This window comes from Acomys minous (genome assembly GCF_964271855.1).
Source record: "Acomys minous genome assembly, chromosome: 20".
Taxonomy (NCBI): Eukaryota; Metazoa; Chordata; class Mammalia; order Rodentia; family Muridae; genus Acomys; species Acomys minous.
In genome coordinates, this window is record NC_140502.1 from 15275047 (window position 1) to 15558549 (window position 283503).

The 283503-nt window shown below is 43.0% G+C and overlaps 10 protein-coding genes, 1 long non-coding RNA gene and 4 pseudogenes across 24 annotated transcripts; 8 read left to right on the forward strand and 7 right to left on the reverse strand.

Moving 5' to 3' along the window:
• Window positions 1–24417: 24417 nt before the first annotated feature.
• LOC311591161 (small ribosomal subunit protein eS19-like) lies at window positions 24418–24933 on the forward strand (annotated as a pseudogene). The gene has a single exon. The product of its transcript is annotated as a small ribosomal subunit protein eS19-like (transcript).
• Window positions 24934–31151: 6218 nt separating this feature from the next.
• On the forward strand, window positions 31152–49580 carry LOC311591154 (sulfotransferase 2A1-like). Its single transcript, XM_084770522.1, has 6 exons — window positions 31152–31336; window positions 33085–33293; window positions 34626–34752; window positions 46014–46108; window positions 47239–47416; window positions 49351–49580. Exons 1-6 carry the CDS (start codon window positions 31204–31206, stop codon window positions 49461–49463), a joined length of 855 nt encoding a protein of 284 aa, XP_084626648.1. The 5' UTR covers window positions 31152–31203; the 3' UTR covers window positions 49464–49580.
• Window positions 40156–42031, reverse strand: LOC311591153 (CCR4-NOT transcription complex subunit 6-like; annotated as a pseudogene). The gene has a single exon. The product of its transcript is annotated as a CCR4-NOT transcription complex subunit 6-like (transcript).
• A 12351-nt stretch (window positions 49581–61931) lies between the features above and the next one.
• LOC311591091 (binder of sperm protein homolog 2-like) lies at window positions 61932–70445 on the forward strand (the record flags this gene model as incomplete). The annotated part of the gene is made up of 7 exons (XM_084770460.1): window positions 61932–62126; window positions 64142–64202; window positions 66370–66484; window positions 66775–66860; window positions 68731–68871; window positions 69083–69230; window positions 70399–70445. The coding sequence occupies 7 exons, from the start codon at window positions 61932–61934 to the stop codon at window positions 70403–70405; spliced, it is 753 nt and encodes a 250-aa protein (XP_084626586.1). The 3' UTR covers window positions 70406–70445.
• A 4996-nt stretch (window positions 70446–75441) lies between these two features.
• Window positions 75442–77275, forward strand: LOC311591092 (ribonucleoside-diphosphate reductase subunit M2-like; annotated as a pseudogene). The gene is made up of 3 exons: window positions 75442–76098; window positions 76168–76441; window positions 77140–77275. The product of its transcript is annotated as a ribonucleoside-diphosphate reductase subunit M2-like (transcript).
• A 14817-nt stretch (window positions 77276–92092) lies between these two features.
• BSPH1 (binder of sperm protein homolog 1) lies at window positions 92093–104249 on the reverse strand (the record flags this gene model as incomplete). Its single annotated transcript, XM_084770512.1, has 3 exons — window positions 92093–92235; window positions 93035–93184; window positions 104177–104249. The coding sequence occupies 3 exons, from the start codon at window positions 104247–104249 to the stop codon at window positions 92093–92095; spliced, it is 366 nt and encodes a 121-aa protein (XP_084626638.1).
• A 2731-nt stretch (window positions 104250–106980) lies between these two features.
• LOC311591093 (testis-specific protein TSX-like) lies at window positions 106981–107928 on the forward strand (the record flags this gene model as incomplete). Its single annotated transcript, XM_084770461.1, has 2 exons — window positions 106981–107025; window positions 107500–107928. The coding sequence occupies 2 exons, from the start codon at window positions 106981–106983 to the stop codon at window positions 107902–107904; spliced, it is 450 nt and encodes a 149-aa protein (XP_084626587.1). The 3' UTR covers window positions 107905–107928.
• A 14146-nt stretch (window positions 107929–122074) lies between these two features.
• Window positions 122075–133251, reverse strand: CABP5 (calcium binding protein 5). The gene is made up of 6 exons (XM_084770122.1): window positions 133145–133251; window positions 130767–130797; window positions 129754–129897; window positions 127738–127847; window positions 125423–125570; window positions 122075–122808 (listed from the first exon to the last, which is right to left on the reverse strand). The coding sequence occupies exons 1-6, from the start codon at window positions 133205–133207 to the stop codon at window positions 122783–122785; spliced, it is 522 nt and encodes a 173-aa protein (XP_084626248.1). The 5' UTR covers window positions 133208–133251; the 3' UTR covers window positions 122075–122782.
• A 6206-nt stretch (window positions 133252–139457) lies between these two features.
• Window positions 139458–182520, reverse strand: PLA2G4C (phospholipase A2 group IVC). Of its 5 annotated transcripts, none has more exons than XM_084770120.1 (17): window positions 182333–182520; window positions 172729–172891; window positions 168828–168939; window positions 168474–168610; window positions 160411–160600; window positions 158253–158373; window positions 156371–156511; window positions 155405–155458; window positions 152119–152172; window positions 150850–151002; window positions 150347–150514; window positions 149289–149384; window positions 148032–148186; window positions 146195–146366; window positions 143599–143749; window positions 142876–143004; window positions 139458–141203 (listed from the first exon to the last, which is right to left on the reverse strand). In XM_084770120.1, exons 2-17 carry the CDS (start codon window positions 172794–172796, stop codon window positions 140786–140788), a joined length of 2319 nt encoding a protein of 772 aa, XP_084626246.1. In that variant the 5' UTR covers window positions 172797–172891; window positions 182333–182520; the 3' UTR covers window positions 139458–140785. The 5 variants fall into 5 exon arrangements, with proteins under 5 accessions (XP_084626246.1, XP_084626244.1, XP_084626243.1 ...); XM_084770118.1 differs by lacking the exon at window positions 182333–182520 and adding an exon at window positions 181066–181210 and having other exon boundaries at window positions 150850–150999; XM_084770117.1 differs by lacking the exon at window positions 182333–182520 and adding an exon at window positions 181066–181209.
• Window positions 182521–182680: 160 nt separating this feature from the next.
• Window positions 182681–188330, forward strand: LOC311590847. 2 transcript variants are annotated; one of them, XR_014776981.1, is made up of 4 exons: window positions 182681–182801; window positions 183413–183452; window positions 184010–184100; window positions 187680–188330. It is a non-coding gene; the product is annotated as an uncharacterized lncRNA (long non-coding RNA). The 2 variants fall into 2 exon arrangements; XR_014776982.1 differs by lacking the exon at window positions 183413–183452 and having other exon boundaries at window positions 182701–182801.
• On the reverse strand, window positions 184925–223562 carry LIG1 (DNA ligase 1). 3 transcript variants are annotated; one of them, XM_084770111.1, is made up of 28 exons: window positions 223422–223562; window positions 221810–221881; window positions 219402–219491; window positions 210739–210874; window positions 209375–209501; window positions 207235–207330; window positions 204691–204798; window positions 203028–203153; window positions 202842–202917; window positions 201694–201774; window positions 201410–201466; window positions 200725–200897; window positions 199900–200066; window positions 199435–199511; window positions 198190–198281; window positions 197882–197981; window positions 196700–196785; window positions 195956–196071; window positions 194751–194846; window positions 192879–192989; window positions 192329–192400; window positions 189953–190097; window positions 189713–189795; window positions 188338–188490; window positions 187402–187455; window positions 186664–186807; window positions 185257–185349; window positions 184925–185159 (listed from the first exon to the last, which is right to left on the reverse strand). In XM_084770111.1, the coding sequence occupies exons 2-28, from the start codon at window positions 221824–221826 to the stop codon at window positions 185079–185081; spliced, it is 2757 nt and encodes a 918-aa protein (XP_084626237.1). In that variant the 5' UTR covers window positions 221827–221881; window positions 223422–223562; the 3' UTR covers window positions 184925–185078. The 3 variants fall into 3 exon arrangements, with proteins under 3 accessions (XP_084626237.1, XP_084626239.1, XP_084626238.1); XM_084770113.1 differs by having other exon boundaries at window positions 223438–223556; XM_084770112.1 differs by lacking the exon at window positions 223422–223562 and adding an exon at window positions 222904–223124.
• Window positions 223563–223750: 188 nt separating this feature from the next.
• Window positions 223751–243001, forward strand: ZSWIM9 (zinc finger SWIM-type containing 9). Of its 3 annotated transcripts, none has more exons than XM_084770115.1 (4): window positions 223751–223917; window positions 224941–225224; window positions 232430–232742; window positions 240269–243001. In XM_084770115.1, the coding sequence occupies exons 2-4, from the start codon at window positions 224950–224952 to the stop codon at window positions 242240–242242; spliced, it is 2562 nt and encodes an 853-aa protein (XP_084626241.1). In that variant the 5' UTR covers window positions 223751–223917; window positions 224941–224949; the 3' UTR covers window positions 242243–243001. The 3 variants fall into 3 exon arrangements, with proteins under 3 accessions (XP_084626241.1, XP_084626242.1, XP_084626240.1); XM_084770116.1 differs by having other exon boundaries at window positions 223751–223913; XM_084770114.1 differs by lacking the exon at window positions 223751–223917 and adding an exon at window positions 223983–224481.
• Window positions 243002–250679: 7678 nt separating this feature from the next.
• Window positions 250680–251555, reverse strand: LOC311591094 (vomeronasal type-1 receptor 4-like; the record flags this gene model as incomplete). The annotated part of the gene is made up of 1 exon (XM_084770462.1): window positions 250680–251555. One exon carries the CDS (start codon window positions 251553–251555, stop codon window positions 250680–250682), a length of 876 nt encoding a protein of 291 aa, XP_084626588.1.
• Window positions 251556–269747: 18192 nt separating this feature from the next.
• On the forward strand, window positions 269748–270632 carry LOC311591095 (vomeronasal type-1 receptor 4-like; the record flags this gene model as incomplete). The annotated part of the gene is made up of 1 exon (XM_084770463.1): window positions 269748–270632. The coding sequence occupies one exon, from the start codon at window positions 269748–269750 to the stop codon at window positions 270630–270632; it is 885 nt and encodes a 294-aa protein (XP_084626589.1).
• Window positions 270633–271900: 1268 nt separating this feature from the next.
• LOC311591096 (low molecular weight phosphotyrosine protein phosphatase-like) lies at window positions 271901–272419 on the reverse strand (annotated as a pseudogene). Its single transcript has one exon. The product of its transcript is annotated as a low molecular weight phosphotyrosine protein phosphatase-like (transcript).
• Between the last annotated feature and the right edge of the window lie 11084 nt (window positions 272420–283503).

Genomic DNA, 283503 nt, shown 5'->3' on the forward strand with positions numbered 1-283503 from the left:
CTGCAACTGTTGTGCTGTTTCCAATACTGCTGAAACTAAATTTATCCAATCTTGGGGAACAAGTTTATTTTGCGTGGCCCAGCTGTTTAACATTTGTTTAACGAAGGCAGAGTGCATACCATATTTGATGATAGATTCTTTAATATGTTTTAAATCCATCATGTCTACAGGATGCCAGGCCATTTCATCATAACCCTCTGCACCATTTTGTGCGGGCACAAGTCTTACAGTGACTGGAAAAGCTGAAGATGTCTGGGTGACTCTGGAGGTGTCTTCCACTGGGACATTTTCCTCTAAAGACCTTTTGGTCTGTCTGTCTTCCTTTTCCCCTGGTTTTTTACCTTTTCCACCTTTTTTTTTTTAAAAAAAATGTGCCTTCTGCTTTTCCAGCCCTTTCAGTTATTTTTTGCATTTTGCCCATTTGTTTAGTCAAGTCAGTAATTCTTTTCAAAAGGATAGAGTTTATTGACTTTTTCAGGTTTTTGTTTTGTTTTGGTTTGGTTTTGGTTTTTGGTTTTTGGTTTGTTTGGGTTTTTTTTTCCTTTGCTTGTTTGTTTGGTTTTTGGTTTTGGTTTCCCGGTCTCTATTTTCTGTCCTTCATCACTTTCAATTACCAAAAATTCTATTCGCTTTTCCATCTCTTCATTTTCTTTCCTTAGTCTTTCATCTGTCCAGTCAAATCTGTAATTTTTTCCAAAAGGATAGAATTTACTGACCCTTCTGGCTTGTCTATGTTATTAGCCTTTCTTCTAATCCTTTTAAGAATGAGATACAATAAAAGAACAATGAAAAAAACAGAATTTCCTCTAAGTATAAGGCAGGAAGGAGTTTTGCGACTTTGCTGATACCCTGAAACAGCATATCTGTACCTTCGAATACTGAATCTTCCCTCATACCATTAGAAACTGTGGAACCCATCGGGCCCCATGCTGAGTGCCACTTTTTGCCTCTGTTTCTTAACAATTAAACTTTATTATACAACCCAACTAGCTTACACAAAAGGGAAAAAAGGTTAAAGAGAAAAAAAGAGTGAACCTTCCAGTGTCCATTCCACCAGACGGGTCCGTAGGTGTCTCTGGCCTGCACGCTGGTCCAGCCTATTCACTGATCCTCTTCCCGATCCAAATGCACTCAAGCCTGGTCTGACCCTGCTTCTTTTCTCCCTGTCCCCTCCACTTGCCTGTCTGTCATGTGCAAGGGGTGGTCTCCCTCTCCCATTGAGGGTCGACTAAAAACACAATAGTCCAGGTGAAGTCCCCAGGTCTGCTTCCTAAATTCCAGGCCCAGGATGACTCCACCCAGTCTATCTCAAGGTTAATCTCAGGGAGTATCCGTAGTGTGTCTAAGGGCAAAGTCCGCCAAGACTACTTTCACCTGTGACAAAGCTTACAATTCTTCCCACAAGAATGACATGCAGTGTATGTTGGAAGACTTACTAAAGAGGGACTGCATGATTTCCCCTAAAGAATAGAAGACTGCCACTTTCCACCTTAAGATGTACAGGAAGTAAATGAGAAGTTATAAACAGCCACGATTCACTCTGTGTTCAAAGAAGATAAACAGGAATGTGGAAATCCAGGATATTTACCCATAGCCAGAGTCCACATCCTGCCCTAATTACAGTTATTTCTCCATGAAAGCCAGGACTCTGACCTCTTGGGGTCCAGTCATCTGCAGGTTCCATATAACCTGTGATCCCAGCTCCAGTGCTACTCCATGGCTCAGAATCAAGTCCATCCTTTCTCCTGTGCTACATCTGTCTCTGTTCTCCTTTAGGGAATGCATTGCAGGCATGCATGAAGTTCAAAAGCAACAATTTTATCAAGAAGTGATTGAATCTGTCTTGGTACATGTTTAAAAATCTATACTGACCTGCAATGCCAGATGTTTTCATTTCTTTTGTTTTGTTCTTGAGACATAATTTCATGTGTCCCTGGCTGACCTCAAATATAACATATAGGTAGGATGTGGTTATTTGAACAAGAATGCCCCCCCTTAGGCTCATATATTTGAATGCTTACTAATCAGGGAGTGTCAGTATTTGAAAAGAGTAGATTGTGTATCCTTGTCGGAGAAGGTGTGTTCCTGGGAGTGGGCTTTGAGGTTTCAAAAGTCCATGCCAGGCCAAGTATCTCTCTTTCTGCATACATAAGAGAATGTATCTCTCAGATACTACCTTAGCACCTGTCTGCATGCCAGCATGCGACACACCATAATAATAAACAAAGCCACTGAATTCATAACTTGATATTTTAATTCCTTCTCTTGTGCTTTGGCTATGATAGTATCTCCAGGGCTTGTTGCGGTGGTTGGACTGTTAGTTTCTGGAGGTATAAAATAGTCCTTGGGATTGTTGCTTGTGTTCTAATGCTGGCCTCTTCCCATTGTGGTGTCCCTGGAGCATGTGCTCAGTGTCTACGTGGACCTTGGAACCTTCTGTTGATTAGCTGGGTTACCAGAGGTCATATCCTCTAGTGTTCCTGACTGTGGTGTCTGCTTTGTGCTAGAACCCACAGATTCTTGTGTTTTTGCAGGCTTCAGCTCACTCTGCACCCCAGAGAGCTCAAGTGCACCCCTCCAGCCGGGTGTGTAGTGCTCCTATGGGCATGTGGTGGTTGCATAAAGCACCAGGAGCTTTCTGTGGCTTTTTTGGATGACCTGAGGTCAGATCCACTCATGTTCTTTAATGTGGTGCCTGCTTAGTGCTAGAACTAAAAAATGCTAGGGGGGGTGTGAGCAAAACTTCAATCTGTGCCCTCATATTTCAGAACCTGCCTGCCAACTAGGTGTGTGGTACTAGCCTTTGAAGGCTGAATGCCCATTTCTTTGGGGACCTGGGACTTTGTGGTTTTGCTGGGAGGCTGTAGGCCAAACCCAAGCATGCTCTACACAATTTGGACTCCTCTGGACTGTGGGTCACCAGCACTGTTTTATGGTTCTCAGATTGGCCCTTAGGTAGTTACTGCTGGCCTACTGAACAAACAAGGTGTGTTAGGCACCGCCATCTTGGATCTCCTCTCTCTTTTTTCAGTTTTTTTCAAGCACAGTTTCTCTGTATACTCTTGGCTGTCCTGGACTCCATATATATACCAGGCTGGCCTCAAACTCACATAGATCTGGTTGCATCTGCCTACTCAAGTGTGGGAATCACAGATGGGCACCACCGGACCTGCCTAAAACAACTGGTTTCTATTGAATTTTTTTTGTTTACCTGTAGGTGTTTGTTTCAGGATAGCTGATCCTATTGTGAACCCCAAGATTATGAACTGTAAAACTTAAGTGACATGGCATGCTCTCGAGGATGTGTAGGAAGGAGAACACTCCTCTATTACTGTTGAGAGTGAAAACTTGTACAATGACTTTGAAAATCTATCTAATGCTTTCTCAGAAAATTGGGAACAGTTCTGCCTCAAAACCCTGATATACCACTTCTGGGCATATACACAAAAGATATTCCACCAGACAATTAGGACCTTTGCTCAACTATACTCATTGTGGCTTTCTTTATAATAACCAAATATGGAAACAACCCAGATATCCCTCAGTAAAACAATGGATTAAAAAAACTCTGGTATATATACACAACAGAATATTATTCAGCTATTAAAAATAAGGACATCATGAAATATGCAAGCAAATGAGTGGATCTGGAAAAGTTCACACTGCTTTAGTTAACCCAGACCCAGAAAGACATGCAAGGTATATGTTCACTTATAAGTGGATAGTAGCAGTACAGTATAGGATAATCATACTACAACCCACAGACCAAAAGAAGCTAAGTAACAAGGAGGACCTTCGGGAGGATGCTTAACTCTCATTCAGAAGGGCAAATAGAATAGACACCAGATGTAGTTGAAGAGAATGAACAGGACAAGGGCCTTCCATAGATATCCTCTAAAAAACTCCACCCAGCAGGTGGAGATGCTGAGACTCACAACCAAACTTTGGGAAGCGTGCAAGAAATCTTTTAGAAGAGTGGAGGGGGATAGAAGGACACAAAGGGGACAGGAGCTCCATAAGAAGACCAACAGAGAGAACAAATCTGTGCCCAGGAATCCTGCAGAAGCTGATGGACCAACAAAGGACCACACATAGAGAGGACCAAGGCCCCTGGCTCAGGTGTAGCAGATAGACATCTCAGTCTCCATGTAGATCACCTAGTAAGAGGACCAGGGGCTGTCTCTGCCCTGGACTCTGTTGCTGGCTTTTCAGTCACTTCCCCTGGGTGAGGCAGCCTTGCCTGACACAGAGAAAGAGGATAAAGGCAGTCTTGAAAGGACTTTATAGTCTGGGGTCAGATGGTAAGGGAGGAGGGCTCCCCCTTTCTGAAGACTTAGGGATGGGAATGAGGGGAAAGGGGAGAATGGTAAAACTGTGAGGAGACATGAGAGGGGGCTATGATTGGGATGTAAAGTGAATACCCTAATAAAAATGAAAAAAAATGTAATGCCTGTTGTCAAAAACAACAATGCTTTGGATATAATCAAGGACAGAACAGCTTTAATAAATAATACAAAAATTCAAGAAAGACCTCAAAATAAACATTTTGGCAAATTTATAAATGATCGGAGATCTATGCTAACAATACTAATAAGTGACATTGGAATTGAAGGTTTAGTATACACAGAAGCAGATGTGACCATAATTTCACCAAAATCTTGGCATCCAGATTTGCCTCTTTACGATGTAAATATTCAGTTTCTATGTATTAAAACTTCAACTCCAGTAAAATGATGTACAACGTGGGTCAAGTGTATAGGACCAGAAGGACAAATAGAAAAGTTAAAGTTAATTATGGTTAATATAGCCATGAATCTATGGAGATGTGGTTTGTAACAGCAATAAAAAACACAGATTAACATTCCTCCATTTTGAGAAACAAACTATAAAATTAAGAATGTTTCTGAGAAGACTACCAAAAGGTATCAACTTGGTAGCAAAAAGCAGTTAAAAATATTTAAAATGTTGTAAGTAAACTCAAAGGGTGACACAGTTCAAACTTGTTTTTTAAATCTCTGAGATTTGGATTAATTTAGAGCTAAGATAAAAATATTGAGCTGGACATTTGGTGACCATGCCTTTAGTTCTGTAGAGCCAGGTGATATCTCTAAATTAGTTTTTTTCTAAATTTCAGAGTTACAATAAACAAGGTGGTGGTAGTTCACACCTTTAATCCCAGCACCTGGAAGGCATAGGCTTTTAATACCAACAGAAGTATAAAGACCTCTGGATTCAAGGCCAGCCTGATACAAAGCAAGTGATAAATAAAGAAAAACTTAAGTCTAGGTGTGTGGGTCACACCTTTAATCTCAGCACTTGGAAGGCACATGCCTTTGATTGCAACACTTGAAAGGTAGAGGCAGGTGCATAAGAATTACAATAATTAAACTTAAAAGACAGGTACAAAAGGCAGGCTGAGATTCAAAGTGAATGTCTTTGGTGATCTAAACATAAATACACATAAAGGTATTTTTAGTTTCAAATTTTCAAAAGGAACCATTTTAATTTCAATTGAGAGATAGTACTGTTTTATTTTCAAAAACATTTTGCCCTAGAAAAAACACAACCTATCAAAAAAGGAGCCTCCCAAAGTTAGAGTTGGGCAGGGTTTTCTTTTTATCTTTTCAGGAGAACGAAGGTATACAACTAAGCAATCTGGAGACCATTAAATTAGTAAAACATCTGAAGAAAAAAACCTGATACGAAAGAAGACAAGTATGCCAGATGATCCAACCTCACAGGCTGCCTCAATAGCTGTTTTCGAGAACAACTTCAAAACAGCTAGTCAAGATGGTCCAGCATCACAGATGGTTCCATCCCGAAGAGACCAAACCAATGCCAATGCCTGAGCACCTGACTGCTCCCCCAGAGTTTCCAGGGAGAGTCACAAACATACAGTTAGATACTGTTCCTAGGAGCTTGTACCCGGGGGGCAACCAATCTGACCCACAGGTCACCATGACCAGAACATACAAAAATATTCCCCCCTGTGGTCTGGCCCTGGTCCCCCAGCCAATCAGCTTAAAGGGAAACAAGATGGCCATTTTTACTATTTTAATCTTACCAATCTGTGAACATGAAAGATCTTTCCATCTTATGATATCTTCTTCCATTTCTTTCTTCAGATACTTGATATTTTTTCATATAAGTCTTTCACTTGTTTGCTTAGAGTTAACTCAAGCAAACTTTATATTATTTGTGGCTATTGTCAAAGGTGTAGATTCCCTAATATTCTTCTCAACACATTTGTCCTTTGTATATATGAGAGCTACTGATTTTTTAATTAATCTTGTATCTGGCCACTTTGCTGAAGGTGTTTATCAGCTGTATGATTTCTATGGTAGAATTTTGAAGGTCACTTATGTACACTATCATATCATCTATGAATAGTGATGCTCTGAATTCCTCATTTCCTACATAGAATATTGTTCCTGTGTATGACTGTTATTCTGTATCTTTTTATTGGAGAGTTGAGACCATTGATGCTAAGAGAGATTATGATAGTAATTGTTAGATCCTTTGATTTTGATGTTTGTGGTAATAGTGTGTTTGTGTGCTTGTACAATATACCCAAACTTATGGAACAAACGAAAGCAGTGACTATTAGGTCCCTTTATTTTGATGATGGTTGTGGTAGTGTGTTTGTATGCTTGTCTAATTTTTGTTTTGCTAAAGTGACGCTATCTTTTCCCTATGTTTTTCTGAGTGTAGTTAGCCTCTTTTTGTTGGTGTTTTCCTTCTAGTTTCTTTGCTAGGGCTGGATTTGTGGATAAGTACTGTTTAAATTTGTTTTTGTTGGAAAATATCTTGTTTTCTCAATCTATGGTTATTAAAAGTTTTGCTGGATATAGTAGTCTGGATTAGCATCTGTGGGCCTTCAGGATTTGCAAGACATCTGCCCAGGACCATCAGGCTCTTATAGATCTGCTGAAAAGTCAGGTGTGATTCTAATAGGTTTGCCTTTTTATGTAACTTAGCCTTTTCCCCTTGCCAAAATTATTCCAAGTCTCCAAAGGTCCCAACTTTTGTTTCTGGCTCACTTATATATCTCCTCCCAGAGTCTGTTTACAGATCTTTTTAGTTTGCAACAATCAAGCTCCCACATGAGGTGGTTTGTCTTTTAGTGGACTAACATCACCTGTTCTCTCACAAGGCTATTCCCCATCCCACACTTGGGATCATAACCAAAACAGGTTTATCTCTCCTTCAGGGGCCCACGTCCTAATTATCATATGGGCATCTGGGGGAGAGCATTTGTTAGGAAGCTGTGTCAGAGACTACTTCTATGATAAGCCAGGCATCTAGCTCTGTGACATCCTCCAAGTAAGGACAGGCAGAAAGTAGGAAGACCTAAGCCAGGCATCTTGCTCTGTGACATCGTCCAAGTAAGGACAGGCAGAAAGGAGGAAGACGCCTGGAGGAAAGGAGTCCTTCATCTTGCAACAAGCCAAGAGAGCTGCCTAGTCATGGAGGCTGCAACTTTAAACAGCAGGGCCCTCAAACATCTTCCTGTGCTTTATTTTATACTGAAGAAGTGTCATCATGGGCTATGAGAAACCTATCATCTATATTACATGGAGTGTACCCTGACCTGGCTGCTAGTGATTCTAGAATGGTGGTGATTTGCTGATGCATGAATTGTATGAGACAGGAGGTGAGCATCAAATTATGGCACAACATTACCAAGGGATTTGTAAAAAGGAGAAGCTAAAAAAAAAAGAGGGTTTTGGAATGAGGAAAAAAGATTCTTGGGTCTGGAACTAGGCCAAAGGATCCTTGTGTGGGTTTTTCAGGGTTTTTCGTTCCATTCAACCAGATTAGACTTGTTAACAAAGAAATAGTATTCTTCTTCCAAAACCACACAAGTACCCTCATGTTCAGCAGTTATCAAGTCTAAGTCTAGTGCTCTTCTATTTTGGAGCACAAACACAGCAAGAAAAAAAGTTATTTCTCATTGAAGAGATTTGAAGGCTGTCAGACATAGATGCCATTGCCTGGTTGAATTTTTCCTGGAAGCTCCAAGCCAGGTCATGTGTCTCAATGATGACAATTGTCACAGATCCAGGAGATCCAAGGGAGATGGTACGACCCAGGATACTTAGCAAAGTGACTTGAATAGAACTTGCCTATCCCCCCAGTGAGCTAGTAGTGGTCATGCCAAGGATCTGTAAAATATGTTATGGAATAAGGCATGTTGTTGTCTACCAGTTATAGGGGCTTTTCATTTCCTCTTTTACCCCAGTTCATCCTTGAGTCAATCCAAACTCTAGTCTGCAAAAATAATAGTAACAACCCCATATGTGTTGATACTGTGAAGGCAGAATGCATCTGTTGGTCAAAAGGAGAATCAGGCACATTTGTTAGGATCACTTGTACTAGCTTTTGAGAATATTACAATCTCTCTGGGTTCTTGGCATCCTGTTAGTAGGTAATATTTGGCTTCTACTATGTGATTTCTTTCTGGCATAGAACCACCAAAGCATTGTGTTAGGAAAAGTAGGGCTAGTGGAGGCATTAGTGTTAATCAGGGTATAAATAGCCAAGAGAATCACAGAAATGGAAGCTTGGGAAGGGCAGCTACGTTGGGCATGGCAATGATCTCATTGATGTCTTTCTAGGTGATCTGGTTGTGTGCCCTTGAGTTTCTGCTTCATCTTTTATTTCTCCTCAATTGACAGGCATGCCATCTTTCTGTCTAGAGGGTTTGTGTTGGGCATTGAGGGCAGACACCCAGACATAGCTAGGTGGATCCCATGGGAAGACACAAACAAGCCCCCTTAAAACCACTAGCAAGGAGTTGGGCTTCTTCCAGCACCAGTCTAGTGAGTCCTTCCATCTGACCAAAATGGACAGTGTGTGTGGTGACTGATTCCAGTGACAAACAATTAGGTGGCTCATCCCGCAAAGCATAAATGTTTAGCATATTGATCATAAATAGTGCCAGCTTTGATTAAATGTTTTGTGGCAGGGAGTCTTGTACTTATTTGACCAATTATTTTGGGTGTTTTATGTGTTCTTTCAATGATAACTTGGTTCTGAGGTTGTAGGGAACCCCAGTTTTGTGGGTTATTTTCCAAGGTTCACAAAATATTTTGAATTGATGGCTCTTAAAGGCTGGTCCACTATCAGTTTTGATTTGGAGGGATACTCCCATAACAGCAAAGGTTGAGAGCATATGATTAATGAAAATTTTTGAGTTCTCATTAGTTTGTGTTGTATCCCAGGTGAAGGGAAAATAAATGCCTATTATGAAAAACACAGATTTTTTGTTTAACAGATGATTAGATATAGATGACTTCAATCTGCCAAAGGGCATTGGCGGCTCTAAGGCCTCTGGGATTATTGCCCAACTGGTGTATAGCAGGAGTATGAATTAAAGAGGGGAAAGAGGAACACGTTTTAGAATGTATTTAAGATGCTTTATGGGGGTATTGGGAAATTTGAGATCTAACACTTTTGGGTTGATATGGGTTAGTTGATGGAATTCTTTAGCAGTGAGGAGTGGCATGATGAAAGCACCAGTTGCAGAAATACTATCAGCTAAGGTATTACCATCAGAGACAGGTACAGGAACTGGTGAGTATGATCATATATAGCTAACAAAGATGGGACATGTTCTATCCTGGATTATATTTGAGATTTTTATCAGTAAAGGAGAAAGAGGGTTGCCATCAAGTCTAACATAGGAGCAAGCTAGCCAAGGGTGCAGGTTAAATCTGCAAATGCTGTCTGAGTATAAGTTCAATGGTTCATTTAGGTGTTTCTGAACAAGTAAAATGGTATATAATTTTTCAATGGGGAGGATTTATCTAAAAAAAAAAAAGAAGAGATAGAACTAAAGGTTATTGTTTCCTCAGTATATCACTTATGTTGCTCCCTGATGCCATCTTCCATCTCTGAATGCCATAAGGGCATGTGGTACAGGTGATCAAGAGAAAAGGTGAGGGGACAGCCATCTCACGAGTGGCATAGCTGTTGGAAATGTATCTTTGGGGTAATGATTGTCTATTTGTTCTGGGAAGCTGATAAAGGTGTTAGCAAAGACAGTATGGTTTCTCACAATACATTGAATATTTAGGAAAGAGAAGTTTTTTGCATATAATTTATAATGTATGGTCTCTTCTGTGTTTATCATAGTGGTTTTGTTTTAGGAGGGCTAGTAGAGGGACCTTTCCAGGTCCTGTAGACAAGGGAACTAGATGGTTCCAGGCATGGAGTGCACATAAGTAAATCTGTTCAAAGCAGACAGTTTGCTGAATTCCTGTGGAAAAGCTGCCTTGGGCAAAGAGATGGTTGTAATTCCAGTTTATTAATTGAGCAGGGGTTTTTGTCTTTGTTTTAACCCTATCTATTGATTACATATTTTATGTTTTATCCTGTATTTGAAATTTGTCTCTAAATAGGGCTTCCTATCAAACAAACAGAGGGGTTGGATCTATATATATATCTCCACTCCTGAAGTTAAAATATTTCTATTGATACTTTGATAAACTGATTTGGTCCCTAGGGTATAAACTCAGTCCTCTTGGAGTGCTTGGCACTCCAGAAGAAGATATCAGGACAGTGGGTATTGCCTGTTTAGATGTAGATTAACAGGGAAGGTTCCTGTGGGTGGAAGTTCTGAGACCCCAAGTCATTGAGGCTGAGGTGGCTGGGGACAATTGTTCTTAGGCTGGAGATAACTGTTTCCATTATCTCTAAGAATACAGAGCTCCTTGATCGCCATGAGATGAAGTGCTGCAGGCACCTTGGCCTTGAATCCTGTGCCTCTGCTCTCTGTGGCTAATGAAGATGTAGGGTCTTTGTTCTTTGAAGCTACTAAGGGTTTGTAAGGTGAAAGAGGAGAAAGTAAGGAAGGGAGGGTTGTTGTGGGCTTTAAAGTAACCTTTATCTAATTAAGTCAATTGCTTTTTTGTGAAAGAAGTTAATCAGCTAGTGGACAATCTTCAGGGCCCTCCTCAATTGAATCTTCCCCTTTGTCTCCTTTTGGTTATATTTCTAATGAAGAATTTGGGGGACTTGGGGCAGTCTTTTCAGAGGTATGAGTGTTTCCTATATGTTGCCCAATGGTAGATATTATGGGAATGAATGAGGGGACAAAGCATAGCCTTCCTGGGTTCCTTTTTACAAGACAGAGGTGAAGGGAATATATAAGAAATATCTAGGAGTAACTCTAACCAAGCAAGTGAAAGACTTATTTGAAAAAAACTTCAAATCACTGAAGAAGGAGATTGAAGATGACATCAGAAGATGGAAAGACCTCCCTGGTTCATGGATCAGGAGAATTAACATAGTAAAAAATGGCCATCTTACCAAAAGCAATTTACAGATTCAATGCAATCCCTATCAAAGCACTTAAACAAATTTTTAATGACATTGAGACATCAATTCTCAACTTCATGTGGAAAAAAAACAGAATAGCTAAAACAATCCTGTACAATAAAAGATCTTCTGGAGGAATTTCCATACCTGATGACAAGCTGTACTATAGAGAAACAGTAACTAAAACAGCATGGTACTGACATAGGAATAGGCTGGTTTATCAATGGAATCAAACCAAAGACCCAGAAATAAATTCACACACATATGGGCACTTGATTTTTAACAAAGAAGCCAAATCTATTCAATGGAAAAAGTATAGATTCTTCAACAAACAATGCTGGTCCAACTGGATGTATACTTGTAGTAAAATGAAAGTAGACACATATTTATCATCATTCACAAAATAGTCTATTTTCATCCTCTGATAGTTTTGTACATCTGTGAGACAGAAACCAAAATCAGTTAACAAATAATTCTTCCAAGCAAGGAGCTAAACATGTAGCTTTTCTCTAAGAAAATAGGGACAAAATGAGAAATGTGGTGCTTGGTGGTTAAGAGCAAAAAATTACTTGTTTTTCAGAGTTCTGAGATCACTTTTCATCATCCACTAGGTGGTTCACTCCAAAGTGGGTCTTCAGAAGATCTCTTGTCTTCTGGCATCTGGTATCATATGTACACATCACACACACACACACACACACACACACACACACACACACACACACACACACCAAGCCTATTTAATGACTGATAGTTTGAGGGAGTTTTTTGCTTTTTGAGTGTGTGTGTGTGTGTGTGTATGTGTGTGTGTGTGTGTATTCAAAATTGACTGCTGCCACCAACAGAGCTCCTGACATTCCCATACCTAGGAATAATTTAATGTAAATATTGTATGTCTCAGGCATATTTCATGGAAACTACTGATTCAGTATGTGAGAGAGGAACTGGGTTAGTCAAGCTGATGTAACTACATGGGTGATTTAGCCTAGGACAGAGAAATATATACCAAAGAATAAGAAAAAAAGATATGAGAGATTTTTCTATAGAAGTCTGTAAGTCACTTAGTGGTGAATAATGTGAGTTACACATAAACTAGGTATGGTGGAGAATCTCCATTTCTAGTACTTGGGAAGTGCAGGTAGAATGCTGAGGAATAAATGTCACTCTTGGCTACATAGCACATTAGAGGGTGGTCTGTCAATGAAATACCATATTATAAATTCAAACAATCAATGAAAACAAGAAAAGAATATAATCAACCAGCCAACTAGAAAAAAATTAAAAAACTGAAACACACACATTTGGACACAAAACCAAGGCAACAAATTGAATCAGTGTACTCAGGCCCATAAAATTACTTACATCAATTATTCTAAAAATTGAGTTTAGACTGGAGATGTAGACCAGGTGGTAGAGTGCTTGCCTGTGATTTACAGAGCCTTGGGTTCTCTTCTAAGTACTTCACAAACCATGTATGAAGCTGCTTTCATATAAATCCAACACTTGGAAGGTGGGAATAGTGGAACAGAACTTCAAGGTCATACTTGGTTACCTAAGAAGTTTGAAGACACATTGGGAAGCATGTATCTTGTAGAAATAATAAAACCCAAGGGCCAGTAAGATTACTCAGTAGGTTAAAGACGATTGCTAATAGCTTGAAAGCCACATGGTAGAAAAACCAACTCATTCAATATACCCTCTGTCTTCTTCACAGGAACACTGAGCATTCTCTCCACAAGCACATACACTCAAATAAATAATAAATTGTAACAATTAGCACAACAAAAGCAGACAAACAAAAATATTTTCTCTCCTGATTGAGAATAAAGAAAGCCTACATTTCTTAATTTTATTCTTTACGTTTTGTAGCTTCACCTGTGTGCATATTTGGCAAAAATGAGTATGCTATGTTCAAAGAGGCCTGAAGATGGTGACAAATTCCATGGGATTGGAATTGTACTAGTTTGTGAATCATCATGTCGGGGTTGTGGAAAGAGCAGCTAGTACTGTTAAACATTGAGTCATCTCTCTGTGTGATGAAACAAACCACTTCAAAAATTCTATGTGAAGATAAAATATCAGGGATGATCAACCATGCCATAAGCACACCAGAGCATCATGGCACCTCATTCAATAGCTTTTGGCTGTGGGAGGAATGTAGCTTGCATGTCTATCTCCCAGCCTAACTTTGTGTTCTGGAATTGATAGCAGAATATCCTTTTAGGGCAAAATGTCATTTGGCACCATGGAACCCCACTTTCTAAAGAGACTGGCTGGACTCTTATGTCCATGTGGCATAATCTTCTTACATAAACCTAAGATTGATGTGTGTCCATCCTCTAGGTCAGTAAATGCATTATTATCAAATATAAAGAGAAAATTTACACTGTAACTTTGAGAAAACTTCACCATTTTGGATGTTAGACTGCCCTTTTAAATAGACTGTCTTATCAGCAGGGTGTCCCACCATGGTTTATTGTATAAATCAGGCTACTCTAGAATTTACAGATATCTGCCTGTCTTGTCTCCTTTGTGTTGGGATTAAGGGTATGTGACCCCACCACCCAATTCAAATATTCCATCTCAATACCAAGTTGTAACTCAAAACTTTCAAACAAAAATCAAGCAAAGAAACAAGAAAATTCTAAGGTTTGGGCCAGTTGTGCCATCTCATACCTTAACATCAAAAGCCTTGTCCGTCAGTCCTTGGAATTTAGTTGTTGCTAAAATGTATTGTTGAGCACACTGCAGAAATAGCTGAAAAATATCTTGCAGCCAGAGTGCTCTGAGCTCTAGCCACTGTCAACACTATGGGAAAAGATAGAGTACTTTCCTCCATTTTTTACTATGTGTAACTTAGAATTCCAATCCTTGACTTTCTCCCCACTTTCTTCCTGAACTTTCTTGGAGAAAGCATGGAGAAATGTGATCACCATTAAACACATTGTAACCAGGTCCATGACAACAACAACCAAAACAAAGACATAAAAGATCCAAGCACCCTCTACCATGGTGCTTTCTAGTGCAGTTCTAGGCATATCTGTCTGGAAGGCTGCCTACCTCCTAGTTTTGCCTCTCCAATCTGCCATGTTTCCACAGATGACACTGCTCTGTAAGAATTGAGCCACAAACAGCAGCTGGTAGCAGAGTCTCTCAAATGCTCTGGCCCATTGAAGCCCATGTGTAAAGCTAGCATATACATGAACCATTCAAGTTTTTTTTTGGAGGGGACCCACTAGTGCTAAGGAAGCCCTACTTTCTTCCTCTCTGCCTTTCCAATAGCCAAAGTTTGGAAAATGACCTGTTTCCTGGGCAAGTGTGGCAGGATCATTTACAGGCAATTAGATCTGTTTTGTTAAGACTGCTCAGTTTGTCTCCCAACTGCCAGCAGTAGGTTCTAAGCTTGTGTTCTCTCTCTGGGAGCTACTCCTCCCCCAACCCCTGCCAAACTATGACAAACTATTATATTTATGGGTGGATACATTAAATTAGTTGGGCACCATTTAACTCAGTCAGTACAGCATGACACTCTTAATCTCAGAGTCATGGATTCATTCTACATATTGAGCATCATTTGTAGAAAGAATTCTTTATATATTAACTAAATCTAGAATTATTATAACATTGTTTTTTTTTAACGAGCTAGTTCCCCAGTGACTGAAAATCGAAACTGTTATTTGTTTTTAAGCTGGAATCTCTATAATGGGCAAATTCTGAGCTACCCTAATCCTAGTACCTTTAAAACCCACATAAAGCCAATCACTTGCCAATCTGATGACTCCCAGGGCAGCTTCTGTTCTGTTTATCTGTTCCTACCGTCATGTGCTCATCACTGTCTTGCCTTCTTTTTCTCCCTTCTTCCTGGCTTCCTCTCTTCCTTCTGCTCTTCTGCCTTCTCTTTTCTCCTTCCTTTCTGGACCACAAGCCTGGGAACCTTCATATTCCTCTTTACTGCCCAGGCATAGGCCTCAGCATCTTTATTTGAACAACCATGGATCGTTAGGAACATTCCTTATCATCTCATTGTTACAGTTATAGGAGATAATGCAACATTCAAACAGTACCCATGGCAGGGTGGTGACCAGATATGAAGTCACTGTAAAATGAAGTTGAATCTTACTCCAACAGTAGACTGCAGAGCAGAAAGAACAAACATCATGTTCTTTCATTGTTCTACTCACAGCATTTAGGGAAATTTTCTCATGGAAAATTGGTTAATGCACAAATTTTAAACTACTTTTAAAAGTTCAGATAGCCAGGTGTGATGATGTGTGCCTGTCATCCCAGTACTTGGAAGGTTGGCAGAAGACCAGTGATTCAAAATTATCATCAACTTTATGGCATGATTGAGATCTGCCTTCACTACATGAGACACTGAAACACACACACACACACACACACACACACACACACACACAGAGAGAGAGAGAGAGAGAGAGAGAGAGAGACAGACAGACAGACAGACAGACAGACAGACAGACAGACAGACTACTCACATACAAGTAATCAATTGATATTTATTTTAAATTATTTTGAGATCAAAATGAAGTCATTGGAAATTGAGGGCATAGGTGTATCATTCTTGTATTTTTATCTCTTCAGAAATCCCAGAGGTATTTTTGTGTCAGGATATCACCTCTGGGTCATAGATTGTTTTTAAAAATCAGAGTCACTGGAAGAATATTTTGATGATTTCATTAAAGGTAAAGATGAGTGATGTGCAGTGCTGTTCTGGGAGTCAGAGATTCTAAGATCCTGCTGAGTTTCATAGCCAATCTGTGTCCCTACATTCTGAGGTCTCTATCATCACTGGAAGTAGATATGCTGGGAGCCAGGACTGTAGTCCTCTTTCTGCTGTCCACATTATTAAGCATCCCATGGTATTCCGAATCTCAAAATATTTTAGTATGTACAAGAGGCCACACATGAGAAGAAAGTGCTCTATCACCAGCTCCATCCGAAGACCTCCTTCTCCTTTTCATTTTGAGACAGTGTCACACTAGTTTTTTTGTTTTTTTTCTTTTTTTATTAATTTATTCTTGTTACATCTCAATGGTTATCCCATCCCTTGTATCCTCCTATTCTTCCCTCCCTCCCATTTTCCCCTTATTCCCCTCCCCTATGACTGTTCCTGAGGGGGATTACCTCCCCCTGTATATGCTCATAGGGTATCAAGTCTCTTCTCGGCAACCTGCTGTCCTTCCTCTGAGTGCCACCAGTCTGGCCTTGACTTCACTCTGCAGCTATTTCATTGTCCCATACAGTTTAAAGAGGGGCTATAAAGCCATCAATGACATCATCTATTGTTTGATTCCCCTGGGCAGTTTGCTCACTCATGTACTAAAGAATAACAACATGTAAGATAAAGGTCATATAGCATATTCAGAGATATCTCAGGAATTAATAGTCCTTGCTGTTCAACTATGAGGACCTGGCCTTTGATCCAAGTACCCATATAGCAAGTTGGGTGTGGTCTCATGAGCACCTGTGACACTGATACTGGAGGATCAGGAAAAAGAAACAAGAGGACTCTGAGCTTAATAGTTGCTTTTCTGTTGCTGTGATTGAATGCCTTGATGAAGGCAAATTACAGAAGAAACCTTATTTGTCATAATGTTTCCAGAGAGATAAGAGACAAGTCAATAATGGGGAAGCTGAGACATGGAAGCAGGAGCAAAAAGCTGAAAGCTTAATTCCATAAACACAGACATTAAGCAGATAGAGAAAATTGGGAATAGATGAAGGTTTGAAATGTCAAAACCCACTCCAAATGTGACCCTTGCTTCATCAAGACCAATCCTTCTAATCTTACCCAAACAGTACCACCAACAGGAAACTCGGTGTTAAAACATCTGAGACTATGGAATCTCTTCTCTTTTAAACAGCCACACTGGGAAGTACTGGTTTCAAGCCTCGCTAAAAAAAAAATTCAAGCTTTCAACTTGGAAAAAGATCCTTCTTCAAAGAAATAAGACAGCGATCAATAAAAGACTGCACACAACTCTCTTATTCAGCATCTGCTCCTGTGCACACAGACAAACACACACACATACACACACACACACACACACACACACACACACACACACGTGTGTACACAGGCACACATATGTAACCGTGCAATAAACATGGCAAGAATTAGTTTCCACAAAAAGAAGCATATAGAATTATAATGGTTTAGGAAGTAGCAGAGAACCAGGCAAGGGGAAAGAAAAGTGTGTGCGTTAAAGGATTAGGCCAGAGAGACTTGATACCCTATGAGCATATACAGGGGGAGGTAATCCCCCTCAGTCACAGTCATAGGGGAGGGGAATAAGGAGAAAATGGGAGGGAGGGAAGAATGGGAGGATACAAGGGATGGGATAACCATTGAGATGTAACAAGAATAAATTAATAAAGGAAAAAAAGGATTAGGCCAGCAAAAATCAACTGATAGAACTGGAAAGACACCTCAGATTTTAAGTGTGCAGACTGTTCTTGCATAGGACCAAAATATAGAGACAAGAGACCATGACAAGTGGTTCAAGATGACATACAACTCCAGCTACAGGACACATGTAAAAGCAGTAGAAACCAACTGAGAAAGTCGCCTGATGCCATCTTTGGGCCTCCACACACATGCATACACATATGCGTGTACTCCTCCACATCGATGAAACACATAGATACATGCACATGCCTAGTATTCACGTGTACACATAAAAAGTTGTAATCAGAATCACAAGAATATACCTGAGGCAGAGTAAACAAGATGTTCTCTGGTTAGAGATGGCTGGCGGACTTCTCCGAGAAGAATTATTACAATCACAGGGTATTTGGGGGGGGGGTTCTGTATTGAAATGTGTTCATTTCCTCAAACATACTCTCAATGCTGACATGTTCTGTGAAGTTGTCTTTTACACCCCTGCCCATGACGACTGTGAAATCGTATGTACAATAATTTCACTTTATATACTTACATATATAATGTAAAAAAGTGTGTATTTGTCATAATAATTTCACTTCATATATGTGCATGTATATTGTCAAAAATGTGTGTGTGTGTGTGTGTGTGTGTGTGTGTTCATGCTACCTATGTGAATCAGCTACCCATGGATGCCATGCAGATCTTAGATGAAACTCAGATCATGATGTTTGGCAGCCATCACCATTAACCACAGAGCCGTCTATCTGGTCCTGGGCTACTGCTGTTGTTCTTTTAGGCTTCCCTTTCTGATCTCCCACACACGGTGCCATTTGCATCCTGGCTTGAGCACACACGTGGCTATATATTCCTAGCAGAGAAAGACATCACTCTGCTACTGAGGTATGAAAAGCCTATCCTACCTGCCTTGTCAATGTTAGGTTTCTGACGAGTCCTGAGTGTTACTTTCACTTGCTCCAGCTTCTGGTTATTCTATTCCAACCTCCAGGCTATGTTTTTTTTTTTCAAGTCATTCTGGTGTCAACAGCATAAAGTTTTCTTCCATGCTGAGATTCTAAAACAGTAACCCCACACTTGCACTGTGAGTTCTAAATATTTCTGTGCTGAGCCTAGGGTCATAGTCCAATAGGCAGGTGTTCTTGATGTCAGCATTCAGGCAAGAGTTGGAATCCCTAGCACCTGCTGAAAAGCTCAGGAATGGCTTTGTGTGACTGCAAGCCCCTGTACTAGGGCATCCGACAGGCAGAGTCCAGGAATTTAGTGGCCAGCCTAGACAAAACAAAAAGAATTTTAGGTTCAATAAGGCAGACCATGATAGGGAAAGACCCTCAATGTGTTACTTTTGCCTCTGGATGGGCTCCGGTCTGTGCTATGTGAAACTCCGTCTCAAAATTAAATCAAACAAAATGAACAAGCCAAGAAAATGAAACAAAAACTCAGTGTTTGTGGGTGTGCACTGGTGCACACACAAACACAGGCATACACACATGCACCCACAAATGCATGAAAATGTGTACACACACACACAGAGCGAGGCAAATGAATACGCACACATTTTAGGACACACAATGATGCATATTAGTGTGCACGAGGTCTAGGCTGTCGTGTGTGTGTGTGTGTGTGTGTGTGTGTGTGTGTGTGTGTGTGTGTATTCTCCACCCTCAGCCTCACACCTATGGAGATTACAGGAATGGACTACTTATGCCTGGCTTATTGTCACTGTCTGTGAGGAATTTCTGTGTTTCTGCTTAGCGAATCTTCTGTTCTGGAGACAGGATCTCATGGACAACACTAGTCTCAAACTCACTATGTTCATAAATATTGCCTCCAACTCCTGATTCTTCTCTCCTAAGTGTTGAGACTATTGGTGTACACCAATATGTCAGAACCTTTGACTAATATGTTTAAAATATATTTATTTACTTACTGTTTACAGTTGTGGAGGGGTCAGGGCTGCGTGTGTATTTGACTATGTTGACACTCCTTATTAGGAATTTCTTTTATTTTATCTTTAGTTTCTTTATGTAACCCCATGTCTGTATAGCAGAGGTGGTCCTGGTACTCACATGTATAAAAGGCTGGGTCCAAACTCACAGAGATCAGACTGAATCTCTTCATGAATGCTGGGATTAGAGGCCTGCACCACCATACCCAAATATAGATAGATTTTTCATGTGTGTGTGAGAGGCAGGGAGGGAGAGGGAGGGAGAGGGAGAGAGAGATTGTTTCCACAAGTGATAGTGCATGTAAAATCCAGAACAGGGATTGGACCCCCTGAGTAGATGTTACAGTCAGTTATGAGCTAACATATAATGGGGAAAAAAATTCAGTCCTCTTCAATAGCTGTGTGTGCTGAGCCTCACATCCTGACCCCACATTCTTTAAGAATAAATTATTTGTGTGTGTGTGTGTGTGTGTGTGTGTGTGTGTGTGTGTGTGTGTGTGTGGTTTGCTGCATTGGTTGTCATGGCTCAGATGTGGAAGTCAGAGGACAACTCGGGAAGGATTCGCTGATTCTTCTTTTTCCTTGAGCCCTCTCAATGCTTTCTCACTTTCTTCTCTGTTCTGTTCCTTTCCTTCTCCCTTTTTCCTCCTTTCCCTCCTTCTTCTCATTTTCTCTCTCTGTTGTCAGGCAGGTTTACATCTTCACTGGTATTTTTGGTTTCTTTTAGGACACAGGAAGTGGCATTAAGATCTCTGAGTTCCAGATTCTGGCAATGAGGAATAAAACTGATGTGAACATAGTTAAACAAGTGTCCTTGTTGTACGGTAGAGCATCTTTGGACTATATACCCAGGAGTGGTATAGCTGGATCTTTAGCTGTTCCCAGTTTTCTGAGAAGCATCAGATTGATTTCCAAAATGGTTGTACAATTTTTGCACTCTCACCATTTTGAGAAATGGTTTCTGTTTGTAACTGTGGCTGCCCTGGAACTCCTCTGTAGACCATGGTTGCCTTGAACTCATGGGTCCTCCTGCCACTGGTTTTCCAATATTAAAGGCATGCACCAACACTTCTCAATATTGTGGGAACCAGTTCTTAAGGAAGAGGCTTCCAGGCTAGAGCAATTTGGGAGGCAGGAGCAGATGGATCTCTGAGTTCAAGTCCAGTCTGGTCTATATATGTAGCTTCAGGCCAACCAGTACTGCATAGTGAAAACCTGTTTTAAGGCAACAAAGCCAAACAATGCAAAGCCATAGTTGACATTATAGTGTTTTCATATTGTCCCTACTGCTTTCTCCTCTGTGCCCCTACCTCTTCCTCTTGGACCCTTCTTCCTCATAGAACTCTTCCTGTTTGCATTGCACACATCTTTCTATAATCATTTCCAATGTTTCACTTTCATTATGCCCAGCCTTTGGACAGCATTTTTATTTCCTTATTTCATGTGGCTGAGGATTGAACCCTGTATCTTTCGCGTTTGGACCAAATATCTTATCACTGTTCTATAGCCCCAGTCCTGGATATTTTTCCTCTTATGTTTGAGATTATACTAATCACATCGTTTCTCCCTTCCTGTTCTTTCATACAAACCCATATACCCCTCCTTGCTCTCTTTCAAATTCATTGCTTTTTCATTGATTGTCATTACATGGATATAAGCATATACACATATATTCTTAAATATGGTGGAAGACGGAACCACACTGAAGCCACTTTAAGTAAAGCTCTCATGTCAAGTAGGGGTCAAATAAAATTTAAGTTCCCAAGACCTTCCTGGGAAACTGAAATCCTAGTTGGCAAGTTGAAGGCATGAATGCTAGGCAAGTTGCCCTTCCATACACAGGTCAGTAACCTGACTAATGGGAAAAGAATAAGTGTACGACAAAGAAGTGTTCCTAAGGAAGTTCCCAGCACTAAATCCTGACTGGTGGGAAAATGTAACTGTAACTTGGCACAGATATTCGTGGGTTTGGAGCTTAAAAACTGCAACATCCTGGCTCAGGGCCTCAGTTCAGTTCCCAAGTCTGTTTTATGGCCCTGATCAACCAGTAGCAGCCTGAGTACAACAAATTTTTGTCAAGCACTTATATAATTATTAAAATGAACTTTCAAAGACAAAATCAGTTCCCTGAGTCTATGCTGTTGTCCTTGACCGGTTGGGTTTTCATTGCCTAATTCCAGTAAAGGTCTTGCTTTACTGGACTCTCATATTTGCTTAGGTTGTTTTGGTTTTATGGACCCGAACAATAGACTATTCAGTCTGTATACTGTTACTTATATGGATGCTTGTGTGACTCGCTTTTTTGGTATTAGAACACGCCTATTGAAAGTTGAAGAAATCCGGTTTTCTCACCACCAACATTCCTTGCTGAATATTTTTAAAGCTTATTTTGAGACAGGGTCTAATACAATACAGGGTGGCCTTGAACTGGCAGGAGACAGAAGATGTTCCTGTCTGTAAACCAGAGCCTCCTTTGTAGTAGACAAGGGCTCCACCAATCCCTGTTTTATATGCAGTATTCAGTTGTTCGGTATATTCCACTCTCAGGAACTTCAGTGATTGTCATTCAACTTAAATTATGTTGACTGGACTGTTTTAACACGAACAAGGTCATGTTTACTTTTGAGTACTCTGCATGAGACTCTCACATAGTTGCCTCTTCCTTCTTTGCTGCCTTTTTGCCTTCTGACGACTATTAGTCTCCCTCTTCACAGCTGGCTCTCTGGCCTATCTGTTCCCATTTAGCAAATACTCCAATCCTCTTAGTCTCGGTGGGAGCAGGACTGAATTAGACCAGGTATGGGGAAATGATAGGTGTGTAACAGGCTGTGTCTGTCAGAATACCTTTAAAAATTGTTTTTGGGGGCTTAGAGAGATGGCTCTGCAGTTAAAAATCACTGACCGATTTTTCCAGAAGACATGGGTTCAGTCCCCAGAACTTATTAGGCAGGTAACAATAATAAACGAAAAAAGGAGTCTCGGCTATGGAACAGGTGATCTATGTCTTTTCATGAAAAAACAAAATGAATTGTTTAAAGCATGTTAATTCATGGAATTCAGCTTAAATTGCAGTAACCAATGTATGGTAGTGACACTCAAGCCACAATTCAGCCAGGTAAAAGTATATTGTGGATCTGACTATCAGAGTTCTGAGGCTGGTAAAAAATGAGATAATATATTGTGAAAATATCCTTAGATTTAGATCTAATGGGATTTATTTTATACCTGGTACTGCCCTCATGCTAGGGCTTTCATCTTGAGATGATGCAGATAAGCTTCCCATAGAAGGAGATATTTGTACTCAGCTGTGATATTTGCATTTTGTAGGATTTTTTATTATGTATTTATTTATTTTATTTTATGAATATGGGTGATTTGCCTGTATGTATTTCTCAGAACCACACGGAGTGCTAGGTTGCTGAAGAGGCCAGAAGAACATGTCAGATCTCCTGGAACTGGAGTTGTAGATGTTTGTGGGCTGCCACGTGGGTCCCGGAAGTCAAATCCTGGTCATCTAGAAGACCTTCCAGTGCTCTTAAAAATTGATCTATCTCTACAACTCCTATTATTTTTAAATATTTGTTTTTATTTATGTGTGTATGTGTGTGTGTGTGTGTGTTTGTTTGTTTGTTCACTTACTACAGTACTATGCAGTGACCAGGAATGTCAGAAGAGGACATAGGAGCCTTTAAAGTTGGAGTTATAAGAAGTTGTGAGCTGCCTGACAATGGTTCTGGAAACGAAACTGGAGTTTAATTCAGAGTCCTAAAGACTGAATGATTAATTCATGGCTGGTGGTGTATTGCTGGTCTGCACCCCACTTCTTAAAGACAGTACCTTTATAAAAAAAATCATTTAGGTTAAAATTAAATGATTAGAGGGGATTCCAATAGAACTTATATACTTAGAAGAGGAAATTTCAACAGAGACACAAAGTGAAGATGAGATATAGACACAGTTGGAAGACAGCCACCTACATCACTGTCCTTGGCACTCTAAGAGATACTCCCCAAATACAGGATCTCAAAGAGATAGACCTCCCCAAAAACAAGATCTCAGACTTTGGGTCTCTGGAACTATCAGATTATCTGTCTTTCATTACACCTAATCCAACTTCTGCTGGCAGCCTTAGCAATGGATACATGAGCTTTGGGGAGTTTTTTAGGACAAAGAAATATGAGTATTATGGGGCTGGAGAGTTGGCTCAGTGGTTAAGAAGACTGGCTCCTCTTATAGAGGTGCTGAGTTCAATACCCAGCAACCACATGGTGGCTCACAACCATCTACAAATGAGATCTGGTGCCCTCTTCTGGTGTGTAGGCCTACAGACAGACAGAATACTGTATACATAATAAGTAAATAAATCCTAAAAAAAAGAAAGAAAGAAAGAAAGAAATATGAGTAGTCATATTTGAATATTCAATATAATAAAATATTCAGTCTGTAGGATATGTACTGTTTTAAGTTACTTGACATGAGAGCTCTAGGCATCTTCACAGGAATATTGACACAGATGAAGGAGGAGAAGAGCTGGATCTTCAACCTCTCATGAGATCTACCCTAAGCTTCTCCTTAATATCTTCCAGGCCTCACTCAGGGTTAAAAAAAAAACTTACTTCACAGAGCCTGGATATCACAAGCAATAAAGCATCAAAGAAATTACTTCAGAGTATCCCAGGCTGAATCCTTCTATAAAATATTCCATAAGAAGTCTGGCAGGCCTTTTCCCCTGGCTGGCAGAGCGGAGGCCGCACGATGCCTGAAGTTACTGTAAAAGACGTTAACCAGCAGGAGTTCATCAGAGCTCTGGCAGCCTTCCTCAAGAAGTCCGGGAAGCTGAAAGTCCCTGAATGGGTGGACACAGTCAAGCTGGCCAAACATAAAGAGCTTGCTCCCTATGATGAGAACTGGTTCGACACATGAGCTGCTTCCACAGCACGGCACCTGTACCTCTGCGGTGGTGCAAGGCTTGGCTCCATGACCAAGATCTATGGAGGACGGCAGAGAAACGGTGTCAGGCCCAGCCACTTCAGCAGAGGCTCCAAGAGTGTGGCCCCCCGGGTCCTCCAAGCCTGGAGGGGCTGGAAATGGTGGAAAAGGGCCAAGATGGGGGCCGCAAGCTAACACCTCAGGGACAGAGAGACCTGGACAGGATTGCTGGACAGGTGGCAGCTGCCAACGAGAAGCATTAGAATAAAGGATGCTGGGTTAATAAATTGCCTCGTTCATTAAAAAAAAAAAAGTCTGGCAGACTTTTCTAAAGAGCCGTTCCCTTGGCAATAATATTCAAAATTACCTGGGGCTTACAGGAGTACTTCAAATGTTCTGTTCAAATGTTGTGTGAATAAAGGTCATGGCATAAACATCAAGTGTTATCTCAAGTCCTTTTACTATCAAATCTTGAGCTAGAAAGAAGGCTGAGTGAGTAAAAACACTTGCCACCAAACCAGAGGACCTGAATTTATTCTTGGCACCACATGAGGGAAGGGTAAATATCGGCTTCCAAAGTCCTCTGATATCCATATATATGATAATGACACCACCCACAAAATAAATAAATTACTGTAACTTAAAAAAATATTTCTAATATTTCAAATATACAGAATGATGAAAATAATAGAAATATTATTCCAATTGTGTCAAACCTGTCTCCAAATTTTATCATTACACTCTAGTCAGGTTGTAAGAGTTGAACTTTAGTCTTCTTCTCTTACTCTGTAATATTGGAGATCAGCAGTCCATGGTGATGGAGAAAAAAAACATGGACAAGCTGTACTCTCCTGTGGTAGAGGACTGGAGAAATAGATAAGGATGCTTCTGTGTTTCTACTGAGGGGAAACATTTGTACTCCACATTGTAAAAGAAATTGTCTCACACACACACACACACACACACACACACACACACACACACACACACACAAGAAAAACAATGTAACAGCTTCACATTTGAACTGTGGAGATGTTTTGTGTGGTGGTTAACGCTGACATAATGCAAAATCACCCGGAGTGTGTGGTTTCAATGAGGAATCACCTAGATCAGGCGGTAGTCTGTGTGCATATCTGTGAGGGGTCCTCTTAATTGGTTTAAATGAGGTGTGAGGGACCACTTTGACTGTGGATGATACTAGTCCATGGGCTGAACCCCAGACTTAAAGAGAGATAGGGAGCTGATTGCTCACCTGTGTGTCTAGTGCAATGTGATGAGCTAATTCTAAGTCCTGTTGCATTGACTTTCCAACAATGATGGGCTGTATCCTAGAACTGTGACTCAAAAAAAAAACTTTCTCCATTAGGTTTATTTTTCATGGTATATTATGCCAGTACCAGAAATGAAACTGAGGCAGGTCGCTTGATCTGAGTTAACGTCCACCCTCAGCTCACAAGACACTGAACGAGTATAAGGCTGATGCTGTCAGACAAGCTACAACGAGGGTTTCGAAAAGGACCTGAGCTCAGACAGATTGAAAAAAGGAAGAGTGCACAAGATGATAAAAGAGACACGGACATTAGAAATGTGCCTGACATGAGGACAAGTGCCTGGACGTTTTCCACCACTGTAATATCTGTGATGGGTGTGCCCAAGTAGATAAAGCTCCCAGGGACCTCATCTGTTGATGTACGTATTATTCCTCCTACATTAGTTAATGCAGGAAATTATTAAGTCAGCAGTTCTCTTTAACCAGCTAGTGCCCAAAGGACAGACAGAAACTATGGTTTATTTTTAAGCTGCAAGCACTATGCAGGGCAGAATCTGAGCTACTCTAATTTTAATATCCTTTAAACCCACATATAAACCAATACCTTGCCTATCTGATGACTTCCCTGGTGGATTCTCTTCCCTTAATCTCTCTTTTCCACCACCTGCTCCACCATTCTCCTAGTGTTCTCCCCTGGAAACTCCTCCCTTCCACTTCCTATCCTTCTGCCCAGCTGATTGGCCAAACAGCTCTGTATTGGCAACTGCCATACACACTCAAGGCAGTCCTCCACACTAATCTCTAGATTGCTTCTTGCTGCTAATTCCCTTTCCATACTTGTATTGTTGTACCTTTCATATATGTGTACATATATATGATATATTAAATATACATGAAATCATATATATATATATATATATATATATATATATATATATATATATATATATAATCATTGCCTATGTTCCGATATAACTTCTTTTCTGTGTCAGGCAGATTCTTGCAGAATAATTATGAGTATGGTATTTTAATTCTTGATATTAACTCCAATATTGATTCAAGTAGATTTTTCAAGCCCTCCTGCAGAACAACTCAATCTGCTAGGAATTCTATGATTTTTCACTTGTCCCTGATACATAACTTTCACTAGAAGAGAGACAGGCTTGATACAGATGTACAACTTAGGTATGCTTTCGCTCTAGCTCTAGAGATAAAGTCACAAGTCTCTGTGTCCACAGAAGATAAACGATTAACTAATCTTGGAGTGAAAGACATAATTACTATTCTGAACTTATAATAAACTAAGAGATAGCTGGAAAATGTATAGCCAGATCAGTCTTGATGGAAAAGATAAATACCTAGTTGTAACCTCTTGGACCCTGTTAACCTTTAGACTTTGTCAATCTTTGTCATTGTGGACACACAATGGACTTATGTAATTGAGACATAGAGAGGAAATCTTTAGTTTTAATGAGAAAAACATGTAACATATTATCCTATTGTATTCATCTATTTTTATTATTAATTGCCTTTTTGACTGTGAAGTGATTATTTTCTGACATAGACAGCTTTGTCTCAGAAGTATAAAATTATGGCCAGACAAAAGAATTGGTGGAAGCCCAAAGGAATTCACCTCATCCATGAGTTGTAAATATGTAAATATGTATAAAGGTATATGTTTGTATGTAAATATGACCATCGGGTTTTTATATATGCATTATATGAATATATGTTAATTGCTTGTATATATGTAAGCAGCTCTTTTTGTATCATCCAGTGAATTTGTATATAAATACGTACAAGTCTATTTGCCTGACCGTTTGTCTGTGTGTATGTATGGGCTGATCCTGTGGAAACAGCTATAGAATATGATCAGGAAAGAGGTTTTCCCTAGTGGCAGCCTGTATTGCAGCAGTTTCTACAGAGGAGATGCCTGCTAAAGTCAACAACATCATCACATGTAAGTTTGCGGGAATTTCTTGGTTGAAAATTTTTGTTTCATCTATCTTTTGAGTGAATGTGTGTGTGTGTGTGTGTGTGTGTGTGTGTGTGTGTGTGTGTGTGTGTGTGATATATCTCTTTCTTTCCCCTCCTTTTCTTTTTGGTTCACAGAGACTTTACTGGCCTCTAGGCTTTACCAGAAGACTTAGCCTGGCTTTATAGACCTAAACAATTGGCTCTGCTTGTGCAGGCCTTGAAGGGAGGAGAGAGGACAAGGATTGCTACACTGAGCTGGCAAAGTCCAGCAAAGATAAAAATCTCTGAGTAAACACACCAGAAGCTCTTTTTTTATTTTATTTTATTTTATTAACTTATTCATGTTACATCTAAATTGTTATCCCATCCCTTGTATCCTCCCATTCCTCACTCCCTCCCTTTTTCCCCTTACTCCCCTCCCATATGACTGTGACTGAGGGGGACCTCCTCCCCCTGTAATATGCTCATAGGATATCAAGTCTCTTCTTGGTAGCCTGCTATCCTTCCTCTGAGTGCCACCAGGCCTCCCCATCCAGGAAACGTGGTCAAATACGGGGCACCAGAGTATGTGTGAAAGTCATACTCCACTCTCCACTCAACTGTGGAGAATGCCCTGTCCATTGGCTAGACCAGTGTGAGCTGGAAATGATCATAATGAGTGAGTTAACCCAGAAGCAGAAAGACTCAAGTGGTATATACTCACTTGTATCTGCATATTAGCCCAAAGGGCATGTCCCATGAAAGTCTTCACTTACCAGGAAACTGGGACAGAGGGGAGGACATCCTATTTGGACTCTATATGACAGAAGCATGGGAGAATGGCAAAGTAGAAGGATCCAGAGGGTCCTAGAAACCTACAAGAGGAACATTATGATAGGCAGATTTGGGCCCAGGGGTCCCGCTCAAACTATGGCACCAACCAGAAGCTCTTTGTCAGTATAATTAATACCACCTGTTGTTAGCTAAAGAGTGGCTTAGGCCGGTAGGAAGACCAGAGCTTCTGATTGCTGGTAAGGCTTGGTAAGGCACCAGAACTTAAGTCTGGAGCACTGTAGTTTAAGCACAAGTAGAACTACTTTTGAGTTCTTCATCACAACCCCCAAATAGATTAAATATAGGTACAGAAAAGGAAATGCTAGTGGCAGTCTGTCTGGTCCCAATAATCAACCCTAAACTCATTTGACTCAGTCCTTCCACCCTGACATTAACTTTAACAAGGCACAATGAAATACTACTCAGCTATTAAAAACAAGGAAATCGAGGACACCAGAGTTCATGTCTGAGTCACTCCCTACTCTCCACACAATTGTGGAGAATGTGCTGTCCATTGGCTAGATCCCCATATTTGCCCACTTCCCTTCAGTGGGAAGACCTGGTGACACTCAGAGGAAGAGGAAGTAGGCTACCAGGAAGAGACCTGATAGGCTGGGTGATCTTATAGTGGGGGACAACGTCCCCTTCAGTCACAGACCTGGGGGGGGGGGGCAATAGAATGAAAGAGGGAGGGGGAATGGGAAGATACAAGAGAGGGCATAACAAATTAGATGTAATTTGAATAAATTACTTAAATAAAAATTTTAAAAAACGAAAAACAAAAAACAAAAGCCTCACATATCACACTGAGACAGCTGAGAAGAGACAGGGTGGATTACAAAGCATGTTGCTTTGGGTGGGTGATTTTTGTCCCTAAAGTTTCTTGCTATAATAATCTGAAAAGATAAAAAAAAAAGGAAATCTTAACATTTGCAGGCAACTAGATGGAATTAGACATGATCATCCTGAGTCAGTTAACCCGCACTCAGAAATACATGCATGGTAGATGATGGGATATCTCCACTGATGAAATAAGCTAATTGAAGCCAGGTTAGAAGTACAAAAAGGGTAGGTTTATTTGGGAACTGAAGTTCCTGGTGAGTTCAGTAGCCTCAGGGGATGAGGACAGAGGACGCTGCACTCCAACTATGGTGGGTGGAGTTTTTAAGGATTGCAGATGAAGGAAAGTGACATGTCTGTCACCTGATGGACTTAGGGAGCCAGTGGCTCCAGAGGAGGTGGTTGGGGAATCCTCAGGAATGTAGAGACTTTCCTTTGATGGGGCATGGTTGGAAAACGGAGTAGCATCTAACAGACCATGTTGGGGCTAGGGAGAGGAGAACAACCAGAGATGCCAACTGAACAGTATATACTCACTTATAAGTGGATGTTAGCCCAATATAGATGTCCTCAGAGACTCCACCCAGCAGGGCATGGGGAGATGGAAGGACCCAGAGGGTTCAGGAGCCCCACAAAGAGACCATCAAGGCTAGTGGAACGGGGGGGGGGAAGCTGCACAAACTTACATGCAACAAACCTAGACTTCCTGTTCAGATCTAGCCAATGGCACATCTGTAATAAATCCCTTCAACCTTAGACTCATAAAAAAAATCACAGAAGATGATACACAAAGCCGCCAGAGGCCCAGGATGCCTATTGCCTATACACAAACACACACACACACACACACACACACACACACACACACACACACACATCCTAGCCATGTCATAGAAAATAGATCCATGAGCTGTCAACAGTATAGTTACCCAAATAAGTCAGCACATTGGTCACATCAATGAGATCAGGGGAAATTCCCCATGGTCTTACTTAGATGAAGAAATATAAATAACATAAATAAATCCTATAAATAACTGATGAGAGAAGGAAAATCAACTGTCTCTGGGATGAAATCCCACATTTGTCTCAGCTGCTCATCTCAGGGTACATCACATAAAGCAGAACTAAACAGACTCAGTAGTTGTGTGTGTGTGTGTGTGTGTGTGTGTGTGTGTGTGTGTGTGTGTGCGCGCGCACACGCGCACACACATATAAATACCAGTGAAAATTAAAGAAAAGATCATAAACATGGGAAAGCAAGGGGTAGAAGGATGATGAGAAGAGTCATAATGTGCAGCTAATATATACTCTTTGTCACTTTTCTGCCATTTAAAACCATTCTTTTAAAAAAAAAGCTAAATTATATTAGAAAACATTTTAAATTAAGGTGAGTGTCTATGACCTATTACTTGTTATTGAGTTTCTAGTTTGGAGTCATGAACTCAGGCTCACAAATGCTGCAAAAATGATCTCTGAATGAGTTCAAAATTGCTTAATGCACTGACCTTTGACAACAGATAACAACATCGATTTCTTCCTATCGGTAGCTAGTTTCATAAGAAACTAAGGGATGTTAATGATTTTTGGCCTGCATTATAAATTTTACCCATCAGGGTTTGCTATAAGGAGCACAGGTGGCCAAGGTTGTAATACTAACAGCACTGGCACAGAGCTCGTCAGACCATGTCAGACTACATTTGGTTTGAAGGAATGCCTTTACCTGCCATAGGGTTTAAAACAGAACTCATAGCAGATGCTCGCAATAAGTTTACGATAAGAGATGAAGACACAATCATACTGACTTACCCCAAGTCAGGTAAGGACCATTACTAAGAACGATTCTGAATTATATGAAAAAGTTAAGGATTTGATCCCCATTAATTTGGGTGATGAACAGAGTGCTCTATGTGACTGATGTGTATAATTCTTTGTTGGCGTGGAGAGCTGAGTGTGAGAGCATTTCTACTTGGAAAAAAAGACCTCTTGTCTGTCCTACATGGGCAGAGGTGATCAGCAGAGCAATGACAGTGCATCCTGAGGCAGAATCTGACATTGGTATTCCTCTGAGGGGGGGAGAGAGAGAGAAAGAGAGAGGGGGGGAGGGAGGGAGGGAGGGAGGGAAGGAGGGAGGAAGTGGGAGAGTGATGCGAATAAACAGAGTAAATAGCATCAAGACATAGAAGCATGGATGTGAGACCATGTGGAGGAGAATACGGTGTCTGGGAGAACTACCATGGGCCTTGTCCAGATAGTGGAAAGGGAACAGAAACTCAAGAAACAAAAACATTGGGCATCATGGTAGTTTGGAGGCTATGGTTGTTTTTGCTGAGTAAAAGGAGCACTGAACATTAGGGTGGTGACATTGAAAGGGCAGTGACGTGGAAAATCCCAGGGCAGCGGGAATGCAGGAAAACAATTCAGGCAATAGCAATAGAGGAGTAAGCTAGAGAAACATCCACTAACGATTGAATACAGGAATTGTATTGAAACAAGAGTTCACAACAAAGACACAGAGGAAGACATTTCGGCTCACTGAACTGCCTGCCTTCCTGATCAGACTTGTCAGATCAGAACTTTTCTGATATTGTGGGGGAGAGGGGTGGGGAGGTGGACAGGAAAGACTGCCTTTGCTTAAGCAAACTGCTATACAGTATTTTAAATAGCAAAGGAAATAATGGAGGTCTTACGTCAAATATGAACGAAAAACAGAGGAAGGAGAGGGAGAACGAAACAAGGATCAGAGAGACTGGACTTCCGTAGAAAGATAAGTTGAATGTTATGGGTAATAGGAAATAACTTCTGATCTATTAATTCTGTGCCAAACTGAAGCAGAATCAAACTCTATAGAGCCATCCTGTCTAGCACTGCTGTGTAACTGCAAGACTTTACAACACAAATTTTAAAAAGGAAAAGAGTATTAAGTTAGAACTGATTTTATCATGTTCATTTTCAGTTCTCCTAAAATTTGCAGTTTGCTCACCTTTTTTCTTTTATTTCAATATATTTAGGTAATCAAGGAAGATTTTTTTAATGTACCCTGAAAGCTTATATAATCAATGAGGAAATGATTTTGTGTATAAATAAAGCCTGTAAGGGACACAGGTTGTCAGAGTAGGTCAAGCCATACAGAGATGTGCTTCCTCTCTGTTCCATCTCTCATAAAACAGAACTAAATGATGTCCCCGCTCTGATTCTTTCCTCTGTGCTCTGGCGTCCACACGCTTCAAGGTCTGCCCTTATCCAGGGATGGACCCCGGCATGAAATGTCTGGGACAGTCAAATACATCGCACCTAAATCTAGAATGACGGTGGCCCAGAGTTGAAGGGGGTATTCAGTAGGCGATTCGGTGTTTATTGAGTTACAGAGTTTCAGTTTTGCAAGACAAAGACTCGAGAATGTTCTGGATGAATATGCTTTGCACTTACACCAGGTAGACATAGTGGACAGTACAGGTCTTTGTCCTCCAAGACAGCTGCCCTGTAGATTGTATGGTTGCATTCTAGTTGAGGCTTTTTCACAAGTACGGTTGAAATGAGTGATGATCACTTTTCCTTCCTGTTCAGGAACAAACTGGCTGATTGAGATTGTCTGCTTGATTCAGACCAAGGGGGATAACAAGTGGATCCAGTCTGAGCCCTCCTGGAATCGCTCACCCTGGGTAGAGACTGAAATAGGATATTACGAGTTACTCAATAAGGAAGGGCCACGACTCATCAGCTCCCACCTTCCCCTCCACCTTTTCCCCAAGTCTCTCTTCAGTTCCAAGGCCAAGGTCAGTGTCCAGTGTTCGACGTTTTTGTTTTGTTTTGTTTTGTTTTGTCATGTGACTAAATGCTCTTTGGACTTTTCTACCCTGACAAGCCCTGGGGCTCTTGTTGAAGTGCACTCTGATTGCCTAGGCTAGAGGAGGTGAAGGTGGGATTCTTTTGCTCTAGGTTATGCTGATGTGGCTCCTTCTCAGACTATATTAGAGTGCCAGCATGCGGACCACCACACAGAGATCCTGGGCAGATGTATTGAAGAAAGTGAATTATCACACTATAGCATTCAGGAACTGCATATAGAGAGCAAACAAAGTTCAAACCCTAGTATACAGTGGATATTACTGCATTATTGTTGTCAAAGTCAATTAGCCAATCTTATTCTACAAATAACTCTGCCCTCTGGGTGAATCACCCAAGGCAATATTGCTTGTAGGGGAAGCAGCCTGACCAGGCATCAATACTCTAATAGTAAAGATTGTTCAAAAGTCATCTGTAGCCACAGTGTCTTTCTGTGTCTAAGTGTGTACAGAGGTAAAGTAGCCACAGGAATCTCCTCTGATCGAGGATCACCAGAGGGGATCAGGGACATCCAGATTCTAACCTATCAAATTTTAGAAAGATAATCACTCTTGAAAATGTTACAAGGGAGTTATAACCATTCACCTATATGCACGGATTTGGTAAACTTTTGACTGGGGAAATGGAAGTCTAAAGATATGAGTTCTAGAAGAGTTGATACAAAACATAATGTGCCTTTTATTAAAAACGATTACATTTTAATTTATCTCTTTTATGTTTGAGATTATAATAAAAAAAATACAGTCACATATGTCATTTTGCCCTCCCGTTTCCCTTCCAAGCCCACCCATATACCCCTTATCTCGGTTAAATTTATGCTTTCTTTTTTCATTAATTCATGTTATACCCATACACATACATGTACTTACATATTCATAAATATTTCAGACAATCTTCTCAGTCAGTACAGTGTTACTTTTATGTATCATTTAAGAGTTGGCATTTTGTGTTGCATAACCAATTATTACTGTAGTCTTTACAACTGTTGAATCAGTCTAGTTTTTTGTTTTGGGGTTTGTTTTTACATTATTAATAATAACCTTAGTTCTTTTGCTGTTCCATTTTTGTAAATCAAATAAAATAATAAAAGAGGACAATGACTATAGTTTTGCACATATGCATATATTTTGTCCAAATAAAAATAATAAAGTTTATAGAAAGTCCGTGGATATTTAATTTACATTTCATGTAAATTGTGCCAGTTAAAAGGTGATGAATGAATGCATTAACTTTCATGTACGTGTTTTTTTTTTTCATTTAAGGTGATCTATCTCATCAGAAATCCCAGAGATATTCTTGTGTCTGGCTATTTTTTCTGGAGTAAGACAAACCTTGTTAAGAATCCAGACTCACTGGAAACTTATTTTGAATGGTTCCTCAAAGGAAATGGTGAGTATCCTGTGAAATATAGGAGCTGAGGGAAACTCATTGGTAAATACAAAGCTAGATATAGGTTAGGCTGACCTTGAGCTCTGTACATAGCCAGGGATGACCTTGAAGCTTGGCTCCCCCTTCAGCTCCCTCCTGAGGTCTAGGACAATAAGACCCTGCTGCCATGATGTATTCATTTGATGCTGGGCCTCAAAACCACAATTTCATGTGTGTTATCGAACTTTGCTATGTGCCTAGCCTTTTAGTACCTTCTGCAGTTTTCACCTGGCTCCATTTTATCCCTCTACATTCAGCCAATCTTTGGTCCCAAGGTTTATTACCATTTTGGGTTTTTTTAAGATTTTTTAAACTTTTTAGTAATTTATTCTTGTTACATCTCAATGGTTATCCCATCCCTTGTATCCTCCCATTCTTTCCTCCCTCCCATTTTCCCCTTATTCCCCTCACCTATGACTGTGACTGAGGGGGACCCCCTCCCCCTGTATATGCTCACAGGGTATCAAGTCTCTTCTTGGTAGCCTGCTATCCTTCCTCTGAGTGCCCACCAGGTCTCCCCATTCAGGGGACGTGGTCCAATATGAGGCACCAGAGTTCATGTGAAATATTACCATTTTGAACATGATTGTGAAGTCTACCTGCTCTCACATACCACCACAGTACAGGGCACAGCCACAGCTTGCCCCATGTCACACTACCTTGGGCTATCTAGTTGTAATACTAGTAACGTAGGTCAATGACATTTGCGGTGGTTTGAACAAGAAATGTCCCACGTTTGGACAGTTGGTTCCCAGTGACTCATGTTTTTTCAGAAGGTTTATGAGGCAAGGCCTTGCTGGGTGAAGTATTCCATTTAGAAGGGCTGTGAGAGGTTAAACCATTAAGACACTTCCAGTCTACTCCCTCTGTTTCCTACTTGTAGTAGAGGAGATGAAATCTCAGCTTCCTGTTCCTGTAGACTTGCCTGCCACTTGTTGCCATCACCTCCTGCCCCCCCCCCATTTGATTCTTTTTGCTCTAGAACCCTAAGCTAATAATAAGCTCTCTCTTCCTCAAGTTGCCTTTATTCGGGGTGTTTTATCACAGCAAGAGAAAAATAACACCTGCTGTTTTCTTCCTGCCATGCTTCTCATTTGTGGATTTTCTTCGTCTTTTCTTCATTGGCTTCCAATGAAGACCATCCACCATTCATCATCCACCATTGTGTTAAGAAGCATCATTCCAAATACTGTAAATCACAATTTATTATTTACATGAAAATATTTTCATAGTCAGGAGGAGGGGATTCTTTATGCCTTGTATTTATTTAACTTTTATTGAAATATACTAATTATATATAATAAAGAGTTTCATTATGATATTTCCGTACATATGTGCTGGTGTTTTGATCACAGTGACAGTCCACTAATCTCTGTTGCCCTCCTTCCATTCTCGCTGACCTTTTCCTTCTTACGGACTGGCTCTTTTCTATGTTCATGTCCCTTTTCTTGATGTGGGCCTTTTGATGTGGGGCCCTTCTGTGATGTGACCCCGTGAGCTCCGCTGGTGTGGTTTACCAGAGGACAGAGGAATCCTTTTCAGAAGCATGGGTACTTTACTAGTAGCTATTCTCCTGGAAATAAAAACATCTCCTTCCACCAGCCACCACTAGCATACTATAGATCCTAGATCCTAGGAGGATATCTCCTAAACCCTGACCCTTAATTACTTCTGACTGCCTACAAATTCTCAGGAAAAAGGTAGCAGTTTGGGAGAACCTCCTCTCTCCTTGGTAGAATATTGAAGGGCCCTGTTTTTGTAGGTCTGGAGCAGTAATCACAGCTACTGTGAGTTCAAGAGTGTCGTGGCCATATCGTGTCAGGTTTTTTTTAATTTATTTATTTAATTATTCACTTCATATCCTGATTATATACCCTCCTGGTCTTACTCCCCCCTCTTTCTTCCCCTTTTCCTGCCTCACTGACTCCTCAGAAAAGGGGAGACCCTACTGACCAAACCACTCCAGCACATCAGGTTGCATTAAGACTGAGCCAATTCTCTTCCCCTGTGTCCCGGTGAGGTAATCAAAATCAGGCAATGGAGTCCACATCCGAGATGTCCTGCTTCCATTACTAGGAGACCCACATGAACTTCAAGCTACCAGTGGGCTATTATATGTGTAGGAGGCCTAGGTCCAGTCCATGCATGGTGCTTGGTTGGGGCATCAGTCTCCACAAGGCCCATCTGGGGCCTGATTAGTTGGCTTTGTTGGTCTTCTTATAGAGATCTTGTGTTTTCCAAGTCGTTCTATCTTCCCCCTCCTCTTTTCTATAAGACCTCATATACTTCGCCCAAAGTTTGTCTAGGAATCTCACCACATACTTTGATTTGGTGCTGGGTGGGGGGCCTTCCAGAGGACGGCTTTGCTAGGCTCCAGCCTGCAAGCACAGCAGAGTATTGTTAGTAGTGTCAGGGGTTGGCTTTCTCCCATGGGGTGGGTCTCAGGTTGGGCTAGGCATGGGTTTGACATTCCCTTGGTCTCTGCTCTGCCATTATCCCTGCATATCTTGTACACAGGGTAAATTTAGGATCCAAATTTTATGGGTGGATTGGTGTTCCCCCTCCCTCCAATAGAAGGTGCTGTCCAGTTAGAGGGTGTCCTATTCAATTTCCATGGCCCCTGCTACTAGAAATATCATCTGCAACCAGCTACATATCCTCCCAGAAGCCTACCCTGTTTCCACATTGTCACAGAGACATACAAAAACAGGGTTTCTCTCCCCTCTAACGGCCCTTTGTCCTACTTCCTACCCCCACACACACCCCTGCCCACTCTCCTTAGGTATGATCTCCACCTTCATTTCTCTCTGCATTCCTTCTCCTACCTTGTCCCCTCCCTCTATTCAAGGGCTTCTGGTGTCTATTCTATTTCTCCTTATGAGTGAGAATTAAGCATCCTTCCTTGGGTCCTCCATGTTACTTATCTTCTTTTGATCTGTGCGTTGTAGTGTGTGTATTCTGTTCTATATGGCTAAAACCCACTTATAAATGAGTAAATGCCGTATGTGACTTTCTGGGTCTGGGTTATCCCCACTCAGGGTGATGTTTTCTAGCTCCGTCCATCTGCCTGATAATGTCATGATTTTGTGGGACCATGGATGGGAGGCTGAGAATCTGTCCCTGGTATCCAGGAGTTGTCTTCTGTGAGGCATGAGGAGTGTGGTGTAGAGATGCTGGAGCCATGCTGGATCCCTGTGATTATGGAATGCATGAGTCCTGTTTAGGTAGGCAGAAGGTGCTGGGCACCAGGAGATTAGGACCATGTGTGTCTCTCGGACCCAGGAACCATTCACCAGGGCCTGGAAGTATGTGTCCCTAGCTCCAGGGATGCCTCTTCTCTGCCAGGAAAAGCAGATGTTGGCTTTTTGGCATAAACAGCCAGGTCACTTGCTTGGTCTGCAGTCTCTGATCTTCTGAGACTCGTGTACCACACACACTTGGTGCTGCCATCGTGGAGTCCTTTGTATATGTTTTTTAATGAGCTTACAAACTAATGAGTTTCCATAAGGTATTTTCATATATTCTTTGTTTTCATTAATTACATCTAATCTTTCCACCCCATCTTTGCATAAACATCCTCTCATATTCATTCTTTTCACTTTCATGCTATAGATGTTTGGGAACTTCTGTTTCTTTAAAGTGTCTTTTTCTTGTTCCCCTTCAACTGGTCCCTTTCTAGCTTTCTGTCCTTTTTATTTATTTTTTAGACAGTATGTAATTTTATTTCCTCTTAAAAACAACATAAGCAACTAAATGTTTTCTCATAAAATTTTGAGTCACCCAAAATGGCTCAGTCTCTGTATAAAACCGTTAACGCTCAACAGTTCTTCTTAGTGTCACACGGCGTCCCTCTGGCTCCACTGCCTGCAGCTGAAACAGAAGCAGCCAGACAAGTTCCCTCTGAATTCACTTGATTTTGAGAGAACCAACGACTGAGAACAGAACGTATGCAAGTTAACTTTGTAAAGTTAAAGGTGACTTTAACCTCTTACCTACTAACAGCCCTATGGGCAAAATATAGGGTACAGTATAACTTTTATCTTGGTTGACATTAAAATTCCTTAGTCACTTTAAAAAATAATCGGAGCAATCGCTGTAGGGAACCTGTTCTGAACAGAAAATTTTTCTTTTTCTTCTTCTTCAAAAAAAAAGGAATGTTTTTTAAAAAAACACACACACGAAAATAAGGGTGCATGTGATAGTGGTGCTCTAGGTGCATGGTCACTAACAAGCAGTTGCTGGGGTATGGTGACAGAGACCCAGGACCCATGAACATGTTCCAGAATGTGCCACCCAACGCTTCACAATGAGGAAAAGCCACAGCTCATACAAAAGCATTGCCATAAAAATCTCATAAATGTTATTTTTTTAAAAAATAATATATAAAAGATGCACAGGTTTTCTCTGCATGCACAGGCAGTGCTCAGTGGAACAATTTAGGCAGGCATGGCGGAGACAGAGCAGGAGAGGTCTGTACCTAAGCAGCTATAAGTAAAATATTTTAAAATACCAGAATGTACATATGTCAACTATCATATTCAGTCCATAAATGCCTACAGATCAGCTTGTCAGTCCTGGTAGAAAATTTCCATAGAAATTCAGGAATTCGGGGCTGGAGAGGTGGCTCAGAGGTTAAGAGCACTGTCTGCTCTTCCAGAGGTCCTGAGTTCAATTCCCAGCAACCACAGGCTGGCTCAACAGCCATCTATAACCTCCTCTGGCCTGCAAGTGTACATGGAGATAGAACTTCATATAAATAAATAAAAATTTAACAATATTAAAAAAAAGAAATTCAGGAATTCATACATAAGTTGCCTCTGGTCCAAGAAAATATCCCAAGGTCTAAGCAAACTTACATTTAAAGAGTAACGGTCTCAATTTAAAAATAAAGTAGTACAAAAGGACTAACAGAACCAGAACAGTGCAAATCACTACAGAGAGAGTCTGTTGCAGCTTTGTTACCAGCTGGCCTTCAGAACATAGGACACAGGTTAAAAAAAACAAAAACAAAAACAAAATTTGCCTTAGTTTACAATACGATTGTTTTCAAAAACATTTAGTACAAAATTTCATAAATTAGGTCTTCTGTGGGCCATATACAATCATAAAGGCTAAATTCAAATTCTACATTTTACAAACAAGTCTGGGAAAAGATGGAGTAAAGCCCGGAAGAATGGTGTCTGGTGTTACTACCGGCCTCAGAAAACAGTGCCGTGGATTCTGTGAGAACAGCGCACTCCTCACACATCTTCCTATTCAGGGCATGACAACACATATTGGAGAGAGAAAAAAAAAAGAAAATTACTTGTAACAAATTAAAAGATAGGTGTAAACACACCAGTTCTGGTCTAACAGTACATATAAAGCATACTGGGCTCAGAATTTGTCTGTTGCTAGCACCTGGCTTTCATACTATATCCTTTATCAAAGAATCAGACTGAAAATTCAAATGACCATTGAGAAAAGTCCCTAGTGGCCATACCTCACTCCTCTATATTCAGATTTTTACCGAGTTTACAAGTAAATCATAAGTCTTCTGAAAGTACCTGACTACCTCCTGCCAGGAAGGTGGATGTCATTAACTTGGGGCAGGAAAGGCAGTAAGAGCTCCAATTGTGCAAAAAGTGAGAAGTGTTCGGAGGGAATAAGTAGGTGTGGGCAGCTGCTGACATTATTCTCAACTAGCCAATGGTGGTCCAGAGGTCCGAGGATGGCTAAAGTATTCAGCTGAGGTTTAGAATAGAAGATGTAGTCAATTATACCCTTGAAGTCAAGTGTATAATTCGTGTAAGGCATCAGGCCATCCTCATGGGCACTCTTTAACTTGAAACCATGGGTGATCCTTCCATTGGTCATCCCATTCTTCCCATCACAGCTGAAGTTTTTAAGACTTTCATTGTACCTTAATTCCTTAAAGTCTTTACGATTTTTTTTCCTACTCCACCGGCGCTCAAGTACTGTCCAACACCAGAATCTGGCAAAGAATTTAGATCTGCCCATAACACAAGCGGAATAGTTCCACATTCTCCCAAGACACGGAATCTGAGGCTCCGAGAGGCTTTGTCAATACTATTCTTCACTTCTGAGAGGAACGTCACAGTTTGTACCAACTTCACATCTGAGTATTCAGGGACCCAATGCATATGAGCATTAGCCACCAGAATAAGCTGCCTTTCTGTCCCCAGATGTGATTTTTCCAGATGACGTTTCAATCGATTCCTTTCGAAGTTCTAGCAGTACTACAACTCCATTATTATCTTTCGTCATGACTCTGTTCAACATAGCTTCAGGCCCTTCTGAATTAGCCATTGCTAGCTGATTAAATTCAACAGTGCGTTTCCGAACCAAAGTAAAAATTTTCTGTCTTGAGGAACACTGCACAGCCATCCACACGCTTCCTTTCCTGTTCAGACATTGTCCCAGCTCGAGACTTAGGGCTAAAGAACCTATTATAGCTGTGTTCTTTCAGTTCTGCCAGGAAAAAAAAACCATAGTATTGCTCTGTTTCAACCTCCTGCAGACTAATTTCAGCATTGCAGCTCAAGATTTCTTGAATAATGAATGGCCTTTTTCCTGTAGTCTCAATTTAGTGCCCATGATGGACAACAGCCGTATAACTGCCGGGCGGCATATTTATCACAAAGAACATTATAGCACATGACAGAAAACAAAGATCTTTTTGCAGTGACTGACAAATTATCGAGCAAGTAGTTCAGTAGCGTTCTTGTTCCATCTGGCTCCAGACAGAGGTTCAATATATCCCGGGTAAGTGGATTTCCCTTCAGGCTTAAAGTCTGCAACTGAAACAGTTTTCCCAGCTCGGAGGGTAGAACTTGTAACTGGGTTGTAATTTAGATGGAGCTCCTTGAGTGATACCATGTTTCTGAGCTCTGGATTTGATTATAGGACAGGCCCGAGACATGCCAGATAGTGAAGCTTGGCAGTGTCTGAAGGAATACAGGACAGGAAATTGTCACTCAGAGGCAAAGCTGTCAAGTGAGTTAGTGACCACAAAGATGAGCTTAAGCTCTTACTTTTCCACTTATTTCAAGCTCCGCCCAATGTGATTTCTTTCCATTTGCTGCTTCCAAGGAGGGCATAATTGTGTACATCCTCCGAGGGTCAGGGGGCTCGTATTCTTCTTTGGGCATGCCTCTGGAGCTGCGCCGCCTTCCTCCACCACTGCCTCTGCCTGCTCCCAGTGAGTGCAGCGGGGTCTGCCCTGTGGAACCACCATACCAGTCCCGCCAGCTGCCACCTCTCTTTTTTCCCCCCTCCTCTGCCATCCTCTCACCACCCCGCCTCGCCCTCCTCGCCCTACCCAGCAGTCTTTGCCTTCTCTTCTGCGCCCCCCTCGTTTTCTGTCCTTTTTACACACTTCAGATTAAACATACTAAGAATATGTCTAAAATACTCGCATGAGAGAGAACATGTAGTGCTTGTCTCTCTGTGCATGGGTTACCTCATTAAGTATATTTTCCAGTTCCATCCACTTCCCTAGGAAGCTCATAATTTCAGTTTTATTGTTGAATAAAATTTATCTATTATACGTATCACTACTTCATTATCTATTATTCAGTAGATGAGCATCCAGGCTGAGCCTGTTTCCTAGCTATTATGAGTAGAGCTGAAATGAGCATAGATGTTCAAATGCCTGTGTGTTAGTATATATGCAAGCATATGGTAGTATACGCCCAAGTATATGCTAGTATAGACCTAAGTAGTTTGAGTATATACCTGAGATTGGATAGCTGGGAGTTATTCAAATATAATGACACCAAATATTGCTTCATTCCTCCTGAATTATCTGCTTTCAGAATTTCAATTAGACAAGCACCAAATCTTCCTATGTCATTTTCTGTTCTTGGTTTATTTTCATATATTTTGTTTCTTTTACATGGTATTTATATTCTTTGAAAAAATTTTAAGTGAACATAATGTATCTTGATCTACTAGTCTTTCCTGTATGCCCACCGACACACTATAGGATCCCCCAATGTGTCTACACGCAAATCTAATTCTTTTTTTTTAATACAACTAAGGCTAATTTGTGATGTTCATATGTGCATGGATGTAAGACCATCCACACTGGTATGGGAAACCTGACAGTGTAATATGCCCAAATTGGAAATAGCTCTTCAACAAGGACATCCTCTTAAGACACCCTCCCCCACCCATCATGGAATATTAGCAGACTTTATCTCTTGTGCAGTTTTCTAAGGGCAACCACTGATGATGTGAGCTCATTTGCACAACAGACAACTCATGTCCTGAGGGCAAGAGGCTCAGGGGACAATTTCAAAGCACTTCCCTCCCCCATACTCTAGCTTTTACATTCTTTCTACTTGTTGTTCCATGATACTTTCTGAGCCTTTGGTAGGGAGTTGATATAGAAATTACATCAATGACTGAGCACTCACGGTTATTCTCCATATTTTTTTATTCTTTTTTATTTTTTTATTCTTTTTTATTTGTTATTCCTTTTTTTTGTATTCTCCTTATTTTGATCCCTTATGAACCTCTGCACTAACTACTGCCAACTGCAAAAATAATCTTCTGTGACAAAGGTAAAGAAATGCACAAACCCATATGTATAAATAAAAACATTTAGAGAGAAGCTTCACAGTGTGGCCATTTAGTAAAAGAACAGTAGGAAACCCCACTTTTGAACTATGGTCTTTCCAGCCATGGGTTCATGACCATAGTTATAGTACCAGGAATGAATTCCTTTCAGGGGATCGAGCCTTAAATCCAATCAGACATCATTTAAGCACCATAACATCTATGGCATTATTGCATTGCTAGGCACACCTGCCCTGGGAGATCTGCACTGTACCACGTGGAAACAATGCAGGATAAGAACATTATGTGAAAAACCAGAGACTAAAAATTGAAAAAATAAGAAATTAAAAGGATACCCCTATAGGAAATTGCAGCTGTAGATGTGCTAAGTAGAGAGATGAAGCTCAGATTTCCCTGCCTCTTGTCTTTCCCACTAGAGGTGCTCTATATACTTCTCATAATCATCAGATCTGTGCCCCATATGTATGCTAAAGTTAGTCTAAAACCTCACAAGCATTCTCTCTCTCTCTCTCTCTCTCTCTCTCTCTCTCTCTCTCTCTCTCTCTCTCTCTTTCTCTCTCTCTCTCCCTCTCTCTTTCTCTCTCTCTCTTTCTCTCTCTCTCTCCCTCTCTCTTTCTCTCTCTCTCTCTTTCTCTCTCTCTCTTTCTTTCTTTCTCCCTCTCTCTCCCTCCCTCTCCCTCTCTCTCTCTCTCTCTCTCTCTCTCACAACACACACACAAAAACACACTTGACTTATTCTCCTCATTCACTTCATTGATGTAATTATTAATGGCATCATAACTCTAATTCATACCTTCATTGATTTCAAGCAATAGGTTGTAGTATTGATAGGGATCTTTCTCTCCGATACCACATGAAACGTCATTCTTCCCATCTCTGTCACCCATTCTTTCTGTCTTCCAGTGCACCTCACTAGGAGGAAAGTGTTTGTTTGTCTGTTTATTGAAAATAGCTTCCCAAAAAAAAGAAAAAGAAAAAAAAAGAAAATAGCTTCCCACTAACACACGGATCTTGTGGTTGTTTCTTGTTGTATTCATGAATTAGGTCTTGTCACTAATAACTCTCCAGGCTCAGCAAGGAGGTTCAAGCTTTTAATTCCAAAACTTATGAAGTGGAGACACGTGGATCAGTAGTCCAAAGTCATTATTCTTGTCTATGTGGCAAGGCTGAGCCAGCCTTGTTGACATGCCCTTTGTAATCCTTATCCCAAAACAAATATATTTTAACAATTTCCATGGCATAACCACTGTTAATTATCATCTAGATATATGTCATGGGCTTATCATTGGTGTCTTCACTAACATGAATTTGGCTCTTTCGTTTGTTTGAAGGCATGGCCTGAGTAAGTCAAGACTAGGCACAAATTCACTAAGTACCTGAAAATGACATTGAACTCAAGGAGTTCTCTTGTCTCTGCCTCCTGAGTGTTGGCATCACAGAAGTGTGCCTCATAATATGGCTTGGATTTAGCTTTATTTTGCAGTGTGTAGACATGTGTGTTTGTGATGGTGTGAGTGCAGATGTGTGAAGGTGGGCATGCTTATGCCAAGGTTTCAGTGAAGAAATTAGAAGGCAACAATGAGTGTTCAGTCTTGGTTTTTTTTTTTTCTGCGTTGTTTCTTTTCTTTCTTTCTTCTTTTTTTTTTTTTTTTTTTTTTTTTTTTTTTTTTTTTTTGTCCCTGTGTGTGCCCAACTAGGAAGTCCTAAGCTTTAGGGAACTCTTCTGTCTCCATCTCCATCTCATGGAATAAGCACTAGGATGACAAACAGAGGCCGAATTACTAGATTCATATGGTATCTGAGGATTAAAACTCAAGCCCTTACAAGTGAATGGCAAATAGGTGTTCTGAGCTTTCTATCTCTTAAGTCCACCTTTTAGTCTCTTTAATTTACAAAACTCTGTCATGTACTGCACAATTCACCTTCCCTCTACCAATTCTCTGTAGGACATCACCTTCAGCTTTCAGTCCAATCTTAGATCCTTTGAATTCTTGTTTCCTACTGCTCAGACCCTAGCTGAACTCTTACCCTCTCTCCTGACTTGATTCAGTTAGTTCTTCGGGTAATAAGGGAACAAGGCAAGTGTGCAATAGAGGATGAGATATAAAAAGTAAGCACAACCCAGAGCAAGAGCAGCGGAGACACCGAGATTGTGGAGAACACTTTAGGGTGGCACTGTGAATGGCCATGAAGACTTGGCATAAAGGCAGATAGAAGGCTATTCTTGGAATGTCTCCAATTATCTGTGTTTTGGAAGCTTGGGTCTCAAAGAGGCAACTACTGAGAAGTATTGGAACATCAGATATGGATGCCATTCAGATGGGCTCTCCAACAGAAGGGTTTAAGATAATTCTCCAGACAGAATGGTAATAAAAAGTCCACACATGGCCATACCCAAGCACCTCTCAATTCCTATATTGGTATGACAGATTTCCCCCAGCACAAGCCCCTGTCCTTGTTATAATCCGGTTAACTGTCTCCTTATGGCATCAGGGGTAACTCTGTGAGGTGATGAACTTGTTAATAAATTTGATATTATTTTATCAGTTCATTATTTTTGTGCATGCGTGCGCACGCATGTGTGTGTGTACCCCATGTTCATACTTTGTAATTGACACTTTCCTCCCCCATATACACAGTCCTATATGGATCATGGTTTGAGCACACTCGTGGTTGGATGTCCATGAGAGAATGTGACAACTTCCTACTACTGAACTATGAAAACATGAAAAAGGTAAGCATCATTCTTACATGCACCATACAGTTAAGGGCTAGAAAAAGCAGCCCTTCAGACACTGATTACCTATAGAAATCAGCCCTGGTGATGAGGAAGGTTACTGAGAGTTGTGATTTCTTTTCCTGTTTGTGTTTGTTTTTTGACTTTCTCTTTTTATCACATTTTCTTAATTAAAACAACTTTCAATTTTGAATTTAATTGATCATATTCATCCCCTACCAAGGCCTTTCAGATCCTCCACACATCCTTACCCATGAAATTTAAAGCTTTTTCTCAAAAAAAAAACCCAAACAAACAAAAAACAAAAATATGGTACAAAAACAAAACCCTCCAAATCAAGAAAATAAAATAGAGTAGAATACAATATAAACTGGTGTGCCCCCAAGTAATAAATATTGAGAACATTTTTATGAAATTGTTATAAAGCTGTATTATTCTCAGTTAGCCTAAGGAAACAGTATTATTATATTTGGTATACACATTAAATTCTGTCATGGTCTTTATGCAAGTTCTTTCATTCATCTTGATCATTGTCTAGTAATAATTCTATAAATTTCTTTAAACATCTCAAGGCAGATTGCATATTGTTCTAAATACTTTCAATGCCAGGACATTAGAGGAAAAGCCAGAAAGATGGATCACTGATTTCTGTTGGATCTATGTAGACGGTCTCTATAGCAACTTCCAACTTCTATCCCACAAGACAGAACTCCATAGTGAGGCTCTATCTTTAAAAAAAATCCCAGTGCACTTAATAGGTGGCACATACCTCTGACACAGGAGGATCTGAAACTCAAGGACATCATCCTCTACAAAACAGGTTTAAGTTTAACCTGGGTTGTGTGAGACGTTGTCTATAATATCCCCTCCTCCTTAAAAGAAACCCAGCCATAGGTCAGCCACGTTGGAAGCTCACTCAGTATACAAATGTTGTACATGAGCATAGCCTCTCTCCATGGCCAGTTTCTTTCCTAAATTCCAATCATGATTTCTCATATTATGGTGCCATTTCTTTACTGATGCTCCTTTTCTTATCTTCCATCCACAGTTCCTATCTCTGCATCTTTTTTTCCAGAACTTTCTGTTTATTGTCCTCTTTTTTGTTTGTTTGTTTCTTCTTCTTTTAGGACCCAAGGGGAACCGTAGAAAAGATCTGTGACTTCCTAGGAAAGAAATTAGAGCCAGAGGAGCTGGATCTGGTGCTCAAGTACAGCTCCTTCCAAGCCATGAAAGAAAACAACATGTCCAATTTTAGTACCGTCAGCGAAGATGTAATTACAAATGGTTTGAAGCTCCAGAGAAAAGGTAAAGAAAACTTCTAGCTTCAGAATATGTCAGAACGTGTGGAAGGCTGGATGTGTCAATGGGCCTCTAAGAAAGTGTTGAAAATGTATCATCAGCTGTGGTTCATCACACAGAGTTCCTCAGAGACCTTACATTGGAATTTTTCCATGATGATGATGTGGGCTTCAGGCTCTGAAAAGCTCATTTGTTCTGGGAGGTGATCTTCGGATTGCAGATGGTCACGTCCAATAACCTCCATGAAAAAAATGATAAAGTAGTCATGTTTCTATGCACATTTTTAAAGATTCCTGCATTGTAGACCTCAACTCTAAAAAAAAAAATGTTTAATTCAGTAGACCAAAGATGTGCCTGAGATGATAAACAGATAACCAAAAAAATTACATTAACAGCAGAAAAAGATGTTTGAATGGATCAAGATTGCAGTCCCAGAAAGTAGACCAAGAGGAGACCCCATAATGGCTAAGAAAATTATTCTCCAGTGTTAAAATCTGGTATTTGCCAACACATGTTTGGATTCCTTTAGGCTCATGGCTACTCTTCCTCTGAATTTTCTCTCCTAGAATGAGAATTTCCATGCTCTCTATGTCTGTGCCACCTTCCTCCTGGAAACAGATTATGGGTGTGGTTTTACAGCTATGCAGTTGAAAAGTAACTTTATTAGAATAACATGTTGAGCCTCACCCAGGTATGAATAGGTAATAATAAAGTGAGATGGGACCCAGAGTTGAAGGAGTTAATCAGTCATCAGATATTTAACAGTGAGTAAAAACATGGGTATGGATGAAAGAAGTAGAAAGCCATGGGCTTAATTTTCTTTTCCCCTTTAGATAGCCTGTCCTCCAGAGTGTGAGAATCAGATAAGAATATAAGGACATCAGGAATTTGCATAGAGACAATGAAGTTAAAGTTGTTATGATATCACACTTATTTAAGTACTCCGGGTGTCCTCACAATTGCAAGTTTGGACTCAGATTTAAACACAGTGACATGTCATAACTCACCACAAGAAAAATGGGTATTTATATACTAAGGATCAAGGCCTGTGGAAGAGGCAGAAGACCCCCAGACTTAATTCTCATTCAGAAGGGCAAATAGAATAGACTCCAGAAGCAGCTGAAGAGAAGGAACAGGATGGGAGCCTACCTTACAGATCCTCTAAAAGACTCCACCCAGGGGGGGGATCAGAGCAGGTGTGGAAACTCACAGGCAAACTTCAGGGCATAGTGCAAGGAGTCTTGTGGAATAGTTGAAGAATAGAAGGACCTAAAGGGTGCAGGAGCTCCACAAAGAGACCAATGGAACCAACAAATTCAGGCAGCTTCAGAGGCGGGGCATGATGCTGCAGAGACTGATGCACCAACCAAGGACCATGCATTGTGAGAACCTGCCAGATCCATATTCCTTTGAGGTCCCCTGTATCTGCTGGAAGAACCAAGTTGGCTGAAATGCTGCTCACAACTATGTATATCTGTGCACTCATGTGAACATACGCACACATAAGCAAAAGCAATTTAAAGGTTGCTTGCATGCTGTGAAAAACTTCTATAAGTAAACACTAAAATGTAGAAAGAACAGTTGGAGTTTGGGTCACTGAGATGATAAAAATTGCTGGGTTGGAGAGTGAGCTGGAAACACATGTGGTGGTTGGCAGGAATAATCTGTACATATAAAAAGGTAGACCCAGTGTTGGCGCTGTTAGATTGTCTAGCAGATAGGTTGGGAAAGGAAAAGTCAGTGTATAATTTCCACAGAGGTAGAAGTCTATATATATATATGATTTCAAGGCATAAGAAGGGTTCTCCAGGAACTGGTAGCTCTACTTTATTAATTGCATGGTCTTTGTCAAACAGATGGCAACAGCATAAGAAGGGAGGAGTGAGAACAGTACTAAGACCATTATTAACCCATCTATGTGTCTGATTCACATTTTCCAGGCACAATTGGGGATTGGAAGAATCACTTCACAGTAGCCCAAGCTGAAACCTTTGATAAAGTATACAAGGAAAAAATGGCTGGTTTTCCTCCAGGACTCTTCCCATGGGAATAAATTCTCAAAACATTCCAATGTTATATGGATACTGGTGTTTATTTTCCTGTTATTCTATTTTAATGAGTGGGTGTAGTCATTAAATAAATCCTCTTTTGGGGTTGTGATTTTTAAATGTAGTAGTATTTGTTACTTTTGGTGTTGCTGTGTGTGTGTGTGTGTGTGTGTGTGTGTGTGTGTGTGTGTGTACATTTCTGTTTGCAGTGTTGTTAGTGGCATATGTTCCCAGGGAGCTACAATTACATGTAGCTGTCAGCTGCCTTTTTTAGGTCCTATAAACTTATCTTACGTCCTTTTACCTGAGAAGTAGAGTATTATAAACCTCTGAGTCACCTCTCCGGCCCAGAATCTTCGAGTTTTGAGTCATCAAATATTTGCTTCTTTTATTGTTGGTTCCAGTGTATGGTTTGGCTTCTTTGTAGAAAATAAAATATGTGTTAGTTTGTGGGGTTATTTCTTGGTTCTTTATTCAATTACATTGATCTGTCTGTTTCTATGCCAATACCATGCAGTTTTTATTATTATTGCTCTGTAGTACAGATTAAAATCATGGACAGTGATAACTTCAGATGCTCTTTTTTTCTTTACTTATTTATTATAATTTATTAATATTACATCCCCTCACTTGTATCTCCCCATTCCCACCCTTTCTGCCTCTTCTGCCCTATTCCTCTATCAAGGACCTCTGGAAGGGGGACCTTCCTCCCCCAGCATCTGACCATCCAGATATCCTTCATCCCCTTCCTCTGGGTGCATGCACGGTCTCCCTGCCAAGAGGTTGTGATCAAATTGGGAGGACCAGAGTTCATGTCAGAGGCAGTTCTCGCTTCCCCAAGAAACTATGGAGAAAGAGCTGTCCGTTGGCTATATCTAAACATGGAGTCTAGGTTCACTCAACGCATTGTGCTTGGTTGGTGCAACAGTTTCTGCAGGGCATCCTGGGTCCAGATCTGCCTGTCTTTATGGTCTCCTAGTGGGGCCCTCTAGGTCCTTCCATTCCCCAGTTTTTTTACACCACTCTCAGTACTCTGCCCAGAGTCCAGCAGGCAGTTCCAGCATCTGCCCCAATCCCACACTTGGTAGGGTCTTTCAGAGGACATACATGTTGGGATAATATCTACTTATAAGTGAGTATATACCATGTGTGTCTTTCAGAGTCTGGTATATACTCATTCTGTATGATCATTTCTAGTTCCAATCAGTTGCCTGAAATTTTCAAGATTTTCTTGTTTTTAATAGCTGATTAATATTTAATTTGCATTAATGTACCACAGTCTCCTTATTGTACGGTGGACTATAGTTCAAGTATAAGCCCAGGACTCCTATAGCTGGGTCTTGAGGTAGCAATATTCCCAATTTTCTGAGAAAGCACCAGACTGATTTCCAAAGTGGTTGAACTCCTGCCAGCCACTCCCACAACTTGCTTTCTCCACATCCCCACCAGCATGTGCTGTGATTTGAATTTTTGATCTTAGCCATTCTGGCAGGTTGTTTGGATTTGCATTTCCCTGGTAACTAAGGAAATTGAGCAAATGTAGAGATGGTGAAGATCTTCTCTCACTCTGTAGGCTGTCATTTTCTTCTATTGACAGTGTCCTTTGCCTTACAGAAGATTTTCAGTTTCATTAGGTTTCATTTATTAATTGTTGATCTTTCTTAGAACCTGAGCAATTGGTATTCGTTTTAGGAAATTGTCTCCTGTACCAATGAGTCCAAGGTTTTCCCCAAATTTTTCTCCTAACAGATTTAGTGTATCTGGTTTTATATTGTGGTCTTTAATCTGCTTGGTCTTTAGTTTCGTGCAGAGTAACAAATATGGATGTGTTTGCATTTTTCTACATGTAGCAATCCAGTTAGCCCTGCACCAATTTGTTGAAGATGTTATCTTTATTCACTTCTCTGTCAAAAATCAAGCATCCATAGGTGTATGGGTTTATGTCTGAGTCTTTGATTCAATTCCATCTATCAACCATCCTCTTTCTATGCTAATACCATGCTGATTTTATTACTGTTGCTCTATAGTACATCTTGAGATCAGGGATGGAGATTGCTCTGTACAATCTTTTCTTGTACAGGATTGTTTTAGATATTCTTGGTTGTTTGTTTTGTTTGTTTTGTTTTTTCCATATGAGGTTGAGAATTAATCTTTCAATGTCTGTAAGGAATTGTGAAGATATTTTAATAAGGATTGCATTGAATCTGTAGATTGCTTTTGGTAAGGTGGCCATTTTTTCTATGTTGATCCTCACAATCCATGAGCATGGCAGATCTTTTCATCTTCTAATATCTTCCTCAATTTCTTTCTTCAGAAAGTTGAAGGTTTTTCTTCACATAAGTCTTTCACTTGTGGCTATTGTGAAGGGCATAGCTCCCCTAATTTCTCTCTGAGCCAGTTTGCCATTTGTATAGAGGAGGGCTACTGATTTTGTTTTCATCTTGTATCAGGCTACTTTGCTGAAGGTGTTTATCAGCTGTCTGAGTTCTCTGGTGGAATTTGGGGCATCACTTATTTACACAATCATATCATCTGTGAATAGCGGTACTTTGACTTCCTTATTTCCTATGTGGATCAAATTGATCTCCTTTGGTTGTCTTATTGCTCTAGCTAGAAGCTTAAGTACTGTATTGACTTAATATGGAGAAAGTGGGCAGCCTTGTTGAGGCCCTGATTTTAGTTGAATTTCTTTGAGTTTCTCTCCATTTAATTGGATGTTGGCTATTGGCTTACTCTATATAGCCTTTATAATTTTTTGTCATGTGTCTTGAATTCATGGTCTCTCCAAAACTATGAACATGAATAGGTGTTAGATTTTGTCATATGCTTTTTTTGGCATCTAAGGAGATGATCACGTGGGGTGTTTTTCTTTCAGTTTGTTTATATTATGGATTGCATTGATGGATTTCTGTATATTGAACCCAGCCTGCATGCCTGGAATAAAGCCTACTTGGTCATGGGGAGTGATATCTTTGATGTATTTTTTTATTCTGTTTGTAAGTAGTTTATTATTTTTGCATCATTGTTCATAAGAGAAATTCTTATGAATTTCTGAAATTCTCTTTCTTTGTTGGGTCTTTGTGAGGTTTAGATGTCAAGGTGACTGTGGCCTCCTATAATAAATTTGGTAATGTTCCTTCTGATGTATTTTGTGGAATAGTTTGAAGAGTATTAGTATTAACTCTTCTTTGAAGGTCTGGTAGAATTATGTGCTGAAACCATTTGGCCCTGGGCATCTTTGGTAAGGAGAACTTTGGTGACTGCTTCTATTTCTGCAGGAGATATCAGATTATTTAATTTGTTTGCCTGCTCTTGATTCAACTTTGGTAAATTGAATCTATCTAGAAAAATTGTCGACATCATTTAGATTTTCAAATTGTGTGGCATATAGGCTTTTGTAGTAAGACCTCATGATTTTTGCATTTTCTCAGATTCTTTTGTTATGTCTCCTTTATTGTTTCTTATTTTGTGGATATGGATATTGTCTCTCTGCCTTTTAGTTAGTTTAGCTAAGGGTTTGTCTATTATGTTGATTATCTAAAAAAAAACAGCTCTTGGTTTTCTTGATTCTTTGAATTGTTCTCTGTGTTTCTAACTTATTGATTTCAATCCTGTCTTTAATTATTTCCAGCCATCTACTCCTCATGGGTGTGTATGCTTATTTTTTACTGGGGCTTCCACATGTGCCCTAAGTTGCAAGCATAAGATGCTTTGAATCTGTTTATGAAGGCACTTAGTACTATGAACTTTCCTCTTCTTGCTGCTTTCATTGTGTCCCATAAATTTGGGTATGTTGTACATTAATTTTCATTGAATTTTATGAAGTCTCTAACTTCTTTATTTATTTATTCTCTGACCCAGTTACCACTGAGTAAAGAGTTTCTAAGTGTTTGTAACCAGAACCCAGGCCCTCAGCAGGAGCTCAGATCCCCAACCCTTCCCTCAAGTGGTTCTCTCTAGGAGCATCTCAAAGTGGAGCACTGAACAGACAAAACTATCCCAAGTCTCCAAAGGCCCCGACTCCAGTTTTGGGCTCACTTATATATCTCCTCCCAGAGTCTGTTCACGGGATCCTTTCAGCTGGCAACAATCAAGCTCCTACATGAGGTGGTTTGTCTTCTAGTGGATTAACACCACCTGTTCTCTCACAAGACCATTCCCATCCCACACTTGGGATCATAACAAAAACAGGTTTATCTCTTTTTCAACCTTCCTACATAACATCCCCTCCAGCCCTGGGCCACCATAACTGCACCATTCTGTTGCAATGAATTTGACTATCCAAGATATTTCACAGGGATACATTCATAGCATCCAGCCTTTGCTATGGGCTCCTGTAATTTAATACAATGCCATTGAGATGCAACCACGCTGCAGTATGTGACCACGTACTTCTTTTTAAGGTGAATAAATCTCCCTCTGTATATTTATCACACACACACTAGCATTTGTGTTTATGTGCTCATTTGTCAGTGGATGTTTCTCTAACTTCTTCATCTGGGCTATTGTCTGAGTTGTTTTCCTGTATCCCCACTACCTTTGGCTTTTCTGTATCACTGCACATTCAGTGTCAGCAGCCTAATGTTCAGCGCTTCTTCCGCCCAGCAAAGACAACCATAGCCTCCAAACCACCATGATGTGTTTTATTTCTTGAATTTTTAGTCTCTTTCCACTCCCTGACCAAGGCCCACTGTAATTCTTCCACCTGCCACTCTTCTCCTCCACGTGATCTCACATCCATGCTTTTATCCCTTAATGGTACTTCCTGTGGTTCTTCTTGTCACTCTTCCTCTTCCACACTTCCTTCCCTACAAAAAGAGACCAATGTCAGATTTTGCCTCAGGATCCAGTGTCCTTGCTCTGGTGCCTTAGCTGATCACCTCTGCCCACATAGGACAGAATAGAGGTCTTTCTCTGAGTGAAAATGCTCTCACGCTCAGCTCGCCACACCCAGCTCCGTGATGAGCTCTTTGTAGGTGCTGCTAAGATTACAACCTTGGCTACCTGTGCTGCTTACAGCAAATACTGATGGGTAAAATTTTATACAATGCAAGCCAAAAAATCATTAACATTCCTTAGTTTCTTTTTAAACTAACTACTGGTAGGAAAAATCAATATGGTAACTTACAGTCAAAGATTAGTGTGTTAAACAATTTTGAACTCATGCAGAGATCATTTTGCAGAATTTGTGACCTATGTTCGTGACCTTAAACCAAAACTCAATAAAAAGTAATAGGACATAGAAATGTAGTTTAATTTAAAATATTTCTAATACAGTTTAGCTTTTATAATGGTTTTTTTTCAGGTTCATATAATTTTATTTGTTCATGTTTCGATGGTTAGAATCATTAATATGCCAATTTAAATGAAAACATTGAAGAATATAAGATTCTCCTCCTAAAACATCTCTGCTCATGTGCTGGGTAGGCCTTCTTCCATTTTTGGTTTTTCAAGACAGGATTTCTCTGTGTAGTCTTAGCTGTCCTGGACTCACTTTGTAGACCAGGCTGGCCTCGAACTCACAAAGATCCACCTACTTCTGCCTCCCAAGTGCTGGGATTAAAGGTATGTGCCACCACGCCCGGCTTTTATAATGGTTTTTAATGTGCAGAAAAGTTCCAGTGATAATACATTAACTGTACTATATGACCCCTTCCACCATCCTTTGCCCTCCAACCTCCCCATCACTTTCCAGTGTTTATAATCTCCTCTTTCAGTTTCATTGCTATTTATATATGCACACATTTGTATACAACATGCTGAATTCATTTAGTTCTGATTGTATGTGAATGTATACTGAGGTAAATTGTTGATATTAGAAAAAATGTATGATTTCATCTCTATACATAGCTTATTTTCCCTCTCTCAGAAGCCATTGGATATGATGTATTTCTTGATCTAGGTAAGACCATGGAGAATTTCCCCAGTCCTCATTGGAGTGCCCAATGATGTCATTATGTTGGCTTGTTTGGGTAACTATACTGTCAAGAGTTCATGGGTTTATTTTATCTGCCATGACTAAGAGATATATTCTATGAACAGGCATCCTAGGCCTATGGGGATTTGTGTATTCTATTTTGTGATTTTCCCTGGGACTTCAGTAGAACGAATTTAGAGTAGATGTTTGAGTTGTGGTTGGGCACCTGACTGTCAATTGTTATCTACATTTTGACAAGCTGTGCATCTTTGTGAAAGTCTCCATATGTTGCAAAATGAAGCTTCTTTGATAAAAGATTAGAACTGCATTTACTTATGGATACAAGGACAGGTATTTAGAAAATAGCTTGAATTTCTCCTAATTTAGGAAACTGACAGTAATGGATTCCCATCTTGAGTTTTTGTCCTTTCCAGCCCAAAGTGCTTCATATCTAGATAGTTTGAGTGATTGTTTCTCTTCCTTGGCAGATTGAGTAACATCTCACTTTATGAAAACCACTTTTCAGGGAAGAAATTTCCAGGACGTTACAGCTCAATTCCTCCAGATTCTATATTTGAAGTGCATTGTGTCTTCAGCAACATAATGTTATCTCCAAGATCTGTGAAGAAACCAAGGGCAACAATGGCTGATGTTGTTTGGGGGCATCTCTTGGGTTCTCCTGACCAACTACTTGAGAGGACATTTCTCATGCATGATACTAGCATTTTGTTATATAGTCTTTGAATCTTGGTGGGAGCATTATCATTCCAAATGGCATAACATCTTTAAACTACATATTTATATCTCACACATACACATCTACTATGTGTGATTTTTTTTAGATAAGCATTGGACAATATTTGTGCTTGTGTCTTTTCAAACATCCTTGGTATTCTTTGTCTCTCCATTTTTGTCACTATATATTACATGCTGTGTCTTGTCCCAGTTAATTCTCCTGCTCCCAATTTTTGTTATAGAGCTCTGCTTTATAATTTTGTAATAAAGTTTAAATACAGAAAAAATGCATCATGTCATCTTTCATTCTATATTGCTTCAAAAACATCTTACGGGCACACACACATACACACACACACACACACACACACACACACACACACACACCTGCTTTTGTCTTGCTTTTCTTTTTTCTTTTTTGTTTGTTTGAGCCAGTGTTTTTACATGTATCCCTGGCTGTCCTGGAACTTGTTCTGCATCCTGCTCCATTTTTTTAATTTCTCCCTTTGTAGCACCTGTGTGCTAGTGTCTAGAGTTCCTCCCCACCCCTTCTTTTTCCCTTTTTAATTTCTGGGTTTCTGTAGTTACTCTAGGTTATAAACTCACATCTACAGATTCAAACCAGAAATCACAAATGTGAGAGAAAATTTCACACGTGTCTTTCTTAGTATGGGTTACCTCACTCAGTATAGTATTTTATAGTTCCACCCTTTTACCTGAAATTTTCATGATTTCATTTATTTCTACAGCTGTATAGAATTCGATTGTACACATGTGCCACGTTTTCATTAGTTCTTCATTAGTATAAGGACATTTAAGTTGTTTTCATTTTCTAGTTATTATGAGTAGAACAGTAATGAACACGGCTGAGAAAGTATTTGTGGGGTAAGATATCACATCCTTTAAGCATATATCAATGAGTATTCTATATGGCCACGTGATATATTTTTTTAAAATGACTTCCACAGGGACTGCACTAGCATTAGTGTAACTGAGTGAATGATGGTTTCTCTTTCCTGACATCTTCACTAGCATTTATCCCCCACCATCATTTGTTGCTGGCTGTTTCCTAGCCATTCTGACTTAGAGTAAATAAATTTCAAAGGTAGTTTTAATTTTCTATTTCCTTAATTGGAAAAGATTTTGATGAACTAAAAATCTATTTTTTAGTTATTTTATTTCTTGTTTTGAGATCTCTCTGGCCATAGATAAAGGCTAGTTTTTAATATGGTCCAGTTTTTACATAGACTCTTTGCCTGTCACTTTTGTGTTTGTTTTCAAGTACACACGTTTTTTTTATTAATTTATTCTTGTTACATCTCATTGGTTATCCCATCCCTTGTATCCTCCCATTCTTCCCTCCCTCCCATTTTCCCCTTATTCCCCTCCCCTATGACAGTTCCTGAGGGGGATTACCTCCCCCTCTATATGATCATAGGGTATCAAGTCTCTTCTTGGTAACCTGCTGTCCTTCCTCTGAGTGCCATCAGGTCTCCCCGTCCAGGGGATATGGTCAGAGGTGAGGCACCAGAGTCACACATGTTTTTTTTATTTAATGGTTGTCATGTAATAGATTTTCATCATATCCTTTTTTCTAATCTGACTCCTTCCATATCCTACTAACTCCTTATATCTGCAATATCATGTTCTCTTTGTCACTCTCTGTCTCCCTCTCCCTCTATCTCAATAAAAAAAAAAAACAGAAACAAAATTAAAAACAAACAAAACCAAAGTGAAGTAAAAGCACCTCCTCCTTTAAAGAATATTAAAAATTCAGTTTTATAACCCCTAAAGAAATAGAAACAGTCATTAAAAAATCTCACAAGCAAAAGAGAAAAGCCTAGGGCCAGATGGGTTTAGCACAGAACTCTATCAGAGTTTCAAAGAAGAGCTAAAACCAATATTCCTCAAACTATTCCATGAAACAGAAACAGAAGAAACACTACCAAAGTCATCATTAAAAGTCTCCCAAAACAGACCTTCTGAGCCTAATAGTTTTAGTGCAGAATTCTACTTGACTTTCTTTTTATTTTAATAATTTATTCAGATTATATCCTGATTGTTATCTCCTCATTTGTATCTTCTTGTTTCTCCCCACACACACACACACCATCTCTTTCACCCTATTCCCTTTCCCTAGGCCTGTGACAGAAGGGAACTTCCTCTCCCACCGTATCTACCAGACTTTCTATTTTTTATTAATTTATTCAGATTACAACTCAATTGTTATCCCATCACTTGTATCCTCCCACTCCTCCCTCCCTCCTGCCTTCACCCTATTCCCCTCCCCTAGGTCTATGACTGAGGGGGACCTCCTCCCCTTCTATATGGTCATAGGTTATCAAGTCTCAGCTTGGTAGCTTGCTTAGTCTTTCTTTGAGTGTTCTCTGGCCTCCCCACCCAGAGGAAGTGGTCAAATATGGTCCACCAGAGTTCATGTCAAAGTCAGTCCCCACTCTCCACGTAACTGTGTAAAATGTCCTAACCATTGGCTAGATAAGAGTCGAGGTTCAATGTTTACTACTTGTATTGTCCTTGGTTTGTGTAATAGTTTGAGCAGACCCCCCTGGGCCCTGATCCATCTGTCATGATGTTCTTCTTGTAGATTTCTAGGACCCTCTGGGTCCTTCTATTTCCCCATCTCCTATATTTGTCTTACCTAGAGTCCCAGTGGGATGTCCTCACATCTATCCCAAACTCCTTCTACCAGACTTTTTAAAAAGAGATTTTACTAATACTCCTCAAGTTATTACACCAAATCAAGACAGAAGGATCACTCCAAATTTTATAAGTTCACAATCACCCGGATACATACACCACACAAGGATTCAACAAAGAAAGAATTTCAGATGACTTTTTCTTATGAATATTGATGCCAAAATATTCAATGAAGTCTCACAAATTGAACCCAAAACACATCAAAAACATCATCTACCATGATCAAGTATGCTTTTTCCCAGAGATGCAGGGAGATTCAAAATATAAAAACCCATCAACCAGGAATGGTGACACACACCTTTAATTCCAGCACTCGAGAGGCAGAGGCACGTGAATCGCTGTGAGTTTGAGGCCAGCCTGGTCTACAAGGTCCAGGACAGCCAAGGCTCTACAGAGAAACCCTGTCTCAAAAACAAACAAACAAACAAACAATCAAACAAAACCCATCAATGTTTAAAGTCTATTTTACTAGATATTAGAATGGAATATTTGGCTTGTTTCATAGCTTTGTTTGTTTAGACAAACTTTTTCCAGCCTTTACTCTGAGGTAATGTTTATCTTTGTTGCTGAGGTGTGTTTCTTGTATTCAGCGAATGGAGGATTCTGTTTTTACATCCATTCTGGTAGCCTATATCTTTTTATTGGGGAATTGATTCTATTGATATTGAGAGGTATTAGTGACCAATGATTGTTAATTCCTGTTATTTTTATTTTGGTGGTGGTGTGGTGTGTGTGTGGTGTGGTGTGTGTGTGTGTGTGTGGTGGTGTGTTTGTGTGTGGTGTGTATGTGTGTGTGGTGTGGTGTGTGTGTGTGTGTGGTGGTGTGTGTGTGTGGTGTGGTGTGTGTGTGTGGTGTGTGTGTGTGTGTGTGTGGTGTGGTGTGTGTGTGTGGTGTGTGTGTGTATGTGTGGTGTGGTGTGTGTGTGGTATGGTGTGTGTGTGTGTGTGTAGTGTGGTGTGTGTGTGGTGATGTGTGTGTGTGTGGTGTGTGTGTGTGTGGTGTGGTGTGTGTGTGGTAGGTGTGTGTGTGTGGTGTGTGTGTGTGTGTGTGTGTGTGTGTGTGTGTGTGTGGTGTGGTGTGTGTGTGTGTGGTGGCGTGTGTGTGTGTGTGTGTGTGTGTGTGTGTGGTGTGGTGTGTGTGTGGTGGCGTGTGTGTGTGTGTGTGTGTGTGTGTGTGTGTGTGTGTGTGTGATTCCATTCTTCCTTGTTCTTACTTGTGTGGAATTATTTATTTCCTGTATTTTCTTGGATATAGTTATCATCCATGGGTTGGAATTTTCCATCTAGCACTTTTTGTAGAATTGGATTTGTGGATAGATAGAGTTTAAATTTGGTTTTGGCTTGAAATACCTTGTTTTCTCCATCTATGGTGATTGAGAGTTTTATTGGGTATAGTAGTCTAGAACATCGGTGACGTCTTAGGAGCTGCAAGAGCTGCAAGAGGGGTCTGTCCAGGCCCCTCTAGATTTTGGAGTCTCTGTTGAGAAGTTGGATGTGACTCTAATAGGTCTGCTTTGTAAGTTGCTTACCCTTTTTCCCTTACAGCTTTTAATATTCTTTCTTTCTCTTATAGGTTTAATGTCTTGATTATTATGTGGCTGGAATATTTTCCTTTCTAGTCCAATCTAATTTATGTTCTGTAAGCTTCCTGTATGTTTTTAGGGACCTTTTTCTTTAGGTTGGGGAAATTTTCTTCTATGATTTTGTTGGTCCTTGGAGATGGGACTTTTTACATTTTTTGATACCGTTTATTCTTAGTTTAGGTCTTTTCATAGGATCCAAAATTTCCTGAATGTTTTGTGTCAGGAATTTTTTAAGAATTAATATTTCCTTTAACTGATGTATCAATTTCTTCTATCGTATCTTCGACACATTAGATTCTCTCTTCCATCTCTTGTATTCTGTTGGTGATGTTTCTACCTGTTCTTTCTGTTTTCTTCTCTAAGCTTTCCATCTTCAGGATTACTTCCATTTGTGAGGGGGAGGTTATAATTGCATCTACTTCTGTTTTTAGGTGCTGAACAGTTTTATTCATTTCCTTCACTAGTTTAGTTGTGTTTTCCAATATTTCTTTAAAGGATTTATTCATTTCCTCTTTAAAAGGCCTCTACTTGTTTAATTATGTTTTCCTATATTTCTTAAAGGGATGTATTCATCTCCTCTTTAAAGGCCTCTATCATCTTTATAAGGTTGGATTTGAGTCATTTTCTTGTGATTTGGATGCACTAGGATATCCAGAGCTTGGTGCAGTAGAATAGCTCTAAAGGTGCCATGTTGCCCTGATTCTTGTTGATTGTGTTCTTACATTGGCCCTTTCACCGTCTAGTTGTCCTTGAATGTTCCTTAAGAAGCAGGTATCTGGAAGGCAGACCAACCCTAGATTATCCTGGTACAAAAGACCTCTGGTGGGCAGCCCTAGGCTAGATGATGGAACTCAGGGTGTAGTGCACATCTCAGAGCATCTGGGTATGCCCCCAATGAACCTTGCAGGCAGGGGACTCGGAAAGAATTGTCTAACCTGGATGTTCCTCAAGTAACAGACCTTGTGAAGTCTGGTGAAGGAGCTTCTAGACACTAGAACTGGGGTGGGGAGGCAGCATGTAGCTCAGGACAGCTGGGCATGCCACATCATAATTTGTCCTGCCTACAAAAATGTACAGGGATAAAATATGGAGCAAAATTTGAGGGTGCTGCCAACCCATGACAGGCCCAACTTGAGACACAGGATATGAGAAGGAGTCCACCCCAACACTATTAATGATGTTCTGCTATACTTTCAGACAGCAGCCTAGCATAAATATCACAGCAACTGATGGAAAATGATGGAGACCTACAGTCAAACATTAAGTGGAGCTTGGGTAACCCTTTGGAAGAGGGAGAGGAGAAATTAAAAGAGCCAGAAAGCCCAAGGATACCACAAGAAAACCTATAGCATCTACTAACCTGGACCTATAGGAGCTCGTAGAGACTGAGTTGTCAACCATAGAGCATGAGTGGGACAGTCCTAGGTAGTCTCTTCCTCTTACCCGCCCCCTCTTTTCCTCCAGTCACAACTCCTCTCCTTCTCAGAAAAGGGGAGGCCTTCCATGGATATCAAAGATCCATGGCATATCAGGTTGCAGTAATATTAGATACAACTTCTTCTATTGAGACTAGACAAGGAAGCCCAGTTAGGAAAAAGGAATTCAAATGCAGGCAATGTAGTCAGAGGCAGCTCCTGCTCCTGCTGTTAGGAGTCTCCCATGAGGACTGCAACTGGAAGGAGAAGATGCAGGGGGAGCTGCAATTAGAATGTAAAGTAAATAAATAATTTAATAAAAAAATAAAAGAAAAACGTTAAATATTTTTCCAAGAAACCTTGTACCTGGCTATCTTAGGTAAATGGGCACTACACTTATTGTACATGTCTTTTCAAGTCATCAAATGGATTTTTGCTAGATATTATAACAGCTATCTATCTCCAAATAAGACAACTGGGATTCATATAATAAACAACATTTTTATAAATATAATCATTCCATATAAGATAATTCAAAGCAAAAAAAACATCATTCTACTGGTCCATTTTCTTCTTAAAATGTTTTACAAGTTTGCACATGGATACATGAGTTGTGGTTATTTCCATCATCTCCTATTATTCTTTCATATTTTTGTTTATTTTTGAGAATACAATACAATTATGGCATTTCTCCCTTTCTTTTTCTCCACTTAAAACTTTCCAAGTATCCCTCCTTGTCCTTTTTCAAATTCATGACCTCATTTTTTATTAATTGCTATTACATGTGTGTATATACATGTGTATTCCTAAAAATAACTTATTCAGTCTGCATAATATTACTTATATGTATGTTTTTATGGACCGCCCCCCCCACACTATTAATGAGTTACTTTTCAGATAACCTCCCTCTGAAATTCATGTTGGGGGTGGCACAAAAAACACTTAAGGAGTTTGAGAATGTGCTATCCTTATGGTGTAGGACTATGATACACAGATATGGAGCATCCTCTGCCAGAAATGGAATTTTTAGAGTTAAATTAATGTGAATATATTTTTTAAAAGCTATAGACCCAGCTTCTTAAATAAAGAGTAAAATGAAAATTCATTGCTATATCTATTCATTTTGTCTTCCACAGAAAAGTTAACCACTTATATAGCAGTGTATCAGAAGCACTGGTAATTTTCATTGACCTGGAAATGCGGTATTTATATAGAAATTTTGGGTTGTAAGTTCAGCTCTGCCATTTTGTAGGTTATTTATGTTGGGTAAAATTTTCTTTCAAACTCGCTTCAATCTACCTAGTGCTATTGATAAAATACCAGTCCTGATTCTGAGAAAATGGGAAAACATTACCTTTGCTACAAGTGAACAGACCTCCAGGACATAATCCAATTGAGCGGGGAAGGAATAATGAGTTCATTCTGATGTTTGTCACAGTCTTTCCAGCAGGTGTGGCGTTCTGGCCTCTGATCAAACCGTCCTTTAGCATGTAGCACAAGGCAAATCTTTAGAGCACTCCTCACTATTATGCACATGTTTAATCACCATTTCCATATCTTCATGAATATACAGGAACATATCTGTCTTGTCTTGGGGGAAAGTTATAACCACATAAAAAAGGCATAGAAGAATGATCTTCAGCAAAGCAGGAAAAAGATAAATAAGTCAAGGATGTGTTAACTCCCAGCCATAAATATAAATAAGAGGTATGAGAACAGACCTTTGATTCCTAGAAATGTATGTTTATTGGATTGCGATAGTTCTGATTTGAGACTGTGCTATGATGAAAAATAACTTGAAAGAACTTAACTTTAAAAGGCACACATTTCTCTCCCAAATTAGGTTCTTAATGTAAAAGCAACTCTATAGAGTTACTTATGTTGCAAAGATTGAGAAGAAAATAAATTTTGTCTTCTGGGTCGCTATCTCCTGATGTCCTGTACATATAGAATGAGTTGTTCTGTAATTGCACAAAGTCCATCATTTCAATTGAATGGGTGAGTATCACCTTACTATTCGTGTCTCAAAGAGAAAAGGGCATAGATTGAAGGTAACAAAGTGGAAAGCTTTTCAGATTGTCATGTTAACAAAGCCAAAATCTTCCAAGAAGACGGCACTTTCAGAATGACATTCATAGAACACTCTAAAATAAATATTTCTGATTTGTGGAACCACACTATTAAGTTCAGGACAAACGGAATTCACTGTGGAGGAAGTGTGTGTGTGAGCACCCAGAGTGGGAGGAGCAGAAAGGGAGAGTATAAAGTCAGAGGAAAGTTTTGCTCCTGTGTGTGGCATCTGTCGGCAACTGGAGGTGATGAGCCATCTTGTGGGCTGGGTGTTGCTATCTGTCTATATGTATAGACTGAATGCAGGTGAGGTGGGAAAAGGGGGTGGGGGGAGACTAGGGTTGGAGGGGGAGAGTCCAAAGCAAGTGAGTATTGAGAAAGGCTGGAGAGCAACTGTCCATGATAGCTTTTCAATCTAGCAAATCAAGAGCAGAGAGCTGTGGATTCGACTGTTGTTCTTCCCTTCCTTGTTTGAGTGAGCACAGAATAGGAGCCTTGGTCTCATTACTCATACAGCAAAAGAAAAATTCATGAAAGAGGGGGACTCTAGTGGATTGATTTAGAAATTTTGCAGTGTCTGTTGTTAATGAATCAAGGTCTAAAATAGTGTAAGGGCACAGCTATTCTTTGTATTAGAGTAATTTATTAGTGCCTTCTTAGATTCACTACAGTGGTGTAGCTTGGTATTCCTATGAGACTCTTACTAGTGGGGGCAGGGAATATCTCTGAACCTGAATCTTTTTATGTCTCTGAGATGACTTTCCTCCTACTGGGTTGCCTTGTCCAGCCTTAATATGAGGGGAGTTGCTTAGCTTTGCTGCAACTAGATATGTCATGTTTGTTTGATATTCATGGGAGGCCTGTACTTTTCTGAAAAGAAATGGAGGAGTAGAGGGTGCAGGTGGGATATGGGGTGAGGGTCTGGAGAGGAGGGAGGGGAACCTGTGGTCAAGTTTTTTTTTAATTTTCAAACACATGACATTCTCAAGTGCTTTTACAGTGTCCTGCTGTATGACAGCCTGAGTAACTTCTCTGGGGTGATTATTCTGTTCACATTCAGAGAGGAATTAGCCTGGCTGTCTAAATTCTTTTAATTAGTTTTGTGATTAGTATGCAAAATAATGGTTTTCATTTACTACAGTTTCTGTAATGTAAATTGTATGTTATAATATATAAATTATGAAGCATTAAAATATATTTATATTTTATGTATAGGTATTATAAAATGTAAAGCTACTTATATAATATGACAAATGTTTATTTTCTCTTTATATAAGCTTATAAAATTATCATTTTCCTTGTATACTTACTATGGAGTTTTCATACATCCTTCATTTTCATCAATCCTCTTCCATCACAGGCCTCCTGTCCCCCTACTCCCTCTTCTGTAGATCTCCTTCCTCCACTCAACAGTCTCCTTTATGATTTCATGTCACAAATAATCTGGGTGATTATGCTTGCCATTTTGACAAAATCTACAGTGACATAGAAGACAAGCCTATGGGCAGATCTGTGGGGAATTATCTAGGCTACATTAGTCTCTGAGCACACTTATGGGAAATTATCTTGACTAGATTAGTTGAAATAGGAGGATACACCCTTAAAGTACATGGTGCTATTTCTTGCCTTGGGTTATGAACTGCATAAAATTAGAAAGATAACTAAGCACAAAAATCATCTCCCTCTGTTCCATAATTATGGATCCAATATTACCAATATCATACATAAATATGGGAAGATAATTTTTCACAAGTGTGCCTAGAGACTAATGTAATCTAGATAATTCACCGTGTGTGTGTGTGTGTGTGTGTGTGTGTGTGTGTGTGTGTGTGTATTCCATGTAGAAGAGAAAGCTCAGTATTTGTTTTCAGAATATGAGATTCTTAATCCATTTGTCTGAAATATAATAATATCAGGACCACAACTATACACAAAGGATATATACATACTCATACCAAAATGCTGTCAGTCACACTTTTCCAGCAGGTGTTTTTTGAATTTTGAGTTGGCATCAGCCTGATTATGAATGACTGAAGACAATTCCAATCACAACTTATATGGAAAATCCTCCTTACTTTAGAATTCACTTTTCCTCCTGACTGAGGTTCTTTGCATATGGCTAACACTTACTATGTCACCAGTGATCCCACTGCAATGTTATGGTAATCCCCAATAAATCTCATTGTCTCTTGGAGAACATTTTCTCAGTTGAAAGCTGTTGAACAACAATAAGTGGGTAGAATCTGAATTGTACTGAACATTGTAAATGTTGCCAACCTACTCTAGGGTAGATGTTTGGAAAACTATGGTCTCACGTTTGAGAAGATATAACTTCCCTGCTTTTCATAGCTTTATATGGCATTTCCTGGCTAAATATGCAGCCTCCACATAATGTGACATTGCAGAATACTTATGTGTATCTCATAATTATTCTGGGCATGTGGGATTTTTTCCCACTCTTTTTGTCTTTCAGAGTTGATCTCTCATTTACATCCTCCAAAAATAGGTAAGGAAACCAACTCTATTGGGCAATATCTCAAATGTCAGTCTCCACACCTTAAAAAGTATTGTGCGTGCGAAACTTTTTGGTCATGCATTAGGCTTCTGATATAAGGGGCTACTCTGAGTCACAGAAGCCCAACAAAATGTTGAAAATCCAGGTAAGTGACCAACTCCTGGTCACTCAAGAAAACACTCCCTTCTCCATTGGAGCTAAAATAAGACGATGTAGGTATATGCATTTTATTTTTCCTTTTCATTAACAGATGATAATTATATCTATAAAGGTTATAAATTACATCTGACTATAGATACACATCATGGGTAGTCAAATTGAGGTAATTAATATAACTGCTTTATTAAGATGTGAATTTTTAAGGAACATAAGTCACCTGAAGCTATTTCTTATCATAAGAACGAGAGAATGCAAGTACATAACAAGTGGAGATGGGTTAGTGGTTAAGAGTAAGTGGTTCAGCATAGAGAAATACATTAGGGGCAGGCAGAGAGGTGCTATTGATGCACATAGGACAAATATGAAGTGATGAAAATGCTTGTGGAGGTCAGTGGAGAACTCAGAAAGGTATTTTTGATATCTTGGTAAATGTGGACATTGGTAAGTCAGGGGAACAGGGACCCAGGGGTTTCTTGCTGATAATGACCTCCACTGAGGAAATGTCTGACTTCTTTGGAAATTTGCTCATATTTCTGTCACAAGTAGAAAAAGTAGCAAGTGACTCAACCTAGATGTGGGCAGTGAGCTCCTGAAGCACTGTTTTGGAAACCACTTTGACAAAGCAAGAGGTTATTTTTTTTCTGAAAAGAGGAAGGCAGATGTATCCTAGTTAGTGTTTTTTTCTGTGATCTTATGTGGTCCTCATGGATCCAACCCAACTCAAATACCAAGTCAATGCAAAGGGAAAAATTTAGTGTGATCAAGCCACTACTGATCCATTGGGAACACAGAACAGATGCAAGAGCTGAACTGCTACCCTGAGCCACAATGCTTTAGAGCTTTTAAGCACAAAAACCACAAAAGCCATAATCATCTGTGCCAAGTTACAGTTACATTTTCCACCAGTCAGGATTCAGAGATAGGAGACATTCCTACGAACATTTCTTTATAGGACGTTTATCCTGTTCTCACTGGTTGGTTTGCTGAAATGTGGCAGGGTGACTTTCCCAGCATTCATGTCTCAACTTGCCAACCAGGATGTTGATAATCCAGCGTGGTCTAGGGAACTTAAACTTAGTTTGATCCCCTATTCAAAATGGAAGATTCATTCAAAGTGGCTTGAGTTTGGTTCCTTCTTACAGTGATAAAACATTGACCTAAACCAACTTGGAGACAGGAGGTTTAGTTGGCTTACACTTACTAATCACACTTTATCACTGAAGGAATGGAGCACAATAAGGATGCTGCTTCCAGTCCAAAGCTCCACAGCCAATTCACAATCAACTCAAAGAATAAAACAGTCAGATCCATTTAAAGCAATGCTCCACTCCTGGTACCAATTTCTTTTCCAATTTTTTTTTGGTTGCTGTAATAAAATACAAAAATAAGCCTGATAAGAGAAGGAATTATTTGGCTAACACTTACAATCAAAGTTCATCATTGAGAAAAATGGGGGCAGAAACTCAAGCAGGAGGGGAAGAAGGCAATATTGGAGGATGATGCTAACTGGCTTACTCTCCCTTACTTGGTCATCTTGCTTTCTCATGCAAAAAAAGGACTACCTTGCTAGGGATGACACCACTGACAGTGAGATAGGCCTTTCTCTTTGACAGAGTTGATTCCTTGACTGAGGTTCCTTCTACCCAGCTGACTCCAGTTTGTGTCAAGCTACCAAAAGCTAGTCAACAAAGATGATGAGAAAGACTCTAATCAGAGTGTAAACTCTAACAAAAGAGATTCCCCCATTGCTAAAGAACTTTCATTGAGGAATATAAACTCTCCAACCTAAATCCAGCTCAGGGTCAAAATGAGATTTCCTTGCAAATTTGGATGATATTTTGCCACAGCATGAAGAGCATCAAGTAACATCAGCTTCACGTGTATCTGGGGGGGGGGGATGTGAAGAGAGGTGAACTGTTATGCTGCTACAAAAATAGGTCTTCCAAAATCAAGTCCCAGGCATGCATAATAGATCAAGCTTGCAATCTCAGCACTTAGCAAGCTAAGGCAGGAGGACTAACATGAACTACTAGTAAGTCGTGGCTAGGGAGTGAGTTTGAAGTTTCACTGGACTATAGATTGAGGCCAACATCAAAAAAGAAAACAATATGAAATTCAATTACCAAAGGGACCTTATTCTGAAATTGTTGTGTTTTGCAGAGATTTCTGATGATAAGTGTGTCTTTCCATTCATCTATGGTGATGTATTATACTACAATTGTATCTCCATCCACAGTGATTTTGACTGGTGCTCTCTTGACTTTCGGTTCGAAGGAAGGTGGCGTTACTGTACAGCACTGGGTAAGAGTCCAACAAAGGTATACATCAGATGCCAGGATCCAAGAAGAGAATGGATTTTTTATATTAGAAAGGATTGAGTTCAGATGTTGTCCTTTCTGGACAATGTACAGAACTTGAACGCAATCTGAAAGAAAAATAATTGACATCTCTCAGCAGGGATTAACCTGAGGAAAATGTTCACAGTTTATCCTTTACATATCTTTCTTTGCAGATCCTCCAATGTGCGTCTTCCCTTTCCAATACAGAAAAAAGTCCATTAATCAATGCACCAAGGAAGGCTACAGTTTGAATCGGAGTTGGTGTTCATTGACTAACAATTACAACAGAGATAAAAAGTGGAAGCAATGTTCTCCTAACAAGTAAGATGATGGCAGAAGGTGGATCAATGTCCCACTGAGCTATGAAAGAGGAATAAAGGCATCAGGTTAATGGATGAGGAGCCTTAGATCTAGATCTTTTGGCTATGACTTATTCAGGGGGAAGCAGGTATTTCTTGTGAAGTGTCTCATGTTGAGTGTATAAGGCTTATCAAGCTATGTGGTGCTGGTCACAAATATTCAGCTCTGAGTTTGTAGCATAAGATCAGCCACAGACAAAACAACTGTCCAGGATTATTGGAAAATCTGACATTATGGTGTCCTGATACCTGCTGTATAATGGTTATAATTACATGTTGTCCTTTTGTCATTATTGTGAGAAAACACCCAAGGAAAGAAACTCAGTGAAGTAGGGGGTTCTTTGGGCTGCTTTGAGGGAGCACAGTCCATCATTGTGTGGAAGGTGTGGTAGTGAGAGCATGGGACAGCTAGCCACATAGTGCCTGCATCCAGACACAGTGAATACTAATTAGCCATTTCATTATGCAGCCATTGATTTTTCAGTTTTAAAACTTGTTCTGATTCACAAAATAAATATTAGATAGGTACTCACTGAAACTCAGAAGCAGCATGTGACAAGAGAGAGTAAATGTCACCATTCTTTATATTCTCCTCCCATGGAACTCCCTTCCACAGGCAGAAAGACTAATTAATAACTCATTGTGTGGCAGTTCATTCCTCCCCGGACATCTACACAGATACACAACTTTAAGATTTGTCACAATGACTTGATTGTCATTTAAAACATATTGTGGGAATTTTCCCTGTGAGTGTATCAGTCTCCCTCACTTTCTTGTGTGCAAACATATCAAAGTAGTGGGAGATTATCCACCATCCACATTATGAGACTTTTGATGAAACCAATTTTCCTGAGCATTTTCAGTCATCAATGAATTAAATGCCTTTCAAACCATGGACTGCACAACTTATGTTGTCATTAAAATATACAATGTACATTCAGTTTTTACAATCAGGAATATACGCACTCTTCTTAAGCCACAGCTCCTGCCTGATGGAGTCATGCTATCCTGATCTCTCAGCAGAGAGCAAAAAAAAAAAAGACTGTTTCAGGGAAGGAGACACATGGGATATTGATCTTGGGACAGTAGGGGAGACTGAGACATTCACTCTAACATGTTTTCCAACTCAGTTCATAGGTAACTTGGTGTGGTTTTGAAGACAGAAGTTAGATATCCACCAGATGTCTCTCCGAATATATATTTCCTTTATGTAACATACTGGTAATAAATGTCTGCTCTCTTGTCTACATTGATGTCTTGTTTTCCTGGGCAGTAGAAAGATGCAGAGCACATTAATGATTGATTAATTCTCAAATAGTGGGGCTGTGACCCAGGGGAAGATTTGGGGGTTGCTGATTACATTGTCTGAAATCATGGCACAAAGGGATATGTTCTGTGGATTAGTAGACCTACACCTGCTTTAATTTTTTTTTATTCACTGAGAGACCCCAGTGTGTGAGATACTGTCCACAGGGTGGATTTTCCATGCTCAATTAAATTCCTCTGAAAATGCTCAAATCAATTTCCTCGAGTTTGAGGCAAGTTCACCAAGCTCTCATGATACCTAAAGCTTCTCCTCATACATTTGTGTGTGTGGTGTGTGTGTGTGTGTGTGTGTGTGTGTGTGTGTGTGTGTGTGTGGAAATAAACCATACAGCTTAAAACTTTGGAGCTGAAACTCACATGATGCCTAGTTAACCACATTTAATGTAACAAGTCAGTGGCATTTAATACAGTCAGAATGTTAAACAATCTCCATCAAGTCCCATAGACTTTTATCACCACCGAAGGTTCTGTATCCACTAACCAGGAATCCCCCAAGTTCTATTCCCTCCATATCTTGGCAGCCACAAACTGTTCTCTTGCATATTGGACAGTTGCAGGTGTTGCCCATCACTGGAATCATACAGCATATGAAAGTTTATGACAAGCTTCTTTTATTTGAACTAATGCTTGTGAAAGCCACCCACATTTTCCCATCTCCAGTCTTTTGTTCCTTTTTGTGACCCATCCACTGGGGGGATACACCACACGTATGTCTTAAAAGTTCATGTCTGTTGTGTAGAACCAGGCTACTTTTCACAAGTTAAGCCATCCATGTATAGTTAACCTGTTCACTATGCTATAAATGCCTCTTGTATTTGGATTTAGAAATTAATGTCTTCCAGTGGCTTAAGGAAACTTCTACTACAGTCTCATTGACAACATTGTTTATGCTGCTAGGCTCTCTGTAATCTTTACACCATGGATTCTTAGGAGTTTGTCTATTGAATATATTTAAGAGTTCTTGAATTGGGTAATGATTATCTCATTATCTATATTTGTGTCTGTCTGTCTGTCTGTCTGTCTGTCTGTCTGTCTGTCTCTCTCTCTCTCTCTCTCTCTCTCTCTCTCTCTCTCTCTCTCTCTCTCTCTCTTATTGTATGTATATATGTATACATGTACACATACACAACCACACATGCGTGTGTGATATGATGTGTGTTCATTGGGGTGGTACTTGGTTGCGCACGCAGGATTGAATACCTGATCTCAACTTTGGATATTTTCAGCTGTCACTCTCCACTTTTTGGGGGGAGATGAAGATTCTCTGAACTTGAATAGCAACATTATAGCTTAGACTTATGAGCAATCCACCAGGATCTGTTGCTTCTACCACCAGCCACAATCAGTGCAGAAGTTACAGGCAAGTGTCTCTGTGTGGGTGTGTGTGTGCGTGTGTATAGATATACACAGATATATAGATAAATAGTGATACATAGATTGATTGATAGACAGATAGACAGATAAAGATATATAGATTTAATATTTTCTCAGTATGTCCTACATTTCCCCCAAATTCATTCTTCTGCTTAGCCTTGTCTTTTGCTGATGTGCATTTTATCTAATTGATTGATGCTTTTATTTCCAGTATTTCTATCTGGTTCTGTTTCAGGCTCAATTTCTTGGTTTAATCATAACTCCATGTTATTGAATGTTGCCATTAAAGTTTTAGCTTCTCATCTATAATTGTTAACATTTTCATCTAGGTCTAGAATTGAGTCTCTTATTTCATCTCTTCACACGAGTCATCTATATAATCACTGAACCTTTCTTATTTTGATCATGTTTTTATTAATTTCTTTTTAAGTGACACATAAACATGAACATTGTGCATACTTATGGTGTACTGTATGATATGTCCATATATTCATGTACTATTTAAACCAGTTCATTCATACATACACATATATATGTGTATATATATACATATATATATTCTTTATGATGAACAACTCAACAATTTCTTGATTTTGGGATATACAATATGTCCCACCTCCCTTGTACAGTTGCTCACCAGAGTGCCTTCCTCTAACAGATTGTTAGGATCCACGTTCCTCATCCTCACTTCTTCCAAGTCTCACTTCCATTTCTTTTTAGCATTAAGTTTTCATTCTTTAAAATTTCTTCAATAACTCATATATAATATTTCATTTATTCTATAACTTTATTTGTTTATTTATTTATTTGGTTGGTTTTTTTGAAGCAGAGTTTCTTTCTGTAGGCTGGCTGTCCTAGACTCACATTGTAAGCCACGCTGGCCTCAAATTCAGTGATCTGCTTGCCTCTGCCTTCCTGAGTTCTGGGATTATAAGAATGCACCACCACACCCAGCTTATTTTTATTATTTAAAACAATTTATAAATTTAAACATGTTTGACAATATTCTTCCCCTACCCCTAAGTCCTTCTATAAACTCTCCTTCTCATCCACTCAACTTTAAGAACTTTCTCCAAAAACAAAAACAAATAAAAACCCAATAAAACCTTTGAACATACCTGCAGTTACCTAAAGACTAGGTGGCAACATCTCCACATTCCCTGTCCCCCATACCCTGAGGCCCTTTGACAAGGAGTACAGTTGGGTATAGTTTTGAGAGCTGGAAAACCATTTCAGAATGGAGCAGTACCCCAACCTCAAGCCCCAAAAGATCCTGGCCACAAGATTCAAGTTGAAGGAGGAAATTGATACTTGGTTTTTCCAGCATTCCCTAGAGCAAGAGCTGCACCCTTCCTTTGATCAGCTACAGTAGTCCACTTTGGATAACATCTATTCTTGTGCTTCCCACAAAGCCCACTGTTGCTTGCCACCAAACTAGAGATACAGGCTCATTCACATCTGTAGGCATAAGCTTATTGTGTAATTCCAATGCTGATTTCTGTACCCTCCCCTCCATATCTGGTTGTAATCCTTGTTCTGAGAATGTCCTGCCTCAGTGTTGTATAAACACTGCTCCCCAATTGTCCCCTGATATGCTAATACAACAGTTTATAGCCAATTGCTGAGCAGGGGGAAAGAATGAAGTTGGACTTCCTGCCAGCCAGGAAAGAAGGAGTTAGAAGAGGAAGAGGGAGATTCAGCCATAAAAGATGTCCAAGAGACATCAGGAAGGAGCCGGGATGTACGCTGGGAGGAAACCAGGTTAATTTAGAGGATTAAAAATAGAACAATAACTTCTCAGCAATTATGTTGTGTAGCTTACTAGTAAACAAATATAAAAGAGTCTCAATTAATTGTGTGATAATCAGGTTAAGAAACATGTCCTTGCTGAGTAGGGCTGACAGGAGAGGATTCAGCTGCCTGAAGAGTGAGCAAACACAGTCCCTGAACATGCTTACCAGTTGCACCATCGCTCTAGTTATGAGCAATGACAGGATGTCTGACATGAAGAACAATGGTTCATTTTCTGGACTGACCTCCTTGCAAGATGTATATGGTCTTTGATGCCCTTGGAGACCATGATGCTGTCTGTGATCTGTTGCCTCAGGTTGTGTTGAAGCTTGAGGTTCATGTGGATAGCCATGGTCCTACAACATCCAGGGGTCATCCTGAGGTCTGTGACCACGTTACCATGGAAAGCCATGTTGATATGAGTGGCCTGTGACACAGCCTGATGTCATGTTAATGTCTGTGGGCCATGCTGCTGCCAAGGACCATGTTTCATGGTCCTGATGCAACCAGTCTGTGTTGATGTCTGCAGTTGTCACCACCAAAAGTCATGCATGTGGATGTCCGTGGTCTATGCTGCAGTCTAAAGCCACATTGATGTCCATGGATTATGCTGTCGCCAGGAGCCATGTTGATGTGAGTTGCATGTGATGCCGCTAAGGGCTATGATAATATCCAAGGCCCATGCTTTGGCAGATGGCTGTGTTGATGTCTGTGGTCTGTACAGGAGACCATGCTGAAGTCTGTGGTACATGCTGATGCTGGGAGAGTATGTGGATGTCCATGGTCAGTGCTGTCACGAGAAACCATGTGGAAGCCTATGATCCTTGCTTCCAATTACTGTGAAAGGCAAGAAAGCCACTTTTGTAATGGTATCTATTACTGCAATAAAGAAAGAGGGACATAGGGACACCTCTATCACTATCCCACCCTCCCCAAAAAGTAAGAGACTATATAGAAAGCAATTGAAGAGAACACTTGTTTTTAATATGGCCTTTACTTACTTATACATACTACACACAATGAGAACACTTATGAAACAATTAGGAAAGCCATATGTAAAAGTTACTCATTTGTTTTTGGCAAACTTGAAGAAAATACTCCTTATCCCATGTAGATGAGCCTGAAGTTTTGTGCCTAGGTCATTCCCTGTCATATCTTGTATTTATCAACTTAACAAAACAACTTTCTAGGCCTTAGAAACATTTTCTTACATCCTACACAACTTACGCCTAACTGAAACTATAACTATCAGGTCTTCAGATCTATCAGAGACTTGAGAAGGAATAAAATTATCATTCTTAAAATTGCGATGAAGCATAACTAGAAGCCATCCCCTCACCTATAGGATAATTAAGTACCATTTCCTCCTTGTGATAGCACCCCATGTTACTACCTGTAAATGAGCTACTGTAGCACTGTATGTAGATTAAGTATCCTGGCACCCTTAGCTCCAGCTAATCAGACACGTTCATCCTCAAAACCCCTCCCCACTGTCCAAAGTTTATAACTAAAGGCTGGATGGTGTGATCTAGGGACTCTCCTGCTCATCATCCCTCCACTCAAAAAAAAAGGATTGTGATAAGCATGCTGAAGAAGGTGCACTGGATTTCAGCTGCTCCACTCTCCTATCACTCTCTCCACACTAATCCTGCATACCATGCTCTTCGACCTCCTCCTGCTTAACTATCATCGCTGACCAGCAGCAGTAGCAGTTGTTGCCACTGAAGCAACTCAGCCTGACTGACAAGGAGATTATGCTCTAGACCCTCAGTGGCTGCAAGGAGAATCTTCCAGGACCCTGCCATGGTGCAAAGTAAAGTACCCATTAACCCCAACTGAGAAAAAAGCCCCACTGCTTCATTGTCTTTCCTATCAAATACCGTGACTTCTGGTAGATGTACAAGAAAGCTGAGGCCTCCTTTTGGATGGCTGATGAAGACTTTTTCAAGCATAGTCAGCACTGGGAAGCTCTGAAACCCAATGACAGACATTTTATAGTGCACATTCTGGCTGTCTTTGCAGCGAGTGGCGGCACAGTCAATGAAAACTTGGTGAAGCGGTTTAGCCAAGAAGTTTATGTTACAGAAGCCCATTTTTTTTCTATAGCTTCAATATTGCCATGGAAAACATCCACTCTGAAAGGTACAGTCTCCTTACTGACACTTACATTAAAGATTCCAAAGAAAGAGTATTGCTTCAATACTATTAAAGCAATGTCTTGTGTGAAGATGGCAGGACTGGGCCTTGCATTAGACTGGGGAAAAAGAGGCTACATATGGAGAGCGTGTTGTGGTGTATGCTGTCGTCAAGGAATCTTCTTCCCTGGTTCTTTTGCACTGGTACACTCTAGCTCAAGAAATGGAGACTGATATCTGGCCTTAAATTTCCCAATGAGCTGCTCAGCAGAGATGAGAGAAATGGGACTGATATCTGGCCTTACATTTCCCAATGAGCTACTCAGCACAGGTGAGGGCTTACACTGTGACTTTTCCTGCCAGATGTTCAAACACTTGGAACACAAATCATCAGAGCAGACAGTAAAAGAAACAATTACCAACACAGTTAGGATAGAGCAGGAGTCCCCCCACCAAGGCCTTGCCTGTGGAACATATCCGGATGAATTGCCCTTTGATGAAATGATACATTGGATTCACGGCTGACAGGCTTATGCTGGAGCTGGGTTTTAACAAGATTTCATATTAGAAAATCCATTTGATGGATGGAACTAGAAATGATCATACTGAGTGAGTTAACCCAGAAGCAGAAAGACTCACATGGTACATACTCACTTATAATTGGGCACTAACCCAAAAGGCATGTCCCATGAAAGTCTTCACTTACAAGGAGATTGGGATAGATGTGAGGACATCACACTGGGACTCTAGGTAAGAGAAATATAGGAGACGGGGAAATAAAAGGATCCACAGGGTCCTAGAAACCTACAAGAAGAACATCGTGATGGGTGGATAAGGGCCCCAGGAGGGATCTGCTCAAACTACTGCACTAACCAAGGACAATACAAGTAGTAGTAAACATTGAACCTCTACTCTGATCTAGCAAATGGACAGGACATTCTCCACAGTTATGTGGAGAGCAGGGACTGACTCTGACATCAACTCTGGTGCTTGACATGAACTGGATGGGGAGACTTGGTGGCACTCAAAGAAAGAATAAGCAAGCTACCAAGATGAGACTTGATAGCCTATCGCCATATAGTGGGGGAGGCGGTCCCCCTTGGTCATAGATGTAGTGGAGGGGAATAGAGTGAAAGCAGAAGGGAGGGAGAAACAGGAGGATACACGTGATGGGATAACAACGGAGGTGTGATCTAAATATATTAATTTTAAAAATAAAATAAAATAAAGAAGCCAAAAGAAAATCTATTTGACTTTATGGAAAAATATTTCACTAGAAGTAAAGTCATACTACTTTGAGAAGCAAGTAGGCAAGTATCAGAGGATGAGAGCAATGACAAATTTAATAGAGAATTCTTTTACCTTGGATGCTGATTTCTAAGTTCTCTTTGCTGATTTTTCCCTCCTTGTCATTAAAATCATCAAAAACAGCCAACTGGCTACACAATGAATAATCATAAAATTTGTTAACAGGTGTCTTCAAAAATGTGTAGCTAACTTAGTCACTACTGTTTGTTAGATATGTCACTAAAAGAAAGATGCTTAAATCAAAAGGTATTCGGATCCTTGGCTTTTTACCAGTACTAAGGTCACTTTTGACCTCATCAAAACACTAACTACATTGGTCCAGGCTTTTTGAGAGGTGACCTTTAAGCAAACAGGATTAAACATTGAAATATCACAAGGCGGTTCAAAGACGCCAGCCTCACTCACTGCTTCCTCCAGAGACACAGTTTACTTAACAAGTTGGTAAATAAAACAGGCACTTTGCACAAAAACATAGTACTGATGAGGAGGAAAAGTCTAGTTTATTTGGATTCTAGACCAAGCAGGAAGTGTTCCGTTTACCACTTGTGACAATCCCTTCAAAGTCTGAGGGACTAAGCTAGTGTTGAATAACCACATCATTTCCAGGCTTTGTTACTGAATTTAGATGCTGCTTCATCGGTTTTGAAGTCAGTCCTGTTGCAATTTAGGCATTAGACTGCTGATCTGAAATTCTCTTTTTTTTTTTTTTTTTTTTTTTTTTTTGGATCTTTGTGAGGCTTAGGTATCAAAGTGACTGTGGCCTCACAGAATGAGTTTGTTAATGTTCCATCCATTTCTATTTGTGGAGTAGCTTGAAGAGGATCAGTATTAGCTCTTCTTTGAAGGCCTGGTAGAATTGTGCACTGAAACCATCTGGCCCTGGGCTCTTTTTGGTTGGGAGACTTTTAATGACTGCTTCTATTGCTGTAGGATAAAGAAGACTATTTAATTTGTTTATCTCATCTTGATTCAACTTTGACAAGTGGAAACAATCAAGAAAATGGCCCATTTCCCTTAGATTTTCAATTTTTCTATCATATAAGTCTTTGAAGTAAGACCTAACGTTATTTAAGTGATTCTCAGCTATTGAAAATACCCCCTTTGAGAAATCTGTTTAGCTCTGTGCCCATTTAACTAGATTATTTGGTTTGTTGGTGTTTAATTTCTTGAGTTCTCTATATTTTTAGATACTAGCCTTTTGTCAGATGTAAGGTTGGTGAAGACCTTTTCCCCATCTGTATACTGCTATTTTGTTCTATTGACAGTGTCCTTGGCCTTAAAGAGCTCTTCAGTTTTATGAGGTCTCATTTATTAACTGTTGATCTTAGAGCCTGAGATGTTGGTATTCTGCTCAGGAAGTTGTCTCCTGTGCCAATGAGCTGAAGGCTCTTCCACACTTTATCTTCTAATAAGTTTACTGTGTCTGCTTTTGTGTTGAGGTCTTTGATCCACTTGGACTCCAGTTTTCTGCAGGGTGATGAAGATGGATCTATTTGCATTTTCTACATGTAGATATCCAGTTAAGCCAGCCCCATTTGTTGAAGATGCTTTCTTTTTTCCACTGTATGGTTTTGGATTCTTTGTCAAAAATCAAGTGTGTGTAGGTGTGTGGGTTTATTTCTAGGTCTTTGACTCGATTCCATTGACCAACCTCTCTATTTCTATGCCAATATATGAAGGTTTTATTTCTACTGCTTTGTAGTATAGCTTGAAGTCAGGGATGGAGATAACTACAGAAGTTTTATTCTATAGAATTGTTTTAGATATTCTGAGGGGTTCTGTTTTTGTTTTTGTTTTTCCCTATTAAATTTAGAATGGTACTTCCAAGGTCTATAAATAATTGTGTTGGTATTTTGGTAGGGATTGCAATGAGTCTGTGGATTGCTTTTGGTAAGATGGCCATTTTACTGTATATTAACCCTACCGTTCCATGAGCATGGGAGGTATTGCCATCTGATGATATTTTCTTCAGAGACTTGAAGTTCTTTTCATACAGGTCTTTCACTTGTTTGGTTAGATTTCTATCCAGATGTTTTATATTATTTGTGGCTATTTGAATGGTGTAGTTTCCTTAATTTGTTTCTTATCCCATTTGTCATTTGTATATAGAAGAGTACTAATTTTTTTTTAATTAATCTTGTATCTAGCCATTTGCTAAAGGTGTTTGTTACCTATAGGAGTTCTCTGGTGGAATTTTTGGGGTCACTTATGTATACTATCATACCATCTGTGAATAGTGATACTTGGACTTCTTCCTTTGTAATTTGTACTCCCTTGGTCTCCTATTGTTGTCTTATTGTTCTAGATAAAGCTTCTAGTACTAAATTGAAGAGATATGGAGAGTGGTCAGGCTTGTTTTGTCCCCGATTTTAGTGGAATTGTTTTGAGTTTCCCTCCATTTGATTTGATGTTGGCTATAGGCTTGCAAAATATAAGCTTTATTCCGATTATATATGGGCCTTGTATCCTTGATCTCTCCAAGACTTTCATCATGAAGAATATTGGATTTTGTCAAAGGCTTTTTTCTTCATCGAATGAGGTGATTGTGTGGTGGTTTTTTCCAGCTTATTTCTATGGTGGGTTACTTGATGGATTTCTGTATGTTAAACCATACCTGTATCCATGGGATGAAACCTACTTGATCGTGGTGGATGAGGTACTAGGTGTGTTCTTGGATTTGGTTTGTAATTATTTTATTATTTTTGTATCTATTGATCATGGATGAAACAGGTCTGAAAGTCTCTTTGTTGAGTCTTTGTGTGGTTTATGTACCAGGATAACTGTGGTTTCATTGAATGAGTTTGTCAATGTTCCTTCCATTTCCTTTTCAATTTTTGAGGAATCATTTGAGGAGTATTGGTACTAGCTCTTCTTTGAAGGTCTGGTAGAATTCTGCACTACAACCATCTGACCCTGAGCTTTTGTCTGATTGGGAGAACTTAATGACTTCTTCTATTTCCTTGGGGGTTTTAGGCTGTTTAAACTGTTTGCCTGATCTTGATTTATCTTTGGTCAATGAAATCCCCCAAGAAAATTGTCCATTTCTTTTATATATTTTTTAATGTTGTGGAATACAGGCTTTTGAAGTAAGATCTAATGGTTCTTTGGGTTTCCTCAGTGTCCGTTTTTATGTCCCTTTTTCATTTCTGATTTTCTTAGTTTGGCTAAGGGTTTGTCTACCTTGTTGATTTTCTCAAAGAACCAGCTCTTAGTTTTCTTGATTCTTTGAATTGTTTTCTTTTTTAATTTTTTACTAATTTATTCTTGTTACATCTCAATGGTTATCCCATCCCTTGTATCCTCCCATTCTTCCCTCCCTCCCATTTTCCCCTTATTCACCTCCCCTATGACTGTGACTGAGGGGGATTTCCTCCCCCTGTATATGCTCATAGGTTATCAAGTCTCTTCTTGGTAACCTGCTATCCTTCCTCTGAGTGCCACCAGGTCTCCCCCTCCAGGGAACATGGTCAAATATGAGGCACCAAAGTTCGTGTGAAAGTCATACCCCACTCTCCACTCAACTGTGGAGAATGTCTTGTCCATTGGCTAGATCTGGGTAGGGCTTTAAAGTTGACCGCCTGTATTGTCCTTGGCTGGTGCCTTAGTTTGAGTGGGACCTCTGGGCCCAAATCTGCCTATCATAATGTTCTACTTGTAGGTTTCTAGGACCTTCTGGATCCTTCTACTTTGCTATTCTCCCATGCTTCACTCATCTAGAGTGCCAATATGGTGTCCTCCCCTCTGTCCCAGTTTTCTGGTAAGTGAAGGCTTTCGTGGGACATGCCCCTTGGGCTAGTATGCAGATATAAGTGAGTATATACCATTTGAGTCTTCCTGCTTCTGGGTTAACTCACTCATTATGATCATTTCTAGCTCAATCCATTTTTCCCAAAATTTCAGGAATTCCTTGTTTCTAATAGCTGAGTAGTATTCTAGAGTGTATATGTACCACTTTTCTTTATCCATTCTTCTACTGATGGACACTTAAGCTGTTTCCATGTTCTGGCTATTATGAATAAGGCTGCTATGAACAGGGTTGAGCAAATTTTCTTGTTGTGTGCTGAAGCATCTTCTGCGTATGGTCCAAGGAGTAGAATAGCTGGGTCTTGAGGAAGCCCTATTCCCAGTTTTCTGAGATAGCACCAGATAGATTTCCAAAGTGGCTGTACTAGTTGCATTCCCACCAGCAATGAAGGAGTGTTCCTCTCTCCCCACATCCTTGCCAGCATGTGGTGTTGCTTGAATTTTTTATCTTAGCCATTCTGATGGGTGTAAGATGGAATCTCAGAGTTGTTTTGATTTGCATTTCCCTGATGACTAAGGAGGTTGAGCATTTCTTTAAGTGTTTCTCAGCCATTTGATATTCCTCTGTTGAGAATTCTCTGTTTAGTTCCAAGCCCCATTTCTCAATTGGGTTATTTGGTTTGGTGGTGTTTAATTTGTTTCCAATCTACTGATTTTAACCTTGGGTTTGATTATTTCCTAGCATTTACTCTTTTCTCAATGTTTGCTTCTTTTTTCTCTAGAGCTTTCAGGTATGCTGTTAAGTCGCAACTATATGATCATTCCAATTTCTTTAGGAAGGCACTTAGGGCCTTTCTTCTTAGCACAGTTTTCATGGTGTCTCATAAGTTTGGGTATGTTGTGCCTTCATATTCACTGAATCTAGAAAGCACTTAGCTTTTTTCTTTCTTTTATCCCTGACCCAGTGGTCACTGAGTAGGGAGTTTCTCAGTCTCCATGAGTTTTTAAGCTCTCTGTTGTTTCTATTATTGTTAAGTTCCAGCTTTAATCTATGGTGGTCTGATAAGATACAAGGGATTATTTCACACTTCTTGTATCTGTCGAGGCTTGCTTTATGACCTACTCTATTATCAATTTTGGCAAAGGTTCCATGAGGTGCTGAGAAGATGGTATATTCTTTTGCATTTACATGGAATGTTCTGGAGCTATCTGTTAGGTCTAATTGATGCATCAGTTAGTTTTATTATTTCTCTATTTAGTTTCTGTCTCAGTGGTCTTTTCATTCATGAAAGTGGGGTGTTAAAATCTCCCACTATTAATGTGTGGGGTTCAATGTGTGACTTAAATCTTAGTAATGTTTATGGATATGGGCTCTCTTGCATTTGCAGCATAGATATTCAAGACTAAGACACTGTCTTGATGTGTTTTTCCTTTGATAAGTACAACGTGTCCCTTCCCTTCTCTTTTAACTCATTTTGGTGGAAAGTATATTTTATTAGATACTAGAACGGCTACTCCAGCTTCCTTCTTGGTTCTGTTTGCTTGGAAATTCTTTATCCAGACCTTAACACTGCGGCAATGTCTATCTTTATTTCTGAGGTGTGTTTCTTGTATGCTGGCTGCATACAAGAATCAGACAGCAGGTTCTGTCTTCTCATTCACTCAATTAGCCTGTGTCTTTTTATTGGGGAGTTGAGGCCATTAATGTTGGGGGATATTCATGACCAGTGGTTGTCAATTCCTGTTATTTTGATGTTGGAGATGGTAGAATGGGTAGGTGGTGTTTGCGCACTTCCCTTCTTCTTGACTTGCTGATGTAGGGTTATTTATTTACTGTTTTCCTTGGTGCAGTTCACCTCCTTAGGCTGGAGTTTTCCTTCTAGCATCTTTTATAGGACTGGATTTGTGGATAGGCACCGTTTAAATTTGTTTTTGTCATAGAATATCTTGTTTTCTCCCTCTACAGTTATTAAAGATTTTGTTGGTTATAGGAGCTGGCACTGACATCTATGGGTATCTTAGTGTCTGTAAGATGTCTGTCCAGGCCATTCCAGCTTCCATAGTTTGTGGTGAGAAGTCAGGTGTAATTCTGGTAGTCGGCCTGTACATGTTACTTGGCCTTCTTCTTTGGCAGCTTTTAATACACTTTCTATGTTCTGTACATTCAGTGTGTTTATTATTATGTGGCAGGAGGATTTTCTTTTCTGGACTAATCTATTTGGTTTTCTGTAAGCTTCTTGTATGCTTATAGGCATCCCTTTCTTTATGTTGGGGAATGATTTTGTTAAAAATATTTTTTGCACCTTGGATCTGGAAATCTTCTCCTTTTATTCCTATTATTCCTAGATTTTGTATTTTGTATTGTCCCAAAATTTCTTGGATATTATGTGTCAGGACCTATTTAGATTTAAATTTCTCTTTTACTGATGTATTGATTTCTTCAATCATATTTTCTACACCTGAGATTCTCTCTTTTTATCTCTTGTATTTTGTTGGTGATGCTTGTATCTGTGGATCCTGTTCTCTTCTCTAGGTTTTTCATCTTCAGGGTTGTTCAAACCATGTTTTCTCTATTGCTTCTATATCCACTTTTATGTCTTGGGCTGTTTTGTTCATTTCCTTCTCCGATTTGATTGTATTTTCCTGTATTTCTTTAAGAGGTTTATTCAATTCCTTCACCTGTTTGCTTGTACTTTCCTGTATTTCTTTAAGGGATTTATTTTCCTCTTTCAGTACCTCTATTATTTTCATAACATCAGCTTTAAAATCCTTTCGTTGTGCTTCAGGTGTGTCAGGATGTCCAGGGATTTCTGAAGTAGGATATCTGGGCTCTGAAGGTGACATGTGGACCTTGGTTTTGATGCTTGTGTTCATACACTAACCTCTAGCCATCTGCTTAACCCTGGTATTAGTAAGACTGTTAACACTTGATGGTAGTAAGCCTCTAGGATTATAGATACAGCTGGCAGTCCCGGATGGTAGCAGATCTCTGTTTTTCCTGAGGGTAGCAGGTCTGCAGAGATGCAGGGAGGACTGGTAGTCTCTGATGGCTGCTGGTCTCTTGGATTGCCGGTGGAGATAGAGTGCAGGAAATGAGGCAGGTAGGGAGCTGGTGAACCTTTATCATTATCTGTCTCTGCTGCTCCCTTATGGTTGGTGCAGATCCATGATGGCTGCTGGTTCTCAGGACTTCTTTCTCTGTGTCTGCAGATGGAGATGGGGCCCAGGAAATCGAACATGCCCTGGGGATGGAGAGTGGGCACACTGAGGGACAAATCTGTCTCAGATTGCCTGAGGCAGATTGCACCTCTGCTGGCAGGCCCCCTTGTTCCCTGGTGGCTACTGGTCTCAGAGATTGCAGGCAGGGATGTGATTCCCAGGAGATGGAACACACCTAGGGGCTGCAGCACAGAGCTTCCCGTCAAGATGGAGCTCAAAGAGCCTCTGGAAGACCGTGCCTATACAACTAGTAGGCCAGGTGTTTGGGGGATGTATTTTACCTGTTGTTCACCAACAGCTGCCTGCCTCTGGGAATGCAGATGGAGATGGGACCTCAAATTTATTTCGACATTTCCTGCCCTGCCACCAGTGCTACAGGCTGATTCCAAGGGTCTGGGAGCTGGACATATGTCCCCCACCCCTCATCAGCTGCAGCACTGAGTCTGAGTTGGCCCACCCTAACATCTATCCCATCTATAAACTGCTGGAATGTGTGAAAGGCCCTGCCCTGCAGATTCAGACCAGCAGGATCTCCATGTCATAGGGCAATAATGAGATGTCTGAAAGAAGTCTCAGTAAGGATCCAGTATTTATAATGTGACAGAAGCCAGATGTTTCAAATCAGACCAACGACTATTTCAATGAATATTTGCAAATAAGGATGTATAGGCAAAAGGGTATACTGTGTGACTCACCATGACACACTGCCACTTCCACAGTATTTTTTTTTTTATTTCTTTTTTGTTTTATTTTGAGGAGGATGTTACAAGAACAGATGGTAGATATGAAGGTGTGAGGAGTTTCATGAGATTGGGGTGCATGGTGTGAAACTCACAAAGAATCAATAAAAAAGTTTAGTTAAGATAATATTTTGATATCAGCCTCTAGGAAAAAGGCTGGCATTTAAGGAGGCAGGAAGCAGGTAAGTAGAGATAAAGCAGACATACTCTTAGATGTCTCAGAGGGTCCTTCTCCTTGGTACAAAAATGTATTGGGAAAAAATATATAAAAAAATAAATAAATAAAATGTTTAAAATGTATTGGAGACCTCCATTGCTTATTTATATCTGCCTTGGACAGTGTCCATCGCATATTTTCAAAGAGTTCCTTTAATTATGCTTCCTACGCAAAGGGTAATTAATAAGTAGGAAGTCCCTGTCCACTGACCCATCAGCACCTACAGCAGTCCAGAGAGTCGGCCTTGACTCTCACCAGCTGTAGAACTTAGGAGAGTGGCCACTGCATCTCACCAGGACAGCACAGTAGACCTAATCCTAGTGGTAGGGGTGCAGGTGCACCAACACCGAGAACATGAGTGAAGGATAGCTTGCCCTGCCCCTTGTCTGCCATGGGGTAGCATGGGTAAGGGAGAAATACTCTGCCCTGCCCTTTGATTTTGGCCACCTGTAGAAGATGGATGAGTAATCCCTCGGGGTACGAGAGCAGGAGAGCTGACCTTGCCCCTTGCCAGCTGCAGCATTGGGTGAGCCCAATAGGGCAATGCTGGAAACCTTGCCCTGTTGGAGTGGGATGCAAGCGAGCAAGAGAGCTGGTATGTTGACCCTCTCAGCTACCACCCAGTCCCAGATGGAGGGCTTTGAGATGATGCACCCAAACATCTATTCCATCTATGGTCTGCTGCAGCATGGGAAATGTCCTGTGCTGGAGATCTACCGCAGCAGGGTCTCCATGACACAGGGCAACAACAGGATATCTGAAGGGAGTTCCCATGAGGACCCAGTATCGATGGCATATCAGAAGCCAGAGGCCTTGAGATAAATGTTCATTCCAATGAACGTTTGAAAATTGAAATGTGTGGACCAAAGGGCACACTATGAGACACATTACAGTTTTCCATAACAAGATGGGGTTTTGAAATTCTATCTTCCTGTATTTTCTGTTGGGAGGAGGTTTCAAGGGCAGAGGGCACATTCAAAGGAACAGGGAGATAGGTGGGGGCTAAGGTGCATGATGTTACATCTACAAAGAATTAATTTTAAAAGGTTTTTTAAGAAGTAGACAATCTTTCCTTGTATGAATCCTAATAGTTATTAATTTTCCATTTGTACACCTCTCTGGCTTGGTGGACACTGCACATTAGACCCATCTATCTGTATCCAACTCCTCCATGTGTTTTGAGCCTGACCCAGATGGCACATGACGGGATCATGACTGGACTTCACGACTTCCCAGAAGTTATTGCCATCACTCTTAAATGAATTCACACTACTCATGAAATAAGTTAATACACAACAATACACTTGACATGTCTGGATAAGAACAGCCATTGCCTCTTCCAGGTCATTCATGCTTTTGGAAATCTGTAAAAATAAATAAATAAATAAATAAATAAATAAATAAATAAATAAATAAATAAATACCTTTGACCCTGATGCTCAAAGGACTTAGCTGCTGTTTCTGTGTCTGCCACAGAGAAGCTTTTAGCCAACAGATTACATATTTCTTCTTCTGACTGTCTCTTTCTACCTTTCCTGGTGACTTAATAACCTTATGATCAGCCCCTATACAAAGCCTTACTTCCTTGTTTGTTTAGAATATCTATCTATCTATCTATCTATCTATCTATCTATCTATCTCTAATTATCTATCTCTAACTGAGTCTTTCTGTCTGTCTGTGTCTGTCTCTTTCTGTCTCCCTCTGCCTCTATATTTTTCTATGTCTCTGTCTCTGTCTTTGATCTCTGTCTCTCTGTCTTTGTCTCTCCATATCTCTCTCTACCTCTCTGTCTGTCTCTCTGTCTCTCTGTCTGTCTGTCTGTCTGTCTCTCTCTCTCTCTCTGTTTCTCTCTCTCTCTGTCTGTCTGTCTGTCTGTCTGTCTGTCTGTCTCTCTCTCTCTCTCTCTCTCTCTCTCTCTCTGAATTTTATTTCATAAAAAAAGAGGGAAATATGAAGTACTAAAATGGTCCTCTAGTCTTTGTTGTGGAGTCAAGAATAAAATGACAAAATAATTTATATAAAAAGTTCAGGCAGTCCTCTCACTTGGTAGGAACACCCTTAAACTTGTACCATCTGTCTGAGGTTCAGATTTCAAGTACATCAGAGGGATGCTATGTCCTATGGCCAGGAACCGACCTCAGGTCCGCAGGATGCACATCCAAGACTTCAAAAACACAAGGTAAATCTTTCCAAGTAAGTGTAGCTCAATCCATTTGGGTTGCTTGTCCTGATAGGAATACTAAATGAAAGAACTGTCCCTCTTTGAAAATCACCCACTCTTGCCATTTGAAGATGACCATGTGTGCAAAAGATGAAATGTCACATGAGACACACTAGGGATATCAGGGCTAGGCCCAGTCACATCCCAAGAGACTTTAGGAGGCAAAAGAAGAAGCCAGTAATTTCCTTTGTTTTTGATGTGAGGTGCCATCCCTTAGTTTCTGCCAATGAATGTGGCTGGGCAAAGCCAGGCTTCCACATACGACTATTATTCCCTTTCTAAATGACTGAAATGGAGCATTAAGGAGACAGTGGAAGAGCTCTTATCTAGCTTCCAAGAGACCCCATATTCAATGCCAGTAGCAGATGCACAAAGACACACATGAAGGAGGCTGAAATAAAAGATGAACATAAGGTAAGACTGAAAGTACTGAATTGAGCCAGAAGCATCTATGTACACTTTCCAAAAGGCATGAGCGTTCCCAGAGGTGGGTTCATAATCAGGTTTCTCTCAGAACACCTTTGAGCATCCAAACTGTGAATACCACTCCTGACTGCTTTACTTGTTTTAGCTAACATTTCTCTGGGAGTCAGGGAAGCTCTCATGAAGATATTTTGAACTGACCTGCTCAAAAAAAAGTCAAGGACTACCAGGTCTGGTGACCTTGTCCACAATGGCCTCTGAATTCACATGTATTACATATTATATATTATATATTATATATTATATATTATATATTATATATTAATTATATGGTAGATTCTTTTACTGGGCTTCCCTTAGAGAATCTTGTCTCTCCTACTGAATAGAAACAAGGCTTTTTGAAGATTCTCATGCAACCCATAATTAAATAAATATTGGGGTATAGAATTGCCTTTTTCTTTTCTTTTTTTTTTAGAATTGCCTTTTTCACTCATTATGCTGGTAGCCTTCTGAATCACAGCAGCTGGCTACTTTATCTCACTGTCATTTGCTGTATGAATCTCTAGGTAGTGTCTCTTTCCTATTGATGATTGGTTCTCTTCCTTCTCTTAAATTTTCCATGAGTGGCATTTTTAAGGTTCCTTTCCATTCTTCTTGCCTTTGCTTATTCTTTCCATGGATAATTTGAGTATCACTGATAATTTCTTCTGGGGGCCTGGTTTATGGGGGTGGTTTTTGTTTGGTCAGTTGGTTTTTAAGACAGGGACTCGTGTAGTCCAGACAGACCGCAAACCCACAAGATTTACCTTGACCTTCTGTCCTTCTCCTTCCAATTTCTGGCATTGCAGGATTTTGAGGCCATGTCTAGTTTATGGAATACTGGGGATGAATCCCAGAGGCTTGTGCATCCTTCAAAACCACCCCACCAAATGAGATCCATGCGCATCGTCCTACTGCCTTTCCATCAATCCCAATTCTACAGTTCTGCCTTCCCACATTTACAAGCCTTTATAAAATCAATTTTCTTTTTACTTTACAAAGTCAACATGTAGCATAGTACTGATTTTTTTTTTAATGTCAGATTTTTCTGGGGTCTTTTTCTTATGAATTTGCATTGTACGTAATCAATTACAATTACATAAAGTCATGATGTAGTTCTCATTTGGCCATGCCACACTAAGAGAAATCATTATCACTATGGGAAGGCTTGATTCCTTTTACAGCGTGATCTTTCATTTTTAATTGCATTTATTTATCATTGATGGATTGGAAGAAAGAAGGGTTCAGAGGACAACTTGCAGGAACCTGTTCTCTCCTTCTACTGCGTGAATTCTAGGGATTGAACGTGAGTCAGCAAGCTTGGTGGTAAGCGTTTTTAACCCTGAGCCATCTCATCAGCCCCTACAGTGTGAGCTTCGAGTGCTCTAACATTGCAGCAGGCACGATGGTGAGAGTCATGAGAGGCTATAGTAGGAAACTCACCAGTTTGAGGCAAGCATTGCTTATATGCCAAGAACTCAACTTTTTCTGAAATGTTATCAACATTGCAAAAGGCAGACATTAAGTGGGGTGGTTCAGTGTGAACCTATTTAAGGCACAAAAAAAGCATGGTAATCGAGGCGTAAACTTCCAATTTGTACTGTGTTCTTAAATTAATTCTTATTTCCAGATCTAGCCCAGACCTTTTCAGACAGCTTTGTCAAGCCTTTATAAAATCAAAACTACTGGCTGCTGCCTGGATAAGAAAGGACACAGACATAAATCTCTAAGGTTCATATTCTTTTTTATTTTTTATTAATTTATTCTTGTTACATCTCAATGATTATCCCATCCCTTGTATCCTCCCATTCTTCCCTCCCTCTCGTTTTCCCCTTACTCCCCTTCCCTATGACTGTGCCTAAGGGGGACTTCCTCCCCCTTTATATGCTCAGAGGAATATCAAATAGCTGAGAAACACTTAAAGAAATGCTCAACCTCCTTAGTCATCAGGGAAATGCAAATCAAAACAACTCTGTGATTCCATCTTACACCCATCAGAATGACTAAGATCAAAAATTCAAGTGACACCACATGCTGGCGAGGATGTGGGGAGAGATGAAGGTTCATATTCTTAGCTTTCTCCTTTCAGGAGCTAAGTGGGCGCTGATGTCTACTGAGATCCCCTATCAGCCAAGAAAAGCCAAGGCCCAGATAGGCAAAAACGTTGCTACCTGAATTTCAAGGTGGAGACCACTAAACATGGGGCCTGGCGTCCTGTCAACCCTCCACCTGACCACATTTCATGTCCACATGCTGACAGACTCACCACACCTATTTCAGTTGTCTTGTCACATACAGCACAAGTCCCATGGTGGTTGTAATTGGCACAGGCTCCTTATGTTCTAGATAAAGTAGGAGACAGGTGCAATATTCACCAATTAGCACAAGTACCATATTCAGCTCCTGCTGTCTAGTGTTAAAAGTCCCTAGGTAGGTGAGAGAAGCACAGGATAATGGGGAAATAGAAGGATCCAGAAGGTCCTAGAAATCTACAAGAAGAACATTATGATGGGCAGATTTGGGGTCCAGGGGTCCTGCTCAAACTATGGCACCAGCCAAGGACAATACAGGCAGTAAACTTTAGACCCCTACCCAGATCTAGCCAATGGACAGGACATTCTCCACAATTGAGTAGAGAGTGGGGTCTGACTTTCACATGAACTCTGGTGCCCTATATTTGACCACATCCCCTGGATGAGGAGGCCTAGAGGCACTCAGAGGAAGGATAGCAGGCTGCCAAGAAGAGACTTGATGCCCTGTGATCATATATAGGGGGAGGAGGTCCCCCTCAGTCACCGTCATAGGGGAAAGAAGTAAGGGGAAAATGGGAGGGAGGGAGGAATGGGAGGATAGAAGGGATGGTATAACAACTGAGATGTAATATCAATAAATTAATAAACTATATTTTTTAAAGTCCCTAGGTATCTTCTATTTGAGACCCGCTTTTGAATTCTTTTCAGTTGACTTCCACTTTGGGACAATTCAGGAAGGCTTTTGCTTCAAAGTACAGTGTTCCGAGGCTGCTTTGAGTTGCTGTGGCATTTCCATGAAAAATAAATCCTTTTCATCTGTTAGTTTGGGGGTTGACTATGCCTCTTCCGAGTGAAAGGATGGGGCATTTTCTGGGGATTCTTCACTGTCAAATACAAATGGTGCTAGGAGGGGAAAAAGACAAAGCGTGAGGTGGCATGGTTCAGATATAAAGCAAAACGGACACAGAGCAGGGCAAGGACTGTGCTCTCAGAATTTGACCTTCTTCAGCAATGAACCTCTAATTGACTTAATTGGACCACTTTCATATTCAAAGAAATTTAATTTAAAAGAGTTCCCATATCCCCTTTGTTCCCACACATGTATCACCTCCCCTATTATCAGTACCCCCACCTGAGTAGTGTGACTATAACAAGTAAATAAATTACCATTGACTTACTGCTCTCACATGACATCATTTTTTTATTCATTCACTTTACATCTCTATTGCAGCCCCTCGCTCATCTCCTGCCAGTCTTACACTCACACCCTCTTCCCTTTCTCCCTCCTCCCCTTTTCTGATGAAAAAGGGAGACTCCCCCTACCAACCCACCCTGGCCCATCAAGTTGCGTTGGGACCAGGTGCATCCTCTTCCTTTGAGGCCCAACAAGTGATAAGGGAAAGTGATCTTAAAGCCAGCAAGAGTCCATGTCTGGGACAGCCCCCACTCTAAATGCTAGGGGACCCTCATAAATGAGGCTTCCCATAGGCTACATATAGGTAAGGGACCTTGGTTTATAAGAGTTTCCTTTTATGTACATAGTAAAGAAAAAGTGGAGGCTGAACAATAAATCTCCGTCTTAAAATCCCACAGTCTTCATGGTGGTTTGGGTGCACACCTTTAATCCCGGCACTCAGGAGGCAGAAGCAAGTGGATCTCTGCAATTTTGAAGCCAGCCTAGTCTACAGAGTGAGTTCCAGGATAGCCAATGCTACACAGAGAAACCCTGTTTCCAAAAAAAAGGCCCATAAACCATAAGTCATCTTATAGTCAACATAAGTCATCTTATAGTCAAAGCATCCTCAACTTGCATCCAGAAAAAGAATCTTTAATTTTAAATGAAAACTTGCAGTGAAGATTAAATTGTTTCTTCTCCTGGCCAAAAGAAAGGAGGTACAGCTTTTCCAAGAATCAGTATTTTTCTTCCTTCTCCTCCCCCTCCATCAATTCTCTTCATCCTCATCCTCATCCTCATCCTCATCCTCATCCTCATCATGTGCACCATCATCAAACCTTCTTCAGGAAATCTCACTTTTATATACAGTATTTCCAAACTTTGTCTTTGTTGTAATTTGGGGTTAGTGAACACCACTTTTTTCCAAACCCATCTCCATCTTCTGTGCAATCCCAGTAGATCAAGCGTCTGTACCAGAAGGGAAAGGCACATGGAGCATAGTCTGCAAAGGAGTCAGTAGGAAGAGAAATTCATTCTTTTTGCAGCACACATGTACACACACACACACACACACACACACCACATATTCTCTCTCTCTCTCTCTCTCTCTCTCTCTCTCTCTCTCTCTCTCTCTCTCTCTCTCTCTCTCTCTGTCTCCTGTAAAATCTGCTCTTCCCTAGTCCACCAAGAGCTTAAGAAAATAAAATTGGTACTACCTTGATGATTTTGTACTGCTTTGATAATCTACTAGGTTTTTTTTCTTATCAAGATGGTGGATTCAAAATTCTTCTACTACAGATGTATTAGATTATATGTGACTTTGATGCTGTCAGAGATGATTCATCACAGGGACTTGGAAGACAACTTGCCATCTAAAGTCCTCAGTATGCAAGGAAGAACCCAATAAAAAGGCAGGCAAAGTATTACATGCCTTTAATCTCAAGCCTGGAGAGGTAAAAGCAACAGGATCCCCTGGGATTTCTGGCCAGGTAATCTCACAAATTAGGAAACTCCAGGCTTAATGAGAGACCTTTCTCTCAAAAAAATAAAAAAAAAATAAAAGAGGTAGAATAACACACAGAGATACATGGCATTGACCTCTGGCCTTCATACATTCACAAGTACACACCCACACATACAGCATATGCACTCACACGCAACAACAACAAAGAGGTTGTGTGTGTGTCTTGTCACCACAACAGACTCTGCTCCAGATTATGAGTTTTTGTCTATCACACCAAATGGTTTCCAAGACAAGGGATGACCCTTCCCTCTGTGAAATTTAGAGTCAAGACACTTACCTGACAGAGAACAGTACTTCCAGTAACCTTGAAAAGTCTTGTTCAAAGAACACCATTTGTGTTTTGCATTGAAGTCGACACAGTCATAGAATAGCTTATTTCTATATGAGAAAGGAAAGGCACATTCACCATCTAAAAGAAAACAAAAATCTTTTTATCTGTCCTTGGGTGTTTTAGTAGTGTTTCCTAAAAAAGTAAATCCCTGCCCTAACTCAGGCATCTATATCAACACACACACACACACACACACACACACACACACCCCTTGGGGAATATCTCATGAAAGGGGTGAAAAGAATGTAATGTCAGGAAGATGAAAAGAAAAGCTGTGAGATGCTGTCTTCCAGACGTGACATGGTCATTGCTCTCATGAACTCATGAACTCTCAGGAACTGTGGCCACCTGCCTAAGATCAAGCCAACAAGACCAGTCAACATCCCAACAGCCATCACTAATTGGGCTAAATGAGTTACCAAAAAAACAAAAATGAAGAGGACATGAAAAATGGAGAGGTGTGTCAGAAATATGAGGAGTGGGACGGGGTGTTACAGATGGGTATGATCAAAATATATTGTTTTATTTAGAAACTGGTTCATAAATACAATCCCTGGATTGATTAACCATTTTCTCCATTTTTGGGGCCCCTTCTAAGGTATTATTCATCCCAAATCAGCCTGAAGAAGCCTTAAAAGAATGACATCCCATTAGCTCGGGGGGGGGGGGGTCAGGTAGGTTTCTGTTTGCTTTCTTGGTCTATAAATGCTTATTTTCATCAGGAGGTGGTTATAAGTTATTATTGGTCTTATACAGAAATAAAAGTAAGCTGAACTCAGGGATGTCTCTCTTTTCCTTTATCATTCATCCATAGGTAAGGAGATAGGAGCTGAAGAGAAAAAAAGGGGATATAGAAATATAGAGGGAGGATAGAACAAAAGGTAGATGATTGAACCTATTCCTTAACTCAAGGCCTTAATTGTTACTCACAAAGGAGGTTATTTCTAAGTCATTGGTATAGAATTTTATATATTGATGCAAATCATGGCCATGTCAAATACTAGTCTAATTTTATCACAAGAATATATATGCTAAGTCTAACAGATAGATATAATTCTATAGATATATAAAAGTAAAATAGCTAAATAAGGCCTTCAAAGGTCTCAGAGACCCACAAAATAATGGCATTTAAAGATGTTTTTACTATTCTAAAGATTCTTTGACAACAAGACAAGTTAACTCCTGGCAACACCCAGCTGACCTCAAAGAAGATGATGAGCATCAAAGAGCCTCCTTATGGAATTGGCTTCAAATGTGGCAAATAAGCCACTGGACAAAATGTCCTCATTTCTGCCACAGACATAATTCTGCCCCAAAATTGGCAAGCTTATATGCAGGCAGAGTTGATGGCCAAACTCTGTGAAGACAGGGTAAGTAGGTTCTTAATATTTCCTGCCTCGCGAATAAGTCTGGTGGACATATTGGGCTAGAAGGCCCAAAGATGATGCTCCAATTTTATAGAGAGTGTTGGGTGATTGTTCAGGCAGTTAACTGTCTCAGTCATTTTTTCATTTTCTAAGCTGCTAACCTGCACTACCAGTTCACTCAGGCATTTAAGTTTTATTACTTTTCAAGTCTCTGAGAGGGGTCAAAGACCAGATAGTTTAGTTTTACAATAAAGTTTAGTTGGTTAGGGGATAATATCTTTTTAGATCAAGATAAATTATTTAAGTTAATAGAGATGAGATATGATAGACATTGAATTTCATTCAGAAATTTAGACCCAACAAGATAGGAAAGATGTTTACTTCAAGTTTAACAAATACAAATAGCCAAATGACTATGAATGTAACATTTATATAACTCAGGATTGTCTCATGGTTCTTCCTGCTATATGTAGTTTGTTTTATTCATGTGTAATAAAATAAATGTATATGTTCAAAATATACACATATATGTATATATAGTTCACCTGTGTAAAACTGTTGAATAATAAATATAAAATATTATAATATAACACATTTTTACTAAAATATAATTATATCACAATTTCCTTTCCTCTAAATGTATTAGATCTGTATTTTTCAAATTGTTCTATTTTTAAATTCTTGAGTTCTTTCAGGGTTGGAGAAATAGCTCAGTGGTTAGGAGAATACACTACTATGGCAAAGGACCCATATTAGTACCCAGGACCCCAGCATGGTAACTAATAATTGCCAATAACTCAGGATCTATGCAGGTACCCTATACATACAGCCTCTACACACATCTGCACTCACATAGACACACCCAGATACAGACACAGACACATACACAACTAAAAACTAAAAATAACTCTTTATAAAGGTGAGTTCTTCCTCAAAACACCTGACCTCAGACATCAAAGACACTATTAGAACTGTGAATGTGATTGTGACGACAAAAAAAAAATGGGCAAGCCCTGTGTCTTTGTTAGGGTTTCTATTGCCGTGAAGAGACACCATGACCATGGCAAATCGTATGAAGGAAAACATTGAGTGGGAGCTGGATTAGAGTTTCAGATGTTTATCCCATTGTTGTCATGGCAGAGAGAACGACAGCATGCAGGCAGAACAGTGCCGGAGGAGCTGAGAGGTCTACATCTGGGTTGGCAGGCAGCAGAAAGTGAGCTGCCTTGAGCTTCTGAGTCCTCAAAGCCCACCCTCTAGTGACACACCTGCTCCAACAAAGACACAACTCCTAATAGCTCCGCTCCTTGTGAGCCCCTGAGGCCATTGTTATTCAAACCACGACAACCTCAGAATATATTACTTCTTTGACTCTGCCTCGATCAATGCCATGTTTTTTTTAATTTTTTATTAATTCATTCTTGTTACATCTTAATGGTTATCCCATCCCTTGTATCCTCCCATTCTTCCCTCCCTCCCATTTTCCCCTTATTCCCCTCCCCCCATGACTGTTCCTGAGGGGAATTTCCTCCTCCTGTATATGCTCAAAGTAGAAGCATCCAGAGGGTCCTAGAAACCTACAAGTAGAACATTATGATAGGCAGATTTGGACCCAGGGGTCCTGCTCAAACTAAGGCACCAGCCAAGGACAATACAGGCGGTAAACTTTAAACCCCTACCCAGATCTAGCCAATGGACAGAACATTCTGCACAGTTGAGTGGAGAGTGGGGTATGACTTTCTCACATACTCTGGTGCCTCATATTTGACCACGTCCCCTGGAGGGGGAGACCTGGGGGCACTCAGAGGAAGGACAGCAGGTTATCAAGAAGAGACTTGATACCCTAATGCCATGTTTTTTTTTAACTGAAACGGTCTATACTGTGGTTAAACAAGTGATTATAAAACAAGGTAGTTTCCTACTGCAGTGCTGTTTTGTTTACAATATCCCAAATGATTATTGGTCGATTTTCTATATGGCATATTTTCTACATAGCATTTCCCATTAGAATGGCAAAAGAAGTTTAAAAGTATAAATTTTTAGTGCTGGTAAGAATTCATGGTGGAATATTCCACTGTGTTATCTGTTTACAAGGGACATGTGCAATGTTTGGTGAAAAAAAAAAGAAAAAGAATTTTTTTAGTAGAAGAAAATAACTAATGTTCCCATTTCCATAGAATCAGAAGAGAACACACAGGGACTGGAAAAATGCCTCAGTGGTTGAGACTGGATGCTCTTCCAAAAGACCTAGGTTCAGTTGCCAACACTCACATGGCAGCTCACAACCATTTGAAATCTCAGTTGCAGGGGATTTGATTCATTCTCCTGACCTCCACTGGCACTTGGCACATGTAGGGTGAGCAGACATACAGACAGGCAAAACATCCATGTGCATGAAATTAAAATAAAGAAAAAGTTAAAGAGAAAGAATATTTATTAATAATAATAAAAATTTCTGACCAACTTACCTTCTACCTCTGGATATCTAATCATAAAATCTGAAAAACAAAATTTTAGTAAAGTCCATTTTAATCTTAGACTTTAAAACAGATACTTCTAGAAAATGATGTTAACAGATAGATGGTTAGTCTGAGGAAAAGCAACATTGGCATTAAATTGTATCAAGGTTATTATCTTAGTGTTTCTCATTGCTTGAAGAGACACCATGACCACACAACTCTTATAAAGGAAAACATTTAATTGGGGCTGGCTTACAGAATCAAAGATTTAGTCCATTTCCATCAAGGCAGGAAGCACGGCAGCATGTAGGCAGACATGACGCTGGAGGAGCTGAGAGTTCTACATTTTGATCCATGTGCAGCATCAGGAAACTCTACCACACTGGGTTTAGCTTGAGCATAGGAGACCTCAAAGTCCACCCTCACAGTGACACACTTCCTCTGAGAAAAAGGCTGCACCTCCTAATATTGCCACACCCTATGGGCCAAGCATTCAAACACGTGAGTCTATGGGAGCCATACCTATTCAAACCACCACAGATATCATATATGTTTGTTGGGGACAATAGGCCATATGGCCAATGGTCAGCCATTTTGTCAGAGCCTGCACCTTTAAGTCTCTGTTTTTCCTGGAGCTTGCCTTTCACCAGAAACTAGCTGACTCTGTTGTGTGTCGGCACTTAGACTAAAGACAGATAGAGATGGAGCAACCCTGTTATGGTTTAGCAGTTAGACTAGACAAAGAGGGAGCCAGATACCCTGTGTGGCAGGACATTATGACCCTGCCTGGAATTCCCTGTGTTTTGAGAAAAGTCTGCAGCTGGGTTGCTATAGCAATATGCTTCCCTGCCTTCTGACTTATAAATACCACTGCCTGACTAATAAAGTTTGAGAGTTTGATCAATCAGACTTGCTCTCCTTCTTTGTGTCTTGCATTCTCAATAGGTGACCTCCCTCCCGAGTTTTAGTCGAACCCCGCAGGTCGGGTCACATGTTCTGCTTTCAGATCTAGCTTTATGCTCCTAAAATTATTTACTTTATAGAAATCCTACATCTTTTTCATTGCTGGGGAGTAAACCCCAGGCCTTGTGCTCGCTTGGCAAGCACTTGGCCATGCATGCTTCCAGCCTCTCATCAGGAGAACTCTTGGCAGGCTCTCTACTAATCCTGTACGTTGCTAAATGACTTAATCTCAAAGTGCTTCAGTGTAAGAGAGCACTCCCTCTCTTACCAATGTCTGATTGTCTCTTAACATTAATTATCCAGGAAATGTATTTATAATCCATCTATCTTTTTTAAATTAAACAGAAATTATAAGCCAATACTTTACTACCATACTAAGATATGACAATCCTTAATGCAAGTACCTGACACTTCCCAACATGGTCAACAACACATATAAAAGGCTACATTCATGCTCAAGATGAGCTAACTAATCCCTGAAAAGAAAAGCCCACCGGTAACTGAACTACCTAAGCTCAGGACTTGAAATGCCATCATTTCTTACTTTGGAAATCCCTGTCCTAGAAAACTCTGTCCCCTAACCAAGTAATCTTATACAAAGACTGCCGGCTTCTAATAATTTTTATAAAATTTACTAGCAGTCTATTATTTTATATAGACTTATAACTCAAGAACGGAAGGGTAATTCTAATATAAAAATTGATGAATAAATTATAGGAAGAGGATACATGACAAAAAGTCCATAGCTCCAAAGATAAAATTCTGTCGTTTTCCCCCAAAATAGATACAAATGAAGATAATTGTGTTATGTGTGACATGCCAGTCTCAATCTGTGGATGTTGCAAGAACATAAAAAACAGAACACTGAGGTCATTGCATAAAACCCTGGTCTCCCTGGGATGGTACACAGTGTTCTTGGCAGTGGCCTGCGTATAGCCCTTTTGTTGCTGCCACAGTGATCAAAGCATCCCACTGCCCCCAACCAAGAACTGTCCACATAGCACAGCTAAAGCTCTAATTGGTACACTGCCAGCCCTCCTTTCCACCTCAGGGCTATCAACCTGTCCTTCCCACCCTGGGACTGTGGAGCAGGAGGAGACAAAAATGTCAGCCCCTGGCAGCTCCTCAGTGTAAGGTATCCATGGTGATCTTTCCTGCCTCAGCCTACTGCCGTTATGGAAGCGGACACCTTCCTGCCTCAGAATGCATACCGCAGCCACCAGGAGCTGTCCACAATGGCAGCACCTCCTCGCCTGTTTCTGCCAGCTCTTCATGCTACAGGGAAAGCCTTCCCTGCTGTGGACCCTCTTTGTAAACTTTGTAACCTCTCAAGGCAGGAAAAGGGACCTGACCCCTGCCTAAGAAAGTTCCAGCAGCCCAGCTCCTCCCCAGACCTCTGTAACTGTCATACAAAGGTCATCTCCAGCCTGTCAATAGGATTCATCCCATATTATGCTAATTTGAATTGAAAAGTCCAGATTAAACCCCCACCAATCTCTGGCCAGGGGAACTAACTAATCCCTGAAAAGAAAAGCCCACTGATAACTGAACTACCTAAGCTCAGGACTTGAAATACTACCATTTCTTACTTTGGAAATCCCTGCCTTAGAAAACTCTGCCCACCAACCAAGGAATCTTATACAAAGACTGCCAGATTCCAATAATTTTTATAAAATTTACTAGCAGTAGTATGAATAAAAAAATCATTATTCGTGTTAATTTTTTAATATATGTGTTAATTATTTGGGAATTTCACGCATTGTATTTTGATTATGCTCACTCCAGTAGGTCCTCCCAGATCCACACCCCATTCCATACTCACTCAAATTTGTGCTCTAAATATTATGGGGTATACGGCCACCCACTGCAGTGTGATTGACCTACCTGAGTCCACAACGTTAAAGAGATGTAACTCTTCCTCTCTCCGCAGCTGTCAATTAACAATAGCTCCTCAGCTAGGGGTAGGGCTTCTTGCATACCTCACCTTTCCTAATAACTTATCATTTCACTAATAGATAAATGCAGCACTCAACACTCACGAGAAAAGTTTCTTTTGTAGCAGATGGCAATTAGCAGACACCCACAACCCACAAGTGGTGGAAGAGCAGAGAACAGACCCTGGAGGATGGTCAGCCTTAAATGGGACATCCATCCTCCTCAGGTTCAGGGATCAGTGTGAATGAGAAAGAAGAAATATTGTCAGAGCCAGACACAGTGGGTAAATATAAGGAAACAGTGTTTTCCACACAGAGACAGACAGTTTAACACTTGAACTCAAAGCAGCTGTGATGGCATGCACAGGCCCCCCACACAATCTTAAGCCATAAAAAGCCCTTAACTGTTTTTTAAAGGAACTTACTTTGCCTTGTATACATACATAACATCATATTTTATCTTTTATAAGTATAAAATGTTCATTAACACATTTTACAAAATTTTCGTTAACATTTTTACAAGTTCTAAAAACTGCTTCCAAAAACAAACTCATACATGGTTGGTGGATAGTACTCTGAAAGACACAGCTTGGGACAAATACTTTGTTTCGCTAAATTTAATATTTTAAATTGAAGAAACAGAAATATCTCACTAAACTCAATTGTGAAAATTTGTATTCTGAAAATCATGGTTTCTACAGGACAAGAAAGTACCCCGTATGACTGAGACTCTAGTCCAGTGGACTCTGAGGTCAGTGCAGGGCTGGACCCAGCACCCAGGGTTCCCAAAAAGAGTACAGCTTTGCACAGAGACGAAGTGACAATCGTGAAGTCTGCATGAGTCTGTGCTAGGTCCTTCGCATATATGTTATGGTTGTCAGCTTGGTGTTCTGTGGGACTACTAACAGTGGGAGTGAGGGCATCTCTGACTCTTTTGCCTGCTCTTAAGACCCTTTTCTTCCTACTGGGTTGCCTCACCCAGCCTTGATATGAAGGTTTGTGTCTCGTCTTATTTTGTCTTGCTGTGCCACATCCAGCTGATATCCTTGGGATACGTGCTTTTTGCCTGAAGAGAAATGAGGAGGAGTGGATCTGGGGGAGAGGAGGGTGCTGGGGAACTAAGGGGAGTGTAGGGAGGGGAACCTGCAGCTTAAATGTAATGTATGAGAGATGATTTTTTTTAATGGAGCTTTGGTCTCTCAAGTCACTGTGCAAGTTGCCCTCCCATTTCTAAAGTTCCAATTGTCCTTGTAGAAACTTGACTCTATATAGCTATGATCCCAGAAGTTTTTTCTGAGCCTGTGGCTCTAACTACAGGTCCCAGCTACTAGACAGACTTGACTGGATCTGAAGTTAGTTTCCTATCTCCGGCAGATTCATAGAACCCGAGCAGTAATTGAGGTTTTGACTTCACCTAGTCACCTCTGTTCTGAGTATCCGGCCTCACCCTTGGCCAAGTTGGCACCTAGCCAACACAGGATGACTTCAGCAATCCAGTCAATAATCAACTCTGTGTTTCATCAGCCCTCTAGATGAATTATATGTAGATATTCCTCTAGCAAGAGACACAAAAAAGCCGGGTGTGGTGGCGCACACCTTTAATTCCAGCACTTGGGAGTCAGAGGCAGGAGGATCGCTGTGAGTTCGAGGCCAGCCTGGTCTACAAAAGCGAGTCCAGGATAGCCCAGACTGTTACACAGAGAGACCCCGTTTCGAAAAACCAAACAAACAAACAAAAACAAAACAAAACAAAACAAAACAAAAAGACACGAAAGAATAACATCCCATTAGGATCAGGAGAAGAGGAAATCAAAACAAACCCTCTCCAACAAGTACATAAAACAGACCAAACAACACACACACCAAAAAAAAATGCAACACCATGTCCACTTGTGACCTACCAACCAGCTCCACTATCAGGCAGTCCAAAGTTACAGAAATTAAAAATTAGAAATACCTTTCAAAAAGAGTAATTTTAAGGGTGTTCCCTGTGACTAACATCAAAATGTATGTAATGAGAGGTTTGAAACAAGAAAGCATAGGATATTGAACGCTCAGCCCTAAATGGGACATCTATATCAAGCCCTTCTCACTGGGCCGCAGGGAACGCTGGCAGAAGAGAAAGCAGAAAAAAAAAATGTAAGAGTCAACATGTGGAGGGAAGTGTTGTGCAGTGATGGCCTCTGGCCACGACGTAGCTTGGCAATCACACTCGTGAACTCACAGAAGCTGTGGTTATCTTGCATGTGGTCCATAGAAGCGAAGTTCCAGCATAGATGTGGGAGACTGAGGGGGTGATCTCTGTAGACCCATGCCTCACCGGGGAGCTACTGGCAGTCAAAACTTCTGGGAGAAGGCATCAATCTTTTCTGAGTTGTGGCTACTGGTAGGTTTCCATGGCTCCTACGTGTAGGTAGCCTACACCATGCACACATAGTTGTCATTATCTAGACTTAATAGATTATTTTTTTTTAAGTTTGGGGGCTGCAGGTAGCAGAAGACACCCAGACTTCTCTGCCTTTGTGGGATAGGCGATTGGCACCACTGCTATGAACAAACAGTTGATGGAAAAATTAGAAAGATAGAAAAATGGAGTGGTACATGCACTGCGGAAAGAGGCAGATCTGGAGACATGACCATATGCAACAGCAGTGAGGACTAGGCTAATGAGAGTGGCCTGCACTGCCACCTAAGGCCATGGGGATATCTGGATCCATGACCCATGTTACCACCAAAAGCCATATGGATGTCCGTGGACCATGCTGCCACATGGGGCAATACGGATGTCAAAAGCTTGTTTGTTTGTTTGTTTGTTTTTATTTTTCCATTGTGGGGGAGACCACAAGGGTGGGGGGTGGGCATGGAAGGACTGGGAAATGAGCACAAAGTGAAATACCAAAAAGAATCAAAACCAAAATAGTAGGTTGAAGAATAAAAGGTTGGGAATAGGACATGTTGAGGTAAATTGAAGAGGAAAATAAGGATATGTATAATCATATTCTCCTTATGTATATTATATATATACATATTTCTCCTTATGTATACATATTATATATATAAATTCTTTTTAATTATTTATTATGTATACAGTATAGGGCATCAGATCACATTATAGATGGTTGTGATCCACCATGTGGTTGCTGGGAATTGAACTCAGGACCTCTGGAAGAGCAGATGGTGCTCTTAACAACTGAGCCATCTCTCCAGCCCCCCACTGAGCCATCTCTTAAGAATAAAAAGTGTCTAAACGGAAATAGAAAGCAAGAGAGGTTACCTTTTGCCAGATTTTGGTTATCTATTTTATTCCCAAAATAGTAATAATTTCAACCCTGGCAGGAGATCACTCAAGCCAGCCCTCTGTGAAGTGTTGCTAACCGAATCCCTTCTGTTTCTCCAGGCCATGATCATAAATGGTTTCAGCATGTACCACTCAAGGCCTGTCTCTTCTGCCTTCCCACTTGTCTGTTCAATCATTGACTGAAAATAACTTTTGATGCTTAAGTTTTTTTTCCACCTGAAAGCTTACCGTGCTATCACTGCCAAATATGCTAAAATCTGATGGTTTTCGTTATCTGATTTCCCTGAAAGCAGAGTGCCTCTAACTTCTGATCACGTTCTCCCATCTTCAGTGTGGCTATTGAAGCAGCATAGTCATTGCAGGCTCACACTGACTACAGTTAACATCACAAGTACACACTTCAGTGCCCCAAACAAAAGCCCCGTAGGCACTTGGCGGGTATAAGTCCTTGCCACCAAGCCAAATCTGAGGACCAGAGCGTTAGATTCCTAGCATTCACATAACAGAAGGAGAGACAAAGCTCTCACGCATTATCCTCTTCCTAGCACATAGGCACTGCAATGAGACGCTCAAAAACATGGTGAAAACAAAACTGAGGTGACACCTGAAGAGACGGTTCAGCGGTTAAGGGCCCTTGCTGCTGTTGCAGAGGACTTCAGTTCAGTTCCCAGGACCCACACGGCAACTGAAAACCACATGTTTTGAGTTTTACAAAAGTGAGTCCCATTTTCTCCTTCTGTAGGAATTTAAAACATATCAAAGTGAAAAGACGACTTGTTCAATGACGTGACTTCTGGCGGTAGAATACCCTAATTCATATTCCCGTCCTTTCCCCCCTGATGGTTTTATCTTCATAGTTTTGAGCCTTTTGGCAGATCCTGTTTTCTACACTTAAAAAAAAAATACCTGGAAGATAGAGAACTCCCCTTTTCATTAATTAGGACACACAAAGTCAGGGTGGCCCTCTCCCCTACAAAACATCGCAGAATTTGTTACCTATGTCACTGATGTGCAAGGATACATCATCAAAAACTCCACTCCCAGCCACACTCACTTCACCCCCTCACCTTCCTCTTGAAGACTGAAAAGGCCGTGAAACAGGCAGATGGAAACCAATAGAAATCCCACAGGCTGGGCCATGTTGCTCCTGCCAGGAAACGGTTCGTAAAACGAGTTCACTCTCAAGATCTTGCAGACCCAGGGATTCAGTCGCAGCCACTGTCTCCTCCTTGTCCTGTCACCTCCCCCCTCCCCCCACCTCTTCCCACTCTTCTTTCTTTCCACAGCCTGACTCAGCCTGCAACTTTTTCTTATCTTTTTTTTTCTTTTGAAAATGCCCATTTGGACTTTAGGTGAGAGAAGCATGGGAGAATGGGGAAATAGAAGGATCCAGAGGGTCCTGGAAACCTACAAGAAGAATATTATGATGGGCAGATCTGGGTCCTGAGGTCCTTCCTGCTCAAACTATGGCACCAGCCAAGGAAAACATAGGCAGTAAACTTCAAACCCCTACCCAGTTCTAGCCGATGGACAGGACATCCTCCACCGTTGAGTGGTGAGTGAGGTCTGACTTTCATACAAACTCTGGGGCCCCATTTCTGACCACGTCCCCTTGATGGGGAGGCCCGGTGGCACTCAGAGGAAGGATAACAGGTCACCAAGAAGAGACTCGATACCCTGTGAGCGTATACAGGGGGAGGAGGTCCCCCTCAGTCACAGTCATAGGGGAGAGGGAGGGGGAAAGCAGAAGGGAGGGAGAAATGGGAAGATACAAGGGATGGGCTACCAATTGAGATATAATATGAATAAATTAATTTAAAAAAAGAAAATGCCCATTTGGCTTCTTATCTCTGTCTCTCTCCTTTCTCTCTTTCCCTCATTCATCTCCCTCCCTTACTCTTCATCTGCCCCATTCATTCCATCTCTAACTCCAAATCATTTTGTCTTCTACCATCTTCCTCCCCTAATCCCTTTGATTGCCCTCTATTCTCTCTTCCCCCTCCTCCACCTCTCCTCCTCCTTCTTCTCTTCACTCCTCTTCTTGGCCTTCCTCTACTGATCACTCTGTTTCTCTGTCTCTCCCTCCGCTTTGTTTCTTGCATCGTCTTCCTCTTTCTTCAGACTATAAAGCAGCAACTGAGTACACACATGAAAAGAGACACTTCACATTAGTGGCACTAAGTATAAACAAAGTAAGACACAGAAATTCAAGGTGTTCCCATGAAGATCATTATATAGGTGACGTGGAAAGCCATGTGTGTAAGGATACCTCAATCCATCTTCATAAGCCAGAGTTGAGTAATACGTTATAGAGATGCAAGAAAGCTCCTTGTTTCCCAGGACCCTTTGGAAACCTATTGGGTTGGTAGATGAGGATCTGGCTAGCTCCCTGAATAGCGTTTTATTTATACTGCACAAAGCATTTACTAAAATTTGTTTACATCCAAATGAAATAGGAACATTTTCCAACAAGGCTATTTAACCCTTTCCTCCTGGAAACTCTACATATCCTGTCTTGTACCATCTGTCTTGTACCTCTTAGGGCACTAGGGCCGCCAGGACCCAGGAAATGCCATCACCTGCCAGTCCAGAGGAAATCTGTAGAGGGTATTCTGATACCTGTGCTGGAGACGGACTCACTGAAAGCAGCAGTGGGTGGAGTCCAGATAGTTGTCTTGTAGGGAACATTGTTGGCTTTCTAGCCAGAATGATGGCAGTCTCCTGTTCCTGTGACGTCATGACTCAGTAAAGAGTCCCAGAAGATTCTTCTCTGCATTCCTATCTGCGATGAATTCAGCTGTTCTTTGAATGAAAGATGAAGAATTCTGCAAAAGCACAAATCCCAGAAAGTCAAGGCTACAGTCTGAGAATCTATCCTTTTACAGGTTTTTTTTTTTTTGTAAAAAAAAAAAAATTGGTTAGCTATTTGGTTGGTTGGTTAAGTTGAGACTTTTAGACAGGATCTCTTGTAGTCCAGGCTAACTTCAAATTCTTGATGTAGCTGAAAGAAACCTTGAACTCCTCATCCTCCTGCTCCATAGTGCTGGGATTTTAGGCATATGCCACCAGGTTTAGATTTAGTAGCCATTTTTACTGAGAAATAATTATTGCATCCTTTAATGAGATGTACATCTTACAATGTAGATGGTGATAGCAAATTAAACATGAAATCTATCACCTCAAAAATGTATTTTATTCGTGAGCAAAGTTCTGAAAGCTTTTTTTAATATAATGCTTTTATGTCTAAAAGTAGTAACAAAGCATATGTTTATTTTTCACTTCTGAAAATGATCTCTGCAGACTTTTTTGAGACAGGGTTTCTCTGTGTAGCCTTGTCCTGGATTTGCTTTGTATATCAGTCAGGCCTCAAACTCATAAAGATCCACCTGCCCCTGCCTCCCTGAGTGCTGGGACTATAGGCATTTGCCACCACACCCGGCTCTGAAGACTTTTATTTTGGAAAATATTTACAATATACCCTAATTAGAGTTTTTTTCCTCCTTCTACTCCTCCCAGTTCTTCCCCACCTCTCCTATCATTAGCAATGAACAGTTTTTAATAGATAACAAAATATAACAAAATATAAGATAAGATAAAACATAAACCATCACGTCAAAGTTAGACAAAACAAACCAAGAAAAGGAAAAGAACCCCCAGGAGAAGGCACCAGAACCAGGAGCATACTTGTTCACACTCTCTAAAAAAAAATACTAAACTGAAAGCAAAAGACCTTGTGAAGACCCATATCAGCCTTGTGTGTGCTGCATAAATCTCTCTGAGTTCATATGAGTTTTGCTCAGTTGATTTAGAAAGCCCTGTTCTCCTAGTGTTCTCCATCCCATCTGACTCTTACACTCTTCCTACCTCCTCCATGAAAGTCCCTGGGGAAAATGGATTGATGGAGACATCTGTAAAAGTAACTTTTATTTGCTTAAAAATTTTGTTGTCTCTGGGGTTTACTGCCTTCATCTGCTAACCTAAGCCTAGTCCTAGAAGCTTCTAGACTCTACAGTCTAACCTAGTGCTAGACTGTTTCCAGACTCTGACACTTTCTGCTGAATAAGCTTACCTTTTTTTTTTTCACCACAAAAACATTTTATTTGACAATGGACAATAAATTCCCCTAGTTAGCTCACTGTGACATGTTGATGGGGTTAGATGGTTTGAGGGTGACTTTTCATGTTGAACAAGGATTTCCTATTCTTAAAACACTTAAAGACTCAAAAGAGCTTCCCCACTTTACATCTGGTCTCAAATTAAGTATTTTCCATGTGTTCCAGCAGTTTAGTGTAGGTTTGCTTTCAGGTTAGTGGGTAGAGATGATGCCATTGTTTTTGAAAGTCAGGTTTGGTTTGTTTGTTTTCATTACAACTTCACTTATGCATGGCAGGGTTGGCTTTTCAAAGTTCTGGGAATCACGCCTAAGTCTTCCTCAACACTGGATGATAAGACCGATGAGCAGGAGAAAGAACCTCTGGGTCACCCTGAGTTTCTTCACCTGCAAGATATTCTTCAAGAGGACAAAGTCAACAGCACTGATGATAGCGAGACTTGCCAAACTGGATATAATAAAGATGATGATGATGATGATGATGATGATGATGATGATGATGATGATGATGATGATTCCAGCAACAGTGACAGCGACACTGAAGATAATGTGAAGGTTATCATTGGCAACATAAAGACCAACCCTGCCATGTATATGGAGATGCTCACTAATCTGAACTCCTCGCAAGCTGACCGAGACCGGGAAATCGCTGAACCAGATAATGCCACGAACCCAACTGATTAAACAAGGATCAAAAGCATGGTACCATCACCTTTTTTTTTTTTTTTTAGCTCTTTCTGAGATCTGGCTGGTCGGTTTAACTCAGCTGTTCTGGATCAAACTCCTTTCCTAGCTGACCAATTCAATCTGGCTTCTCTCAGTTTCTCAATGAATTGCTCTGCTTGGCCTCAAATTAATTCTAGAAATCTGTTCTAATCTTCTGGCACCTCATCTTTGGCTCATTCTGTCTTCATATGTGTGTAGATTGCTCTTACTTCATCCTGTTTCTATAAGACTGTCTTGGTAAAAACTGCCTCTCCCCCCCCCCCGCCCCTGCTTTCTCTCTCTTGCTCCTGCTCTCTTGCTCCTGCTCTCTTAAGTCACCTCTCTTTTATGTCTGCTCTCATGAGAGTTGGGCATATCCTATATCTGACTCATTCTGTCAAATCTATCTCTGATTTGTTGCTTTGTCTGCCCCTCAATTTGACATCACTTTCAAACATGATTGCCTCTTTCTACAAGTTAACTTGAGATTAAAGGTATGTGCTAAGGATGTGTCTGCATTCCGGTTGGATCAAAAAGCCCTAGAGGCCTTTATATTTGATCATAGCAGCCATGTTTCTGGGTTAAAATTCCTCTACGAGCATCCTAATTTAGAGCTATGTGCTCCAAAGTCTCTCTCTCTCCATCTCCTCTTTTTCTGTCTCTGTCTCTGTCTCTCTGTCTCTGTCTCTGTCTCTCTGTCTCTCTCTGTCTCTCTCTGTCTCTCTCTGTCTCTCTGTCTCTCTCTCTGTCTCTCTCTCTCTATCTCTCTCTCTGTGTCTCTCTCTCTTTCTCTGTCTCTGTCTCTCTGTCTCTCTGTCTCTGTCTCTGTCTCTCTCTCTCTGTGTCTCTTCTCTCTCTCTGTCTCTCTCTCTCTCTCTGTCTCTCTCTCTCTGTCTCTCTCTCTCTCTCTCTCTCTCTCTCTCTCTCTCTCTCTCTCTCTCACTCTCTCTCATTCCCCGCCTCTCTGTAAGTGGTGTGTGTGTGTTCAATGTCTGTCTGTGTGTCTTTTTATTTGTTCCTATCTGCTACAGGAGGAAGTTTCTCCTATGATGACTGAATAAAGCATTTGTGGGTATTTTATTGTTACTTTTTTTTAGATGAGTACTATTTTGTTGTAGCCTAGATTTCTAGGCTATCTCATCTCTGGTTCTTGGTTACTCAAGCAGTGTCCTGTATAGTTTCTATCTCCAGGAGTGGGCTTTAAGCCAAATTAAACATTGGTTGGTTGCTTTCACAAGTTTTGTGCCACCATTGTACTAGCATATTTGAAACACAGTACAGATTGTAGATCAAAGGTTTTGTGGGTAAGTTGGTGTTTATATTTCTCTTTTTGTAGGCTATGGAGTACCTTTCCATACCAAAGACCCAAGAAAATAGGGCTGAAGGTTTTATGTAGTCACTAACTCAACCTCTCCATTTCCAGTGAATTATGTGGATGATATACTCAGCAATGGGGCTTTGCTGTCAGTTTGCAGAATGCAGTCTATTATTTTGGCAACACCCTGGGTTTTTTGGAGATTTCTATCAACCTCCTAAATCAACAATTCAATTAGATGTAACCCAGAATAGATAAAACAATCCTATACAATAAAGGATCCTCCAGAGGAATCTCCATACCTGATCTCAAGCTGTACTATAGAGTAACAGTAATTAAAACAGCATGGTATTGGCACAGCAATAAGCTGGTTGATCAATGGAATCAAATTGAAAACCCAGAAATGAATCTACAGACATATGGTCACTTGATTTTTGACAAAGAAGCTAAATCTATTCAATGAAAAAAGGATAGCATCTTCAACAAAGGGTGCTGGTCTAACTGGATGTCTACATGTAGAAAAACGCAATTAGACCCATATTTGTCACCATGCACAAAACTCAAGTCCAAGTGAATTAAAGACCTCAACATAAAACCAGAGACACTAAATTGGTTAGAAGAAAAAGTGGGGGAGAGTCTGGAACACATTGGCACAGGAGACAACTTCCTGAACAGAACACCGACAGTCCAGGCCTTAAGGTCAAGAATTAATAAATGGGACCTCATGCAGCTGAGAAGCTTCTGTAAGGCAGGAGACACTGTCAACAGAACAAAGCGACAACCTACAAACTGGGAAATGATCTTCACTAACCCAAGACAAAGGGCTAATATCCAAAATATATAAAGAACTCAAGAAATTAAACACCACCAAACCAAATAACCCAATTGAGAAATGGGGCTTGGAACTAAACAGAGAATTCTCAACAGAGGAATATCGAATGGCTGAGAAACACTTAAAGAAATGCTCAACATCTTTAGTCATCAGAGAAATGCAAAACAAAATGACTTTGAGATTCCATCTTACACCTATCAGAATGGCTAAGATCAAAAACTCAAGTGACACCACACGCTGGCGAGGATGTGGAGAAAAAGGAACATTCCTTCATTGCTGATGGGACTGCAAACTAATAGAACCACTTTGAAAATCTATCTGGCACTTTCTCTGAAAACTGGGAATAGGGCTTCCTCAAGACCCTGCTATTCTGCTCCTTGGAATATACCCAGAAGATGCTCCACCACACAACAGGGACATATGCTCAACCATGTTCATAGAAGCCTTATTCATAATAGCCAGAACCTGGAAACAGCCTAAATGTCCCTCAGTTGAAGAATGGATAAAGAAACTGTGGTACATTTACACCATAGAATACTACTCAGCTATTAAAAACAAGGAAATCCCGAATTTTCTGGACAAATGGATGGAACTAGAAATGATCATGATGAGTGAGTTAACCCAGAAGCAGAAAGACTCACATGGTATATACTCACTTATAATTGGACATTAACCCAAAAGACATGTCCCATGAAAGTCTTCACTTACCAAGGGATTGGGATAGATGTGAGGACATCACACTGGGACTCTAGGTAAGAGAAATATAGGAGAATGGGGAAATAGAAGGATCCAGAGGGCTCTAGAAACCTATAAGAAGAACACCATGACAGGTAGATCTGGGCCCAGGGGAGTTCTGCTCAAACTGCTGCACTAACCAAGGACAACACAAGCAATAAACATCGAGCCCCTACTCTGATCTACCCAATGGACAGGACATTATCCACAGTTGAGTGGAGAGTGGGGACTGACTCTGACATGAACTCTGGTGCTCCATATTTGACCACTCCCCCTTGGTGGGGAGGCCTGGTAGCACTCAGAGAAAGAATAAGCAGGCTACCAAGATGAGATTTGATAGCCTATGACCATATAGTGGGGGAGGAGGTCCTGCTCGGTCATAGATCTACGGAAGGGGAATAAGGTGAAAGTGGGAGGGAGGGAGGAATGGGAAGATACTAGCGATGGAATAACAACTGAGATGTAATCTGAATAAATAAATAAGTAAATAAATAAATAAATATTTTTATAAAAAGAAGGAGAGCCCAAAGGGTCACGCTTGAATCTCAGAATATGGAATAAAATAAACATTGGAAGTAGAAGAATGGAGAGAACTTGGTGGTACAGGTGGTGGTGATGGGAAAGAGGGTGGGGATCAGGTATGGGAAGATTTGAGGTGGGAGATGAGAGGGCTGAGAGAGAGAGAAGGGAAACTGATAGGTGGTGCATATCTTGGACAAGCTGAGTCCTAAAACGGGATTAGGTCCTGAGAATATATGGGGTGACTCCAGCTGAGACTCCTGGCATAAAGGAATATGGAGACTGAAGTGGTCACCTCCTATAGCCAGGCAGGACTTCCAGTGGAAGGAGGACACCAGCCCACCCACAAAACCTTTGGACCCAAAATTTACCCTCCCAACAAGATGTGTGCAAGGATAAAGATGGAGCAGAGATTGATGGAGGTTCCAAACAAGGACTGGCCCAAATTCAGGCCCACTCCACGGGAGAAAGCCAACCCCTGACACTACTAATGATACTCTGCTAGGCTTGTGGACAGGAGCCAACATAACTGCCCTCTGAGAGTTTCCACCCAGCAGCCAATGGAAACAGATGTTGACATCCACAGACAAACCTTACCCAGACCTTGGGAAGTCTTGTTTAAGAGTTAGGGGAATGATAGAGGAACAGAGAGGGGACAAGAATTTCATAAGAATACCAACAGAGTCAACCAACCTAGGCCCATGGGTGCTCACAGAAACCGAACCGCCAACCGAAGAGCAGGCATGCACTGGCCCTAGGTCCCCTACATATATGTAGCTGAGCGGAAGCTGGGGCTTCATGAGGGTTCCCTAGCAATTTGGGTGGGGCCTATCTCTGACATGGACTCTGTTGCCTACTTTTGGATCACATGCCCCTAACATGGATGCCTTGTGGGGCCTAAGAGGAAGAGGATGTGATTAGTCGTGATGAGACTTGATTTCAGGGGTGGGTTGGGGAGGGCTCCCCCTTCATGAGGAGAAAAGGCGTTGTGGTAGGAGAATGGGAGGGTTGGACTAGGAGGAGATGAGGGAAGATGCTGTTGTCAGCCTGTAAAGTGATTAAATAAATAAGTTAATGGAAAAAAATTTTAAAGGAGCAGTAAGTACCAATCCTCAAGTGACTCTGTTAACTGGTCCAGAAGATACGCGTGGTGTATGAAGATGTAAACCCACCACTAAGGCTGCAGTATACCTGGGATCTTTGCGTGCAGCTGAGTATGATGCTGGTCCTGCCACGCCTTGCTACATACCCAATCCAGTACTAGTTTTCTTACTCCCTAAGGATTGGGATTTGGATTGTTGTTATAGAAGATAAATTCCAAAATAGCATGTTAAACAAATAATTTTTTTTCTTGTTCCTATGGTTTAGATCTAAAGCATCTCGCCTTTCTTAAGTTTATATATTAAATCCTCACTCTTCTCCCACTTGGCCCCACAGGAGTTATGGGATCCCAGTATCATTTCGGTCAGACCTCCCAAAGGACACCTACATTCGTGTGAGAAAACTTGAAAGTCCCCATGTCTCCTCTGAACAAATTTACTGTACAGTTGTTTGTTCAGTGCATGGTTGTTAAGTAACCTTATGCTTGAGGTTATTAATTATGAACAGGGAATGCAGCCATAAGTCAAATCTAGCACTTCCACTAAAAGAGCTCACAGTCACTGGACTGCAGATCAAGGAATAATACTTTCAGACTAAGGAGTTCTTTTTTTTGTTTTGTTTTTGGTTTGATTTGGTTTGGTTTGGTTTGGTTTTTTTTATTATTAATTTATTCTTGTTACATCTCAATGGTTATCCCATCCCTTGTGTCCTCCCATTCTTCCCTCCCTCCCATTTTCCCCTTATTCCCCTCCCCTATGACTGTTTCTGAGGGGGATTACCTCCCCTGTATATGCTCATAGGGTATCAAGTCTCTTCTCGGTAACCCGCAGTCCTTCCTCTGAGTGCCACCAGGCCTCCCCATCCAGGGGACATGGTCATGTGAGGCACCAGAGTTCGTGAGAAAGTCATACCCCACTCTCCACTCAAGTGTGGAGAATGTTCTGACCATTGGCTAGATCTGGGTAGGGGTTTAAAGTTTACCGCCTGTATTGTCCTTGGCTGGTGCCTTAGTTTGAGCGGGACCCCTTAGTTTGAGAGGCCCAAATCTGCCTATCATAATGTTCTACTTGTAGATTTCTTTCAGATATCTGCAGGATAACATAGGCATAGTGAAGACTATTGATGCAGGTGAAGAGAAGGTTGTCATAGGTAAAGAACAGAAACTACAGATAGTAAAAGAGGAATGACATTTAGGGTAGAGGTAAAGGACATGAGAAAAATGGAAAATAAAAGAGAAACCAAAGGGTAAGGTCAAACAGACATTCATCAGAGAGTGAGAACACACAGGTCAGTAGGGTCTGGATTATGGAGGATTGAAACCCAGTTAAGAAGATTAGGCCATCTGCTGGGTTGCTTCGCAGATGGCTAATAGTATTCATTATGTTTGGCTTCTTACTAACAGCTCTGAAGGATAACCTTATTTCCCTGCATAGGGGCCATCTGCCCTTTGACTCTCTAGAATCAACCATGTACTTGGTGCACCCCATGGTTAAGGAAATACTTAGTTGATGGTGATGATGATAGTACTGATGATGGTGGTAATGACAATATGACAGTAGTGATCATGAAAATGGCAGCTAATGTTTGTTAAGCAGCACCCATGTTCCATATATAGTTTAAGTAGTTTCCAGATTTAAACTTACCTAAACTTCACAACGTCTCTGAGAGACACAGGTGGGAGATGCCATGTTACTTAAGAAGCCACAACCACATCAAGCCACTAGTGAAGTTCAAAACTGGAAATCTCTTCTTTGTTCTTGGTCCAGAACAAAGGATGAGGCAATCGTATCAAACATCTTAAAGGTGGGCTTCATATTGCCCATCTGTACTAGTAGAGGACTGACTGTTACAACAATCTTGTTCAATATTCGAGTTCATTTAACCCATCATGGTACATACTTGGTGGGAAAGCATTTACTGGTAGGCAGAGAACAAGATATTCTGTTTCACATCTGTTATTCTCAGGGACTCAGATCTTTCTTAGGATTTCATGACCTTGCTCCTATTTGAAATTGAGTTTCCAGTGACTCTTCACTCTAGAAAAGTTGCCTGTATATCCTGAGATAAAGGGATGTGGCAGATGCTAGAGCCAGAACTATCTAAGTCTCCACCAGTTGTAATAACCAAAATAAAGTAACATCCTCTACTCTGGCTCTAATTTACATTTTATCTTTTCTTATAATCCTTTTACTTAAAAAAAAAATCTGTTTAGCTTTATTACCTATGTTTTTTTGTCTAAACTGAGTTAATTCTGCCAGTTGTTCCTTCAGCATGAATTGTGACTAATTTACCACTCTGGGATCTGTGAACATATTGAATAAAATTCTGAAAATTCCCAATTTCATACAGAAAAATAAAATTTATCAATGCAATCATCAGATAAACAAAATGAAAGAAAAAGCCACATGATCATCTCCTTCTATGCTTAAAAAATATTTGACAAAATCCAACAGCCATTCATGTTAAAAGTGTTGGAGAAAGCAGGGATCCAGGGCACGTACCTAAACTTAATAAAGGCATTGTACAGCAAGTCAATAGCCAACATCAAACTAAATGGAGAGAAACTTAAATCAATTCCACTGAAATCAAGGCTGTCCACCCTCTCTGTATCTCTTCAATATAGTACCTGAAGTCCTAGCTAGAACAATAAGAAAACAAAAGATCAAAGTGATACAAATTGGAAAGGAAGCAAAGTGTCACTATTTACAGATGATATGATAGCATACATAAGTGTCCCAAAATATTCTACCAAGGAACTTCTACAACTGATAAACCCCTTTAGCAAAGTGACTGGACACAAAATCAGCTTTAAAAAATCAGTTGCCCTCCTATATACAAAAGACAAATGTTCTGAGAAAGAATTTAGGGAAACAACACTCTTCACAATAGCCACAAGAAACATAAAGTATCCTGGTGTAATTCTAAACAAGCAATTGAAAAACTTATATGAAAAAAACTTTAAGTCTCTGAAGAAAGAAATTGAAGAAGATATCAGAACAGGAAAGATCTTCCGTGCTCATAGATTGGTAGAATTAACATAGTAAAAATGGCCATCTTACCAAAAACAAATTACAGATTTAATGCAGTTCTTATCAAAAGGCCAACACAATTCTATTGACCTTGAAAGAATAATTCTCAACTTCTTATGGAAAAAACTTGAATAGCTAAGACAATCTTATACAATAAAAGATCTTTTGGAGATATAGCCATTCCTGATCTCAAGCTGCACTGTAGAGAAACACTAATAAAAAAAAACTGCATGGTACTGGCGTAGAAACATACAGGTCTCTGGAATGAAATCAAATTGAAGACCCAGAAATAAACTCACACACTTATGGACATTTGATTTTTGGCAAAGATGCCAAAAACACACAATGGAAAAAAAGATAGATCTTTAAAAAATGGTGCTGGTCTAACTGTGTGTATACATGTAAGAAAATGTAACTAGACCATTATATATCCCCTGCACAGAACTAGAGTCCAAGTGGATTAAAATCCTCAACATAAAACCAGACACACTGAATCTAGTAGAAGAGAAAGTAGGAAAGAGCCTTGAGCTCACTGCCAAAGGAGACTACATCTGGAACAGAACACCAACAGCTCAGGCTCTAAGATCAACAATTAATAAATGAGACCTCATGAAACTGAAAAGCTTCTGTAAGGCAAAGGACACTGTCAATGGAACAAAATAACAGCCTACAGACTTGGAAAAGATCTTCACCAACCCTACATCTGACAAAGGATTAATATCCAAAACATATAAAGAACTCAAGAAATTAAACACCAACAAACAAAATAATTCAGTTTAAAAGTGGTATACAGAGCTAAACAGAGAATTCTCAACAGAGGAATATAGAACTGCTGAGAAACACTTAAGGAGATGCTCAATGTTCCTGTTAATAGGGAAATGCAAATCAAAACAACTCATTACACCAATCGGAATGTCTAAGATCAAAAACTCAAGTGACAGCACATGGTGGCAAGAATGTGGAGAAGTGTGAACACTCCTCCATTGCTGGTGGAAGTGCAAACTTGTACAACCACTTTCAAAAGCAATCTGGCACTTCCTCAGAAAATTGGGAGTAGTTCTACCTCAAGACCCAGCAATACCACTGCTGAGCATATCCTGACATATACACCTCTCCCACACAACAAGGACATTTGCTCAACTGTGTTCATAGCAGCTTTATTCATAATAGCCAGAACCTGAAAACAATCTCAACATCCCTCAACTGAAGAATGGATAAAGAAACTGTGGTACAGTTACACCAGGGAATACTACTCAGCTAATAAAAAAACAAGGAAATGATGAAATTTGCAGGCAAATGGCTGGAACTAGAAATGATCATCCTGAGTGAGGTAACCCAGACCCAGAAAGACACACATGGTATATACTCACTTATAAGTGGATATTAGCCGCATGATACAGGATAACCACACTACATTACACAGTTCTAAAGAAGCTAAATAACAAGGAAGCCCCTAGGGAGGATGCTTAACTCTCATTCAGAAGGACAAATAAAATAGACAAAGGAAGCAGTTGAAGAGAAGGAACAGGAAGGGAACCTACCAGAGAGGTCTTCTGAAAAACTCCACCCTCAGGGGATGGAAACAGAAACACACAGACAAACTCCCGAGTGGAGCACAGAGAGTCTTATAGAAGAGTGATTTAATAAAAATCCTATAGGTCAGTTAACACATTTTAGGGCATCTGTGTTTTGATTACAGCTCATTAAATGATGTCTGTTGTAGTATTTTCCTGTGGATCCACGTTGGTGCCATAATCATACTAGAGATTGGAATATCAGATATTTAAATTAGGAAAGCTGATACCATAATAGGTAACAATGTTAACAATGATAATGTTAAAATAGTGCTCTGAAAGTGAAGATGTCATAATATTTAAGACTAATCAAGACTATCATACCATCTCTTACTTTGGATAGTTAATAAGTGAGAAAAATGACTGTAGGTTAAGAGCACTGGCTGCTCTTACAGAGGTCTAGAGTTCAGTCCCCGCAGCCACACAGTGGCTCACAGCCACCTGTAACTCCATCTCCAGGGGATCTTATGTCGTCTTATGGTCTCTATGACATTGTGCTCACATGCTCACACTCACAGAGAGATATGCACACCTATACATTAAAAATAAAAATAAAACCTTTTTTAAGGGGAGAAAAAGAAACAGAATGTAAAGATGAAGGTATCAGAGAAATTCTGTTTACTCTTTCAAAGTCCAAGACATTTTTGAGGATTGCATATTTCTGATATTTTTGTGCACCCACAAAAGACATTAATTAGGTCAGCTAGAACCAATCCCCTAGTGTTAAGTTGTTCTTGCTAATACCTGCTTTTGAATAGTTAGGATTTTCTTTTTGTATTTTTAATTTATATATTTACTTTGCATCTCAATCATAGCCCCCTTCCTCCTCTGCTCCTGGTTCCTCCCCCTCCCTGTCTTCCCCTACCCCTCACTCTTGTCCTCAGAAAAGGGGTGCCCCCTACCACCATCCCACCCCAGCAGACCAAGTTGCATCAGGACTGAGCTCCTCCTTGTCCACTGATATCAGGCAACTAACCTAGCCTCATGGGGGCTTACAGAGATGGAAGCGCCAACCAAAGAGCATGCATGGACTCAGCCTAGGCCCCCTACACATATGTAACCCATGGGAAGTTTGGTCTTCATGTAGATTCCCTAGTAAGTTGGGTGGGTGCTGTCTATGACACGGACTCTGTTGCTTGCTTTTGATCACTTTGCCCTAAGTAGGCTGCCTTGCCTGATCTCTACTCCTATTTCCTCAACTTCAATTCCTTCCCCTTTCCCCATCAGTTCTCCCTCCCAACTCCATGTTCTCTCTCTCTCTTTTTTTTTTAATCCACTGAGATCACGTAATGTTTCAGTATGTAGTGGGATGTGGGACCCTCTGCTGAGCACACAGAGCCCTTCAGGGTCCACATCCCTAAAGAAAGCTAATCCTTCCTACCTCAGCAGCCATCAGTTACCAAGAACTCCTCAAACAGCAGTACGACTTTATGATCACCCTCTTATACCCATGCTGGGATTTTTGTCTGACTAGGTCTTGTGCACACTGTTCTGGCTACTGTGACTTCATGTGTGCAACTGCTCTATCGTATCTTGCAATACCACATTTATCTCTGCAGACTTCCATGCTTTCTTTTAACCCTCTCTTCTGCAATGATGCTTGAGCCTTTGGGGAAGGCAGAAGGAGGTGATGAAGATGTCCCACTTAACAAGCAATCTTGATTGGTGTCTCACCCTGATTTTGTAAGTAAGAACATTTATTCAGTGCTCTCCTCGTAGGGCTTTGATCTTTGGACCAAATCTTATTGAGTCTACCCATGGCAGCTCTGGGAGATGCATTCCCATCCTCTTCACTCAATAAATAATGTTCCCAATAAAATTAAGTCTTTCCCAAGGTCACATTCCTAAGTTGTGTCAGAGTTAGAATTTGAATACTAGTACACTTTGCTCCATAGCTCATGGTGCTCTCTCAGTATGTGCTGTTATCTCCATAAAAATAAAATAAGGGGCCAGGTGTGGTGGGACACACCTTTAATCCCAGCACTTGGAAGGCAGAGGCAGGTGGATCACTGTGAGTTTGAAGCCAGTCTGGTCTACAAAGTGAGTCCAGGACAGCCAAGGCTACACAGAGAAACCCTGCCTTGAAAAACTAAAAAAGAAAAAGAAAAAATAAAATAAGTGTTAAAGGCACTTATTCATGGACACAGTCATTTTTGCATAAAATGCAATATGTTATCTTGTTAGCATTTAAGAAATCTTAATCATATCTAGACTCCTACTTGTGTCCTAGATCTACCCTCAAATCCTTTATTTTCAAGATTCTAAATCAACCTTAACCTTCAATTACACCATCACTTACTTCTAATGTTTAACATTCTATCCAAATCCACACCTCTCACCATCTCTGCTTTCAGCTTTAAACCACACCATTAACACACATGGCCTTCACTACTTGTAACAATGAACCAAATAGATGGACAATAAAGTTAATAGTTTCACACTGTGTAAATTTTAAATTCTACTTCAAACCCTTTAATATAACTTGACTGCCACATTCAGGGTGAAGTGGGTTGGTTTTGTCTTGTTTTCCTTAGTACTATGCAAGCTCCTGAGGTCCACAAAACTGGTCACAGATTATCCCAATTTGTTTGAGCACTCTCCTGTCTTGCTTTCTATTGCTGTGATAAAGAATATGACAAAAAGGAAACCTGTTGAACAAAGGGTTTATTTCAGCTTACAAGTACCAGGTTACATTCCGTGACTGAGGAAAGTCAGGCCAGGAACTCAAGTATGAACCTGGAGGCAGGAACTAAAGCAGGGGCCATAGAAGAACACAAACTATGACTTGCTCCCCATGGTTTTCTCAGCCTACTTTTTTATACAACCCTGGACCACCTGTTCAGGAATGTCACCGCTTACAGTGATCTAGACCCTCCTGCATCAGTAATTAGTCAAGAAAATGCACCCCCCCCAAAGACTTGCCTACAAGCCAGTTGAATGGGAGAATTTTCTAAAATGAGGTTCCCTCTTCCCAGATACTGTAGCTTCTGTCAAGTTGACAAAAATAAACTAACAAGCACAGAAATATAGATTATGTTCAGCAGAAGTCACTAAATAAATGAAAAGTCTCCTTTAGCTATTGATATGATGGTGATATTGGAAACTTGATGATTGGGATATCATCATTGTCATTTATATATATTATATATACAGACAGAGAAATGACATGACATGACATGATATGATATGATGTTTCAGCAGGTAGAAGTGTTTGCCACCAAGCCTGACAACCTGAGCTCAATCCCCAGAGTCTGCATGACAAAAGGAGAGAACTGACTCCCACAAGATGTCCTCTGACCTCTACACACATGCAGTGGCACATGTGTAGACACACACACAAATAAACATACACACAAGAATTACAAATAAATAAATGAACAAATGGGATAAAAAAAGTTTTTAAAAATTACATCATTTGTAATGGTGTGAATGTGTTAAATAAACTGTCATTCATTAAGTTAACTGGTCTTTGAGGAAGTTATTGGAGTAAGGTAAAAGTTATCTGTAAACTGCATCTTCTCCAAAAAGACATTACTAGATTAGTAGAGTCCTGTTGACGAAGGCCAGATAGAGCAGAGGCATCGTAATATGGACAGAGGGTTGTACCAGAATTGAAAGCTTTAGTTTTCTCACTTTTAAGAGAGATAGAAATAATACACCAGCAAGGGTTTGCTTGGAAGCTGTAGTGTGTCCATGCTTTTCAGGAAGATAAAGTGTGATACAGCCTGTGTAGGGTAAACAAAGGCCTTTTAGTTTGTGTTGCTTGACCTCTCACCTTTTTGTGAACATTTTCAGATAATGGGGTAAACTCTGGAGGTGTTCTCTGTCTCTTCCCTTCCATCTACCAAAACAAGGTGGTTACAGAATGCATAGCATCTGGATATCACCTTTTCCTCTGTGTATCTAGATCTTTTTTTTAATGCCACAATGCCCTACAGTCTATGGCTAAGACCAAGAATATATTAAGGCCCACCCTTCAAATTTCATTACAAACTGTCACTTTTAAGGGACACAGTGAGCTAACTCAAATTACGATAGACAGACAGAAAGACATATAGATAGGTTTTATGATTAAAAAAATTAACATTGACTTGCTAAGGAATATAGCCAAGTAAAATACAAAATCCATCAGCAGCAAAAAGGCAACCAACTTTTGAGGGTCTGTTCTCTACCAGCTAGAAATTATTTGCATCTACTGAACTAGAATTATTCACAAACTGCCGAATCTTCTACAAGTTACATCGAACTGTTGCAGAATCTGAGCCTCTTTGGAATAGGAAATAATAAATTGCACAATTGCATCCCCTTAGGGCAGGGTCTGCAAACATCAACTGTGAGTCAAATAGGGGACAATATCTGTATTTGTCCAGCCCAGTGTAAATATGCCTATTTTCTGTAACGGAAAAGGATTCCCAAACATTAAGAGACTATTTTGTTACAATGAATTTGAAAAGTCTCCTTTCCCCAGCAATTGTTACTTATATAACCTCGTAGAAGGACTTTGTGAGTGCCATGAGTCACCTGAGCCTTCCTCATCCCTCACTGAAGAAAATTCAATAAGCCTGATTTCATAATAAAAAAAAAAAGTCTCCTGTGAGTGATCTCAGCTGCCCTGACTTGGATAGATCATAATCAACCCGGAGGAGACAACACAGTGAGGGTGGGGCGTCTAGTTCAGTGGTAGAGCACTTGCATAGCATCCTCCAGTGAGGGGCTGAGGAAGTGGCTCAGCGGTATTAACACCTATCTAGAATCCCTTCCCGTGCTAGCGGCTGTGTAGGCTTAGACACTTCAACCTAATGGACTTCAGTGAAAGAAAAGCATGGCACAAATTCTTTATCTCAAGTGGTAAAGCGGCTGAAGTGTCCAATTCCACGTTAATATATGAGTGACAAAGTCCAAAACCCACCTAAGGCAGAGACTTGCATGGAGCGGCCCAGGGCAGATCAGCACAGAGGCTTCCGGGAATAGATTGCAGTCACCTGGCTGAACTAGAGATTTGGGGAATCCCGCAACCACCCCCACCCCCCCGCAGCCTTTCTCTCTTAATATTTTTCAAGGGATTAAGTACCCTCAGGGATCAGCTTTCTCTAAACCTTGATAATCCAGATTTGGTGAGCTCAGGTCCCCCCAGGTTATGTCACACTAGGGCAGGGCCATCCATGGGTGTTTACTGGGGAGAAACAGACTGTGTGCTTCTGGGAAATCTGAGAAACTCAACCTTGAATGCCTTCTTCCTGAGTTATTCCCAAACTGAGACTTAGCAGGATCCCCATTATAAGCCTGAGATGGGTGGGACATTTTCTTGCAAAGAGGAGGAAATTGGGTTGTTGTTGTTGTTGGAGTAGCCAGGGGGAAGGTAAGCTGTATGTGTGGACCTTTTTTGAAGGATTTTCTTTTCTTCCTTCAGACTGTGAGAAGGTTCCCTACACCATCTTTTCTCAGGGGAGGCATGGAAGGAGAATCTGGCAGGGAAACTCAGAATTAGGGAAAGATGCCATCGCGTCTGGAATGTTTGAGTGGCACTGGGTCCTGGTATAATTCATACTTATGTACATAGAGTCTTCCTTTGAAGTTTGATTCTATGCATGTTCCCAGGAAACAAAGCAACTGTTTTAGTGGCACCCCAGTCCATACAGTGGCAAGTCCACGCCCACTCTCTATCCCTCAAGGGCTCCTGGGCATCCAGTACTAGACAAGTGTCCGGCTCATGTCGGCAAGGCAGTACGTGTCTGGAGCTCCCGTTACCTCTTCAACGAGACATCATCTTGACGAACTCTGAAAAAAAAACAACAAACAATCAAACAAACAAACAAAAATCCTGTGCGGTTCCTCTTAGTAAAAGCAACTAGAGCTTTAGGGAGCTTTTCCTATGTTTCAGGCAGTGACATTAATCTGTAGAAAATGACTTGAACTCTCTACGATACAATATCCATAAAATATATTGTTTATAAATAGAAATTATTAGTAACTTGTTTCATCTTTTCTTGTGTGTGTGTGTGTGTGTGTGTGTGTGTGTGTGTGTTATGTGAATGTATGTATAGATGCATGTGTACCTATGCATGCACATGTGGAGGCCAGATGAAAATGCCAACTGTCCTCTCTAATGCTCCTCATCTTATTCCCATGAAAATGGGTCACTCACTGAACCTGGGGCTCACTAGTTGTTGTTGCTGCTGCTGTTGTTGTTTGTTGTTGTATTTTAATTGGTTTTATTGGTGTTCTGCCTGCATGTGCATCAGATGTACAGTGCCCAGTGAGACCAAAAGAGGTAGTTGGGTCTCCTTGACCTGGAGTTGTGAACTGCCATGGAAGATCAGCTGAACTACTGAGCAATCTCTCCAGATCCTTCTTACGGAATTTTTGCTAAGCTGACGGCCAGGGATCTTTAGTGAACCTCTACTAAAGTTTAGTGAACCCCTATCCACCACCAGTTACAGGCACAGGGACGTGACTGAATTTTTTAGCATGGGTGCTAGACATCCAAATTTAGGTCCTCCCTAATAGGCTGTGGCCAGACAGTGGGGTAGGAGGGCTGCCCCCATCAGAGGTCTAGGGGAGTGAAATGGGGCAGAAGACGGAGGGAGAGTTATGGGAAGATAAGAATGAGGGGATAACAATTGGGATATAATATGAATAAATTATAATAAATAAAATATACTTTTTAAAAAAACAAACGTAGGTCCTCATGCTTGGGGAGCACATGCTCTTACCCTTTGAGATATATCTCTAGCTTTTGTTTATATTTTTCAATGCTTCTGGAAGGGTTGCCACTTTACAGAAAAGAAACAGAGGCTAGTAAGGGGAAACCAGCCCGTTTGAAATCAAGAGGACAGTGGATGGAATGCTCTGAAGGAATAGATTGCCCATTAATTTGTTTAGAGTTAATGCCAGATGAACTCGCTGGCCCCACCATGTCTTAAGGTCATCCTACCCTTCCCTTGCTTATAGTTGGCCAAAAGATCTGTCTGATAGCCTCTCCTCCACCCATTTCCACGGATGCACATGGTACATCCGAGACTGATAAGATCCATCAGGTACCCAACACATTTACTACGTTCCATTTGGGGGACTTGTAGAAAAGATAGGTTTTTTAAACACCCCTCTCTTTCGATGGCTGGGGAGCTGGATCATCAGTGTTAGCTGCACAAGGAGTAGGAGCTCACTTTGAGTCCCTGGTACTGACATAAAAAATCCCAGTGTGAAACTGTAAGCATAGTGGTGTAGGAGGTGGAGAGAGAATAGTTTGGACTTGCAAAGCTACCAACCCAGCTTCAGGTTCAGAGAGAGCCTCCGTCTCGGTGAAATAAAGTCAGAAGTGATGGAGCAGCACACTCAGGACCCTCCTTTAAGCCCTGTGAGTGTGCCTACACACACACACATACTATACACTGACCTCACAAACACCAAAGAGAGGGAGGGACGGGAGAGAGATCCTCAACTGTATGCAGCATGGGAACTAACACAAGATGCATTCCATGGAAAAGAAAAAAAAAACTGTAAGGCTTACAGGCGGGCTTAATGCACTCAGGAAGGGAAAGAGGAGATTTTTTTTTTTTTACTGTTTCAATATTATTTTTTTTATTTTTATTAATTTATTCAAATTACATCTCAATGGTTATCCCATCCCTTGTATCCTCTCATTCCTCCCTCCTTCCCATTTTCCCCTTACTCCGCTCCCCTATGACTGTGACGGAGGGGGATTTCCTCCCCCTGTATATGCTCATAGGGACAAAAGGCTTGTGTCCTTGAGGGATGCATAAATCTTACAAGTGCAAGTAGACAGGTCATGAGAAACAAAAGAGAAGTTGAAGGATGCAGAACAGGAAACACATTCCCCTATGGCATACCAGATCACATCATGGCTGCAGAAGACACGACTCAGTAGGCTGAAGAGGCATAGACCTGCAGAACAGACTACAGATTTTGGCCCCACCCAAAGGCAATAGCTAGATGCTGGCTACTTTAAATCAGAGAGTATCACAATTTAAGCTGGATGTAGCCATTTTATGTCTCCCTCAGGTATGATCCAACAATGCACTAGTTCATAGTTATTATGAAGTTGACACAACCCTAGAGTCATCTGGGAAGAGGAAACCTCGACTGAAGAACTGCCACAGTCAGATTGGCCCGTGGCATAGCTGTGGGGAATTGCTTGGTCACTAATTGGTATAGGAGGCCCCATCCACTGTAGACAATACCATGCCCTGGGCAGGTGGGTATGAGAGTTAGATGAGCAAAGGCCAGTGATCAGGCTGTTTTATTAAGGCAAAGGAAATGAACCTAGAACGCACCTTCAGATGAAAATTTGGAGAAGGATAAGGAGTGACCTGGGGAACCACATGGGGGAGGAAACTGATGTAGACTCCCAGATTCCCACCCACTGTATTACCTTCGAAGTCAACTGTGCCATCTCCATTGATGTCAGCCTCCTGCACCACCTCAGCAATCTCTCGGGGTGTGAGCTTCTCCCCCAGCAGCCTCTGCATGGCCTGCTGCAGCTCTGCCAGTGTGATCTCCCCGTCTCCATTGGCGTCAAACTAAACAGAGAGAACCAAGGTAGGCACTTAGGACACATCATCTATCGGAATGTCGGCTCATCAACAATGGGTCTTCTGCCCACCCCATGGGAGAGAGCCAAACCCTGATACTATTTAATGATACCCTGCTATGCTTGTAGACAGGATCCTAGCATAACTGTCTTCTGAGAGGCTTCATCCAGAGGCTGATGGAAAGACATACAGAGACATACAGCAAAACAACAGGCAGAGCTCAGGAGTTCTGTGGGAAAGTGGGAGGAAGGAGAGAGGGAGCCGGTGGAATCAAGGACACCACAAGAAGACCTACAGAGTAAACTAACCAGGGCCCACAGGGGCTCCCAGAGACTGAACCACCAACCAAAGAGCATGCATGGGCTGGACCTAGACCCCCCTACATATATGTAGCAGATGTGTAGCTTAGTCATCATGTGGGTCCCCTAAAAGTAGTAGAGGCTGTCTCCTACTCTGTTGCCTGCCTCTGGATCCCTTTCCTCTAGCTGGGCTGCCTTGTCTGGGAGACAAGATGCATGTAATCCTGCAGCAACTTAAGGTGCCAGGGTATGTCGGAACCCCTTGGGGGTCTCCCCTTCTCTGAGAAGAAGGAGAGAGGGGGCATAAGGATATGACTGGGAGGAGAGTAGGGAGGAGGCTGGGATCAAGCTCTGAAGTGAATGCATAAACAAGCAAATAAATGAAAGGAAAAACAATGGGTCTGCTTTCAAATTTGCATCTGTATTACTTTTAACATCTTTATTGGGGTGTAATTGATATATGAAGAGTTGTGCATGTATAGTGCATACAACTGGATGAGTTTGGACCTATGCATAGCCTCAAGGGATCATCACCACAACTAGCGTGACAGACACACCTGCCACAACCAGGAGCTTCCTTTTTCTTCTTTGCTTTTGTTTGTTTTGCATGTCTTTAAACAAATAGTTACATTTACTCGTTTGTTTACGAATGTGTGTACACACATGTGTGCATGTGCTCACATGTGTGTACACACACAATGCACCTGTGAAGGTCAGAGAACAATTTGTAGGACCCAGCATCTGAGTCCTAGGTCATCAGGTCATCACGTCATCAGGCTTGTCGCTCTATGTAACACTGAACTATCTTAATGGCCGAATGCTTTGATTATTGTCATACGTCACAATATTTTATAATTATTTTGAGTATTCTATTATTTTAAATATTTAATAGAATGGTTTTTCTGATTTTTTTCAGCCATAAAGAAAATTTTAATCATGACATTTGTAAGAAGATAGATGGTCCTGAAAATCACTGTGCTAGACAAAATAAGTCAGATTCAGAACAACAAGAAAACCAGATGATGCTCTCTCTCCATATGTGGACCCAAGATTTAAATTTGTGTATGTATACAGGTGGATGTGTATGCATAAAACTAGAAAGCAGACAATGAAAGTGGAAAAAAGGTTTTAAGAAAGGAGCAAAGAGAGAGAAAAGGGTAACAAAATACATATGAAATGAAAGACAAAGAAGGACCAAGGCCTTGCACACACTAAAGCAGTGTTCTAGTACCAAACCACACCGCTAGTCCATTGCTGGGGGATTCTAGGCAGGGACTTTACCACTGAGCCATGTCCTCAATCTCTCACTGATTGTAGCAGGTGCTCCGCCACTGAGTCACACTGCCAGCTCCTTGAGACCTTGTCTGTTTCTTCTTATGTCCACTGCTTGATCTTGTCTCGCTTACGCAAGTATCTTCCTGTCATATAGCCTCCACACTTGCAGCTCCATGCCCTAGAATGTGCTTCCCTTAGAACAGCTCTGCCATTCTGGAAATATCAAACTCTTAGAGTCTTTCTTCCTATTGCAGGAACCAAGAGTAGAGGCCCCAACATTGACCTTGGGAAACACAGGATATTGAATATCATGTACAATCTAAAAGCCTCCGTTTTCTCATACCTATGATAGGAATTAATGTCTGCTTACCCTTAATGTTGTATGTGAGGTTCAAATGATAAATGTATGTCAGATGAATACATATTGCCAAATGTCTGGGATATGCGATTCTCCTTCCAAGTGTAATTAATCACAACTAGTTGATTTTGGTGGGCACTGTCCATGGTGTGGATTAATAAAATGAGCCCCTTGGGGGTTTTCCCTTGCCCCCTCTGTCAGCAGTATGGAGTTATTAAGTTACCTCCTTAAAGGCATCTCGCATCTCCTGGACCCCAATCATCCCTGCTGTCTCTGCAAGCAATTTGGGGGTCATCAGCTCCACAAAGTCCTCAAAGTCTACACGGCCACCAACTGCAAAAGACGGGGTGTGATTATCAAGGATTCCACAGACTCTCAGTTTCCATCCCCACACTTTCCCATTCAAGTCATAAGCAGGTCAGCTGCCATCCTTCTGCATGCTGAAGTTTTCTTTGAGTTTCTCCCTCTACTCAGCCACGTCAATTTCTCAGGCTGCTACAATATAAACTTATTAGACAAAGGATATATGTATAACTGGGTGACCTTCAGCAGTTCTCTTTCATATTTATTCATTTTAAACCCCCCATCCAATGTGTGTGTGTGTGTGTGTGTGTGTGTGTGTGTGTGTGTGTGTGTGTGTGTGTGTACACATAAATGCAGTTCCCACAAAGGCCATAAGAGGGCATCAAATTCTCCTGGTGATGGAGACAGCTTTGAACTGCCCAACATGAGAGCTGGCATCCAAACTTACGTCCTTGGAAAGAGTGGCAGACACGTTTAACCACTGCATCATCTGCTCAGACCTATTCATCAAATTTCTTACTGGTTTAAAGCTTATGCATTCCCCATCTATAGATCAACACAATAAATATGGATTTAAATGTGGACCAGTCTCTTTCAGGTATGACGACAGTTATCCTTTTGTATCTACTGGAGACTTGTTGCCAGGACATCTATAGCATATAAAAGTATGTCGATGCTCAAATCCCTGTCCTGGAAGCAAAATGTGTGTATACTGTACAAACAGTGCCCAAATGCTCTAGTCAACTCTAGATTATTCATTATCTGAGGTGCTCTATAAATAATAGCTGTGCTGTATTGTTTAGGAAAAAGAGAGAGACAGAAAGTCCTTATGTATTTAGTATAGATACAGTTCCTTTTCCAAATATATTCTGATGGCATATGCTTGAACTGTAGATATGGAACCAGCAGACAAGGGACTAACTACTATTACGACATGAAATTCAATCTTGTTGACTCAGATCTATGCCCAGGAGCCAACTTAATTCTGGCTTCAATCACATTCAATCATTTAATGATTCATCCCTGAGCAATGCTATTCAGTGACACAGGACCCAAGTCCAGGTTCATGTTCAACATCCATCAAGCTCCACTGCAGAGAACTCTACTGTTGTAAAGAACTTACATTCAGTAAAGGCTCATATGCAATATGACCTTTCCCACAGTGGCAACCCTTCCTTTCTATAACATGGTGAATAAATAAGTCATGATCGTATCTTTACTTGATGGATAAGGAAACTGAAAACCAGAAATATTCCACTGTCCAAAATGACGAGTGAGTAAATAATACAAGTGGGACGCATGGGCCAGGGAGATGGCTTAGTGGGTAAAAGGTACTTGTTGCCCAACTTGATGACATTGAGTTCAGTCCCTAGGACCCACATGGTGAAAGGGGAAAGCCAACTCCTGCAAATTGTCCTCTGACCTACACACACATGCTGTGACATTCACATGCACCTGCCTCCACCCTCAACACACAAAATGAATAAATGCAATTTAATTTTTTAAATGGGAAGCTGAAGAGCTTGGCTACTAAGATCACCGTCTGCTCCTGCAGAGGACCTGGGAATGGTTCTCAGAACCCAAGTGGAGTCTCATGACTGTGTGTAACCCCAGTTCCAAGGGATCTGACATCCTCTTCTGGCCTCTGCATGTGCCAGGCACGTGCTTGGTACACAAACACACATGCGGGCATACGTTCATACATGATTTTTTAATTCCTTAACATTAATAATAAAAGGTGCAGCTGGTGTCTAGATCCATTTCTTTCTAACCACTTCAAATGCAGCCTCTCTAAGCATAGTCTGAGCTACTTTCTTACAGACTGCTCTTTCCCCTTAACCATCTTCCTATTTCAAGTGCTACCCTAAACTCGATCACCTTTCTCACTCCCACCGTGTCCCTGACTCTAGGCATGCCTCCCACCCCGTGTCCTCACGGTTCATTCGGATTTGCTGGCCCAGCTCAGTCAACTCCATCTCTGTAGGCATGTAACCCATCGTCCTCATGAGATTTCCCAAATCCTTGTAAGAGATGAACCCATCTCGGTCCTTGTCAAACTCGAGAAACGCTTCCCGGAGCTCTAAAAGTTAAGAGAGAAGAAGAGCTTTAGAGCAACTTGAAACAGTCAGCAGGGGATGACTGCTATCCCTTCAACCTATCAATGAGATGCAACTAGAGACTCTACAAAGAATAAATTTAATGAACTAAATGATTCAGGGTTTTTAATTTGTTTATTTATTATTCACTTTACATCCGTGCCATTGACCCTCTCCTCTCCTCCTGGTCCCACACTCCCACCGTCTTCCACTTTTCTCCCTCCCCTTCTCCTCAGAAAAGGAGGGCCCACCCCACCAGCCCACCCTGCCACATCAAGTAACATCAGGACTAAAAACAAAATGGTTCTTTTTTTTTTTTTAATGATTCATTTTCCTAAAGCACGGATATATAAAATGTGCTAGCAAGAATGTAACCCTGAGAGCACTGAAATCCCCAGACTCTTGAGTGGTTACAAGGAATCTCAAAAACAACCAAGAAAAATATCAACTATTTTTACATTTCTACATGGATTTATTCCAAGGCTACAGTCGGAATCATGCATGGAAGTGGACCGGCACACATTCCACTGAGAATTTTAAACCAATGATAGTATTACAGCTACTAACTTGTGTTTGTGAAAGCCAAAAGTTCAGTAGTAATAGGAGTTAGCAACATTTTTTTTATGTCATTCTAAAATTTGCATCATTTCTGAGTTTCTGTGCAAGTGAGATAGACATCTGTCAACACTCGGGGAACAGAGTCACAAATGACCCAGAATGAGCTGTGCAAATAACATGTGAGCAGGGAGAGAGGGGGAAAGGAATCTTCATGTCAAAAAAATTTACACAGAAATACGGGAGGGGAGGGCAGTAATGAGTGGCTACATGGAAGGGCATCTGAGCAAGGCGTTACCATCAATCTCATCCTGGCCCAGTGGTCTCTCCTGAAAGAAACACAAGGAGAGGATATTGAAAGAGTCAGAAATGCAACTCCCACCTCCCCAAATTAGTCCACTGTTCAAGCTCCTGGTCTTTCACACTCTTCCTCTAACTTTCATCTCCCTCCCCAACTCCCATCCCCAGCTCTTTTCTGACCACTTTATTCTTCCATCACCTCTCATTTTCCTGCCTCTCACCCTTGCATCTAAATCTCCAACTTTCTGTCCTAGATATGGATTCAGAAACTCTTCTCCAGAGGAAGAAACTACAATATGTCTCATCTGAATGTCTGTGTCAAGCTTTTTCATTATACTTAAGCCTCAGAACCATACTGGTGAGGTAGACTTAAATGTTCTCACCTTACCCATGAGGAACTGATGAACAGAAAGTAATGAGCCTACCAAAGGGCACACAGCTCACTAATAGAATATTCCCCCTTCCAATGAAGATATAAATCAAGTATGATTTTTTTTCTCTTATTGATTTGTTTGATCATTTGGAAATGCAGGCACTTGTGAGGAGTCAAAGGACAATTTGAGGCAACTGGTCCTTTCCTTGCACCATCCTGGAGATAGAACTTGGTCATCAGACTTAGCAACAGGCTCCTTTACCTGCTGAGGCATCTTACTGGTCATTCTTTACTTATTGAGACAGAGTCTCATCAGGCTAGTAGCCAAGAATGATTTCTGATCCTCCTGCAACCATTTCCCAGGCACTGGGATTAAACATATATCCTACCACACCCAATTTTTATGGTGCAGGAGATTGAACCCAGGGCCTTATATGGGCTACATAAATTCCACCAGCTAAGACACATACTCAGCCACTTCATTCTTATCAAAATGAATTTGTGTCAACAAAAAAAGGGGGTTTGCATTGTGACATTATCACACATCTGTATCATTGCCCTTAGGTGTCTTTGGCACCATCACCACATCCAGCACATGTTCCTCTCTTCCTAGTCCCATTCCTTCCCTGAAATAATACTCTCTTCTGCTTTCATGACATACGTCATCCTTTGAAGTCACTCAAGAGGTCAGACTCAGCATTGGGATTAGGATGTAGGACTCCTGATTCCACGCCAAATCCTTTCTGCTACATCCCACTGACTCTAGAACTTCCATCCTCATCCTCTGGGTGAGCATCCCCTTGGGTGGGACCAGTGTCCGGAGGGTTTCATGGATAATATTCAGTGTCAGTTGCGCATCTGAGAATTGCTGGTGATCGTTCCCTACCCATGGGCACACCTGAGGGTAAGCTTGGTTAGCAGACATAGTGCCTGGGAATTTACCCCTTATCAACCTTATTCTTGAAGACTTCCTCACTTCAGATTCTCTTTCTTTTCTTCCCATGCAATCTCTCATGTTCCCTCGTCTCTCTTTCCTTTCCCTCCTCTACCTTCCCTTCACTCCCTTTCTTCTGTCTTCCTTTCCCTGCCCTGCTTTGCCTCTCCCTGATCTGTGTCCCCTCCTTTTCTCTTCTATCTTCTCCCCTTCCCCTTCTCCCCTCTCCTTTCCTATCTTCCCCTTTCTGGTAGTTTTAAAGCCTCCTGAAGAAGAACAAACATGACTGAATCAAACATGACTGGATAAGTAAATAAATGAGTAAGTGAACAAATGCATAAAATAATGTCACTCGTTAACTGCTCAGGCTTAAAACAAAATACTTCACGACTTAATAACCTCAGTTTACTCCCTTGTAAAATAAGAATGAAATTATGCCCAACCTCATGTGCTGTTCTGAGGACAGAATTGCATCAGCATGTAAACCTTACTGAACAGGACAAGGTGCACAGCAAAACGGAATAAGCAGTAGCTATTGTTAATACTATCATCAACATCATCACCATAATCATTATCATCAAAAGGAGCAGAAACACCACCATCATTATCTCACTATCACTACTACCACTGTCATCGCCACTGTCACCAGCAGCATTGTTATCACCAGCAGTAGCAGCAGCAGCAGCAGCAGCAGCAGCAGCAGCAGCATCACAATCACCATTACTATCATCACCATCATCAGTGACTGTCATCACCAGCAATAGAAGCAGCAGCAGCAGCAGCAGCACAATCATCATTACCATCATCACCATCATCAGTGTATGCTTTCCCACGTAAAACAATGCTACCAACAATATTTCTATACATCTCCCTTTTATATTTGTCTCACTCCACCGTCCCCCTTTGCTCCTGATTTCTGGTTACTGACCCTTGAGCCCACATAGTGTTGCCTCAGCTCCTTTCATACTTGCTATGCCTGCTCCTCTCGTTGCTTAGCACTTGTTCCTTTTCCCCATACTCCAGATTCCTTTGTTCTTCCTGCCACCCTTCCACATCATCCCCACCTCACCCGCTGCTTCTCGGCAATGCCTTTTCTCAGAAAGATGCAGGCAGGGCCCATAGGAAACTGCATGGGGGCAGGTAGAGTTCACCAAGCTCTGATGTCAAGATGGCCCCTCCTTCCTGCTCCCCTGCAGCAAGCAGCCCAGCGTCCGGATTGTCTCAATCCTTTGCCAACTCTTCCTGCCTCTCTTGCTCTCTCTCTCTCCCTCAGTCGCTGTGACAGATCTGTGACAGCTCATGGAAAATCTCTACTCAGAAAGTAGAGGGATCAGAGCTCTTCCTACCTCCCCATCTGGCTAGAGTGAGACGGGAGGGGAGAAACAGCATGGGCCTCTGAAACTCTTTTATCCCCAGAATGGAATTGGATAGTACATTGTGAAATGGGGATTAGAGTGAAGCCTCCACTCATTTGCTGCTCCAACGAGCATTTTGAACACTCATCTAAGCGTGACCTTTAGTGAATGAGAGATGTAAAAGATGGATACGGTCTTTTGTAAGTAAGCCATGTGCCTAAAGAAACCAAAGGTCACAGGCCTCAGGGGGAACCTATACACTGTTAATTTGCTAAATAGGTATGTTGTTGAACTGACTCCTAAATATTTATGTTTACAGCTATAGATTAGTGCTGCTCTTGATCTTGACTTTAAAAAAAAAAGTTTCTTTCTATTGTAGGCAGCTGTTAATTCAGGGAAAATAATTGGTCAAAGTGCTAAGAATAAGTGTTGAAGGGCCAGTCCCAAATGGGACATTGCTATTGATGCCCCCCAAGAGTCAGGAAACATTAAGGAGTGGTGACTGAAAGAACATAAGCACAAAAGTATGGAGGAAGTGTTGTGTAGTATTGTCTTCTGGACATAGCGTGGCCATTGCACTCATGCACCCATTGCACGTATGGTTCTGTGCTCAAGATCAAGTCAATAAAATCAGTTAGCAGTAGATAGATAGATAGATAGATAGATGATAGATAGATAGATAATAGATAGAGATAGATAGACAGATAGATAGATAATAGATAGATAATAGATAAATGATAGATAGATAATAGATAGAAGATAGATAGAAGATAGATAGATAATAGATAGAAGATAGATAGATAGATAGATAGATAGATAGATAGATAGATAGATAGATAATATAAAGGTAGAAGGAGGAGTTGAGAAGTGTCCAGAAGAAGTAGGAAGGGAGAATTGGATAAGGATATGTTCAATATACAGTGTATACATGTATGAAATTGCCAATGAATAAATAAAAGATAAAAAGGAACTGCTTGATATCAGGTGTTACGTGACCTTTTGAGGAGACATAAATATATAAGATAAGGCACTAGCAGCCAATCAAAGCAACAATTCTACCAAAGTCTGACTTGGTGAGCCAGTGAGTTTATTGGGGTTACCTACAGGAATATAAATGATGGATTATGATCCAGATGCAGCTACATCACCAAAAACCTCATCTCAGAACAGGTAATGAGTCATAAATGTTGCACATTGGAAAATCCCTACACAACTTGCAGGCAGCTCCCCTGTGGAGTGTCCTCACCTCTAGAAATTAAGATTTATATAACCCTGAATAAGAACCTTGTGAATCATGTAATTATCTGAGCTTCTTTGGTCATGTAAGTTTCATGAGCTTCCTGAACCTCATAGGTTTGATAGTTTCCTTAGTCTTATAGGCCTTCCTTCCAGAGGAAAATTGCTACACAACACTAGGCTCTAAGAAATGAGTGTGCAGAAGATGAGGAGCACGGCACTCATCAGCCTCTGCTCCTCTCTTTCTCTCCTTTTGTTCCTTCTGGATACTTCTGGGGGAAGAGCAAAGTTAGGAATGTAAGGAGGGTGAGAAGTCTTAACAGCATCAGAGCTCAGAGGTGGTGAGGCACATTCACACATGTTGATTAGGGGTCATGTGATATGGAAAACCAAAGCAAATGTGGTGAGGGGATTCCCCACATATATGCAGCATAGCTCAGAAGATATTATCGTTTCAGCATGATTTCAATGCGCCCCAAGGATTCACGTGTTAGCAGTTTCGTCCTCAATAGGAAATCATTATGAGTGGTATCCTAGTAAGGGATTAATGTATTTTTCCATGGGAAACCCACTGAGTGTTCTCCAAAAAAAGCAAACTTTTACTTTTAAAAAAAAATGAGCCTGGTGCTTGAAGAGAAAAAACAGGATAGGAAAGAAAGCGTGGAAGGGAATGAAAGTGGGGGGAGCAGGAGGACAGAGGGCTTGCAGAGAGAAGAGAAACCATGGCCTGGGGCACCTCTGAGACAGGATGGAGACTCACAACAGGGCAGGCTCCTGGGAGAATACAGGGGTGGCTAGCTGAGACCTCTACTAGCAGCAGACTTGGAGACTGAATGGGCCACCCTCTAATCAGACAGTACTCCTAGGAGAGGGAGGGGAACACCAACCCATCCACAAAAACTTCTACCTAAAATTTACCCTGTCTGCAATGTGTGCAGGGATAAATAAAGAGCAGAGATTGAGGGAATGTCCGACTAATGCCTGGCCACACTACGCAAGAGAGCCAACCCTGACACTAACAAGAACACTCTGCTATACCTGCAAACGGGAGTCTCAGGCTCCACCCAGCAAAAAAAAATTGAAATATATGCTGAACCTCACAGCCAAACATTGGGCGAAGAGCAGAGAGCCTTGTAGAAGAGGAGGAGGAAGGATAGAAGGACTCAGAAGAGTAGCTCCACAAGAAGACCAATATAACCAACTAACCCGGGCCCAGAGGTGCCTACAGAGACTGAAACACCAACCAAGAACCATATATGAACTGGACCTAGGCCTCCTACACATATGTAGCAGATGAGCAGCTTGGTCTTCAAGTGGGTTCCCTAGTAAGGGGAGCAGGGGCTGTCTCTGACATGGACTTTCTGGTATGCTTTTCAGTTACTTCCCCTGGCAGGGCTTCCTTACCAGGCTACTGTAGTAGAGGGCCCACTCAATCCTGATATGACTTGGTATGCTGAGATGTGTAGGTCAAGGTGAGGGGCTCCTATTTTCTGAGGGGGGAGAGGAACATGGAGAAGAGGGAAGGAAAGTGGGACCAGAAGGAGGAGGATGGGGGTTGCAATTGGAATGTAAAATGAATAATTAAACTGATTAATTTAAGAGAGGAAAAAAATGAGCCTGACCACTCCAGGCTGATTTCCTATATCACTGTTCTCTTATCTGTGTCTCGTCTGTCTGTCTGTCTGTCTGTCTGTCTGTCTGTCTGTCTGTCTCTCTCTCTCTCTCTCTCTCTCTCTCTCTCTCTCTCTCTCTCTTTCTCTTTCTTCTTCTTCTTCTTCTTCATTCTACCCTGCATTATCTTGTCTGCCAGATGATACAACCAAGGAAGCTCTCACCAATACCTATTCCTTATAAATACCATGCCTTTAAACACCCAAAACTTTGAGTTATATAAGCATAATTTCTCTAGTGAGTTCCTAGCTTCAGACACATTGTAACAGTAATGGAAAACAGGCTAGTACATGAGCCCTGGAAGTGAGAGGGTGTGGATGATTTGAAGGCAATATCCAGGGTATGGCTTGTAGGTAGTTATCTTGGTGGAAGTCTACCTATGGAAATTTTGCATATTCTTTGTGTAATTATATAAGTACATATTAATATTTACACATGTCTATATATACATATATATGTATATACACAATATTATAGCCCACCACAGTCTAAGGAATGTCTACTCACAAAGGTACTATAACTATAACTATACCTGCTCAGGGTTGGCACCACACTCAGTGAGATGGGCCCTTCCACATAAATCACCAAACAAGACAGTTCCTCTCAGACATGGCCACAGGCCAATTTGATGGAGACAATTCTTCAGTTAGGGCTCTCCCTTCCCAGGCAATTCTATGTTATGTCAGGCTGACAATAAAAACTAACTACCACATTAACCTAGACTAGCCTATAGGCATAATTCAGGAAGACACTGATGAAGACTAGCTGCCATTGAAGGTTGTCTTGATTTTATTCACAACTACAAAGGTGAGGGGCTGAAAGTGAAGCATGCTTCCTCTTGTTGCTTTGTTGGTCTGTTTGCTTGTTTTATAATCAACTCTGTCCCAAAAGTTGGAGGGTGGGGCCTAATGTCTAGAAGAGAGAGAATGCAATTAGAAGGATTGTGACCTAACAGCTGCCAGATCTCTTGCTGTTGGAAAAGGGAGCTATTAATAGGAGAAAGACAGAAAGAGCCTCAGAGTATTGGGCTGTAATAATATATAATGTGTGTGTGTGTGTGTGTGTGTGTGTGTGTGTGTGTGTGTGTGTGTTTTCATGGATTTCAACATGAACACAAAACTTCAGTGTGTGTCTTAGTTTTTTTTTCGGTTGCTGTGATAAAACACCATGACCATAGTTCCTTAGAGAAGAAAGGTTTTATTTAATCTTTTTGTTTGTTTGTTTTATTTAATCTTACATTTAAGAGTCCATAATGGTAGAGAGAGCATGGTGGCTGGAATGTGAAGCTGAGAGTTCACATCTTGATCCATAAAGTACAAAGTGGAGAAAGCAAACTAGAAGCAGAGGAGGCTTTTTAATCTCAAAGTCCACCCTCTAGCGATGCCGCCAGTGACCGGCTTCTTTCAGCAAGGATGCACCGCCTAAACCTCCCCAGAACAGTACCACCACCTGGAGGCAAGGGTTCAAATGCCTGAGACTGTGGCAGGCATTTCCCATCTAAACCACCATTCTAGTGCCCTTTGTGGCCCTAGCGCTTTCCACGCAGGGGACATAGACGTTGTGACTCTGGCATACTGAGTACCTCCAGTATCAGGTCTTGACTTACAAATACGATTATTCACTGAAAGGAACTAAGGCCCCTTGAAGAGTAGTGAAATCCATGACCTAAAAAGGAAATGTGCAAGGGAAGTCTGAGGCATCAAAGCACGGGATTGCTCAGAGAATCATGGAACATGCCAGAAGAACCCAGAGCTCAGCATCACAGAGTTGCATGACTGTGCTGGGAATTTTGAAAATAAATGTCAATAATGTAGGGTATTACAGAAAAGCAAGTCCTTGTTAATATAAATTAAAGACAAATGGAAAGTATATCAAAAAGTAAGGTATCTCCAAACATCTCCATACAAAATACCAATTTCCCTTCCCTCTTCTCTCCCTTCCTTCCAGTACTGGGGATGGAACCCACGACTTTGCAGTACTCTGGGCAAACTCTAGCAATTTGCAAGGGATACATTTAGAGTGAAGATCTCTGGTGGGTGCATCTTATGATACCAAAATAAATATCCTGAGTTACTTAACTATTCAAAATGATGTATCTCCCAAGAGGCTGCAAAAAGAACAAAAGTAGGGTGGAGAGATGGCTCAGTGGGTAACAGCATGACCTCAGCACTCACACAGAAAGCTAGGCTTCCCCTTGTTTGTCATCCCAGTGCTGTGGAAGAACAGACAGGATGGTCACTGGAGCTTGCAGGCCGCAAGTCTAGCTCCGAGTTCAATGGACAGACACTGTCTCACAGGAATAAGGTGAAGAATGAGAGAGCAGCATAACAGATGTCCACCTCTGGCCTCTGCAAGCACACACACAGATATCTGCACCCATACACACACATGCACACATACCATATGCCACACTCACATCTGCATACACTTTTTTTAAAGGGACACGGTATTCATCACTTCTATGATGTCCCTAATTTCAATCATAGGCAACCATCAAAACTACAAAAGCAACTAATCTAAAAACTTCAAAAAGGACAGGAGGCTACCAAGAAGAGACTTGATACCCTATGAGCATATACAGGGGGAGGTAATCCCCCTCAGCCACAGTCATAGGGGAGGGGAGTAAGGGGAAAATGGGAGGGAGGGAGGAATGGGAGGATACAAGGGATGGGATAACCATTGAGATGTAATATGGATAAATTAATAAAAACAAAACAAAAAAGCTTCAAAAGGTCAAGGTCACAGACTGAATGAAAGACTGAGGACCTCGCTGAACTTTAAAGAGACCAAGAAGACAATGGTCCAGTGCAACAAAGGATTCTGAGCCCAGACTCTTTTACCTCAGGTCAGTATCAGGACAACCAATCATTCACTGATCATCTTTGCTGTTTCTTGCCTCATGTGTGCAACATGGTAACTTCATCCTTCATGGTCTCATAGCCCAGTACCTGCATGCACATCTGCCTACATGTTCAAACCCTCTTTCTATGAGGGCAATGGTCATAGTGGATTAGCACCCACCTAATCAGTTTATCTTAATTTCTTGACATCTGTAAATTCCTCATTTCCTTTTAAGGTCATCTCCACAAACACGTTTTGTAAAAAATAAACCATTGAATTCATAACAGCGTTTAATGTTTATTGAGCCATCAAGAAGAGTGAAGTTACACTTTAGAAAAATGGACAGACTTGGAACCCATCATGTTAAGCAGTTTAAGCCAGCCTCAAAAAGACTAGCATCATGTTTCCTTCATAAGTGTAATAGCTACCTACCTACTATTTTTCACCTATCATCTATTTGTCATCTATCTATATTATCTATCTACCCTGAATTTATCATCTATCTCATTACCTACCTTATCTAATTACCTTGTATCTACCATATCTATCTTTCTCTTCTCTATCTCTACATAGACATATGTAATAAACATGAAAGGCGGACAAGGTTACGGAAGGAAAGGAGTCCAAAGAAGTAGAGGACAATAGGGAAATTGGGGGAGAAAAGAAGACAATGTTGCATGTCTTCTTTTATATGCAGAATTTAAATTAAAATACACATTGATGCATACGTACATATCTATGATACAAAACCAGGAGGGGATTTATTAAAAGATTTTTTTATTTTATTTATTGCATATGAGTGCTTCATCTGCCGAAGAGGGAATAGATGGTTGTGAGCCACCATGTGGTTGCTGGGAATTGAACTAAGGACCTCTGGAAGAGCAAGCAGCACTCTTAACCACTGAACCATCTCTCTAGCCCTGGAGGGGATTTTTTAAAGGAGGAAAAAACACCCACATAAGAAAAAAGTGGGGCCAAAATGACATAGTGGGGAATGCCATGATGAACCCCACTATCTTGAATGCCATCTAAAGACAATAATTTGGGGAAAAATGAGTAATGCCTCTTGAAAATTTTGTCTGAACCAAAGCTCATCTAAGATCTTAGGATTTAATTCAGCTGAGCCTCCCAGGACCCAGCCACATCATCTATTCCACAAATGATGAAAGTGAGTGAGGCACACATGTGAAGGGACTTGCCCATGTAGATCCTTCAAACTCGGCCACTGAGTTACAGGTGGAAGGGATGGAAAGGAGAGGGAGGAGGCAAGCAGGAAGGAGGGGCTGAGGCAGCTGATAAGACAAGCAGGGAAAGTATCTACCTGAATCAGAGTGAAGGGAAGGTGTTGAGAGAGAATGCAAGCCACAACAGCATGTTGGAAAAAGAAGAAATACCAAGTACATCAAGGGTGGCACGGGATGCAAGAGAGTGGTGAAGGACTAATAAATGTATCATTAATCTGTTGGCCAAGCAGCAAGCTTTTACAGAACGTTTTTTGGCTTGGCGGGGACAGGCCATTATTTAAGCTAAGGTCTCTTCTTTTTACAGAGCCAACCAGTCTGACAGGGAGTATAAAATGGGCAGCTATAGAAGGATGAGAGAAAAATTTAAGAGGTTTTGGTCTCAACCATTATATCCATTTTAGTCACATGGATGTTGGACATGATGGCTGTGATGATCAAGGAGTCGTGTTCTATCTTCAGGGTCCCCTGGGGGATCTGGAGAACATGCTTTGCCACCTTTATCTCTGGAGACCCATTTCCCTGAATGCTGTCAAAGATACTCTCCAGGTCCCTGGAGACTGGTTCAGTTATAATGGCTATGGCAAACTCAATTCTGTGAAGGGCATAGTTGAAGGGAACAGAGAACATCAAGGCCAGGTGGACACTTGGGCCCTGGTAGACCAGTAGGCCCACAGTGCCCTGGAAGCTGCAGCTCTTCCTCTCAAAAGAACAGTTGATGGTGGACTCTGGAGAGAGCACAGGTGGTGGGTCCACTAATACATTCCCACTCTGCAAGTAGTACCTGGGAAAGAGGAGGTACAGGTCACTATTGGTCTACGTAGGTGATCTTGCATGTCAGAGGAGAATGGAAGATCTGGAGGCCTCTAGAGATTGTTGAGTGGGTTTGAAGAAAGACAATCCCTTATTCCACAAGAATACCTAGAACTGATCCCAGCTTCACTCCTTCAGAGGCATTCCCATAATCTATGCCTATTGTGTAAGTATTTGTCTATCTAATGATGTCAAGTCTAGGGACAACTGTTCAGATCTAGGCAAGAAGTTAACTATTTAACCTACGTCAGATTAGGCCTGTCAGAATCCACAACATATTTCACTCTGTGTTCTCTGCACCTTCAGACTGAGCCGTCAATAACAGCTTTCTTCTTGCTTATTCAACAGGCCAAAGCCATTCTACTCGAGATTCTTTGCATGTGGTTTTGTTTTATGTGGAACGCCTTGTGTGATGCCACAGACTTTATGGCTAGCCCTCTTTTCCCTGTGCTATGCAACCGGATTCGCCCAGTTCACCATTTAAGTGCTTGATAACAAGAAAACCAAGTTCATTGCCCGTGAACAGTGGCAGCTGGGAGAAACTATGTTCGTCTCTGCCATGTGACGTGGCAACTCCTCCCATGTTAAAGAAAACCACAAGAGTCTGAGAGAATGAGAAAGTACAGCACTGCTGCTACATTCATGAACTTACAGCTGGGGTTCCTTATCAAGCCAGTCAAAGGCCTATACAGGGTTGGGGAGGAACACCCAAGCTCATACCCCTACATGAGGAGCTAATTACAAATTGAAAGTTTCTAGAAGAGAGAAGGTCTAGTTTCTTTAAGGTGTCTTCCTGGTAGGTCTACAGACCAATCTCCAATGGATGACCCTCCACCCCAATACCCATATGGGTATCACCAAATGAACTAAGTAGGTAATAAAAAAATAGAACATGAAGTCTAGAGAGGGATCTGGGGGAATCTGGGAAGGATTGGAGGAGGTTTTGCAGAACAAATATGATCAAAATTCTCAAAGAAAAATTAAAAGTATTCCTTTTTTGTTTATTTGATTGGTTGGTTGGTTGGTTGGTTGGTTGGTTGGGTTGGGTTGGGTTAGGTTGGGTTTTGGTTTTTCAAGACAGGGTTTCTCTCATAGTCCTGGCTTCCTGGACTTTCTTTGTAGACCTGGCTGGCCTTGAACTCCACCTGCTTCAGCCTTTCCAGTGCTGGAATTAAAGGCATGCACCATTGCACCTGGCCTAAGTATTACATTTTTTAAAGTAAGACTGTTGTCTTAGCAGTTACTAGCACTAGCTGTACTTACAGAGGACCCAGGTTGGATTCCCAGCACACACATAGCAGCTCACAACCACCTGTAACTCCAGTTCCAAGGGATCCAATGCCCTCTTCCATCCTCCACAGCACACATGGTACAAGTCCATATATGCAGGGGAAAATACTTATACATATAGGATAAGCAAATCAGTTTTTAAAAGTAAGATCATTACAAACTTACCTTAGCCTGTTAGCACACATGCTATGAGATTTTTATTAAAAGGAAAGCTGAGGTTTAACCTGTCTGTATCTACCTGATCTGCCGTCACATGCTAGGCCTTGTCTCTAAACCAGAAATGTCTAGTACATAATGAAAATGGGGATGTCTAGGGGCAGGATTTGGGAAGACAAGACAAGGTTGAAACTTACAAGGGATTCTTGAATGTTATGCCTGTGTCATTAGATATCTTGATCTCCACAGTCCGAGAGCCTTGGACATCCTGTACTGTGTCGCCTGAGCTGTCCTCCATATACACCCTTGGGAAGGTCCTAGGTTTCCTGAGAGCAGAATGAAAAGCAACGCTGAACGCCATCTGATAGACATTTCTGAGGCCAGGGGCCATGAGTGAGGACTCACTGTTAGTTGTTAAGGGCCTTGATAGGGGTGGTCACTCAATACATGCTCTTTGGTTAATAGAAAATCCTCGGTTATTTGGCCCCCCTAGGCAGCCCCGACTCCCATAACAACCTAGTGCACTCTGCTTTGTGCTTCATAAAACCACTCCAGCACTTCCCACTGCCTTTCTTCTCCCCTACACAGATCCAAGCTCAAGTAGGAAGAAATGGATTCTCTCTTCCCATAACTGTTCATTTTTAGTACAGAGGATGGAAGCCAGGGTTTCCTACACATTAAATAAGTACTCTACCATTGAGCGCTGGAGGGCTCTTGGCAGGGCATCTACCATTGAGCCATATCCCCAACCCCTCCCTTGGGGATACTAGATGAGAGACACTCCCTCGAGCCGTCCTGGAAGATTCTAGACAGGAGCTCAATTGCCAACCATATCCACAACCCTTACATCAGACAACTGAAAGTCAGCTCTACAACAGATATCCCCCTAGCTCCAACTCAGGATCAGAGCTGACACTCACCCAGCCACTCTCCTCATCTCATTAAGGATATTATCTCTGTTTTTCCAGACATTCTCTCTAGACATCTTTAGCAAATCCTTCACCAAGTCTGGTGTGTAGGTGTCAGATAGTTTCATTGTGTCATACTTTTGTCTCCATGTCTCAATGTTATCTGAAATGGAACCAAGCCAAGAAAAACATATGTCAGGTTGGGTTGTATCCATTTATGTCAGGGGTTGGTAAACTATTTTTGTAGGCCAAACCCAGCTGGCCCACCACTTGGCTTTATAAATAGAGGTGCTGGTATAGAGCACTTTATGAAATGAAGCATATGTTTTACTATCTAGTCTCCATACCTGCACAAAGGAGAGAGAATGTCTCCTTTTCCATATTAATCTGCACTGCCTGGGACGATGGCTGATGCAGGTGACTAATACTTGTTAAAAGAAGGAAGATAGGGGCTGAAGAGACAGCTCAGCAGTTAGAAGAAATAGCTGCTTTCCAGAGGACACAGGCTTAATTCCCAGCATCCATGGTGGTGGTACACAACTATCTTTAACTCCCGTTCTATAGGATCTGATGCCCTCTACTGGCCTCCTTGGGTACCGGCATGCACATGCTGCACATACATACATGCAGACAAAAAATACCCATACACATAAAACATCTTTAAAAAAATAAAATAAAACAAGGCATGATGGTGCATACCTATCATTGTAACACTTGGAAACCAAGACTGGAGAATTATGAGTTCGAGCTGAGGCTAAGCTGAATAGTGAGAGCCCTGTCTTAAAAATAAAATTAACCGTCAATGCAGTGTGGCTCACAGGAGGAGCTTGAATGAGACAAGACACTTCTGCTCTATCCCATTCCAATTACCAAGGCAATGGTATTCGAAAGCCCTTTAGATGGTTATTGATAAGAGAGAACCAAGACCTCAGACTGAGAGGCCTGAGTCTACAATATGCTAAAGTTGAGAGTTTTAGTTTATTGTTGTCTCGATGGCTGCCACAAAAGTGATATTATTGACTAGTTTTTTTTGTTGTTGTTGTTAGTTGACTAGTTATTCTTGCAAATCTCATCATTAAATGAGAATGTTGGTGTGTATTTCAGTAACTTTAAACAAAAAAAAATATATCTATGGGATTTGAAATATCCCTGAAAAAGTCATGTCTGGAAGGCTGGTCCCTCAATTCAGCCAGTGGTTGTGGGAAGGAAGTTTAGAAAGCAATTGAATTGTGCAGGATATGACCTTATTTATAAATGATTAACCAAATGACATGTTCATAATTTCCTGACATATTCAGGTATGATGAAATCTTAGAATGTATGACCTCCATCTGGAGGATTTGTTCCCTGTCTCTCACTATCCATAAACTGAGCTGCACACTGCTCTACCCTGTATTTGACCCCAAAACCCTGTTTCTATTGCACCAAGCCCAGAAATTAGGGAGCCAAGTGACCCTGTAGTAAAATCATTAAACCATGCAAAAACAGTAAAGCTTAACTACTACAAGCCTATTTTCATTATATTTTACTAAACTAGTTATTGCTTAAAGTTATATTCCTATTAATAACTTGAGATTTCCATACAATGACTTTTAATCATATTCATTCTGCTTGATCAATTCTTCTCATTTTTATCTCCCTACACTCTCAATTTTTCTCCTTACCACTTCTTTTTAAAGACCTATTGGGTCTAATTTTATAATAATGATGGGACAGACATGGTCATCACTAATAAAGAGTAATGCCAGGGCACTGATGTAATTTCAAGCATAACCATCTATCATTACAAGTGCTGCTTGGATTAATATCTTAAAACAAATGTTCCTGTTAACTTCATTGAATAATAAAACAACTATGCACATTAAAAAATAAAAAAAAATAAAAATAAAATTAACAGGGGCTGGAAAATAGATCCACGAAACTTATAGAGCTCTTTCAGAGGACTGAACTTCAGTTCCCATTGTGTCAGGTGATTCAAAACACTCTGTAAATCTAGCCCCAGAAGATCCAATGTCTCTGTCCTCTTTGGCCAGCAGAAAGAACATCCGACACCATATATGACTCACATGTGCAATCTCAGCACTTGGAAGGTTGAGGGAATGTGATGCTGAGTTCAAAGCCAGCCTGGGTGATAATAATGAGACCCTATCTATAGGAAGAAAAAAAAAGATATGCTTTATACTTTATCCCTTATAGAAAACCCCACTCCAAAGGCAGCAGAGTGGTAGAGCGGCCCAGCGAGTTCAGGGTGGTAAACAGCAGGGCTGAGACTGACAGAACCATCATGCCACATGCTGAGCCCCACCTAGAATTGTTCCCCCAGGACTGTATGACGATTGTGGATGCCCAGGTGGGAGAAGGCAGACTTCCAGGTAGAACAAGAACATCCCAACAAAAAGAGGCAACAGGCAGAAATGTCCAAGACAAAAAAAAAAAAAAAAACAGAAAACATGGCACCCTTTTGGAGGCCACAGGGTGGACAACATGAGGCTTCCTACTCAGCCTCTTGAGCTTTAGATGTTGAAATGTGGACCAGGTGCCCCCTAAGCTGCTGCTCTGCTAGCCCAGATCCCAGGACTCCATACCCTGCTCTTCCTCACACACCTACCTCCACAGTTGTCTTTGTTGAACAGAGTAAAGTGCATGACAACAGGCCCTGTTTCTCCTCTGAGGACGTAGCAGCTCGCTGGGGCTTGGGCCCACTCCTTCAGCTGATCCTCCCTCACTTCAGGGAAGGGGATCGCATGGCATTGGCAGTAGTCTGCTGTAGCCCTGATGGTCTGAGGAGGGGAAAATAAGGAGCATTGAGACGTACTGGAACCTCAGCAAAGACCACAGGAGTAGGGCAGAAAGCACATGGTTATCTCCGGGTTTTGTTTAAGCAGAAGACGTCTCGCATCCAATGAGAGCCAATGAACAGTTTCTTGAGAATGACCTCAGGATCTGTATGAAGGGCAGTGTGCTCCGATGAGGGAGTACCCACAGATATTGGGGACCAGCAAATCTCATTTCCTCCCTGAAAGACTCTTTACCATCTACCTCACAGGGGGAAAATGGATGGTAGCAGACAAAACCAGTTTCCATTACTGACGAACAGAAATGGAAAGTCGGCCGAGCAAATGCTTTTAAATAGCCTGAAGGCTACAATGGCTTTCATCTGCTGCAGCAAACACCCGAGACAATCAGCTTACAATGAAAAAAGGTTGGTTTGGGTCACAGGCCACAGTCGGTTGGCCACATAGTAAAGAGGAGATGACGGAGCAAAACTGTTCACCTCACTAGTCAGGCAGCAGAAAGGGAAAGGGTCACGCTGTCCTTTGAGAAAATGAGCCCAGTAAACTACAGATCTCCCACTAGGCCAGTGGTTTGCAAGCTGTGGGTCAAAACACCCCCTTTGAGGGTCAAAAGACCCTTTCAGAGGAGTCACCTAAGACCGTCAGAAAGCACAGATATTTACATTATGGTTCATGACAGTAGCAAAACTACAGTAGTTATGAAGTAGCAATGAAAATAACTTTATGGCTGGGGGTCACCACAGCATGAGGAACTGTATTACAGGGTCGCAGCATTAGGAAGGTTGAGAACCGCAGCACTGTGTGCATCTCCTCAGTGTTCTGACACTCCCCAATTCCTACACCCTAAGGACCAAGTTCTTAAAACATGGGTTTCTGGGGTACATTTCAGATCCAACTAAAAGAAACATAAATGTAAAATATAAACCTTTACCCACCAGTGATAAAGCTAAGCGGGAAGGCATTTGCTGCCAAGCCTGATGATCCGAGTTTGATCAAACATAAATGCACTTTCATGTATTTATATGCATTCCATAAGGGATTCAAATGCATATTATGTGTGTATATTTTAAAGACAAAATATATAAACTCATACTAAGTGTACTTATTTATTTGTGTGTGTGTACTTATTTGTGTGTGTGTGTGTGTGTGTGTACTTATTTGTGTGTGTGTGTGTGCGCGTGTGTGTGCGCGTGCATGTGTGTGTGTGTGTGTGTGTGTGTGTACTTATTTGTGTGTGTGTGTGTGCGTGCATGTGCCTGTGCGTGTGTGCGTGCGCGTGTGTGTGTGTGTGTGTGCGTGTGCGTGTGTGTGTGTGTGTGCATATGTGCTGCAGTGTGCCTGTGGCATCAGAAGTCAGTTTATGAGATCTACCACACGGGTGTGAAGGATTGAACTCGGGTCGGCAACAAGTACCGTGATCTGCTGAGCTACCCTGCCAGCCTGCAGGCATCTTTAGAGTTTTTAAATGTCTTATTATTTTCTATGTCCATGCACGATGTTGGGGGATGCATGCATACCATAGTGCTCCAGGACAGCAACTACCCAACACCCACTTCCCAGCCAGACCCTGAGTTCTTCTTCCTGGACAGCCCCACCTCTGCCCAGGGCCATCTCCTTCCCTCAAGTACAGGAAAGTTCCTTTTCAATTACCTCCAATGGGTCCCCAGAACTGAAGTCAAACGAGAGGATGAGGTGAGCTTCACGCACGGGAGGCAGAACAAGTGGGTAGGGAGTGTTGATGGCGTAACCAGCATCCACCAGATGGAGAAACTCCCGGCTATGCATGGTCTCATCTGTGATGTTACCTAAACCCAGGAAAAGAACTTGTCTAACCTAAGGCCAGGAGGTAGGTATAGGGAGCAGTTTGTGCAGACAAAGCTGTTGCTCAGAGACGTAACCCCTGAGACCCGTGCCTGGCTACAGTTCATTCCTGCCATTGTCTAGACATGGTTAGAGGGTGCTTCTCAGAGGCCTGTGCCCTGGAAGCTTAAGGAGGGGCTGAGTGGAAGGTGGAGACACCTGCCTCAGAAGGGATTTGTGTTGCAGTGAATTAGCTCTGGAGAGAGCCAACCATTTCTACAATAAGGCCCACCCATCAATGGCTCTGCCCCCTCTCCACGAGGCTGCTCCATCACATTACATTGTAACAAGAGCACCCTAATCAGACAGCGTGAACAAGCAAGGCTTCCTCATCTTGGGCTTTCGTCTTCTAATGCTGTCAGTTAAGCAAACCTCTTTTCTTTATAAAGTACCCAACCTAGGGTATTTTGTTATAACCACGGAAAACAGAGTGATACAATTTCTCAAGCCATGTAGAGTGCTGACTGACCAAGCTGACAATAATATGGAACTCATCTTCCTAGAGAGCTCTCCTTTTCCTAAACTACAAAGGTATCAAGGCACAAAGATGTTGCTTGTGCATAGTCTTATCACAAGAGTGGTGGATGAACTTTAAATGTTTGGGGTTGGTATAGTCTCGGAAGAGGACATGTATACATCGTGAAGAGAAAAGTTTGTTAGAGCTATGAAATAATCTTAAGAGTAAGCCCAAATCCAGTGTCTATTCTATCTGAAGGATGAATGTCAGATCATGAAAGGATAAACTATAATAGATGTTTACATCTTTTCAGAGTCAGGGGGAAACACCTACATTTCAGAAAACTCAATTTTTCTATTGATATAAAAAAGACCATTTGGAAAAAAGGAAAAAGAAAAAAAAAGAACAGAAAAGACCATGTGTCTCTCACTGTGAACCACTACCATGGGGAAGCTCTGCCACTCAGACCAGTGAACACATCCCCACCCCTGCACTCTCAGGAGAGGGATGGGCTGCAATCACCCCCTTGTTCTCCACAGCCTACCCCAGCCCGTGACAGATTAGGGAGACGAAGAGAGGAGCATTCTCACCGGGTTTATAGAGGAAGTTGTAAACAGTTCCCCACTCCCACCTCCAAAAGCAAATTCCAGTTTTACTCAGAAAAGTAAAAACGTCCTGGAGTAAACCTAGATGCAGAAATTGAAAGGTACAAAATAAGTATTATAGGATGGCGTGTGTGGTCCCTCCTCTAAAGCCCTATAGTGGAGCACTGACCTTCAAGGTGACAGTTTTCATTGAATATGGAGAGGCTCACAGGTACACCCCAAAAACTGACAGCAGTGTCCTAGGGGCTTGGGTCACCAGATGAATGAAAAAGAGAGTGAACTGAGCGCTAGCATTCCCCTCTCCTCTCTCTCTCTCTCTCTCTCTCTCTCTCTCTCTCTCTCTCTCTCTCTCTCTCTCTCTCTCTCTCCTCCCCCTCTGTCCCTCCTCTCTGTGTCTCATCTGTCTCTCTTCTCTCTGTATGTGTATATCTCCCTGTCCCATCTTTCTATCTCTCTCTTCTCTCTCTCTCTCTCTAGCTCATCTCTGTTTTGTCTCTGATGCTGTCTGTCTCTCTGCATCTCTGTCTGTGTCTGTGTCTCTTTCTGTCTGTCTGTCTCTGTGTGTGTGTGTCTGTCTGTCTGTCTCTCTCTGTCTCTCTCTCTTTCTGTCTGTGTGTCTGTCTGTCTGTCTCTGTCTCTCTCCATCTCTGTCTCTCTGTCTCTCTTTCTGTCTCTCTCTCTTTCTGTCTGTGTGTGTGTCTGTTTGTCTGTCTGTGTCTCTGTCTCTGTCTGTCTCTGTCTGTCTCTGTCTGTCTGTCTCTGTCTGTCTCTCTCTCTCTGTCTCTCTCTCTCTCTCTCTCTCTCTCTCTCTCTCTCTCTCTCTCTCTCTCTCTCTCTCTCTCTCCTTCCTGACTGTGGTGCAATGTGATCAGCTGCCTCTGCCTCACACTTCTTCTGCCATGGTAAACAGTATCTACTGAAACTGTGAGTGAAAATAAAGGACTCTAAGTTGCCTTTGTCGGGTAACTTGCCACAGGGGTAAGAAGATGTAACGGATATCAGTGGGGACAAGAGAGGAGGTGTCTGATGGTGCTAGCATTTACCCACAGTCCAGCTCTTCGAGCTGTACATTTCATCTTCATCGGGCTCCGGTGTCCTCATGAAGCAGTAGAACAGATATTCCAGAAACTGCTCTTTCTCCTTGGGGGAGATCTCACTCCAATTCTGGCCTATCTCAGCAATCCAGTTGTGCCTCTGTTGGCCAAATTCATCTGCCTCAAAAAAAAAAAAAGAAAAAAACCCCAGATGATTACTCATTTCAGGATGGAACTGCGCCACCTGCCAAGAGCCCCTGTTTAGCCCTCTCCATCTCATCTCTTGTAGTGACCTGGCAGTGACTGTACCGTAGAGCAATTTCCTCTGAGAGAAAGCATTCCGGAAAGTATCAGGGAAGCAGGGCTTAGTGGCACACACATTCAATTGCAGAAGAGGGAGAAGTGAAGAAAAAAGAATGCCACATCTTCATGGCAGGCCACCTGCCTGTGTGTCCATCCCATGCTCTCCAGCCCCTTAGCATCCCTTAGCACGTGTGTCCTGGTGCACAAACCTTCCTCAGCACCCAGAGTCTGCTGCAGAGCCCAAAGTTTATCCTTGATGCTGGGGTCATCATGATCCTTGACATAAGCTATCGCTAAATCCAAGAGCTCTTGATCCACCTTCATCCCTGGTGTTTCCATATATGCTGCTGGTCCAGCCCCTGCTAAGAGATAAATAGCCACCCATGAGAATGTGGAGCTACAACCATTGCCTTCCCCGACAAAAATCTCCTTTCTTGACACTGCCATGTATACCCAGGCCAGCTTCCATGTGTTTTACTTGGCAAATGCTCCCACCTGCCACTCAGGAGCCTGAATGTTCCTCCCAGGCCCACCTTGGCTGGCAACTGGCATGTACAAAACAGAAGCCCACGTCCCGTGTTCCATGTGACACAGAAGCATGATCTTCAAGATAAGGCTTTGTACCCCCCCTTCGCCCATTACAGATTACTAGAAGAGTAAGGAACACAACACACACACACACACACACACACACACACACACACACACACACACACACCTTCCAGTCCAGGTTTCTCTCTCAGCCCAGGATGCTCAGTTGCCTCATCTGTCAGAAAACTATGATGAGGCTGGGGAGATGGCTCCATCAGTGTGTGAACATGGAGTTTATTAATTCTATAGGCTACTCAAGCATGAGGACCCGAGATCAGATCCCCAACACCTACTTAAAAAGCCAGGCACAGCAGGGCGTGGTGGTGCACTCTTTTAATCCCAGCACTCAGGAGGTAGAGGCAGGCAGATCTCTTTGAGACCATCCTGGTCTACAGAGTGGGTTCTAGAACAGCCAAGGCTATACAGTGAGACTCTGTCTCAAAAAACAAACCAAAACAAACAAAAAAGACAAGGGCAGTGGCACAAACCTGTAATCCCAGCAATGACTGGGGAGACAGGACTATCCTGAAGGCTTGTTGGCCACTCAGTCTAGCCAATTAATAAACCCCATGTTCACACACGGTAGAGAGTGATAGAAGGTACAGGACATCATCTTCCAACCTCCACACGTGTGCACATGTACATTACATATCTCAGTGTGTGTGTGTGTGTGTGTGTGTGTGTGTGTGTGTCTGTCTGTCTGTCTGTCTGTCTCTCTCTCTCTCTCTGTCTCACTCACACACACACACACACACACACACACACACACACACACACACACAATGTGACAAATGAAGATTATCATGACATTCTGAGGCCTGTGGCTGGCTTATACAACGTCTCATCCATGTCCTCATCAGTGAGTCACAACAAACCAGGGTGCTTACCTGCCATGGGCTGAAAATTCGGCTTCATTTTTGCTATCAGGTCCATTAAAATGTCTGCAAGAAGGTAAAAAAAAAATACAGAATGCTTATCTGTACAATATTTTATTTAAGACAGGGACTCATAAATGACCAGACTGGTCTCAAACTTACTACATAGCTGAAGATGACCTTGAACTCTTGAACCTCTTGCCTCCATCTGCCAAGTGCTGGGATCACAGGCATAAACCACCAGTCATGGTGTTGAGTGTGTCCAAGGCAAGTTTCTCTAGGGCTGTTCTTTATAGTATTGGACACAGTAGGCTGGGGTTTTGCTGATACTCCATCTCAAGACCTAACTCCATGCCTCCTTCCTAATCCTGCCTCTAGTGAACCCAAACTGGCAACTTGAAATTGGATTGGACAATACACACCTGTAGGCATACGGTTATTTTGTAATTCAAATGCTGGTTCTGTACTCCCACATCCTATCTCTGGTTGCAATCCTTGTTTTGAGAATCTCCTGCCTCAGTGTTGTGTAAACACTGCCCCCCCCAATTGTCTCCTGTTATGCCAATAAAACAGCTTTCAGCTGAGCAGGGGAGAGAATAGGGCTGGACTTCCTGCCAGCCAGAGGAGGGGCTAGAGAAGGAAATGGGCGATTCAGCCATGGGAGAGGTCCAGGCGACATCAGGAGAGAGGAGCTCGAGCAGGGAAAGTTACAAAGTACAAGTATCTCTGGAATGTATGCCGGGAGGGAACCAGATTAGCTTAAAGGGTTAAGAATGGAGTAGTAGCTGCTCAGTTATTGTGTTGGGAAGTTATTATACAACAAGCATAAAAGTCTCAATTATTTGGGTGATAGCCAGGTTAAGAGTGAAACTTAAAGAGAAAGAAACACAGTTGTATAACATTAACTTTCATACACAACACCACAAGCCAAGGCTTCTTCCAGAAAGCAACCTTAGTTTACCCACTGAAGAACTAAAATATGGCCCAACCTCCAGCTTTAGCCACAGGAAGGCCAGAAAGATATATTCTCTTTTTTTTTTTTTTTCATTTCTTTGGTTTGGTTTGGTTTTGCTTTGCTTTGCTTTTCGAGACAGGGCTTCTCAGTATAACCCTGGTTGTTCTGGAACTCTTTGTAGACCAGGCTAGCCTTGAACTCAGAGATCCGCCTGCCTCTACCTCTGAAGTGCTGGGACTAAAGGTTTGAGCCACCACACCTGGCTCTAGACTCATTGAACTTGTCTTTAACCAAGAGATGATGAATATCACATTCAAGGAGCAATGTTAAAATACAGAGTATCTTTGGCCCATCATTTGGACGTAAGTTGGTATTAATGAGTATAAACTTTCAGTAATTATCATTACTGTTAGCAGCCTTGGAGGTCTTTACATTGGCTACAGCTAAGACCTTGGGGAAAGAAATATTTTTGCTTTACTTATGGCCCAGCACTGTGCTACCAGGTGAGACCCACCATCTTTACCATGAAAGCTAAGCGCACCCAAAGCACTCTTATCCACCACCTTTAACCCAAGCTGTATGTACTTAAATGTATTCCCAACTTCCGTCCTTCCCTCTTGAACTTTAACCTTAAACTGAGCATTCTCAATAGCATACATCTTACCTATTTTTTTCCTTTTTCCATTTTTACATGTGTGGTATTGGTGTTTGCCACATGAATAGGAACATATGTATGTAAAGGTGATCATCACATGTGTGTGGGGAGGCTCAAGGTTTATGCTGGGAATCATCCTCTATTGCTTTCTAGATTATTCATTGAGGCAGGGTCTCTCAATCAAGCCCAGAGCTAACCGATATGGCTCTATTAGTTGCTAGTTTTGCTCTAGGGATCCCCATCTCTGCCATCTAAGGCTAGATTTATAGGCATGCTGCCAGGCCCATGTGCTATTTCTACGGGATCTGGAGAGCCAAACTCTGGTCCTCACATTCATGTAGAAAATGCTTTGATCACTAAGCCAACACTACAGCTCTACATCTTAAATTACATATGTCCAAGAATGTGCCCATATCTGAAATGTTTTTCCAAATAAATATCCACAACCTCTCCAAAAAAAGTCTTTATGCTCCGTTTGAAGAGGGCATCACTTTGGAGTCAATGCCTGACTCTCCTTAGCCACACAGGTAATAGGTAATGCTTTTCTTCTGCCATTTCACCTCTTGGCTATGGGTTTTGGCTTCACAGTCACCAAGGTGCAGACTCATTTGGTCTGGTTCAACATTACTGTTATTATATATTAGTGAGACATTATCACTGTAGTCCAGGCTCTGTTCTAAGGACCTTACACACATTAGGTCACTTAAAATTCATCTCTAACACATGGGGCTGGAGGTATTGTTGTCCCCATTTGGTTATGTTATCATACTGATCAGAATTGTGATGTGGCTCCAGGCACAAGTTGCCACCCATTCATACATCAGTGCTCACTGCACAGTCAGAGCAAGCAAGCAACTCAGCATTCTTATGACTCAGTGGCTCTCCAAAAAAAAAAAAAGCTCAAGTTAGAGGCTGGAGAGATGATTTAGTGGCTACAAGCACTGGCTGCCCTCCCAGAGGACCCAGGTTCAATTCCCACCACCCACTCCAAATCCAGGAAATCTGATGCCCAGTTCTGGTCTCTACAGCCACCAGGCACGTATGTGGAACACAAACATACAGACAGACAAAGCAACCACACACATAAAAATAAATGATTTTTTAAGGCAGGCTTTCTCTATGTAGTCCTGGCTGTCCCGGAACTCTCTGTGTAGACCAGGTTAGCCCCAAACTCACAGAGAACTCCTGCCTCTCCCTCCTAAATGCCACAGTTAAGGGTGTGCACAACCATGCCCAGCAAAATAAATAAAAATTTAAATTCAAGTGATTGTAGCATGCACTCCTGGGGGGGTTGATAAGGATAATGTAACAGAACAGATAATAACTGCTGATGTTTTCTAATGCATCTATCTGCCAGGCTTCATCCTGAGTACTTTGGAGGGATTCACCCTGAGTCCTCACAACCAGTGAGTGCTATGATGATAGCATCTGTGTGGTGTAGAGAAAATGGCTAACCGAGGTCACATGTAACTAAGTAGCACTGTTCCCAAGACAGTCTGCAGCCAGCCACTCTGCAGCCATCCTTACTGCCCCGATGGAGGCTGAAGAAAAGGCAGTAATGTTAGGAAATATAGTTGTCAAGACAATAACAGTAGTTTCCTTTTCTGTCACATGAGGGAAAGTGAAGATGAGTTTCTTTACACAGGTATTTCTAGGCTTTGGCCCCTGGGTTCCCCTCAAATACTCACCCCAAATAAATTTTTTAACCTCTTCCATATCAGCTATAGCACTTCCCCATAAGCCTGTAAAGGAAAGAGAAATAAAACTAAGACTCTGTGTGATTAAAGTGAATCAATAGGAAATCCTGTACATTTGAGTCCTGTTGCCCGTCATAGACAGAAGCAGAACTGGAACGTGGACAACAGCTGAGGGGTTGGCAGGCCCAGTGTCATGGCAATGGTAGCTCAGGGGTTGGGTGCTGCTGTGGGGAAATCAGGGCTATGAGCGGATCTTGAAAACCTGGAAATGGGATGGAGAGGAATTCTAGCCAGATTAGACCTATGTAAAAAAGCAGAGATGACCTCAAATGACTCTACTTCAGAGACTAGATGGATGGAAGGGCGTTTACAGCAGAGGATACCGTAGGACAACAACAGTCTTGCCTCTGTTCCTGTCTGTGCAGAAGGAAGTGTCCAGGAGAGACTTCATAGTGTACCTCAAAATTATATTCTGACTGTGCACAGTGGGGGAACACCTATTATCCTAGTATTTGGGAGACGGAGGCAGGGGAAACAAGAGTTCAAGGCTAACTGTGGCCACAACAGGATATGTGAGACCCAGTCTCAAACAAAAACAAAAATCATTTGCTAAATAAATGGACACTTAACTATCCTTGAATTCCTAGCACATGCTGGTGACTGTGCCGGTGTTGTACTTGTGGGACTGCATGTAACTCCCACACCCATGTTTGTTTATCAGAAGCTATACCCTTGGATCCGGGCACTTCCTGGACCATTTAGTACGCTCCCAGGCATCTGTCAAGCAAGGGAGTCCCTGAGAGATGCTGAAGACCTTCCTTTAGAAACCGCAGGATGTCTTTTTTTTTTTCTGCTAAGAATGAAGGAGGCTGGCAGAGCTAGATACTCAGGGAGGTCATTTCTTGCCCAACGTCCACATCCCACCTCCACTGGATTCCATCTGATCCCAGTACTGACCTCTCAGGAAGGTCAAGTCTCTCTCAGGCTCTTGTCTAACCACTTTTCCATTCTCGAATCTGCTTCCAAACTGTGTGATGGGGATGTAAGCCCCAAGTGCAGGGTAGCCAGCATGATGAGGGGTGAATTCAAACCAGGACTCTGGGAAGACAAAACAAAGGCAAGCTACAAGTTCTGACCCTGAAACATAGAAGGTGCTGGGGGTGGGTGGGGCCCACAGAGTAAGGAATGTCAACCATATAGAGAGGGGCTGGATGATCTCAAATAATCGGGGATCCTTCCCCCATGCCTGTGAGACTCTATTCAAATGGAAGCAATTCATTATTTCAATAGAATCCTGTTTCAGTTACTTCCCCTAACTTCGGCCATCATACCCACCTTTTTCTTCCACTTCATAAGAGCTGCAACTCCAAAATGTGGGAACAATGAAAACTCTAGACACACCATGACATGAAGGAGTTATCTAGGGCACTGTGGAGTGGATGGACTATTTATCATAAGAAGGAAATCGCACGACCGTGTTTTTCTAGAAACTTCTTTCACGTAGCTATGGAAGGAGGAGAGGACATGGTACAGGAAGACCAATGATGAGCTAATTACAAGAGTCCTCATGAGAGATGTTGATTCTTGGTCTGGGATGTCCTCAGAGTTGTGGAGAAGGCTGCAATGTGGAGAGCTGAATTAGAGAAGGCATGGACCAGAGGTCTCGCTGGTTTTGAGAGTATATTTGGAGAGAGTGCAGCGTAGCTATTCATACATTCTTGGCTAAATAACTGTCTTCCTCTGTGAGGCAAGGCCATCCTCTCCAAACCAGTACATAGTTCAGAAGAAAAGATGGAGTGGCTAGGGAGGAAGGAACCTGCTGGTTAGCCATCCAGATCAATCAAATCAACATTGGGAATCAATGGAGTGACAAATGTTGCGGCCAACTTAAGCTTACCTCTGAACTGCTGGATGAGAGTCTATGAGAAGAAGGAGGTCAGCTCTACCTATGGTCATGTCTGTAAGGAGCCCTTCTTGATAGTTAATTGATAAGGAAAAATCAGGTGCACTGTAAGTGTCACTATTCCATCGGCAGAATCAGTATAAAGAGAAGGAAAGTTAGCCCAGGGCAAACAAGCAAATAAGGATAAAAGTATCTGTTCGCGACTACGGATGTGATATGTTAAGTTCTTGACTCGACTTCCGTTCAATAATTGGCCAATAGTCTGAAGTTGTAAGCTAAATAAAACCTTTCTTCCCTAGGTTGCTTTTTTGCTACAGTATTTGTGACAGCAACAGAAACCAGATTAAGGACCCATACTAGGAGAGGGACGGAGCATTAACCCCAGGAACTTCTGAGCTCTGGGATGCTAGGGTGAGTGAGCACCTGGAGCATTGCCTGATGGGTATTGATCAATGGGGCACACTCATCAAACCAACAAATGTGTCTTATATTTAGTAAGTTGGGTGAAGGGGTCCTGCCCCCAGGGCAAAGACCGCGCCTTGAAAGACAAACGGGACGTCAGGAAAGCCACCGGCACCGGGGTGGTTACTGAACCATGAAGGAGGTGGCAGGTAGCCCTCATTACAACTTCCTTGGCCACTCAAAGCAAGTGTGGACCCTTTGGTGGTATCTGGGACACGTGTTTGCTCCCCTGTGAGCAAAGCATGTTTTCCTGACAGGCCCTTTTCCACGAGTCCTTTGTCCCCAGGCCTCCCAAGGGTCAGTGTGGGGAAAATATCCATACGTTCCACTTAATAACGTTTTTCTGGGGGGTATGGAACCCAGGGTGCTCCATTTACCCAAGGCAAACATCCTACCACTGAGCTATATCCCCAGCCCTGTTCAGTGTCTGCCATTCCCTTGCAACCTTCCCTCCCCTTCTAATTTTTGGCTTACTCTGAGTTTTTCTCTTCCTCCACTCAGGCTGAAGATCATCATCAATGGCCGCAAAGATGGGATAGGGCATCACTCCTTCTTCCACTTGCTCCTTTATGCTGGACAAATTGGAGTCCTGAAGCTGTGGGGGGGGAGAGGGGGGAAGTACCAGATTGAATAGGGTAGACGCACAAGGGTACGGTTTAGTCTCCCCAAACTGAATGGGGTCTTTGTACGTAGTGCACCTAGTTTTTGAAATATTCTTTATCTACAAAATCCATTCCCACGTGTGTGCAAGCCAGAGGACACAACTTGCACGAGTTAGCTCTCCATCTACCATAGGGGTTCCGGGGACTGCGGCACCTTTACTCACTGAGCTAGCATGACAGACCCCTGTCACTTGGGACAGGCCCCCAGTGTAGGAAATAGACAGAGCTCATCTATAGATACAGGGTAGCATGGCCTCAAAGGATGAGAGTGGATAAGAGTCAAATAGACCACTGCAGAGGAACCAGTCTCACAGGGCGAGAGAGAACGGAGAGATCGTGGCCCTATTCGTCTGGCAGAATTTTATCCCCTTCGAGCAGCAGTTCTCGTTTGCCTCTGCCTCTACCTCTGCACTGCCCACTACCATTCTGTTCTTCATTTCAGTGAGTTCTGCTGCCTTAGATGCCTCGGAGAGGTAGACTCAGGTGACTGGCTTGTGCCACTTAGCATAACTGAAGGAGACAGATGTCAATGCAACGTATTCTTACCGTCCACCTCCTACAACCAAAACAAAAACAAAAACAAAAAAACAAAAACAGAAAAAACCATAAGAGGGAACAACCAGAAGTGTCTGCAAGAGGTGAATATGCTTGGCACCTTGATCACGAGATAGCTCACAGGGAAGTGCATGAGTCTGAAATATATTTGTATGTTCAACTGTATGCATATTGGTTATACTTCAACAAAAGCTTAAAAAGCAGTAAGTTAAACTATGTGAGACAGCTCAAAGTACGGGAAAGAGAGAGGATAGACAGGGGGGTGGGAAGATGTCTCAGAGATGAAAAGCCCTTTCAGAAGGCCAGAGTTCAGTTTCCAACAGCCTGGAGGAAATGTAACAAACCAGTAGAATCCTCCCCACCCTTCCACGCCAGCCTGGCAGCTGTAAATCCAGTTCCAAGGGATAGAGTGCCCTCGTCTGGTTTCCAGGAGGTACTGCATGTATATAGTGCACATATACCCACGTGGGCAAAACACTCATATGCAAATAAAGATAATTTTAAGAGACAAGGGTAGGAATGACAGAAAGGATAGTGAGAAAGGCAAAGAAGCGGGGAGAGGAAGGGAGGGAGGGATAAGAGGAGAAAACAAATATACTATAAGTACCCGGTCCACTTTGACATTTCTGAATAACATCTGTCCTCCCCGCCCCCCAGGACCCACAGTCTTGTAGAAATGATAACACCATCATTAGAAACTTCCATTCTTTTTTCTCCCTGTCTACTCCAGTCTCACAGTTAAGGGTGTGTCTGTCCCTCTCATTTCTAAGAACAGGACAATGTTCAACCCAAGCCAATCAAAGCATAAAAACCAGGAGAAATCCACTGGAGAAAGAACTCTTTGGGGGCTGACTTCCCACTGCCATCCTAACTCGCCTTGGAGGAATGCAGCCATGATGAGTTCACCCTGCACTCACAGATATTTAGGTCATAATAGTCATATGCTCCACACTGAGCTGACCATGTGCTGTGCTCAGACAACCTAAGGTTGGATCCTAGAGCCAGCCGGCTGGAGAGTCTGGAGGTGAGCACAGTGGTACTCTGAGGTTGAGAAAAATCTTTCCCACTAAGAACATGGAGATGCAGAAAACTCCACTCTTTCTGAGTAAAGAATAAAATTGGAGTAGAAGGGCAGAGAAAAGTAAATTCAAGGAAAGAAACGACCAATAACAGAGATGAAAAGAATAAGTGCCTTGGAGCCTGTTGTCTTTGGATATTCCTAGATTTTAAAAATAATTTCTACTTATTTTACTGCACAAATGAGTCAAAGTCTGATTCTTCTATTTACAGTCAATCAGCCCTGGGACATTTTTAGTCTTGAAGTAAAATCTCTATATGCCCAGATTTTGAAGAGCTCAACAGGGCTATTGATCAAGCTATTTGGGACCCCATATCCTCTGCTGAGAATGACTTACTTCTCTCATTTGCCTGGAAACAATCAAATAGGCCCAAAAGTCAGTCAGGGAGTAATTCTCCCTCCTTGCTGCCTGGATGGCTTTCATTAGGCTCTCTTTAAAGTGCCAACTTTTCTTCTCATATCGCTCTTCCAGCTCCTTTTCCATGTTTTCCATATTTCCATTGTTGGCGTAGAATGAGGACAATGCCCTGGGGACAAAGAGAAGGGACAGATTGAAGATGGGACCCAAATAGGATAGGGAGAGGATGAGCCAGGACGCCATTAATCCTGACTGCCTCTCTCACAGAGGAGGGACGAGCCAGAGAAACGATGATTAGCTGTCATAAAGGAAACGATGTATGCTAAACAAGGACTCGAATGCACGGAGCACTCAAGCAGCCTCTATGAATGATTCTTCTATTTAACAGACAGGACAATGAGAGAGAGAGACAGACAGACAGACAGACAGACAGACAGACAGACAGACAGACAGGGACAGAGACAGAGAGAGACAGAGAGAGAGAGACAGAGAGAGAGAGAGGAGAGAGAGAGAGAGAGAGAGAGAGAGAGAGAGAGAGAGAGAGAGAGATGGAAGAAATACATCATGATGTAACATTAGAGTCCAGATCAGACTGCTGCCCCTCCATCTCACAGACACAGTCAGGCACCTACGAAGAGCACAGTCTGTAAAGAGCTAGTTAACATATGTCCAAGTAAAGTGCCAGGACCTCTCACCTGCGGAAGTGAATCCTGGAAACCTACAAGAAGAACCTTATGACAGGCAGATCTGGGTCCTGGGGTCCTCCTCAAACTAAGGCACCAGCCAAAGAGAATATAGGCAGTAAACTTCGAACCCCTACCAAGACCTAGCCAATGAACAGGATATTCTCCACCATTGAGTGGAGAGTGAGATCTGACTCTCACACGAACTCTGGTGCCCCCTTTTCTGACCATGTCCCCTGGATGGGGAGGCCTGGTGGCACTCAGAGGAAGGATAGCAAGTTACCAAGAAGAGACTCAATACTCTAAGAGCATATATAGGGGGAGGAGGTCTCCCTCAATCACAGACATAGGGGAGGGGAGAAGGGAGGAAGTGGGAGGGAGGGAGGAATAGGAGGATACAAGGGAAGGGCTAACAATTTAGATGTAATATGAATAAATTAATAAAAAAATGAAAAAAAGGAAGTGAATTACATTGAAAGGCGTTCTGTTACACACACACCCTGCTCCCCAACTGCTTTCAGAGGGAATCAGAGAAACTGGCTGTGTCCTGTCGCATGGTGAAACCTTTCTAAGAGACCTCTAAAAAGGATCCTGACTCCGCCAAATGAGTGGTGACTCCTGTTCAGAGCCCCCACCATGTCGTCTGTCTCAGTCCTGGGCCCTGAACTCCTGAACTCGGTTAACTGTGTGTCGATGGCACTGATAACTAACTGGTAGTTTGAGTGGGAATGTCTTTCACAGATTTCACATATTTGAACTGAGTCCCCAGTTGGTGGCACTGTTGGGGGAAGTTTTGAGACTTTCAAGGGGTCGAACCTTGGTGTAAAATATATCACTAAGGGTAAACCCTAGGAGTCATAGCTTCACCCCATTTTCAGTTCTCTCTCTCTCTCTCTCTCTCTCTCTCTCTCTCTCTCTCTCTCTCTCTCTCTCTCCCTCCCTCCCTCCCTCCCTCCCTCCCTCCCTCTCTCTCTCTCTCTCTCTCTCTCCCTCCCTCCCTCCCTCTCTCTCTCTCTCTCTCCCTCCCTCCCTCCCTCCCTCCCTCTCTCTCTCTCTCTCTCTCTCTCTCTCTCTCTCTCTCTCTCTCTCTGTTTTGTGTTTGAAGATGTGATTCCCTCAGCTTCCTGCTCCAACTGCCTACTGATGTGCCTCTCCCACCACTACAGACTCTCCCTCTGAAGCCATATCCCCAAATAAACTCTTCCTTCCATAAGTGACTTTGGTCATAGTATTTTATCACAGCAACAAAAAAAGGTAACTAACAAAGTTCTAACCCCACAGTCCATCTCAGTGTCCCCTTGAACCCCACATCTGGGACTGAATCCCAATCCTCCACATGACACACGGGCAGATGGGTATTTTTGTTCTTGTCTTTTGGGGATTTTGCTTTGTTTTCAGACAACGTACCATTTGTTTCAGTATGTGACTGCTACATCATTTTACAGCCTTTATATTTTGGTTTCTATTGCAGTAATAAAATGCTGACCAAAACCAATTTGCTGAGGAAAAGGTTTATTGGGCATATAGGCCAAATTATAGTCTATCACTGAGGAAGGTCAAAGCAGGACCCAGTCTGGCAGGGCAGGGCCTGAGGAAGGCTCGTTCCCCATGACTTGCTCAGGTCAGCTTAGGCGGCACCGCCTGCAGTAGGCTGGGTCCTCACACCTCAAACATTCATCAAGAAAACGCCCTCACAGACTTGTCTACATGCCAATGTGATTGAGACAGCTCCTCGGTTGAAGCGACTCTGGTTTGTGCTGAGTTGCCAAAGAAAGAAACCAGCACAATCATCTTCACAATTAGCCATCAAAAGGAACAATAGGGTGATGCTCACTTTAGGGAGGCGCAGAGAAGCTAAGCGCCTTCCTCGGGGGAGTCGCACAGATACTGACAGGGAACTGGATTTGTTTTCATACAGCCTCCCACCTTTGTGCTTTTTATCTCCTGATGTGACCTTAGGTAAACAAACCGAGAACACGCATAGATGGGGAGAGGTTTTCAACAGAGAACTCCTTACCAGTTTCTACAAGGAAGTTTTATATCGGCTGCTTCAGTCAGTATTTTTTTTAGGACTTTTTTTTTTTGTATCTATGTGTATGCGTGTATCTGCAGATATATGTATGCACACGCACATGCAAGTGCCTGTGATGGCACAATGAACCCTCACCTCAAGTGTCAAGTGGTGTGTGTGTGTGTGTGCGTGTGTGTGCGTGCGTGCGTGCTCTCAAGTGTGTGTCTGTATGCACATGTGTGTCTGTATGCATATGTGTGTATGCACATGTGTGTGTCTGTATGCACATGTGTGTCTGTATGCATATGTGTGTGTGTCTGTATGCACACGTGTGTGTCTGTATGCACATGTGTGTGAGGGTGCCCACAGAAGCCAGGAGAGAGTATCAGATGCTCTGAGGCTAGAGTTATGGATACTGTGAGCCTCCTGAGATGGATGCTGGGAGCCAAACTCGTCCTCATGACAAGGCGGCAAGGCCCCACTTGCCAGGTAGTTTTGACACAGCAATGAAAAAAAAAAAGTAAATAATACAACATGTGGTTGGAAGTGGGTTCTCCGTTTAATTTCATTTTATTAACTTAAATTTCAACACTGCAACTCCATTCCGTTCCAGGGAACTGAAACACATGAGGAATAAGCTTGGTACTGACAGCTGCTTTTCACCTGCACAGTCTCATTAGCATCAAAACGGGAATATGCTGTAGGCATAAAGTATGTAGCAGGGCCGGCAGGATGGCACGAGATGGTTTGTAGGTAAAGGCATTTGCTGCCTTGCCTCACCACCTGAGTTTAATCAACGAGATCCCTCATGGTATAAAGAGAGCATGCACAGTTCTTGGATGACCACACGTGGTGTGTGATACACATATGCACATGTATTTTTAATAAATAATATGTATCAGCTTTCAAAACCTGGTCTCACAAAAGGAATGTCAAATATCTGATTTATATATTATATTAATGACTTATATATTATATTATGAAACTCTCCTATGTCAGACACCTGGAGCAAGGAAGAGTTGTTTCTCTTTGGGGTATAGCAACTGGTAGGTCACCTATACCCCAGAAGATGATCACATACCCATGGACACATGGCAGTACTAATTAGACTGAGTTATAATTTTTAAAAAGGGGATATAAAGGTGGGAGGAAACTTGTTGGGGGGCTCTGGGAGGAGTGGGGTACATATATGATTACATACACCATATAAACATACATAATTTTCAAATGACTAAAACACTATTATTAAAAAAGAAAATGCAGGCCAGGTGTGGTGGCACATACCTTTAATCCAGCACTCAGGAGGCAGAGGCAGGCAGGTCTTTGTGAGCTCAAGGCCAGCCTGATCTACAAAGCCCAGGACAGCCAGGGTTCTGTTACACAAAGAAACCACATCTCAAAGAAACCAAAAGAAAAAAGAAAAAGAAAGGGAAAGAGAGAAAATGCGCAACTGCGATGTCACTACATGCTTTTACTTTTCCAGTGGGGCTTTTAGAAAATAGGAAGGGACAGCTGTGACTCAAGTTATATTTCTGTTAGACAGCTCCATCTGGATGTTTTCCCTGTCACAGAAACCCTGAAAGAGTAGAACTTTAATCCTCCTAACAGCCCAGGAGACAGAATCACATAGATGTGACAGCTGGGCTTACACCAGCCCTAAAGGACTCACTGTAGGAATTGTGCCCGTGCTATTAGGCTGCAAGGCCTGCCTCCTATTCCCCTAGAGGCAGCAACATCATGCTTAAGCTTCAAGAAAGTCTGAAAAAAATGAAAGAAAGAAAAAAAGAAAGAATGGCTATAATTTCTATTATAACAGCGCCCCCTGGAGTTGGGACACAGAAGTATGGCTCAAGCCCAGGCAACACAGGGTTAGTAGACATGGACTGTGTGTGAGCGTGTGCATGTGTACACGTGTGCGTGTGTGTGCATGTGCATGTGCATTTGTGCATGTGTGTGGTGTGTTCATGTGCATACATGGGTGAAAAGGAGTACACATGCCATATGTGTGCATGCATGTGGGAGCCAGAAGGCAGAATTAGTTGTCATTCCTCAGAAACCTTACAGTTTGTTTTTTGAGACATGGTCTCTCACTAGCCTCGAGCTCACCGATTATCAGACTAGGCTAAGTGACTAGCAAGCTCCAGGGAATCCACCTGTCTCTATCTCTCCAGATCACAAGCAGGTGCCACAATGCTCAGCTTTTAAAATATATCTATATCTATATAGATATAGATACCAGTCTCTGGTCTTATGCTTACACTTTAGCGACTGAGTTCTCTTGCCAGCCCTTGTGATATAAATCTTGATTGCCAGCTTGACATGATTAGAATCACCCAGGAGGCACATCTCTGGGCGTGCCTGTAAGTGCATTTCAAAGAGCTGGAAACCACTTTCCAGTGGTTCTAAACCTTCATAATGCTGCAGCCCTTTAACACAGTTTGTCATGTCGTGGTGACTCACCACCACCACCCCAGCCATAAAACTGCTTTCTTTGCTACTTCATAACTATAATTTTGTTTCTTGTTAGAACATCGTGATGGGTGGATCTGGGCCCAGGGGGCTCTGCTCAAATTAGTGCACCAACCAAGGATAATACAAGCAGGAAACATTGAACCCCTACTCTGATCTAGCCAATGGACAGGGCATTCTCCACAGTTGTGTGGAGAGCGGGGACAGACTCTGACATGAACTCTGGCGGCACTCAGAGAAAGAATAAGTAGGCTACCAAGATGGGACTTGATAGGCTATGACCACATAGTGGGGGAAGAGGTCCCCCTCGGTCATAGACCTAGGGGAAGGGATTAGGGTGAAAGCAGGAGGGAGGGAGGGAGAAACGGGAGGACACAAGTAATGGGATAACAATTGAGATGTAATCTGAATAAATTATTTTTTTTAAAAAGGCTAAAAAAAAGAAAAAAATTTTTTTCTGTTATGAATTGTAATGTAAATATTTTTGAAGACAGAGGTTTGCCAAAGGAGTGGCAAGCTATGGGTTGTGAACCACTGGCCTAGAATGTGGGAGGTGCCAATCCTTGGACTGAATAAAAAGGACGAAATGAGCCGATGACCAGAATTCATCATGCTATGCTTCTTTCTTCTTAGCCTGGTTTCCATTTTTAATTCCATGCATGCATTTATCTGTGTGTGGGTATGTGCACATGAGTACAGGAGCCTGCAGAGACTAGAGAGGGTCAGATCCTCTGAAGAAAGCTTCAAGTGGTTGTGGAACCAACTGACATGGGTGCTAGGGACTGAACGCAGGTCCTCTGGAAGTGAGCTAAGTGCTCTCTCTGCAGTCCCCCCTCTCTCTGCTTCTACAATGAAGATACAATGTGACCAGTTGCCTCAAACTGAGCCACATAAACTTGAATTCACTTGGATTGAGTATTTGCCTCAACAATGAGGAAAACAGCTAACACGACAGTATATTTCTCAAGGAGCTGCCTCACCATTAAGTGCTACATTCCTGCCACCTGTTACCTCCACTCACCGTTTGTTTTCCACATTCTCCACATCAATAGCTCAAAGAGTGTGTAGCTTTACGTGTTACTGAAAAGGCGCCAAGGCTGACTAACAACGCAGACACTGTCCTGAGCTCAGAATCAGGCTATCAGGTATGAGTGCTTCCGAACCCTTCGGAATAAGAAAGTCCTAGATTTAACACAACAGTCTCTCCTAAAGGCTAAAAGATCATAAAGGGCTATATTCCACCCACCTAAAGTATAAGCACTGCCCTTGAACTTGGAAAATGCTAGAAATGAGACAGCAGGAGATGAAAGGTAGAAGGGGATGAATGTGATAGAGAGGTTGATATGATCAAGAAATAATGTATATTATTATACATAGTTCTACTGATGTATAAGATGTCATTGATAAATTATTAATAAATAATAACATACATTATATCAGATATATAAATATATGTTTATTTGGCTCAATTTGAGGGAATATGATCCATCATGGTAGGGAAGGCATGGCAGGATAAACATGAGGCAGCTGGTCAGATTGCAGATAAATTATAATATATTTCTTATTTATTTATATGTAATATGCTTAACCTTATATGTTGCATATATTAAATATATCGCATGTAACTATATAAATATATAATATATCTTATGGAAACACAACAAAGCTCCTTCTGTTGTACAAATGATATACTACTTAAAAAAGAACTTTAGGCCTGGGGAAATGGCTGAGTATATAAGAATGCTTCCTAGGCAAGCATGGAGACCTCAGTTTGAATCCCCAATACTCATGTAAAAAAATTGACATGGACAAACATGCTTGAACCTATGGCTGGAGAGCAGACAGGCGGATCCAAACGCCAGCCTAGCCAAGATAATGAGCTTTAGGCTCAGTTAGAGGCCATGTCTCACAGCAATAGGGCAGAGGCCAACAGAGGAAGAGACTTGATGTCTGCCTTGCTCTGGCCCTACATGCCTCCTCCCCGCCCCTCCCCCCGCCCCCCCCCACCCCGTCCCCGCCGCAGCCCCATCCCCACCCCGAGTATACACAGCCCACACAGCCCACATCCCTCAGAGGCAGAGATAAGTCTCTGGCTAAGTCTGTGAGGGTGTTTACAGAGACATTTAAGCGAGATGAGAAGATAAAACACCCTGAATGTGATCCCAGCGTTCCCTAGGCTGGGCCCAGACTGAATGCGAAGACGCTTAGCTGAGCACCAGCACACCTCCCTCTGCTTCCCAGGCAATGCTCTCAAGTTGAGACCCAAAGCACACCTTTCCTTCTTTAGGTTGCCTTTGTCCGTGTACTTTGTTACACCAAGAAAAGTGAAAATACCGCTGATGAGTACACAACAAGTCCATATGCCGAAATGTCACAACATACAGCATAAAATAACTAATTATCATCTGCCCACTTAAGAAAAGGAAAATGACCACAGTTGTGTGGAGAGCGGAGACTGACTCTGACATGAACTCTGGCGCCCCATATTTGACCACGTCCCCCTTGGTGGGGAGGCCTGGTGGCACTCAGAGAAAGAATAGGCAGGCTGCCGAGATGAGACCTGATAGGCTGTGACCGTATGGTGGGGGAGGAGGTCCCCTTCTGTCACAGACCTAGGGGAGGGGAATAAGGTGAAAGAGGGAGGGAGGGAGGAACGGGAGGATACAAGTAAGGGGATAACAATGAGATGTAACCTGAATAAATTAATAAAAATAAAATAAAATAAAATGACAAATAAGTCAACTCAAAGGAAAAAAAAAGAAAAAGAAAAAATAGCAAAGGAAAAGGAAAGACAGCATGCACTTGGTACCTGGAGGAAGAAGCTCTCATTTTGATAGTAGAAAACATGGTGCTCCCTCCCATCCAAACACAACACTTACCAAGTGGACCCAGAGACGCCTGCGAGGTACGTGATGGCATCCAACAGGCCAAGTTCTTTCAACTCACTTAGCACCCCAAGACAAGCGATGTGGGCCCGCAGCCCCCCACCAGAGCCTAGGACAGCAATAACCGGTGCCTGGGTGTTGGAGAAAGGACAATTAAAGCCAGTGGACAGTGTAAGGAACAAGAGGGTATCTAAGGTCCTGCTTGGGTAGGGTGAAATCTGTCCCCAGCAAGGTACATCTGTACCTATTCACCCCACTCAACCCCAGCTCATCCTGGAAGAGTTGAGCTGCAGAGCCTAGGGACAGCAAGGACAATCTCACCAGTATGGCCTAGTCCCTTGCACTCACCTGGTCGGCCTGAATGTTCAGCTTTTGCAGAGCCTCCAACACCTTAGGGCTACGTTTATGCACCGCTGCCTTTTCTTCTTCCTCCAGTCCAGTGGCAAAATAAGCCCCCGAGCTTCCCAGGACAAAGGGAAAAACAGGAAACTTCAGGAGTTTTACAGTGAAAAAAGAAAACCCAGAAGTATACCCAGAGTGATGTCCTCCAAAGAGCTATCTACCAGTTGCAGGTAGCTTAGGAGCACATGTGGTCAAGGGCTCTGGAAATCTCAAAATGCAACTATCTTTCTTATTCATTTTCAGATTTAGGATGGAGAATGTGTCATGGAATTAAAATTATACATTTTTAAAAAAATAAAAAAATAAAAAATAAAATAAAATAAATAAATAAATAAAAAAGATGTATATCAGATATTTTAAAAACATACGCTGCAGAGCAGCCGAGGGCCAGCCAAGATGGCTCTGCCCACCAGTCTAATGACCTGAACCACAGAGTAAAGGGAGAGAGCTGACTTCCCCAACTTTTCCTCCGACCTACACGTGTGCTGTGACACATGTGTGCAAGCATGTGTGTATGCACACACTCACACACACACATACAAATAAACAAACAGAAAAAATAAATAAACGTAATTTTTTCAAAGAGAGCTGGAGACACAACTCAGCAATTAAGAATGCTTGCTGCTAATAGCCAGAAAATGGAAGCAAGCTAGATGTCCCTCAACCAAAAGAAAAAAGAAAAAAAATGGATAAAGAAAATGTGGTACATTTACACAACGAGGTATTAGTCAGCTGTTTTTTGTTGTTTTTTTTTTTAATGACATCATGAAATTTGCAGGCAAATAGATGTAACTATAAAAAAAAACATACTGAATGGAGGTAAGTCAGGCTTAGAGAGACAAACACGGTGTGTACTCACTTACAAATGGATATTAGCTGTTAAGGATAATCATGCGACGGTCCACAGACCCAGAGAAGCTAACTAACAATGAGGGCTCTAGCGGGGACCCGTGGATCTCCCTGGGAAGGAGATATAAAGTAGACTTTGCAGTGGACTGGAGGCAGGTAAGGATAGAAACAGAAGGGACAAAAGGAGAGAATATATGGAGAAAATACTGGAATGGAGGGGCATTTTTTGGGAGGCTGGCAATTTGGAAACCTAGTGCAGTGAAAATTTCCTGGAATCTGTGAGGGTAACACTAGTGAAGACCCCTAGTAACGAGGGATTAAAAAGCCTAAACCTGCCACCTCCTGTAACCAGGTAAAACTTCCAGTGGTGGGACTGGGACACCAAGCCAACCACAAAAACTTTCAACCTACAACCTGTCCTACCAACAAGCCCAAGCTGCAAGAGGGAGATGGTGCCTGGCACTGCCTGGATAGCCAGGAACCGGAAGTGGGATAGCTCAGAGACCTATAATAGAACTAAACATGGCTGGTCAAAAAGGAAAAAAAAAGGCAATGAAATGACTCATAATGATATGATTGGTGCCTAGCCTAATTGTCACCAGGGAGGCTTTCATCCAGCAACTGACGGGAGCAGATGCAAAGACCCACAGGCAAACATCAGGCAGAGCGTAGGAGGCAGAGGGCTCGAGGACACCAGAAGACTACAGCCCACAGAACCAACTAAGCAGGGCTCATGGGGGCTCACAGAGACTGACTAGCTATTGAACAAGACAGTGGAGCACCTGCTCCCACAGAACAGCCACTTAGTGGTACCTGCAAAGAATTTAAAGTGGCCAAGAGGATGTGTGGGTCTGTGCAGATACCAGAATGTCTTCGATAAAGAAACCAGAGCAGCTGGAGATTTGGGCACCTGAAAGAGGGCTAGTGCTAGTCAGGGATGAATTTTCCATCGATACTGAAGAGTGGCTGCACTTTACACTTGTAATGGCATGGTAAGAAACAGTTCAGTGGTTCTCAGAAATGTTGGGCAAAAGCTGGGCATGGTGTCTAATGCCTGTAATGCCAGCACTTAGAAAACTGAGATAAGAGGGTCTTGATCAAACATCACCATGATATCTTATCTCAAAAAGCCAAAAGAGAGATGCGGATATGATTTATTCAGTAAAATGTGCGCTGGGCAAGCAAGAAGATTTGATCCCAATCTCTAGTGTCTGTGTAACACAGCCAGGCACAGCAGTGTATACCTATAACCCAGCTCTGCAGAGGTGAGAATAAGAAAAACCCAGGGACTCTCTGGCCAGCCAGTCCAGCCAAATACATGAGCTGTAGTTTCAGCATGAGACCCTGTCACAAAAAATAAGGTGGAGAGCAACTATGAAGACATTTGATATCAAGCTCTGACCTGCACAGAGAGAGAGAGAGAGAGAGAGAGAGAGAGAGAGAGAGAGAGAGAGCGCAAACAAATAAAGAGAATTACTGTATGACCCAGAAATTTCACTCCTAGGTATATAATTCAAAGCAGGTGTTTAAACAAAGCCTTGTACATTAAACTGCATATGCTGTACATAAAAGCTAACAGGATGTGGAACAAGGGGAACAAACAGTCCTCCACTGCTGATGGGAGGGCAAACCTGTCCAACCACTTTGGAAATCAATCTGGCAGTTTCCCAGAATACCAGGAATAGTTTTATTTCAAGATCCAGCTACACCAGTCTTGGGCATATACCTAAAAAATGCTCCACCATACCACAAGGACACTTGCCCAACTAGGTTCATAGCAGCTTTATTCATAATAGCCAGAAACTGGAAACAACCTAGGTGTCCCTCAACCAAAGAATGGATAAAGAAAATGTGGTGCGTTTATTTACACAATGGAATACTACTCTGCTATTTAAAACAAAGAGATCATTGCAATTTTCAGGCAAGTGGATAAAACTAGAAAATAGCATCCTGAGTGAGGTAACTCAAGCTCAGAAAGACACGCCTGGTATGTATTCACTTATAAGAGGATATAAGCCATAAAGTACAGGATAACCACGAGACCCAAAGAAGCTAAGTAACAAGAAGAGTCGAAGGGAGGATGCTTGAATCTTACTCAAAAGGGAAAGTAAAATAGACATCTGAAGTAGATGGAGGAGGGGGAACTGGATGGGAGAGGGAGTAGGAAGGGAAATTGAGGTAGGATCAGGTGTAGGCAGTGTGACGGTGAGGATTGGGAGAACAGAAATGGGGGGGGGCATTTCTGGGACAGGGGAGGGTCCCCGGAGTATATGGGGGTGACCCTAGCTAAGACTTCTAGCATCGGGGGATATGGAGCCTGAAGTTGCCACCTCCTGTAGTGAGGTGGGACCCCCAGTGGAAGGAGCAGGGCACCAACCCTCCCATAAAACCTTCAACTCAAAACCTGTCTTGCCTACAAGAGGTATAGGAATAAATATGGAACGGAGATTGAGGGAATGGCAAGCCAGGGACTGGCCTAACTTGGGACCCACCCCGATGGAAGAGAGCCAACTCCTGTCAGGACTAATGATACCGCTATGCTTGCAGACAGGAATCTAGCGTAACGATCTTCTGAGAGGCCTCCTCCAGCAGCTCAGTGGGTGATGGCACTCGCCTCCAAGCCTGATGACCTGAGTTTGATTCTGGGGCTCACATGGTAGAAGAAAACTATTCCTATCAGTTGTCTTTTGACTTCCATATATATGCCGTGACACATGCACACCCTTTCACACACACACACACACACACACACACACACACACACACACACAATAAGCGAGTGTAATAAAAAAATATATATTAAAAGTTAACTCCAGGGGCTGGAGAGATGGCTCAGTGGTTAAGAGCACTGCCTGCTCTTAACGCGGGTTCAATTCCCAGCACCCACATGGCAGCTCACAACTGTCTGTAACTCTAAGATCTGACACCACCCTCACACCAATGCACATAAATTAAAATTTAAATATTTTTTTTAAAGTTAATTCCATCTGTGACTCACCACTTATGTGTATTGGATGGTTGTGATTTGGGAGACTCTTCAGGGTTCATCTTCCCGGCTTCTGCCATTACTTTCAATGTCGCTTTTTTCCTGTGGCAGTCCCGTCCCGCCTCGAGGTGGGTCGATGGAGTTCTGAGGTCAATAATGGTTCTACCTGTGGTTTCTGTAGGAATGAACCTAGGTGAATATTCCTTAGGGCAGATTAGTGCACCAGTCCAGCCTTTGTTTTGCAGTGATCATCTGATAAATGTCTTAACATCATGGATTGAATTCAAATAGCCATTTAAAAAAAAAAAACTGAGGTGGGACCCAGAAAAGAGGTATAGTAATTGGGTCCTTGTGGCAAGTTTATTGAAAGCCGATTGGAAGATTCTCTATCTTTGAACCAGATGTTTTTTCTGTCTCTTTAGCCCATTGGCTGTTCAGCCCAAAGGACAGTCGTTATAATATGACTGCTGGCAAGATGTGTCTAAGCTGGAGTACAGAGGCATACGGTGAACACACTACCTTCCTGAAGGCTAGTCCACATTGCTTCTCCCGCCCCCTACCAGACTCCCTGGTGGGCACTTGGCAAGAGGTTCGGTGTAACTACACCCCAACCAGTACACAACAGTGAGGTTTTAGGGCTAGCCATCCCTCCTGGCCTGTCCTTGCCCTGCCCCAATCTAGAAGTTCCTCACTTCTGAAAGGCCCTGTAGAAGTTGCTAGAAATGGGCTAAGAGGCCCTGACGCCTGGACCCCTTCAGTTTCCCTATACATGTGCTTCCATCAAACACTCTTCACTCCTGTGGGAGGAACTATTTGAAAACAGACAATTTTCACCAGACAAAATGAGTTCTGGGGAAGGAAACCACCAGCTGAGAGCAGCTATTGTCGGTGCCCCATCAGCAGTAATATAATCCACAAGCCCCACGCTAAAGTTGCTTTTAGTTTCATCGTCCTGGGGTTGTTTTTCTTCTAGGTAGCAACTGCTCCATCCCCGTACCATCTGAGTTTCTCTAGGAATTTAGCTGGTAGCTGTTGTCCTGAGCAAGAACCCACCTGCCTCGCTGTCAGGGCGTCAGATCACAGACAGCTTCAAGGACACCAACACTTATAAGAGGAAAACATGGCAAGAAAATGTTGGTACTTACAGACCCTGTAGATACCCAGCAGGCCTCCAGCACAGAAAAAAAAAAAAAGATAGATGGAAAAGAGTGGCACCCAGCAATATATTCTAGGTCTGCTTCAAGTTGGCAGGCAAATGCCTGCTGGATGGTATATTTAAAGGAAGCCCAGCCTGCAGGGTGGGGAGGGGAAGTGTGCTTTCTAGTTTTTATCTGTGTTGCAAGCTGGCACCCTTTGGGCGTGGTAACGAATTAACTAGAAACTGTATCAAAAGGGATACCAAAACTAGAAATCTTGTCCCTGGGATTAAAGTCCAGTTTACATTAAAAATAAGAAGCATAAACACTCACATCAGAGCTATGTTTTTTTTTTTAAACTGGAGGTTTTATACTCAATTGTCTCAAAGGGCACACATAGTGTTCCCCAATTCAATTTCTATGTCTGATTTCTCTAAAAACATTATTGGATATGTATTCATGTTTTCTTAAAGGTTTTAATCCGCGCCCCCCCCCAGGTTTTCCAGGATAATAAAAACTTATACTTACGGTGGAAATACAATGTTATCTATATTATACTTGCCATGCAGAACTGAGATCATACTTTCTATTAATAAGTGTTGTTGAGACATGACAAGGGAAACTGCACCCGTGAAATCCCAATGCAATGGCTGCCTAAACAAGACCTGCACAATGAAGACTCTAGTTGACGTGAAAATGTGGGTGGGAGAAACCTCATATGGCCCCACCCCTAGGTTAGCTATACGCAGTGAATGGCTATTGAAAAAGGGAGAGTCAGTCTCCCTTCTATTTGTTTTGTTGGTGGTGGTGGTGGTTCTTTTTGTTTCTTGAGACAGGGTTCTCTGTGTAGTCTTGGGTGCCTTGGAACTCTACTCCGCAAACCAGACCAGGCTGGCCTCGAACTTAGAGATCTGCTGACTCTGTCTCCCAAGTGCTGGGATTCAAGGCATGCACCACCACCTCCGAGCCAATCTCCTATTCTTAAAAATCTACAGTGTCTCTCCCTTCAGGAAACTTGTTTCAGTTTTTCTCATGTTGTTCCAGAATTAACATGTGCAAGTAGTAAGTGCATACCACTATATACCTGCATATCCACTAATATACACACATATATACTATATATATATACATATTACATATATACACTATATGTGCACACTATATACATACACATGTGTTCACTACATATACATTATACATATATACACTATATATACACATATACATACTACACACATGCATACATTAATATTGTAAAAGTGATTAACCTAGTCCTCGTCCTAGAAGCTTCTAGCCTCAATACAATCTAAATTAGACCTAGAATGCTTTCAGCCTCTTGATACTCACTACTGAATAAGCCCATCCTTACTTGTTCTTACTGAGCGCTGGGCTGGCTAGTTTAACTCAGCTGTTCTGCCTGAAACTCCTCTCCTAATCTGAGTGATTCAAACTGGCTTCTCTCAGCTACTGACTGAGGTGCTCAGCTTGGCCTCGGCAACACGTTCTAATCTTCCAGCTGCTCATTCTCTGGCTCGCTCTTGTCTTTGCCTGTGTCTAGCTTGTTCCCTCTCTTCACCTTCTGAAAACTGCCTCCTCTCCCTCTCATTCTCTGTGCTGCTCCCGTAAGTAGCCTTTATCTGTATTCTTTCTGCTTCCTCTTACAGACTAATTTTACCTTCATTGTTTAGAATAAAAGGCATGTACCACCATGCCTGGACCTAAACTTTCCTTTACCTGAAACTTCCTCTGTACAAGGAAACTTCCTCTATATGTTCAGTGGTCTGCTTGCCTCTGTCTACTGGGATTAAGGGTGTGTGCCACCACCAAATTCCAGCTGGATCACACAGACCTAGAAGGTCTTTGGATATGACCTCTTGCCAGAGCAGCCATGTTCTGAATTTAAATTCCTTTAAAAATATATACAATACCCATTATTTACATATATATATACCATATACACATGTATACATATACAATATGTATTATGCATATAAAGATATATACTGTATCTGACCATATAGTGATATGTCGATATATACTCACAAAACACATACACTAAATATTTACATATATACATATATATGTATACATATATAATCACATATGTATATATTGTGTCTGGTAGTGTGACAGTTCACAGCTAACAACTGTCTTTCTGTAGTGGGACAATGTTACCTAACTTGGCTTTGTGGGGTACATACAATGACCCTTAGTTTGCTAGCAGAGACCCTGATTTGCAGTCCCTGGAAGTTCCTATGGTCGATAGTCTCATGGCAGGTGATTTCAGACTGCCATCATGGGGAATGTGGAATTAGGAGAAGACAAAGAAGAGGAGAGAGACCAGCAGGAGCAGATAAGGGAGCAGGGGAGGGGAGGGAAAGGGCAAAGGAGCAGGGGAGGGGAGGGAAAGGGAAGAGAGCAACAAAAAAATTTTTATAGAAATATCACAATGAAGCACAGTGTTTTGAAATGCCAATTTTAAAAACTAATTTTTAAGAAGATAAACAGCCCCTGAGAGTCAATGTGAACAGGCAGGCCTCAGAGCAGCACCTATGATAACAGAGAGAGAGAGAGAGAGAGAGAGAGAGAGAGAGAGAGAGAGAGAGAGAGAGAGAGAGATGGGGGCAATGAGGGGGAAACATGAATAAAATATATTAGAGATTTTAAAGTCCTTTTATCCGTAAGCAATGGAAAGTAGTGAGTTTGGGTTAGGAAATATGGAGGTGTGTATAATTTTAGATGATTCTACAGCAATCCAAAATAGACTGTGAGAAAATCTGGTATCTGGTCATCAACTGATTTGGCACAGTCACAAAATCTGAATAAGCCTGACAGCTACCAGTTACTCTTAGCTTTGCACCATCCACCATGAAAAGGAAGGGGAAAAAAAGATCAAAGGAAACTCAGAAAAGCCATTAATAGTTTCAAGCAAGCATTCCTCAAATGATTAACCAGAGTTGCTGGCCAGGAGAGGCTCAGAACCCCTCAGGGAAAGGTGCAGAGGGGTGTTACCATGGCCAAGATCTGGAAACTGAAACCAGCTCAGCACACTGACCTCCAAAGCCAGCACTCTGTGCAGCCCATTGCATGCAAGTAACAACACAAGTGGCGTGGTTTGGGTTCTCCTGAGCTCAGTCTCATTAGCACTGATATTCTGTTTTCTCCAGCCAACTCAAGGCATCATCGATAATGAGATTCCCACCCGTGTAACAACCATGAAATCCTCCAACAACTACCCTGATGCCAATCCTAAAAAGCATATCTCTAAGCACATCTAATGTATTAACTCAGCGTATTCTCGTGACCCTTTGTGGTTACTTTTGTAACCACCTAATGTGGCTCTCTTCCGTTTTTACAGAGGAAGGACCAAAGACACAAAAAGAGGAATTAACTTATCAGTATAGCACACTGCCACATACTCCACACACTCAACACTGTATATCAGTCATCCAACTGAAAATCCATACTCCTGTCTACTCCAGGCACGATATCAACTTATATTTAAGAAAAGCAGGGTTAACCTACAAGTAGAACATTATGAAAGGCAGATTTGGGCCCAGTGGTCCCGCTCAAACTAAGGCACCAGCCAAGGACAATACAGGCGGTAAACTTTAAACCCCTACCCAGATCTAGCCAATGGTCAGAACAGTCTCCACAGTTGAGTGGAGAGTGGGGTCTGACTTTCTCACGTACTCTGGTGCCTCACATTTGACCACATCCCCTGGAGGGGGAGACCTGCTGGCACTCAGAGGAAGGACAGCAGGTTAGTAAGAAGAAACTTGATACCCTATGAGCATATACAGGGGGAGGAGGTCCCCCTCAGTCACAGTCATAGGGGAGGAGAATAAGGGGAAAATGGGAGGGAGGGAGGAATGGGAGGATACAAAGGATGGGATAACCATTGAGATGTAACAAGAATAAATTAATAAAAAAATTTTTAAAAAGAAAGAAAGAAAAAGAAAACCAGGGTTTAGACCTCAAGACTCACCCTAAGCCTCCACAGGCAAGCAGCAAAGCCATGTTTCACTTTCGTAAAGAGTTTCTGCTCACCTATACTAGCGAACATAGGGTGGAAGCAGCACAGCACCCCTGCAGTTGCAGCCACCGGATCTTTAACAAAGATGCCAAAAATACACACTAGAGAAAAAGCCTCTTCAACAAATGGTACTAGAATAATAAGTATCCGCATGCAAAAGGATGAAGCTGGATCTCTATCTCTCACCTTTTTACAAAGTTCTGTTCCAAATGGATCAGGCATCTTTGTTTAAAAAAAAAAAAAGGCAGAGCGGGGGGGGGGGGGGGAGGCGACAGAGAAGAGACAGGACTCCACCTCGACAGGCTGAGACTGCCTTATTGGAACAGTGAGGGACCCCAGCCTTTCCTCAGGATAAAGGTTGATGGCCTTTACAGGAGCTAGGGGACATGTTGTTGAAGCCTACTCTTTGACATAGCTGCCTCCATTTCTGTACTCAGCTTATAAGGTGAAATGAAGTTCAAAATTTTTAAACTTTTCAACTCTGCTGTCAGAGGGGCAAGTTAACCTACACTAGATGACGCAGTGATGTACTTAGTTATCTATACACTTTGCTACCCTCCGGTTGTACTTTTGTTATCTGCACACCTGGTTATTTTCTTTTATTTTTCAGGGTTTTTTTTAATAATTTATTCAGATTGCATCCCTACTGTTACCCCTCACTGGTATCTTCCCATTCCCCTTCCTCCCTCCCTCCTTCACCCTATTCCCCTCTCCTAGATCTGTGACAGAAGGGGACCTCCACCCCCACCATATGATGACAGCCTATTAGGTCTCATCAAGATAGCCTGCTTCCCCTTCCTCTGAATGCCACCAGGCCTCCCCACCAAGAGGAAGTGGTCAAATAGGGGACAGCAGAGTTCATGTCAGAGGCAGTCCCCGCTCTTCCACACAATGAGAGAACTAGCTGCTCATTGGCTACATCTGAATAAGGGGTCTAGGTTTACTGCAAGAACTGTCCTTGGTTGGTACAGTAGTTTGTGCAGGCCCCCGCTGGGTCCAGATCCACGAGCCTTGATGGTCTTCTTGTAGGGTTCCTGGACCCTCTGGGTCCTTCTGTCTCCCCATTCTTCCATACCACTCTGACCTGGAGTCCAGTAGTGAGTCCCAGCATTGTCCCAATCCCCCACTGAATAAAGACCCTCAGAGGATATCCATGTTGGGCTAAAACCTACTTTTAAGTGAATATATACCATGTGTGTCTTTCTGGGTCTTGATTATCTCATTCAAGATGATCATTTCTAGTTCCATCCATTTGCCTGCGAATTTCAAGATTTCTTTGTTTTTGATAGCTGACTACTACTCCATAGTGTAAATGTATCACAGTTTCTTTATCCATTCTTCTACTGAGGGACATCTAGGTTGTTTCCAGATTCTGACTATTATTAATATGTTTTGGAGCATCTTTCGGAAAGATCAATTCTCAACTTCATACGGGGGGAAAAAAAGAATAACTAAAACAATCCTGTACAATAAAAGATCCTCTGGAGGAATCTCCATCCCTGATCTCAAGCTGTACTACAGAGCAACAGTAATTAAAATAGCATGGTACTGGCATAGAAATATAGGCTGGTTGATAAATGGAATCAAATCAAAGACCCAGAAATAAATCCACATACCTATAGACACTTGATTTTTGACAGTGGAAAAAGAATAGCATCTTCAACAAGTGGTGCTGGTCTAACTGGATGGCTACATGTAGAAAAATGCAAGTAGATCCATATTTATCACCATGCACAAAACTCAAGTCCAAGTGGATTAAAGACCTCAACATAAAACCAGACACACTAACTCTGTTAGAAGAAAAAGTGGGGAAGAGCCTGGAACTCATTGTCACAGGAGACAACTTCCTGAACAGAACATCAACAGCCCAGGCTCTAAGGTCAGCAGTTAATAAGTGGGACCTCATGAAACTGAGAAGCTTCTGTAAGGCAGGAGACACTGTCAAGAGAACAAAGCAACAGCCTACAGACTGGGAAAAGATCTTCACCAACCCTACATCTGACAAAGAGCTAATATCCAAAATATATAAAGAACTCAAGAAATTAAGTGCCATCAAACCAAATAACCCAATTAAGAAACGGTGCTCAGAATTAAACAGAGAATTCTCAACAGAGGAATATCGAATGGCTGAGAAACACTTAAAAGAAATGCTCAACATCCTTCATCATCAGAGAAATGCAAATCAAAACAACTCTGAGATTCCATCTTACTCCCATCAGAATGGCTAAGATCAAAAACTCAAGTGACAGCACATGCTGGCGAGGATGTGGAGAAAGGGGAACACTCCTTCATTGCTGGTCGGTGTGCAAACTTGTACAACAACTTTGGAAATCAATCTAGCACTTTCTCAGAAAATTGGGAATAGGACTACCTCAAAACTCAGTGTAAATTAGTGCACACACTATAGGAATAGGTGTGGAATTTCCCCAAAGAGGGAAAAAAAATACAGACCTACCCTAAGACCCTGCTACCACTCCTGGGAACTTTGCTGAAAGGCTCCACAGACACTTGCACTGTAGCACTAGTCGCAACAGCTAAGATGTGGAACCAACCTGGGTGTCCCTCAACAGAGGAATGGATACAGAAAATGTGATGTGTGCACAAAGAAATTTTATTCAGACATAAAGAATAATATGCCACTTGCAGGAAAATAGTTCAAACTGCAGGTTATGGCATGAAATCTCATGCCCAGACAGCTAAATATCACATTCGTGGTCCCTAAGTGTTACAGTGAGAGTAGAGTAGGAAGGATGAGAGGAACAAGGTATATTAGACATAAACGGTATGAAATCGATTTTATGGGTTTTCAGTAATTAATCTATACCAATAAAATAAAGGGATAGAAAGATGGCTCTGTGGGTAAAGGTGCTTGCTGCCAAGCCTAATGATCCAGGTTCATTCCCAGGGTCCCAAATGGTAGAAAGAACTAAGTTCCTCACCTTGTCCTCTGACGTCCCCATGTATGCTACGGCATACATATAAATAAATGAATACGGTGAAAAGAGTTTCTGCTCTCCGGGGATGGGGGAAACTAGCTTAGGGCAGAGCATTAAAGTATTGCATCCAAAGAATTCCTCTAAGAGCAATCCCAATTCAACCAGTGTTGACCTAGCGACAATGACCTCCCAAACCTTCCAAAAAAAACCCTAGAGAATGGCAGAATATAGTGGTTCATACCTGCCATCCCAGCACTAGGCATGTGAAGCAGAAGAACTAACAGACAAATGGGCCAGCCTCATGTCCGTAGGCATACACCGAAAGGCCTGTTAGCCAGGCCCTCTAGGGACCCCATTTTCATAACGTTCTGTTGATTCCTGAACCTGCCTGCATCTGGCCATCGATTCCTAACCGCTTTGCTTTTCCAAACCTAAGGGAGGTCAGCACTGTGTTCGTGGCTCTACTGTCTCTGCAGCTGTGTGTCCCCTTGCTGACACAGTCTGTTCCTCCGGTTTCACATCCCGGCTCTTCTTTCAGCTCCTGGATGCTAAGGTAAAGCTCCTCTGTCTTTAGACACCTTCTAACTCTGGTGGAAGGCAGGCTTAACCTCTGCTGTCCTTCAGCCCTCAGGCAGGGTCTTAACCTTGCTTGGGAGAAAACTGGCTATTAAAAAAATAAATAAATCACCACATACCCCTAACTTGCCAAAAACTGGGTGTTCCTGGCAGCAACTTGAGCTGCTGCTGCCTTGATTTGGTGGCCAAGATGACAGGGAACTTACAGGCATGGTGCTGGACAGCGTGCCCAGAACATGGCAAGCCATGATAAAGGGCAGTGAGGGACGAGCTCCAGATAAAAAATGGCACTTGGAAGCAGATTCTGCTCCCAGTGACTAGCTTTGCTACCCTTTAGCCTCTCAGGCAGCTAGCTGGCAAGCTTGCTTAGTTTTATTTGTGGGCTGGGAGGCCCATGAAGAAAATAAGATATCTTCAGCTAAGTACATACAGAGAGGCCAACTTCCATCATAGTCAATGAGCAGTTCTCAGACCAAATCTCCAATCACTGCTTGTTAGCTGAGGTTCGCGGCAAGCAACAGTAGCCTTATGAGGGTTACAGTTTTCTTTTACTGAGATGTAGAAAATAATTGTCCCAGAATAGCTTCATAGGAGGAGGGGTTGGCTGTCATGACATTTAAGGCTAAGTCTAGCTCATTTCACATCCACATGGAAAACTGTGGTTAAATTCACTCAGTTTGATCGTTTAAAAATGCCTTCCCAGCATAAGACACTCCCTAGCAGGCTTCGCAGCAGGCACGGTCATGTGACTGAAACCTGGTCATTCTGATTCACCTTAAATCTGGTGTGGCTTTCTAAACATTCATTCTCCAGCCTCCCATGATGCCCTCAGATATACGCCTAGAACTCTGCTCTATCTATGCTCTTCCCACCTAGACTGGACTATGACAACTTTTAAACCTCTCAGGAAGATTCACGCGCTCACTGCTCACCCAATTCCAGGCTTGTCTCTTCAGCGTTCAGATTCTAGCCATCAGTTGCAGACTTGATCGTGGCACATTCCATGTTTTCAGTGGCGCACAGGCGGGTCTTGTGGTTATACTTAGTGTAAATATGTAACCGGAAGCAGATAGCCCACACCAAATCCTGTCTTGCCCCTCCCCATCACCCAGACGGTGGGACCCAGAGCCTCAGAGTCTCCACCTATTAAATGTAGATCGTTGATAAACTGGTGGGGCTCGTTGGTGAGAGTATGAGAAGGAAATCACTGGCAAGGCAGGAAGGCACAAAGCCAGTTGGCTCAGGCTCAGGCTTGCACAACAGGATCCCATGAGGACGGACTGTGCTAGTCAGGGACCATGCTGACCACTGTGCCTCAGCTTATTTAACTCTTTACCAGTCCAGGCAGGATGTCAACTGCAGCCAACAGGAGGCTGAAGAGATGTCTGTTTTTATATGTAGGTAAGTGCTCCTATTGGTGTTCTTACATGGGTGTGTGAGTATATGTGTATGCTTACGTGTGCTCAAAACTAGTGTCAGGTGCCTTGCTCATTCACTCTCCACCTTATTTTTGAGGTAGGTCTGGTCTTTCACTTAATCTGGAGCCTGGCAATTCAGCTAGACTGGCCGGCCAGTGACCCCCAGGGATACTGTTTTTTTGGGGGGGCGTTGGTTTGTTGTTTTTTTGGTTTGGGGTGTGTGTGTGTGTGTGTGTGTGTGTGTGTGTGTGTGTGTGTGTGTGTGTGTTTTCTGGGGCAGACTGGGACAGGTCTTCATGCTTACTGACTGAGCCATCTCCCCAGCCCAGGACAACTTTCAAAGGGACTTTGTAAGGACTAGTTTCTATTCAAGGTAGGGTCACTTGGAAGACAGAATCTTGACAAAATGTTTCCTGTAGGCATCTATCGGGCATTTTCTTGATTGATAATTGATGTGAGCAAGGCCAGCTCACGATGGGCAGTGCTACCCTTGGGCTGGGGGCTCTGGGCGCAGTAAGAAACAGGCCAACTATCTCTGACTCCGTTGCCTTGGGACATTGGATCCCTTCCCCCTAACTGGGCTGCTTTGTCTAGCTACAACAGAAGATGTCCCCTACTGCAACCTACTGCCAAGGTGAGCTGACATTCATGGCAGGGCCCCTTTTCTGAGGAGAATGGGAGAACTGGAAGATGGGAGGAAGTGAGGGGAGAGGGAGAGACTGGAAAAGGAGGGACAGGAAGCTTCTATGAGGATGCAAAATTAATTAATTAATTAATTAATTAATTAATTAACTTGGCCAAGCAAGCCAGTTTTGCTTGTGGCCAGTTTTGCTGTGGCCTCTGCATCAGTTCCTGCCACTAGGGTCCAACCATGATGACTTCCCTCGGTGATAGTGATGTGGGCCTATAAGCGGAAATAACTCCTTTCCTTCTCAAGTTGCTCAGAAAACCTAACTGAGGCAGGCTTCACCGTGTCCCATAAGAACAGCTCTAGCTATGTAGACCTGGTTGTCTACCCTTCTCCTGGTCCATGCCTCCTCCAACTGGTGGCCAGAGAGCTGTTGCAGGTCCCTAGAAAGCTGCCAGGCCAGGGCCCAGTTATTTCTAGGCTTTCTAGAAGATTCTCAATCTCATCTTAGGTGCCCTTTCATCACATCTGCCAAAGTTCTGCAACATGTCTGTCTTTTCCAGCCTCAAGTGACCGTCATGAAATCACAGACTGGCTAGGGCTATGTGCACCCTGTGAAGACTGAAGCACATAAGAAGAGAAAAAGGACATGAAGTAAGAATGGCAGTGACTCCTAGTCTCTGGTCACATGCCAAAGGCAGCTAGCCCTCAGCTAGAACTGCTGAGCACCTGCCACACACCACACATTTATCTTCAGGGCATAGGCATGAGCAAAGCGGCCACAGTCACTTCAGAATCTCGTGGAACAATGACTGAAATGCTGCACTGAGGATTCTGAGGTAGTGTCTGGTGACAAGATGGCAGGTGGCACAAATGGGAAGTACACACCCAGGCACTGCACTGTCTCCCAAAAGCATGGGGACCTTGTTAGGAAGATCTCAGAATGACTGCCAGCAGGCCACTGGGTCGGAGTCCTAAGTGCTGATAGTCTTGGACAGGGCGCTTGGTGGCCCCTGGCAGTTTCTCTGTCCTCATCTAGATCTGGAAAAGAGCAGTGTCAACCTGCCAGAGTGCTGGGAGTTCAAAAAAGTTAAAACATGAACGCTCAGTCAGGTGATGGTGGCACATGCCTTTGCCTTTAATCCCAGCACTAGAGAGGGAGAGGCAGGCAGATCTTTGTGAGTTCGAGGCCAGCCTGGTCTACAAATTGAGCTCAAGGATAGCCAGGGCTGTCTCAGCAAAACAAAACAAAAAAGAAAGAAAGCTCTTGACTGCTGCTGCCCATGATTAGCATTGACCACATGTGGCTATTTAAAATAAAATGAACTGTTCTAGTTAAGTGGCAATGGCCATGTTCTGAGTGTTCCACAGCACAAGTGGCTGGAGGCTGCTAGACTGCAGGGAACAGGGCACTTGTCCAGCACTGGGCATAGTCATATGCTGTAGCTGCATGGGCTCACACAGCAACACCACAGAGCTCAGTAGACATGTGATAGTCATTTATTGAAGAAAATGAAGCATCCCAGCCCCCAGGACCCCACCCCCACGTCCCCATACACACCAGGCAACATCACCAGTCCAACAGTACCCAGGTTCCCTCAACCTCCGCCCCAGGCCCAGGAGACCAGGGGGTTAATAGTCTTCAAAGTCGGAATCCAAGTCTGAGCTTTGCTGGTTCTGAATCTGACTCTGCTTCCGGTACAAAGAGGCCACCTAGGAGAGGATGAGGGTGAGGATAAGCAGCCCCGCCCCCATGATACTCCTACCTCTACAGCTCCTACTCAGACCAACCCTGTACCCAGGGCCTCACCTGGTCACTGGTGGTGGCCTGTTCTGGCTGCTTGTCTTCGCGGACACAAACGAAGCGAGGGAAACGAAGGGAGATCCCTTTCTCTTTGTCCACCTGTGGGAGAGGACAGTGGGAAGGGTGGGGCTCTTCTGAGCTCCAACTGCAATAAGCTGACAAGTGATTTCCTATCTAGTCTCTTGCTCTTTCTTGACTTGGGCCTTAGCTCAATGGGGCTGAGCAAATGGGCTATAAGAGTTAAAGAAGGTGTCAGCATGTTTGAAATCTTGATACCAGATATACCCTAACACTCAGGAAATACCAGTTGCTTTAGTTATTTGTGCTGTTAGCATCCTGATAATGAGTGCTGAAAAGCAGCTGGGGCTCCAATGCCAGCTAGCAGCTCTCAGGAGCCAAGCAGCAGCTATGAGCCAGTTACTTCAGCTCTTTGGGACGCTCTCTCTTTCTCACCTATGAGCACAGGTGAACAGAACGGTATTTCTGTGAGGCTTAAATGGTTAATATGCCAGTTACTAACCTACACCTGTGACATAGTAAGTATAGGACAAAATCCAGCTCCTTGCACTTGGTACTGGGAGCCCTGGCTCTCTACTGAATGCTAAGTATGGAAAAAATTTTTCTTAAATGAGATAAACCAAGCTTGGTAGAAGCCAACTATAACCAGATGCTCAGGAAAATGAGGCAGGAGAATTTCAAGTTCAAGGCCTGTGTGAGTTAATGGCAACTTGTCTCAACATAAAAGATGCACGCGCACACACGAAAAGGAGGGGTACAGCAGAGCACAACATCCCAGTGAGGGGCATGGCTCAGCAGTAAAGCACCTGCCTAGAATCCACCAATGAGGTGCTAAGGGCATGGCTCACTGGCAGAGCACCCGCCTAGGCTCCCCCGGTGAGCCATGTAGCAGCCAAACAACTTTCTTAAGCACCAAGAAAACTCTTAGAAACAAAAACCCAGAAGGTCCGCTTTTCAAGACACAAGTCTGCTTCTACTCAGAAATTACACAACAGCCAAGCTTCAGGACATGAAGAAAGGTCAAAGAAGGACCACTGAATTTGAGTTGCACTATCTCCTCTGTGTTGCCTACTGGGCTGCATCACTGATCTGTAAAACTTGGTAGCATAACAACTAATTCTGGATGAAGTAGCAATGTCAGTCATGAAGGGAACACTGTGGAAACATGCTGAGCTTTCCCGTAACTCTGGGTTCTCAACTTAATTTGGAGACAAAGGTGAGATGCTACCAAAGGGAACAATGACACGGTCTTCTAACATGGTATCTGAGAATGGTATCTGACACCCAAATATGGAAAAAGGTTTTGTAATCAATTCATAGGAACAGCACACCCCAGGACCCTCCTCATCAACTCTGCCTACGCTCCTAGAGTCCTTCCCAGGCCCCAGCACTCACCAGTCCCCGTGCAGCAGGGTAGATAGGGGACAGGGAGAGATCAGCACACTTCACCTCCCACACAACACTTGGGTCCAGCCAGTGGTCCGGGGCCACTGCCCCATCAATCCTCACATAGGGGCGTGGGCTGGGCAATACCAGGGCCTGTAGTGAGCAGAGGGAAAGGAGATTAAACCTCAAAGCTGGGGCCAAAGCTTAGAGGAAGGGAGATTAGGGATGGAGAAAGGGAAGAGTGTCCTTAAGGAAAGGAGCATTCCTTAAAGTCAAAAAGGTAGACAATGGCTATCAAAGAGAAGTAGAGAAGGGAAAAAGGGAGACACATCGGGACTGAGAGGGATGTGAAAGATACAGAGAGACAGAAGCCAAGAGACAGAGAGACAGACACAACACATGAGGGGAGGGGAAGTGAGTGGGGGAGGCACAAACCTGGGGAACTGCAGAACTTTCTAAGAATGGGGGAGTCGGATCTGAAGATACCAAGAACACAGGACAGAGATTCTTACCCCAAAATGCCTGAGACCATTAAGATTGTCCTCTAGAGGCTCATGGCATTTCCCAAGGACAACTCCAAGAACCCAGTGGCCACACATGTGCTGTGCTAGGACATGCCGTCCCTTGGACAGCATCACCGGGAAGTAGATGGCACAGCTGGGCCTTAAACATGGCTGTTCTGGGATCCCATGCAGCCAGACCCCACAGTGAGTGTGGTGAGAGGCGCGGGGCGGTTGAGGGGCCCACCTGCAGACTCTGGTGCTGTTCCTCTAGCTCCTCATCGCTGAATCCAGTTCCCAGCTGTAGGAGAACACGGCAGATTAGAAGCTCATCTGGCCAGCTAGTCCAGCACCTAAGCCTGTTCCTGCCACCTGAGATGAGGTCGGGTGATGCTAGTAAGCACTCGGCCAAAGCTCACCAAAGGAAACAATTCCCTGCCCTAAAAGGCTGTGCTTGTCACACACTGCCCTTTGCTTTTGACAAATAAAATCCACTGTCCTCTATTTTGTCTCTCCAATGTCTAGGCAAGATGTCTACCACTGGGCCACAACCCCAACCTCTCTCTGGAAGTCTGGGCAGGCGCTCTACCACTGAGCCACTGCCCCAGCCCTTCACTAGGATATTCTAGGTAAGTGTTCTACTACTGAGCCATGGCCCCAGCCTCTCACTGGAAGATTCCAGACAGCAGCTGCACTGCTGAGCTACATTCCCAGCTTCATACCCAGGATGGCACCGGACTTATGACTCTCCTAACCCCCAAGTTGCTGGGATCACAAGCTTGTACCACAGCTTACCACTCAAACTCTTAACATTACCAAGGAAATGCTAAAAAAGAAGTAGTCATAGTCTGTGCTGGCAGCTATCTTTAAACTGCTTATATAAGTTTCTAACAAGACTGGTCCTACCTATATTAATAGTCTTATTATTTTTTACCTTCTGCCCTAATAATAGTGCTTTTAAAACCCCATTCTACGTAAATATTGTAAAATGGTAACAGACCAGTGCCCAAAAATAGCACAAATTACAAGCCACTTGATCAACGGGTAAACATGTGAAGTGTCACTCGTTTATTCAGAGCTGGTTGAACCTGCACATGCCCGATGACACGCACATCCCAGAGTGCAACTACATCCCCCCCGCCCCCGATCCTGTGACCAGTCCCCAGTTCCCAGTCCCCAGGACCTTGCATATGGCCTGCAGCTCTTCGCTCTCCTCATCATAGGCAGCCAACAGGAAACCCCCATATCGGCCGGCCCGCTTGCCCCGGCCCAGGTAGGCACCAATCACCACGAGGTCCAGAGTGTCGCCCACACCATCAAGGTAGTCCTTCTTCAGCTGGAGGAGGGGAGTAAGGGATGAGAGGGGCAGAGGGCCAGTGGGAGCACTCTACTGAGGTTTGTCCTCGAGTGATGGAGAACTTTGAGGAAGGAAAGCATGGTGCATGGGGAAGCTGCAGGCAAACGGCCTTTTCAGCTTGAAGCAAAGCGAATGAGCTGGAGGAGTGTGAGGGGATCATCTTCTATCCTTCCAGGCTGAGCTGGAATCTGGATCCTCCTGCCTCAGCCTCCGGAGTGCTGGAGTCACAGTATGTACCACAGCCGGCTTTGGAGCCATTTTTTGCCCCTCTTTGCTACAGCGCCCACATAGTCAAGGTTAGCTCACTCCTTCATTCTTACCCATCTGTCCAAGAAACACTTACGAAGCACCAGCTGGCTGCCAGGCAGTGCTTAAGATTATGGGTACAAGAGTGAATTACTGCTAAGCAGGGAAGTTTTGCACACAATGAGCAGATTCTAAACAGGAGAAACAGAGCAAAGAGAAAATGCACAGGACTGGTTTGCCCAGCTCCCATGAGCCCCCATCTGTCATCTTGTACCACAAAACACTGGCCCCCATCCTCATTTTTGCCCAATCCTGTATCACCCTGGCTTATTCTCTATAAAGAAGCCAGCGGACCCCTGCAAAATGACAACAGGATTACAAGACTTCCTTCTGGCCTCCTGAAACCCAGTTTCATCTCACAGGGTTCCAGTGTTACCCAGCCTACAGCCTGCTACCTTAACCTCTCTGCTCACTGTGCCCTACAATACTGAGCCTACTCCACTTCTAGGCCACTGCGCCTGTGGCCCTTCCGCCCACCTCTTCCTGCTGTCTGCTGAACCCAGATTTCACTTCCAGACGACTTTTCTGAACTATCCAGGGACCTCCCAAAACCCTCCCAAGCTATGTTCTTTCCTCATGAGCTCATCACAGGCAGTTTGCTTTGGACACAATTCAGAAGCCTCTCCTTTGTACACCTCATGCGACAAGGACACACGCACAAGGGGCTTAAAGCCCTGGCTTGGCTTCCTCACCATGATACCCCTAAAGCTTAGTCTAGGCAGTTCACAGTGAGTGCCTGGAAGAGCCAATAACCACACTTTGCTGCAGGAAGACATCTGACTGGGGTAGAATCATATAAGGGGACCCCACGCTCCATTAGAAAGTGGCTGGAGATGCCGGTGCACAGTAGGGATAGACATCCACACTGGGAAGACCAGGCAGAGGCCAGAATCACCTTGAGCCAGTTGTGTGACCTCTTGGCGATCTCATAGGTGGCGTCAACATCCAGGGTCTTCACCATCAGGCCCTCACAGGAGTCTGTAGGAAACATGGAAGCCTGAGTAAGGAAGCAGCGGCTCACGAGGCATAAGCACGCAGGATTCCGGGCAAATCAAAGGGGACGGGAGGTGGGAACATGGTCAGCACAGGTTTCAGCAGAGCTTCAGACCCCGGAGAGAAGAGAAGTTGCACTCACCCTTCACCGACTGCTCCAAGAACTCGGCAATCTGCTCGATGTCCTTGGTGTCCAAGGAGGTGGCGAAGACAAACTCACCCTCCGTCTCCACAAAGTTCTCCCGGAGCAGCTGCCGCCGTCGAGACAGGGGTTGGCGAACCAGGGACTGTGAGGGAAAAAAAGTGCACAACACTGAGGAAACAAACACTGCAGGAGTCAAGAGCTGGACAGCATCCACAAGGGTCACTCATAATGATGTGGTTACAGAAAGCCTTGGAGAAGGAGGAGCCAGCAGCCAGCAGGGCAGCTATGTTAGAGCTTTAACTGCAGATGGAGGAAATCGGGGAAAGGCAGACCCCACAAGCACACTCAACTCAGAATTACCTAGTGGGGAGCCACCATCTTGCTGGGGCCAGAGTGGACATTTTGTGGAGTTATAATTTAGTTTGTATTCACTATTAGTTAGTTTGTTTATCATGTGTAGCTATGGGTGTGCCACAGCAGACATGTGCGAGTCAGATGATAATTCTTTGAGGTCGGCTGAAGCCAGGACAGGAGACTTGCCTGGCAAGCACTCTTACACACTGAATGCCATCTCATGGGCCCCCGTTCTTGTCATCTTTAACACCACCACTCAACACCATAGTTAGGACTATGAAGTTATAACACATTTCCAAGAGGAGCTTCCCTATACGAATGAGGGACTGGAAATCCCTTTCTAAATGAGAAACAGACTAGTCAGTGCAATGGTCCCTCAGTGTCTGCGAGAGCGGGTATGGGAGCCCTGCCCCAGATACCAAAGTTCACACATGCAAAGATCCCTTATAAACAATGGTGCATGCAGTAAGCTAGGTAGAGGGCAGTGCCTGCTTGCTAACTGGGGAGGCTGAGGCAGGATCACACACACACACACACACACACACACACACACACACACACACACTTTATACACAGAGACAAGACAGACAGAACCAGAGTGAGATGTCATCTACCCACAGGAAAGCTAGCCTCTGCTCCCTTTCCTTCTCTAAGACAGACTCATCTGCCTGGTGGAAACGATCTGCGCTCTGTGACTCAATTAGCCAGGACCGCATCAACCGACAGATCTCCCGAAGGCCCAGTGACAGACTCAAATCTGGACCAGGTACAGAGACTTGACTGGCACTGCCCAGACAGACAACATCAAGAGAGAGGCAGAAAGAAGGGGGCGAGAAAATGGGAGATCTCGTCACTCAGCCCAGCTCCCTAAGCACCCAAGATGAGTTCCCTCCAGGCTGAGGTGAGAATGATTTCTGGGACCCGAAGTGACCACTTTCAAACTTTTCAGTCCCAAGACCCTTTACAGGCTTTTTTGTTTGTTTTGTTTTTTTAGCAGACACTAAAGATATAACATAGGGTCTCATAAATACTAGGCACGCACTTTACTTCTGAGCCCCGGCACCTCCCTAGGGGATTCTAGGCAGGGGCTCTACCACTGAGCCGCGCCCCCAGCCCCTCACTGGGGGATTCTAGGCAGGGGCTCTACCACTGAGCCACGCCCCCAGCCTCTCACTGGAGGATTCTAGGCAGGGGCTCTACCACTGAGCCACGCCCCCAGCCCCTCACTGGGGGATTCTAGGCAGGGGTTCTACCACTGAGCTACGCCCCCAGCCCCTCACTGGGGGATTCTAGGCAGGGGCTCTACCACTGAGCCACGCCCCCACCCCTCACTGGAGGATTCTAGGCAGGGGCTCTACCACTGAGCCACACACCAACTTGTAAAAAAAAAAAAGCACTTGAGGACACTCTTCAAAGGGCTTCTATTTAGGGGGTGGGAGAGGAGACCATATTTCTTGATATTCACCATATCAGAAATTTGAAATTTAAAGAACAGTTGTTAATTCATTAAAAAACAGCACATCCAGTATGCCTAAATAGCATTTACCTTACCCTTTGTGCTCTGCAAATGGAGCTTGGGGCCTCAAGAGCAGCCAGGCAGGTATTCTAGTCCTGTGTTACACCTGCACACCTCCAAACACACCTCTACTTGAAATAAATAGTAAGAAGAGGGGCAATGGCTGAATGACAGTGTCCTGGCACTTTTGTTCTAAAGGACAGGGACTTGCTTTTCTCCATTGCTTCTGTAGGCACGGGAAGAAATATCTATTCCATACAGATGTGACGAGAAGAAAAGTCAACATCATAAAAATGTAAAACCACAAGAGGAGTCTTCAAAAACACCCTGTAAGGGGGCCTGTGGGCCACTAGCCTCCTGAGGCCATACTTAAAGAGAGCCACTGCCTGAGCATAACATCCCAGCTTAATGATGGGGCAGAAGCAGAAACAGAAGCCAGAGAGACAGTTCTAAACTCACTCCAACCCGCCACCCTGTGGGCCGCCTGTCAGTGCAGAACTTACCTCTCCATTGAGATAGATGAGGTCAAAGGCATACAAACACACCTGCACCTGTATCTCCGATGCATCAACCTCCTAGTTGGAATAGAATAAAGACCAGGTATAAGGGGAGGGGAAGTGGCATTCTGTGCCCTATCCCATCATGCCTCAGGCTTACCATTTCTCACTCCACCCCCCAGCTATGGTAACACTGCTAAGGAGGCAGCAATGCTAAGCCCTGAATAAGGACGATTTGCTGTACAGCCTCCCTTGCAGCTACTGCCACAATTCTAGCCAACTAAATATAAAGAGAAAGGCAACTGAGGTACAAGATATGTAACTTCCCCAATAAGACTTTCACAGTGAAATGACAGAAAAGGACCCTTCTCTTTCCTAACTGGGATCCTGGGATGAGGATGTGATGGCTGGGACAATGGGGGCCACTTTGCCAAAGCTAGTAGATGCACATCCAGATTCCCTCTGTCCCTTAGAGGACCAGGCAGGACCCAAAGTCAGGACTGGGAGGAAAGTCAGAGTGCGGCACTACAGCAGGAAGTGGATGGGTTGATGCTACCTTGCGCTTGCGTGTGGTGAGCACTTGGAACGGCTGGATCTGCTTCTTTTCCCGGTCCCAAGCCACAGCCTCAGTGTCCAGAATGAAAGACGTGACTGAGGGGAGTTTAATCTGCAAAGTGAGGGAAGCGGGCCAATGAATTCCTTTTCCCTCCCATTGCTCTCATGAACCACAGCTGACCAACTTCAGCAAGACACAGAAACATAGATCTTCCTGAGTCCTCACCAAGGCGTTCTAGCTCTCCTTACGGCTTGCCATTTGGCACCACAGACCACAGGCCACACAACGGCGGCCACAGAGGAACTTCCCTCTTCTCTTAACCACATTCAACTTCCCGTGAACCCAGTACTTCCCCTCTGAGCCAGAGTGTCTCCACCTCACCACACCCTGCCTCTGCCACCCTAAGTGCTGGTCTCCTATACTACACCGACCCCTGCAATAGTCTCTGGCCAGCATCCAGGGTGATTGTCACGAACCCTGATCATTGCCTCTGTACTTGCTGATAAAAATGGGTTTCCACTTCCCTGTGCTATGGAGAACTCTTCATCAGCCCCTGGTCCTCTCCCTCCCTGCCTAGTCCCCAGGCCTCTCTTTACTTCAGCACATCAGCTAGCTTGTGCCTCCAAGGGGCCGGTGTCTCACAGCACTGGGCCTCTGCATATGCTGTGCAATGCTTGCCTTCCTCCCTGCCCCCTTTCCAGTGGTTTGCCTTCCCTGGGAAACTTTCTTTTCCCTCACTGAAACACTGGTACAATGCATTTCACACTACAGAGCTAGCTATATATGGCTTAAGAGCACTGCTTTCTTGGCAATTCAAGAAAGTCCAATTCAAATCTACTTTTCCATCAGTCAGTGCTTGGGATTGAACATAGGGCCTTAGGTAGTACATGCCAGGCAAGCTTTCTTCCACTGAGCCACACCTCCAGCCTCTCATACACACGCAGGTGGATTGAAGGAAGGGGCTCTACCACTGAGCTGGGCCTTCATATACCCTCAGTAGGGGCAAGTGCCACACCCCCGGATTCTTATTGGTAAACTGTAGACCAGTGTTCTAACCACTAAGCAATATCCCAGCCAGTTACGGTTCTTATTCAGGGTCACAAATACTGGACCCTTCCCTCAGAGTCCATATTGCCTCTCTAGTGAAGGCAGCAAGCCCTGGCAATGGTACCAAAGGCTATGGCACACAGCAAATGCCCAATAAACACTTGCTGAGTGAATCAGCACCAAAGGCAACATGCTGCATAAGACCACTTCGAAGAAACAGCAAAACTAAGATGTGCTCAGTGGTTAAGAGCACTTGATGTTCTTGCAGAAGTCCTGGGTTTGATTCCTAACATCCTTAAGATGCAGAGAAACCCCTGACCCGAGGTCCAGCCCTGCTCTGCCTCTGAGCCGCTTGTAAAGCTCCAGCTGCTCACAGGCTGGGGGCATTCAGGTCCTCTCAGCCTCACCACTGGACAGACTCCAGCCTAATCCAGGATCCTACCAAGGATGTTCATGGGAACCTGTGTTAGACAATAGTCACAAACTGAAGTCAGTGGGAAGAGGGGGGAAGCGGTCCAAGAAAGCGTTAGCTTCCCCAGTGGGCTAGATGAGACATAGCCTAGAACCCTCTTTCCTTTTGTTTCTGCCTGGAAGTGTGCCGGCTATGAGGAGACTAGACTGGGGATGAAAAGCTAGCCAACCAAGGACAGTGGAGTCAGAACAGCCTTGGATTACCTGCCCCCAGACTGGAGAAATAAGCAACATCTCCTCAGGCCAGGCTGAAGCAAGTCTGTTATACACAGCAGCACATCTGCCAGTCTCACCTCCACTGCACCAGGTTGGTACAGAGGGGTCCGTACCACAGCCCAGCAGGCAGATGCTCACCTTGGGGATGCGGCTGATGATGTCAGGATACTTTCCTGTGTTGTCCTCCTGGTTCCTGCTGAAAATCTTCACCTCTCCGCTTTCCAGAGCGTGGATCTACCGTGACAAGGGAGGGCAAGGAAGTCAGGAAAATCCTTCCTGTGCGTCATTGTCTTCAGAACCCACCGTCACTCACAGGGTTGGGAAGCTCAAAGAGCTGCTACACAGATCTGAGCAAATCACCTCAAGTTTCCTGGTACCTGTAACCTGGGTGTGCTGTCCACCATCTTTTGCTTTTCTGGGGTTTTTAAAAAACCCTTATTTAGTGTGTGTGTGTGTGTGTGTGTGTGTGTGTGTGTGTGTGTGTGTCAAATAAGGTTTACTAGTCTCTGAGTGTGGAGCTCAGAGGACAATCTGAAGGAGTCACTTCTCTCTTTCCACCACGTGGTTCCTGGAAATGGAACTCAGGTCCTCCAGCTTGATAAACACCTTTGCTCACTGAGCCATCCCACCAGCCTGGTGCCTGCCTTTATAATTTCTGTCTTCCCAGTCCCCTGCCCCACTGTATCTGAAAGCTGATCCATCTGCTGAGCGAGACACGGACCTGTCTGAATGAGCTATGCTACTAGCTTCTACTGTTGGCCTAGTTGTTTGGTCACAGAGTTTGAACAGGGCTATATATATGCCATCTCATATGTACAACTTTAGCGTATATATGCATGCATGTTTAAAACCATGCCCACTATTAGAAACTGTTTTTTTTTTATTGTCTTCTCAGCATTATTCTAGAGTCACTGTTGAGGTTGTGCATGTGGAATCCACAGCTGTGACTGCCTCAAAGCCCCAGATACCACGCACCTTGTGTGCTACCCTTCCTTGTGGGATAAATACCAAGCTAGTCCCAAATCCCACCAACGTAGAAGACCCCATACCACTTCCCCAGGACCAAGGCCCTGGGTCACAGGAGGCACATGCCTGTCACTACACGAAGGGTCACACAGAGGCCACCCACAGTGGCCACCTCAATACATTTTGCACTCAGTCAGCACCAGGGGAGTCAGGATCTCCTAGTGCCCTTTCTGTAGATCAGAACTTCTGGCAATCCCACTCTGCCATAGGCTGGAGGTGACGGGTACTGCACTCACTGAACAGAGGGGAGATTCAAGCCAATGAGAGGACTGTACTAAGTACCCTCCTCATACAGGAAGGGCTATACCTGCCCATACCTGTGCCCGCTGCCCATCGTATTTATACTCGCAGGTGAAATCCATCTCCTCGAAGCGTTTCAGGACCTCACCAACACCCCGAGTGGGATGGGCCAGCATTGGTTTGAGAGGAACCCCTGGGAGGGAAGAAAGCAAGTTAGGGGGGGCTCGGCAGAGGGAAGGAGGTGGATCAAGGAATTAAGAGGAACAGGCAAAGGCTACCAATGTGCCTAGGATCTACTACTCTTTTTCTCCTGCCATCATGTAAGGGAGAGGACCACCCACATCCCAGAAGAAACACTTGAGTCCCACACCAGCCTCTCTGGAAGCTAGCAAAGGCCATAAATGGACACAGGAGTAACAGGAGCAGTACGTGGTCACAACAGTCACTTCCTTTACAAGCAGCATTATCTCCCCTCTTTCCCTGATCATAGAAGTTTCAAGATTGCTGAAGAACAAGATAGAAGGGACCCAGGTCCCTGAGGTTTCCTGTATGACCACTAGAACACAGCCACATGCTGCCATGGCTGCCTGCCTTGTTCTCAATACATATGTGCACGACAAATTCTCTGTGGCCAAGGCACTGCCTTCTGGAGAATCTTTGCTGCCGCAGCCCATACCCACCCCAGTTCATAACGGAGAGCTCAGAGAAAAAGGTAAGGGCCTCAGCAAAGGACACAAGCACGCAGACGCTGTCTGGGTGCAGCTGCTCACACCACTCCGTTGAGGACAGTGGCCCAGTCTCAAGGACCCATAGCGTGGTACCTGGGCTCAGCCTGCAGTGCTCAGGGAGATGTTCCAGGCCATGTTCCAGCAGCGCAGGAATGATTCGATCCAGGTCAGGCACCTCACTAGGGAGGGGTTGGAGAGAAGAGAGCAAGATGACAAGGCCTTTTATTTTCTTCCATGGTGCTGGGAGAGGGTGTAGAACCCAGGGCCTTGGACATATGAAGGAAATGTTCTGCCGCTGGGCCACACCCCTAGCCCAGAGGGGGATGAATCTAGGCAGGCACTGGTAAATTCTAGGTGGTGGATTCCAGGCAAGCATGCTCTCCGCCCCTCACTGCTGAATTCTAGGCAAGCACTCAACTGCTAAGCCCACTCCTTGATTTAGTAAGACAGGCTCTTGCTACATACTCCAAATTGGCACAGAACTTGAGATCCTAAGTGTGTACTGAGATTTGAGGTGTATACCACCACACCCAGGCCATGGAGGGTCTTTCTAGAACTCTCCTAACTTGAAAACTCCACCGTCTACATACAAGTAAAAAGGTCCCTCAGCTCATGCCAGACGATTCCTGAACACCTGTGCTTAACTCTGTGACCATGTCCCTAACACCTGTCTGTCACTATAGTGTCCTGTCACTATGTGCCCCACTCTCAGTCACCGTTCATTATGCTAATTGTCCCCCTTAGTGTGCATCCTGCAGCACCCCTCTCTTATGTCCCAAGCAGTGACTGTGCCCCACTCAAGGCTATTGGTGACTTATTCAGCTATTCTGGGACAGGGCGAAGTAGACTGAACAGAGCTTGGGAGATGGTGGAGCCTGTAGACGCTGAGCCATTGGGAGACCTGTAAGAAACTCACTACTATGTGCCAGTACCCAGAGCAGTCAGGCCCTGATCAGGTGTCTTGGGGACACGTGTGAACTGCTCATTACTAGGTGAGTTGCTGGCCAAAGTCCCTCCATGTAGCTCACTATAGAGTTCTAATCCTCTCTATGCGTAACATCTATTTTGAGTAGTCAGGAGCCTTTTTCTCCGGGTCCCTTAAGATTTTTATTGAAACTCTGGGCATCTTGTGCCTCCTGCTCTCCCATGCTATGTCTGCCTCTAACTGTTCACAATCCAGCAGCATGCTTGCCTAGATCACAGTCCCTTGTATTTACCGCCCCCTGTCAGTCACTCACATGCTGGCCAGCACTCTGGCCCAACCCTGCGTCTCACCAGAAGGTCTGCTTCAGTATCATGCCTTGTTCTTCCAACCACATCTTTCTGGCCTCTGCTGTCTTGCCCTTCCCAGCATCCACCACGGCTGGAGGAAACTCTATGAAAAGACCCACCAGCAGCTTAGTAATGAGCAAAACCCCTCAGATATTCAAGGGTCCAGGGTCACAGAGGGCAGTGTATGCATGTGACAGGGCAAGGAACGGGGCAGGCTGCCCAGGAGCATGCTCAGATGAGAACAGGACAACAGATGGAGAAGAGACCCTGGGAACACAGTGATGGGAAGAAACTGTGCCAGAGCTTCTTACCTTGGCCAGGGGGTGTGAGGCTCACAGCCTGGGCAAGTGCAGCCAATACCGACTGCTCAGCCAGCCCAAGGCGCAGCCGCCCACTTAGGGACCTGAGGACAGAGCAGCAGGTGTGAGCTGGCTGACCGCTCCCATCTTCCCCTCCACGCTTCACCTGCTCCTGTCTCCCCAACTTCCACCTTTTGTGGAACCTCTTCAATATCTAGACAGTCTTCGGAGCCTCAAAGGGACCCCCCAAGATATCACATAACCCCTAAATGACAAGAAAACTGAGGCCAACCAGGAACGCCCATGGCCAGTGGCCATCGGGAGACAGAAGCAAAAATCTCACAGGTGAGAGGGAAGGGGCTTGAGGAGGAGGGCAAGTCACAGTCAAAAGCCAAAACAAAAACTTGACCCGTGACAGTCAGAAACCTAACCCGGCCTAGGCTGTGCTTCACGCCAGGGACTGTACAGGTAGCTAAGGAGCCTGCATCCCCGCCTCTATCAGCTGCCGTGAGGATGATGGGAGCTACCTCACAGGGTGGCTAGAAGACTTGACGGCATCAAACAGTAGGTACAGGGCAAAGCACCTAAAAACCTGCTTCAAAGTACACTTCAAGAGAGGTCAGTGGCTTTTCTTCCACTGTCATGACAACTCTGTGCTGAACTCAGGCCAAGGCAAACATCAGTAATCAAATCAAAGAATTTACCCTTGAACGCCAGGATCCGTCTCTAGGCAGCATCACCAAGAAACGGCAGTTAGCCCATGACAGAAAGTTATTATGGTTTGGTACGAAATGTTCTCTACAGGCAAACATTTTAAATGTTTGTCCATGGCTGGTGGTACTATTTTGGGAGGCTGAGGAAACTTCAGGAAATGGAGAGTACCCAAAGGTAGCAAGGTAACAGGTCACTGTGTAGGAGGTTATACATCCCTTGGTTCTTACTCTGTTTCCTGGTCTGCTGATATGAGGAGCCTCACACATGGACTCCTGCTGCCACAAACGCCACCCCCACCATGCCTTCCCCACACAATGAGCCCAAACCGGCTAACCATGGGCTAAAGTATTCCTTTCCTCCATCAGGCAGTTTAGCCACGATAATGTGCAAGTAACTAACAAAAGTAACAATGGAAGGTCACAGTGGGGTCAGGTTAGCACTTTTCTCATGAGAAGGCAGTCAGGGTGTTAGCAGTGTCTGGAGCTGCCAGTGCTCACCAGCTAGGCCCACATGCCTCCCGAGACTCATGAGCCCCATGGTTACCTGGCAATGAAGCGGGCTTCCGAGTGGCGGCAGGCAACAAAAAGGCCCTTGATGATGTCCATCTTCTTGGCCATGGACTGGACAAAGTAAAGAACAGGCAAGGACCCATCAGAGGAGAAACCAGACACTTTACAGCTTTGAAAAAGATGCCGCTGCCGCCACTGCCACCACCACCACCACCACCACCACCAGCGCCACCACCACCACCTGCTGTAGCCTCTGGCTCTGAGAGCAGTGACAGTGAGCTAGCTCTCTCTGCCTCTCTCCTTTATCCAAGAGTCTTGACCCCCAAGACGCATGACATTAGGTGCTAGCGTCTCCAGAGAATGGGAAGAGACATTGCGAACCGCACAGCAGAAACAAACACTCAGCTCCCAATAGTCAAGGCACACAGTCCCCACCACATGCTTTGTTTTAGGTCACAGGACATCTGGGTGCTGGGGTGAGGCAGCCTGCTCCACTTACAGAACTGCCAGCGAGCCGGGCAATGTCACAGAATTTGGTAAAGACTCCCGAGGTGGTGAGTGGAGGTGGGGGTAGCATGAGTCTCTGAGTGCTGCGGCTGTTCTCGGCCACCAGCCCCACATCACCCTTCTCAGCTACCTCAGCCCGGACCGACTCCAGCTGACGACCTTGACAGAGGACACAGTGGGAAAGGAGAGGGGAAGGACATTGCAGCTCCCTGTCTCCTTTCACTGGATGGATGTTTCTCCAGCTATCTGTGCTTGTAGGACCCCTCCACCTCTTTTCTACAGACTGCTTCCTTGATACAACTAGAAAATGCCTGTTGCCGCTATGACAGTGTAAGAAGACAAAGCAACAGTCACTGAGAGGAAGGCAAGCAGCCTGGTGAGCATGCCGACTGGGGGTTTATGTAAGTGGAACGGAAATCCATGGGATGATGGGATGCCGCCAACGGAAGTGGAGAGGGCTGCCCGTACAATCCTTAGTTGGTCTCTAACAGTCTCCAGCCTCTTGTTTATTTGTTTCTGTTGGTCTACCTTTCAAAAATAGCGATTGCAATATGAGGTGTGCCTTGACCTTGCTTATGCTCCAAACCAGAGCCCTGTCATGAGGTAAGAGCAGGAGACTGACAAGATGGACAAACAGGCAGTCAAGACAACTCAACTGTGCCTTTCCTCACCTCTCCTCTCCATCCCGCCCTGTACTGCCCAGACCTTGAAAATCTGGCCCTGTCAAGTACTCTTCCCCACTGGCCTTGATCCCTCCCCCACACGCAACTTTTTTCCCAACCTCCCTCTTGTGCCCCCTCTTGTCGGTCCCTCTTACCTGTAGCCTGGGCAACTGCTTTGAGAAGAACACCGTCACCAACACCCAGCTCTAGTCCCTGCTGAGGTGGTCCGAGGCGGTTGAGGCTGAGGTAGAGGACAGGGAGCAGGTCTGGAGGTGACAGGGCCACCACAGAGCGCAGCAGGTTGCTTAGTGTCTCCACCATCTTGAGCCTGGAAGAAAGGGCCAAGGTGTCTCCACCTATCTCAAGGTCAGTCGAGTGTAGGGTCCCAGGAAGTGAGGGGGATAAATGAAAGGAATAAGAGAAAGGGGAGTGACGAAGAGCCAAGGAATAATGACAGCTTCCCTGTGGAAAGGAGACTGGAAAAAATGACAAAGAAGATGGTGGTAATCACTAACAAACAACAGCAGCCATGCCCAGACACCTCCTCAAGAAGACATTGGTTTTAACCTCTTCCACCATTTAACTGATGGATGCTTGGGCCCACTCTGAGACAGGTGACCTTATTACCCAAGTTTACAGGTGAGAAAACAGACTTGCCCAAGGTCAGGAAGCTAAGAAGCATCAGGCTAGGGTTCAGGCCAAGGCCCTCCACACACCAGACACTGAAAACGACGGACAGTGACCGTGAAGACATGAGGAAAGACTACAGGGCACAAGGGAACACACAATGTCATGCTCAGAACAGAGCCACAGAGCACCAGCCCCCCGTGCACTAATTACCGAGCAGAAACCTCCTCAATCTTCTCAAATGTCCGGGCCACAGCGAGAAAAGGGACCCTTGGAAAGGAAAAGAGATATGTGAACCACTTGAATAAGCCAGAACATCCTGTATCCATCCTGCCCCTTTTTACACCCTCCTGGGGTTATAAATGCAGAGACAATGATCCACTATCCCTTTCCATGGTGCTGTGTTCCCTAAACAGGGATGGGAGAGATGTCACAGCTCTTCCAAAAGAGGCCAAAGTGACAGCCTCCCACAGTCCCAGGGAAGGCCAACTCCTTACTTCTGGCCATGTTTCCAGCAGGCATCTTCAACGGGATGGTAGTTACTCTTGGAAGGATTATACTTCGTTGGATCCAGGGTTCTGTGAAGGCAAAGGGAAGAGGAGACTGGGTAACTCTGAGTCTAAGAAGTTATTCCTACTGTGTGCTGGACCTAGCTCACAAAGCCAGAGGCCACCACACTTCCATCTCCTTCCTCACTGGTAGAGTCTAGGCAGGAGTTTTATCATGTCTCTAGCCCCTCACTGGGAGATTCTAGGCAGGGGTCTACTACCCAGCCACACCCCCAAGCCTCTCACTAGGGAATTCCAGGCAGGTGTCTATCACTGAGCCACACTCCCAACCCCTCACTGGGGTATTTTAGACAGGTACTCTACCACTGAGCCGTGCCCTAAGGCCCTCACTTGGTGATTCTAGACAAGTCCTTTACCACTGAGACACAACCCAGCCTACGTAGGGTGTTCAGTAAGGCAAGATGGAGTCTGATCCCATTACTTTATAGGATGTTTATCCACTATCCATTCAACAAATCTTGTGTTCATAACCGATGATGTAAGAGTGACCTATTCACAATAAAACTGTCTTTTAGCAGCCTATGCAGAGTCCCAAAACTCTAATCCACAGTCATTATCAGGAAATATAAGCAGCTCCACATGATCCACACCCAGGGCTGGCACAGAGGCCCTCACGAGATCTCAGTGCAGGTGCTTGCTGTTTCCAGAACATGTGCTCAGTCTGATAAGCTCAACTATGGTGGAATCAGAGTGCTAAGGGAGTGCTGAGTGGGACCAGTGGACAAAGAGGCTTAAGATTTTGTCCTAGAAATAATGCAGAACCACTGTAGGCAGGTGGGTCAGGTAAGGGATGAGAATTATTACCACGGTTACCTTGTTATATGCCCCTAGCCCTTTGGGGGGTCAGACCGGAGGCTGTAGGTCAGGCAAGAGACCAAGCAATCAATGCGTACGCAAACTCTATCTATCCCTGAGCACACCCCAAGGCTTTTGCAACAGGGATCAGAAGCGTCTAAAACACTGACCTATGGCCAAGCCCTGCAAGAGGAAGAAGCCCATGCGAGGGAGGAGTCATGCGCATGCGCATGGAGGAGGGAATGTGCTAGGATAGTTCTCAGACCTGGGCACCGACTCACCCCTTGCTCTCTTCCTTCCTTGGAGTACCAGACTCTTCTTGTTTCACTTCAGCTTTCACTGCTGGCTTCCGGGGGGCTGCAAGGGAAGACAGAAAGTAGAGACCTACTCCTCATAGGCCTCACATCCCACGCCTTGTCCAGCCAGCATTGCCTGAGCAGAGGGACAAAGAGGAGAGAGGTGCTCACTGAAGAAGCTGCTGAGTGTCTTGGCACCTCTGGCAGGAGGCTTGCTCTGCTCCTCTTCCTGAGGCTCCTGTTTCACTCTGGCCTTACACGCTGGTATGTTCTCTGTCTTTGTCAGGGTCACTGACTCTGAAGTGAGAGAAGGTAGATGGTGATACACTCACTGTGCCCTGTATGTGGAAAGTGGAGCAATTCCAACCCTTCTCCTGCTGTGTAAATTCTGGGGCTCAAGTTCATTCCTCGGTCTTAATGAAAACACAGTTGACACTGGGCCAGAAACGGAAGACTTAGGAATGGTAGTCAAAAGAAACCTTAGCACCCAGCTGGGTGGCATCAGCCTGAAGTACCAGCTACTCAGGACACTAAGGCAGAGGAATCACAAAACTACACAGCCACCCTAGACCTCACAGTAAAGATTCTGTCTCAGACAAACAAACAAACAAGAGTCAGAGCTGGGTGTATGGCTCAGTGGTGGACCCCCTGCCTAGAATCCCCCAGTGAGGGGCTGGGGTGTGGCTCAGAGGTAGGGCCCCTGCCTAGAATCCTCCAGTGAGGGGCTGCGGGCGTGGCTCAGTGGTAGAGCCCCTGCCTAGAATCCCCCAGTAAGGGACTGGGGGTGTGGCTCAGTGGTAGAGCCCCTGCCTAGAATCCCCCAGTGAGGGACTGGAGGCGTGGCTCAGTGGTAGAGCCCCTGCCTAGAATCCCCCAGTGAGGGACTAGAGGCGTGGCTCAGTGGTAGAGCCCCTGCCTAGAACCCCCCAGTGAGGGGCTGGGGCGTGGCTCAGTGGTAGAGCCCCTGCCTAGAATCCCCCAGTAAGGGACTGGGGGTGTGGCTCAGAGGTAGAGCCCCTGCCTAGAATCCCCCAGTGAGGGACTGGAGCCGGGGCTCAGAGGTAGAGCCCCTGCCTAGAATCCCCCAGTGAGGGGCTGGGGGCATGTCTCAGTGGTAGAGCCCCTGCCTAATAGACTCCTCCAGTGGGGCCTAGGGGTGTGCTCAGTAGCAAAGCACCTGCCTAGAACCCACTAGTGAGAGGACTGAGATGCGGCAGTATTAAACATTTTCCTAGAAATGTGTCTGGCTCTGGGTTCCTCCACCACCACCACCATATCTCTCTCTCTCTCTCTCTCTCTCTCTCTCTCTCTCTCTCTCTCTCTCTCACACACACACACACACACACACACACACACACACACACACTCTCTCTCTCTCTCTCTCTCTCTCTCTCTCTCTTACCATGATGCGAAAAAGAATACCACAGTACCATTTTTCTTGCACTTGAAGAAAACCAGATACAAGTATGTGCCTATAACTGTCCCTGCCAATGTCACCTATGATACAGGGTCTCAAGGGTACCAGGGAACAGAAGCCGCACCTGACCTGTAAGGAGCACTCCCACTTCTGAATCCTGTAACTAAGATTAGATGGCACACTTAATAAACACCTTCTCAGTTTGTTGTATCTGATGGCACCTATGATATCTAAAAGCACTTTGAGGGTTCTTTCCTCTTTTCCCACACGCAGGGGGGTAAAACAAACAATAAATATTAACAGAAAAACCTATGATTATCTTTGTGTTCACACTGACCCCAAATTGTTTTAAATGAACCATCCTCTAAGTGGTGACCCCCAATTAGGGTGACGAAGCTGGGAGGATAAGCAACTCACTGGGGGACTTTGCGGGCTCAGGGGACACTATGAGCTGCTCCCCTTCCTTTTCTTCCTTCTGTTTTACCTCTTCGGTCTCTTCAAGGCTTTCTGCTGAGGTCTGTATTTCTGATGACAGAAAAGTTAAGTAGCAGTGAAACCTAAGGGCATTCCTACCCAGTAGACAATCTAAAGCAAGGTCACAAGTTCAAAGCCTGCCTGGGCTACAGAGTAAATTCAATTTTTAGTTTGGGCAACTTTGTGAGACCCTGCCTCACAAAACAAGATATTGACACGTATCTAAGTAGTGGAGTACTTGCCTAGCCTGTACATTTTTATTCACAAATGTACTAAAAAGTCATGACTCCAGGGAAATGATAAAATCACACAATAATTTGGGGGAAACTGCTCTTAGGACAAAGATACTCCTTTTACTTGGAGATACTCAGGATGGCTAAAATCTCCAACTTATGGTGAAATTTTTTACTGACTACAAATTGCCAACAGGAAACCAAGACTCCACTAAATAATTCAAACTTATCAAGGGAAACTGAGGAAGATTTTTTACTCATCCATCACATGAAAACCTGGCTCTGTTAACAAGTGCATCTGATGAAATCAGAGCCCCATGAGCAAGGGATCCATCCCCATGGCTGTTTCCCAGCATTGCCCAAAAATAAAGAGAACCTATTCAAAGAGTGTGGCATTTACAGTCTCCAAGGGAACACAGCGACACCTGCTGGACGCTACATGAAAAGCTAGCTGAGGGAATTTTTGTTAGTTCCAGTTGTCTCCAAGTGCATCCTTGGAAAAACTCACCATCAGTGAAAAATAATTTCCATTAAATAAAAAAAGATAAAAACATAATTATATATGTTATATTGAATGAAGACCAAAAAATATGTTTCTCAGAAAGCTTTCACAAAAGCTGGGTGAGGTGGCGCAGGCCTGTAATCCCAGCACTCGGGAGGCAGAGGCAGGCCAGCCTAGTTTACAAAGCAAGTCCGGGACAGCCAAGTCTACACAGAGAGACCCTGCCTCAAAACACCAGGGGAGTGGGGGCGGGGGGAGCTTTCACAATGAACTCCTGTGTATTAGGTTAAAATTTATTCATTCAACTATTTATTGAAACTGGGTCTGACCTCAAACTGGCAGTGATCCTCCTGCCTCAGCCACCTGAATACTGTGATTATAAGCATAGGCCACATGCCTGGACCCAAGTCTGAAGTGTTGACTTAAAAGTTTAGATATCAGCAGCAGGTTACCAAGAAGAGACTTGATACCCTATGAGCATATACAGGGGGAGGTAATCCCCCTCAGGAACAGTCATAGGGGAGGGGAATAAGGGGAAAATGGGAGGGAGGGAAGAATGGGAGGATACAAGGGATGGGATAACCATTGAGATGTAACAAGAATAAATTAATAAAGGAAAAAAAAAGAAAATACTGAATTCTATCCTAATGTACAGATCATTTGATATAAAACCCACAACAATTAAAGCAAGTCACACTGCAGTCTGTATTGAATTCCCTTAAAACACTCTTGCTTTCAATGGAGCATAATCATCTTCTTGTCACTTGGAATTCATCTCTGTTACTTAGTAACTGTTTTCGTGTCCAGCCAGGGTGTAGAAATTGCTGTGTGCCATGGAGTTTTCTGTCCGCCTACTTTCCAAAACAACAACTCTGTCTGATCCCAATACGCGGGAAACTCTTGTTTCATCTGAAATTTCCTGGGTAATCTCATCTGATTTGAAGCTTTTATCCTGCATTCTATGTTTCCAGAAAGCTAACATGCTGTCTTGAAGGCACACTACAGACTTGATGCAGATGTCAAAGCTTAGCTTGGAGGCCAGCTTCTTACTTGACTTTAGTTTTACTTGTAGATTCACAGTTTTTACAACTTTGTCTAAACACACCAAAACAGTATCTCTCTCCAGCTGTCTCATGTGAATGGAACCCAGCTGTTGGCTGCCTGCACCGATTTCTGTGAACCAGGAAGATGCAGAGTTCAAGTTGATTGTATCAAACAGAACTACCTGGCTTGAGTCCGCGCCTTTGCTGATGGCTGTGCAAACCATGGGGTACTCAGTAATACATTCATGTCATTAGCAGAAGGAAAAACCTTTCACCTCCACTCTCACAATCTTATTGCTTTGTTTGAACAAGGCAAAAACCAGGATTAGCTGCCCATATCCAAACTCATAGGTTTCCTGACCACATCCTGCCAAGAAAGTTTGCGTTAACCCCAAAGATCCCCGATCCGAAAGGCTGCTACAAATGCTGCATGGTTAGAAACCCTTACACGGGACATAAGTACATCTGCGAAGCCTTGCAGTCTGGGATCGTTCTGCGTCAGTGGTGTGAACCGATGCAGAAATTCATGTTGATAAAGCATTTTGATTTTCAAAAAAAAAAAAAAAAGTTTAGATATCAGATCTGGAAGTATAAACATCTTGTACTGCACACACCTGCCCTACCTTTACAGGTCCCCATTTTGTGTCATGGGTACACACACACACACACACACACATACACACACACACACACACACACACACACAAACCTTCTTCCTTCTTCCTTTTCTTGGCTGCTCTGTCTTTGTCCTCATTCTGCTCCTCCGGAGTGTCTTGAATTACCCGTTTCGGGAGCTGCTTCCGAGCTGGGAAGGCAAAGGGAACAGTGTGGCTGACCACTGGTTTGTCTGTGCCTGCCCCAGTGAGATCACACTGCCTCCTGGAGGTGGCAACTTAGAAGGTTCTGGAGCCCCTTCCTCTCCCATACCTGCCATAGTCACTACCCCAATGTACACCTCATCTTTCAAACTCTGAGTCTGTGACCTTGAGTGAGTTATTCTGTCCCTCCCTTTCTTGCCTTTTGAGAAACGAAAGAGCCTCAAGTAAATATTAACAAGCCGTACTCAGCACCCTCGGCCTAGTGTCTCAGAGCCTTGAGGACCCAGCCACTACTCTCCTCTCTAGCTCTCTTCACACACACTATCCTCAAGCTGCCTCTCTGCTCTGCAAACCACACCATGTTTCTAGAAATACCATAGTGTCAAAATTCCCACACACCTTGTTTTTCCTACCTTAGGGCCTTTGCACATGTGGCTCCTATCTAGGATAGTCTCCACTTGCCTTTCCTGGACCTCCCTTCCCTCGGCACAATAGACACCTGACTTCTGAGTTCCCGGAGCAGCCCTGTGACCAGCTCTACCCCATGGAAGAATTCACAGAGTTGCATATAGGATGTAACTTGAGCATTTAAAGGCGGAGGGGGGAAAAAGCCAAAGTGGACAACTTAGTTTCAACCACACATTATGATCTGAACACAACTTCAACTCTAAATGACGAGCAGTCTTCTTTTAGAAACTGAGTGTGGGTTCATATTCACTGTAACGTGACTAAAGCTGGAATTCCTAGGAGACACGCTTCTGTGTCTGTGAGGGCGCTGCCGTGGTGTGCTAATTTGGGTGGCACCAGCCAATGAGCTGAGGACTGGACTAGACAAACACAATGGAGAAGAAAGTGAGCAGAGCGGCAGTGTCCTCGGCTTCCGGCTGCCTCCCTCTCCTACTCTTATGCCTTCCCCATCATTGTGGACTGCACTCCCAAACTCTGGACCAAAATAAACCCTCCTAGCTTTAAGATACTTTCGGAAGGTTATTTTGTCACAGTAATGAGAAAGGGAAAAAATTAAAGGGCAATAAATATACACTGTCTTCAAAATCTGACCTGCTGTACAAGCCAATCCACATACCAGGTTTTTGTCATGAATATTTAGCCTTTGTTTAGGTTTTTAAAAAAACTGACAGTATTCTGTATAAAAAGCCGATTCCCACACCCAAGTTGCTCATGGGACACTGGAAAGGCTTCCCTTGCTGAGGCCAGTTCTGGTGGAGCACCCTGTGTGAAATGCAGAGTTTGGGGTTTTCAAGTTTAAGTCTGAGAGTGAGCACCTCAGATCTGACAGATCAGGGATGCTCAACTTACACCTGCCTCTCGAGTTCCATTAATTAAAGCAGCAAAACTTTACAAGTCCCATCTCAGTCACCACACTGCAAACCCAATGCCAGAGCAGGCTCAGACCCCAGGTCACACGTGGGTCCCTCAGCTGGCCCTTCTCCATACAAGTCGTCTTCCATCGAGACATCCTATCTCGGCTGATTCTCTAGAATGTTCTCTAGGCTCTTCATTCAGTGTCCCCTGAATTCTGTGCTTCCTATGACAGAACTCCAAACTTAAGTGGCCCAGATGTTCCCAACTTACTCCCACTACCTAGAGTTCTCTTCCTTTCTCCGATCCCACCTGGTTCTCTTCGCCTTTCAGGGCCTAGCCTAGTTACCTTCTCTTCCGGAAGTCTACACACCTGCACTCTTGTGTTCCTATGCAGAGCTGTGCAGCAACATCAACTCCCCGTGATAATCACAATTTCCAACCCATACCAAGCACTGACCAAGCTAGGCCCACACTTTACACAAATTAGTTTTCAATCCTGGCTCTTCTGGGCAGTTGGCACCGTACTTCAAACCACCTGTCCTACAAGTAGAATAGCCACACCTCTGCAAAGGTGAAGTGGTTTGCCCCAGGTCGCACAGCTGAGTGACAGTTAACTGGGCTCACCGCCACAGTATACCATCAGAGCCATTGGCATGATGCTCGCCATAGGTAGTACGAATGGAAGAGAAGGAGCCGGCCTGTCCTTACCAGTGCGACGCTTTGGGTATCCTGATGGGGAGACATCCATGGAGGGGCTGCTGGTGAGGAAAGGACTGTTCTCAGGACTTGTGTCAGGGCTGGGAGGGGAGCCCTGTTTGGAGTCTGACGCAGGCTTCTGGAAGGAGACAGAAAGCACAATTCTAGAATAGAAAGGCTGCATGTGTCGCCTGTCAGACACAGACAGCACATGCTTCAGAGCGGGCTGGACTCAGCCCCTCATCTCTACCGTCATTTCTGGTGCCTCAGCCCCATCCCCACCCAGACCACCTTCTCTCACCTAGGTACTATTAGAGCCACCAACACACTTTTAGGACCCCAGATCCACTCCAATATGAATCCCAATATTAACTCTGCCTCTTAAAGTAAAAGAATCTTCCTTTTTCAGTCACACATATGGTGGCCTAACTAAGAACTGTATCTCTCCACCTCCCCTGAAGTTAATACAGTTTCTCTGCCTCCTCTGCAGCTAGTGTGGGCATGACACTAAGGACTGCATTTTCAGCTTCTCCTGTAGCCCCACATAGTGCAGGGAGAGCACTAACTCTTACACATTATCCTGTGATACTATACATATGGCATGTGTACACATGCACACGCGCGCTCGCGCACACACACACACGCGGAGTTAAAAATAGTAATAAATTAAAGCAGAAGCAAGAAGAGTCTCAAGGAAATGTGACTACAGAGAACATAAGGTTGGCTCAGCAGATGGAGAAACAGGCTTCTAGAAGATGAAAATGGCATGGAAGTAGTCTTCCCCTAAAGGCTCCAGAAACAAAAGCCCCGCCCACACCCTAAGATAATCCACTCCAGGTACCTGAGCTACAGAATTACAGGGTAACTGTGGAGTAGGCAGTGCCACAGGAGGCCCCACCCATACCCTAAGCTAATCCACTCCAGGTACCTGAGCTACAGAATTACAAGGTAACTGTGGAGTAGGCAATGCCACAGGTATGTTCTCCATGACGTACCTGTGGCATAATGATGTCAAAGGGCCAAATGAACACCACCTCCCAGAAGAGGCAGGCTGTGACCCTGTACCCCAAGCCTCCTGCTTCGAGGCACAACAGCAGAGACTGCCTGTCTCCAGGACAATGTTCCCAGAGGCTTCTGTATAGCTACCGCACTCAGCTGCACAGGTAAGTAGACAACTGGCAGGCCAGAGGTCAGCAAGATGGCTCCGAGGGTAAAGGTGCTTGCTGCACAAGCCTAGAAACCACTTTGATTCCTAAAACTCATGTGAAAGTAGAAGGAGCGTTGTCCTCTGACTTCCACACGCACAGCAACGACATACACACAGACGCACAAAAATTAAATTTAGAAAAGAAAACCAGCAGGCTGCTGAAACCTACTTGGACTTTGGGGGTGCCGGGGGCCTCATCTTCCTCCTCTCCTTCACTGCTCAGGACATGGGCTGCCTTCCTTCCTGTCCTCTTCACTGGAGAATCGCTCTCAGGCACCACTCGGTTCCTCTCCTTCAATGCCACCCTGGAAGTCAGGAAGGAGATGGTGGAGGACATGGCAGGCAGCATGGCGAAACTGCCCAAAAAACTCTGCCTTCCCTTCTCTTCCACTTCAGTGAGCATCTTCCAGATGCCTCCTTTTGAGATGGAATCATGTAGCTCGGCCTGGCCTCAAACTCAGTAAATAGCAGAGGCTGACTCTGAACTCTTGATCCTTCTGCCTACACCTCTCTCTCTCTCTCTCTCTCTCTCTCTCTCTCTCTCTCTCTCTCAATCTCTCTCTCTCTCTCTCTCTCTCTCTCTCTCTCTCTCTCTCTCTCTCCATCCCATGCCTGAGGCATCCTGTGGTGACACATAATGAAGACAGGGGCTGGTCTCACACTAAGATCCATTTGGAGACCTTCTCTCTTAGGCACACAGTCGCCCAGGCAACAGCATAATAGCCTAACGTCTTACATGAAGAAAAGGAGACTGTTATTTTAAGTCACTGTCCCCTTGGTGCCAGCTCCCAGCTCCCAGCTCAGGGAGCCATAGGCAAGGTGGCATACATGCTAATGGAAGTCACTCAGGTGCTGAGTATCCTCAGAAAACTCAGTCTGAACAGAGGCCACCATGAATACCAGCAACTCCCGCCTTCTTGGTGATGGGCACTCATCCTACATAACTTCTTTACAAAGAGGGAAGCAGGTTCATGCTCAGCACCACAGAAAGAGTTCTACAGACTTTTTGGAGAGTAGAGGAATAGACATCCACTTGGCTCACCTCAAAACCCAGACTGTCCTGTGCTAATGCTGAATGTAAAAAGGCTATTCGACCCTTGAGGGCACTATCTGCACCTCTTCATGAATGGATTAAAATTACTTTAGGTGTAGAAGTAAATACTCATGATTCAGTTATAATTAGACAAAAAAACTACAGGAGACATCAAAACACAAAACGCTCACTGTTGTGACTGTAAAAATTCAAATCATAATGAAGAAACCATTCTTAAAGATAAATTATTCTACGATGGTAATAATTCAGGGAAAAGATTTCCTGTAAAATGTAGAAGATATGGAAGGAACGGTCATGTGGCTCATGAATGTAGGTCATCCACAGATACCCAAGGCAATTCCCTGATTGCGGAAAACTGACTTAAGGGGCTATGCTCAAGGCCCAACAAAAAACAACATGAGCCATTCATTTCCTGTTCACCAAAAAGAGAATATTCTAAAAGACAACAAGAAAATTCAAGGTCTGATAAAACATATAGGGCTACTGAAGACTTAGGAAACCCATTTAATAGAGATAATAATGCCCCTAGAGATTATAGGTACTGAAGATACTTTTAAAAAAATATTTTGGCAACATACTATTAATGATAAGAGAACAAAGTTAAAATCACACTTAAATGGCACTGAGATTGAAGGATTACTAGATACTGACGCAGATGTCACTATAATTTCCCAAGATTCCTGGCATCCAATTTGGCCACTTCAAAAGGTATCTACACAGTTCCTAGGAATTGGAACATTATCTCAAACAAGACAAAGTGTCAGATGGCTTAAATGTACAGGGCCAGAGGTCAAAGAGGAAAATTAAAGCCATACGTGGCTAATATAGCCATAAACTTATGGGGAAGAGATCTGTTACCACAATGGAAAACCCAGGTTAACGTCCCTCCAATTTCAGAAACAAGCCAGAAAAATTAGGTGATATTCCTGATTTAAAAAAAAAAAATTAACACGATAAAAAGGGATTATCAAAGACAGTTACAGTCTGTCCAGGCTGTCCATAAACAAGATACGACAGGGGCCGACTCTTCTAAATTATATTGGGAAAACACTGCTGATAAAACACCTACAGCCTTGCCACTAAAATGGTTGGCTGACCAACCTATTTGGATTGAACAATAGCCTATGACTAAAGAAAAATTGCAGGCACTGAAAAAGCTAGTCCAGGAACAGCTAGGGGCTCAACACATGGAAGAGTCCAACAGCCCTCGGAGTTCTCCTGTATTGGTCATCAAAGAGAAATCTGGGAAACAGAGGATGTTAACAGATCTCAGAGCAACTAATAAAATTATTAAGTCAATGGGAACTTTACAGTCTGGAATCCCATTGCCTTCCTTGTTATCTAGGGAATGGCCTATTATAGTGATTGATCTAAAAGATTGCTTCTTCACGATTTCTTTACATAAACACGATAGAGATTTGCCTTCTCAGTACCTACTTTTAATAGAAGCTACCCAACAAAGAGATATCACTGGAAAGCTTTACCACAAAGGAATGTTAAGCAGTCCTGCCTTGTGTCAATATTTTGTACAACAGCTATTGGAGATAATTCACAAGAAATGTCCTTAATCCACAATTTACCATTATATGGAGGATATCTTATTGGCTGATTCAGATGCAAGTATATTAGAACAGAGTTTTAATTAAATAAATAAAGCCTTGCCTTGGGGAATTACAGATTGCCCCCAAAAAAATACAAAGAGGGGATTCTGTTGATAAGTTAGGATACAAAATAGGCCTGCAGGAAATTAGAAAGCACAAATCAGGAAAGATCAATTGAAAACTCTTAATGATTTTCAAAAATTGCTGGGAGATATTAACTGGTTGTGGGCTACAATTGGTTTAACTACCCAAGAACTAAGTAATTTATTTCATATCTTACAAGGCAATAAGGACATAAATAGCTTAAGAAAGCTATCAGCTGAAGCTGAAAAGGAATTGGCTCTGGTAGAAAGGAAATTACAAGATTCATATATAGACCGCATGATCCAAATAAGGCCTGTATTTTAGTTATCTTGTTTTCTACTCATTCTCCCACAGGAATTCTTATGTAAACGGAAGATTGTATCTTAGAATGGATATTTTTACCACACAAAGTAAAAAATTGAAAATCTACATAGAGGAGCTGGAAAGATGGCTCAGTGGTTAAGGACATTGACTGCTCCTCCAGAGGTCCTGAGTTTAATTCCCAACTACCACATGGTCACTCACAACCATCCATAATGTGATCTGATGCCTTCTTCTGACCTGCAGGTGTATGTGCAAACAGAGCACTGTATACATAATAAGTAAATAAATAAAATCTTTTAAAAAAAAAGAAAGAAAGAAAGAAAATCTACATAGAAAAAGTTTCTGAATTGACTGAAAAAGGAAAATTGAGACTTCACCAGTTAGCTAGACTAGATCCAGCTGAGATGGTGGTACCTTTTACTAATGCTGAGATTGACTCATTATGGGCAGACAATACACATTGGCAGAGCGCTTGTGGTGATTTTTTGGGAGAAATTATCATCAGATACCCCAAAAGCAAGCGATATCAATTCATAAAAAGAACTAATTGGATTCTTCCTTGTATAGTAAGGAGGATTCCAATTTCTGGTGCTCCTACATTTCACACTGATGCCAATGAGTCAAAAAGAGCAGGTTATAAATCAGAAAATATAAGTACATTAGTTGAGAGTCGTTATGATTCTGTTCAAAAATCAGAATTATATGTAATTCTGCTGGTGTTATCAGAGTTTGAAGATTCTCTTAATATAGTTACTGACTCTCAGTATGCTGAAAGAGTTGTGCTGAATATAGAAACAGCTGACCTAATTCAGGATGACTCCAAATTAACTTCACTATTTATTCAATTACAAGTGATTAGAAATAGAAACCATCCATTGTATATAACTCATATAAGGTCTCACACGGGTCTAGCTAGACCTCTAGCACAAGGTAATGATGAAATTGAACAACTATTGATAGGACGCGTGTTAGAAGCTTCAGAGTTTCATACACCATGTTAACAGCAAAGGTTTAATAAAGGAATTTTCTATCACTTGGCAACAAGCCAAGGAAATTGTGAAAAAATGTCCTACTTATTCTATATATATATAAGTAAACTCCATTACCTGCAGGAAGTAACCCTAAGAGTAATCAAAGAAATGGAATTTGGCAAACGGATGTATTTCATTTTATAGAGTTTGGAGAACTGAAGTATGTGCACCACACTATAGACACATATTCAGGGTTTCAGTGGGCAACGGCTTTAAGTTCTGAAAAGGCTGATTCTGTTATTATGCATTCATTAGAAGTCATGGTGATTATGGGCATAGCTAAACAAATTAAAACTGACAATGCTCCATCATATGTCTCTAAGAAAATGAAACATTTTTTAATGTATTATAACATAAAGCATGTTACAGGTATATCACATAATCCTACAGGACAAGCAGTCATTGAAAGATCAGATCGTACTTTAAAAGAAATGCTCATCAAACAAAGAAGGGTATCAAAGACCCCCAGAGATAGATTACATAATGCCTTATTGACTTTGAACTTCTTGAATGCTAATGAACAACAACAAAAAAAAAACGACAGCTGCAGAGAGACATTGGATTTTTAGAAAAATCTGCTGAATTAGATTACTCTATATATTTCAAGGACATCTTAACCTCAGAATGGAGAACAGGAAATGTGTTATGATGGGGTAGAGGTTTTGTTTATGATCATACAGGAAAGGAAAAGTTATGGGTTCCATCAAAAATGATAAAAAAAATAGATATGAAAGAGGAAGACCCCCTGAAAATCGTACATACACCTTTAATCCTAACACCATGGAAACAAAGACAGATGGATCTCTAAGAGATCTAGACCAGCCTGGTCTCCACAGTAAGTCAGGGGATGACCCTCTACTGATAAATTAAGTCACTTGCAGGGACAGCCTAGGAATTAAACTGACAAATTTTTTCCTTAAATTTACTAAGTATGTTCCTTAACAATAGATTATGTCCTTACTAATCTAAAGGATGGATGGATATACATCAATCTTAGGTTTATGTAAGGAAAATGTCATTGCTCTAAAAAGGCCAGCCAATCTCCTTTAAAAATGGAGCTTCCATTGGGAGAACTGTTGCCAAAGGGTAATTGGCCTAGAAGATATATTCTGTTGGTCTATGTAAGGACCAAGGTTGGGCAGGGAGACAAACACGCAAGCTGCATGCCTCCCACATTGAAAAGCCTTTGTATGCTGAGCTGAGGTGTCACTGCTCTGGCAGTCGGCTTATCCCTCTAAACTTGAGCTACTTTCAGAGGACAGGTGGTGGTCACACCAGATGCAAAATTACAGGTGACAAAGAACACGTGAGCTTTGTTAGGTCCCAAAAACTCAAAGGCTAAAATTCATATACTTAAAATGGTAACCTTAATGCCTTTTCTTTTGCTCAAGGCAACCGGCTTGTCTGTAAAACAGGATACATTTTCTCAGAAGACAGGTAGCAGCCTGGCCTATCCATCAGGTGCCATAGAGTTTAAAAGGTGGAAGTGTCCACCCCCTATGGAGAGAAAGCATGAGACAAAAACACCTGCAATAAATGTAAAAACCCAGGTACTAGATGCCTAGGGTATGGATAAACTCTAAAATGGGAGTTTATGTAAATGTGAAAATCCAGGTACAATATGCCTAGGGTATGCATAAACTCAAAAATGGGAGTTTGTTTAAGTGTGAAAATCCAGGTACAAGATGCCTAGGGTACGCATAAACTCTAAAGTGGGAGCTTATATAAGTGAAAACCTAGGTGCAAAATACCTAAGGTATGCATAAACTCTAAAATAGGAGTTTATGCAAGTGTGAAAACCCAGGTACAAGATGCCTAGGGTATGCATAAGTTTAAGGCTTAATGCCTCTTCTTTTGCACAGGGCAACCAGCTTGTCTCTAAAACGGGATAGTTTCTCAGGAGACAGGTACAGCAGAGCCTGTACATCAGGCACCATAGAGCCTAGAGAAGGACGTTTAGAACTATACAATCTTGTTTTGATTTCAATTAAAAAATGACTGTATGTTCTTTGGTAATGGTAATACTATACTTCCTCTTTGAAAGAGGGCAAAATAAAACAAACCTGGATGAAAAGGAGACTGCCAATTTAAGTCAGTCTATACGTACATGAATCCAAACTACAGAACTAGCCTCGATTGTTCTGTGCATCCTGCACACCTCATGCATTTATAGTTTTAGAACTGTATAATGCTTGTGAGAAATTATATATTTTCAGAACAAAAGTACCAGACACTGATGCTGGATCAGACCCGACAGGATTCATCCTTCAGCATGCTGAGATGCTGACAACCTGTATTCCTCATGTTCCATCCACAAGTGCTTCGGTTGCTGTTGTCATCAGAACAGAACAGCTCCCAGGACAGCTTTGGAGAAAGCTCCTGACTCCAATTGGTCCAGCATTTCAGACTGTCTCACACAGGACTGTTACTAAGCCTGAATTTCTCAACATTTAGAGACTGGACCACAAATGCTATCTCTAGCTTGTTTAACCATTTTCCCAGTTTTATTTGGGCCCCTACATAGGTATTATTCATCCCAAATCAGCCTGAAGAAGCCTTAAAAAGAGAACGCCAACACATTTCCCTTAAAGGGGGATTGGGTAAGGTTTTGGGCTATGGATATTTATTTTCATTGGGAATTGATTATGTTGTTATTGGTTTTATTCAGAGAGAGAACAAGGTTGGAATCAGGGATTTTCCTCTGAGAATATAGAAATATATAGGAATAATGGGACAAAAGGTAAATTATTGAATCTACTCTTCAACTTAAGGCCTTGTTACTCACAAGGCTATTTTTAATTCATTGTTAAAGAATATTATATATTGATGTAAAAGGAGTTTAATTTTAATTCATTGTACTATTCAATTTTATCACAAGAATATACACCGTATGTTCAACAGATAAAGTAAAATATTTAGATAAAGTCTTCAAAAACCTCAGAGAACTACAGAATATGGCATTTAAAAAATTTATCGTTTTGAGGATTCTTTGAAAATGAGACAGGTTGACTCCTGGCAACATCCGGCCTGCCTCAAAGAAAGTAATGAGCATCAAGGAACCTCCTTATGAAGATGGCTTCAGATGTGGCAAACCAGCCACTGGTCAAAATGTTCTTGTTTTCTGCCACAAGCAAAATTCTGCCTGAAATGGGCAAGTTTGGATGCAGGTGAAGTTGATGGCCAAATTCTGCCCAGTCCTCCATAGTCCCTGCTTCACAAATATGCCTGTCAGCTATATTGGGCCAAAAGGCTGAAGATGATGCTCCAAAGTGGTAAAGAGTTTTGAGTGACTGTTCAGGCAACAAAGTGTCTCTGTCATTTTTTTCATTTTGGAAACTGCTAACCTGTACTTCCTAGTTACTCAGCGAATTAATTTTATTCCTTCTCTTAAGTCTCTGATGGGGTTGAAGACAGCGAAACATTATGAGTATAACATGAATATAATGATTGTTTTGTGGTTCTTGTGTGCGTATATTGTATATTGGTGTAATAATATAAATGTATACGTAAAAGGTTTTTTTTAAGACTAAAAAGGGGAATTGTGGAGGAATGTCTTGAGTGGAGTAACAACTGTCAATAAAGCGCTGTTTAGCCAATCAGCTGGGCAGAAGGATAGGAAATAGAAGGCGGGACTTCCTGGGGAGGGGGCAGAGCCAAGATTGACAGTTGAGAGGGAAGACAGTTAACAGCTGAAGAGGAATGGGGAGAGAATCGGATAGGCAAGTGCTTGGGCTATATCTATGTTATGAGGTTTAGAGTAGTTTGTTTTACTTTACTAGTAGAGTAGAATGTTTAGATTCTGCCTGGCCCGTAGTGCTTGCAGCTTTAAAGTACGTTTCAGTGTCTCTGTGTCAGTTATCAGCTTCCTAGGCCAAACTGATACAATTTATTGTAACAGTCCTGAGCTGTATCTGGCATGTAGAAAATACTTGACAGCTATCTTCTCAGTAAATACATATATGCAATACCACCACCATAACAACATATAGAAGAAAATATATATATATATATATATATATATATATATATATAAAATAGTCTCGCTTTTGTTATTTAAAAATAAGCTAAAAGTGTTTGTTAATGAGTAAGGACTACAAGTCAGGCATTGTGCCAGCCACTTGAGCTACAACAGTGGCAAGCAGACAGACCTGGGGCTCTAGTGTGAGATACTCACTCACCCATCAGGTGCATTAGGCATTACTGTGCCAATAGCTGTGCAAACTCATCACAGTGCTTCTTTTATGAGGAATTAGTGGGAAGAGGTCAAGAAGTCTTTTTTAATTTTTTTTTCATTTATTTTTATGTGCACGGGCACTTCACTTACATGTCTATCCATGTACCATATGAATGCCGACTGCTCAAGAAGGCATCAGATCCCCTGTCACTGGAGTTGCAGGTGGGTTGTAAGCCACCACCTAAGTGCTTGGGAATTGAACCCAGGTGCTCTGGAAGAACAGCAAGTACTCTTAAATGCTGATTCCTCTCTGCAGCCCCTAGATTTATATCATCATCATCATCATTATTTCTGTGTACATTTCTGTGTGAATAGGTGCAAATGGGCATAGGTGTTTCAAGAAGCCAGAGGCATCAGATACTCGGGGACTACAGTTACAGATAACCGTAAGCCACCTGATGTGACTGCTGGGAAGCAAACTGTGGTCCTGTGCAAGATCAGTTTGCGCTCTTTGTATCTTTTTTTTAATTTGTATTTGTTTACTTTTTATGCTTATTTACATACTTTGGAGGGGGTTCCTTCTCTCTGGTGCTGTTGGGTGTCTCCTTCTCAGGCTTCTTCGCTTTACCCTCTTTTGTGGGTTGGAAAAACGACCTGGAGGACGACAAAGGGGTGAGTCATTAATAGCACCGACGCTCTGCTCATCTGGGCCACGCCTGCGGCTCCAGACACGATGCCCAACCGTGCAGATGACTCTATTTTTATATAATCCTCAGACAGAGGAGGGACACAACAGCTCAGTGGGAGAGGGCTTCCCTAGCGTGGGCAAAGACCCTGGGTTTTACTCTATTCTGGGCACTGAAAAAAAAAAATAATAGTAAAGGACAAGAAAAGAAAATAAGAGAACAGAAAGCATATGAACAAAGAGCTGTCATCCCAGGACAGAACCTACCCAGGCTTCCCATCACCTGAATCACTGGAGATTTGTGCCTCCCAAGCGTCCAAGGAGGATGTCCAGGTCTGAGCCTGCTAGTACCCATTCCCTCCTTTTTCTCTGATATACCCCTTCCTCTTAGTACATGGTATGAGTGGCCTACACTTACAGCTATTATACGTGGGCACACGACCTAGGCCTGGAAAGCTAGTGCAGTGCAGTGCACACCTGAGCCACCACGATTGTCTCAAGCCAAAAAATTTGACTATAGATATTGCTGGGTCAGAAAGGAGAGAGGTGGATGGCAAGGAGCCAGAGGCTAGACAGCCCCAGATACCCAGTATAGAACCAAATACAACTGGCAAAAAAAAAAAAGGCTATAAAATGATTCATGATGATATCCTGCTATGCTCACACTCATAGATTGGTCCCTAGCCCTATCATCATATCATCATCAGTAAAGCTTCACCTAACAACTGATGGAAGCAGATGTAGAGAGACCCACAGCCAAACACTAGGTGGAGCCAGGGGAAACCCACAAAAGAGGGGGGAGGAGGGATTATTGGAACTAGAAGGGTGGAAGGGTGGAGGACACAGGAGAGCACAACCCCCAGAAATCAACCAAACAGGGCTCCTAGGGATTCACAGAACCTGAAGTGGCAGCCACGGAGCCTGTATGGTCTGAGCTGGGTCCTCTACATGTGTTACAGTTGTGTAGCTTGGTGTTCCTGGGGGACTCCTAACGTGAGGGTTATCTTTGATTCTTCTGCCTGTTTTTGAGACCCTTTTCCTCCCACTGGGTTGCCTCATCCAACTTTGACATAAGGGTTTGTGCCTAGACTTGTACCTTGCTGCGCCATTTTCTGTTAATTTCCCTGGGAGGCCTGTTCTTCCTTTGAAGAGAAACAGAAGAATGGATCTGAGGGAGAGGGGAAGTACAGAGTACATAGGCTAGGAGGAACGGAGGAGGAGAAACTGTGGTCGGGATGCAATGGATGAGAGGAAGATTAAAAATAAATAAATAAAAAATATAAGTAAGCAAGAGAGGTACTCTCTTCCCTGGGGCTGCTAATCTTGGGAAAGCCAGCCTGAGGGTAACGGTGTCAAAGAGCTCACCACGGGGAGACAGACCGTGACAGTGTTTCGACAGATGGATCTAACCAAGCCTGTCACTATGGAAACCAAGTGTCTTCCTCTCTGATGTTCCAAAAGCCACCTTGCACTAGTGCAGGGTTTCTCAAGCAGCACTGAGGCTGTCCTGTGCACCAAGAGAAAGTCAGTATATGTCTAGCTTTTGTCCACTAGATATCAAAAGCAGATCACAGACATCTCCCACCCACCCCACCCCCAAACCGTCAGAACCAAAAATGTCTCCAGACATCGCCACATGCTCCCAGGGAACAAAACTGAAGACTGAGAACCCCTGCCTTAGGGATCAATACCCTGCAACAAAAATTAACAAATTGACTAAATCATCACCTTCTTTCCATGGGCCACTTCCCATTTTCCGGACTGCTCAACTCTAGGAACCTTCAGCCTGAAGTCTCAGTCAAGGTCTTGTCCCAAAAGGTAGATTTGAAGCCGAAAGCCCGGGGCTTGGAGAGTGTATTATATAGACTACTCCCTCTGGCAGGGAGGAGGGAACTCAAGAATCAGGAAGCTAAAGACCCTGAGGAGGATCAGATTGCAAGACTCACAAGCACCTTCCCAAGGTGTCCACACAAGCAGTCAGCAATTGCCGGGGGTGAGAGGACTCTTCAGCGGAGCTGTCAGCGGTTGAGCGGGGAGCTCTAGGGACGCAACCTTGAAGAAGAGTCATCACCCACGCTGGAGTGCACTTTGGAGTGACGTGGCTGCCTCTGAGGCACCAACTCTCCTATAAGTGATAGCAATAAACTCACTGGTTCACTAAGCTAAACTTGGATGGAATCACTTCGTTAGCTTGTCACCGGTGCCCTATCTGGGATGAGTATTAAGTTCTCCTTTTTCCAGGAAAACGTCACAACACAAAGTGCCTGGAGCACGGCAGGGGCCTTACCTAATGCTTCTCTGCATGGTGGCGGCAGAATTCTCCCTTTCTCTCTTGTTCTTTCTTTCTCATCAGTTGTACCTGAAAAAGAAATCCAAAACCTGCTAAAGATACTGGCTAGGCAGAAACTAAGACTTGGGGATAGAGGACAGGACCCTTCCTAAGGAAATAAAAGAACAAATGCAATCAGGCTGCAGAGAACTCAGGCGGTAAGAAAGCTTCCCATAAAAGCAAGAGAACATGAGTTTGAATCCCTAGCACCCATGTTAAAAATAAATAAATGTCACGTATGGCTATACATGCCTGTAAGCCCAGCACTGTGGGGTGGAGACAAGTGGAAAGGCAGATCCCAGAAGCTCACTGGTCGGCCAGCCACATTAGCCAGAAGAGTGACTGAGCTTCAGGGTCAATGAGAGACCCTGTTTGAACACAATAAGGTAGAGAGTAGTATCTGTACACATGGTCCTGGATTCCCATACACATCACACACACACACACACACACACACACACACACATACACACACAACACCTAGTGTACATACATACACACACACACATGCACGCACGCACGCACGAAACATGAATTTCCTCTTCGGGAAAAACACCCAATTTTAAAAACCAATATGGAACTTTAAGACTTATTATTAAGGCATAAAATTTCCAAACCAGAAAAGGGAAGCCTTTCTCAGTGGTGTCTGTTTTCCATCTAATGTGAAAAATTTGCTGAGGACATGCAGATAGATTCTTCTTTCATGTTTTCATTCTTTCTTTGAGAGTTAAGTTTCTTTAGTTTCCACTCCCACTCCGCGACTAGCACTGGTGCTGCTAGGCACGCGCTCTATCACTAAGATACATCCCAAGCCCTCCTTGGTTGCCAGATGCCAGCTTCGCTTTCCAAACGTCCCTCTCGCCTTGACAACGTCCTTCTGCTCTCCCTGCCCAAGTTTCTCTGCCTCCTCAACTCCACACAAGCTAAGTAACAAGACCTGACCCTCCCCCTAAGTGTTTACAGGCCTCTCACCTCCAGACCTCGTCTTGTCCCACCCGTGCCCAGGCCAGGACCCCGTGTTCCTCGTGTCCCTTTTTGGGAGCCAAGCTCACCTCTTTCCTATGTCTTGACACTCATCACGCCAAGCTTCTCTCGTCTTCAAGAGAGACCGCAAGCTGACCAGTGACGTCACCCTGTTCTCTCTATAAGCGTCCCATTACATCTAGCATCCTACGTTGACTGACAGCTGGCCCTGGCGTAGTGTTATAAACTCCACACACGGAAACCTTCCCTTCAGCCCCAGGCCGCCCCTGCTCTCGGGGCACAATTAATTCCGGTGGCCACGCCCACCCCCGGCCTTTCGCCTGGCCCCGCCCCCTTCCAGGTCTCCACCAGTCCGCGGCAGAGGCCGGCGCTTTCAGCCTACTGGGTCCACCAGTCAATCGGTGGCTCTTCCTCCACCCCGGCTCCTTGCTGTCCTCTCCCCTGCGCCCTCGGCCGCCGCGATGTCCCCACACCCGCTCCTCCGCCCGCACCCCTGAACTAGCGAAGCTCACCGGCGACAAGCGCGCGGCATGCTCGCTGACCCGCAGCCCCAGCCCTAGCCACAGCCACGTGCCCATGGACCCACTTGTCTCTCCAGTCACCTAGCCGGATGCCACACTCACTCGCTCGTTCGATCGGCTACGCAGACCCGAAAGCCCCAAATTCGCGCCACAAGGATTTCGCGCGCAGACTTTGGCGGGCGGGATCGGAGGCGGAGACGGCTGAAGGCGGGGCCTGAGCGGAGCGCGCGCTGTCACCATCGCCCGAAGGCTGCTGGGAGTTGTAGTCTCCGAAGCGTGAGGCAGCCTGGAAAATGGGACAGAGTGAGGAGGGGAGGGGCGCTGTCCCGCACGGCATGCTGGGAAGCGGCCTCCAGCCTGTCTTCCCTGTGGATGGGCCGGTGAGGCTGCGAGGTCGTACGGGTGACAGGCGGGGAGAAGAGAAGGCTAGGTGAAAAGCCACCTTGCCAGGCACTGCGGGAAGAAAGGCGGGATACCGCGCGGAGCATCCCGGGAGCAAGGGCCGGGCCGGGCTTGGGCGCGAGGCATTGTGGGAGGTGGACGCCGCTTCGGGTTGGGTAGGTAAGTTGAGGGGGAGGGGGGCGGGAAGGGTGCACAGCTTGGGGAGTGGAGAAGCACCGCTGTGTGGGACTGTCAGGCCGGGAGGGGCAGCGGAGAGATGGGCTGGGAGGTTCTTGAGAGCTGGGAACCAGGCAGAAGGTGCTAAGCGAGCGAGGGAAGGCTCAACGGGACGTAGGCGGGGGTGGGGGGGGAAGCAAACATTAGGGGCGAAGAAGCCCATCTAAGGATGAGGAGCCAAGTCCAGAAGGAAGGTACACTTTGAGAATTGTAGCTATTGCTGGGAAAGAAGGGCCTGCAAGTTGGCCCAGGAAGAGAGTAAATCTTAGGAGGAGTATGGACCAAAGATGATTCTGACACTTCGGAGTTGAGTTTGCCACAAGTGGGCCACACCTCTGTAGGCAGAGGATCAGTGACTGAACATAGGGAGCGCATATGGGGTTAAGAGCATCTCTGGGAAGCACAAGCCACAGCCCAATGGAGCAAGCAGTTCAGGCGGTTGTATCTGAGAGGGCAACAGCTGCACATCTGACACATCTAGAGAGAAGGAAGCCAAGGTGTATAAAGGTAAATATGAGTTACGGTCAAATGTACACTTGTAGGAAAAGGGAGTTCCAGACCAGTGTGGCTGCTAGAAGTTATCACCAGGGATAGGAGACACGTATTGAAGAAGGAGACATCTGAGCCAGAAGCTAGGAATACATCTACAAAGACGTCCACAGCTGAGCTGAAGGCGAACTATTTAGAACTGATCCCACTTGTCCCTAGAGGTCACATCTAAGGCATCTAGGACTAGAATTGAAATTGATGAAGTGCCAGCTGAACCTAGGGAAGCAACAGGTGGACCACAAAAATGGCATGGAGAGTCCTTTCTAGAAAACAGACAATGAAACCACTCTGATCTGCCCAGAGACATAGCTGAGGTACCAGTAGCTGATCAGACAGTCTGTGACTAGGAAAAAAAAAACGGGGTAGCCCAGGTAGGAATGGGTCTGATGCCCAGCTCTTCTCCCCACCTTCGCCCAGGGCCCCAGGATGGAGCTGACAGAACCCCCACCAGGCACAGCAGTGCAGAAGGAAGAACAGGAATTGTTGGATCGAACCTTCTTCTCCTGGGCTGAGTTCAGCCGCTTCTTCGACAAGTGGTGCCAGCAGCGGCTGGTGGTCTTCTCGGTGAAGAGCTCCACACATGTGGCACGGAGCCCGTGGGCCAACACGCCCCCACTCTACAGGCTTATCCACGTGCTCAAGTACAGCTACGTGCTGCTGGTGTGCAAGGATGTGCGCATGCCCAACCAGTCCACAGCGTGGTGCGTGAGCCTGAGCTGTGACCCTGCAGGGGGAGGGGAACAAGGGTGGTCCAGACAGAGAGCCTCCTACCCACAGATTCAATACCAGGGAGAGAGGCCCACTGACTGCCAAGTACAAAGAGGCCAGGTAGGGCAGAATCAAGGAACAGAGGTTAAGCCAGGAAACAAATATACTCACTACAAAACAACGCACGCTTGATATACAGGGTCTAACATAGGCCATTGGAGAGAGTGAGGGACTTACTGAAACAAGCCAAAAGGAAATGAGGAACTGGTTAGCCAAATACCCAGAGCCAACCAGGAAACTAAAAGGGCCAGGTTTTGAACACCTACAAAAAAACCAGCCTGGAAGTCTGAACTGCGAGGAAAGCCACAAGACAGGAAGATATCTCTGTCCAGTGTAGAGCCAGGTTCTGTGATAGGAGCTGGGGATGTTTTAGGCTAAATTCTGCCCATCTTGGACTTCCTGACTGGCCAGGAAGATTGAGGTTAAAAGAATAAGCTTGCAGGTAGGTCCTGGCAGATGGGTACTGCCACCAAAGGGTTGGAGCTAGGGAAGCTGTCGCTGAGATGTCTCCAGTCTTCCTTGAAAATAGGACGAAACAACACCATGCTTCTGTATAGCAAATGGTCAGCTACTGAGACAGGCCTTTACAGTTCCCATGTGTCCCCTATACTGCTTTTCTTTACTGAATCATGCTCTGAGCTGCCACTGTTTTTTCCTGCCTGTCTGGTACCTGTGTGTGAGAGAGAGTTTGAGAAGATTAGTTTGAAGCTATGGGTAAGAGGAGAGTACATAAAAATACAGGCTGTGCCTTTGGTCTGCCAGACTCCAACTCTTACTGTTTACTAAAATGGGGTACCATTGGGCAATGGATTTCACACCTCCAGACTCAAGTTTTCACATCCCTGAAATGGGCACGACACAGATGAACCTGCTTCTGAGGACCATTGTGAGGAAATGTATGCATGCATAAGAAGGCATTTACCCCATGCCTGGCATCCTGGGCTGCCAATTAAGTGATCATAGTTACCAGAGTAGGAGTATAGACTCGGAGCTGGTGTCTACCTAGGATTACAGTCATGGAAGAAATAACTTCACCTCCCTGAGCCTCAGTTTACTCATTTGGAAAACAAGGAGCACAGAAGTGTCTATGTCATAGGTTTTAAATAAATGAATTGATACCTGTTAATTCTTTGCAAGGGCATCCCACATAGAGTAGGCAGTCCACGGCTGTTCTGACCTGAGCTATTTCAACATTTGTTCCGGGGGTGCGCTCTAGTTTGTTCCTTATTCTGGAAGTAGAATCGAGAGGTCTAATACCAGAGCAGCATTGAGCATGTGTCTTCACCCAGCTGTCTAGAGAGCGAGCACTTGAAAGAGGGACAAGACTAACCAATAATCTGCCTTTGCTAGGAGGACCCAATTCATCATTTAACAACCATTTACTGAGGTGAATACTGTGTGTTTTGAGACCTGAGTTTATTATCTGAGCTCTTGAGCTACTCAGAATGTAACCAAGGAGACAAAAGCCTAAAGGGCGGGAGAAATTTCAAACAGCCACATATAGTAGTGAGAATCAAGTTGAGGGTGGGGAAGAGGAAAGTGGTCCACTCTACTTAAAACCTTCTTTTAACATGTATGTATTTCGTAGGGAATGGGGAGCATGCCACAATCTAGGGGTGGAAGTCAGAGAGCAACTTGAGGGAGTCAGTTCTCTTCCTCTATATGGTACCAGGGATCCAACTCAGGTCCTTAGGCTTGGTGTGACAAGCATGTTTACCCACTGAGCCATCTTGTCCTTGAAATCTTAGGGATGGTCCACTGGGCAGAGGGTATGGCTATGGAGAGATAACATGGTCCCAAATTTGAACCTGATGACCCAGTGGACAGAAAGATTGCTTTCTGGGTGGAGAACTCTGTGGTGGTGGCGGGGGGGGGGGGGGGCAGGGGGCTGGTGGCTAGTTTGGGGACAGTAACTTGAGTTCATCATTTCTGAGCTCCTGTACCTGTCCTACACAGTTGCACAAAGAGGGTCTCTCTGGTGCCACAGTCTAGGGACAGGCCATGGCTTGAAATCTGTAGCAGGACTGAGTCCAGGGACTGGGGCTTCATCCTTGGGATACTGAGGAGTTCCAAAAGGCCCTAAGCAGAGTCAGTGCTGATTTAGGGAAGTCTCCCCTATTTGGGTGTGGCCTAGAGAAGAGGATACAGAGGCCAAGGAGGAGGCTGAGTATCTGGGGAGTGTTTTAGTATCCCACTTTCCAGAGATGCGTTGGCCTTAAGCTGCTCTCCACAACCCTCTGTAGGACAGTATTTCACCACATTTCCCATTATACCCCAGCCTTCAACTACACAAAGTCTTTAAACTCTGCAAGTGGAACAACAATTATATCAGACCAGTGAGATGGCTCAGTGAGTAATGGCACTTGCTACTAACCTGACCACCTGTGTTTGATCCCAGGGATCCAGACGATAGTAGAAAAGAAATGGTTCCCGCGAGTTATCCTCTGAGCCTCACACCTACCCTAACACACATTTTAAATTTTAAGAATAAACATGAGGGAAACACCAAACGGATAAAAACCGCAACCTTTTGGGGGGGGGATGTTATGGCAATAGCAACTACCATTTGTTAAATGTTTGCTCACCCCTCTCTAACCATTGTACACCATTTAGCTCCTTTCATCAAGCCTGGAAGAATGGTAGTATGTCAGCCCCAGTTTCCAGATCAGAAAACCAAGGAACAGAGTAGTTAAAAGACACACACACACACAGTAAATAGCCCAGCTACTGTGGGAAAGCCAAGACTTGGCCCCAAGTCTTGACTACAGAGCTTATGCTTTTAATTTCTGTCCTGTCTTGCCCCACCCATCTGTATTTCAATCATGGATTGTTAGTATAGGAGTCAAGTGTTCCGGTACCCTGATGGTCTCTGGGTTCTGAGGATCAACCTGTTAGTCCAGTCAAGAACGTTGTTCTGAACCCCTCATATGTACAGTCTGTGTGTCTTGAGATGTAGTGGGGAGCGTAGGATACACACAGGCATCCTTTACACCATCACCCTAGTGTACGTTGGAATCTATCCTAACCTCGTCTTCATCAGAGAGGACTTCCTGGAGGAGATAATGGTAGTGGTATGGTCTGAAGGAAGAGTAAGCCAAGTGAGTGTTAAAGAGAAGGAAAGAAAGATGTTTCATGACAGAGGAAAGAATGCTAGTGGCTGTAAAGATGGAAGGAACATGGATAGTCCAGAGACATTCCAAAACCGTGACAGGCAGAGCATGGTGGTGGGTGGTTTTGATGAGATGAGAAGGGTCCCTGAATGTGTTGCCAGGTGTTTAGGTGGGATTCAGTGATTCACTCGGGATATGGTTGTCTTTGGTATTTGTGCATTGATTCTAGAACACCTGAGGCCACAGGTGCTTAAATTGTGTAGGATTTTCATATAACCCATGCATATCTTCCTTCAAGTACCTATACACACATGGCTTGTAATACCCACTGCATGCAGCTGCTTAACCCTGTTGCACCGCTGGGAACATGACAAGGAAAATGTGTCCATAAAACAGTTTAGATGTCGGGGGCGGGGGGTGTTCTAACTAACTTGATTTTTGATTGGGGGATCTGCAGGTAGAACCAGTAGATGTCGGGGGGGGGGGGGGGAACAATGTAAACATTTGCTGAGCTTCTTTGAGGGCCAAGTGCTGCTGTAAGTGAGCAGGGTAAAATAGGTAATTCCTGTCCACGTGGAGTTTGCCTTCAAGGATGCTGGCATTACCCACCCCTACTCTACGAAAAATGGCACATTGAGGCATCTGTGTTTTGTCATGTGAGATTCTAGGACCCCAGAGAGGACATGTGTTTTCTGGCAAGATGGATGCTTCACAGACATGGTGGCATCCCCTGAATGAAGATCTGACCTAGAGGCAGAAACCACCCAGTTTCAAAGTGACCAGACCAGACTCCAACAAATGGCTATGAACTCTCCTTGGAATCTTGGGAATGTGCCATTTTTGGTAGAGCAAATGTGGCTGCATGTTGCTTTCACCTGATAACCATGTGGGGCCTATATGTTTGGTTTTTTATTTATTATAAATTTGTATACTTAATTTTTTTCTGATCTCAGCACTGAGGTAAGGAGGTTGTGAGTTCAAGGCCAGCCTGGATTGCACAGCATGATTTTGTCTCAAACACCAAAATAGGTTTACATTTCTAACTATCTTTTCTTATTTTAAATAAGGGGGAAAGTCGATTATTTGATTTTTTTTTTTCCTTTTTAATCTGCTGGGCTCCTGAGTATGCATGTGGGAGAAAAGAGGTGTCTCATGGAAAGTTTTCATTATATTATCGATGCTAAGGACAATCACCTGTCTCAGGAATGATTTGGAGACCATTTGGAAGACCATTTGGGGGCATTCACTACTGAGTTACTAGACTACCAAGAAACCATGACCTCCTGACTACATAGCAGGCTTTGTATGTTACAAGGGTTACCAAGCTAAGACGCTTTTGGGCTCATCCAACCTGAAACTCATTTTTATAAAGTTTTATTGAAACAAGGCCATGGTGTTCATTTGCATACATTTGCATATGCCTGTTTACAGTATATCTACTAATCTCACCCTTAGCAGAAAATATTTTCCAACCACTATTCTATAGGTAAAACTTACTGTCAGAGTGGGGGAAATGCTAATGTCACACTACTACATGCTGAATCCTCTTTCTGAAAGAGGTTATTATTATTATTATTATTATTATTATTATTATTATTATTATTATTATTAAGAAAATACTGATTTGTATTTCCTCTTCACATTAGTTCTTTACAATACTCATTATAACTCCTGAAATTGACCTTATGAAGCAGGCTGTGCTCTACAGTTTTTAGAACCACTATTCCAAACTCACTCCCACAGGGAGGATTCTAAGAGAGTGTATGCTGAGGTGAACAACTGGGAAATCTCTTAATAGATATAAGGGTTATAGAGTGCAGCAGTAGTCAGCAAGTGGAAAGCCTGGGAAAATCTAACAGTCTTCAAAGGAAGCACAAAAGGTACCCATTGTATTTATCTTCTATTTTGGGGTTTTTTTTTTTTCCAAGACAGGGCTTCTCTGTGTAGCCTTCACTATCCTGGAACTCAATCTGTAGACCAGGCTGTCCTTGAACTCACACACATCTCCCTGCCTCTACCCCCTGAGTCCTGGGATTATAGGTATGCACCACCACCACCTGGCTTTGTCTTCTGTTTTGTGACCAACTAGCATAATTTGATGGCTTAAATCAGGGCCTCATACAGACCAGAATAAATTTGAGCTTGCTATATAGCTGAGGGTGACCTTGAATTTCTGATTCCCTGGAGGTACAGGGAGGAGTGGTCTCTATCCTTTCAGTTCTGAAGCCCACACAAGCCACACAAACGTTTTAGTTCCTTCTCTGAATGTTTGACTTTCTTCTCTCCCTTGTAAAGATCCTGGTGATGTATCAGACCTCTCTCACCCACTACAATCCATACTTGTCTCAATATACTTAATTTAGTCACATCTGAAAATTCTCTTGAACAATATTAGGTGATACATACAGTTCTAATGACTAGGATGTGGACAATGTGAGGGGGTATCAGTTTCCCCACTGTACTACTACAAAACAAAGGCTTTCCCCCAGGAAAATATATAAAATATGCATGTTTAACATGATGACTTTGCCCAAAATAAAATACATATAAAAAATAATTTTTTTTTAAAAAAACCTACAACTCCTGTGAGTCTGAGGCCAGCATAGTCTACAGAACGAGTTCTAGGACAGCCAAGGCTAGACAATAAACCAGTCTCAAAATAACAAAAGCAAACAAACAAAAAACTAGCACTTGACCAGGTCTCCAAAGTCCCTACATCTTCCTTCCTGGGGTAACCAATCAAAAGCCACCACTGTCTAGAAGTAGAAGTGAACTTAGTCTGCCGCTGAATTTAATGTGGATGGGGAGCCCACAACGGGTTGCTCTTGTGTTCCTGGCGTTGTTGCGATACATCCATGTTGGATATGGTAATGGGTAGTTGGTTCTTAATGTTGTTAAATGTTACTTTTTTTTTTTTTAAGCCTGTTTTCTTGACCCGTGGCTGTTTATCTGGGTTTCAGGTTCTGGCTGGTATACAGAGTCCTGTGGTGCCCACGTGCAGACAGTCATGTTGATTGGGATCATAAGGTGTAGGACTCCATAGATTGGTACCACCCTGGTTCTTCAAAGTGTCTTTGACACATCAGTGGCAGGTGCTGCGTATCCTTGTGGACACTATTGTCAGTCTCTATTCATGAGGGGTTTTTTTGTTTTGTTTTTTAGTTTGTTCGTTTATTTAAGAAGGGGTCTGGCTGTGCTGCCCAGTCTAGTCTGGGGTTCCTGGACTCAGGTGACCTTCCTGTCTCTACCCAGAGTAGAGCAGCTGGATATACAAAGTTTAGAAACAGAAACATACCATCCATTGCTTGTGGTTTTGAAAACTTGGCAGGGCAAAAGCCATAATTAGAGGTTGTGGTTGCCTCTGGGGACGGAGGGAAGGGAGAATTCCTTAAGGCCTCATCTGGATATGGTATTGTGAAACCAAAAAACAGGTACAAGACAATCCGAAGTGGTGGTGTTGTTGTTGTTGTTGTTGTTGTTGTTGTTACATTTATTTACTTATTGTATGTATATGTGCTCACATGTGTAGCCGTCAGAGAACAGTTTGCAGGAATCTGTTCCCTTCTTCCAACTCGTGGGTTCCAAGGATCCAACGTAGGTAATCGGGCTTGGTGGCAAGTGTCTTTACACACTGCGCCATCTCTCCAGCCCCTGAAGTATTTTATTGCCAAAAATTTCTGGCAGTAATATAACAAGGTATGAGGTGGTTTGGGGCAGAGCTGGGGTGTGGCTGAAGGCTTTACCAGCGTGTAGTGGTTACTCTGTTGTAGATGCTGTTTCAGTCTTTGGAGGGTTTAAGCATACCAATTCTTTTTTATCTTCACAAGAATCCTATGAGGAAAACTCAATCACTTCCGTTTTACCATAGAGAGAAAAATGAAACAGAAACGTGTACAAATTCAGCCAGTTGGTATATTCTTAAGCCTCTCCACTCTGTCCTTGAAACTTAATAGTGGGGGTGGGGGACAAACAGCGAATTGAGACTGCACAAAGGGTTGTGACAGAGGCGCTGGTGGTTCCCCCTGCAGGCCTCCCCAGCCCAGCTGCCCGGCCTTCATCACTGTCAAGCTGAGCCCTTTGCGGGATCGACTCGTGGTGTCTGAGTGCCAGCTGACCCACTCCCACCCTGCCTGCCCACGCGAATTCGCCTACCACTTCCGCCCAGGCCACTTACTGGCCAATGCCTGCCTGCCGGTCCGCATCACCAACCAGATCTCCAAGCAGTTCGTGGCCCCTGCTGACGTGCGCCGCCTGCTGTCCCATTGCAAGGGCCCAGACCACGGGGTCCTGGATGCCCTGCAAGTGCTTGAGGGGCTCTTCCGTACAGATCCGGAGGCCAAGGTAGGGTCTCACAGGAGGCAGCATTGGGCGGGGAAAACTATGCTGACCGACTTCATAGGTCGTTCATTCATTCTCTTCCCCACACATCATTCATTCATCTGTTTATTCAGTAAGCCCGGGAGGGTGCTTAAGGTGCAGACACAGCACATTCTCTAGTGTGTGCTGTCCAGCAGCAATTTTCTGTCCTGTGCAGACTCTCTGATTCTGCATTGCGTTATATGGGAGCTCCAGACATGCATGGCTGATTAGCACTTGAAATGAGGTAAGAGTCTGAGTTCATTTTGAAGGACTGAAAGTTAAATAAGCACATTTGGCTGATGGCTGTCTTGCAGAAGTTCTAGTGGCAGAAACAACAATGCCCAGATATGATGTCTGTTGAGTACTAAGAAGAGGGCCCAAATGAGGGAAGATGCAATCTAATTTTTTTCTACTTGGGTCATACAAAGGAAAAGTATATAAACAAGTCCATTGTTTAATGAATGTTCCGAGGATATGCCCCTGAGGATATACCCAGGAAGCTGTGTTATGCAGTGAGATGGAGTGCAAAGTATTGCAAAGCAGAGGAAGTGAAAGGTGTGCAGAGAGATGATAATGTGCTGCTCACTACCCCTTTAGTTTGCACTCCGGGGGATAGAACTGGAAGCCTGCTTTATGCTGGACAAGTGTTCTCCCAGTGAGCCACGCCCCCAGCCCTTCACTGAAGGATTCTGGGCAAGCATTCTACCCCTGAGCTGCATCTCCAGGCCCAACTTTCTGTACTGCTAGTAATTTTATTTCTGCTACACAGTACAGTAGCCCTTAGCCTCATATGTTCTTGGTCACTTGAAATGACTTCTACCATGATTGAGGAGCCAGATTTTGGGTTGGTTGGCTCTTTAGCTGGCTGGTTGGTTTTGCTTTGTTTGTTTGTTTGTTTTGTATTGTTGGTCTTCGGTTGTGGTGGTAGGGTACATATATACACCTGCGGCTGATGGATCTTAAATGTGGGGAGTGTGTGTGCACCTATACCCATGCCACAGCATGCATGCAGAGGTCAGAGGACAGCGTGCAGGAGTCAGTTCTTGCCTTCTACCATATAGGTCCTGGGGACCGAACGCTGCTCCTCAGTCTTGGTTTTCACCTGCTGAGCCACCTTGCTGCCCACCCCCTCTAACTGTTGAGATGGACTCTCTCAGTCAACCTGAACCTCGTTAATCTGACTAGGCTGTCTGCCTGGCCAGTGAGCTTCAGGGAGCTACCTGTCTGTGACTCCACCTCCCACTAGCTTCTTATGTGGCTTCTAGAATCTGAACTTAGGTCCCTGTCCTTGAGTGGCAGGCATTTACCAACTGTGCTGTTTCCCAAGGCCAAAGCTGAGTTTTTAAGTTATTGAATTTAAACAGACCTCATCGCTAGTGCAGCTTCTGCATCAGGTAGCACAGAGCTGTACATGTCCAGGCAAGTTTGCATTTCTATGTTCAAATATACATATATATTACAAATATGTGTGTATATATGCATACATACGTGTGTGTGTGTTAGAACATATCCAGTGTGCAAAGCTGTATGTTCACAAGATTTCCACTCATATGTACTTGGGCTTTCGTCACCAACCCCACATCATCCTCCCTCCTCTTCCTCCTGTTATCTTCACATCTTCTTTCCTAATAATCCTCCTTGACTTTCATTATGTATATATCTGATTGCCCGGATGAGAGAAAAGTGCAATATTTTTCTATTTCAGTCTGACTTACTTAATATGTTCTCAGGCCCATCCATGTCCCTGTAAATGACAAATGACCTAATACTGTTCTTCTTTATGGCTGATTAAAACTCCATTAACCATAACCCACCCCCATTTCTCACATGCATGTATGCACGTGCACACACCACTCACCATTTGCATCTTTTTTTTTTTTTGGTTGATTGGTTGGTTGAGGCAAGGGTCCATGGTAGCCCAGGCTGGCCTGGAACTGGCTGTGTACCTACGAATGACCTCGAACCTTTGGTCATTTAGCCTCCACATCCTGAGTCCTGGGAGTACACTTTGTGCCACCATGCCCAGCACACAAGTGGTTTGTCTTGCCTTGCATGCTGAAGAATGCCAAATGTCAACATCTCTCCTTCTTTCTCTGGGGCTTGGTCAGGTCCCCTGAGAAAAGTCTTCCCACCTCCTGATTGGGGGGTGAAGGCCAGGCTGCCAGAGTCTAGCAGCTATGTGGGGAAGAGTTTGGAGCTGGCAGTCAGCATGATGCATGCCGACCCTCCATGGAGCTTGGAATCTCCCTCCTTCATCCTCAGGTGGGCCTGCTGTCCCCAAGGCCAGCAACTTTATCCATTTACCCTGTTTACAGACTAAGCCTCCGGTCACTTGGAAGAGTGACAGCATAGAGGGAGCGGAGAATCACAGGGTTTGCAACAGCCCTAACCTGGTCTTGTGGGAAAATCCTGTGTGGCCTGGTCCTGATGGGGACTCGGCTATTGGTTTCTAGTACCTCTCCTCTGCCCACTTAGGCTTCATAGTTTTTGTGGGTGAGATGACAGTTTCCTCACTTGCTTTCCAGTTTCCAAGGTAAGTTTTGCACCTGTCATCTTTTCTCTCTTCCCTATCTTTAGATGTTTAGGAGTATTCAGCCTGTCCCCCAGCATAGCCTCACCCAGTTTTTTCACCTATAAGTTCTTTCTAAGAGTTCTATATTATAAAGCATATTAGTAATCTGAAAAGGAGTTCTTATATTCCTTTCACTTTGCAGCAGTTTTCTAAGAAAGGGCACGCTGGCTTTATGTCACTATCCTTAAATGCCCAGTGCCATAAACTGACAAAGTAAAGGGGCTCATTTAGTTCACAGTTTTAAAGGTTTAGGTCAAGAGTCAGCAGCCTCATTGCCTTGGGCCTCTGGCATGGTGGTACGTCACATGGCAGAGCGAGCTGCTCACAGCCCTGGCAAGGAGGGAAGCAGAGAAGCTGTGAGGACAGGTGGGGGTCACAGCCTTTCAGATGCATACACCAGTGAACTACAGACCTGTAAGGCTCCAAGGAGTGCCACATGAGGACAAGCCTTTAACACGCACACCGTTGCAGGACCCTGCTGGTACCGAAAAGCATAACAAAGATTGTTTTTGGAAAGCTGTCCATTTTCTTTATCGTTCGTTGGCTAAAGCAAGTCATGATGCTGCCCACCTACAAAGATCACGAAGTGCAAATTGCTAAGTGCTCAGGGTGGAGAAAACTGCAGTCACTTGTCATGGTTTGAGTGTGAAATGCTCCTTTTAGACTCGCGTACTTGAAAATGTGGTCTTTAGTTTGTGACACAATTTGGGAATGTTTTGGGCCTTTACAAGATAAAGCAAACCTAAGATAGCCAAGGCTACACAGAGAACCCCTGTCTCAGAACAAACAAACAAAAGAAGCAGCATTGCTAGAGGAAGTGGATCAGTAAGGGAGCGCCTTTATAGCTTAGCCCAACTTCCTAGAGCTCTGCTTCCTGGCTTCAGTCACAGGTTGCCGCCACTTCACACTCCTCCACACTCCCACCCACACTGTGAAGGACTGTAGCCCCTAAAACTGTAAGCCAAAATAAACTCTTCCTCACTGCAGTTGTTTCTTAGCAGGTATTTGGTCACAGTTACTAGAGAAATAACCAGTATACTTTGGCAAAGGACAGACAGGAGCCTTGTCATCAAGACCTTCCCCAGGTTTTCCAGGAATTTATACTAACGTCAGCCACCTTGGGGAGAGGGGCATGGATATAGTCAAAGCTGGCAACCTAATTTATTGCTATTAATATATTAATATGTTCTGGAAGCTTCCTGCAAATTGTGGTTGTGCAGTTTACTGACTGTGGGACAGTGAACACATTATGGACAGGTAATGTAGTTTCTTGGAGCCTCAGTTTTTTCATCTGTAAATGGAGTTGATAATAACAGACACTGATTTATAGGATCATCAGGTGAGGCTTAAGTATGTATGTCAGGGAATGTGGGAACATTTCCTCGGGAGATGAACAAATGTCATTCACCCCACATAGGGCACCAACAACAGACCCAAGATGTAGTTCCACCCAAGTCTACCTTGATAAATTGGTGAGTTTATTTAGGGTTACGGGAGCATGGGCAGTTTACAAAGAGCTACACAAGTGAAGAAAATGCCTCTTTCCTACTAACCAATAAAAACTTACACATCTTTGGGGAAGAACTAGTCCTCTTGTAGCCACTCCCCCAGCATCAAGGTGAAGGTTTAATGGACCCATCCTTGTGCAGGTCTCAGAGAGACAGAGAGGGGGGCAGAGACAGAGAGAACGACTGCTAAAATCTCAAGAGAGCAGCTGTCATGTCATACCTAGATGACAGTGTTCCACAACACTGATACAGAGACAGAAAGAGAAAGAATCCAGAAAGTAAGAGGCCCTGTATGGTTTAATTATTTAATATTGTTGTCACTCCCTCATTTTCCCCTTCAGGACAAAGTGGAGAGTGCTATCTGATCGTGTGAAAGGGAAAGCACGTACTTGCATATAGGGAGGCATGAGAGGCAGTGGTTAGTGCTGTGGTCTCTGTATTAGCATCGCTAGCCTCCACCTCCTCTATGCACACACCTGAAACAATGCTCCTTGAGCTTTTCCGTCTCTGCAGATGCACCGCTGTGTACAAAGCTAGAGCCTATGAGTCTGCTTTTATGTCTGAGCCACATGGACTCAAAGCCTTACTCGGCCAGTTACTATCTGGATGACCCCAGGCAAGCGACTAGCCTCTCTGTCTCTCAGTTTCCCCCTCAGATAAAGGGAGGGTGTAATTACAGTGCATGCTCTGTGGAGTTATTAAAGGATTTGGCGGAATGTCTGGTAGAGAAGCTGCTTCGTGCATGGCTAATGTTCCTCAGCTCTTGATTCACCCAGAATCATCAACTTTACATGTATTTCTCTTTTGTTTTCTGCCTGTCCCACATACACATTCCATGGTCCGCCTCATCCATGCCTACAGCAATGCTCTGCATATCATGCTTGCCCCAAAAAATATTTTCAATAAAACTAAACTTGTTTACAATATATAGCCCCACCTTCATCAGATCTCAGCACACTCATAGACACGCACACATCTCTTTCAACCCTGCTTCCTCCTACCCCACTAGTGCTCAAGGTCTGAGCCTTTCTCCTAGACCTTCCACTTGCTAGCCTGCAAGACTTGGGCAAGTCACTCCCCTGGTGCAGTTGGAGACCTTTTTGGCCACTCTGGGGTTCCATTATTCACTAAAAGTCATAGAACACAGAAAGCATGTTGTACTCTTGGTTAACAGTTTATTACCCACCCACCCCCAAGATGACAGCTTAATTGAAATGTAAACAGCTCCATGTGGCTACCCTACTGGATACAGCACGTATGGGTTGAACATTTTTAAGTAAATTCAAATAACAGCATAAACTAATGGAGGCTGGAGGGATGCATCAGTGGTTAAGAGCACTGACAGCACTTCCAGAAGACCGAGTTCCCCAGCACCCACCTAGAAGCTTACAACTGTAACTCCAATTCCAGGGGATCCAACATCCTCCTCTGGCCTCCAAGGGCACCAGGTACACACATGATACACAGATATATATGCAGACAAAAATACATATAAAATAATTAAAAAGTAATATCTGAAAATATCGTAGTAGAACTATAACTGAATCAATGATAAACTTGCCGTATATTTTTTCTTAAAATATATTGAATCTTAGTACCCAATGGGGTGCTAAATGTGTGATTTTAGGGTTAGGAAAAGCAATGTCTTGCTTTGGATTCTACCAAAGCTATTATTTACTAATTATCTTTTGCGCTCTCTCGCTCTCTCACTCTCTCTCTCTCTCTCTATATATATATATGTGTGTGTGTGTGTGTGTGTGTGTGTGTGTGTGTGTGTGTCTGTGTGTGTCTGTGTGTGTCAGTGTGTGTCTGTCTGTGTGTGTTGCATGTACCCGAGCATAAGGATGCACATGACCATGCAGATGACAGAGCAGAACATCACTTGTCTTCCTCTGTCTCTGTGTTCTTGCCTTGAAACAGGATCTCATGGTGAAGTGAAAATTGCTGTTTTCAGCTAGGCTGGCAGTCTCCAAGCTCTCAGAATTTGCCTGTCTATGCTTTCCAGTGCTGGGGTTACAGTCACACAGCTACCTGAATTGCTTCCTGGTGCTGGGGTTATAGTCACAGAGCTGTGCCCAGTTTTTCCTGTGGGTGCTGTGGATTTGAATCATGTCCTTACGCTGACATTGCCTATTGAGCCATCTACTCAGTCTGTCCATGGGTTATTTAGTAGATTTTGTGAAGGCTGAACATTATCCAGTGTTTTGTTTTGTTTTTTAAATAGTCTTGCAGGAAGAGGTTATGTTGTAGCAGAATGGCTGTGGAGAGGTCTCTGGTTAAATTGGATTCAGATTCTGTTTCTACTGCTGTGGCTTCTTTCTTACAGAAACTGGCTGAAGAATCTGCAGCCCCTGGCCCAATATCTAAAGAGAACTGGGCCTGGGGATGTATCTCGGTTGGTAGAGTGCTTGCTTGGGTGGCTCCCTGGGTTCAAGCCCAACACCTAATAGAAACTGAAAGTGGCCACATGCCTCTAACCCCACACTTAGAAGGCAGGCACAGAAGGGTCAGACGTTCAAAGTTAGTCTTAGCTACATAGTTTGAGACCAACCTAGGCTACATGAAAGACCCTGTCTTGGGGCTGGGGAGGGGTTCTTTGAGCAAATCAAATGGTCCTTGTGAACTTGGACTCTAGAGTACATATCACTGCTTAATAATGAGGATGTTGCTTGTGCCAGGCAATATACAAGACTCATTACTATATTTCATCCCTCTAGTCCCAGGACTTGCTGTCTCCATTTTATAGATGAGATGGGGGTGAGGCAAGCTGCCAAATGCCATTCAGCCAGAAAGAATTAGGCGCAGGACCTCAGTCTGCTCTAGAGAGCTTTGTTTTCAACTGCTGCTCCCTCTCTCGGGCCTGGGAAGAGTGAACAGTCAGTTCCTAGAAGAAGAAACCAGCAGAAATGGAGGTTAAAGAGGAAACTGAGGCAGAGAGGTAAAATCAAGCCATGAGGTGGGCAGGGAGGCTCAAATCAAGACCATCTGATCTTGCCTCCACAATCTGCTGCTTCCCAGTGTCCCTCAAACTAAAATACAGGAGACCCATTGGGAGGCTTGTCTAAGCAAGTTCAGTCTCAGTTCCAACAGGCACAGGGTAGGGGTGGGGTATTCAGAGGGCTGCTTGTCTCTTGCAGCTAACAATATCGCACGTGCAAATGTCCCATATTGTGATATCAGATCAGGTCAGGGTATCCCGGTCGCAAATCCCAGAGAGCTACTAGGTTACAAGAGCACCAGAGTTTGGTTTTCTTACATGCCTCCTGCCAATCAAAAGATTCTGTGCAGATCTATGAACCAATGAATTTGCATTTTTATAGAGGATTAAGCTTGTGCCCTGGGAACTGGGCAGGGCAACACACATGTACACGCACGCACACACACACTGTCCCCTGACCTCTTTCCTTGCCTCCCTGCCCTGCCCGCAGGTGAAGCTGGTGTTCGTGGAGGACCAAGCGATGGTGGAGACTGTGTTCCTCCTGACATCACGCACCAGGGCGCTGCTGCGGCGCTTCCCGCGCATCCTGTTGGTGGACCGGCTGCCCGGGCTGCAGGGCGCGCTGGACCTGATGGCAGTGCTGTGTGTTGACAGCGCTGGACGTGCCCGCCAGGCTGCCTGTTGTGTGGCGCGCCCTGGTACCCCGAGCCTGCTGCGGTTCATGCTGGTCTCCCTGCTGCAAAGCGCTCCGGATGTGAAAGGCCGGGTACGCTGCCTCACAGCCGGGCCCGAAGTGGCCGGGCAGCTGCGCGCAGTTCGCCAGTTGTTGCCCTGTGCCCGCGTGCAGATTTGTCGTGCTCAGGGTCTGGAGACGCTCTTCAGTAAGGCACAGGAGCTGGGCGGCGCCAGCCAAGAGGATCCAGACCTGTGGCCACTCCTCTGTCGCCTAGCTGATTCAAAGTCTTACACCGCTTACAGCGAGGCGCTGGCTGAGCTGCGTTCCCAGGCTCCAACTGCCTTCATCAGATACTTTGAGCACAACTGGGCACCCCGCCACGACATGTGGGTACGTTTCCGTGCCTACGAAGCAACCCGTGACCTGGATGCCTGCGCTCTAGTGCGGGGCCATCGCAGGAGACTCCTGCGCCGCCTCAGCCCCTCACACAGTGTGGCTCAGTGTCTTCGCGACCTAGTGGCCATGCAGTGGGCTGATGCCACTGGAGAGGCAGCCTCCGAGGGTGTTAATGGTGACCGAGTGTTGCTGGAGACCAAGAATAGGACACAGACGGAAAAAGAGAAGACGAGGGGTGCGGAGAGTAGCAACTGGGGCAGGCCTGAGCGAGAGGGTGAGAAGGGGAGGGGGTTGCATGCGAAAGATGGGCAAGGAGTCTGCTTGGAGAGTCAGAAAATGAAGGGGCCTGGAGGGGCAGGAGGCCAACTGGAAAAAGAGCACTTGAGAGGGCCAGAGGTCAGAGACTGGAGAGGAACCCAGATGGAGGATGGAAGGGTTAGGGTGCTGGGGCCCATAGATCAGAAAGGTACCCAGGTTGAGTCTGAGAAGGCCAGGAGTCTTGAGGGAAGCCTCTGGAGGGACGTCCAGTTACAGGAAGAGAAGAGGGCACATGCGCTAAAACCTCGAGATTGGAAAGGGCCTCAATTTGAAATGGAGAAGGGACTAGACGATAGAAAGAGGAGGGGGGCCCATATGGAGAAGCCCTTAGAACCGGTCCCCGAGAACGGAGATCAGAGGGGATCCCAATGGGGAGGCGAAGGGCAGAAAGGGCCAGAGATCGCGGAGGAGAGAAGTGGGAGGCTTCGAGTCAAAAGGAGACGAGGCCTGGAGGACATCGTCGTTGTACATTTGGAGGACGCAAGAGCTACAAGCGTAGTAAATGGAGACAGAGGAGGACCCCAACCTGTGGGCTCCAAGAATGGAAGACAGCAGACGGAGTTTGGGGATCCCGAGGGGAGGCTATCAGGCATGGGGAATGGTGTGCCATGCACCATTCGTGCGCGGACTGTGTTGGGGGGCAATCCAGAATGGGCAGTGACCAGAGTTGAGTCCCTGGCCTCAGGGGAGACAATACAGGCAAGAGACAACGAAGGCCCAGGGGAACCAAAGAAGTTTTGCCGCCCCGGTAGGGATGAGGTCGTAGACTCCGAGGCGCTAGCCAAATTCCAAGCAGCTTGTGGGCCAGAGCTGGCAGACCTGGTGGCAGAGGAGCTGGCCTTCGCCAGGCAGCACGGGACTCGCGGTTTCCATTGGACCGGAGCTGGCTTTGCCCTTAAGGATGGCACCTCAGACTTCTTCCTGGACGGGGCGCTGACACACTGCAGCTGTTCGATCCATGCTGCCAGACGCCTGCCCTGCAGACACCTCTTTGCTGCACGGCTCCTCACAGGGGCAGCCTTGTTCCACATGGACCTGCTCAGAGATTGCTGGGAGAGATCTCAGGAACCCTGACCCTGTGCACCCCCGCCTGCTACCCTCCGTGTGGAGGTCAGGAACATATTCTTTGATCCCAAAGATAATAGGGCTCATGCCCAATGGGCCACTTCAGCCTTTCTAGTCACCTTCTGAGTCATCTAAGGACCTCCTCTTGGCCCCCTTCCTCTACATCCTAGGGGATGATGGCTATGATCTCAGAGATCCTGGAGCCACACCTGTGGGAAGTGCTAATGGCCAGAGCACATTGAAAGGACACTGCTCTGGAGAAGAATTGCGTAAGGAGTGGTGTAGGTAGAGTCAGCCAGGACAGAAAACAAGAAAGGGACAGCGCTGGGCCAGGGGAGGCACAGTGGAAGTCGCAGAAAGAAGCCAAGGTATGAGGGCACTGACAGGCGTGAAGACTGAGCGCCCTGGGGACTACCAGGTTGAAATGGGAGAAGCCAGGGAGAATGAGCAAAACTGAAGAGAAAGGGTAGAAGGGGGAGGCTTCTGTATGAGAAGGGGAGAAAAGACAAGAGGAGGGAGGGCAAGAAACAGGTCTGAGGAAGTGAAGCACAGAAGAAAAGAGGGTGGAAGGGAAGGAGTCAAATTTAAAAGGAGATGGCAAATCATAGGAAGAGAAAAGATGATAGGATACCCTAGGGAGTAGGCCATTTCTCAGAGTGGGGCAGTGGAGATGGCTCTCTGGTGGGACAACCTAAGGACTGCCTCAGAGGGGAGGTAACTAATCGAATGACTGTGCTTTGAGATGGGAATAAACAGCATTATTCTGGTCTCCAGTCTGAGTTTATGGCTTCTGCAGGAGTGCGGGCAACACAGATCCAGCATAGAAAGAAATGGCCCAACATTCCTTTGTTGTTTTTGTCACTGAATTTCTTCCACAGCCAGGTGAATGGAGGATTCACAGTCCATTGCTAGGAAAGCTGATATCTCATCCTGCTGCACCACTTCACAAGCACAGCAATTTCCAGACATCTGGCCATACCCAAGGCCTCTCAGTAATTTGAAAATGGGCTTTTGGCCAAATTGTAGCCAATGGACTCTTCTTAAATGGAGGACCTTATGATCCTAGGAATAATGGTCTTATTCCTAAGATGTTCCAAAATGAGATGATTCTAGGCCTCTCACTGCCAACTACCTCAGGCTAGTATGGGATGAAATTACACTGAGGAGGAGCTGAAGAACACAACCATCTATAACGTTTTTAAAATATTTATTTATTATGTATATAGTATGCATCAGATCACATTGTAGATGGTTGTGAGCCACCAGGTGGTTGCTGGGAATTGAACTCAGGACCTCTAGAAGAGCAGTCTTAACCTCTTAACCTCTGAGCCATCTCTCCAACTCCATCTATAACTCTTAAGTCCAGGAGATCAGATGTCCTTTTCTAGCCTTCATGGACACACACACACACACACACACACACAGGTGAGGCAGAGAAGAAATAAAATTTTAAGACACAGAGTCTATGATCAGGATGTAAAGTAAATATATAAATTAAAAATAAAATTTTTTTAAAAAAGCATAGAAAGAGATTTAATGAAATGAGTATGGTTCTTCTCATTAGTAATGTCACCTTGAAATGTTTGCCAAAACAAATAAATGAAAAAAACAGGGTGAAGTATACTTTTGACCCGGGGACAGTATGTATAAAAAAATTTTGCCTTGGGAAAGGCAAAAAGGAAACTGAAGATTAGTTAATATAGTTTTTTGTCAACTTGAAATTTAACTGTCTGGGAAGAGGAAATCTCAGCTAAGAAATTGCCTCTGACCTGGTTGTTAGGTTGGATTTTCTCTTGTTTAGTCGGCTTGACACAAACTATAGTCAAGCGAGAAGAGGCACCTCAATTGAGAAAATGCTGTCAGATTGAGTGTAGGCAAGTCTGAGGCATTTTCTTGATCACTAATTCATACAGGAGGGCCTGATCCTCTCAAGGTAGTGCCACTCCTCAGGGGATGCCCCTGGGTGGTAATAAAAAAAAAAAAAAGAAGCTGAGCCAGCCATGGAGGGCAGGTCAGCATGCAGGGTTCCAACAAGGCCTCTACTTCAGTTCCTGCCTAGAGGTTCCTGCCTTGAGTTCTTGTCTTGGCTTCCATCAATGGACTGTAACCTGGGATATGTAAGCCAAATAAAACCTTTCCTTCCCAAGTTGCTTTTGGCCATGGTGTTTTGTTGCAACAACAGAAAGCAAACAAAGATAACGTTCACCAGGTTGCCCTGTGGACATGTCTGTTAACCATTTTTCTTAGTTGCTAATTGATATAGAAGGGCCTATAGCCCACGGTAGGTGGTGCCCATCTTTAAGCAAATAGTCCTGGGCTATTTTAAGGAAGTTAACTGAGCAAGCCTATAAGCAGCATTCTTCCATGGTCTCTGCTTCAGGTTCCTGTGTTGGCTTCCCCTGATGAACTTTTCCCAGTAAGCCAAATAACACTTTCCTTCCTTCCCCAAGTTGTTTTTTTTTTGCCATGGTGTTTATTACAGCAACAAAAAAGCAAACTAGGACTGTGACTGCTGGGGCATGGTCCAGGCACCCAACTCTTGAGTAAATCAGTTCCTTTAGGTCAGTGCAGAATTCATCCCCTACTGAAGACCATCCCTGAGTAGGTTCTCCAGAACCACCTCACCCTACACTCCCACTTTCTCTGCGTCATCCCTTACAACACACGCGATCATCTGGAAGTCTCTCATGTATTTACCAGTTTAGCACTGTGGATAAGCTCTTAAGTATGAAAACAGATTGGGCTTTTACCCATGGCTCCACTTACGTAGCTTTCAGTTGGTTAACCTCTTTATGTTTACATTTTGCTATTATTTGTTTATTAATTGTGTGTGTGTGTATGTGTGTGTGTGTGTGTGTGTGTGTGTGCCTATGCCACAGCATACGCACAGAGGACAAGGTAGATTCTTGCTTCCATGTGTGTTCCTGGGATTCAACCCTGGTCCTCAAGGTTGACAGCAAATGCTCTCACCTGCCGATCCATCTCCCTGGCCCGTTTATGTTACACTTTGGGAATTTTTATATTTAAAAATTAAAAGCAGTAAGATATAAGGTAATAAGATACCAGGCAGCAGATACTATGTTGTAAAGGAGTTTATTAAATGAGCATGTGGGGAAGAAGGAAAGGGGGAAGGGGTACCCCAGAGAGAGAGAAGAGGGAGAGAAAGTAAGAGGGTAGAGCAGGTAGAGGGGTAAAAGAGAGGAAGTAAAGAGAGAGAGACTTCGTGGAGGGTCTGTCCTTTTCTATGGCCCTGGGCAGGGTCACACCCCCTGGTAGGTAAGCAGTGACATCACAGGTAGGTGGACTGAGCAGAATGCTAACAGGAATAATAGTAGTAGTTACTTCAAAGGGCTCTGTGGGGATAAAAAGAGGCGTGAACAAAGATTCTAACATTGCCTGCATTTCTTCCTTACTCAAAGCATCCTATTCATCATTAGCATACTGGTTTCGGTCCGTGACATATGTTTGCAGTTATTATCAGTCTATGACCAGCCTCTACACTCTTTACACCAAAAAAAATCTAATTAGTTCTCCGTTCTATCCCGGATTTCTGACGCCAAGTAAACTGTGAGTTTAAAAGATGAGAAGGAAATGGCTGGCAGGCGCGGATGGCTGTATCCTTCCTCTTGTGACAAGACTGTTTACCCTTAAAATCCCAATTTCAGAAACCTCGTCCCCATCCAACTCACCATTGGTCACCTGCTGTAGAACGTAGAAAACTACAACTTCCATCAGGCTGAGCGTCGCTCCGCCTTCTGAACCCATGCTCTTTGTTCTAAGATAGAGCGCATGCCCAGTGCTCAAGCCTAGTTGCTGAGACGCCCTACACTAGTCCGTACTTAACTGGCTGTATGTGGGATCTTGTAGGCGCATAGTCGGAGGGAGAGAGAGTAGAGGAGTGGAGAAGTGAACAGTAGGGGACCTTCAGGTTCAGAGAGCTGCCGCTGCCGGGCCCAAGTAGTGCTGTGTGTGTTTTGCGTGGCAACGAAAGCATCTCATTGTCACGACTACTGGGCCAAGGTACTCTGTGTGTGTGTGTGTGTGTGTGTGTGTGTGTGTGTGTGTGTGTGTGTGTGTGTGTGATGTCAACGGAAGCATCTCTTTGTGATGAGAAAGCACAGATACTCTGTGTGTGTGTGTGTGTGTGTGTGTGTGTGTGTGTGTGTGTTTTATATGTCAAAGGAAGCATCTCTTTGTGATGAGGAAGTCCAAAGGTTGCTGTTGCCATAGTGATCCTGGTGCAGAAGGAGGTGAGGTGAGATTAGGAGGGTTAGGACTGTCAGCCCGAGGCATTCAAAGACCAAAGCAAGCTGAGATCAACATGAAAGAACAGAGTACAAAGGAGCGATTGGCTTGAAACAAGAGGAGTCGGGCTAATATTAAAGAAGCTGGAATGTTTCAAAAGAGTTGAAATGTTGTGAATGTGTGTGTGTGATAAGGATATTGGAAGGGCTCTGGAGATATGGCTCAGCGGTTAAGAGCACTGGCTGCTCTTGCTTGGGTCCAGGGTTTGATTCCCAGCACCCACATGATGACTCACAAGCATCTGTAACTCCAGTCCCAGAGGAGCCAACGCCCTCCCCTGGCCTCTGTGGGCACCAAGCATTCACATGACACACAGGCATACATGCAGGCAAAACATCCATACCCATAAAATAAATAAATGATAATTTAAAAAAAAAAATATATATATATAGGGCAGTCACTGGGAAATCAATATGTGAGGAAATAAGGGGGATATTTTGGAGAAAGTGGGAGTGCCCTAGGGGAAATTCCTAGTCATTGTGCAGTTATCTGTAGGATTCCCTGTAGCTCAGGCTCTGACAGCCATGGAGAATACCACACAGCTACCAAGGCACAGTGTGACTAGAGGCAGAATTTCTGGTCTTTGTGTGGTACAGAAATAGGGCACTCTTGTCTCTGTGGGAGTGACTGGAAGGCAACTTGATTGAATAAATAAGAGAAACAGGGACTCAATTGACAAAGGTAAGCGTGAGTATCACTGGGGAAACAGGTTCCCTTCTGGGACTCTTAGTCTCATTAATAAAAGCGTTTGAGAATAACAATTCTATTAGTATTTGAGAGGGATAAAAAAAAAAAACACAGGACAGGCGATCTGTAACCGTGGAGCGGCTGAGACAAGGAATTTGAATAAAAGAGAAAGCCTTGTGAAGGAGAGATAAACATTTTGTGTGTGTGTGTGTGTGTGTGTGTGTGTGTGTGTGTGTGTGTGTTTTGCTTAGACCACAAGTAGGGGATGAGAAAAAGACTTGTGTGAGAGCAGGTGATGTTTATCCCCTTAGAAGTCAAACCACCATGTGAGGGAGACTGGTTGTTAACCAGCTGAAAAATATCCTTCAACCAATTCTAAGAGGAGATTCAAATGGGAGCCAAAAACAGAAGGCAGGGCCTTTGGAGACTTGGCATAGTTTTGGCTGCTCATGGCTCCACTTCAAGACGCTACTAGAGAGAACTGCTCCCAAGGATAGGAGTGGCCTAGTAAGCTGAAAGAGAAACCTCCAAATAGCGAGGTCACTGGGTATATGACCCTTTATATGACATCTACACTTGCATGGTTCCCCCAACACACAACGCACACACACACACACACACACACACACACACACACACACACACACACACCTCTTTGTATAGTAAGGAATGTGTGTTCCTTAGATGCAGCCCAGGTGAGGAAAACTTTCAGTTTTCTTGTATAAACTGGTCTGTGCATGCTCTCTGTTGTGTGGTAACCAGGCTGGGAAGAGCTTCCAGTCTCCCACCGCAAACAAGCCTGTACATGCTCTTTTTGTTGTATGAAGGCTAGGCTGGCTGGGTTTTTAATCTCTCCCTGGCTTCTTACATTAATCTTGATGTGTCTGGAGATTTCCTGCCACACTAACTAAATATCGATGCCAGAGAAAAAAAAGAAAAAAAAGAAAGAAAGAAAAACATTTCCTCCTGCAGCAGATGGGAACAAATACAAAGACCCATAGCCAGACATGCAGACATGCAGAGACTTTGGAACACTCAGCCCCACAAAAGGATGTCTCCATCAGATCTCTTCCCTCAGGGCTCCAGGAACCTTGTGGAAGAAGAGACAGAAAGACTGTAATAGCCAGAGGGGTGGAGGACACCAACAAAATAAAGCCCTCTAAATCAGCATGATCAAAGCTCATATGAACTTACAGGAACAGAGGCAGTGTGCGCAGGGCCTGCACAGTTCTACACCAGGTCTTACACATATGTGTTATGTCTTCCAGCCTAGTGTTCTATGGGAGTCCTGGGTTGTGTGAGCAAGTAGGCCTCTGTTTCTTGTGTTTTCTCTTGGGCCCTTTGCCTCTTGTTTATTTGTTTGGTCCAATTCAGATGTGTTTTTGTTTTCTCTTACTGGATGTTGTTGTTAGAGCAAGAAGAGAACAAGACAGCAAAGTGGTTCAATGCATATGTACCAGATTCCAGTCCTAGTTGTGACATATCCGATGACCTTAGGCAAATAACTGACGCTTCCTGCCTGGAATGACAGTTTTACTTAACAGTATGACAGTCTAGAGTCCATGAGTGACTGTCTAGATCAGATTGGACTGCAGACATGTCCGTGGGGTGTTGTATTGATTGTTAACTGGTGTGAAAAAGCATAGATCCACTATGGATGGCACCATTCCCTAGAAAGGGGCTCTGGACTAGGTATAGTGAGAGTAATGAGTCTGGAGTCAGCATGTATGCGTTCATTTCTCTCTGCTCTTCACTGGGGAGGTGATGTGACTAGCTGCTTCAAGGTCCTGATAGTGTGACTTCCTCCACAATCATGAGCTATGGCCTAGAATTAAGAACTAAAAATAAAAAGCTTATCTCTCTTAGGTTGCTTCTTGGTCAGATATTTTATCATAGTAACATGTAATATGAACCTAAGACACTGCACGTCTGTCTCATTTGTAAAATAGGAATAATGTTATAGTTACAATTCTATTGCTGTGTTAAGACACCATGACCAACTTAGAGAAGAAAGTGTTTATTTGGGGCTTCCTGTTTCAGAGAGTCCATGATCAGCATAGAAGGAAGCATGGCAGCAGACGGGCAAGTATGGCACTGAAGCAGTAGCTGAGAACTTACTTCTTGATCCACAACCACAACACAGAAAGAGACCTCTAACTGGGAACGGTGTGGGCTGTTGCAACCTCAAAAAGTACATGCATGTAGAGAGAGGCCCATGGGTGATAGCAGGAATTAATTTCTATTGTTCTTTTTACCTTTTCCATTGAAGAAAGGTCTTCCAATCAAGCCCAGAGCTCACCAACACAGCTCCCCTTGCTGGCTAGATTTCTCTTGGGATCACTTCTCTACCGTCTGAGTCTGAAATAGGCAGGCCATCAGGCACACTTGACATTTTCATAGGCTCCGTGGTTCTGAACTTTGGTCTTCATACTAGCATAGCCACTGCTTTACCCACAGAATCATCTCCTCAGCAAAATTATACTTTTTCCATAATATAAATATGGTATATAATCTTCTTGTTCTCAACTGTTTATTTGCTGTCATAAATATAGTGTCAGAAAATTCCTGGCATGATTAACACATTTAATAAATAAAAATTTCTCAGGGAAGAGTAATTTCATAGAAGATCAGCCATTCATGTAATAGTAAACTTTCTACTTACTGTTTTTTTTCTGAGGCTTAAATTCAGCTTTATTTTACATTGCAATAATCCATGATTAGATTGAAGAATCTCAAATTTAAGGTGATAACGAGGACTGAGATGCCACCCTGTCTCAAATGGATGTTATTGGGCAATTCAAGGTGCTTGAAAGTTAGGGCTCATAAAATCTTTGGTAAATCTCATGAGAAGGAAAAAAATCCAAACAATGGCACCAAGCAGGGAAAACCAAGGCAGGTCACTTGGAATTCACAATGTGATTTTGAGCCATAAAATGACCACAGGTTTCATTGTGCTCAAAATTTCGAAGCATTATCTATTGGACACACTCTGAAATCATAAAAGTTCATATGTGCATATGAATTATATTCACATATGATATAATTGTAATTATAATTATATTACATATCAAATTTGTTCAGTATAAAATTTAAGCATGGGCAATATGAAAATCATCAATTTATTAATGTATGTTTGTTCCTATGAAGTCTTTCAAGTCTCATATTGAAAACACACCATCTCTTTAAAAAAACAAATAGGTGTGCTGGCTCCATGCATGCCTGTAATCCCAGTGCTTAGGAGGTAGAGGAAGGAGGAGTCCAAGATCATCTCCAGTACATAACAAGTTTTGAGGCCAGCATAGCCTACAGGAGGCCCTGTTTTTAAAAATGGCAATATCTGTCAACTCCTACTGTCTGAATATTAGGTACTCAGGAACCATACTTATTTTGTTCAGATGTGGTAAAGAATCCTCTAAGGCAGAGGGAAGTTTGGGATATCACATTAGCCATGGCATCATCTTGTAGAAAAGATACATTCAGAGTTTGAAAAGGAAGAAATGAATTTAGAAATGATTCTTCTATTATTCATTAGCACATATGAGCAGATGATTGGGTAGCCTGAAGATAAAACTCTACTAATCAGATCCAATACTGGGCTGCTCTTAGGTCTATAGAACAAATAGAATGTGACAAAGGTGTTTGCACAATAGAAAAACACAAAGAAACCGACAAGCAGAAGGATGCTGTGTGTGGCTTTCTTCTCGGAAAATGCCTGCAGAGAGACATTGGAACTGTGGACATGCCGTGTTCTCCTATTGTGTCTGAACAGAAGGGTCACCATGTAGAGGCTGGTCCACATCATGATGAACACAAACAGGATGTCTCTAATCATTAGTGCGGTTACAAGGGACACAGTGGTGTGATAGCGAACCTGGCTACTTCGGCAGTATGTCTGCGAATATCTAGAGCCCACAAGAGTGAAGTTGATTTGGCCCTGTATGTTTTCAACCATGGGAATATAGAGAAATGTGTTGATGATCCAGATGAAGAGGAGTGATGGACAAATGCATGACTCAAGCTTGGATTTAAGCCACGCCCACTTGGGAAGATTAGAACTGACAGTGATGGCTTGAAAGGCACTCAGTAGAGAAGTAGTACAGATGGAAAGGCCCCTAGTAACACTGTACGCATACAAAACCGCCTTACACACAGCATTATGGAAAAGGATCCTCACTGCAAAGGATGCCATGACATCTGGTATCAGCCTGAACACAATGCTCAAAACATTGACAAGTGTCAGATGTGTGAAAATCGTATCTACGGGCTTCTTCAGATGAGGCTGACGTAAGAAGGTGAGTATGTATAGTATGAAGAGCAGTGAGTTTCCCATGAGTCCAATGAAAATTTCTGACAGGAGGAAGAATGCAGAAATTAGATCTTCTGGAAACATTATCTTAATGAAGTCATCAGTGTTCTTCTCATTGGCTATGGCAGAGCAACTAAACATAAATGCATGATGTTGTAGAGTTAAAATTAATGGACTAGGTGGATGAGTACAGTGATTGACAGATAAACTCAAGGAGACAGTAGTGAAGTGCACACTATGCAGACCCGAGGTGACTCTTCTAAGAATTGGATTCCATTATTTCAGATAACCTGAGAGTAGAAAAGTCAAGATTGAAGGACTTGTATAAAAATACCCAATATGTTAGGGTACAAACCAGTATATATTTGACATATATGAAAGACAGATTCCTCTTGTACAGAACTAAAACCCTGAACATTAAGAAAACAAATAACACAATTTTTAATTTATTTATTCATTTTACATCCTGATCTGAATAGCCCAACTTTTAAACGTATAGAATTAAATGGAGAGTTCTCAAAAGATGAAAGACAAATGGCTGAGAAACACTTTTTTAAAAAATCAAACATTATTAGTCATCAGGGAAATGCAAAGTAAAGCTACTTTGAAATTTCAACATACCCAAATCAGAAAAGTCATGATTAATAAAAACAAATGATAGCACATACTGTGAAGGAAAGGGGAAAACTTCCCCCAGAGTATACTATGGAAATCCGTATGAGGGGTCCTCAAACAGCTGAAAATGTATCTACCACAAGACCCAGCTACATACCACCATTTGGCATATGACCAAAGGACTATACATCTTACTACAGAGACACTTGTCCATCTGTGTTTGTTGTTACTCTGTTCATAATAGCCAGAAATGTGAAGCATCTGAGATGAATGGATAATATATATATATATATATAATGAATATATATGAATATCATTGAGCTGTTCAGAAAAATAGAATCATGAAATTTACAGGTGTGTGGGTGGACCTACCAATAATCATCCTGAGTGAAGTAACCCTGCCTCACAAGGATATACAGTGCATGATCTCTCCATGGAGATGTTGGCCCTTGCACATTGTCTCTAGATACGCATATTCTTAAATACTTGACATTTCTACAGAACACTGTAGCACAGAACAATAGCGTAGGAATTAATAGTTCTAACCTTGATTTAGGCTCTATTACATGACTCAGCCAGGACAAGAGTCATTAAGACAGTTACACATCAGAGCTTTCCAGGTACAGCCATTTAGCTGGATGCCTCCAAACTTTAGTTTTGGAGTCAAATGTCAGTGTTTGAGACTTTGGTGTTCACACAACTTGTAAAAGTACTTGAAAGCGAGTAGGGACAGGCTACAACTATATGAGACAACCGAACTATACAAAACACAGTCTTAACCCAAGAATTTTCTGGCCCAAACAGGCATTCATACCACAATACAGACACCTAATCTGATCAATAATTGAAGTGTCTTGCAAACAAACACAACGTGTAGTGGGATTATTTTGTATGCTTCTGTGAAAGACCATCTTTGCACTCTCAACCATCCTTACTATGGAATTGATGAAGTTTGGGGAGATACAAAAATGAAAATTTCAAGCAATCCTGAAGTCTCCTGGGAGATGAAAGCAAGGAAATGCAGGCACCGAGAATCCAGCATCAAACAGACCCCTTTGCACACAAGAAGCAGCTCTGCAGACCTAGGTCTTGCCTGAGGTCATAGAGAAGCTCGGTGACTCAGCTCCAGTCCAGCTGAGCCAGTCAGGCCAGTCAGCACTCCAATGGAAACTGAGCCTGAGAGATTAAGTTTCCATTGGAATGCTGACTGGCCTTGACTGGCTGATAATCTCCCAGGCTCAGTTACATGCTCTTCACATATAAGGTGAAATCTATACCCTTAAGGAGATCCTTATTCCAAGGCTGCCATTTCAGATCAAGATCCTAGATACAGGCCATGTGATCCACGAAGAGACCAGAACAGACCCAGATGTGTTGAAGGCCCTGTCCACAAGAAAGACAATGGAGGTTCCTTGCACAAGGCCATGTAGCCTCCATGAGACCCAGGCCCACTCTCTGTCACTTAGCCAAGATTTGGGAGGAAACTAGTCCAGCCAGATTACTTTCATCCCAAGGTCTTGGAAAGCTAGACATAGCCTTGGCCTCTTCTATACACAGATCACAACACAAGCCTAAATACACAATCAATATTCAGCTGAACAGAGAAAAGACTAGCCAAGCTGTAGGGACACACTCAGGCACTGGATGCATCATGGATAAAATTATCAAAGTAGCACAGGCTGTTGAGACAAAGCAGAGATGGGACCCCAGAGCCTGAGGCTGTATCTTTTCAAATTTCCTGAATAAAAAGACTGAGAAGGAACCTTCCCTACCACTCACTGCCTTGGAATGCAGATTTAAAGGAACAAGAGACCTTTGCTCTTAAACTGGCTGCAGACCTGCTGAAGGCTGGCCTAGAAAGAGACCACCTGGAGACAAGGCTCTCTACTGACACTGTCCCTGCACTTTACTGGGGCCAAAGGTGAAGCACAATTGTGCTACTCCAGGTTAAACAGGGCTGGCTGTCAGTCACTGTATCTGCTGCTGTTGCTCCACCCAACACACTGCTGTGGGAAACAAAAATTTAGTTCAGGATAACAAACTGGACCAACACAATTAAAACAAAAGAAGCCCAAGAGTCAGGGAAATGAGAATTAAAAACTGGAGAGAAAACCATCCATCCCAATAATGTGCAAAACTCAAGACACACACACACACACACACACACACACACACACATGTGAAAGCATCCACTGTCCTCACACCTTCAAAACCTCACAGCACCAGAATCAAGGAATAGGAGGGCTGAAATGTCTGAAAATCATCCCAGAGTCCTAGTTTGCCCAGGATCCATGACCACACGCAGGACCCAAACTGATGAAGGAAGGAAGAGGGTCAGTTAAGGCACAGATCAGAAAGTTAGCAGAGTGGATGAAGGGGCCAGCAATGGGAGAGGCTAATTAAAGACACAGGGAAAAAAATGGCAAAGTAATTAGGACTCTGGGAGCAGACAGAAGCACTGCAAATCACAGAGCCAGTCAATCAACTCTAAAGCACAACTGAAGCAGCAGCAGCAGATGAGACCAAGAGAGGGAGGAATTTCCAGGCTGGAGGCCGACATTCAGGTGTGTGTAAAGACAGGAATGAGTGTTTCCAGGTCTGTGGAACATCTCAACCAACCCAACGTGGGCAGAGCATGGTGACATAAAGTCTACAGCAACTAATGGCTTAACCAACAAAACCACAGCCAATGCTTCCCAAACACACTATGAAGAAATGATCATCCAAACACACCCTGAATAGACATGACCAGGGAAGAGCCATACACAGACATACCATTGTCAATATATAGAAAATATTGTGTACCCCAGAACTTGTCTTAGATGCTAAATGGGGAGACTGCCAACACACGCACCAAGACAGCCATGTGAGAATAACATCAGCTCACAAGCCTGCAACCCCAAAAGCCAGGAGAACACAGAATGTGATACATTCTTAGCTGTGAAAGTAAGCAGCTTTCAACCACAGTGGCTGTGCCAAGCACAGTTCTCTCTCTTCCATTTGACAGAGGCGCAAGTTCATGTCAAGACTAGCAGAGACCAAGGCCATCCACAAAGCTACTTGGCAGCTCAGAACTGACTGGAACATTCCTGACAGCACTGGAAAGCCTACGTGATTTGAGAGGGATGACTTGAGAAATGAGAATTTGGAAGTTGTCAGTACTTTGGGGGAGGATACCCAGCTGTGAGAGTCTGCACTACCCAGGAGAAAGAAACAGCAGCAGGATTAAATGCAGACAGCACTTAGGAGATGCAAATACTCATGAAAAGATGAGATCATGGGATCCTATGCCAGTAGGGCTGGGAGTTGTAGGGACATAGAAAAGGCTCTGAGGCAGGGATTCCCATCAAGGATACCAGATATGTAAGGAGTCATGAGTGTGGAACGCTCTTGTGAAGCAACTGCATCCTCGGCAGGAACACATGCTAAGACAGAGAAAGGAAAGAAAATGGTAAAAATGTGTATGAAGGAAAGGGGATGTAGAGAAAATAGAAATGGGGAAATATATATTTGATAAGAAACCTGAGACAGAATATATGATAAGACAGAGCCTGCAGAAGCAGGCTGGCAAAGGGGACAATGACAGCATCTTTGTACCTCCCTCTCATTCTCAGGCCTGGCTCCCTTGGCATCCTCACTGGAGGCGACTCCATCCCACAGGCACATGTGTTGGAAAGGCTTCCTAAACACACTCACAACTAAATTGCACACACAGTGCAGCATGCTTCCTCCCTTTGGGCATGGCCCCCCATTGTACCTGACGCATGGATGGCCTTGTTTTAGTGCATCATTTGGGGCCACTCAGAGGAGCAATATGTCAGCCTGCCACCTTTGAAATGAGTCTCCTGGTGAACTTACTAAGCTAACAAGGCCAGGTGCCTTTGAGGGCTTACAATTCCCCAAGCTGAGCTACACCAGAGAGTCAACTTTGGCTTCTGAAAAGTCATTAAAAGTGAGTTCTTCTGCAGTGGCGGACATGCCCACAGCCACTCAAACAGGCTGAGCACTGAGTAGGACCCCAGAGAACACAGGCTCTGGTCCACAGGAGGCCATGGTGCCTCTTGCTCCTGCCTTGTGCTTTGAACTTCTTCATGCCCCATAGAGGACATGATGCCAGTCTGTGAATTTTAGTTTGGCCCAGTGTACAGGGATTAACCATGGCTATAACATGCTTTGTTTTCCATAGACTCTTATTTTGAAATTCCTGCTATGATAGGAAGATAAATAATTCTGTAATTAATTGTTAAATATTGTTAAATATTCCTAATCAACACATGCTGTAAATATAAATGTATAGAAAACATATATATGTATATACATATATACATATATATACACATATATGCATATACATATATACATTTGCATATACACATATATACACATACATATACATATATACATATATACAGGTAAAATAACTTGGAATACCTCAAATGTGTCTTTATAATGTCAAGGTTATCCTTCCTTTTGTATCAGCTAACCATTGAGGGCCTTTCATATAACCTTTACTTTTAATTTTAGTGCCTAAAAGTAAGAATTAAAAGCAAAAATTGGCCTGACATGGTGGCACACTAGGATGATATAAACATCCAGATATCTGTGAGTTCTAGGCCAGCTGGGTCTCCATAGTAACAGGCAAGGCTATATAGCAAGACATTGTAGCAAACAAACAAATTAATTAATAAATTACAGTACACAATTGAGAACTTAAGGACTTTTCCACTTTTTATTTATTATAATTTATTCACATTCCATACCGATGGTTGTCCCCTCACTTGTATCTTCCTGTCCCCACTGTCCCTCCCTCCTATGCCCTATTCCCTTCTCTTAGATCTCTGACTAGGGGTTCCTTTTCCCCCACTCTCTGATCACAGCCAATCAGGTCACATTAGTAAGGCCTACATCTAGGGACTTTTTAAAAAAACATTTATTTATTTATTGTTTGTTGTATATGAGCGTTTTATCTGCAGAAGAGAGCATCAGATCACATTACACATGGTTGTGAGCCACCATGTGGTTGCTGGGAATTGAACTCAGGACCTCTGGAAGAGCAGGCAGCGCTCTAAACCACTGAGCCATCTCTCCAGCCCAGGGACTTTTATTTTAAGTGGTTGTAATTTAACTTCTATGTCCAAAAATCTGGTTTTGTAACACTAAGAACATGCATTTGAAGTTGGAGCTAATTCACTTCTCCTCCTGTGTTGTGATTAGTTTCATAAATGTTTCAATATTTTCTTTCTATGGGATCCTATGCCAATAAACCTGGGAAACTCAGCGACTGAAGAGCTCACAGCTTAGCAACCAGGTAAGTCCAAATTGTTTTAAAAATAATTTTTATGACTATTTGAGAAGTTTCGTGCCACATGGTGTGATCCCAGCTCCTGCAATTCCATCCCTGTCTCACTATCCCACCCTTTGTCATGATTCCTCCTGCACCACCGTGTGTGTGTGTGTGTGTGTGTGTGTGTGTGTGTGTGTGTGTGTGTGTATGAGAGAAAGAGCGTGTGTCTTTCTGTCAACCCGCTGAGTCCAGGTATTCTTATATGTTGTTTCTGTCCTATAGTGTGGCCAGTATAATGGAGCCCACACGTTAATGAAAATGACTCCATCTTCCCTAGCATCTACCCAGTGCTAATACTGCCTTAGTCATGGGTACGTCTTTGCACTTACCCTCACCTTCCATGCTAGGATCTTTGTTTTCCTTGAGCCTGCCCTAGTCTTGTAATGCTGTGAGTTCTTATGTACATGAGCTCTGCTGTATCCAAAACTCAGCTTCCTTAACCGTCCATCACCTCTGGCTCTTAAGAGTCTTTCTGGGCTTGGAACTTAACAGAGAATTCTCAACAGAGGAATATCAAGTGGCTGAGAAACACTTAAAGAAATGCTCGTCCTCGTTAGTCATCAGAGAAATGCAAATCAAAATGACACTGAGATTCCATCTTAAACCCATCAGAATGACTAAGATCAAAAACTCAAATGACACCGCATGTTGGCGAGGATGTGGAGAGAGAGGAACACTCCTTCATTGCTGGTGGGAATGCAAACTAGTACAACCACTTTGGAAAGCTATCTGGCACTTTCTCAGAAAAATGGGAATAGGGCTTCCTCAAGACCCAGCTATTCCACTCCTTGAAACATACACAGAAAATGCTCCACCACACAACAGGGATATATGCTCAACCATGTTCATAGCTGCTTTATACATAATAGTCAGAACATGGAAACAGCCTAAGTGTCCCTCAGTAGAAGAATGGACTAAGAAACTGTGGTACATTTACACTATGGAATACTATTCAGCTATTAAAAACAAGGAATTCCCGAAATTTGTGGACAAATGGATTGATCTAGAAATTATCATAATGAGTGAGTTCACCCAGAAGCAAAAAGAGACAAATGGTATATACTCACTTATATCAAAACACTAGTCCAAGGGATACGTACCATGAAAAACTTTACTTACCAAGAAAGTGGGTAAGAGGAGAGGATATCCTATTGAGACTTTAGGTGAGAGTAGCATGGAAGAATGGGGAAATAGTAGGATCCACAGGGTCCTGGAAACCTACAAGAAGAACCTTATGACAGGCAGATCTGGATCCTGGGGGCCTCCTCAAACTAAGGCACCAGCCAAGGAAAATATAGGTAGTAAACTTCGAACCCCTATCAAGACCTAGCCGATGAACATGATATTCTCCACCGTTGAGTGGAGAGTGAGATCTGACTCTCACACGAACTCTGGTGCCCCTTTTCTGACCACGTCCCCTGGATGGGGAGGCCTGGCGGCACCCAGAGGAACAATAGCAAGTTACCAAGAAGAGACTCAATATTCTAAGAGCATATATAGGGGGAGGAGGTCTCCCTCAATCACAGACATAGGGGAGGGGAGAAGGGGGGAAGTGGGAGGGAGGGAGGGAGGAATAGGAGGAAACAAGGGAAGGGCTAACAATCGAGATGTAATATGAATAAATTAATAATTTTTTAAAAAAAAGAGTCTTTCTGGGGGCTGGAGAGATGGCTCAGAGGTTAAGATAAAAACACTGTCTGTTCTTCCAAAGGTCCTCAGTTCAATTCCCAGCAACCACATGGTGGCTCACAACCATCTATAACGAGATCTGGTGCCCTCTTCTCATGGGCAGGCACACATGAGGTGGGTTTCTGTGTTCACTGCTCTCTATTGAAAGAAGAGGTTTCCTTAATGAGGATGGAGAGATACATCATCTATAGGTGAAGCAGTAAGCCATTAGAAGTCATTCAACGCTATGTCCATTTAGTAGGGTAATAATAATAGGAATTTTGTTTTGAGATTAGATCCTATGTAGCCATAGGTTCTCTTTATGGTTAACAGTGTCAAGTATGGGTTCCACCTCATAAACTGGGCCTGTACAATCATGTCACTATTGCATCAGTGTGCATCTCTTGTGTGCATCTCTTGCTAGTTAGGTTGTTATTGCATTTCACCGGTTTCCCAGCTGGGTGAGACTGATGGTTACTTTTCATCTCTGGTAGCATCTATGGCACCTTCCAACACTATGAAGGCTAGTCAGTCGGAATGAAAATCCAGGTTCTATATTTATTCATGTTCCATGACTCAATTGTCTTGATTACTTTCCTATTGCTGTGATAACACGCCATGCATGACCAAGGCAACTTATAGGAGTTTTCAGAACTTATAGTTTCAAAGTGCTAAGAGTCTATGAGGGTCGTCACCATTATCTTCTCATACTGCCTTGCATTACGTAATGTGTTCCTTTTGGCAAAAGGACACAACACGACACAGTAAAATGATGCCTAATTACTTGTCACACCCATATATCTGTATTTACTCAACCCTCATCAGAGAAGGTTCTTCTCAAAGTAGATGGTAGTTAAACAGAGGCACACAACTAATCAATGAGCAGAGACTAAGAGACTTTGGAGTGCTCAGCGTAGTGGGCTATCCATCAGAGAAGGCTCTTCAGACTCAGGTTTAAGCCAATAGACAGTCTTTATTAGCTGGCTGGTGACTATCCTGGTGTTCAGGATCCCAGTACAGTCCCCAGCCTTTCTTAGGTTGAGCCTTTAAGCAGAGAAAAACAAAACAAGACAAAAACAACACATATCCTGGGGTGATGTCCCTCACTTAACAAAAGCAGTTAGCCAGAAGCGGAACTAAAGAAGCCCAAAGTAAGGTCAGTATATTTAGAGGCCTGTCTAGAAGAAGTATGCACTTGGATGCGTTAGGTCTGTGTTTCTGTTTTCGTTGAGAGCGCTGTCTATGTGCTGAAGTTTATATCCTGAATGGTTCTTCAATCATGGAGTCAGCTGGGCTAAAGGTCTGAGGGCCTGTTACACTCATCCCTAAATGAGATGTCTTTGTCACATCCTTCCCTTAACAGGTATATGGGGAAGAAAAGTGGGGAAAATGGTGTGGTGGTTTGAATAGGAATGGCCCCCATAGATTCATTTTTGTTTTGTTTTGGGGAGGTTGGTTTTGGTTTTGGTTTTGGTTTCATTTTGATTTTTCAAGACAGGGTTTCTCTGTGTAGCCCTGGCTGTCTTGGAACTCACTCTGTAGACCAGGCTGACCTCGAACTCAGACATCTGTCAGCCTAAAGACATTAAGCCACCACTGCTTAGAGGATTCATGTGTTTGAATATTTGGCCATAGGGAATGGCACTATTAGGAGGTGTGGCCTTGTTGGAGTAGGTGTGCCCATGTGGGGGGAAGAAGTGTGCAACCTGTGGAGTTGGGCTTTGAGGTCTCCTATGCTCAAGCTATGCCCAGTGTAGCACACAGTGTAAAGCACAGTCTCTCCCTGATGCCTGCGGATCAAGATGTAGAACTCTCAGCTCCTTCTACAGCCCCGTGTCTGCCTGCACGCCGCTTTGTTTCCTGCCATGACAATATGGACTAAACCTCTGAAACTGTAAGCCCCAAGCACATGTTTTCCTTTATGAGAGTCGCCTTGGTCATGGTGTCTCTTCACAGCAACAAAACATTAACTAAGACAGGTGGTTAAGAGTCAGAGGTGGTGGCCGGGCGTGGTGGCACACACCTTTAATCCCAGCACTCGGGAGGCAGAGGCAGGCAGATCCCTGTGAGTTCGAGGCCAGCCTGGTCTACAAAGTGAGTCCAGGACAGCGAGGGCTACACAGAGAAACCCTGTCTCAAAAAACCAAAAAAAAAAAAAGAGTCAAAGGTGGTGAATAACTTCAAAGAGACAGTGTTTCCCAGCCTCAGCGGGACAGATGCACATATGAACCCACAGAGATCATGACAGTGTGCACAAGACCTGCCCAAGCTCAAGCCGGACAAAATCCCAGCAAAAAAGAGGGGGAGTGGGCAGGAATTTTCATTCCTAGCTGAGGCATATGATTGGCATATAATTGCGGCTGGGAGAGGAAATATCAGTTTTCTTTTATGATATACCTGGCATAGCTACTACACTCAAGGGTACACTCCATGCCAAGGCCAGCAGAAACTAACTAGACTTGACCAACTTTTCTTTTCTTTTCTTTTCTTTAGAAAGGTTTTCTCCATGTAGCTCTGGCTGTCCTGGAACTTGATATGATGAAACTGTCCTCAAGCTCACAAAGATCTGCCTGCCTCTAGCTCCTGGAACTAAAGGCTTGAGCCATCACACCTGGATTTTGATCACCTTTTTAATGAGATGGGGAGAGAGAGAGAGACAGAGAGAGAGAGAGAGAGAGAGAGAGAGAGAGAGAGAGAGAGAGAGAGAGAGAGAGAGAGAGAGGGAACTATGTTGTGTTGTTGGAGAGGTGGGATAGAATCTGGGAGGAAGTGGAGGAGAATGAATATGATCAAAATAAATTGTATGAAATTCTAAAAACATAAATAAAACATTATCTTAATATATGTTCCTATAACTGAAAAATCATATTTTTCAAGGTAATGTCTTTCATCCCCTAAGAATTTTTAAACTACTGACCTGGAGAGCTGGCTCAGTGGTTATAGCACGGGCTCTTGCAGAGGGTTAGAGTCTCAGCATACACGCAGCTGCTCCCAGGCATCTATAGCTCTAGTTAGGGAATTGGATGCCCTCTCCTGGTTTCTGCAGGTATTGCATGCACATATTTCACAGACATATATGCAGGCAAAACACCCATAGACATAAAAGTAAAATGATGGAAATATTTTAAATAATTTGAAGAATATGATTATTTCCACTAAAAGAATTCTTGGATTCTGAATTGTATAATTCAAAAGCACTAAACCTAAAAGTAAAGTTTAGACAAAATGCTCTCAATGTTTAGCCCAAAAAGAAAGGAATGACTACACTGGTATTAAAAAAGAAAAAAAATTGAGGCTTTCAGACTTATTTGCCACGTGGACTATGTATAATTTCCTATTTTTATATTTACAGCATGTGTTGATCAGGAATATTTACCACAATTAATTACAGAATTATTTATCTTCCTATCATAGCAAGGAATTTCAAGATAAGAGTCTATGGAAAACAAAGCATGTTATAGCCATGGCTAATCCCTGTACACTGGGCCAAACTAAAATTCACAGACTGGCATCATGTCCTCTATGGGGCATGAAGAAGTTCAAAGCACAAGGCAGGAGCAAGAGGCACCGTGGCCTCCTGTGGACCAGAGCCTGTGTTCTCTGGGGTCCTGCTCAGCGCTCAGCCTGTTTGAGTGGCTGTGGGCATGTCTGCCACTGCAGAAGAACTCACTTTTAATGACTTTTCAGAAGCCAAAGTTGACTCTCTGGTGTAGCTCAGCTTGGGGAATTGTAAGCCCTCAAAGGCACCTGGCCTTGTTAGCTTAGTAAGTTCACCAGGAGACTCATTTCAAAGGTGGCAGGCTGATATATTGCTCCTCTGAGTGGCCCCAAATGATGCACTGAAACAAGGCCATCCATGCCTCAGGTACAATGGGGGGCCATGCCCACAGGGAGGAAGCATGCTGCACTGTGTGTGCAATTTAGTTGTGAGTGTGTTTAGGAAGCCTTTCCAACACATGTGCCTGTGGGATGGAGTCGCCTCCAGTGAGGATGCCGAGGGAGCCAGGCCTGAGAATGAGAGGGAGGTATGAAGATGCTGTCATTGTCCCCTTTGCCAGCCTGCTTCTGCAGGCTCTAATCTTATCACATATTCTGTCTCAGGTTTCTTATCAAATATAATATTTCCCCATTCTTATTTTCTCTACATCCCCTTTCTTTCATACACATTTTTACCATTTTCTTTCCTTTCTCTGTCTTAGCATGTGTTCCTGCCGAGGATGCAGTTGCTTCACAAGAGCATTCCACACTCATGACTCCTTTACAGAACTGGTATCCTTGATGGGAATCCCTGCCTCAGAGCCTTTTCTATGTCCCTACAACTCCCAGCCCTACTGGCATAGGATCCCATGATCTCATCTTTTCATGAGTATTTGCATCTCCTAAGTGCTGTCTGCATTTAATCCTGATGCTCTTTCCTCTCTCCTGGGTAGTGCAGACTCTCACAGCTGGGTATCCTCCCCCAAAGTACTGACAACTTCCAAGTTCTCATTTCTCAAGTCATCCCTCTCAAATCACGTAGGCTTTCCGGTGCTGTCAGGAATGTTACAGTCAGTTCTGAGCTGCCAACTTAGCTTTGTGGACGGCCTTGGTCTCTGCTAGTCTTGACATGCACTTGCGCCTCTGTCAAATGGAAGAGAGAGAACTGTGCTTAGCACAGCCACTGTGGTTGAAAGCTGCTTACTTTCACAGCTAGGAATGTGTATCATTCTGTGTTCTCCTGGCATTTAAGGTTGCAGGCTTGTGAGCTGATGTTATTCTCACATGGCTGTCTTGGTATGTGTGTTGGCAATCTCCCCTTTTAGCACCTAAGACAAGTTCTGGGGTACACAATATTTTCTAAATATTGACAATGGTATGTCTGTGTATGGCTCTTCTCTGGTCATGTCTATTCAGGGTGTGTTTGGATGATTATTTCTTCATGGTGTGTTTGGGAAGCATTGGCTGTGGTTTTGTTGGTTAAGCCATTAGTTGCTGTAGACTTTATGTCACCATGCTCTGCCCACCTTGGGTTGGTTGAGAGTGTTCCACAGATCTGGACACACCCATTCCTTTCTTTACACACACCTGGATGTAGGTATTCTTGATGTCGGCCTCCAGCCTGGAAATTCCTCCCTCTCTTGGTCTCATCATCTGCTGCTGTGTTCAGTTGTGCTTTAGAGTTGATTGACTGGCTCTGTGATTTGCAGTGCTTCTGTCTGCTCCCAGAGTCCTAATTACTTTGCCATTTTTTCCCTGTGTCTTTAATTAGCCTCTCCCATTGCTGGCCCCTTCATCCACTCTGCTAACTCTCTGATCTGTGCCTTAACTGACCCTCTTCCTTCCTTCATCAGTTTGGGTCCTGCATGTGGTCATGGATCCTGGGCAAACTAGGACTCTGGGATGATTTTCAGACTTTTCAGCCCTCCTATTCCTCGGTTCTGGTGGTGTGAGGTTTTGAAGGTGTGAGGACAGTGGATGCTTTCACATGTGAGTGTGTGCGTGTGCATTCGTGCGCGCGCACGAGAGTGTGTGTGTGTGTGTGTGTGTGTGTGTGTGTGTGTGTGTGTTGAGTTTTGCACATTATTGGGATGGATGGTTTTCTCTCCAGTTTTTAATTCTCATTTCCCTGACTCTTGGGCTTCTTTTGTTTTAATTGTGTTGGTCCAGTTTGTTATCCTGAGCTAAATTTATGTTTCCCACAGCAGTGTGTTGGGTGGAGCAACAGCAGCAGATACAGTGACTGACAGCCAGCCCAGTTTAACCTGGAGTAGCACAATTGTGCTTCACCTTTGGCCCCAATAAAGTGCAGGGACAGTGTCAGTAGAGAGCCTTGTCTCCAGGTGGTCTCTTTCTAGGCCAGCCTTCAGCAGGTCTGCAGCCAGTTTAAGAGCAAAGGTCTCTTGTTCCTTTGAATCTGCATTCCAAGGCAGTGAGTGGTAGGGAAGGTTCCTTCTCAGTCTTTTTATTCAGGAAATTTGAAAAGATACAGCCTCAGACTCTGGGGTCCCATCTCTGCTTTGTCTCAACAGCCTGTGCTGCTTTGATAATTCCATCCATGATGCATCCAGTGCCTGAGTGTGTCCTTATAGCTTGGCTAGTCTTTTCTCTGTTCAGCTGAATATTGATTGTGTATTTAGGCTTGTGTTGTGATCTGTGCATAGAAGAGGCCAAGGCTATGTCTAGCTTTCCAAGACCTTGGGATGAAAGTAATCTGGCTGGACTAGTTTCCTCCCAAATCTTGGCTAAGTGACAGAGAGTGGGCCTGGGACTCATGGAGGCTACATGGCTTTGTGCAAGGAACCTCCATCGTCTTTCTTGTGGACAGGGCCTTCAACACATCTGGGTCTGTTCTGGTCTCTTCGTGGATCACATGGCCTGTATCTAGGATCTTGATCTGAAATGGCAGCCTTGGAATAAGGATCTCCTTAAGGGTATAGATTTCACCTTATATGTGAAGAGCATGTAGCTGAGCATGGGAGATTAAGTTTCCATTGGAGTGCTGACTGACCTGACTGGCCCAGCTGGACTGGAGCTGAGTCACTGAGCTGCTCTATGACCCCAGGCAAGACCTAGGTCTGCAGAGCTGCTTCTTGTGTGCAAAGGGGTCTGTTTGATGCTGGGTTCTCGGTGCCTGCATCTCCTTGCTTTCATCTCCCAGCAGACTTCAGATCTGTAGTTCAGTTGTGGTTTTCTTTTTTTTAAGATTTATTTATTTCATTTATTGCATATGAGTGCTTTATCTGCAGAAGTGGGTATCAGAGTACTTTATAGTTGGTAGTGAGCCACCATGTGGTTGCTGGGAATTGAACTCAGGACCTCTGGAAGAGCAGGCGGCACTCTTAACCACTGAGCCATCTCTCCAGCCCCTTCAATTGTTGTTTTCATATCTATTTTTCCCCTGTTTTAGTTCCAATGTAAGGATGGTTGAGAGTACAAAAATGATCTTTCATCAAGGTATACAAAATAATCCCCCTAACACGTGTACCTCTCATCAGATTCACCTAGCTAGACACTTCTATTCTTGGTCAGATTGGTCACCTTCATCGTGGCACAAGTGATGGGCCAGAAAACTTAAGGGGTTAAGATTTATTTTTTTGTTTTGTTTTGGCGAATTCTCAAAAGACGAATTTCAAATAGCTGAGAAACCTTTTAAAATGTTCAATATCTTAAGGCATGAGTGAAATGCAAATCAAAACGACTTTGAGATTTCATCTTACACCTGTCAGAATGGCTAAGATCAGTCACGTAAGTGACATCTCATGCTGGTGAGGATGTGGAGCCAGGGGAGCTCTCATCCATTGCTGATGGGATTACAAACTTGTACAGCCACTGTGCAAGTCAGTATGGTGATTCTTCAAAGGATCAGAAATCTATCTCAAGACCCTGAGCATATACCCAAAGAATGTTCCATCATGCTACAAGGTCACCTGCCCAATATGTTCCTATAAGTTGTATTTATAGTAGCCAGAGACTGGAAACAACCTAGATGTCCCTCAACTGAAGAACAGATAATGAAAATACACAATAGAGTTATTGCTCCACAGTTTAAAAAAAATGATATCAGCCGGGCGGTGGTGGCACATGCCTTTAATCCCAGCACTTGGGTGGCAGAGGCAGGTGGATCACCGTGAGTTCAAGGCCAGCCTGGTCTACAGAGTGAGTCCAGGACAGCCAAGGCTACACAGAGAAACCCTGTCTCGAAAAACCAAAAAGAAAAAAGAAAAAAAAATGACATCAAGAAATTTGCAAGTAAATGTATGGAACTAGGAAAAAAATCATGCTGAGTCTTTCAGGCCCAGAAAGACAAACATTGTACGTGTTCATGTAGAAGTGGGTAGTAGCTCTAAAATAAAGGATAACCAGACCCACAGACCCAGAACAGCTAAGCGACAAGAAAGGTTCTAGTGTGTGTGTCGGGGGGGATGCATGCACCTTCCTGAGAAGACAAAATAGACTAGATTTTGCAGGTGGATGGGGGCGCAGAGGAGGGTGTGAATAAGAGGGGGAAAGTGAAGGGGGAGTAGAGAGAAAGTATAAGGAGAAACAGCTGGAATTGGAGGACATTTGGAAGGTGATATAGAAACCCTAGTGGAGAAGAAAGTCCCTGGAAATTATGAGGGTAACCCTAGCAAGGACTCCTAGTAATGGGGGATGTGGAGCCTGAACCAGCCATCTTCTGTAACCAGGCAAGGCTTCCAGTGGTGGGACCAGGACACCAGCCCAGCCCCAAAACTTTCAACCTACAATCTGTCCTGCTTGCAAGGTATGCCAGGGCAATGGTGGCACGTAACTTGACACTGGGAGTGGTCAACCAGTGACTGGTCTAATTTGTGGCCCATGTTAAGAGAGGGAGCCCATGTCTGGATGCCCAGGAAATGGGTGGATGGATAGCCCAGAGACCTAGGTAGAACCAAATACAGCTGCCAAGAACAGCCAATTAAGTGATTTCTTCTAATGGTGTTCTGCTATAGGCCATTAACTATACTCATAGATCGTTGCCTAGTCCAGTTGTCATCAAGAAGCTGATGCAAGCCATGCAGAGACCCACAGCCAAACATTAGGCAGAGAGCAAGCCTGGGTTGGAACTTTCAGGCTGCTACCCTCAGAGCTTAAGGAACCTCGAGAAAAAGCGGAAGGCTGAGTTATGGGAGCCTCAGGGGTCGAAGATACTGGGAAAGTCCACAGAATCAACTAAGCAAGGCTCATGGGGACGCACAGAAACTGAAGGAGCAGTTATGGAGGCTGCATGGGTTTGCACTAGATCCTCTATATATGGTATGGCTGTTGGCTTGGTGTATAGGGGAAACTCCTGGCAGTGGGGAGTGTCTCTGACTCTTTTGCCTCTTTGAGACCCTTTTTCTTCTACTGAATTGCCTCATGAAGCCTTGGTGTGAGGGTTTGTGCCTGATCTTATTGTATCCTGTTGTGCCATGTTTGGTTGATGTCCCCGGGAGGCCCTACTGTTTTCTGAGGGGATGTGGGGAGCGGGTGAGGGGGGAGAGGGGAAATGGGGGAACAGTCGGGAGCGTAGGTAGGAAAAGCTGCAGTCAGGGTGTCTCGTATAAGGGAAGAATAAATATTTCTTTTAATTTTTGTGTTTTCTACAGCTGGATACTCAGGTATAGCTTTAGCCTCCCTCCACTCCATTTCAGGTACTTTTACAAGTTGTGTGAACCACATTGTCCCAAACACTGACGTTTGACTCAGAAAGTAAAGTTGGAGGAAGAGAACTTAGCATCTATACCTGAATAGCTTTAGTAGGTGATTGTTGAAATAATCATTGTCTTGAGAGAGTTATGTAATAGAGTCTAAATCAAGGTTAGAACTAATAACCCCCACACTCTTCCTCTGGGCTATAATGTCCTTAGAAATGTCAAGTAATTAAGAATATATTGGTTTAGAGATAAAGTACAAAGAGCATAGCAAAGCTGCGTGGAGAGATCCCACAGCATTTATCCTTGTGGGTCTGGATTGCCTGACTCAATCCATTCACCTACAAATTTCAGGAATCCATTTTTCTGAACAGCTTAATGACATTCATATATATATATATATATATATATATATATATATATATATATATACATTTTTATTATTTATTTATCAGTTGATAGAGATCTAATATTTCTGGCTATTTTGAATAGAGCAGCAGTGAACATGGATGAGTAAGTGTCTCTGATGTAGAAGTTAGAGTCCTTTGGGTATCTGCGCAAGCGTGGTAGAGCTGGATCTTGTGGCACATCATTCAAATTTCACAAGGAACTGCCACACTGATTTCCATGGTGGCTCTATCAGTTCCTATGTCTACCTTCTCCCTAAATTCCCAGACTCTGCTGTCATTTATTTTATTCATCTTGACCATTCTGACTTGGCTAAGTTGAAATCTCAAAGTAGTTTTAATTTGCACTTCCCTGATGACTAGTGATGTTGGACGTTTTAAAAAAGTGTTTCTCAGCCATTTGTCTTTTATCTCTTAAGAAATTTCTATTTAATTCTATACTTTTTTAAATGGATTCTTTTCTTAATATTCAACTTTTAGTTCTTTACATTGTCCATCTGTCTTCCACGTGATTAAATGTATCCTGGTTCGTATTCCACTAAAGTGATAGGGATTCCATATTTTTTTTTTAAGATTTATTTATTTATAATGAATACAATGCTCTGCCTGCTTGTACACATGCAGGCCAGAAGAGGGCATCAGATCACGTTCTAGATGGTTGGGAACCACCATGTGGTTGCTGGGAATTGAACTCAGGACCTCTGGAGGAGCAGTCTGTGCCCTTCACCTCTGAGCCATCTCCCCAGCCCTCCATATGAGTTATTTAACCCTAATTTTTTGCCCTCAGGCTCTCAGAAATAATGGAATCTAGTTCCTAGTACAGTCACTCCTAATCCAGAGTGTGCACTTCACTACCGTCTCCTTGTGTTTATCTGTCAATCACTGTACTCATCCACCTAGTCCAATAATTTTAACTCTACAACATCATGCATTTATGTTTAGTTGCTCTGCCATAGCCAATGAGAAGAACACTGATGACTTCATTAAGATAATGTTTCCAGGAGATCTAATTTCTGCATTCTTCCTCCTGTCAGAAGTTTTCATTGGACTCATGGGAAACTCACTGCTCTTCATACTATACATACACACCTTCTTACGTCAGCCTCATCTGAAGAAGCCCGTAGATACGATTTTCACACATCTGACGCTTGTCAATATTTTGAGCATTGTGTTCAGGCTGATACCAGATGTCATGGCATCCTTTGCAGTGAGGATCCTTTTCCATGATGCCGTGTGTAAGGCGGTTTTGTACGCGTACAGTGTCACTAGGGGCCTTTCCATCTGCACTGTCTTGCTACTGAGTGCCTTTCAAGCCATCACTGTCAGTTCTAATCTTCCCAAGTGGGCGTGGCTTAAATCCAAGCTGGAGTCATGCATTTTTCCATCATTCTTCTTCATCTGGATCATCAACACATTTCTCTATATTCCCATGGTTGAAAACATACAGGGCCAAATCAACTTCACTCTTGTGGGCTCTAGATATTCGCAGACATACTGCCGAAGCAACCAGGTTCGCCATCACACCACTGTGTCCCTTGTAACCGCACTAATGATTAGAGACATCCTGTTTGTGTTCATCATGATGTGGACCAGCCTCTACATGGTGACCCTCCTGTTCAGACACAATAGGAGAACACAGCATGTCCACAGTTCCGTCTCTCCCCAGGCGCCTTCTGAAAAGAAAGCCACACACAGCATCCTTCTGCTTGTAGGTTTCTTCATGTTTTTTTATTGTGCAAACACTTTTGTTACCTTGTATTTACTTCACAGACCTAAGAATAGCCCTGTATTGCATCTGATTAGTGGAGTTTTATCATCAGGCTACCCAACTGTCTGCCCTTATGTTCTGATGAACAATAGGAAAGTTATTTCCAAGTTCATTTCCTCCTTTTCAAAATTTAAATGTATCTTTCCTACAAGAGGATGCCATGGTTAATTTGACGCTCCAAACTTCCCTTTGACTTAGAGGATTCTTACCACTTCTGAGCAAAATAGCCATGGTTCTAAGTACCTTATCTTCATATAGTAGGAATTGGCAGAGCTTTGTTTTGTATTTTGGTTGTATTTGATAACTTTCCAGTTAAATCACATTCTTTTCTGACTACACAGCGAAATGCTGTTTCAAAAAAAAATTAAAAAAGAAGAACATTTACAAACACATACACTACTTAAGCACACTTACTTTTTTGGTTTTTTGAGACAGGGTTTCTCTGTGTAGCCTTGGCTGTCCTGGACTCACTTCTTAGACCAGGCTGGCCTCAAACTCACAACGATCCACCTGCTTCTGCCTCCCAGGTGCTGGGATTAAAGGCGTGCGCCACCACGCCCGGCTTCACTTACTTTTTTTTTTTTAAAGAGAAAAGGAGGTCAAATAGAAACAAAGCTCAAATACCAAGACCAAACTCAAGTAAGAATAAAAATTTTAGTTTTATCAGTCTTGCTCCCATCTTTTATTGTTTGTCTTTTAGACAGTGTCACTGCAGAGCCCAGGATGGCCTACTGGAATTGCAGGCCCATCATCACTTTCAGCTTTTCCTCTCTTTCAAATATCTGAGTGCACTCAGTGAGTGTGAGTTTAAATTCCTCCAGTGTTACACAGAAGACTGTTATAGATGGAGTTACTGTCACAATAAGAGTCTAGAATAGAGAGGTATAAGGCAAGCAAACAGCACCACTGGGTGCTGGCCATGCACACACTCCAGTCAGAGCAGGCCACCCAGGCTGGTTGGGCTCAGAGGCTGGCCTGCACCTTGTAGGCCATTCTTACTTTATTAGGCTTTATTCTGTTCCATGTTTTTTGTTTAACTATTTTGTAATTAGGGCAAGGTGAGAGGTTCAATTAGTTTAAGAATGTTTATCCAGGGCTGGAGAGATGACTCAGCACTTAAGAGCATTGTCTGATCTTCCAGAGGTCCTGAGTTCAATTCCTGGCAACTGCATGGAGGCTCACAACCATCTATTATTGGATCTGATGCCCTCTTCTGGCATGCAGGGGTACATGTACATGCAAATAGAGCGCTCACATACAAAAACATACATAAATCTTTTTTTAAAAAAATGAATGCTTATCCACACCTGAAACTGTCTTACTCAAAATATATTTTTATCCTTCTGAACATATATTAAATTCTCACCTACAATTATTTTAAAATATGCACTAAGTCAGCTGAAAAGACAGGTGGGAGATAGGGCTAAGGACTGGCACTACCCTTGGGCATGGCGCTGGTGAGTGAGTTGCTCAGTGGTGGTTTGCCGGACCAGGTAGGGAGTCTTCCCCAGGAAGGCCTCGCAGCACCTAAGACACCGCTGGTACAACCACCTCACAGTCATTGCCATAATAGGGATCTCCAATAATGAGGTGTTTCTGTGGGCCATAGTTCCCAAGTAGCTCAATTTTAGCTTTGCAGTTTTTAACTTGATTACTCTTTCTGTTCAAATTTCTCAGGTTGCTTTCATCCATGGTATATAATGGAATGTGGCAAAGTCTTCTTTTGTAATCTGTCTTGCCTTATGGGCTATACTAAAGCCATGATTTTTTTTTAGATAACTGACAGTTCTTGAGTATGGGACTGGCCCACATTCCAGTCGGAAATGGCACTGCTGTCATGGCCCAATTATCTGAAACATTTTCATCAGTTACCGATTTTCTTAAAACTGCTTCTACAATGGGCAAATGTTACCGAGACACATGAACAGCACTGACTTGGACCTAACCTCTGCCATCTTACAGTGCAGACTCTGAAAGATTTTTTTTTTAAAGACAGGGCCTCATGTAGGGTTTTTTAATTATTTATTTATTTATTTTTACTTTTTAATATGCGTTAGCATTTTGTTTGCATGTATGTCTGTTCCAGAGTGTCAGATCATCTGGAACTGGAGTTTATAGACTGTTGTAAGCTGCCATGTTGGTGCAGGGAATTGAACCGAGATCCTCTGGAAGGAGCAGCCAGTGCTCTTAACCCCTGAGCCATCTCTCCAGCCCCTCAAGTAGGTATTTTTTTAAATAATGGTGGTTTTAGCAAGAAATTTTTAAGTAGTAATATCAAAAGAAAAGATGAATAACAAATTTGTATATAATTATCTGTTTAAATTTTATGCTGAGTATATATGGTATTTGAGTATTATAATTAACTTTATTTGCCTCTTTGAACCCCTTTAAATATAGAGAGCAGAAAATGTACTCCTACATTTATGATTGCTCTTCTTCTATAAAACTGTGTTTCCCTGGAGTTGTTTTTTTTTTCTAAATTTGATAAACATGTCACAAGTGTTCTGGGCACTATAATCATGTCAGAAAATGAATAACTGAACAAAAGAACAAAAATGAGAACTGGAGGATTGTATACTATACTTACAGAAAAAGTGTATCTTGGCTGAGGAGATGGCTCCATGGGCAAAAGCACTTAACCTGCAAGTGTGAAACCTGGAATTTGCAGCCTCAGAACCCACGTAAGTGCCAGGTGGGCATGGAGGCCGCAGAAGAAGACAGATAGCAAGACACACAATACTGGTGAGCTCTGGGCTTGACTGAAAGACCTTTCCCTGACGAATAAGGGAGAAGAACAAGAGAGTATGGTTCCTGACTTCATCCATGGACTTCTGCATGCTTTGGTTGACATGTGCATATACACTTATGTGAGTGCATCCACACACGTGCAAACTGTAGACGGACTTTCATAATGATAACCACACCTGTATTACACGGGCGCCATTGTAATTTAACTCCAGCCTATGAAATCAATTTCAACTAAATGTGTCTCTTTGTATCTCATAATTCTTCATTGGGTTTGCATGACTCTTAGTTTCCTGTCATCCTTTGATTTAATTAGTTTCCTGTCATCCTTTGATTTAAATATTTAGCTTGAAAAACTTATTGATCGTCGGTGTTGTGCTTTCTAATCCTGAAAAGTCTGCTCTGCATAGTCTGTTGTCCCACTAAAATCTTTAGAGATGTGATAATGCTGATATGAAATTTGATTCGTTACACAGTGGTTTTTATAATGGTAGCCATTATATTTGGTGTTGGCCATAATATTTTTATTATAATTTATTTGTTCTACATCTCAATTGTAATCCCTTACTTTTATCTTCCTGGTCCCACACACCCTACTTCCTTTGCCCTATTCCCCTCCACTAACCTTTGACAAGTGGGGGTCCTCCTCCCCCACCATGTGACCATAGCCTATTATATCTCAACTGGATAGCCTGTATCCCCTTCCTCTGTGTTCCAACAGGGCCTCTCCACCAAGGGGATCAAATGGTGGCAGGCACCAGAGTTTATATCAGAGGCAGTCTCCGACTCTGCCACTCTGACATCCCCTTCTCCATGTGCAAAATGAGATGTCCATCACCTACATCTGAAAAGGGGGTCTATGTTCTCTGTTTTCAATGTCCTTTATTGGTTCATCAGTTTATGCAGGCGCCCCTGGGTCCAGATCTACCAGCCCTGAGAGTCTCCTTCTGGCGCTTCTGATAACCACCCCTGCCCCTTCTGTCCTTCCATGCCCCATCTCTTACATACAACTCACAGCTCTTGACCAAGAGTCTGGCTTTGAGTCTCAGTATCTGTCCCGATCCCTCACTGGGTGGAGTCTCTCAGAGGACATCTATGTCGGGCTAATATCCACTTATAAATGAGTATATACCATGTATGTCTTTCTGGGTCTGGGTTACCTCACTCAGGATGATTGTCTCCAGGACCATCCATTTGCCTGCAAATTTCAAAATTTCCTAGTTTTTGATAGCTAAATAGTATTCCGTTATATAAATGTAGAATAGTTTATTTATCAATTATTCAGTTGGGAGACATCTAGGTTTTTTCCAGATTTTGGCTATTACAAATAAGGCTATTATAGACATAGTTGAGCAAATGTCCTTGTATGGTGGAACATCTTCTGAGTATATGCCCAGGAGTGGTATAGCTGGGTGTTTTGTTTTGTTTTGTTTTGTTTTTAAAATTAAGGGTTTTGAGATTTATTTTTATTTTATGTGTTGTTTATTTATTATGTATACAGTGTGTATGCCGGCAGGGCAGAAGAGGGCATCAGATCCTATTACATATGGTTGTAAGCCACCATGTGCAAGGAATTGAACTCAGGACCCCCAGAAGAGTAGTCAGTGCTCTTAACCACTGAGCCATCTCTACAGCACCATAGCTGGGTCTTTAAGTAACACTGTTCCCAATTTTTGGACAAAGAGCTAGATTGATTTCCAAAGTGGTTGCACAAGTTGGCACTCAGCAGCAACGCTCCTTTCTTCACATCCTCGCCAGCATGTGCTGTTGCTTGAGTTTTTTATCTTAGCCATTCTGATGGGTGTAAGATGGAATCTCAGAGTCATTTTGATTTGCATTTCCCTGATGACTAAGGACATTGAGCATTTCTTTAAGTGTTTCTCAGCCATTCAATATTCCTCTGTTGAGAATTCTGTTTAGCTCTGTCCCCTATTTTTTGATTGGTATATTTGGCTTGATGGTGTTTAATTTCTTGAGTTCTTCATATATTTTGGATATTAGCCCTTTGTCAGATGTAAAGTTGGTGAAGATCTTTTCCCAGTCTATAGGCTGTCACTTTGTTCTGTTGACAGTGTCCTGCCTTACAGAAACGTCTCAGTTTCATGAGGTCCCATTTATTAATTGTTGGTGTTAGTGGCTGTGCTTTTAGTGTTCAGTTCAGGAAGCTGTCTCTTCTGCCAAGGTGTTAATGGCTATTCCTGGTGAGATCCAAGATGACAGCGCCCAATACTCACTGTAACTGAACAGCAGGACAGCAGTGAGAACAAACCAACAGACAGGCTCACAGCAGACCCCAAAACCCCAAATGACTATCTTCCCCAGGTGAGACAAGAGCCCACAGTGTGGGGAAATCTCAGGCCCAACCCCAGGTCACCTGGCTAAAAATCTGGGGAAACACTGGGGCTCTCACCAGCACAGCCTCAGCTACAGTCCTTCCAGTGCCCGGGCAGTGCAACTCCAACCATGGTGTCCACTATCACTGATCAGAGACTTTCCAGATACCACAGCTTTCTGGCCCCCGCCTCAGACCCTCCTGTAAAGTAGCTACATTCTGGGAGGGGGACAAGCAGTGCATACCTCAGGTGCCTAATACCACCACCACACTGGAGAGACTTTCCAACTGACAATCTTCAGCCCCAACCTCAGACCCTCCCATGAAGTGGTCATCTTCTGAGAGGAGACACAAAACTCTTACCTCAGGTGCCTACACTCACCACCAGTTGGCAGAGACATTCAGGATATTACAACCTCAGTCCTTTATGAGGAGAAATGGACATCTTCTCATCCAACCACAGGCTCCCCAACTCAGTGAACACAGGGTCTGAGCTCATTGACTGAGTACAGTGGCTGGGCAGTGGGACCTCATTGACCTTGGAGCAAGAAAACTGTAGCAAGGTAACCAACTCCAGGTTTCACCTTCTCAAAAGGAAGGGTCCCTGGACTCCTGCGGAGCTGCTCTCAATGTCCAGTGAATGACACCAGAAATTACTAGATGGCTAAAGGCCAGCATAAAAAACCCAAACAACAAAAATCAAAAATAATATGGCATTCCCAGAACCCAGTTATTCCAAAGCAATCAACCCTGGACACTCTAAAACAACATAAGCACAAGAAAATAACCTCAGATCGTTCATTATGGAGATGATAATGGAGGAAACAAGTAAAATCCATAGATAAATTCAAGAAACACCCAAACAGATTGAGGCACATGACAGGTCTATAAAAATGAAGAAATCACTGGATGAAATTCAAGAAAATGCAAACAATCAGGTGAAAGAAATCAATAAAATGGTTCATGATCTGAAGATGAAAATGGAAACAATTATAAAAGCATGAATTGAGGAAAGCCTAGAGAGAGCTTTGAGAAGAAAGCAGTAACTGCAAAGGTAAGCATAGCTAACAGAATACAAGAGATGGAGCAAAGAATCTCATGTGTAGACGATATAATGGAATAAATTGATGCACTAATCAAAGAAAATGTTAAATCTAAAAAACTCCTGACACAAAACATCCAAGAAATCAAGGATACCATGAAAAGACAAAACCTAAGAATAATAGGAATTGAGGAAAAAGAAGATGCCCATCTTCAAGACCCAGAAAACACTTTCAACAAAATCATAGAAGAAAATTTCCCCAATCTCAAGAAAGAGATACCCTTGAACATACAAGAGGCCTACAGAACACCAAATAGATTAAACCAGAAAAGAAAATCCTCCTGGCACATAATAATCAAAACACTAAATTAAAGAACAAAACAATATTGAAATATGCAAGGAGAAAAGGTCAAGTAACATATAATGGCAAACCTTTCAGAATCACACCCAATATCTCAGCAGAGACCATAAAAGCCAGAAGGGCTTGGGCAGAGGTCTTGCAAGCCCTAAGAGACCACAGATACCAGTCTAGACTACTCTACCCAGGAAAACTTTAAATCACCATAGATGAAGAAAACAAGATATTTCATGATAGAACCAAATTTAAACAATATCTATGTTCAAAACCAGCACTTTTATCCAAGGAGATAAAAGACCTCAACATAAAACTTGACACAATAAATCTGTTAGAAGAAAAAGTGGGGAATAGTCTTGGATTCATTGCTACAGGAGACAACTTCCTGAACAGAACACCAATAGCTCAGGCTCTAAGATCAACAATTAATAAACGATACCTCAAGAAACCAAAAAGCGTCTGTAAGGCAAAGGACACTGTCAACAAAGCAAAATGATAGTCTACAGACTGGGAAAAGATCTTGATCAACCCTACATCTCACAACGGGCTAATATCCGAAATACATAAAGAACTCAAGAAATTCTACCACCAAAAAAATGGGGTACAGAGCTAAATAGAGAATTCTCAACAAAGGAATATCAATTGGCGAAGAAGACTTAAAGAAATGTCCAACGTCCTTAGTCATCAGAGAAATGCAAATCAAAACGACTCTGAGATTCCAACTCACACTTATCAGAATAGCCAAGATCAAAAACTCAAGCAACAGCACATGCTGGTGAGGATGTGAAGAAAGGTGAAAACTCCTCCATTGCTGGTGGGAGTAAAAGCCTGTGCAACCATTTTGTAAATTAATCTGGCTCTTTCTCACAAAATTGGGAATAGTTCTACCTCAAGGCTCAGCCATACCCCTCCTGGGCATATACTCAAAAGATGCGCTACCATACAGCAAGGACATTTGCTCAACTATGTTCATAGAAGCCATATTCGTAATAGTCAGAATCTGAAAACAACCTAGATTTTTCTCAACTGAAGAATGAATAAAGAAACCATTGTCCATTTACACTATTCAGCAATTAAAAACAAGGAAATCTTGAAATTTGCAGGCAAATGGATGGAACTAGAAAAGATCTTCCTGAGTGTGGTAACCCAGACCCAGTAAGATGTACACTTATAAGTGGATATTCACTTATAAGTGGATATTAGCCCAACATAGATGTCTTCTGAAAGACCACCCACAGGGGTTCGGGACAGATACTGGGACATGGAGCCAGACTCTGGGCAGAGTGCTGAGAGTTACCTGTAAGAGTGGAGGGATGGAAGGACCCCGAGGGGTCAGGAACCACACAGAGAGACCATCAAGGCTGGCGGATATGGACACAGGGGGCCCTGCACAAACAGATGCACCAACCAAGAGTAATGCAAGTAGAGAACCTAGGACCCCCCCCATTAAGATTTAGCCAACAAACATCTAATTCTCCATGTGGGCAGGAAGATTGCTTATGACCCTCTGACATGCACTTTGGTGCCCACGATTTGATCACTACACCTTGGCAGGGTGGCTTTACACATACACATAGGAAGGAGAAGCAGGTTATCCAGATGAGACCTGATAGGCTGTATCCAGATGGTGGGGAAGAGGGGCCCCCTGCATCAGAGGTCTAGTGGAGGGGAATAGGGCAAAAGAGGGAGGGATGGTTGGAACTGGAAGATAAGAGCAAGGGTATAACAATTGGGATGTAATGTGAATAAAATATAATAAATTTAAATTTTTAAAGGCTATTCCCACTTTCTTTTCTGTCAAGTTCAGTGTATCCAGTTTTATGTTGAGATCTTTGATCCTCTTTGACTTGAATTTTATGCAGGCTAATAAATATGGATTTATTTTCATTCTTCCAGGTGTCAACATCCAGCTAGACCAGCACCATTTGCTAAAGATTTTTTTTCCATTGTATTCTTGTAGCTCAGTTGTCAAAAATCAAGTGTCCATGGGTGTATGAGTTTACATATGGGTCTTTGATTCGATTCCATTGATCAACCTGTCTGCTTTTATGCCAATACCATGCTGGTTTTAATTACGATAGCTCAGTAGTACAGCTTGAAATCAGAGATGGCAAAACCTCCAAAATAAACTTCCCTCTTGGAATTGTGTTTTCTGTATCTCAGGGGTTTGTTAGGTTATACTTTCATTATAATTTGATTTCTTATTGATAATTTATTTTAATGACCAAGTGTTAGAACACTGTCCAAGAGTGGAGTCATGTAAGCCAGATTCTTAGTGCTGTAAGAAAATAAGACAACTTTTTTCCAGCTTTGGTCCAGCAGAATGCCTCCCGCAAAGAAGACTGATGAGAAGAAGAAGGGCCATTCCTTCATCAATGACGTGGTGACCCAAGAATGCACCATCGACATTCACAAGTGCATCTGTGGAGTAGGCTTCAAGAAGCGTGCTCCTCAGGCACTCAAAGAAATTTGGAGTATTTGCCATGAAGGAGATGGGAACTCCAGATGTGCACATAGATACCAGGCCCAATAAAGCTGCTGGGCCAAAGGAATAAGGAATGTTCCATATCGCATCTGAGTCCAGATGCGATGTAATGTAATGTAATGAAGGTGAGGATTCAACTTACAAGCTCTACACATTGATAACTTACATGCCTGTTACCACATTCAAGAGTCTATAAACGGTCAATGTAGGATGACAACTAATCTGCTGAATGTCAAATAAAGTTACAGAACTACCAAAAAAAGAAAACAAGACAATGTTTCTTTTACATATGTTTGTACTCTTGTATTTGGGGCACAGATGTTCAGAATTTTGATGTCATCTTGGTTAAATTTTCCTTTGATGAGTATGAAGTGTCCTTCATCACTTTTGATTAATTTTGGTTGAAATTGTATTTTATTAGATATTAGAATTTTTATACAAGTTTGCTTCTTGTGTCCATCTGCTTGAAAGACTTTTTTCCAGCCTTTTACCCTGAGGAAATGTCTATCATTGTGGCTGAGATGTATTTTTGAATTCAGCAGAATGTTGGGTCATATTTAAGCATTCATTCTGTTAGTCTGTGTCTTTTTATTGGAGAGTTGAGACCATTGACATTGAGGGAGATTAATGACCAGTAACTGTTACATCCCTTGATTTTGATATTGGTTGTAGTAGTGTGTTTGTGTGTTTGTCATTTTTTTTTTTGCTAAAGTGAAGTTATCTATTTCCTGTGTTATCCTACTTGTAGTTAGCCACTTTGTGTTGGAGTTTTTCTTCTAGTAACTTCTATAGGGCTGGATTTGTGAAGAGGTACTGTTCCAGCCCTACTGTTTGAATTTTTATGTAGAATATCTTGTTTTCTCCATCTATGGTTATTGAAAGTTTCACTGGGTATAGCAGTCTGAACTGGCATCTCTGGTCTCTGTCCAAAACACAAATAAAGAGTTATATAAAATAATAAAAGCAATCTGAAATGTAAAACTAATCATTAAAAAAAATCACTAAAAAAAACTCAAACTGAAATAAAACTGTAAATGAAAATCATTAGATTTTAAATAAAAATTTCAAATGTTGACCTCACCAATAGAATACAAGTCATGGAAGAGAGAATATCTTAGGTGTGGAAGACAGAGAGAACAAATTGATAGCTCGGTCAAATTTTAAAGAAAGACAAAAACCACTGTCTTTGCCTGTACTTTATCAGTTAATAATATAATAAAACTAGAAATAAGTAGCCAGAGAAGTTGCACAAAGACTTGAAGATTGAAAAATACCATTTTGAATGAACAGAGAGTCCCTGGAGAAATCAGCAGTGGAAAGTAGAAACTTCTGGTACCATGAAATTGGCTGTGATAACTTTCACATCTGCATGAAAACTTATAATGATTTTTCTAGACGATAACATTTCCTTTCCGATGCAGTGCAACTTGGGAAAATTCACATCTGCAGACAGAGACTGAACTCTTATTTAGTTGGCTTAATCAATTATCATGAGATCCACCTTGTGTCTGGGACAGTGAGGTTTTCCTTGGAGTGATTGAAAATGACGCACAGTAAACAAGGTCATTGGTGCCCTAGGTGGACAAGCTGGTCCATGCCCGTTGGGATGAAGAGTCCTCTTACCCTGTCCCTTATTTCCTCACGGCTCCTGCTAGGCAGCCTTTCCAAGACACTTCGAGCCTGTGATGCTTCGTGTTGGTGGGATTTCCACTGCCCTGAATAAGCCTTCTCAGCACTCAACACTCAGAGTGAGCGGGAGGTAAGGCAACCTTTCCACTGTTTCTCTCTCCTCCCCTCGTCTCCCACGCCACTTACACTACCTCTCACTGCCTTCCACTAGTCTACCTTCCACTTTGGTCCTTTTGTTTTGCTTTTCAGATTTATTTTTATTTCAGTTGTGTATATCTCCTTACTTACTTTTTTTTGTACATTAGTTCTCTTGATCTTCATGAATACATTTTCATTTTTATTCATGTACTAATGTGCATTGTGATTTCCCTGCATGTGTGTCTGTGAACTCCATGGACACAGTGCCCCAGCAAACTAGCAGAAAATGTCAGATCTCCTGGAACTGGTGTTACAGACAATTATGAGCCTCCATGTGGTGATGGGAGGCAATTCGTGCTTTCTGGAAAATCAGAAAGTGCTCCTAACCACTGAGCGTCTCAAGCCCCCATTTTTTCTTTCTTAATACTTTGGCATCTAATCTAGTCAGTGGGTCAATCTCTTAAGAACAATGCCCATCTGTGACTTTTTACAAACTAAAATCTTTTGAGGGATGTTACGTCTTACTTTCCACATTTCTCTCAAAGCCCACAGTGGCTTGGGAAATCTTAATGTAATCTTTTAGGAAGTATTTGGAGTTTCTCGGATGCTCTATACAACACGTGGTCCTGGTGCTGTGTCTTTCTTCCTGGACAACAGCACAGACATCCAGCAGGGGTTTAGTATATTCTCTACACGGTGGTGGCCTTGGCTTTATTTTTGCTTTATAGTTCTGTTACTCGTTATTGTTCAACTTTTATTCAACTTCTTTTTTTAATATTTATTTATTATGTATACAGTATTATGCCTGCATGTAGTGCATGCCAGAAGAGGGCACCAGATCTCATTGTGGATGGTTGTGACCACCATGTGGTTGCTGGGAATTGAACTCATAACCTCTAGAAGAGCAGTCAGTGCTCTTAACCACTGAGCCATCTCTCCAGCCCCTTATTCAACTTCTTTATTTTAAATTTCCTTTTAAATACAATGTCATCCTTTTCTCACATCTTGTATTTATAATACATACACACTTCTACAGGAAACACACTGCAGTTTATTTTCATAATGGATTATTTATTCACTATTTGATTGCCAAGATATGCATTTTTTTTGTTTTTCTTTTTCAAGACAGAGTATCTCTCGGAAGCCTTGGATGTCCTGGACCTTCATTGTAGACCAGGTTGGTCTCGAACTCACATAGATCCAACTGCCTCTGTCTCCCTGAGTGCTGGGATAAAGGTGTGGGCTACCATGCCGTGCTTGCATTTATTTTTAACATGTTGGGTATTGGGAGGTTTTATTTTCAGTTTCTTTTGTGTGAGGTGCTTGCATGTATGTGAGTGTGTACTCAAATGTTCATGTGTGTATACATGATAGACATTGGTGTCATGTGTCTTTCTCTATATCCCACTAATTTTTTGAGACAGAATCTCTCAGTCAACCTGGGGTACATCAGCGAGGTAGACTAGCTGCTCACTGAGCTGCTGGGATCCAGCTGTCACCACCATGCCCAGCTTTCCACACTCAACCTCTCTATTGGTGCTGGATATCTGAACTCACTTTCTAATGCTCGCATGACAAGCACTTTACTCTGAGTCATCTCTCCAACCCTCCTAGGTTTCTTTATAACACAATATGATGGACATAAAATTTTGTCTAAAAGCAAACTACACCATTGGTGATCCTTTCTTTGATGTTGTTATATGTCCATATTTAATGTCCCTAATTTATTTATTCACGTTATAATCCTTTTTGTAGCCTCATCCCTCTTCACCTCCCACTCGCACCCTCCCTCCCTCTCCTTATCCAAACCCCCTACTCCTCAGAAAAGGGGAAATCAATTCCCAGTAGCCACATGGCGGCTTACGTTTACTTTCTAATTCATATGTGCCAGATGACAAACAGTCGCTTCTTGATCGTGACTGTGTACAGTTTTGTTACACTGAAGATATCAGTTCACGGGCTCATTTTTTTATATCCTGTTTTCGCTTTTATCTGTTGACCTGGCTAAAAGCAAGAACACTTTCTTAAGATTTCCCATTAAGAAAAAAAAGATTTCCCATTAAGAGCTCGGTGATGGTGGCACACGCCTTACATAGTGATCTACATAGTGAATTCCAGGATAGACAGAGGTGCATGCATAGTGAAATTTTGCTCTCCCATAGGTCAACCTATGCTTCGGCCTAATGTTACAGAATTCAGGGTGTTGGGGAGAGTTCAGCCTGCCTTCCAACACTTTATTCTATCCTTTAAGAGGGTCAAAAACCCCAGGAATGCCGCTGCTAAAGTGTCAGCTCTGGACCTAACACTGAGAGG

What these genes read in the sequence shown, in the direction of transcription:
- LOC311591154 (XM_084770522.1), top strand. Translation starts at nt 31,204, where the DNA reads ATGTCAGACTACATTTGGTTTGAAGGAATGCCTTTACCTGCCATAGGG. An exon ending in TCTTCAGTTCCAAGGCCAAG is followed by an intron (nt 33,294 to 34,625) that starts GTCAGTGTCCAG and finishes TTTTCATTTAAG; the next exon opens with GTGATCTATCTCATCAGAAA. An exon ending in ATGGTTCCTCAAAGGAAATG is followed by an intron (nt 34,753 to 46,013) that starts GTGAGTATCCTG and finishes CCATATACACAG; the next exon opens with TCCTATATGGATCATGGTTT.
- PLA2G4C (XM_084770117.1), bottom strand. Translation starts at nt 181,087, where the DNA reads ATGCCTAGTGCTGGGATGGCAG. An exon ending in GGTTAAAAAATTTATTTGGG is followed by an intron (nt 152,173 to 155,404) that starts GTGAGTATTTGA and finishes ACCTTCTTGCAG; the next exon opens with ACATTTTAATGGACCTGATA. An exon ending in CAACTTCCTCTATAAACCCG is followed by an intron (nt 148,187 to 149,288) that starts GTGAGAATGCTC and finishes TCCTGGGTTTAG; the next exon opens with GTAACATCACAGATGAGACC.
- ZSWIM9 (XM_084770114.1), top strand. Translation starts at nt 224,350, where the DNA reads ATGGGGTTAAGAGCATCTCTGGGAAGCACAAGCCACAGCCCAATGGAG. An exon ending in CCCAACCAGTCCACAGCGTG is followed by an intron (nt 225,225 to 232,429) that starts GTGCGTGAGCCT and finishes TTCCCCCTGCAG; the next exon opens with GCCTCCCCAGCCCAGCTGCC. An exon ending in GTACAGATCCGGAGGCCAAG is followed by an intron (nt 232,743 to 240,268) that starts GTAGGGTCTCAC and finishes CCCTGCCCGCAG; the next exon opens with GTGAAGCTGGTGTTCGTGGA.
- CABP5 (XM_084770122.1), bottom strand. Translation starts at nt 133,207, where the DNA reads ATGCAGTTTCCTATGGGCCCTGCCTGCATCTTTCTGAGAAAAGGCATT. An exon ending in GCATTGCCGAGAAGCAGCGG is followed by an intron (nt 130,798 to 133,144) that starts GTGAGGTGGGGA and finishes TGTTTCTTTCAG; the next exon opens with GAGAGACCACTGGGCCAGGA. An exon ending in GGGCCAGGATGAGATTGATG is followed by an intron (nt 129,898 to 130,766) that starts GTAACGCCTTGC and finishes CTTAACTTTTAG; the next exon opens with AGCTCCGGGAAGCGTTTCTC.
- LIG1 (XM_084770111.1), bottom strand. An exon ending in ACGATGGGCAGCGGGCACAG is followed by an intron (nt 194,847 to 195,955) that starts GTATGGGCAGGT and finishes TTGTCACGGTAG; the next exon opens with ATCCACGCTCTGGAAAGCGG. An exon ending in TCATCAGCCGCATCCCCAAG is followed by an intron (nt 192,990 to 194,750) that starts GTGAGCATCTGC and finishes CTCACTTTGCAG; the next exon opens with ATTAAACTCCCCTCAGTCAC.